Below are 288,358 nucleotides of genomic sequence, written 5' to 3'. Positions count from 1 at the left end.
CTCCATTCTGACTAGTTTAGGCAGGAATTTATTGAGGGGTATTGGGTAAATCACAGAACTTCTTGGAGGACCAGAGAGCCAGGCTCTGAAGCTAGGCAGCCAAAAACAAGGTCCAACCATATCATGAAGGCCATTCTGCCCAAAACACCAATGGCATGGCCACTGGGCACCAAGGACACCCAGAAATGGACACCAGAAGCTCCGCCACCACTCTTCCAAAGTACTGGGTCTTTTTTCCCAAGTAGAACATCAACTCTCGATTTCCTGCCTCCTCAGCTAAGGTCAAGTTATGCCTGAATAGTCTGATTGTGAAAAACCCAGGTCACATTCCCAAACCCCAGGTGGAAGGAAGTCTGGGAATGTGAGGCTTCTGATTTCAACCTTGAAAAAGTAGACCATATAATGTGGGAAATGATCAAAATATTTGTAGTCTTGCAGTGGACATTATCATCAATAAGTCCCTTGCCCATGCCCCCTTGATCCCTTTCCTACCCTTACACATGCCAGGAGCACTCCTAACAGCCAGCCAGCACCTTCCTCTCTTTGTTGGTGAACTACTCCTGAAATATCCTCATTCCAAATACTATGGTCTCAATGTTGTGTCTCCCTCAGAACACACACATTGAAATCCTAAACCCCAAGGGGATGGAATTGAGAGGTGGGCTTTAGGGAGGTTATTAGGTCATGATTTGGGTTAATATCCTTGTAAAAAGGACTCTAGAGAGTTACTCCCTCCTTCCACCACTTGAGGACACAGTGAAAACTGCCTATAAACGGGGAGGACGGCTTTCACCAGAGACCAAATCTGCCAGCACCTTGATCTTGAAAATCCCAGCCTCCAGAACTGTGAGAAGTAAATTCCATTGTTTATTTATAAAACCACTGCATTTACAGTGTTTTGTTAATTACCGCAGTGCAGATGGACTAAGACACCTCACCCCAACCAGGACCCTCTGAAGCGGGACCTTCACAATATCCAAGCTCCCCAGTGGAAGTGAACCTGCTGTCACTTCCTGCTCATCTTTCTTTCCCATCCCACCTTCCCACACTCCTACCAGTTTTTCCTGGGAACACTTTTCACACAAATCCTCATTTCAGAGTGTGCTTCAGGGAAACCCAACAAGTACCTAGAATTGGACCTACACAAAGTAAGCACTCAACAAGTACTCATTAGAAGGAAGGAAGCAGCCACTAATTTGCTCTGCAGGACGATGGCCGCCATATTCTTTGATCCAGATTCCTAGAGGTGGCTTACAAAAGAGGCCCTCCCCGCATTGGGTTCGCTTACATCACTGGAACAGTCGTCACTCGTGCAAGCAGAAGAGAAGAGAGGAGCCGACAGCTGACATTAGAGTGCACTTTGCCCAGTTAGTGGGGAGTCTTGCCTTACCCGTTATATAATTTTGGACAGTTTACATAATCTTTTTTGGGAGCCAGGTTTTTCACCCTCAAGGAAGAGAAATACAGACGTAGAAAGGGGAAAGTCTAGGATAAAAACATCTAAGATTGGCTTGCACTTGGAAGTGTTGGTATGAACTTTTGGTTTCCAGTGTATGATAAATAGAAAAATATACTTAGGTACACAAACACACACCTAGTTGTATACATATGTACATACATAATTCCTAACTCTGTCCACTGAGAAGTCAAAGCAGCAATAAGCGCACCAGCAGCAATGCGATACCCAACACCTAGACCTCGGTCTTTGTTTTATTGAAGTATAGTGGATTTATAATATTGTGTTAATTACTATTGTAAAATGACTCAGATATATATATATATACACATATATTCTATTTTTGCATGCATGCTCAGTCGTGTCTGACTCTTTCCAACCCCATGGACTGTAGTCCACCAATTTCCTCTGTCCATGAGATTTCCCAGGCAAGAATACTGGAGTGGGTTGCCATTTCCTCTTCCAGGGTATCTTTCCAACCTAGGGGTCAAACCTGGGTTTCCTGCATTGCAGGCGGATTCTTTACCACTGCACCCCCTGGGAAGCCCATATATTCTATACAGAGAGAATATGCAAAATATATATTCTTTTTTACAGTCTTTTTCATTAGAGTTTATTGCAGGATTTTGAATACAGTTCTCTGTGCTGTACAGTAGGACCTTAGATTTATCCATTCTATATACACTACTTTGCATGTGCTAATCCCTCTGGATCCATCCCTCTCCCTCCCTCATCCCCCGTGGCAACTACAGATGTATTCACCATGTGATTCTGCTTCTGTTTCACAGATAGGTTCATTTGTGTCGTATTTTAGATTCCACATATAAGTGATATCATATGGCATTTATCTTTCTCTTTGGAATCACTTCACACCTTGGTTTCTTTTTTTGGCCATGACATACCGAATCTTAGTTACCCAACCGGGGATGGAACCCATGCCCCCTGCAGTAGAAGCACTGAGTCTACGGGACTGCCAGGGAAGTCCCATATAGACCTCAGTTTCTAAATACCACTCTCCTCAAAAGGAACCAGAGCTCCTTGGAGAAATGGCTAATTCCAGAGCTAAATTAGGGAAAGTATATAATAAATCTGGAACCTCTTATACCAGAAAATATGGAAATTCTGAAAGATTGATAGGAATATTTCAAGACTGTACAAAAACCAGTGGCTTAATTTGGGATAATTTAGCATCAAAAGAGTCATAGCAATTGATTATAATCCATTTAATAAAACAGGAACCCATGAACTTAATAATACTAAGATAGATAGCTACATTGGGGGCAGTATAGGAAATTTTTACCTTACAGTAGAAGGTCAAATAATAAATGTAGACAAGATGATGGAACAAATGATTAGCATGTAGCAAACTTTATAGTAAAAACTGTTTTGATCGAGGACCAAAAATGGATACTAATACAAATGACTGAAAGTGTGATCAGAAACAGAATTTTAACATGGTCTCAAAGTATCTCCAGACAAAACACTCATTCAATAACATTACACTGAAAAATCTAGCAGATGTCTTATCAAATGATAAAAGTTAACTTTTTACTAGTGAATGAGACAAATCAACATCATGTCCCTTCTGATAAAATGCAACAAGGGGAATACAGAATCACTTCTGTGCTATTCCTGCCAAAAATGCATACCTAAAATCCAATCATGAGGAAACATCAGACAAACGCAAGCTGACAGACATTCTGCAAAGTAACTGTCCCATTCACTTCAAAAATGTCAAGGTCATGAAAAAAAGGAGAGACCAGGAACTGTTCCAGATAAAATAAAACTAATGAGACATGACAATTAAACGCAATTCATGATCTTGGATGAATCTTGAACCTATAAAAGACTTTATTCGGAAAATAAAAAACTGTAACGTATGTCTCAAGAACCATTTTAGCTCCAGATGCGTCCGTGAGGTTTCCTGTGGCTTTTGCTGGTATGCACCACTTCTCAACTTCTTCTGCCCAGCTGTGTCTTTTCCCTCCCCTTTACAGCTGTTGGTCCCCAAAGCACTCCTTAAAAAGTATCTTGCACACTAAACTCCATCTCTCAGAGTCTGTTTCCTAGAGAAACTCAACCTGAAGCAAAAGGAACAAGTAAGATCTTAACAATCAAAGGTTGAGATGGGGTGCATTCTACACATGAAAACTGGTCTGAGAAAAGTCTTATATTAGAAAATAAACAGCACAACTGATGACTGGGATCTTGAGATTAGAGGGCAGCTTGAAATGAGATAAAGCTGAAAAGATACATTACGTCAAGCCCATACAGGATGTTGCTGGCCACGTTAATGGCTTGATTTTGTCTTAAACCCTGCGTGCTCAGATCAGATCAGATCAGTCGCTCAGTCGTGTCCGACTCTTTGTGACCCCATGAATCGCAGCACGCCAGGCCTCCCTGTCTATCACCAACTCCTGGAGTTCACTGAGACTCACGTCCATCAAGTCAGTGATGCCATCCAGCCATCTCATCCTCTGTCGTCCCCTTCTCCTCCTGCCCCCGATCCCTCCCAGCATCAGAGTCTTTTCCAATGAGTCAACTCTTAGCATGAGGTGGCCAAAGTACTGGAGTTTCAGCTTTAGCATCAGTCCTTCCAAAGAAATCCCAGGGCTGATCTCCTTCAGAATGGACTGGTTGGATCTCCTTGCAGTCCAAGGGACTCTCAAGAGTCTTCTCCATCACCACAGTTCAAAAGCATCAATTCTTGGGCGCTCAGCCTTCTTCACAGTCCAACTCTCACATCTATACATGACCACAGGAAAAACCATAGCCTTGACTAGACGAACCTTTGTTGGCAAAGTAATGTCTCTGCTTTTGAATATGCTATCTAGGTTTTTCCTTCCAAGGAGTAAGAGTCTTTTAATTTCATGGCCACAGTCACCATTTGTAGTGATTTTGGAGCCCAGAAAAATAAAGTCTGACACTGTTTCCACTGTTTCCCCATCTATTTCCCATGAAGTGATGGGACTGGCGTGCTCAGTTGTGTCCAATTCTTTGAGACCCCATGGACTGTAGCCTGCCAGGCTCCTCTGTCCTTGGAATTTTCCAGGCAAGAACACTGGAGTGGATTGCCATTTTCTCCCCCCAGAGGATCTTCCCGACCCTGGGACTAAACCCGAACCTGGGTCTCCTGCATTGGCAGGCAGATTCTTTACCACTGAGCTTGTGTTAAAAAGGATAGAAAATCACAATGGATAGGAATCCGTCTACCAACGCAGAGGACATTAGTTCCACCCCAGGTCCAGGAAGACCCCACATACCTCGGAGCAACTAAGCCCTCATGCCGCAACTACTGAAGCTTAGGTGCCTAGAGCCTGCGCTCCGCAACAAGAGAAGCCACTGCAATGAGAAGCCTGTGTACTGCAACAGAGTAGCCCCCACTCACCGCAACCAGAGAAAGCCTGCACAATGCAACAAAGACACAGCACAGTCAAAAATAAATAAATAAAACCTTTAAGAAAAGAGTAATGGGAAGCCACTGGAAGGCTGGAGAGTAGGGTCGGGTGGGGCAGGCAGTGCATAATAAGATTTGCAACTGGAAGAGATTGTTACTACTGTGGCAGAATGTGGAAAACAAGACTGTAGAAAAGGGAGAGGACTTGGAAAGACTAGTAAGGAGGTTATGGTAGCCATCTGAATAAAACGCCACGGTCATTTAGACTAGAGCGTAGCGATGAGCATGGAAAATTTTGGATTGATTCAAGAAATACTGAGAAGGTAAAAAATGACATGACTTCAGTGTTAGATACAGACTGTAAGGAAGGGGAGGTGTTAAGGATGATACTTGAGCTTTTGGTTTACTAAACTAAGTAAATGGTGCCATTCGATGAGAGAGAAGCATCAACAGAGGATCAAGTCTAGTGGAGAGAGCATGAGTTTGGGAGAACATGAACTTCCGCTGACAACCAAATGGGGGGCTCTGGAAACCAAGGAAAGAGAATGTTTACAGAAGAGGGAGAGATCAACTATGTTCAAAGTTAGAGAGAGGTAAGGTAATACGTAGCTCAAAAATACCTATGAGAGAGCTGCTTCAAAGGAATGGTGAACGTAGAAGCCAGGTTGGACTGGGCTGAGAAGTGAGCAGGAAGAAAGAAAAGAGAGTCGCTTTTCCTTCCACTACAGAAAAAAAAAAAAACAACAGGAAACATATCAGCCTAAAAGAACAGTGTCCTAATTCTAACCAAATCAAATATCAACTGAATTTAAGCTCTGCTTGGGATAAAGATTAATCTTAAGGTATACGTGTCATTTTACCTAGTTCTCTGAACTCCAAAGGGATGGAATCAGCTCTAGAAAAACAAGATAGCTAGTTGTTACCACCACCATCTGGATTAGAAAATAACAATTCTGCAAAGAAATAGCTACAAGGAAAAAAAATGCTACAAAAAAGTCACTTCAAGAAAGTGAAGCAAGAAAGTCATTCTTTGTTCAGCTTTACCTGATCTACTCCACTCTGAGTCAATGACTAAAATTCAATAAACAAACATCCTGAATTTAAAACCCAATTCACTGATGGAGTATTGTATCTTTGCACTCTTCTTTGCCTCAAATGGGAAAATATGCATCCTTAGCTTTTAAAGTTCATGCCTTCCCTTTGCACCCTAGAGCCCACGCTACGCAATGAAAGGCCCCTGCAATAAGAAGCCCATTAACTGCAACCAGAGAACAGCCCCTGCTCTCCCCAAAGAGAGAAAAGTCTGCGCGACAGTGAAGACCCAGCACAGCCATAAACAAACAAATAAATAAAAATTAAAAGTAAAGTTCATGCCTTCTTCTTTGTTCTACACTTAGGACATATCTTCCCACAATGTTTTTCTCACATATCCAAAACTTAGGTTCCAGATCAGCTTCTATCTGTGAGCCTTCTCTGGTTACACCCCTATCACACCTTTATTGGGAACTCTTAGCATTTGTGCGTTTAAGGTGTAAGGTTGCCAACCAGGTCTTGCTCTCAAATTGCTAAGTATTTTCCACAATAGATTATGAAGTCCCAGCAGGCAGAGACTATGACTCCTCATTCTCTATGAGGTTTCTAAGACTCTATGTATCAATATATTTGAATTAAGTGGAACATTGTAAACTAATCATAATTTGCACTGCTCAAAAACCCCATTTTTATCTCCATATCCCAGTCCTCAAATTTCCCTATAAATAATAGCTAACATTTACTGATTACTATATACCATTCACTGTTACAGACACCACGTATTAACACTCCTCCCAACAACCCTATGACATAGATATTACTATTCTTGCTTTGCGGATAAGAAAACTGAGGTACAGAAAGGCCAAGTCACACAGTAAGTGGCAGAGTTGACATTCAAAGACAGACACTGAAGCCCATTTTCTTAACTTTTTAGCAACAGAAAAATAACCCTAATAAAGTCTTGTCCTACCTTCCCAGATTTACTGATATGCCAGGATTAAGTAACAAGTTTAAAAGCCAGAATTTAAAAGAAATTCTAGTCTATTAACATTTCATCACAAGTGGGGCATTTTCTGTCTCCTCTCCGCTGCAGAACTCCTTGTAGTTCTTACGGCCCATAGGTGGAGCTGCAGGGACAGGTATGTGCTCAGGCTTCATCTACGGGAGGGGCAGATGGGGTGGGGCCAGAACTCCATTCAAAGCCCCGCGGTAGGAGGGGCCTTGGGGAGGGGAGGGGATGGCGAGTGTTGTGCAGTGCGCAGGCGCAGGACCGGGCCCTCCCGCCCCAAGAGTGAGGGCTGCTGGGCCTGATGACGTGGCCTGGTGCCGTCCGCTCCGGTGAGCCTCCGGGAAAGCCGGCGCCCCCGGAACTGTCCGTGGCCTAGTCCCCACGCACGCGTGCTTGTGAGCCGGGAATAGCGGCGGCGGCGGCGGCCGTCTGGCCTGCGGGAACCTGACGGGGCCGTTGCCATGGGGGAGTGACGCGCCCGCGCCCGCTGTTCCGCGGAGCGGAGAGACATGAGGAGACCCCGCCGCGGAGGTAGCGGCGGCGGCGGCGGCGACGGCTCCTGATCCCCGGGATGGAGGAGAAATACGGCGGGGACGTGCTAGCCGGCCACGGCGGCGGCGGCGGCAGCGGCCTCGGGCCGGTGGATGTGCCCAGCGCTCGGTAAGGGACCGATCGGGTTCCCGCTTCCGGAGCCGCTCTCTCCCTGCGCCCGCCCGGCAGCTGCGCGGATCCTCCCCGGTGCACGCGGGGCCCGGCCGCCGACAGCCCGGAACGCCCGCCTCGGTGCAGTCCGCGCTCCCGCGGCAGCTCTCATTGGTTCCGCCGTTCCCCGCTGCGGGAAAAATGCTCTACGACCCGGGAAGGTTCCGCCTGAGTTTCTGGTGTTCACAGCCGTCCGTTAAGCTTACAACTGCTGGCCAGTTCACGTGAGAGGTTTTTCTCACCTGTCAGAAGAATTTCTGTTGGGTGTTCCTCCCTCAAATAGTAGTTTGGTGATATTTAATCTTTCTGACCTTTTAAAGGAAGGGTCACCATCACCTCTTCAGGCGAGGAAATCAAAGTACAAACAGATGAACTTTGAGGTTCAGGTTATAACCCCGCACATTAAGAATCCAGCCCGCCCTCTAGTTTTTCTTTTCCTTTCTTCGCCTATTTTGTTTTATCCTTAAATAAGAAATGCGTGCGCATTGTCAAAAAGTTCAAACAGTACAGAAATTCATAGAGTGAAAAGGAAAAATTCCCCTTTCCCTCCCTCCCCGTAATGTTCCCACGAACGCCAGAAAGGTAAGTCAGTACAGTGACCACTTTCCAGCTTGTCTTTCTGGACCTGTGCTAATTTCTGAGGTAGTGTCGCAGGATGCACGAAATACGGCTCAACAGTTTGATTGAACCAGGTTTTCATCGCCTTTATATTTAATAAGGTTAATGAGGTTAGGTGTTTCTTGTTCTCGGATATCTCCTTTGAGACTGGAAGATTGTTTTGCTAAATTCTTTGGAACTGTATAAATAGCATTACCAGAATAACTATTTTTTTGTGAAATGCTGAGCAACTTAAATCAGCTGCATTTTTTTGCAGTACAAGTTTAATTTTCTCATCTATTTTGAACAGCTCGTTTTTGTAAAATAAAAATGTGGTTTAGTCGCTAAGTCGTGTCCAACTCTTTTGCAACCCCATGGACTGTAACCGGCTCCAGGCTCCTCTGTCCATGGGATTTCCCAGGCAAGAATACTGTAGTGGGTTGCCAGTTCCTTTTCCAAAAGGTCTTCCTGACCCAGGGATCAAACCTGGGTCTCCAGCATTGCAGGTGGATTCTTTACTGACTGAGCCACCAGAGAAGCTCAAAAAAAAAAAAACAAAAAACATCATATCAAATATTATTTACTGAGATGTGACAGCTAAATGCAATAGGCAATTCTGGTGTAGATTTAATACTGGAGAAAATGTAGTAAAGGGTAGGACTGGGTCAGTTGATAAAAGTGGACTGTAGAAGATAGATTAGATAAAAGTATATCCATGTTAAATTTCCTATAGTTTATAACTGATTTCAGAAGAGAATGTCCATGGGTTTAGGAATACAAGTAATTACGGGTAGAGGAGCATAATATATGTAACTTACTCTTAAATAGTTGAGAAAAAAAATTTTGCACCTCCCAATGCAGGAAATGTGGGTTCAGTTTCTGGGTCGGGAAGATCCCCTGGAGAAGGATGGCAACCCACTCCAGTATTCTTGCTCCCAAGGACAGGAGGCCCGGGTCTGATCCCTAATCAGGGAACTAGATCCCCAGATGCCACAACTAAAAGACCCAACATGCTGTCAGGAAGATTGGAGATCACGAGTGCCATAACGGAGACCTGGAGCAGCCAAATACATAAAAATAAATATCCTTAAAAAAAATAGTTCATTACAGAATCAAATTCAAATCAGGACTGGTTGAATTTTGAATAGATTACAGGTTGAAAGAATTTTTCTTTATATAGACTGAAAATCAAAATCTGATTATAATCTGCAACAAAAGCTAATTGACAGATTCTTTGTGGATGTTTTTATGCCTGAATTCACAAATATGAATTGTTTTACATGTTTCTATGTTGGCTTCAATAAATCCTCTTGGCAGGAAAGAGCAGAGGGTGACAGCCAGCATTTGTTAAGCACTTCTGTGTTCCAGGGACTTTGCATGCAGCATTTCTCTTAAGCCTTCACAACAGCACTGCAGACTCATTAGCTGTGTCCTTGTCTCACAGATCAGGAAACTGGGACATAGAAAAATAATTTTTCTAAGGTCACACACCTAGTAACTGAACTGGGAGTCAGTTCCCTCAGACTTCATTTTTTTTTTTTTTTAAGCTAGAAGCTTCCTTTTTATTTATTTTTGGCTGTGCTGGGTCCTCTTTGTTGTGCGGACTTTTCTCTAGTTGCAGAGAGCAGGGGCTGCTCGCTAGTTCAGTGTGAAGGCTTATTGTGGTGGCTTCTCTTGTGGAGCTCAGGCTGCAGGGGGCGCGCGGGCTTCAGTAGTGGTGACTCCCTGGCTCTAGAGCACAGACTCACTGCTGTTGTGGCACAACCACTGAGTGAGTTGCTCAATTAGTTGGTCCCCGGCATACGGGATCTTCCCAGACCAGGGTTCAAACCCGTGTCTCCTGCATTAATTGATAATTGCAATAATTGATAATTATTGAACTGATTGATGATTATTGTATGAACCCATGTCTCCTGCACAGACTGATAATTATTGAATCGATTTATAATTACTGCATTGATTGATAATTATTGAATGTCTCCTGCATTGCAGGCAGATTCTTTACCACTGAGCCACCAGTGAAGCCTCCAAACTTCATTTACACTGCCCTCTACATAGTAGACACTTAAATATTGAATAAATCAAAGTAGATTTACATACACTGATTCTGTCTTTTTAACTGCGAGCTGCTACAGTGGGCAAAGCCCAAAAGGCAGGTTTGAATCCAAACTCCGATTTCAGTAATTTCAGATTTGAAGAATGAGGTTTTTTCTAACCCTTCACAGAAAATACCAGTGATACCTTTGATGAGGCTAGTTAATGGCAGATAATGATTTACATTATCAGGAAGTCAGGAATGTGGATTGGATCCTGCTAAGTTGCCTGAAGGACCAGTGAGTGGCTCAGAAGCCACTGCCCCATTTAAGTGCCTCCCTTCCTCACTCCTGAAAATTTCCCTTTTGGTATGTTTCCCTTTGCAACGTGAACTAGGGATTGTGTGCTTATTATTAATAGTGTATGGTTACCTGGCCTTAGCTAATGTTTTGTTGTTAGCCCCACAGGAAGACTTCATTAGTTGACACTTTAAAAAGCAAAGTATCTACCTTTCAGCTAAATATTAAAATAGTTTTTCTAATTAATAATGACAACAAAAAATCTTCAATATATATTACATGAAAAATTACATAAAAATATCAAAATATGTGTACAGTGGTAAATACATGAATGTATCTAAAATATATGTTTGTCCATACATGGATATGCAAAGGAAAAGGTTTGGAAGGATGTCCCCAGTTGGGCATCTGTGAGCAGAAAATTAGGAATGGTTTTATTTAAAATGTTGATAACAAGCAACTACTCAGGAATTACTTTCACAATCTGTTTTTTTGTTTTTGTTTTTTTTAATTAAAAAGGAAAAGCATCCCTGGTGGCTTAGTGATAAAAATCTGCCTGCCAGTGCAGGGGACACAGGTTCAATCCCTGATCCAGAAGGATCTCACATGCTCCAGAGCAGCTAAGCCCTTGAGCCACGGCTGTTGAGCCTGTGCTCCAGAGCTGGGGAACCACAAGTACTGACGCCCACTCACCCTAGAGCCCAAGCTCCAGGACAAGAGAAACCACCACAGTGAGAAGCCCACGCACCACAGCTAGAGGGGAGGAAGTATTATAGGGACTTCCCTGGTGGTCCAGTGGGTAAGAATCCACCTTGCAGTTTGGGGATGTGGGTTCAGTCCCTGGTCGGGGAACTAAGGTCCCACATGCCCGGGAGCAACTAAGACTGTGCAGCACAACTAAAGAGTCCATGCGCTGCAACGGAAGAGCCCTCATGCTGAAACAGATGCATGCAGCCAAATAAATACTTTCCAAAAGAAATTCTGTGTTTAATGTTCCCTATGACTGAATCTTGCCATCAAAGTGCCAAATGTTTAAGTTTTGTTAGCAATTTAAAGAAAAATTATTTAGAAATGATTTTACATATTTCCTCATCTTAAAACAAGTCTATTAAGTATAGTTTACCTTTTTCTTGATGACAAGACTTGATTTGTATCTGACTGTGACTGCATGGACTATAGCCCATCAGGCTCCTCTGTCCATGGAATTTTTCAGACAAGAACACTGGAGTGGGTTACCATTTCCTGCTCCAGGGGATCTTCCCAACCCAGGGACGGAACTCAAGTCTCTTGTGTCTCCTGCGTTCTTTGCCACCGTGCCACCTGGGAAGCCCAGTTGCAGCACAAACTCTCTAGTTGTGGCTCTTGGGCTTAGTTTAGTTGTTCCACGGGATGTGGGATCTTAGTTCCCCCACCAGGGATCAAACCCACATTTTTTGGTTGGGTTGTTTATTTTTTCTACTTAGTCTTTAATACCCACACACCTGAGACTTGGAAGACTACTTGTGTTTCCCTAGTTGCAATTAATTGCTTCCACATCTGTTCCTTTAGATCTCTGCTAATTAACCGGGGTCACATAAACACTTGTTTCTCACCTGTCTTTAGACCTTAAACTCCTTAAGGGAGGGCCTCTATTACAAGTTTCTTGGATAGCACCTAGAAATGCATTTAATTGTAAGTAACCAAACTAATGGCACCCCACTCCAGTACTCTTGCCTGGAAAATCTCATGGACGGCGGAGCCTGGTAGGCTGCAGTCCATGGGGTCGCTAAGAGTCGGGCACGACTGAGCGACTTCACTTTGACTTTTCACTTTCATGCATTGGAGAAGGAAATGGCAACCCACTCCAGTGTTCTTGCCTGGAGAATCCCAGGGACGGGGGAGCCTGGTGGGCTGCCGTCTATGGGGTCCCACAGAGTCGGACACGACTGAAGTGACTTAGCAGCAGTAGCAGCAGCAGCAACCAAACTAAGAGAGCTTTAAACAAAGACGGATATATTCTTCTCACATAAAAGATGCCAGAGGCTGCCAGTGTTGGTTCAGCCCCTCCGTAGTACCATCTAGGACAGATTCTTGGCCTTTGCTCTCTGCCATTCCAAGTATGGCTCTCATATTCAGGCTTATTATCAAATGGATGACTTTTTTTTTAAAGAATGTTAAGACTTTGATAACATTTTAAGATAAACTTTAGATAAAAGTCCTCCTTTGAAGTCAGAATGCAGAACTAGTTGCAAGTGCATCAGGCCCTTTTATCAGGAGGAGGGAAGGCTGTCGTACCTGAAACCAACCTGTCAGACTGGTCTCACTGGACTCCAGTGACACCTGGCACATAGTAAGTGAGCAGGAATATTTGAAAAATGGCTTCGCAGCTCCCTGAGGGCGGTACAAGGCTCTTGGCTGGCATCAGGAATTCACAGATGGCCGGGGTTTTTAATGTATGTCTGTGTGTTTTTCCTGGTCTCTTGTTTTATCCTCCCTGTCTTGTTGACACTGTCGTTCTTTGTGTCCTTGCTTCTGTCCTGCTGCCTTATTTTTGTTTGTTTTTTTGCCTTATTTTTACACCTTGTTAAGAGCTGAAGGAGTGAAGCGCTTGAGGCTTTGAGCTTTCCTCTCTCTTCCCTCATTCTGAATTCATGCCTGAGTGGATGACAGTTTAAATTGCCAGAAGCTTGACAGCCAGTTATGTACTGTATTACTGTGCTATCTGTATTGCTATGCTAGACATCGCTGCATCACACAAATGTTAACAGTAGAGTTAGCATTCTTTCATTTAGGAAACATTTGCTGAGCACATATTATGTAAGTCCCCTTGTTAAGAAGTGAATAAACAAAAAAAAAAGTGAATAAACAGAAGAATAAACAGAACTGAATAAACAAAAGTAGTATTTTTATTGGCTAATTACAAATTGCTGCCATGATCATTAGCATTAATATAGTTAATTTACTTCAGTCTATCTGACTTTTTTCTCTTAAGTGAAGTTGCTCAGTCGTATCCGACTCTGCAACCAGGTAGATTGTAGCCCGCTGGGCTCCTCTGTCCATGGGATTCTCTAGGCAAGAATGGGTTGCCATTTCCTTCTCCAGGGGTTCTTCCCAACCCAGGGATCAAACCTGCATGTGTCCCACATTGCAGGCAGACTCTTAACCCTCTGAGCCACCAGTGAAGCCCTAGCTTACATAGAGAACATCTGCATTAATCTTGGGTTTTAATATGCATTTTGTTTGTAATATTTAATGATTTTACCCTTTGCGAGGGCCACTGTGAATATATAATTGGAAATGGTTTAGAAGATGGGAATCCCCAAAGCCTTCTGGATGAACTTGGGTTTTCTGTGTGACCTAGGAAAAGAGCATACTTAAGAGTCAAGGGCTGGGCCCTCGCTAACTCTGTGGGCTTCAACTTCCCAATCTGTGACAGGAGAGGAATTGGACTAGAGAACCTCCAGGGTGTTTTTCAGCTCTTAAATGTTAGTGTTTTGTTCTTTCTAGAGCATATACATTACTTTCATACCTACATAATTGCTAGAAATGTGATGGATTTTTCCTGTCGTACTGCGTTTTCAACCAGTCTGCAAACAATCCAAAAACAAAATACACTCAGTTGTTTGTTGTTGTTATAGCCATAATTTTATTATTTTTTCCAATACTCCTTTTCTCATTTTGATACAAATTACATCTTTCAGCACAATCAAGCTATAGGCCATTTTTATCACCCCAGAAAATCTGCTTGATCTTTTAAACAGAAATTTCAATATTTATACTATTCTATAGGTAGATTAAGTAGGAACCTCTGTGGTTTAGGATTTGAGTTATGTCATTTTGCATATTGTTTTTATTAGCTTCTTGGTGATAATTATCACATTGTTAAAACTCCCAAACGGCACCATTAAAAGTTCCCGCAGATTATGTTCATGAAAAGAAAAACCATTTTGTTCTAAATCTGATTTTCTTTAATGTTATTTGGTCTAAAACAGAAAATGAGCTGTCAGACTGTGAAGATGGTAGAATTGTTGAGATTCATTCTTTCAAGGACTGAAATATATTTTCACAGTTGCATTAAAACTTCCAAAAGTATATATTTTGATGTCTTCTGAAGCAGATTACTGTTTGTTGATTTAGTGCCATGAGACTTAATGATTTACACTCAGTGATTTTGGGGACCATCCTATGTACATTGGTATCATTGCAAATCAAACTGTTTTAGCACTACTATTTGAATGACTAAGGTTTCCTTTAAACTTCTGTGTCTGCTTTTTTGTATTTTTCTCCCATGAGTAGAGACTTCTTCCTCTGCTGTGCTGCTTTGCACATCCCCTGTACCTCCTTTTTAATGTATTAACTCCTGTTAGACGTAAACTTTGCAGGTAGTCTCCTGGGTGACTTGTGAAGACGATCTGTTTATCTCATTCTTTTTCATTTCTAATTTGTGTGTGTTTTATAACATATAGTATCAACATAGTAGTATATGTTTGTAATATCTAAATAAATAATGGGTTTCAGGTACTTTTTTTTTTTTAATACTAGAGGTAATACTAGATCAAAGAAGACTCGGTTCAGTTCAGTTTAGCTGCTAAGTTGTGTCCAACTCTTTGCAACCCCATAGACCGCAGCACGCCACGCATCCCTGTCCATCACCAACTCCCAGAGTTAACTCAAACTCAAGTCCATTGACTCGGTGATGCCATCCAACCATCTCATCCTCTGTCGTCCCCTTCTCCTCCCGCCTTCAATCTTTCCCAGCATCAGGGTCTTTTCACAGAGTCAGTTCTTCTACTAAGCTGGAAAACAGATAATTTCTTCACTGTTTTCTGATTGCTCTTTCGGGAGTTCCTTTTTCCTTTTTTTATGCAAGCACCAGGTTTTCATGGACGCAGTATTCTTTCTTGTCCGAGAATATATAGTTCTTTGATGTTCTCTACTATTCCCTATGCTCTCTGTATCTTTTAAATTTCTTTGTTATTTTAGTTTGGTCTGTTGTTATAGACTTATTGTAATAATTATCCAGATTTGGCTTTTCATATTTGAGTGAGGCGTAAAAAACTAGTTAGAAGAGTTGTGTAGGGCTTGTCCCCTGATGGGCTTCCCAGAAAAGGGTTCTTCTGTTGGGAGATTGAAGTCTGACAGTTAGGATGTTAGAGCTAAATGAGGGAAGACAGGTGTCTTGGGGTAAAGAAGGGAAACTTCTTTTTAATCTCTGTGGTTTTAGTCCAACACCTCATGCTTTTTTTTTTCCATTTGCCTTTTGTCTAGACCTCTCCAGAGGCTAAACTTCACTTGTTCTGTCCTCATTGAGGGAAAATGGTTGCCTGGCTGTGCTGGGTGGGATTCTGGAAACCTAACTACTTGGCACATTTCTAATGTGTGTGTGTGTATGTGTGTTAGTCACTCAGTCATGTCCAACTCTTTGCAGCCCCATGGACTATAAACCCCCAGGCTCCTCTGTCCATGGGATTCTCCAGGCAAGAATACTGGAATGGGTTCCATTCCCTTCTCCACACCCTTTCTGAGGTGCTTCACATTCCTAAGCCTTTTCAAGACTGTAGGTCAGATCACTTGACTTCAACTATGACTACTGCAACCACTTAACGAAGCAGAGGAGAGGAGAACTTCAGGCATTTGTCATACTCTCCCTTCCTGTATTATGATCTCATTTCATGACAGAGTTTGGTTTCTGTTTTTATTCTCTTTGTTTGGAGTAATTCTTTAAAAAGTGCATTATAAAGTAGTCAAGGCGACTCAGGAAATCAAAAATGTTTATTTTTAGTTTGCCTTTTTTTTTAATAGACTGTACTTATCCATAATACATTCATGTACATGAAAGAATCTGAAAGTATATATACCAGTGTTAGTAGTAGTTACACATGGGGGGTGAGTTGAGTGTTTGTTTGTTTCATCTTTTGTTTATATTTATGGTTTTCATAATGACCTCTATTGTATAATAAGAAAAAGATTTCAGAGTTCCTTGTGATTTCATTGATACCTGAAACTTGTTTCTGTTTTTATTTTTCAGATTAACGAAATATATTGTGTTACTGTGTTTCACTAAATTTCTGAAGGCTGTTGGACTTTTTGAATCATATGATCTCCTGAAAGTCGTTCACGTTGTTCAGTTCATTTTTATATTAAAACTTGGGTGAGTGTGTACAGTTCTTTTTTTCCTTAATGTTTTTTAATGTCTTTGAAAATTCTGTTAACTGAGGATCTTTAGGAAGTTTTATGTAAAATATTTTGTGCATTTTATTCCTCCTGAAAAGTATTTGAGTTATACATATATATATTTTAAGATAGACTATCTAAGGTTAGAGATAACAGGCTGGATTTAAAAAAAAAAAAAAAGAAAGAATTGTCACACTCTATTAGCTTGCCAAAACATCAACTTGTACTTTAGTTTGTGTTAATGTGTGAAGGGATACCCCACAACCAAGGTAAGAGAAACCCCAGTAAGACAGTAGGCGCTGAGAGAGGGCAGCAGAGGGCAGACAGACTAAAACCACAGTCACAGACAGTTAGCCAATCTGATCACATGGACCACAGTCTTGTCTAACTCAATGAAACTAAACCGTGCCATGTAGGGCCACCCAAGACAGACGGGTCATGGTGGAGAGTTCTGACAAAATGTGCTGCACTGGAGAAGGGAATGGCAAGCCACCTCAGTATTCCTGTCTTGAGAACCCCATGAACAGTATGAAAAGGCAAAAAGATAGGACACTGAAAGATGAACTCCCCAGGTTGGTAAGTGCCCAATATGCTACTGGAGATCAGTGGAGAAATAACTCCAGAAAGAATAAAGGGACGGAACCAAAGCAAAAACACCCAGTTGTGGATGTGACTGGTGATAGAAGCAAGGTCCGATGCTGTAAAGAGCAATATTGCATAGGAACCTGGAATGTCAGCTCCATGAATCAAGGCAAATTGGAAGTGGTCAAACAAGGTGGCAAGAGTGAATGTCGACATTCTAGGAATCAGCGAACTAAAATGGACTGGAATGGGTGAATTTAACTCAGATGACCATTATACCTACTACTGTGGGCAGGAATCCCTTAAAGGAAATGGAGTAGCCATCATGGTCAACAAAGCAGTCCCAAATGCAGACTTGGATGCAATCTCAAAACGACAGAATGATCTCTGTTTGTTTCCAAGGCAAACCATTCAATATCACAGTAATCCAAGTCTATGCCCTGACCAGTAACGCTGAAGAAGCTGAAGTTAAATAGTTCTGTGAAGACCTACAAGACCGTCTAGAACTAACGCCCAAAAAAGATGTCGTTTTCACTGTAGGGGCCTGGAATGCAAAATTAGGAAGTCAAGGAACACCTGAAGTAACAGGCAAATTTGGCCTTGGAGTACAGAATGAAGCAGGGCAAAGACTAATAGAGTTTTGCCAAGAGAACACACTGGTCATACAAAGCACCCTCTTCCAACAACACAAGAGAAGACTCTACACATGGAAATCACTAGATGGCCAACAGGGAAATCAGATTGATTATATTCTTTGCAGCCAAAGATGGAGAAACTCTATACAGTCAGCAAAAAACAAGACCACGAGCTGACTGTGGCTCAGATCATGAATTCCTTATTGCCCAATTCAGACTTAAATTGAAGAAAGTAGGGAAAACCACTAGACTATTCAGGTATGACCTAAATCAAATCCTTTATGAAAAGTGGAAGTGACAAATAGATTTAAGGGACTAGATCTGATAGAGTGCAAATAGATTTAAGAGACTAGATCTGATAGAGTGCCTGAAGAACTATGGACCAAGATTCGTGACATTGTACAGGAGACAGGGAACAAGACCATCCCCAAGAAAAAGAAATGCAAAAAAGCAAAATGGCTGTCTGAGGAGGCCTTACAAATAGCTATGAAAAGAAGAGAAGCGAAAGGCAAAGGAGAAAAGGAAAGAGATACCCATTTGAATGCAGAGTTCCAAAGAATAGCAAGAAGAGATAAGAAAGCCTTCTTCAGTGGTCAGTGCAAAGAAATAGAGGAAAATAATAGAATGGGAAAGAATAGAAATCTCTTCAAGAAAATTAGAGATACCAAGGGAACATTTCATGCAGAGATGGGCTCGATAAAGGACAGAAATGGTATGGACCTAACAGAAACAGAAGATATTAAGAAGAGGTGGCAAGAATACACAGAAGAACTGTACAAAAAAGATCTTCACAACCCAGATCTTCACACAATGGTGTGATCACTGACCTAGAGCCAGACATCCTGGAATGTGAAGTCAAGTGAGCCTTAGGAAGCATCAATACAAACAAAGCTAGTGGAGGTGATGGGATTTCAGTTGAGCTATTTCAAATCCTAAAAGATGATGCTGTGAAAATTCTGCACTCAATGTGCCAGAAAATTTGGAAAACTTAGCAGTGGCCACAGGACTAGAAAAGGTCAGTTTTCATTCCAATCCCAAATAAAGGCAATGCCAAATAATGCTCAAACTACTGCATAATTCCACTCATCTCAACGCTATCAAAGTAATGCTCAAGGTTCTCCAAGCCAGGCTTCAGCAATATGTGAACCATGAACTTCCAGATGTTCAAGCTGGATTTAGAAAAGGCTGAGGAACCAGAGATCAAATTGCCGACATCTGCTGGATCATCAAAAAAGCAAGAAAGTTCCAGAAAAACATCTATTTCTGCTCTATTGACTATGCCAAAGCCTTTGACTGTGTGGATCACAACAAACTGTGGAAAATTCTGAAAGAGATGGGAATACCAGACCACCTGACCTGCCTCTTGAGAAATCTGTATGCAGGTCAGGAAGCAACTGTCCAGTTAGAACTGGACATGGAACAACAGCCTGGTTCCAAATAGGAAAAGGAGTACAGCAAGGCTGTATTTTGTCACCCTGCTTATTTAACTTATATGCACAGTACATCATTAGAAACGCTGGGCTGGATGAAGCACAAGCTGGAATCAAGATTGCCGGGAGAAATATCAATCACCTCAGATATGCAGATGACACCACCCATATGGCAGAAAATGAAGAAGAACTAAAGAGCCTCTTGATGAAAGTGAAAGAGGAGAATAAAAAAGTTGGCTTAAAGCTCAACATTCAGAAAACTAAAATCATGGCATCCAATCCCATCACTTTATGGCAAATAGATGGGGAAACAGTGACTGACTTTATTTTTTTGGGCTCCAAAATCACTGCAGATGGTGACTGCAGTAATGAAATTAAAAGACACTTACGAGAGTTGGACTGTGAAGAAAGCTGAGCACTGAAGAATTGATGCTTCTGAACTGTGGTGTTGGAGAAGATTCTTGAGTCCCTTGGACTGCAAGGAGATCCAACCAGTCCATTCTGAAGGAGATCAGCCCTGGGATTCCTTTGGAAGGAATGATGCTAAGGCTGAAACTCGAGTACTTTGGCCACCTCATGCGAAGAGTTGACTCATTGGAAAAGACTGATGCTGGGAGGGATTGGGGGTAGGAGGAGAAGAGGACGACAGAGGATGAGATGGCTGGATGGCATCACTGACTCGATGGACGTAAGTCTGAGTGAACTCCAGGAGTTGGTGGTGGACAGGGAGGCCTGGTGTGCTGCGATTCATGGGATCGCAAAGAGTTGGACATGACTGAACGACTGAACTGAACTGAACTCCTTGGAAGGGAAGTTATGACCAACCTAGATAGCATATTGAAAAGCAGAGACATTGCCAACAAAGGTCCATCTAGTCAAATCTATGGCTTTTCCAGTAGTCATGTATAGACGTGAGAGTTGGACTGTAAAGAAAGCTGAGTGCCAAAGAATTGATGGTTTTGAACTATGGTGTTGAAGAATACTCTTGAGAATCCCTTGGACTGCAAGGAGACCCAACTGGTCCATCTTAAAGGAGATCAGTCCTGGGTGTTCACTAGAAGAACTGATGTTGAAGCTGAAACTCTAATACTTTGGCCACCTGATGGGAAGAGCTGACTCATTTGAAAAAACCTTGATGCTGGGAAAGATTGAGGGCAGGAGGAGAAGTGGATGACAGAGGATGAGATTGTTGGATGGCATCACCAACTCAATGGACATGAGTTTGGGTTAACTCCGAGAGTTGGTGATGGACAGGGAGGCCTGGCGTGCTGCAGTCTATGGGGTCACAAAGAGTCGGACACGACTGAGCAACTGAACTAGACTGAATGCAGTTTTTGCAAATTTAATGTCTGGCTTAATAGAACACAGCTGGATTCCCACATCTGAGTCAGCATTCAGTCGGTTACGGTCAGCATTCAACTGCTTACGGTTGCAGTATCCCACATGAACTAGCCTCTGAAAAGCTCTCCTGTACAGCCCTGAGAGAATAAGAGTAAAAAGAGTAAATAATATCTAAATACTTCTTTAAAAATAGTGTGACCTCACAGCTTCCTAAAAGGGCCTCAGGGGCCCTAGGGATTCCCAGACCATCCTACTGGGGTAGTCTAACCTTCCAGCTGGCATGGAATGTCACCTGAGCCTTGTCTGGGCACAGATGGTCCTCATTTTCCAAGTTGAACCACACTGGTCTGTGTTCACTATATGTCCCTTCGTAATATAGGGTAGGCTTGAAAAGAAAGTGAAAGTATTAGTCGCTCAGTCATGTCTGACTCTGCAACCTCATGGACTGTAGCCCGCCAGGCTCTTCCGTCCATGGGATTTTCCAGGCAAGAATACTGCAGTGGGTTGCCATTTCCTTCTCCAGAGGATCTTCCTGACCCAGCAGTCTAACCTGGGTCTCCTGTGTTGTAGGCAGACTCCTTACTATCTGAGCCACCAGGGAAGGGCCCGCTTACAGTATACCTTTTACATTATTCTGCAGGTAGTAAGAAATTGTAAAAGTGCGCAGGACCTTGTGAGTGATGGTGACCAACCTCTGTATTAACACGAGTTGTTACACTCCTGGCAGTATAATTTTAGTAATAATGAAAAGTGGTTCTTGACTAGGAAATTTTAAGCACCAGTTATATGTATTTTTAATAACTATTTTGGGTATGTGAAAGGTAGGGTATATAATTAGTACTTTCTTCAGTTCTATTTCAAGATTTGTTATTACTAAATTTTTGAGAAGGTAGGAATTATTTTCTTTGGTATTTCAGAGTATAAAAAAATATCAAGGGTTCTTTTGTGGCTTGTAAACTGGGTTTTAAAGGCCATTACAAAAGAAAGAAGAGTTCCCAAGACATCATGGCGGAAGCCTTATTAAAATAAGTGGTGTTCTCTAGTATAATTTCTTTAGAGGCTAACATATCCTTCAAGTTCTAGTATATTTAAGTGTCTTTACTTTAAACCATACCTTGTATATAAGATTAATATTAATTTGTTAATATTTCAATATTCACAGGACTGCATTTTTTATGGTTTTGTTTCAAAAGCCTTTTTCTTCTGGGAAAAGTATTACCAAACGCCAGGTAAGTCTTTTGCAGAATCCTTTTGTCCTAGAAGTAGACCAGGAGGCAGTGTTCTTTCCTTGATCAGGGTTACTTATTGAATGATTTTAGGTGCACAGCAGAACATTTCTAGAGTTAACTTGCTCTTGACTTAGCTTTTCAGAACTGAGGCTTTAAGAGTAAACTATAAAGTGCTAAGATAATGAAGTATTTAAAAATGTAGTATAGAGTAGAAAATGTCTCAAGCATCCATATAATTATTTTCTTTAATGCACAATCCATATTTTGAAAAGATTTACAAATCAGGCATGTAGACATGCCCACAAGACTAGGATAGATGTCACTGGGGAACAGATGAAGCATAAGGGTTAAGAACAAGGCATTTGGAGTCAGTCAGATTCTTGGCTGTTATAGTTACTAACTCTGACTTAAATTAAGTTACTTAATTTCTTTACCTTCAGTTTCTCACCTGAAAATGCAGATGGTAATGCTTTCCTAATGAAGCTATGAGGAATAAATGGATTAAAATATGTAAAGTTCTTTAAATAGTGCTGGACATGTTGTGAGTGCTAAGTCGCTTCAGACTCTCTGCAGTCCAGTGGACTGTAGCCTGCCAGGCTCCTCTGTCCATGGGGATTCTCCAGGGAAGAATACTGGAGTGGGTTGCCATGCCCTCCTCCAGGGCATCTTCCAAACTCAGGGATCAAGCCTGCATTTCTTACATCTCCTACATTGGCAGGCGGGTTCTTTACCACTAGTGCCACCTGGGGAAACCCAAGCAGTGAGTGTGCAGTGCATACTAGCCGTCTCCCTTGTCATCACTATTATTTTCTTTAAGCATCTGAGGTTCAGGATGCATACCCAGAAATGTCCTACATTCTGCATAATCATCTCACATTACCACCTCTTTGGACAGCACTTATACCCTACTACATGTTTGCTTTATGCCACAACTTAGAAACCTGTGCTGTGGTTTTTTATTAGAAAGAAATTTAAGTACCTCTGTTTTAGAGGACCAAGAACATTTTTTAAAACAGGATTAATTTTTAAACCCCATCTTAACTCCCCACCCCCCCGCCCTGCCCTGCCCTCTTTTCAAATAATTGGAGAATTGACTATTCCTGCTGGAGAAGAATTTGAAGACTAAAACATTTTATGTTCCTGGCAAACTGGTGAGAACTAATGTAAAAAATGGAGAAAATTGTACTATATAGAAAAAGATTTCAGGATCTAGCACCAGAGAAGAATATAGAAAATGCAAAACAGAGTAATATCTTGCAAATCTAGATTTAGTCAAGACATCTTAATAATTTCTGCTTCATTTCAAAATATGTAATTATTTGGCCTTTAAAATATTTGTGTTACCATTATCTTCCCCTATGTGTTTTGTTTAAGATTTTGAGATATCTGGCGAAACATGACTGAAATTTCTAATTATTTGTTTCCATTTGTAGTGGATCAAAATATTTAAACACGCGATGGCTGGGTGTGTCATTTCACTCTTGTGGTTTTTTGGCCTCACGCTTTGTGGACCACTAAGGTAAATAGAAATGCATGTTTTGAGTGTTTTTATTCTTCATTTTGAATATTAGTTTTTTGCCATTATGTTTTATGTCAGATTTTTTTGTCAGTTATATACAAATGCTTCTTTCACTTCGATAGCATTGGGTACAACTAAGTGAGTATACATGTATATTGAGGACCTGTTTAGTCTGTGGACCATTCTTTGTTGAATAGCATTAATCTATTGTTCATGATCTGTCATAGACATTTTACTAGAGTCCACCAAACAGTTTCAGAAAAATTTTAGCATAAATGGCTTTTTTGTTATTCATTGATTATATCCATTTCAGCAGCTGATTTTAGAGATGAAAAGTCTAAAATGGTAAATAAAATCAGCCGATAACGAGGAGAGCACAATCTTTTAAAAATGCTCTCCCCCCAACTCTGAAAGTCCTGTAGTACCACAGAAGATGTGTGAAAGGCATGGTCATAAACAAACGCCTTGGAAATAGTGTGCCGGTCGTCAGATTTAAGATGCGTTAACTCGCGTTTCATATTCCCCAAGTCTATATAGATTCTTTTATGTAAATTGGTCAGTTCAGGGGGCAAAATGCTTTAGGGCCACCTAATTTAATAAGAATTTGATAGGTGCAACTGTGTCTAAGTCTTAATGTTTCTCTCTCTCAAAATTATAAGAAAAAAGTACCCTGCCATTGATGAGGGAGGAACATGGGGACAAGAAGCAAGTAAGCCAAAGGGTATTCTAAAGAAATTCTCTCAGGGTGATGGAGTGGACAGAGTAGAAAGTGATCAGTGAGACCTGCTTTGTGAAAAGGCTTTTCTCCTCTCCCAGCGAATAAAGGAGCTCTGGGTTGTATCCCTTTAGCTTGTTTACCCTGTACTTTTCGAAAGAGGAATATATAGAACTCCACTGTCACATCGCTGTCCACGACAGCAGTAGGATCCTGGAGTGGTGGGAAAGCTGGCTGGAATTTCTCAGCTTGGGGAAAGCCTTTTCAGTTTATGTTTAAATATGACTGACTGATAATTTCTTACCCCTAAAGTGAGCCTGTGGTCTGTTTGTTACTAAATCACCATCACTGAGTGTCAGGGAAGGAAGGGGGAAAGTTGTTAATTGTTAATTCTTATTTGGCTCCTCATTTAGTCATCTGTTTCTGCCCTTACAGCCCTCAGTACCACCAGCTCCTCTGCCAGCGCTGCCCCTCTCATTCTTTTACTAAAATTGTCATTCAGTTTCTTGATCATAGACTTCTTTGGTGTTTCATAGCCTGTCTTATTTCAAGTTACTGTCATTCTGCTGATATATTTATTTTTTTAATTGTGATTTCCCAAATGTTAACAGAACTGAAATAATCACTGCCATGTTTTCATTACAGATTTTTGAGTACAGAGGAAAAATGAAAATTGTCTTAATGAGAAGCTCAAGATCTGTAGATCCTATAAGCTCCCTTCAGCTGGCAATAATTTTTTAATATTTCATATATATAAAACAATAAATCTAAATAAATATGAACATTCATGTGTTCCCCCAAATAAAACCTTACCAGTTCTTCTGGTGCCTTATGAATCCCCCTCCTGATTAAATCCCTGTCTCTGGCTACCATCGGATGTAACCAGTATTTCTTTTTTGCAGATTTTTTACTTGATATGAATAGAATTACATTGCGTGTACTTTTGTGCAGCCTACTTTTTACATTCAGTGTTATGTTTGAGATTTGCTCATTTTGATGCATGTAGTGTGTGTGTATATATATACATATGTGTATATAGTTCTTTGAGTTTTATGTTAGTTTTTTGAAATCTAATTCATATACCATAAAATTCACTCTTTTTGTCTCAGTCCATTTGGGCTGCTGTAACAAAAATACCATGGGCTGGGTGACTTAAAAAAAGGCACATTTGTTTCTTATGATTCTGGAGGCCAGGAAGGCCAGGATCAAGGTACAGGTGACTGGATATGTGATGAGAGACCTCTTCCTGGTTCATAGAAAGCTGTCTTGTTTCTTCACTGTAACCTGACATAGCAGAAGGGGCAAGGGCGCTCCCTTTGGTCTCTTTTTATAAAGCCTTTAATCTCATTTATGAGGGTTTCACCCTCATAACCTTACGCACCTCTCAAAGGTGTTCCTTACCTCCTAATACCATCATGTTGGGGATTGAGTTTAACCTTGGGGAAGGGAGGGGGACACAAACATTCAGTCTGCAGCACTTCTAAAGTATACAATTCTGTATTTCTTAGAATTTGTGTATATTCATGGAATTTCCTTCATTTTTACCACTGTGTAATAGTCCTTTGAATGGATACATTCTATATTATATTACCCATTCTCTTATCAGTGAGTAGTAAGGTTGTTTCCAGCTTAGGGATATTGCAAACAGTGCTGGTATCTTATAAGTGTTTCCTGGTACATGTATATAAGAAATATGTATGATAGAATCCTACAAGTAGTATTGTTAGATATTTGTAGTTACAACCTTCTAAGATACATAATGCCAGAATGTTTTCCAAGGCAGCTGTACATGTTTATTTTTTCCATGATGGTTTATGAAATCAAGGGGAAAGATGTTTTTTCTTCTCTCTTAATCCGGTTGAATTCCTGCTTCCTGATACAGATCAGACATACCTCATGAATTACGGTGCTTTATTTTGTAGGACCTTGCTGCTATTCGAGCACAGTGATATTGTTGTCATCTCACTGCTCAGTGTTTTGTTCACTAGTTCTGGAGGAGGACCAGCAAAGGTAGAATTTTCCGTTATTTGAAAATTGAAAGTATACAAGTAAAATATTATCCAAGGCAATAAAATAGTATATCCTTTCCCATTTAAAAGAATGCAGAGGCTTTTTGCTAATTATAAATTTTTCTCACAAGTCTTCTATTTTTTACTGTTTATTTTGAAATCATTATAAATTCCTGCATGTGTGTGTGTGTACTCAGTCATGTCTGACTCCTCGAAACCCCATGGGCTGCAGCCTGCCAGGCTGCTCTGTCCATGGAATTTTCCAGGCGAGAATACTGGAGTGGGTTGCCACTTCCTCCTCCAAGGGATCTTCCTGACCCAGGGATTGAACCCACATCTCCTGTGTCTCCTGCACTGCATATTCTTTACCACTGAGCCACCTGGGACCCTAGGAAGCTGCAAATACAGTACAGAGAGGTCCCTGTGGCTTTACTCAGTGTCAGCAGTAGCTTCTTACCAGCTCAAGTACACTGTCAAAACCAGGAAACCGACATCGGTACAACCCATAGACAGTATTCAGATTTCACCAGTTTTACATACACGCGTGTGTGTGTGTGTGTGTGTGTGTGTGTGTGTTTAGATTTGTTTAACCATCACCATAGTCAAAGATACAGAACTGATCGATCACTGCAAACATCTCCTTCATGCTTTACCCGAGCCCTCCCCTATTTCATTCTTAACTCCTGTACATCAGTTTTGGAAAAGATGTCCCTAAAAACTTGTTATATTTAAAGTTTGATGAACATTTGCCAAGTAAGCAACCCTATTCATCTTATATAATTTAAGTATTAATCTATTTTTAGTAAATTTATCAATATGCAATTAAAAGTTCTTGCAGCTACAATACTTTGACTTACCAAATTAAATGCTTCCTGTGTTACACAGGAAAGGAGAAATAAAGGCAAATAAGCTATAATAGTCTCTTTTCTGAAAGGGACTTTCAGGCTCAGTAGTAAATAAAATAAAGTGACCAAAGCAATGTGCCAAATAGAGCGAAGTGAGTCTGCCCAGCTTGTACATTTCAGATTGGATCTATGGGTGTTAAAGTATATGCTACTATTTAATCTTTTTCCTTCACTCACAGAGTATTCCAAAATAAATGTTTAAGTGTACTCACAGCATACTCCAAAATCAATGTCAGAAAATCACAAAAGAGAAAACCCGAACTTGTGACTTCATAATGATTACAAACATCTACATAACAGATACCATTGTGCAGGGATTTCCCTGGCAGTCCGGTGGTTAAGACTCTGAGCCCACTGCAGGGGACGCTTTCCTGGGAGGGGAACTAGGATCCCACGTGGCACAGACAAAAGAATAAATAAATAAAAATATTTGAAAAATAATTGTGCAAACTAACAATGGTAACAAATTGCCACAAAATTTTACATTAAATATATATATATATACTCAGATCACTCAAATAGTTTAAAAAAATGCTGAAGATCTTCAACATAAACAAGCTAAGGACAAAGACAACTCATAAATACAAATGACTTTAAAACATTAAAAATTTTACTGCACTAAAATGAGAGTATAGATCTTACATATCCTCTCGTTAGTGTCGGTAATGAATCTGGGCATCTAACCAGAACTGTGGTGTTTTTTTTTTTTAGTTCTGACTGTGAAGTACTACAGAATCCTCAGTGCCCTCTTTGCAACAAAAGTCTTAAGTTATAGTCTCCATGTTTGGGTATTGTTAATTTACCATGTCCTGATTCAATTAAAATTAGGAAATTTTAAATTGTATGGCTTATGTATACTGACTTCGTCAAAATACACACCACACTAATAGGGAATTTATCAAGTATAGTGGTTATCTTGTAATGAACAAAAATCCTCATTTTGCACTTAACATTTTTATTTTCTGAAAGTATCTGGTATTACACCTGTACATTTGTAACTAGAGAATGTACAGCAGTGCTATTTAGATTGCTTGTGTATGAAAAATTCTGAAGTATTTGCATAAACCTGGATAGTATGTCCTTCCTGTAATTTTCTTTTATCAAAATCCTTTCCTGGAATGAGAACTTAAGAAGTGTGTCAGCTTTTAAGTGCATTATACCTTTACTAGATATTAGAGATGACTGCTGATTTTCATAACATGTCCTCTTAGTTCTTTTTCCCTAGAAGAATGATAAGTAGAGTACTGATATTATTGTAAACCAACTGTCTTCACTATAACTGTTGCATGTTATAGAATAAAATGTCACTACTAATTATTCCTTAGCTACTTGGGCTTTTCAGACAGAAGCAAAGTAACATTTAAGAAGATTAGTTCTGTGAACATATAACAGTTTGTGCATAGTAATATCCCTATTCATAGTAGCAAAGACACAACTGAAATTGTCATTATTAAGTGTCTTAAAGTGCCCTGAAAACATACTGCAGAATTTATGGGAGCTCTTTACTTTTGCATCTTACTGTTAGTACTATAAATTTACATTGTATAGTATAAAGATTTTAATGTCAAATGTTATTTTATCTTTAAATAGGTATTTGAAAAAATTTTCTTTAGCATTTGTATAGTCATGGTCTTAAAAATCAACACTTGAAAAAGCCACTCTTGGTATTATTCTCTTCATTTTCAGACAAGGGGGGCTGCTTTTTTCATTATTGCTGTGATTTGCCTGTTGCTTTTCGACAATGATGATCTCATGGCTAAAATGGCTGAACACCGTATCCTTTTGCAGAAGATGGGAGTTTTTTAGTCTTACAGAAAAACAGAAGACTGGCAGAATGGGAAAGAAGGAGTAACTGAATTAAACTAATCAATCGTGAATGAAATTTTCATAGATTAATGTAGGTATTCTAAATCAGTATTCAAATAGTGAATAAATTCATTCTAAGTTAAATATCTTTTAAAGCACCCTAAATTTTCAGCAATTTTGGGACAATGAAAGAATATTTTAGAATGTTGTGGTGCTAATGTATGTATGTGTATACATATATATGTATGATTTACTCACTCAACAAAATCAATCTGTTTGCTCCCTTGTAATTTAACAATTTAAATGCTCCCTTTAGAAGGCAGTGGCAGTTATTAAATATAAACTTTTTTGAAATTAAATGAAAAAACCTTTGGCATCTTCTTACTTGAAAGAAGTTTAAATTCCTTAATCTGGTATTCACTCTCTTGCTCTAAATTATTTCCAACTCAGCCCCCGACTCCTCTCTCATACTGACTAAACCCAGCTTCCAATTAAATATATCTACTCATTTTCCTCTGCAGACACGGCTTGTTCTTTCCTATCCACATACCCTTTAGTTACCCTTAACCCTCTCCATTTAGCAGGGCTCAGAACACCAGTTTTGAATCTTCTGGTGATTGATACTGCCCTAAAACCTATTCATTAACTAAGACCAGTTTACTGTGTTACAGTGAAAGAGAATGGCATGACTTTTGCAAAACTTTGGGTTGACTGTTAAAGAACTGTTGCCCACCCTACCCTCTTTTGCTTGCTGCTTATTTTGCTGAGGCTTATGTTATCAACAACTAAGAAGCAGATTTAGGACTGAGTTTTACATGGCATTCCAAAAGATCAACCTTAATTGAATCAGATAGGAGTGGTCTAAGGAGGTTCCTTGTTCTCATCACTTTGTTCTAGTATGTATGCGTATGTCTTTTGGAGGTTGTGTACTAAAATTTAACAACTATGCCTTAAGTACTATTATACTTGTCTTGGAGACAACAAAAGAAGTATAACACAAGCCATTCTAATTTATGAATCATGTTCCCTAAATTAATTTTTTCATTATTTTCTTTTGTTTTTAAGGGAAACATTATTGAGGATAGTCAGGTTTGGGGCCCTCGGACTAATAGTCAACCCAAAATAGTAGGTAAATTCCAGGAGGACTTCAAGATTCAAAGAGTTAAATTTTTTTCCTTTACTCCAACTCACTTAGCTGAAGGACATCATGACAGTGCTCTAACCCACATGCTTTACACAGCCATTGCCTTCTTAGGTGTGGCAGATCACAAGGTATGTCTTCTTTTCTTTGTTCTTAACATGAGAGATTCTGAAAAGTTAAAGCAATGATAACTTTAAAAGTGCATTTAAAATTATTTACAATACTGCCAACCATCTGAGTAGTTCAGTAATTTGGGTTATGAAAAAAACATGCTAGCTCTTGAACTCTGTGTTTCTAATAAGATTTATCTACTTTTCTCACAGGGTGGAGTATTGTTGCTAGTACTGGCTTTGTGTTGTAAAGTTGGTTTTCATACAGCTTCCAGAAAACTCTCTATAGATGTTGGTGGAGCCAAACGTCTTCAAGCTTTATCCCAAATCGTTTCTGTACTTCTCTTATGCCCATGGGTCATTGTTCTTTCTGTGACAACTGAGGTAAGAGCAGGAATTTATTGGTAATAAGTAAAATAACTATTACTTATAGATTTTGGTTCAATACATTATATTTTATTTCAGTTTGATGCTGCAAGTGGCTTAAATTTCTTTGCATTTTCTTTATAGGTTTTGAAAATTTTTTAGAGTTAACTTTATTGTTTATAGAAAATACAAATCAAGTACTATTATATTTATATACCCCTCCCATCCTTGTGGCCTGAAGGAATCAGTTAAATACTACCCAGAATAATTTAATACTTAACCAAAAACCCAAGGATTGTACATCACCAAGTATTTATAAAATTATTAAACCATAATGCTTCTTTTTTTAATACTTTGGGGAATACTAGGAAACTGTGCCAATATCTTATAACTCATATTTTGTCATTTTACAAGTTGTATTGAATCATGGAAATACTTGTGTACACATAAACAGATTAACTAAAATATAAGATGTGAACTTTATACCCATATGGTATTAACAATTTTTTTTTTTTTAATTTCCAGAGTAAAGTTGATTCTTGGTTTTCTCTCATTATGCCTTTCTCAACGGTTATTTTTTTTGTCATGATCCTGGATTTCTATGTCGAGTCCATTTGTTCAGTCAAAATGGAAGTTTCCAAATGTGCCCGCTATGGATCCTTTCCCATTTTTATCAGCGCTCTACTGTTTGGAAAGTTTTGGACACATCCGATAGCAGGCCAACTCCGGGCTGTGGACAGAGCAGCACTCCAGGAGGGCACGGAGCACGTGCTTTCTGGAGGAGTGGTGGTCAGCGCTGTGTTCTTCACCTTATGTGAGCATTTCCCCTAGTGGCTCATTCATTCAACTGGGGAGTGTGTTCAGTGCTTACATAGTGCTGAGAGATACTGTTGGGTTCTGTAGGTTAAACTTTTTAAATTTTTGTAATATATGTATATATATATTTTTTTTTTCCTTTTTTTAGCTGCCAACATCTTATCATCTCCTTCTAAGAAAGGACAGAAAGGTACCCTCATTGGATATTCTCCTGAAGGAACACCTCTTTATAACTTCATGGGTGACGCTTTTCAGCATAGTTCCCAGTCCATCCCTAGGTTTATTAAGGAATCACTAAAACAAATTCTTGAGGAAAATGACTCTAGGCAGATCTTTTACTTCTTGTGTTTGAATCTGGTAAGAGTTTTAATGGCATCTTGAAAGCTTAATCTTTTTTTTCTTTTTGAAGGCTTAATCTTTTAATTTGGACAGTTCTGGTGTAATTTTTGTTATTCCCAAATAATTTTAATAGTTAGAGGTGGGCTAAAATATTTTCTCTAGTAGAAAGATTACAGGATCATATTCATACTGCTTAAACACTTTTGAGGTATTTTAGAGACATTGGTTTCGTGTGCCATTCAAATCAATAGAGTAGCTTATAAAGATTCTAATGTACTCCTTATGGGATCTCATTCCCAACCAGATTGCTAACATTTTCTAATCTAGTTTATTGAGTTCTACAGACATGTAGATAAAGCTATCTCCTTTTAAATAATTTATAAGATGGACATATCTGATTTAGCATGATTTCTTACCATTTATATGAAGTGAGATTTCTTGTGTGAGAATCAGTTAAGTAATGAAAGAGGCGGTATATCTTCAAGTAAGCTTTGCGTAATTAAGCGTTAAATTCCTTATGATCAAATTGTGATAGATTTATCTTAAAACAGTATTGCCCAATTGTTTTTTTGGGAAATAAAAACTATTCCCCTGTTGTTTTTTGTTTTGTTTTGGAACATGGTTTAGCTTTTTACCTTTGTGGAATTGTTCTATGGCGTGTTGACCAATAGTCTGGGTCTGATCTCGGATGGATTTCACATGCTCTTTGACTGCTCTGCTTTGGTCATGGGACTTTTTGCAGCCCTGATGAGCAGATGGAAAGCAACTCGGATTTTCTCCTATGGGTAGGTACACTGACTATCAAGGCTTGTGTTAATAGCAAATTCCATCTCATAGGATAAAATTCTACTACCTTGAATACAAATTTAATTTTTCAGAGCCTAATTTTTCTTTAAAGTAGATAAGAGGAAATAAACCAAGCATTTGATAAATACTGAATGGCAGTAAGCTTAAGACCATACTCCCTGACAAATCCTTCTCATAGATAGGTAGCAAAAATCAGTTAAATAGCGAGCTGTTTGGCCAGCGGTGTTTCTTTGAGGTCATGGAATGTGCATGATCATTCACATCTTTGCTGTTAGGAAGAGAATTCAAACTTTGAAGTGCTTATGCATGCAGTATCCTTTCATTAAGTGAATCATTCGGTGAATACTAGAATCCCTGATTTGTTCAGAGTATTTTGATAAAGACCTACTGTAAATAGGTTAATAAATTCAGCTTATTTTCAGCTGTTTATATTTTGAAAGATGAATGAGCCAAAGATACAAAAAATCTTGATACAGGTTGAATCTGTGTGTTGTGACAGATACAGAGAACATCAAAGTCTTGAAAGAGAGAAAAGTAACTTCTTGCTAAGAAATTAGGACATCTTTATATAAGAGGGGACACTGAAGAAGGACTTTGATAAACACATAAAATCCCAACAAACATATAAACCTTCCAGCAGTAGTATGATATTTAAAATCTTGGTAATTTTCAAGTCTTACTGTTTGTGTAGTTGAAAATCTGGACTCATTTCCTCATTTATAACATAATAATGTTTATATTTTAAAAATACTTCATTTGTTAATTTCCTTTTCTAAAAATATATTCTCCGTTTTTAGGTATGGCCGAATAGAAATTCTCTCTGGATTTATTAACGGGCTTTTTCTAGTGGTAATAGCTTTCTTTGTGTTTATGGAGTCGGTGGCCAGGTTAATTGATCCTCCGGAATTAGACACACACATGTTGACAGTAAGTCTTTTCATTTTACTATTTAGTTTCTACTCATACTCATACAGCTTTTTCCCTACTAATGTTTAACTACTTGTAATTATTGACCTAACAAGGTTTTATTTATTTTTTTTAACTCAACATAACTTCCTATATTGCTATTTACATTTACACTGCTGACTCTTAGAAATTAATACACCTTTCTCCAGTACATTGGTAGTCAGAATATTAGATGACATTCTAAAACACAGATTTTTTTTCTGCCTTATTAAATGTTTTTGTTTGAAGATGTGTTTTTAGGTAACTGAGGAAATTTTCAAAGACTTGATTACTCTAAATTAGTGCTATGGTAACTTTTAATGTTCTCCCTGTGCCCCTTAACCTTTACATGTGCTTTTCCTTGTAGTTCTCATACCTTTCCCACATTCTGCCCTTTTAGCCTTTACTTCTAATGTCTCCTCTGGTGGGATACCTTCCCTTCATCCCTGTCTTCGCACCACAAAGTATGTTAGATTTCCCTTTCTGAATATTCCCATTGTATCTGTGCAGTCTTCTTATAGCAACACTGACTTAAAGCTGTTGTTTAATTTGTCATTCTTCCACAGTTAAGATGTATTTTCAGGACCTGAATTGTGTATATTAACTCTTAAATTTTAGCACCTGGCTTACAATAGAAAGCCAACTATTAATTGGTACGGATTTTTTTTTGTAATATAGTAGAATTTTTATTATAATGTTATGTTAGTTTTAGATCTACCACAAAGTGATTCAGTGATATATATATATATATATATATATATATAAATACATATATATATTCTTTTTTTACAGTCTGTTATTAATCATTAAATGACTAAAAACAATTATGAATCTTGTTGATGGAAGCATGTAGTAAATGTTTTTGAATTGTAATTTGGATATATATTTTGGATTTTTAAATGTTTATATCTTTGACCTTTAATATTTGCTACAGAAATATTCACACAAGGGTGTAGGGGTACACCATTCATTGTACCACTGTTTATAATGGTACAATGGCAGGGAAAAAGAAAAACAGTGTTCACCAATGAAAGGACTAGTTAAATGGCACTCATCCAATAGAATAATACACACCTACTAAAAAGAAAGGTGTATCAATATATGCTGGCATGAAAAATATTTACAGTATGCACTAAGTGAAAAAAAATATAAAATAGTATTGAATATGATCCTGTTACTGATTTTTAAAAGGTATATATATATATATATATGTATATGTATATTAGTATTGTGCATAGAATATACACCATCCTCTTAGGAGAGACTAACTCTTAGAGGGCAGAATTAGAGGGGCCTTTCACTTTGTTATTTTTTTTTCATTCTGATGAAATACAGAAAAATGAAGTATTTCTTAACAGAGGAGAGTATTTATGATCTAATGAAGTCTCTGCAAACAGTATTTTATTTCATTCAAAATTCATTAACACTCTTCAGGATCATAAAGCTGACTGAAGTTTTTAAATCTGACAGACAGATGGTCTGAATCATGAGAAGAAGTAAATAAGTTCTATACATGTTTACTACAGACTACAAAGCTAGTCTCTTACTAGCTTTGAAAATTAATTAAAATATTCTGTGCCCTTAATTTTATATGTTCTTTTTATAAAACAAATGGATTTCTCTAAAGGAGAAATTGTAGATATATGTAAATTAAATAGTGCCATGAGCTACTATTTCAAATCACCTTGTAAGAGGTGTTAATGAAGGTAAGTAACTTTGTTTATCCTCTGAGGTATTATTGTGGCACCATTAAGTAAAGATAATCCCGCTTACTTTGTTTTTGAAAAAAATGCTTTTTCATTACACTTTTTTTTATTATGGTAAATCTTACTATAGTTAAGACACAATAAGACTATGTTTATTTGGAGTCCACTCGTTAGTAAATTACAGTCATTGTCTTTTAAAGTATTGAAATTTACCTAGTAATATAAATGAGATTTCAGGTACAGTGTATACATGCTCTAGTTAAGCAGTACTTTCAAACTCTTATTTAAACAAGACAAAACTTGAGCATCATTTATTTATTCATAAACCCTGAATCAAGTACACTTTTATTCTTAATCATTTAATTAAAGCAAACCTAAATCCTTTTACTTGTCAGCATTTTGGTATTTGAAACTTAAGTGCTGCTTCTAAAATATTCTAAAATTCACACTTTAAAATTTTTTCTCATTGAATTTAGTGAAGTTTTACTATATTTTCAAAACTGTGAACCAAAAAAAACATATAGCTGTATAGTAAGTTTTTGATAACAAATTTGTTTTGTTTTGTTTTTTTAATTACAAATTTAAAGGTTTCTTTCCTCTTTTTTGCTAGCCAGTCTCAGTTGGAGGGCTGATAGTAAACCTTATTGGTATCTGTGCCTTTAGCCATGCCCATAACCACAGCCATGGAGCTTCTCAAGGAGGCTGTCACTCGTCTGATCACAGCCATTCACACCACGCGCACGGCCACAGTGACCATGGGCACGGCCACGGCCACAGCCACGGGTCTGCAGGCAGAGGCATGAACGCCAACATGAGGGGTGAGTCCTGGCCAAGAACCGCCCTACCTTTCAACTGTTCTCAGTTGATACTGTACTAAGAATTGGGCTTCTGGTACAATTTTATTTAAAAAAGAACAATCTGTAGCTAAGAGATCTAAAATCATCTGTTATCGAAAATGCCCACAAATGTTCATAAATGTCAATTTTTTAAAATGAATTATTGTAATTATAAAGTCCCTTTCATAGTAACACTTGTATAAATATCAGTTGCGAGGGAAACTGTGTTATTATGCACTTTCATGTAAAAGAATTAGAAAATGTTTATTGTACTGTAAAAAAAAAAAATACAGGGGAAGTATTTATCATTTATGTGATATTTGTTCTGATATTTGTTTGGACGTGCCATGCAGCTTATGGGATCTTAGTTCCCAACAAGTGATTGAACCTGCACCCTTGATGGTGAAAGTGCAGAGTCCTAACTTCTGGACTCCCAGAGAATTCCCCATTCTGATATTTTAATATAAATAATTTGAGTAATGTCAAGAGTTGGCACATGTATGATTTCTGGGAGTCGTTCCCAAACAAACTACACCATCGTAAAACTCACCACTTTGTTAATAGTTGCCCAGATCTTTACTTTGACCTCTATGCCATGAATTCCTTGATGAAGTGAGGAGGTTTAATCATTTGGAAGTACCAGCCCCTAGCAGAGTGCCTGGTGGATAATAGATACCTTGTGACATTTGTAGAATGAATAAAAACTAAATTAGATGCGCTTTAATTTTTAATGTTTTATGTACCTTACTTGTAGGTGTGTTTCTACACGTTTTGGCAGACACGCTCGGCAGTATTGGTGTGATCGTGTCCACCATTCTTATAGAGCAGTTTGGATGGTTCATTGCTGATCCCCTCTGTTCTCTTTTTATTGCTGTATTAATATTTCTCAGTGTTGTCCCACTGATTAAAGATGCCTGTCAGGTTCTACTTCTGAGGCTGCCACCAGAATATGAAAAAGAGCTACATATTGCCTTAGAAAAGGTACTGTGTATAATTTCCTTACTATTCTTCTTCCTTTTAAAATAGTATTTGAAATTAAGTTGGCCAAACGAGATGAAAATGAAAATGACAGTCTTGTAGAAAATGAACTGAAAATATGGACAGGCAATTCATAGAAAAACCAGACACAAATAGAATATATTTCAACTTGTAGTTCGCCATTTAATATTATCTGCTGATGAACAGTTGGCATCTTGAATATATAAGATATAACATTTTAACCACACTGGTTTCATAAATAAAATTAGTAAAGTTTTCTCACTTTCTCATAATTGGTATTTACTACAAAAAAGTTTTTACTATGTCCTACTAAAAAAAGTATTTTACTTCAAAACTAATATACATCCATTACAGAAAGTTTTAAAGTATAAAAAAGAAAATATATATATAGTTAGTTTCACCACCTGGAGAGAAATACTTTTGAAGAGTTATTTTTCTATGTAAAAATACTTTAAAAATATTAAAAACGGCCAAAAAAATGTTTTGTACTGCTTTGTAAATTTTTTCCCATTGAATTTAACCAGCCTGTATTGTTGAACGTGAAGGCTATCTTTTGAATGTGTTATCTCAAATATAAAATAATACTTGAATGTTTGTATCAGTATAAAGGAAAAGAGGTAGTTCACTAAACATATCTGGTTTAAAACAGGGGAAGTGCATGTTACATAGGTAAAAATAGGCGTGCACCATTGTGTGTAAAGGCCTGTGTAACCCTGCTCACGTCCTGTTCCAGACTTCCTTCCTGGCATCACTGCCAGGTCAGTACTGTAGACGCCTTTGCTTGTGGTTGTCCCTCCTGTTCCCTTCTAAATTCTAGGCTCTCCTTATTATTGGTATTATTTTTAATCAGCTCAATAATGGTTCCTGGACCAGAAAGACTGCTTTGTGTTCAGTAAAGTAGCCTTTCAAGTCCATTTATATCACCTTCCTTTTATTTGACAGCTACAGAAAATTGAAGGATTAATATCATACCGAGACCCACATTTTTGGCGTCATTCTGCCAGTATTGTGGCAGGAACAATTCATATACAGGTGACATCTGATGTGCTGGAACAAAGAATAGTACAGCAGGTAATCCTCTTAAGTTTTAAAAATAATTTCAGTTGAGGTAATTCATAAGTTAAATTGTACACATTATAAGTTCTACAGCTCGATTGTCACTTAATTTTTTTTAAATATCAGCCTTACAGCTGACCAGGGACAGCTTTCTTTTTTACATTTAGATTTGTTTTATATCCAAAAATAGTAAAAATAAAGTCAGTCTTTATTATGTGGAGGACAAGCTTATGTTAATGTAAAAAAAAGTTCATTTGTAATCCACCTTGATTACCAACAGATGGTCAAGAAATAAGTTGTTATAAATAGTCCTAAGTTAATAATAATAAAGTTGGCAGGGTGGCGATAAGGATGAAAACAGTTCCTGTATCCCTATTCTGGACCTACCAAATTGAAAACAATCGCTGTTCTCCTTTACTCCTCTGAATGTCAATTCAGTGAGCCACTGGCCTCCTGACAGATCCTGTGTAATATTTGACCAGCTAAATAATAAATGTTACTTTAAGGACGTATCACTGACTGGCTGTTTTTTAAAATGTGATATTCATTATTTAATCCATGTGCACTAAATGCATTAATCTAAATGCTTTTCAATGTATGGATTTTTATAACAGGTTACAGGAATACTTAAAGATGCTGGAGTAAACAATTTAACAATACAAGTGGAAAAAGAAGCATACTTTCAACATATGTCTGGCCTGAGTACTGGATTTCATGATGTTCTGACTATGACAAAACAAATGGAGTCCATGAAATACTACAAAGATGGTACTTACATCATGTGAGATAACTTGGGAATTACCGCTGGGGTTTGAACAATGAAGATTAAAAGGCCGGGTATTTATAATACCACCAGAAGGAAGAAAATTGCACATAATTGTACAGAAACATTTTGTTGCTTTTGAAAAAATTTTTAAAGCTCCCTACAGTTGGATCAAGGAATCTTTCTTAAAGGAAATTTAAATATAGAATGAAGCATTAATTGTACAAGTAAAATAATTGTTGAAATTATGTGTAAAATAGCAAACCTGAAATTTGAGTGAATGTGATGTAATATCACATCATCTTCAAAAATGAACATATAATGATGGATTCAAGTGAAGACCATAATTACTTCTGTGTGTTTACTTTCCTCCAGAAAGCATCTCCACTGTAAATAATGTATGTAACATGTTTATTACAAATACCCAAATGAAAAAAATTTAGTCACTTTTTTGCATAGCCCTAGGATAAAATAGGAATAAAAGATCTATATTTATGGACTTTCTGTATATAAAACTGGTTTCTAATTATAACTTAAATCCATTAAGTAAAACCTTGTTGCCACTTTAAATGTAAACTGAATTACTTGGGAGAGACCTCAGCCATTGATAGGAGGCAGCAGTGGGGATGTGAAGGACAGCATGACAGATTTTGATGCATTACAGAAGTCAACCACTCTGTAAAATAAATTTTTTTTTTTACTTTTGGTAATATTTGCAAATGAATAATTGCTTTATTAGGGTAAAGAACTTAGACTAAGTTGTGTCCATGTTATTCACTCACTTGTCTTCTTCTAAAGTAGAATATTCTACTTCTTGTTATGCATCTGGCATTCCAAGTTGCTTATTAAGCTGGTATCCAAGCAGTGCTAGGCTTTTCATCTTTTCATTTAGCTCCATATACTGTGGAAGAGCCAGTGGAGAGAGTCATAGATAACTGTCAACTCAGAGTTGAATTTTCTGCCTAAAAATGTAACTTAAAAAAAAAAAATTTCTGAAACATATCGCTATAAAAGAAACATCAAAGAATTAGGTGGTTATTTTAAAGTTTAATAAGTAAATCTTGTTCATAAACCCTTGGGCACTATGAAATCAAAATACCCTATAAGTACTTTCTGTAATAATATCTAATTTATATTTTTTCATTTACGATTTAAACTGAATGTATAGTCTGAAAAGACTGTATGATAAATAGATACATAATAATATATGCAGTTCTATGAACACCAAAGAATGTTGTCCAAAAGAACTTTTGAATACCTATTTATAAGCATCTGAATATTTTCTCTCTTATACTAGGAATTTTGATGAGTAGGATGAATTAATTTTAGTATGGGTACTATTTTCTTATCTATACCATAATGGCAAACATGTATTGTAAATCATATTTTTGTCTTACAAATTTTAATATGTGAGAGGTTTTAGAAATTTGTTATAAGTTATTTTGATATTCCTTGTCTTCTCTTTACACATTTTCTGGTCCAGATTCTTCAATACATATTAAAACTTTGGAGTGGTGGGAAAATAATTGCATATGGATGTTTTAATGTAATTTTTATACATTAAAAAATTTAAGTAGATAGGTACAATATTACATCATTTTTTTAAATTGTATTTCCCTTTAAAAATAAAATTGTCATCTCCCTTAGAAGGCATAAAAATAGCAAGAAAATTAAGCTAATGTGATTGACAACTATCAAGATGAAAGAGAAGGCAGCATGAAGATATGACTTAGGCAAATCAGCTTCTGGTTTGTATTTTTTTTTTTCCTCATACATAAAATCAGAATACAGTCTGCTTAAATTCCGGAGCAACTGGAACCCAGACACTACTAGTAGGAATATGAAATGATGCAGCCACTTCGGAGAACTGTTCAACAGTTTCTTTTAATGTTGAACATACATCTATCCTGTGACCCAGCAGTTCCACTCCTGGGTCTTTACACAAGAGAAATGGAAACATGTCTATAAAAAGAGTGGAACAAGAATGTACATGTTTGTGACAGCCAGAAACTAAAAGAATCTAAATGTCCATCCTCAATAGATAAGTAAATTATGGTATATTTACAATAGACTACTACTCAGCAGTTTTTTAAATTACTGTTAAAAACTATATAGGTGAATCTCAAAAACATAAGTGAGGGACTTCCCTGAAAGTCCAGTGGTTATGACTGTGCTCTCAGTGCAGGGGGTGAGAGTTCAGGCCCTCGTCCAGGAACTTAGATTCCTATATGCCACAGGGTGCAGCCAAAAAAAGAATAAGTGAAAGAAACCAGCTACAAAAGAAGGCTGGGTTTCCCTGCTGGCTCAGCTGGTAAAGAATCCACCTGCAATGCAGGAGACCTGGCTTCAATCCCTGGGTTGGGAAGATCCCCTAAAGGAGGGCGTGGCAACTTGCTCCAGTATTCTTGCCTGGAAAATCCCCATGGACAGAGCAGCCTGGTGGGCTACAGTCCTTGGGGTCTGAAAGAGTCAGAGACACGACTGGGCGACTAAGCACAGCACAAAAGAGGTCTATATGGTTCCATACATGTAAAGTCCAAAAACAGAGAAGATTACTTAACACAAACTTATCTTATACTTCTGCAGTCAGAAGCTGAAGATGGGACTTAGTGGCCTAAAATCAAGTTGCCACAAGGCTGCATTTCTTTATGGAGGCTCTCAGAATCCATTACCTCATTCATTTCAAGTTGCTGGCTGAATTCAGTCCTATAGTTGTGATTGAGGTCACTGTTTCTTTGCTGCTATTCCCAGATTCTAGAGACCACCTATATTTTTTGACCACCCCCTTCCTCCATCCTCAAAGCCAACAAGAGTAGGTCATGTGCTTCTTACACTTCAGATCTCTCCTGCCTCTTTTTTCACTGTAGCATCTTTCTCTGACCCACTCTTCTGTCTTCCTCTTCTATTTTTAAGGACTCTTGTGGTTACATTGGGCCCACCCAGGTAATCCAAAATAATCCCCTATCTCAAAGTCCCTTTTGCTATGTAACATGGTCACAGGTATGTTCATATTCACAGGTTCTGGGCATGAGGACAAGGACATCTTTCAGGGAGTTGTTATTTTGCCTGCCACACGGTTGCCTTGGGAAGACAGGGAATTGTTCCAAAAGGGCAGGAAGATCTTTTTGGAGTGGTAGAAGTGTTCTATACCTAGAGCACAGTGGTGGTTACACAGGTATGTACAGGAGTCAGAATCTTAGTTATAATTTAACTTCTGTTACTGCATTTTTTTCAAGTGCTTTTATATTACTAATTTGCTAGTAATTACTCAAAGCAACTATATGGTAGGCACACAATTATCCAGTTTTTTTTTTAGTACTCTAGTGTTACCATATAATAAGTTAGCTTTAACTGATCTAGTTCAATAACACAGTATAATGGACTAGATTTTTTTCCAGATACACTGTTCCTCTTTGTGGCTATATTCCTCTTGAATATAAAGGCTAAGGAGGTTTCCCCCGAAGCAAAGTACAGTACATAGATCTGTCAGTATTCACACAGTTATGGAAAGCCCATTTAAGAAATAATACAATTTAGTAGTTTATGTTTTTTTTAACATTGAATAAATCCATTCATTCTTAACAAAACTCAACTGAAGTTCTTTATAGCAAGACACTGCTCTAGAAGCTAGGGGTAAAATCACCAATAAAACAGTCCTGCCCTAGAGGAACTTACTTCTACATGTAGAAGACAGACCAATATGTAAAAATACCAGTTTGTGATAAGCAGTATGAGGAAGAGCAATAACTTACTGAACCCTTGTTATGTACTACGTGGGCACTGTTCTAAGCAATCAATATGTCTTAATTGTTATTCGCATTTTACTGATGAGGAAACTGAGGAAGCAAAAGGTTAATTGCCCCAAATCATACACCTAATAAGTTGTAAAGCCAACTTTCCAAACCAGGCAGTCTGGTTTCACTCAAGAGAGGTGCTAGAGCTAGCCAAAGAGGATCTCCATGGCAGGGAACAGAACCAGATTTGAATAAGGAACCAAACAATATTAGTATCCTAAACTGTATTCTATTAATAGCCCCTATTCTACCCTGAAAGAACATCAAATGCACGGCATTTGAGGCAGGCGGTGGTTAGCATGTGGCATCCCACTCCAGTACTCTTGCCTGGGAAATCCCATGGACAGAGGAGCCTGGTAGGCTGCAGTCTATGGGGTCGCTCAGAGTTGGACACGACTGAGCGACTTCACTTTCACTTTTCACTTGCATGCATTGGAGAAGGAAATGGCAACCCACTCCAGTGTTCTTGCCTGGAGAATCCCAGGGACAGGGGAGCCTAGTGGGCTGCCGTCTCAGGGGTCGCACAGAGTTGGACACAACTGAAGCGACTTAGCAGTAGCAGCAGTATAGTGAGGACATGGAAAATCTATGGAGGGCTTTGAGTAAGGGGCAACTTGAGCTGATTAGTTTCAAAAAGATCAGGACAGGAAAACCAGAGTGGAATCCAGGGAACAGTGAGAAGGCCTTTGCCAAAGCCCAAATGAGAGATTTGGGCGGACTAAACAGCATGTTCATTGCCCCTTATTCATAAGCTCGCTGTTTAAGGTAAAAAATAAATCAGACACAAACCCTGCCTTCACTGTTTGTTACACAAGGAAGATAAGGTGTACATAAGGGTAATTCAAGATTTAGAGAAATTTGGTGCCATGAGGGAGTGGCAAAGTTCAGAAAATGGAAGTTACTTTTAGCTGAAGGGACAAGGGTGAGTCTTCACAAAGGAGGTGGCATTTGATAGATCAAAAGGACCAATAGGATTGGAGACAGAAGGCAAGGGGATTAATTTCCTCTGGAGTAAAGTGTATAATCCCATTAGGGGTTCCCTTTTGTGCAGTCACGGCTTGTGGGTGTGGGTGTGGGGTTAGCAGTCCTACGATTAGGAAGGTTAGGAGCACAGCATTGAGGATATCTGAAAACCAGGTTACAGCTAACCACAGACCTGTTAGGTAATCACGCATGCATGCATGATAAGTCGCTTCAATCGTGTCTGACTCTTCAACCACATGGATTGTAGCCCACCAGGCTCCTCTGTCCATGGGATTCTCCAGGCAAGAGTACTGGAGTGGGTTGTCATGCCCTCCTCCAGGATAAGGTAATCATATAGGTGTTCATCTCTAGCCCTGTAAAAAGGGCTAAGTTACAGTGACTTATGCCTTATTTCAAGTAGGGTTTTCCATTGTTGGTTGCCTTGGTTTCTCACAGGAGCAGGACAGGAATGCCTAATATGAAAGACTGTAGACTGATAGTGGGCTGGACACTGGCGGGCCTAGGAATCAGACTTTGCCCATAGCTGTGATCCAAGTGTCTGTCACTTAATCTCTGACCTAAAATGATAGGGTTTGGATCCAGTGAATATAAGGTGATCAAGCCCTTGCAGTCCTGTGCAATCAGGGTAATAGTCCTAAATTCATCTACAGGAACCATTTTTGTTAAAGGCAACAAATGCATTAAAAGCCTAAAGTGTACAAAGCAGGGTGCATGATACAAAGAAGTAATACAGTCTCTGCTCTCATAGGAACAAAACAGTTTATAAAAATATAAAAATATGTAAAAGCATGAAAGAGATACATGCTGAGAGAAAGGTAAGTTTAACACTGCTCCGAGTTCAGAGGAGGAAGAGAACCCTTCCTCTTGGAAGATTGCAAAAACCGTTATGGAGGAGAGGGCATACATTTTCAATAATCAGGGAAGATCAGTGCACTTCGTTATGATTTTGAAGTTTGACTTCTCCATATCTTGGCTATGTAAAAATTTGAATCTGCGTAAACTCTGAGCCTTAGGTTCATCAGCTAGGATCACCAGTGAGTTCTGGGGTGATCAGCGGCAACTTTCACCTACTCCCACTTCTGACCTCATGAAACAGCCACTGTAAAGTATAGCTGGGCACCAACAAAAGACTATTAAATTGTGCTTTAATTTCGCTCTGTACTGTACCCCATGTTACTCAGCCCCAGTCTTAAGAGTCTCAGGCTACTCAGCCTTCTAGAAAGACTACTCACTGTGCAAAGACTCATTACTGTGCAAACAGAGTAAGAACAGATATAGCAGGAGTGGTTTGCAGAAGAGAATCCTTTCTTCGATTTCCAGGACCAGTAGACTGTCCTCTCATTCTCCATCCGTTTTTTCTTGGGCTTCTTTTATTACTTGCCTTTCTTCTTCATTCCCTTTTATTTTCCTCCATCTCCTTGAAAGTGAAAGTTGCTCAGTCATGTCCGACTTTTTGTGACCCCATGGACTATACAGTCCATGAAATTCTCCAGGCCAGAATACTGGAGTGGGTAGCCTTTCCATTCTCCAGGGGATCTTCCCAACCCAGGGATCAAACCCAGGCCTCCCACATTGCAGATGGATTGTTTACCAGCTGAGCCACAAGGGAAGCCCAAGAATACTGGAGTGAGTAGCCTATCCCTTGTCCAGGGGATCTTGCTGACCCAGGAATCCAACCAAGGTCTCCTGCATTGCAGGTAGATTCTTTACCAACTGAGGTATGAGGGAAGTCCATCTCCTTACCACAACTTAACCTAACAAACTGAAGGTCCTACGAGGTGTGAAGTTTGACTTTACAACAGATTTCTCAAATGTGTGAGACATTTAGCTGTAAAATACTTCACCTCACTTTGCTAGCTCTTCCCTTGTAGCTCAGTTGGTAAAGAATCTGCCTGCAATGCAGGAGACTTGAGTTTGATTCCTGGGTCAGGAAGATGCCCTGAAGAAGGAAATGGCAACCCACTCCAGTATTCTTGCCTGGAGAATCCCATGGACAGAGGAGCCTGGCAGGCTACAGTTCACAGGGTCACAAGAGATAGACACAACTTAGCAACTAAACCACCACACAGGGCATAACTTATTCCCAGAGTAATGTCTATAGGAAAAAACAAATGTATTAATATTTCCCTTACTGGACACTGCTATAATTAATCACAAGTTTCAACAAAAATTCAATTAATAATCAAGTTAAGAAGAAAAAAGGGAATGTTATTCAAGTCAAACTAAGGATCATAACCTGGGAGATAAGACTCTCAGCTCCTAGAACTGTTTCAAAGTTAGAAGTTGAAGGCACAGTCATATACATTTTCAGGACAACAGATTATACATCAAAATGACATACAGATATTTTGCACAAAGTTCACCAAAGATACATAGACTAGATAAGCCTGTACAAGGGCTTCCCTGGAGGCTCAGTTGGTAAAGAATCTGCCCACAATACGGGAGACCTGGGTTCAATCCCTGGGTTGGGAAGACCCCCTGGAGGAGGGCATGGCAACCCACTCCAGTATTCTTGCCTGGAGAATCCCCTGACATAGGGGCCTCGTGGGCTACAGTCCATGGGGTCACAAAGAGTCAGACACGACTGAGTGACTAAGTACACACACATACAAACTTGTACAAAGTGAACAGCAAGTCACCGTGACCTCCTACAGAGTTGGGAAAGAATGCTGTTCCTTTTTGACAGTACATTGCTAGCATCAGAAGAAAGAACAAATTGATCTTCACAGTTAAGCAAACACTTCTGTATTTAAGAAGGTCTAGTTAATGTGTAATGCAGATGAACACTGGATATTAGGGAAGGGGGAGACCCAGACAGACGGGGAGGGAGACTTTTATGTTTAAGTTTTCTTTCCCTACCTTAAAATGTAAACACTATTTCATCACAATAAATAGAGCTTCAACTGTAACATGTTTTTGCATGAGACCAATTCAAGAAATATATACAGACCATATTCTAAATATAACAAATTGTATTCTAAATAAAACGTTTAAAAACAAGTTTCTCACTTCCTTCTCAAGTACCAGTTCATTAACACCCTTACTTCTGTAAACCAATTTTTGTGTTCCCCATGGCCACACACCCACATATCCACTGTGGGATAGAAATAGGAGCAGACGTACCTTGCAGCTTTAAAATCTATGTACTTTTACATGGGGCTTATCTGATGGTCTGGGTGGGTAGGACTCTGTGTTCCCCCTGCAGAGGGCACAGGTTCAATCTCTGGTCGGAGAGCTAAGATTTCCAAAAAAAAAAAAAACCTGTGTACTCTTATATGTGCACAGAATATTCCTGAAGGATACCCAAGAACCTTTTAATGTATTTTCCTTTGTGGAGGTGGACCAACTCTTTATTGTATAACCTCCATGACTATTAAACACAGTATCCAAAACCTAAAATAACAAATGTAAGGGACAATGGCAAGGGGTTAAAGTATACATCAGCTTTACAAATCTATGGTCAATATACAACTGAAGAAAATTATTTTATGGTGTTTTTCTGTATAGTTTTTTTTTTTTTTTTTTTGGCCACATAGCTCGTGGAATCTTAGTTCCCTGATCAGGGATTGAACCCCAGCCCTCAGCAGTGACAATGCAGAGTCCTCACCATTGGACTTCCAGGGGATTCCCTATACTGTCAGCTTTTTCAACTCCTGTTTCTATCAACATTTTAGTGTGAATGTCCCCAATTTTCAGTCAATACATCAACCACCCTAACCTTAATTTTTTTTAAGTTACACAGTGTATTGTTTTAAAAAGTCAAATAGTTCTTTAAAACTGATAACAAAATCATTACACCCCTGTCTACCATTCCTGCTCTCTAAAAGAACCATTTTCTATTTTTGTAACTCTGTGATTTGCTATTTACAGTCATAATTCTCAATAATGTCCTTATACTGTTATTTTTTGTAGTTTTTTTTTTACCAGTTTTAAAAATCATCCACTTCTAACAATGGAAGACAAGGGTTCGGTGCTTTTATACTATCAGCACACATACATACTCACATCTAACACTCCCCTCCCCAACCTCCCAATAGAGTTGAACCATAATTTGGGGTTAAATCAATCTTCAGTGTTTTAATTATTTTATGATTTACCAATCTGCACTAAGTCCCATATTATGATTACATTTCCAATTTTTCTTTTAACTAGCTTGTTATAGATTTAATAGTGCCTTATTTATTTTCATTTGCCTAGTTTTTCTGTACCTATTACTCATTCATCTCCAATTCCACCAGAAGTGTAAGTCTCTTCTCAGGATATTCAAATACTTCAAGTAAGGTATTGATTTAATTTTTTGCCTGGAGATGTCCCACTTAGAACCCACCATCATCCTTGTCATTCTATTCAATCATACTGCTCTCCAGGCCTACTAAGAAGAGTCAGCTGAGGGTTACCTAAAGTCTTGGGAATTCTCTTTGCCTTTGTCCTATGGTGGAACTACTGTTTTGTTTTGTTTGATCCCACACCTTCCGCTCTTATTTTGGCCTTGCCACACCACGCAGGCTCTTAGTTCCCCAAATCAGGGACCCAGGGAACTAACCCACGCCTGTGCAGTAGAAGTGCAGAGTCCTGACCACTGGACCACCAGGGAAGTCTCCTTCACCTTTTAAAATTTTCATCCTTGTTAGAAGACTACACACGCCAATAACTTTCTACAAATGCACATGTGGAAAATAATTTTTAGACTTTGCCCATCTAAAAATGTCTTTATTCTACTTCATGACTGTTTAATGGTCTGACTGGGTACAGAATTATGGATTGAAAATAATTTTCCTACAAAATCTTGTAGCTTTCAACATTGTTATTGAAAACCTCATTCCATTCTGATTCTAGATCCTTTGTATCTGATTTTGTTTCCTTAAGGGTCTCCCCTTTGTTTTAAATGTCATATGCCAGCAGAATATGCCATGAGATGAGCCTTTGGTTCACTTATTGTGCAACTCTAAGACATGGACCCATGAAACTCATGTCCTTTAGTCCTGAGAGGTTTTCCTGTTTTCTCTCTCTAATAATTTCCTCCTTTCATTTTCTTTTGTCTTTTTTTTTTCTAGAACTCCTCCATCTGTTGTATGTCAGATCTTATGGAATGAATTTCTTATATAAATAAATTTCTTATATTTGCTATAGTTTATCTCTTTGTCTTTTTGCCCTTTCTGGGGGAAATTTTCTTGACTTTCTCTTACAAACCTGCTATTGCATTTTTAATGTTTGTTATCATATTTTTAATTCCTTAGAGTCTTTCTAAAACTTGTTTATGGGTGCATTATTATCTTTTCTTTCTCTGATTATATAACTTTTATACTTATTTTTTTAGCTTTCTTCTCCTTGAATTTTCTGTCCACTTGGGAGTTCTTTTTTTTTTAAATATTTATATATTTGCTGTGCCAGGTCTTAGTTGAGGCATGCAGGGTCTAGTTCCCTGACCAGGAGTGGAACCCAGGCTCCCTGCACTGGGAGTGTGAAGTCTTAGCTACTAGACCACCAGGAAAGTTCTAGGAGTTTCTTTTTATGTATTCTTGTTAGGTCTCTTTCAAGTTGGAGGACTTCCTTCAATTGTCCAGTGCTCCTTGACTGGCTGTTAATAGTTAGGAGTAAGAAATTAATATATTGATTAGAAACCCTTTGTCAGCATACAAGTAGGTCAAATGGTATCACTTTAAACATGTCCCATCCATTTCATTGATCATCCTTCCTAACCTTCTGTATTTTTAAGACTTCTGTTTCAGGCTCTTCACTTCTCAGAGAAGCACACTTTGATCTCACTTAGGAGGGCGTAAGTCCAGCTGCCTGCATTTAGGGGACTAAGTGGAAGAGGGAGCAGGAGGTCTCACTAATTGGGATGAAGAATTTCACTTCATCCCCTTTCAGCTTGCCTGGAGTCTGAAATCCCAAGTTCCATTAGTTCAGCCTCTAATCATCTGCCAGGACCAAGAAGATGTTTCACTCTAACCATGCTCCCAAGTGCAGGAGGTGATCAAGCAATCCTGCTCTCAACTCTACCTATGTCACCAGTTTCATAGATTCCCGGTGCCTCCAATTCCCAAGACTAGCTGGAATCCACAGTATGAATCAATTTGCTTCTTTAATCTCCACTGCCAGCCTAGATTCTTGGTCTGGTACTTCCATTATCACTCTTCAATGTGTTTCCTGCTTCCAAAATGATGTCATTATTGTTTCCTCACTCATCTTTGAAAGTTTGTGCATTAAAAAAAAAAATCCCTCTATTGCCTTCAGGAAGAAATATGTATATTCAATCTGCCATGTTAAACCACTACTCCTTCTGTGAAACATCACCTTCTCTTTTGTGAGAAACCACTGTTTGGTGCCCTACCTGTATGGTGTTCTTCCCCAATCTTCCTCACTTCCTGACAGAGAAGGGCTCCCCCTCTCTGTTCAGCCTTTAATATGGAGGGCCCTGGGGCTTGCTCCTGGGCATCTACTCTGCTTTACATTCTCTAGATGATCTCACCTGCATCACAGTTACAATACTATCTACAGGAAAAGAGGCTTTAGCTCCCACCCTGACCTTTGCCTAATAGACTTCTCTTGTATATCTCTAGGCATTCCAAATGTAGCAGAATTCTTGATCTCCTACCCAAAACCTGCTACTCCCTAAAAAATGTTCATCTCTTAGTCTTCTGTTTCATTTACTCAAGTCAAAACCTAAGCGTCATCCTTGACTCCTTTTCCTTCACTCCAAGCATGTAAACCATCAAGACTCAGCAAGTCTACTTCCAAAATATATCCAGAAACTCTCTCTTTCTAACACTACTAGTACCATCAAAGTCATCATCTTTTATCTGGCCTCCTACAGTAGCCTCTTAATGGCTCCCCTGCTTCTCTTCCCCTCCTCCTGCTTCCCCCTCTGTCTCCTCCCCACCTACACTGTGTAATCTTTCCACAGTCACTATCTTTCAAAAGGACAGATTATGCCACGCCTTGGCTTAAAACCCTCAAAGCCTTCCACTGTACCTATCATAGCTTGGCTTAATAAGGCCTTATATAATTTTACCCTTTCCAATTTCTTTAATCTCATCTCTACTCCTACCTCCCCCCATGCTCTAGCCATATGGGCTTTTCTTAACATGACAAGCTCATGCCTATTTAAAAAATTAATAAACAGAAACCTCAATTAAAATAGAATAGGAGGTCAGAAAGGAGACATTTCATGCCCTGTGACTGTTGTTATTTAGCTGCTAAGTCGTGTCCGACTCTTTTGTGACCGTTTGGACTCCTCTGTCCATGGCCAGGCTCCTCCGTCCATGGTATTTTCCAGGCAAAATACTGGAGTGGGTTGCCATTTCTTCCTCCAGGGGATCATCTGACCCAGGGACCGAACCTGAGTCTCCTACACTGGCAGGCAGATTCTTTACCGCTGAGCCACCTGGGAAGCCCAGCTATAGCAGGGCCCAACAGGAAGAAGAGGGAGTTCTTACCGGGCATGAGTGCAGTCAATAAAAAGCCACAATACTTCAAATTCTCAGTTCCTTCAATGGACTCTGTTTATTATAGTCCTTCCAACTTCCTTTTCCCCTCTCTGTAAGAGTCCTCTAGTGGCATGGAACTTGTATGGCTTGCCATGGATGCAGATCCCAAATTGCAAGTCTTTGTTGATTGTGAATAAACCCATTTTTGCTGGAGAAATAACTGGCAGTCTATTTTAGGGCAACACTATCATTGGGTTTTCACAGACTATTTCCTCTCTCTGGAGTGTTTTCCTTCTTGTCACTTAAGCCTCAGCTTAAATGCCAACTTCTCAGACTCTCTCTCACCCACCAAGTGTAACCCAGCTACCAAATGGCTCTATTTGAATCCCTTGCTTTTTAGTCTCTGCCTTGCACTTAGTACTATCTGATTTTTTCCTACTGTACTTATTAACTTAGTTTCTCTCCTAGAATGTACACTCTCCTGGAATATACACTTAATGAGAGTAGGGATCGCACCCGTTTTGTTCAGAGCTGTTTTCCTAGCACCTAGAACATTGCCTAGTATGTGGTTGGCACTAAAAACCAGGCCAGGGGAGAGAACACGGAGTAGTTCACCCAGGAGAAAAATCAAGTTTTTAAGTGTTATAAAGAAAGGAGATGATCCATGAAACTTGTGTTAATTAAGCATCAAAAGTTAACATTCTGGTGATCCAGTGGTCAAGAATCTGCCCTGCAACGAAGGGGTTCAATCCCTGGTCAGAGACCTAAGATCCCACATGCCTTGGGGCAAATAAGCCTGAGTGCCACAACTAGAAAGACTCTTTACCGAAAAAGATCCTGCATGATGCAACAAAGATCCCGAATGCTGCAACTAATGCAGCTAAATAAATAAAAAACAAACACAGCTCCTAAAAACAGATGTTAACATTCTCAATAGAAGTGACTCCTAAAGTACGAACACAATTTGCAAAATTTCTCAAGCCTGCGCTCCTAAACTGTGTACATTTGCTGTGCTTAGTCACTCAGTTGGGTCCCACTCTTTGCGACCCCAGGTACTGCAGCCCCCCAGGTTCCTCTGTCCATGGGGATTCTCCAGGCAAGAATACTGGAGTAGGTTACCATGCCCTCCTCCAGAGGATCTTCCCAACCCAGGGATCAAAGCCAGGTCTCCCGCATTGCAGGCAGATTCTTTACTGATTTGAGCCACCAGGAAAACCCAACTGACATTTGGGGCTGGATAATTATTTATGTGTGTGTGTGTGTGTTTAGGGGGTAAGGCTGTTTTATACACTGTAGGATGTTTAGAAACCTCTCTGATCTTCACCTACTAGATGGCAGTAGCACCTTGCCAGTTGTGACAATCAGAAATGCAAATCTCCCCCTCCCTGCAGCCTCTCCCACCCCGAGACAAAATGTTCACCAGTTAAGAACTACTGTGTTAAAAGAAGTTCCACTGTGCAATGTTCACAAAAGGGTTGTCACTTAGGTCTGCTAAAGGCCTGGCATCCTAGGATCATTCAAAGTGTATGGTTTGTTTTTTTTTTTAAATCAGCTTCAGCTAGTAGGAGAGGGCCCATGGCACTGGAACAACAGTGTCCACATTTCCTAAGCAAGTGCTGCTGCTTGGGGAGGTGAAACCTAGGGGGAAATCTGATGAAAAGCATGGTTCTAATGTGTCTTCCCATAGACACTTTATTAGTTGTAAGAAACAAACAACTAAATACAGTGGAGAAAGGAGGTAAAAGCGTAACCATGTGATCAAAATTAATCTCATTTATGGAGAACACGTGAACACCATGTGTGTGCAGAGTTAATTCCCTGAGAAGAAAACGATGTCACCTACGTGGCTTAACAGCCAAGAATGCAAATCACAGGGAACAATTATACAAACACAAAAATAAGAAAGTTCTCTTTTCTAAAAAGTGGCAGGGAGTACTGTATTCTTCAAAACCATCAGTATTATAAAAGAAAAAGAAAAGCTGCAAGAATTGTTCCGGACTAAAGGAGACTACATGCAACATTGCCCCTAGCTGGGTCCTGTACTGGAGAAAAGAAAATGCTGGAAAGGACATTATTAGGCCAACTGATAAAACTAGAATACAAACTAGGTTGAATACAATGTTGTGATAAAGTAAATGTATGAAGTTGATAACTGTTAGGAAATACACACTTAAGAACTGAGGGATAAAGGGCCATGATAACTGTAACTTACCCTCAAGTATTTCAGGAAAAAAAATTTATATACAATTATATAAGGGAGAAATATCAATAACCTCAGATATGCAGATGACACCACCCTTATGGCAGAAAGTGAAGAACTAAAAAGCCTCTGGATGAAAGTGAAACAGGAGAATGAAAAAGTTGGCTTAAAACTCAACATTCAGAAAACTAAGATCATGGCATCTGGTCCCATCACATCATGGCAAATAGATGGGGAAACAGTGGAAACAGTGACAGACTTTATTTTTTCAGGCTCCAAAATCACTGCAGATGGTGATTGCAGCCATGATATTAAAAGACGCTTACTCCTTGGAAGAAAAGTTATGACCAATTTAGACAGCATATTAAAAAACAGAGACATTACTTTGCCAACAAAGGTCCGTTTAGTCAAGGCTATGGTTTATCCAGTAGTCATGTATGGATGTGGGAGTTGGACTATAAAGAAAGCTGAGTGCCAAAGAATTGATGCTTTTGAACTGTGGTGTTGGAGAAGACTCTTGAGAGTCCCTTGGACTGCAAGGAGATCTCATTAGTCCTAAAGATCAGTCCTGGGTGTTCATTGGAAGGACAAATTTTGAAGCTGAAACTCCAATACTTTGGCCACCTGATGCCAAGAGCTGACTCATTTGAAAAGATCCTGATGCTGGGAAAGATTGAGGGCGGGAGGAGAACGGGACGACAGAGGATGAGATGATTGGATGGCATCACCGACTCAATGGACATGAGTTTGGGTAAACTCCGGGAGTTGCTGATGGACAGGGAGAGGCCTGGTGTGCTGCGGTTCATGGGGTGGTAGAGTCGGACACGACTGAGCGACAGAACTGAACTGACACATAGATGGGTAGTTACATACATAAGAAAGAGATTAAGTAAATGAGAAAGCAAATGGGATAAAAGGTTAAGGATGTTTGAATCTGGGTAAAGGGTATACGTGTGCATTCCTTGCGATATTTTTGCTTGCAACTTTTTTGTTTGAAATTATTTTCAAATCAAAAAGTAAAACATTATTTCCAAATCAAAAAATTGGCTTTGGGAAACAATCTGATTGAAATAATCTGGCAGGTTAAGAGGCTGGCAATATTCTTAAGAGACTATTAGTGTTGTGGAAACATCACGGATCTAAAGAAATCTATGTTTAGTCCCGTGTTACTAACTTATGATCCAGAGAAAGTCACCCAAAGCCTCTCTAAGCTTCAGTTCCTCCACCTTAGAGAGCTGTTGGGATGATCAAACGAAAGAACGCGTATATAAAATTCTTTCCTGCTACATGCCACTGCAGAAGAGGAAAGTTTGTTTAACAACAGGCAGGACTAAAGCCATAACTGTCTCTTACGGCAAGCCAGCGGCTCCACCATGTCTTTTCCAAGGCCCTGAGGCCAACTACGGTGTTTAACAGTCTCACCTCTTCAAGGGGGCGGTGAAGGCACCACTTCCCTCTCCAGGTGGATACAGCCGCTGCCCGAGGGCGCAGGCGCCGACTCAGACCACGTGACGGCCTGGCCCTAGCCCCGCCCCCGCCCGGACGTCTTCGCGGGATCGCCCTGGAAATGCATTCTCAGAGGAACCAGCCGCCGCCAATGGGAAGCGAGCGAGTGCCACGAACAGGCCAATAAGGAGGGAGCGGTGCGGGGTTTAAACCTCAGGCGGGGCCCGATTCCTCCCGGCGTGCTGCGGAGGAACGGCTGTTGGCCTGTGGTTGATTCAAGCTCCCGGCTGGTCGGGGGCTCCAGTGCTCTCCTCCTCACTGAGCTGCTGCCTGGTGCAGAAGAAGCCATGGCGCTCCGGATCACCAGGGTGAGCTGCGGGTGGTGAGCAGACGCGGCTCTCGTAACTGGCTGCGCCTCCTCTCCCTGTCTCTCCTACCGGAGTTTCCCTGGCAGGAGCGGACCGGGACCGAGATGGGGGGAAGGATGTGGAGGATGGGCGCCGGCGAGCCCCTAAAGTGGTGGGAGAGCTTGGGGGGCGGACGGTCGGAGAGAAGATGAAAAAGGGTAGTGGACAAGCGGGGGAGGGGCAGATGGAGGGTAGACGCGAAACCTTTTGTAAAAAGGCAATGGAAACCCCTGAGCGAGCTCCCACCAACTGCGCAACCACCCACGGGAAGGTGCCTGCAACTGAAGGCTTTTTAGATTTCCTTTCAAATGTAAATTCATGGTATTTTAGGTCCGGCAGGGACTAAGCAGGCGATCCCTCAATAGGTGAAATAAAAGGTTCCGGAAGGAAATTGGCTTGTCACAGCCTTAGCGTAGCCCCTGCAACCCTGGTTTTCCCTGGGAACCCATTTACAGTTCGCTTTCCTCCTGAAAGCTTCTGTTTTGCCCCCATTTTAACCCTTGATTACTCTAACCTGGCTGAGCCAGCTCTCAAAGTGGTCTTGATTCCTACAGAACACGAAGATTAATGCTGAAAATAAGGCGAAGATCAGTATGGCAGGGGCCAAGCGCGTGCCTGTGGCCGCTGTTGCAACATCTAAGCCCGGGCTGAGGCCCCGAACAGCTCTTGGAGACATCGGTAACAAAGTCAGTGAACAACCGCAGGCCAAACTGCCTCTGAAAAAGGTATAACTGTCTCCCTGATTCAACTACTCTGTGAGAATGCCTTCCAGCTGTGACCCGTGATGGAGAAACATTCCATTCTCTCCTTTTCATCCACAGGAAGCAAAAACTTTAACTTCTGGAAAAGTTACTGCTAAAAAAGTACCAAAACCTCTGGAAAAGGCTCCTGTACCTGTGCCGGAGCCCCAGCCGGAGCCAGAGCCGGAACCCGAGCATGTTAAGGAAGACAAACTTTCCCCCGAGCCTATTTTGGTAAACTTGACTCTACTATTTGAGAACCTGTTGTTTCTTTTCCTTCATTTTACTAATGGATGGCACAGTATTTGAATAAATATAAATAATAGTAATAGTTACAGAGTGCTTAGGAGGTAGGCTCTGCTAAACACTTTGCATGAATTAGCTCACAAAATCTTACTCAGCACTGGTATTGTCATCTCTAGTTTTGTAGATAATGGTGTAGAGAAGTATTAAGTTTGAGCAAACAATTCATAGGGTCGTAAAAGGGTCGGACAGGACTTAGCCACTGAACAACAAACTCTTTTCTTTTCAAACTTTCTTTTGAGTCACTTCTCATCAGTGGCACAAAATTGGGTTCAAACACAGACTATCTGGCTTCAGAATCTGTGCTTTTAATTGTCATACTGCCCCACCTTTGTTTACTGTATTGAGCTGCCTGGACTAAAGATTTGACTGTATTTGGGTACAAGCCATCTCTGTCTGAAATTTATTGATTGAAACAGATTGTTCTCTTGAGTCCTTTTTTTTTTTAAAAAACTCCATAACGTGGCCTTCATACAATAAGCCTGTAACTTTGGAATTTATATAAGGATGTAAAGCAGAAAACGGAGCTCTTCAGAGTAGGCAAGAAGATGAGTTAACAGCCTCAAAACCAAGAACTTTTTTATTAAATATCAGGCATGTAAATGTATCTACTTCTGTGAGGGAGACTATACCATCTTTGAAAAGGCTGCTTTCCTGAAATTGCAATGAACTCCATTCTTAAGTTTTAATTTTTAAAACTTTATTAAAGCTGGTTGGGCAAAATAGTCATTTTGCCTAGCTCTCTATATCTAAGGGAAGTGGATATGAGGCTATGGCTTTAGTATTGACCTTGTGAACATAGCACAGAAACCTGTAGCATGCACAGTCTTTAATTGGCCATACTGAGCTTTTCATCAAAATCCCATACTGATTGTTGCCTTTGCTTTCCCACCCTCTTTTAACTGATAAGCTTTTCACCCTTCAGAACAGCTCATGCATCCACATTTAAAGCTTTCCCTAATTTTCCAAATTCCACCCTAACTCTCCTCACCCCTACTTTTGTTCCTAGAATCAATTTCTTTTACTTCATTTACTTATTTCTTCTGAATCCAAATCCCCTTGAGGACACCATAAAGCCAGTACTTAACACAAAGCTTGACTTGATGGACGTGCTCAATAACTGTTTGGACAACGGGGTAACTGGAGCTTGAAGAAAATGATTCATGATAACGAAGTCAATTAATCCTTAGTAGTCCGGATAGAACTTGTGTTCTCCTGTGCAGTGGGAAGCAGTCCCTGTTTTGAAATAAAGACTGAAAGCTAACTTGTCATTCACTTGGATTAACTTGACATGACCTTGCTAAACAACGCATTACTAATCAGCTCCCTTTGGAGGAAAGTCTAGATATGAACTTGCTTCCTCTCTGTTTTACCTGTTAGCATGCTCATGATTCTAAATTGGTTCAGTCTAAGTTGGCATCTCACTTTTCATATTATTCACTTCCTGAGGACAAATGGAATAATAGATTTGAGAAGATGAAAATAAACTGCATGTCTATCCGGCAGATAGTCTCTTGAGTTGATACCAATAATCTGTCCATTCTCAGACAGTATGCTCCTTTTTGCAATTATTTCAAAAAGTCTCTCTGTTTCCAGGTCGATACTCCCTCTCCAAGCCCCATGGAAACATCTGGCTGTGCCCCTGCAGAAGAGTATCTGTGTCAGGCTTTCTCAGATGTAATTCTTGCAGTGAGTGATGTGGATGCAGAAGACGGAGCGGATCCAAACCTTTGTAGTGAATATGTAAAAGATATCTATGCTTATCTAAGACAACTTGAGGTCAGTAGTATTAAACCATTGTTTTTTTCTAAACTGCATCTAGTTTGGAGATTTTCCATTAACAGTTTTAAGCAGGATACAAGCAGCGTTTCTTAACAGTAGATTCCACTTTGAAGTTCTTTGCAAAATGTCAAAAGTGGCACCAAATGCCAAGAAGGTGGGGTTTTGGGGGTTTCTTTTTTGGTGAAAGTCCTAACTGTTGGACTGCCAGGGAATTCCCAATGACAGCTTTATTTGCCATTTTGAACGGGGGAAATTCAAAGTGAAAGATATTACCATGGCTTTTCTAAAGGAAAGTCCACAGATTGAAAGATATTTTATATCCATCACAATTAGGAGTGTTCAGTTCAGTTCAGTCGCTCAGTCATGTCCGACTCTTTGTGCCCCTGTGGACTGAAGCATGCCAGGCCTTTATGTCCATCACCAACTCCCGAAGTTTCCCCAAACTCATGTCCATTGAGTCAGTGATGCCATCCAACCATCTCCTCCTCTGTCGTCCCCTTCTCTCGCCCTCAATCTTTCTCAGCATCAGGGTCTTTTCAAATGAGTCAGTTCTTTGCATCAAGTGGCCAAAGTATTGGAGTTTCAGCTTCAACATCAGTCCTTCCAATGAATATTCAGGACTGATCTCCTTTAGGATGGACTGGTTGGATCTCCTTGCAGTCCAAGGGACTCTCAAGAGTTTTCTCCAACACCACAGTTCAAAAGCATCAGTTTTCTTTATAGTCCAACTCTCACATCCATACATGACTACTGGATAAATCATAGCTTTGACTAGACAGACCTTTGTTGGCAAAGTAATGTCTCTGGTTTTTAATATGCTATCTAAGTTGGTCACAACTTTGCTTCCAAGGAGTAAATGTCTTTTAGTTTCATGGCTGCAGTCACCATCTGCAGTGATTTTGGAGCCTAGAAAAATAGTCTGTCACTGTTTCCATAGTTTCCCCATCTATTTGCCATGAAGTGATGGGACCAGATGCCATGATCTTAGTTTTCTGAATGTTGAACTTTAAGCCAGCTTTTTCACTCTCCTGTTTCACTTTCATCCAGAGGCTCTTTAATTCTTCTTCACTTTGTGCCAGAAGAGTGGTGTCATGTGTATATCTGAGGTAATTGATATTTCTCCCCGCAATCTTGATTCCACCTTGTGCTTCCTCCAGCCCAGCGTTTCTCATGATGTACTCTGCACATAAGTTAAATAAGCAGGGCGACAATATATAGCCTTGACGTACTCCTTTTCCTATTTGGAAAAGGAGTTGTTGTTGTTCCTGTTCCTGTTGTTCCATGTCCAGTTCTAACTTGTTTCTTGACCTGCATACAGGTTTCTCAGGAGGCAGGTCAGGTGGTCTGGTATTCCCATCTCTTTCAGAATTTTCCACAGTTTATTGTGATCCACACAGTCAATACAGCAGAAGTTGATGTTTTTCTGGAACTATCTTTTTCTATGATTCAGCAGATGTTGGCAATTTGATCTCTAGTTCCTCTGCCTTTCCTAAATCCAGCTTGAACATCTGGAAGTTCTCTGTTCATGTACTGGTGTAGCCTTGCTTTTGGACAGTTTTTAGCATTACTTTGCTAGTGTGTGAGATGAGTGCAATTATGCAGTAGTTTGAACATTCTTTGGGATTGGAATGAAAACTGACCTTTTCCAGTCCTGTGGCCACTGCTGAGTTTTCCAAATTTGCTTGCGTATTGAGTGAAGCACTTTCACAGCATCATCTTTTAGGATTTGAAATAGCTCAACTAGAATTCCATCACCTCCACTAGTTTTGTTCATAGTGATGCTCCCTAAGACCCATTTAACTTCACATTCCAGGATGTCTGGCTCTAGGTGAGTGATCACACCATCGTGTGAAGATCTGGGTCCTGAAGATCTTTTTTGTACAGTTCTTTGTATTCTTGCCACCTCTTCTTAATATCTTCTGCTTCTGTTAGGTTCATACCATTTCTGTCCTTTATTGTGCCTATCTTTGCATGAAATGTTCCCTTGGTATCTCTAATTTTCTTGAAGAGATCTCTAGTCGTTCCCATTTGTTGTTTTCCTCTATTTCTTTGCATTGATGGCTGAGGAAAGGCTTTCTTATCTCTTCTTACTATTCTTTGGAATTCTGCATTCAAGTGGATATATCTTTCCTTTTCTCCTTTGCCTTTCGCTTCTCTTCTTTTCACAGCTATTTGTAAGGCTTCCTCAGACAACCATTTTGCGTTTTTTGCATTTCTTTTCCATGGGGATGGTCTTGATCCTTGTCTCCTGTACAATGTCACGAACCTCCGTCCATAGTTCTTCAGGCACTCTATCAAATCTAATCCCTTGAATCTATTTGTCACTTCCACTGTATAATCGTAATGAATTTGATTTCGGTCATACCTGAATGGTCTAGTGGTTTTCTCTACTTTCTTCAGTTTAAGTCTGAATTTGGCAATAAGGAGTTCATGATCTGAGCCACAGTCAGCTCCCAGTTTGTTTTTGCTGACTGTATAGAGCTTCTCCATCTTTGGCTGCAAAGAATATAATCAGTCTGAATTCATTATTGACCATCTGGTGATGTTCACGTGTAGAGGAGAAGTAATGGAGAATGCTAATTATCCTTTGCTAGTTTTGTTTTGGTTCAGATAACTAGTCTATTTTAATTTTATGGGCACAATGATAGTGTTTCTCTCAAGAAGGCAGGTCAGTAATCTTAAAAATCAAATTCGTGCACTGCCTTGCGTCAAGTGTCTGATGTTAATTTTGCATAGTCTTACTCTGGACTCCATCTTATTTATTTCATTACTCGTACTTCCCATTCTCATAATTAATTCTTCCTTACTTTTAAATGGCTTTATTTTGTTCATACATTTATAAGCCATCATGAATCATTAAATGGCTTATAAACACACTTTGTTTTACTTTGGTAGCTCATTGTAAATTCTAACAGCATTCTTTAATCACTAGGCTCTCCAACGAAAACTGATAAGTGCTACTGGTTTGTATTAACTGGAACCTTCAGTTCACCTCTGTGCTCATATCATAGGGTTGGTTATAAATTATATATAAATTATATATCATAGGGTTGTGTATGGAGAAGGTGGTAAAAAACCATAGCCCAAACAAGGCATTTTGGGTCAGTGTGGCTTATGAACATGTGATATCTGGGAAATTGTTTTTGTCCAATAAGAATATACTCAAAACTAAAACTTTTGGTCTTCTTCCATTTCATCTCATTTCTGAAACTTTCTATTGGTGTCCTTTGTCCTTTCCCCCAAACAAGGAGGCATTCTGTATGTTAACAACATAAGCAATACAGTTAGCAAATTTACTCAGTTGCTTGTTTATAATGCATTCTATTGTAGTGGCATCATTAATATCTTCAGCAGGCTGTTGCCTGGTTATTTTGGGTATCTCCATCTTCTACAGGATTGTCCTGTAAGACTTTCGCCAGAACCAGCCTTCTCTGAATTTTTTCTCCTTTGTTTTTGTTTTTTATTTATTTGGCTGCTGCTAAGTCGCTTCAGTCGTGTCCGACTCTGTGCAACCCCATAGACGGCAGCCCACCAGGCTCCCCCGTCCCTGGGATTCTCCAGGCAAGAACACTGGAGTGGGTTGCCATTTCCTTCTCCAATGCATGAAAGTAAAAAGTGAAAGTGAAGTCGCTCAGTCGTGTCCGACTCTCAGCGACCCCTTGGACCGCAGCCAACCAGGCTCCTCCGTCCATGGATTTTCCAGGCAAGAGTACTGGAGTGGGGTGACTAGGTCTTATTTATAGTGCTCAAGACCTAGTTTCCTGACCAGGGATCAAACCCAGGCCCCCTGCATTGGAAGCAGAGTCCCACCCTCTCGACCACCTTGGAAGTCCCTTCTCCCTTGTTTTTAAAGTTAGTGGTCTAACTTAGCAGATGTGTGTGCTGGATTTTGATGGTTAACTTACCCATGCTGTTTGGGGGGTTAAACCTTGAAGCACGTATGGTAGCATATTAGTTCCAGCTGATCTGGGAGCTGCTACTATTATTTTCTCTTAACTCCGTGAAGCTCAGGGGCTTCCCAGGTGGTGCAATGGTAAAGAATCTGCCTGCCAATGCAGGAGGCACAAGAGATGCAGGTTCGATCCCTAGGTCGGGAGGATCCCCTGCACTAGGAAATGGCAACCTGCTCCAGTATTCTTGGCTAGAAGATCCCATGGACAGAGGACCCTGGTGAGTTATAGTCCGTGGGGTTGCAAAGAGTCTGACACAACTGAGCACACACACATAAAGCTCAAGGTTCTGGGTTTGGAGTCTTAAAAAGATCTGAGGTGATAGTATGGTATCTTTATTTGTGAAGGAGGGACAGGATGTGGGCCAGTAGTAGTGATGGTGAATTGGGTATGGTAAGATTTGCCAACATGAAAACCTGTCACACTGTCCTGTTTGACATGTGCTTTCTTTGTTTCTCGGTGATGGAGCTGTTTGCAATGACCAAATGATAATAGAGCTTAGAGCTATTAAAGATTTTAAATGTTCCAGAGCTGTTCTGAGGTGACCAGTTATTTCTGGTCAGAAATGTAACGTGGACTCTTACTTCTTAGGATAATCAGCATTTCTTTTGCAGGAAGAGCAAGCAGTCAAACCAAAATACCTAATGGGTCGTGAAGTCACTGGAAACATGAGAGCCATCCTCATTGACTGGCTAGTGCAAGTTCAAATAAAATTCAGATTACTGCAGGAGACCATGTACATGACTGTTTCCATAATTGATCGGTTCATGCAGGTGAGTGTAATTCAGCAGTTGAGGGTTCTTCCTCTCAGGGTCCTCTCTGAATCATAAGAAACAGACCTTTTCAGCTAAAATCTGTCTTGAGGCATGGGGTGTCTTTGAGATTTTGTTGTGGGAATGTGTCTTTCCTATCTCTCCTTCACAGTTCTGTGCTTCCTTTTTCAAATACCGATAACTTATTCATTGACTTGATATTCCCACTGTAGGATACCTATGTGCCCAAGAAGATGCTGCAGCTGGTTGGAGTCACTGCCATGTTTGTTGCAAGCAAATATGAGGAAATGTACCCTCCAGAAATCGGTGACTTTGCCTTTGTGACTGACAACACCTACACCAAGTTTCAAATCAGACAGATGGAAATGAAGATTCTAAGAGCTTTAAATTTTAGTCTGGGTCGCCCTCTACCCCTGCATTTCCTTCGGAGAGCATCTAAGATTGGAGAGGTACAGGTTTCTTGAAACGTCTGGTATGGTACATTAGGGAATACTGCTGGCCATTGAGATCTAATTCAAGTGCATTATATTTATACCTAACTGCCTGAAGAAGGCATAAAGGTAGTCTTTATTTCCAGTCGGTCTGTGTGTTAATATTATTATTAAAGCCTTTCATGGGCAATTGCATTTGAAAATTTATAGGCAAACAATTGTAGGTACAGTGATGGGCATACTAATTACTGCCAGTGCAGAATTCTCTGACAGAACCTGTGGGTTTTATTCCAGGTTGATGTTGAGCTACATACTCTGGCCAAATATTTGATGGAACTAACTATGCTGGACTACGATATGGTGCACTTTCCTCCTTCTCAGATTGCAGCGGGAGCTTTTTGCTTAGCACTGAAAGTTCTTGATAATGGTGAATGGGTAAGCTCTGTCCCACAAACTGAGATTATCCTGAGCTTTGAAATTTCACTATTTGCTCAGGATAGAGCTGTTGTCATTAAAGGACAATTCATATAGCTCCTACATATGGCATCTTCTGAAGCAATGATTAGAATATCTTGTGATATTTTCTTAGAATGCTTCCATTTCATTGCCTAATCTCATCTTGCTATACCCCTTTGAGAAAGGCAGAGCAGCTGCTGCTGTTTATAGAGAGAGTAGCTCAAGCAGGTCAAATAACATACCAGAAGTTCATTCATATTCGTTGAGTCAATGAGTATTTCTCTTATATGTCATTTGATAATACTATAGGCCCTAGCAATAGAGTTGTAAATGAGAAAGTCAGCTCCATAACTTGGTCTAGCTTTGGGGTGGAAAATTCGGCAATTACAAAAGTGTAATTAAGTTTGAGCACAGGATCCTAGAGAAGCCACAAAAGAGGAGTAATTGGGGAAGAAAGGGTCTTAAGCTTGTCTTAAATTTCAATTATAATCATATAGAGTATCTACTTCCCTACCTACTTTTGAAGAACATCTAGAAATTTTATGAAAACCCTTGGTGATGAGCATTTTCAACATTAACTTTTGTTTTCTTAGACACCAACTCTACAGCATTACCTGTCATATACTGAAGAATCCCTTCTTGTTGTTATGCAACACCTGGCAAAGAATGTGGTCATGGTGAACCGTGGGCTCACAAAGCACATGGTGAGTCAATCAGGGGTACTATAGGGTGTCGGGAAAAGTGGAAATCATTGAGACTTTATGCCTGCCTGTAATTCATAGCCTACTTTTTTAAGGAATTGATTTTTAACTGAATATCTGTATCATTGATTCTTATGTTTTCCTCTTTTCCATCATTAACTTCTGTACTTTTCTCTTCCAGACTATCAAGAACAAGTATGCCACATCTAAGCATGCTAAGATCAGCACTCTAGCACAGCTGAATTCTGCACTAGTTCAAGATTTAGCCAAGGCTGTGGCAAAGGTGTAACTTGTGAACTTTGGAATACTATCTGCAAATAAAATTGGCACCATGTGCCATCTGTACATATTATATGTTACATTTATTTACTTTTAATAAAGTTGAAGTTCTTTTTACTTATCCTTTAACTATTTGAATGTGGCTACTTTGCGCTTGAGGATAAAAGTTGTTTTAAAGGTATGGTGGGGATTGCTTAAAAACAGTTTTCAGTTACCTGGGGACCCAACTAATACATACAATTGGTTCTTCTTGGTTTTTGTTTTATATGCCTGGCTTTACTTATGATGATTTACTAAGCTCCTGAAGGCACTTAAAATCTAGATGTACTTTACATGTCATACTGTATGTAAGCCCAAGTCACCTTAAGAAATTCTGCTGCCTAGTTCTACATAAGGAAAAGTCTACCATTTCATTCCTAGTCCTCCTGATTCCTATTTACTCTGGTGGTTGCTACCATAATTCTAAGTAATCTCCTAGTACCACTTTCTTAAATTATCAACTTTAGCTAGTATCAGCATTTTCACTTGGAAAAATAAGAATTTTAATTTATATTCAAAGCCTAGTTTTTGTTCATTAGTTAAGAAAATAAAACACTCCTTAAATATGAAAGTATCTTAAAAACTTTATTTACCCACCTGTTCTTACTGTCCTGCCTCAGTCGCATGTGAAGGATATAAGGAGTTAGGAGTGTATCGATCCATGAATATGTGCATAGACCTGCGTATGTAGTATTATGGGATGTATTAAAAATGGGGTCATTTTGTATACTTAGCAATTCATTTCAACATGGACAGGCCTTACCTGTATTTGGGCATTACAGTCCATTGTATGGATATGTTATAATGTATTTAACCGTCCCTCTGTTTACATTCAGATTGCTTTTTCTCTTTGTTCCTATAGACAATGCTGTTTAAATGTCATTATATCCCATACTTTCCTTTATGTACATTGACTGAGTTCTCCAAAGAATGTGTGTTCTAAGTTCTGGCCGGTGTAGCCAGCTGACGTTCTCAATGTCATCAGCAATAAATGTACAAAAGTTCTGGTTTTCTCAGCATCTGTGCCTGAACTGAAGCTAATCATTCGCTTTAGTTTCTGTGACTTTTTTTGTGGCAAAAAATACCCTATTTTGTTTACTGTCTTAACTTATACTTTTCATGACTAGTTGAATCAATTTTTGTTGTCGTTAACAATTTGTAAAAGCTTTCCCACTTTGTCATTTGCCCTAAATCTGATTATGCTGTTTTTTCCTTGCAGACAGTTTTAAACTTGGGTCTTACTAGATATATATTTTTTGTAGTTGCTTTTAGATTTTCAGTGTTAAGTTCAATTCCATCCCCAAACCATTAATATCTCTTAAATTTCTAAATTTTTCCTGTTAGGTGTGTAAGCCCTCAGTTAAACTTTTTGTATGTGATATGAGGTAGGACTCTTAACTTGCAGATGGATACCCATTTGTGCCAGTACCATATGTTTAAACCCCCCCTTGGACAATTGAAACGCTAGTTTATTGTTCCCTGATCTACTTTTTCCCTGTGATTAATATAGTTTTACATTAAGTTTATCTGGAAAGATGAGGCTACCACTATTTTTCAAATATTTGTGGGGAAAATTTCAAAGAGGAACTTTGCAGTTAACTGATAAGCGCTTTTAAATTTTGACTGAAAGTTGTATACATACATATGTGTTAGCTCTGGATAGACTGACATTGTCTTCCATTCAGAAACTTTCTCCGGTAAGGCTTGTTGCATGCCCTTCACTGCAATGTTAGAATTTAATTATGTAATTGCTACACTTTTCTTGTCAAGTTAATTGCTGGGTTTAGGCTCTGTTACCCACCCCTATTTTTTATTGCTTTGTGTATTTTTTCTTACCTAGTTGATAGTTTCCTTCATTTTAGTGGTTTTCTAGGTTTTAAATCCCCAAAATTTATTTTTTCAACTACATGGTTTTTAGGTTATTGTTTTAGAATCTCCAAAATAACATTGTGAATCGGTAGATCGCTGTCTTATTCCTGGATTGTACATCTCCTCAGTATTTTTACCATCTAATATTTTTGCTGTTAGTCTGTAAGTGGTCTTTATATTTTAGGTATTTTTCTCTTACTGTTGAGAAAGGCTGTGGAACTTTATTTACTCTTTCAGCTTTTGATAACTTTTAAAAATATTACATTAATTTGAGGTTAATGAATTCTTGCTTACGATATACAGATTTAATCTGCTAGTATTTCATTTAGGAAGTTTTGCGTTTTGTGGATAATTGGCTCAGTTTTTGTAATCATTTTCTAATTTTTATCTCATCTACCAGCTTTAAGGTGGATTAAAGAGGTTTTCATATTCATGTGTTATAATTTGAAATCTTTATTCATTTGTTGAAAACTAGCTAAATCAATATGTAAAGTCACCTGGCCTGTGCTTATAGTGGTAGCTTTCTATGGTTGTTTGGTGTATTTTAATGAATTCCCCTCCTCTATCACCACCACTTTAAAAGAAAATCATCCATTCTAGATTTCTTAATTATAGCTGTAGAGGTATAGGATATTCGTTAACCTCTTCTGTATTATAGTTATATCTTCTTAGTTCTGATGTTGAATACTTGTGTTTTCTAATCATGCTTGCCTAGAGGGTATTATTGGTGTTTTGAAAGAATCAGTTTTTGGTGTTATCATTTCTACCACCTCTGGTAGTTTTAGCTACCAAATGTTAATTCTCACCGTCTGCTTTTCTCAGTTATTTTCTAGTTAAATACTCAATGTATTTTTAGTAATAAAAGCCTTTGTATATACATTTTCCTCTGAGATAACTCATTTGTAAAGTTTTCTTTTTCATCAATATGGTTTTTAGAATTTCTTTTGTAATCCTTTTTGATCTGGAGATTATTTTACTGCTTATTTTCTTAAGTTTATTGTTTTTTGTCAGACACCTATATGTTGGTGTTTTCTTATTTCATTGGAGAAGTCCATGTAGTCATGTCCAGCTCTTTGTGACCCCATGGACTGTACCCCGCCAGGCTCCTCTGTCCATGGGATTCTCCAGGCAAGAATACTGCAGTGGGTTGCATTGCCCTTCTCCAGGGGATCTTTCTGAACCAGGGATCTGAACCCATGTTTCCTGTGTCTCCTGCATTGCAGGCAGATTCTTTACCGTTGAGCCACCCAGAGATGGTCTGTAAAAAGCCTTTTGAAACTTCTATGCGGATTAAGTACATGATTGACTTATGTAGATAGTCCATGGACAAAAGAAAGGGTTTTATTTCCTAACAGACACAGTTTTAGTGATTGAGGATGATATTCCCTTAAAATACTTCCATCGTGTCTAATGTCCTAAGAATTAGGATCCTCCAGAGCTGCAATCTTTTTGTCACACTAAAAAAGTTAACTATTTGGCTGTACCTGGTCTTAGTTGCAGCATGTGGGCTCTTAGTTCCCTAACCAGGGATCAACCCTGGGCCCCTTGCATTGGGAGCAGAGTGTTAACCACTGGACCACCAGGGAATTCCCCGTTTCAATTTTTTTTTTTTTTTTAATTTATTGTTATAATCCACCACTGCAGTGGTTCTTAAAGTGTCATCCTCAACCAGCAACAGCAATATCACTTGGGGACATGAAGTGCAAATCAGAATCAGTAACGTGGAGAGGCACCTAGCTATCTGTTTTAACCAGTCCTTTCCATGATCCTCATGTATGCTCTTGAGGAAAAGCATTGTATAACCTTTGGCCCAAATTTGGCCTGTGGACTCCTGATGGGCAGCTGCTTAAAAGGATGAGGTTGATGTGAGATACCAGAGACATGCTGGATAAATTAGTTCTGAAACATTGTAAGACATCCCCGACAAAGTACTTAAGTGAAAAAAGAAAACAGTAACTTTCTTGTAAAAGGAAAAATGAAGCAAAATGTTCTTCCAAGGAATTTGGGAGTAGCGAAGGCAATGGCACCCCACTCCAGTACTTTTGCCTAGAAAATCCCATGGACGGAGGAGCCTGGTAGGCTGCAATCCACGGGGTCGCTAGAGTCGGGCACGACTGAGCGACTTCACTTTCACTTTTCACTTTCATGCATTGGAGAAGGAAATGGCAACCCACTCCAGTGTTCTTGCCTGGAGAATCCCAGGGACGGGAAGCCTGGTGGGCTGCCGTTTCAGGGGTCGCACAGAGTCGGACACGACTAAAGCGACGCAGCAGCAGCAGCAGCAGTGGTGAACTTAACATTTTACATCCTACTATGCCTTTTGCATCTTTTACCAGGAGCCAAATTACTTTGATAATAGGAAAAAGGGTACAGCAGCAGTATTGTGTGAACAAGTTTAACTCTGGAGAAACTAGAGACTCTCCTGTTCAAAGAGCCCCGAGCTGCTTGTGCCACAAAGATCGTGTCACTTATGGGACTGATCATAGTGAAAAACTGCAAACCAATCAGGCATTTATGCCCTGCGTTTTCTCCATTACCTGGTCACTGCTCAGCTAAGCACTGGAGCATTAAATTCAGCTGAGAAAGGTCGATTGTAATCTGTCAGATCAAAAAACTGACATTCCGGGGCACTCAAACCTGTTGCAGCATGTGGGATCTTAGTTATCTAAGCAGGGATCAACCGCCTCTCCCCACAAAAAAGTGAAATAAAAAGTTCGAATCTTAAGCTGAATTTCACACTGAGAGTCTGCACTGCCTCCTGGAGGGCAGTGGGTATCTCTAACTTGGGCCTCTGGTTTCTCTGCCAAACGAGGGGCCTGGACTTACCGAGCCCTGAACAGAACTCTCAAATGCGTTTCTCTACCAGCCTGCCCTCCACACCCATCTTACAGGGCAGCAGATGGAAGGAGAATTCTAAAATGGATCAAGAATCGCTATCCCAGCTCAAAGGCTGAAAGACCGTTGATGTTGGGGTTCTCCCCTCCAGGTCGCAGTGCCACAAGCCTGAGAGTGCCCCCAAATGGCTGCAGCATAGCGCTTAGCCCAGCTGGACAGAGCTGACGGTTAACTTTTACTAGTCGTCTGTAATTGATGCCTTCAAACTGTGGTGCTGGAGAAGACTCATGAAATCTCTTGGACAGGAAGGAGATCAAACCAGTCAACTTGAAGAGAGATCAACCCTGAATATTCACTGGAAATACTGATGCTGAAGCTGAAAGTGGAAAGTGAAAGTCGCTCAGTCGTGTCCGACACTTTGTGACCCCACGGACTAAACATTCCATGGAATTCTCCAGGCCAGAATACTGGAGTGGGTAGCCTTTGCCTTCTCCAGGGGATCTTCCCAACCCAGAGATCCAGGGAATCCCGCATTGCAGGCGGATTCTTTACCGGCTGAGCCATAAGGAAAGCCCAAGTCCATCTGATGCGAACAGAAGACTCACTGGAAAACTCCCTGATGCTGGGAAAGGCTGAGGGCAGAAGAAGAGGGCGTCAGAGGATGAGAAGGCTGGATGGCATCACCCAGGCAATGAACTTGAACTTGGGCAAACTCTGGGAGACAGTGGGGGACAGGGAGGCCTGGCGTGCTGCAGTCCACGGGGTCGCAAAGAGTCGGACACGACTGGGCGACTGAACAACAACTTTAATTACTAAAGCTGGAATAAAAGAAGGTACAGCCGCAACTATGGCAACCAGAGACGGGGGGGGGAGGAAAGGGCGGGGCCATCAGGCGGAAGGGGTGTGACCGCGCGCGAAGACCCTCCGGCTGGTTCCGGGTATCAATTTTGTGGCGGGAAAAACGGTCCCTTCTGTGGTAGAGTCCGCCAGTCCTGAGTAGTAACTCTTCGCGCCCGGAATGGAGACGCAGTCCGAGGAGCAAGCCGTCACCAAGCCTGCGGACTCCGGAGGGGAAGGCGGGCCGCCGCAGGTCGCCGGCGCCCAGGCGGCGCGTCCGGAGGACCGCATGACCCTGCTGCTCAGGTTGTTCCCTCTGACCGACTGGGCAGGAGCCAAGTGGGGGTCTTGGCCAAGACTCTTTGCCGAAAATGTCTAGGGTTCTAATTCAGTGTCGGTCGCTTAATGGCTGGCGACTAGAGCATTCACTTAAGCTCTTTAAGCCCCTTTCTTCGTCTTGGAAAAGAGAGGGAAAATGACAGCTTCCTAGCTAAGTTGCCGTGGGAATTAAAAGAGAGATTATGGGGTCAGCGTTTAGCAAAGGGCCTACGGAGCTACAATTAACATCGCCTTTCTTAACCACTCATGCCCTGCGGTCCTGATTTTCAAGCCCTTTGTGGGTTGCATCCAAGCCCAGATTTATACTGGAGGGAGGTTTCTCTGCCCTTCTCTGTTATAGCTATGACCCTTTTCAATCCAGAAGCTGCGTGTTTTGTATTTTCTACCAGGAAGCAATGTCTGTACGTTGCTAAGGAAAAGACTTAATGAGAAAAGACATCAGTCTTCTACTCCAGTGGGCAACTATGGTCCTGGGCCTTATCCATCCTACTCTTTGTTTCTGTGTGACCCCTCAAGCTGAGATTAATTTTCATGGGTTTAAATGGTTGGGGGAAAAGTTACAAGATGTTAATAACAGGTGAAAATTATATGAAATTAAATTTCAATCTCCTTATGTAACGTTTTATTGGAACACAACTTGCAAGGAAAGAGTTGAGTAGTTACAGCAGATACCATGAGTGAGAGTGAGTAAAAGTCATTAAATTGTGTCTGATTCTTTGTAACCTTTATGGACTGTAGTCTGCCAGGCTCCTCTGTCCATGGAATTTTCCAGGCAAGAATACTGGAATGAGTAGCCATTCCCTTTTCCAGAAGTCTTCCCGACCCAGGGATTGAACCTGGGTCTCCTGCTTTGACAGGCAGATTCTTTATCATCTGAGCCACCAGGGAAGCCCACAGTAGGAAGCCTATAGGATCTACTATAGGACTCACAAAGCCTAAAATATTTACTTTCTAGTCCTTTACAGAAAAAAATTTGCAGACCTAAATTGTAACAAGGGAATTTTTAAAAAAAATAAGCTTTGTAACTGTATGTATTTCAACTTCATCACTGCTTTGAAAGGCCTCACCTAATAATAAACCTCAGAACCTCACCTTCAAAATTACCCCCCTACAAATGCACAACAGGTTCCTGCAAACGTGGAATCTTATAGCCCAGGTCTTACCCTTCCTTCCCCACTCCCACAGTTTTCCCCTTGCTCCTCACTCATGAAAGTTGCTAGGCAAATTTTTCACCTACAAGGGACTGAATATCTTCTATTAAAGACTCTGTGGGTATGGTTGGAAGTCTCCAGATAGTCATGCTTTTACATGGCTTTCCAACATCCAGCTCTGATTGGTACAAGACTTGGGTAGTTCTTCTTACCCTTAGATTTCATCAAGTGATTGCTCTTAATTTCTTTGGCTTTGGCTTCACTGACAACCAGAGCCCAGACTATTCCATTTGGGGGCAGGTCAGCTTCTTGGAGCCATTTTTGCAACCTCTGGTGCTCCAGAACCACAGGATCAACCTTTGTCTCATGATTATTGAGATATTGTTGCCCAGGAGCTGTTCTGTGGGTTCAAGTGGAATTGATCTGGCTGACTTACCATAAAGAGTCTGTCAAATGGAGTTATATTTACCAAGACTCACCATCCTTTCCTTCAAAATTTTCTCATGGAGGCATGCTGTCACCCATCCTCACGTGACTGATGAACTTCTTTGTATTCTCTCAAAGTCTCACCCTAGTCTTTGGGCCATACACCTAACCCTCTGAGAGTGAGTTGTGGGACCTGTGGGCAGAGATGGGCAACAATGATGGGGATTTAATTAACAATAGTCTCTTAAACAGTATATATAGGAAGAAGTTTAGAAGACACTGAGTGGGAGTTCTTTCCTTTTAACTATTCCCATTCATTTTATCTATGGGCCATCGGATCTGGTGAATTCCTATCCAGAGTTCTCAGAGCTATATAGGAAGTGCTCATATAGTCCAGGGTCAATTCCAAATGACCATAATAGCCACTGTTCACAGCTAGAAGATCCCATGGGTTTCTTGAAGGCATATAAGGGCTTCATCAGCTCCTGAACTGGAACGAGTAACTTTCCTGTATTACTTTCCCCTATTCCCATCTGTTGTGTATTACACTTAGGAAGAAATGCCCCAAAGAGGTCCTGGCCACCAGACACTATTCTCTCACAAAAGTCCACCTGACTCAACTGGTGAACAGCATTTAGTAAAAAAGGCAGCAGGAACTCTGGGGGTGACATAATAGCCCACTTCCCATTCCTTTGACCTTTGACCAAGTGTGTGGACTTGCCTTCATCTTTTTGTTCTCAGAAAACGCTGATGAACACTACTCACTGATGAAGACAGACATTCTTTTGTGTAAAAGTCTTTGAAACAGTTCTAAAAAATGAATAAAAATCCCTTTCTACCTACAATATGAAATAATAAAATATTAAAGATATAACATCTCCTTTTCCATCTCAGCTAAAAATGAATTATTGTTTCAGTGCATCATAAAATGCTGTCTTAAAGTCTTAAGAAATTGCCCTTTTCATTTGGAATTTTAAAACAGGGAACTTAAGCTGCGAAGCTTTAAAATTTTGTCTAATGTTCCTTAGCTGCTTAACTAGATCTCAGAGTCACAAAACAAACTCAGAACTGGGGAATTACCAGGTAAATATGAAACATCTAATAAGTAGTTATCATTTTACCCATAGCTCTTCTACCCATTTTTTGTATGATTTTTAAGTAAGTAGAGTCATAGGATGACTAAGAAACTATATAAATTACTTATTTATCCAAGGGTTAGTATCTTTGGTATTTTTCTGTATCTCTTAAGAATGTTTCAATCTGTTTGTAACTCATTACTGTGTTTGGGAGTTTACCACTTTGATCTATTTCTTTATGTAGTCTTCTCTTTAAGCTTTATTTCAGTGTGGCCCATTAAAAATAAATTTAAAAATCAAATTTTTAACTTTTCCTTACAGATGCTGTTTTCCTACTGTATTTCATTTTGTGTATTTTTCTGAGGCATAACATCTTGTATCCCTATTTTAAATGAGGCCAACCTGGAAGATCTGTTTTTTAAATATATATTTACTTATTTAGCTGTGCCAAGTCTTAGTTGCCATGTGTGGGAGGGAGCTTTCATTGCAGCATGTGGGATCTAGTTTCCCATCCAGGGATTGAACCTGGGCCCCTTGCATTGGGAGCACTGAGTCTTAACCGCTGGACCACCAGGGAAGTCCCTGGAAGATTTTAGTGCTGTTTATTTATACTCATTTTGTTGCATCAGATTCCAAAAAAGATGAGTTGATTTATCATAGTAATGAATAAAACCTCAATAATTATATAACTCTCTTCTTATCTGTTTTCAGGCTAAGAGCACAGACCAAACAACAACTCTTGGAATATAAGTCAATGGTTGATGCAAGTAAGGATTTCCATTTTCAAATAAGGTTTTATGAGTTTGATGATGAACAGTACTCCAGGGAAAAGATCAATTTTACAATTATTTATCTAGGGAAGTGGGGGTGTTAGGACTTCAGGAAAATTGAGTTCTATTGATTGGAAATTCCTGTAGGCTTAGCTACCATCAACAACTTGAACATTAAATTAGGAGATTAGATGATTGTTGAACAAGTGATCTGAGATCTATACTTTGAGAAACACTGGGTTAATGACATGAGAGCAGAAGGGAGATAGGCATAAAAGTGTGATAGACAATTTTCAATTCTATATAAAAATTTTAATTTATCTTTTACAATTATTCATCCAAAAATCTCAGGGCCAAGAGAGTAGTTAAATGATGGGTTTAGTCATCTTAAGTAATAAGCACCACCTGATTTATTATAAGCCCTTGGGTCACAAAGATAGATTTTGGTTACTTTTTCTTTCTCTATGAAATAAGCTTATAGAATAAAACCAAATAGTACAGTGTTGAATCAAGAATTGTGGAAAAGCCTAGGCACCTCATAGATGTTTTAGTTACTTCCCTGAGTCCATGTTTGAATCACCTCGATAATTTTTGTGCTCTGTTCAAGCTCACTTTAAGGCCACAGATCAGAAGGCATTTCTGGTATGTTTTTCATCCCCATTTTAGGGTTTCTAAAGTCATCTTAGGCAAAAAACAGAACAAAAGAAAACAAAACCTTAAAAAAAGATGGGCCCCCAGCCTCTCTTCTGCTTACCATAGCTAGTAACCATAGGAGTTAGGAAGTGAATCAGACCTTACTGGCTCTAAAGTCATGTCCCTTTTGTAACATCAATAATGCCTATATAAGAATATATATTATCTATAAAGTACTTATATATATATAAGTATATATGTATTACAGTCACTTTGCTGTATACCTGAAACTAACACAACATTGTAAATCAACTATAATTCGATTAAAAAATGCTTACCTCAAAGATGATCAGTAGGTCACTGTCCTTCCCCTGGAGGAATTAATGGTGTCCTTCTTTCCAAAGCCTGTGTTCCTTGTATTAAACAAATTACATTTATCTTAGACAAGAGAAGTAGGACTTGTCTAGTCCTTTTACTGGCATGAGAGCCCACGTAATACATAAGAAAGTATAACTGATGTTAGACGATGAGGCGTAGGGGAAAAGCTATTCAAAATTTGAACCACTGAGGAATTATCTCTAGAGGTAATCATGCAATCATAGTTGAATGCATGGATGCTAGGAATGGAGATATGGTTTGAACAAGGCTGACTTTATCCTCATGGAGCTTAAATTCTATGTAGCAAAACAGGTAAGCAAAGAGACTTGAGATAATTATGAGGTGAAGTAAATGTGAGATGAAGGAAATAATGATATGATAAGAGGGAAGGGCTACTTTAGATACAGTAATCAGAGATGGATTCTTCAAGAAGATGACCTTAGAGCTAAAATCCAAGTGATAAGAATCTGCCTCCTCTTGCAGTTCTTGTTTGCCCTGTATAGCTAATTTTAAAGGAGTTGTGACATCTGAAAACTTGAGTAGATTTAATAGTCTGCACTCTAGAATTTCTACAGCTAAAGGAGAGGACTGATTGCTATGGCTTCCTGGTGGCTCAGATGGTAAAGAATCTGCCTGCAGTGCAGGAGACCTGGGTTCGAACCCTAGGTTGGGAAGATCCCATGGAGAAAGGAATGGCAACCCACTTCAGTGTTCTTGACTGGAGCATTCCATGGACAGAGGGCTTAGTCCATGGGGTCAAAAAGAATGGGACGTGACTGAGCCCCTAACACACACATAAGAAGTTAGGTTTTAGTTTTGAAGAGAAGATATGTATCTAAAATTGATTAGTTTTTACCATTAAAAAATACTGAGACTTTATTGCTTGAAAGCTTTTTTTTTTTAATTTACAATAAGTGCATCGATTTTGAGGGTATAATTGGATGAGTTTTTTGTTGTGATGTTGTTTTAAAGATTTGTTTATTTTTTGGCTGTGGTGAGTCTTCATTGCACACTGGCTTTCTCAAGTTGTGGCAAGTGGAGGCTCATCTCTAGTTGTGGTGTGCAAGCTTCTCATTGCAGCAGCTTTTCTTGTTTCAAAGCATGGATTCTAGGTGCATGGGCTTCAGGAGTTGCAGCGCATGGGCTCAGTTAGTTGTGGCTCCTGGGCTCTAGGGCATAGGCTCAATAATTGTCACACAGGTTTAGTTGCTCCACATGTGGGATCCTCTCAAACCAGGGTTCAGACTGGTATCCCTTAGCTTACAAGGAGGATTCTTAACCACTGGATCACCAGGGAAGCCCAGTTTGATGAGTTTTGACAAATGTATACATCTGTTTTGGAGAAGGCAATGGCACCCCACTCCAGTACTCCTGCCTGGAAAATCCCATGGATGGAGGAGCCTGGTGGGCTGCAGTCCATGGGGTCACTGAGAGTCGGACATGACTGAGCGACTTCACTTTGACTTTTCACTTTCATGCATTGGAGAAGGAAATGGCAACCCACTCCAGTATTCTTGCCTGGAGAATCCCAGGGATGGGGGAGCCTGGTGGGCTGCCGTCTATGGGGTCGCACAGAGTCGGACACGACTGAAGTGACTTGGCATACATCTCTTTAATCAAGATCACCACTAAAATCAAAGATGTAAACAGAAAGAGACTCACAGACTTAGAAGATGAACTTACTTGATGTGTGACTAGTACAACTAATTTCACTTTAGTTTTACTTTAGTTGTACTACTCATATATCAAATGCTTCAGCCACCATGTGGCTGGTGGCTACCATATTGGACAGTGCAGATATTAAGCATTTCATTTATCACAGAACAGTGCTTTTGGAGAGCACTGTTCTAGAATTTGATGTAAATGTATTTATATGGTGGTTTTGTTTTTTTCCCAACATCTTTGTTTTGTGACTTAATTCACGCAACAAAATTCACCATTTTAAAATGCACAATTCAGTAACTTTTAGTATTATTTACAATGTTGTGTAACCATTACCACTATCTAATTGCAGAACATTTGCATTACTCTATAGATCAGATCAGATCAGATCAGTCGCTCAGTCGTGTGCGACTCTTTGCGACCCCATGAATCGCAGCACGCCAGGCCTCCCTGTCCATCACCAACTCCCGGAGTTCACTCAGACTCACGTCCATCGAGTCAGTGATGCCATGCAGTCATCTCATCCTCTGTCGTCCCCTTCTCCTCTTGCCCCCAATCCCTCCCAGCATCAGGGTCTTTTCCAATGAGTTGACTCTTTGCATGAGGTGGCCAAAGTACTGGAGTTGCAGCTTCCGCATCATTCCTTCCAAAGAAATCCCAGGGCTGATCTCCTTCAGAATGGACTGGTTGGATCTCCTTGCAGTCCAAGGGACTCTCAAGAGTCTTCTCCAACACCACAGTTCAAAAGCATCAATTCTTCGGTGCTCAGCCTTCTTCACAGTCCAACTCTCACATCCATACATGACCACAGGAAAAACCATAGCCTTGACTAGATGAACCTTTGTTGGCAAAGTAATGTCTCTGCTTTTGAGTATGCTATCTAGGTTGGTCATAGCTTTCCTTCCAAGGAGTAAGCGTCTTTTTATTTCATGGCTGCAGTCACCATGTACAGTGATTTTGGAGCCCAGAAAAATAAAGTCTGACGCTGTTTCCACTGTTTCCCCATCTATTTCCCATGAAGTGATGGGACCGGATGCCATGATCTTCGTTTTCTGAATGTTGAGCTTTAAGCCAACTTTTTCACTCTCCTCTTTCACTTTCATCCAGAGCCTTTTTAGTTTCTCTTCACTTTCTGCCATAAGGGTGGTGTCATCTGCATATCTGAGGTTATTGATATTTCTCCCGGCAATCTTGACTCCAGCTTGAGTTTCTTCCAGTCCAGCGTTTCTTATGATGTACTCTGCATATAAGTTAAATAAACAGGGTGACAATATACAGCCTTGACGTACTCCTTTTCCTATTCAGAACCAGTCTGTTGTTCCATGTCCAGTTCTAACTGTTGCTTCCTAACCTGCATACAAATTTCTCAAGAGGCAGATCAGGCCCCAAACCTGTCAGTAGTCACTCCCAAAGGGTCTGGCTACTTTTTGCACAGTGTAGCATTTTTGTGATTCATCCATGCTCTTTTGTTTCAGTAATACATTCCTTTTTATGGTGAAGTACATTTTATGATGACTGCACCACGATTTGTTAATCCATTTACCTGTTGATGAACATTTGAATTGTTTCCAGTGTTTGCCCCTCATAAATAAAGCTGCTATGGACAGTTGTCATTTGTATATATTTTTGTGGACATTTGCTTTCATTTCTCTTGGTTAAATACCTAAAAGTGAAATTTCAAGGTGATATGGTAAGTGTATGTTTAACTTTTTAAGAAACTACCAAACTGCTAAAATAATTATACCATTATGGCAGATTCCTCCCCATCAGTGTATGAGATTTCCAGTTACTCAATATCTTCTCCAAAACTTTGTACTGTCAGTCTTTTTAAATTTTAGCCACTCTAGTAAGTATGTAGTGATATATTTATGTGGTTTTAATTTATATTTTCCTAATAACTAATGTTGTTGATCATCTTTTCATGTCTTATTGGTAGTTTACTTTTTTGAAGTGTCCTTTCAAATCTTTGCCCATTTTTGGTTAGATTGTTAGTCTTACTGAGTTTGAGTTTCAATTAAAGGTGAAAATATTATATATTCTCTTAAACATTCACTTCAAAAAATAAATACAGTCCTGTTTCAGATGAATAAATATATATATATGTGTGTGTGTGTGTGTGTGTATGTATATATATGTATATATATATGGTAGAAATTTTCTCCTAGTTTTTTGCTTTTTTATTTTCTTAACAGTGTCTTTTCAGGAGCAGAAGGCATTAATTTTTATGAAGTGTTGTTTTTTTACTGTTTTTCTTTTGTGATTTGTGGTTTTTGAGTTCTAAGAAACTGACTACTTCAAGGCTGCAGAGATTTTCTCCTATGTATGTTCTAGAAGTCTTAAAGTTTTAAGTTCACCATTCAGTGCTGTGATTCATCTTGGGTTAAGTTTTGTGTATATAGTGTGAGCTAAGTAAGGGTCAAGACTCATTTTTTCCGTGTGTGACCCATTGTATATGTGTAGGTCTATTTCTGGACTTGTTCTTCTGTTGCTTTGAGTAATTTGTTTGCCTTTACAATGGTCCCACACTGTTCGGATTACTGTAGCTTTATAGTAAGTCTAGATTATCAGCCACTATAAGTCCTTCAAGTTCATTCTTTGTCAAAATTGTTTTTACTGTTCTCGGTCCTTTATTTTTCTATATGCATTTTAAAATCAGCTTGTCAATTTCTGGGATTTTGAGTGGGACTATGGTAGCTCAGCTGGTAAAGAATCCACCTGCACTGCAGGAGACCCCGGTTCGATCCCTGGGTCAGGAAGATCCCCTGGAGGAGGACATGGCAACACACACTAGTATTTTTGCCTGGAGAATCCCCATGGAGGAGCCTGTTGGGCTACGGTCCAGGGGGTCACAAAGAGTCAGACCCGACTGAGCCACTAAGCACAACACAGCACATAGATCAGTATGGGTGAGTTCGTTATATTAGCAGTTGTTATATTAGCCATGATTCTCCCAGTACGTATAGGTAGTATATCTTTCCATTTTACTGTTTGATGGTGTTTAGTGTAGAGGTCATACATACATGTGTTTTGTTAAACTTATCCTTAATTATTTCGTGTTTTTGGATGTAACTTTACATATATTTAAAAATTTTTATATATAGACATAGTTTCTATATTTTTACATTGATCTTGATTTTTTTACTCTCTTTTTGTATCATTCTAATCTGTGCTGTCTAATATGTTAGTCACTAGCTCCATGTGACCACTGAACACTTGAAATATGGTCATTCCTCATTGAGAAGGACTAAATGTAAAATATGAACAGGAGGAGAGATTGTGAACTATTTCAACAGTAATTCTAAATAGCTTACATGTTAAAGTGACAATATTTTGGATCTACTGGGTTAAATAAGCTATATTAAAATTAATTTCACTTGTTTCTTTACTTTTGTAATGTGGAAACTAGAAATTTTAAATTACATATTTGGTTTGCATTTGTGGCTCACATTATATTTTTGTTGGACAATGCTTTTCTGAAATATTACTAACTTCAAAAATTTATTTATTTGTAGATGAAGAAAAGACTCCAGAACAAATCATGCAGGAAAAGCAAATTGAAGCGTATGTCTTAATTTTAAATTTTTAGTTGCGGTTTTTACAGATTTAATAATGTTATCCATCTTATAATATTGTCTTTCTGTTTCCTTTCTTTGTTTTTCCACGTAATTTGTCATGCAAATGTTGAGAAGTTACTGATGTGGGATGTCGACTTAGATGCACATGAGTGAGCTACCACTAACAAGATATTTATCAAAGTAACTCAGTGGGAGTCAGGTTACCAAATCCGGAAATGTGTCAGTATGGGATCCTGTAGAATACTATTATTTAGATAACAGGCATTTTACTTTCTTCAAAGATTTACTTTAAACCTTTATTCCAGTAGTTACTTTATCTGACATTGCTGACATTCTTTGGTTCATGCTTCTTTGGCAGTAAAATTGAAGAACTAGAAAATGAAGTTGAAGAGGCAAAAACTGCTTTTGAAATGAAAAAGCTTGCATTAGACAGGTAATTATTACATTTTAAGTATGCAAGATGGGTATGGCTCAGGGTGGGTTGTGTGTGTGCTAAGTCGGTTCAGTCATGTCCAGCTCTTTGCTACCCTATGGAGCCCACTAGGCTCCTCTGTCCATGGGATTCTCTAGGCAAGAATACTGGAGCAGGTTGCCATGCCCTCCTTCAGGGGATCTTCTCGAGCCAGGGATTGAACTGGAATCTCTTATGTCTCCTGCTTTGGCAGGTGGGTTCTTTATCACTAGTCTGAATTAATCAAAATGATGATTAGTTGATGGTCCCACAAATTTTGAGCCCTGAGAGAAAAGTTACATCATTAATGTTTTCATTTGAAGAAGTTACGTAAGACAGTGTTAATAAGAAAATGTCAATCAAGACAATAGAAGTGTGAGGTTAAATCACATTCGGTGTTTGAAAGGATTATACGATTTATTTTTGGTTGTGCTAGGTCTTAGTCGTGGGACGAAGAATCTTTAGTTGCAGCATGTGGGATTTAGTTCCCCAGCCAGGAATTGAACCCAGGCCCCTGCATTGGGAGCTTGGAGTCTTAGCTACTGGGCTACCAGGGAAGTCTCATATTTATTCCAGTAACTCTTAATGGAGTAAGGGAATTGTCATTGAGTTTAAATGTATTTTTAATTTTAGACTTTGGATCTATATTTTAGAATTCATTCACCAAATATTTGAGTGCTTACTGTGTCAGAGCTTTGTGCTGGACGCTGGTATACAGCTGTCAGTAAGACAAACGTAGTCTCTATTATAGACTTGTGATCTGAATTAATAATCTCAATTCAATGAATGACTCTAATTGTCTTTCCCCCTTGTATTTCTGACCTTCCCAGATACATTTACTTATATTTAATTGAAAATAGTTAAAGTCCTTTTAATTACTTCTAGCAGTGAACTTTTTCCCCTCATTTAATGTGCTGGCTCATTATATAGATGATATTTTTTGACTAAGATCAGAGCTATTAAGATATCCTCTTTAATGAAATGACTAATATTGCTGAGCTTATTGCCTTTTTATTATTATTTATTTACTAGCTGTTGAATTTAAAAACAAATTATAGTGCTTGCTTATACATAGACATATTTTAAAGTTTATAGTCGAGTATGGCTTTGTATTCCCTAACTCTACCTAATTTGAGCCTGCTGATCTGTATGCCTTTTTTCCTTCTTCCAGTTTTATTGAGATATAACTGACATACAGCAGTGTATAAGTTTGGGCTTCCCTTGGCAGCTCAGTGGCAAAGAATCCACCAGCCAATGCAGAAGGCATGGATTCAATCCCTGGGTCAGGAATATCCCCTGGAGAAAGGAAGTAGTAACCCACTCCAGTATTCTTGCCTGGAAAATCTCATAGACAGAGGAGCCTGGCAGGCTACAGTCCATGGGGTCACAAAAGAGTCGGACACAACTTAGCGGCTAAACAATAACTGTATAAGTTTAAGGTGTAGAACATGTTTTGACTTACATGCATCCTGAAATGATCATCACAGTAGGTTTAGTGAACATCAACCATCTCATATAGATACAAAATTTAAAAAATAGAAAAAAAAATTTTTTCTTGTGAGAATTTTTAGATTTATTCTCCTAACTTTCATATGTAACTTATAGCAATGTTAATTGTATTTTATCATATTGTGCATTACATTTTGTAGTGCCTTATTGCTTCCTCCCAGCCCTGCACCTAGGTTGATGGTTTAGAGAGCAAGTTCAGGCAGGGTGTCAGGTCAGCTCAGCCCCTCTGCCTGCCCATGCACAGCCACATGTAACAGCCCCCTCCCTCTTGGTGCTACTTCATGTTTCTATGACTGACTTATCAAATTATTTCCCATATAATACTGTTTAAAAACCTACTTTTGTTTTATGTTACATTTAAATAGAAATCAATCCATGTTGTATTTTTAAATATTCTTTTCACTGTACCATAAATGTTACCCATGTTTTATAATGGATTTTTTTCCTCTATAGGATGCAACTTTCAACTGCACTTAAAAAACACCTGGAGAAGGTTGACATTAAGACTAGGTATGTTTTTTTGTTTGTTTTATGTTTTCTGGATTTGGTAAGGATGGCAGTAAGGGAGATCACATAATGATTAGTTCCATGAATTTTTTTTTTTAATTGTCTGTCACTGTTGACCACCTTTATCTGGGAAATAAGAAAAGTAGGCTCGTCTCATCATTACAAACTTTATAGTCCTACTGACATCCTGTTCCAAATGGATGGGACCCTGAGAATCAATGGAGGTTTTACCCAGATGATCTATAATTTTGAAGGAAGCTTTTGAAAGTTAACTTTTGTTTGGTACTTACTGTAAGACAAGAACAATGCTATCTCATTTAAGCCAACAATAACCCAATGAGATAGGAAATATACTCCTCATTTTTCATGGGCAGAAATGAGCAACTTATATAATTTGCCAAGGAATATAAAATAAAGACTCTGGCATTCAAGGTCATCTGTGATCCGATCCTAAGACGGGAAGCTGGCAACCCACATATAACAAGCCTCCCAAAGGATGGTGGCACTAGGAAATATGAGAACCGCTCTTCTTGCCCAGTCTTATTTCTGCCCTTTTACTCCAGCTGTACCAAACTGCTTGTTAGGTAGTCTTCGTAATTACACTTGACCCTTGGACAGCATGGGTTTGAACTGCTTGAGTCCACTTCTATGCAGGTGTTTTGTGTTTGTTTGTTTTCAATAAATATAGTACCTGTATTTTCATTTTACAGATCTTTAAGTATGGGGGAAAGTTTGTATTTATTTAGAGGTCACGGTATGTGGAATCAGTGAACTGGGGTTTAATCCAGACTGTTTCAGCTTTCTGTCCTCGGGTGAGCCATTTAATTCCTGTGTTCTTGAGGCAGAGGTAGCAGTGCTGTGCACTGTGTGGACAGTTGGTAACTAACCACCCACTCTACCTGCATTGTTCAAGGATCAACTGTACTTTTCCATCCTTTAAGACTCAGGGTTTCCTTGTTCTACCCTTTCCACAACTCTTACACAATCCATTACTGATTCTAATGAAGTCATAACGATGGTTGTGGATTTATTTTTTTCCCCCATAAGATTCTTTCCTCTTTGAAAACAGGTACTGTGTTTTATTCTATTTTATAATCTTGGTGCCTGGCACAATCTTGACATGAAGTAGTCTCTCAGAAATACTTGTTGAAGAAATGGGGAATAAAAGCAGTTGATTTAGTGAAACTGTTCTGTCTGATATAGTTAGATACATGTCATTATACATTTGTCAGAATGCATAGAATGTACAACATCAAGAGTGAACCCTAGTGTAAACTCTGGACTTTGGATGATAATGATGTGTCAGTGTAGGTTCATCATTTATAACAGATGAGCTACTCTGGTGGGGGAGGCTGTGCAACTGTGGGGCCAGAGGGTATACGGGTTTCCCTCCACTTGGTTTTTCCCTGAACCTAAAACTGGTCTAAAAACTAACATCCAGGGACTTCCCTAGTGGAACTGCTGCTGCTAAGTCACTTCAGTTGTGTCCGACTCTGTGCAACCCCATAGACGGCAGCCCACAAGGCTCCCCCGTCCCTGGGATTCTCCAGGGAAGAACACTGGAGTGGGTTGCCATTTCCTTCTCCAATGCATGAAAGTGAAAAGTGAAAGTCAAGTCGCTCAGTCATATCCGACTCTTAGCGACCCCATGGACTGCAGCTTACCAGGCTTCTCCGTCCATAGGATTTTCCAGGAAAAAGTACTGGAATGGGGTGCCATTGCCTTCTCTGTCCCTAGTGGAACAGAGACTAAGAATTTGCACTCCCTATGCAGGGGGCCTGGGTTTGATCCTTGGTCAGGGATCTAGATCCCATGTGCCTCAACTAAAGGTCCCACATGCTACAATGAGGATGGAAGATCCTGTGTACCGAAACTAAGACCCAGCACAGCCAAATTAATTGATTTTTAAAAAATCCTAAAGTCCGTTTCCAAAAAAAACATTATGTATTAGCAAGTTATTAGGGTTTTTTTCTCCCTAAGTATGAGATTTTTAGAAATGTTCCTGGGGACTTCCTTTGCAGTCCAGTAGTTAAGACTCTATGTTTTCACTGCAGAAGACACTGGTTCAATCCTTGGTCAGGGAACTAAGATCCTGCATGCTATGGGGTATGGCCAAGGAAAAAAAAAAAGAAATGTTCCTACATGCTTAAATTTTATATTCTTTGTTGTCTATGAGCAAAAATTTTTCTAGGGAAATGCATCAGAAATTTAGTTTACACCAAACTTTTCTAGACTTATTTTGTTAAACAGTGACTATATTGAAGTATACATTGGATATAATGAAAGTATATATATACTGATTTGTTAATTAATGAAAATTTTTAAACTTAGTAAATCATATTTTTTATTCCTTTTCAGTGTGCTCATGGATAACATGAAACAAATACTAAATCTGAATAAATTAATAATGAAATCACAGCAGGTAATTTTGAACATAAAGCTGCTTATGCATTCTCATGATTTCAGTAACACATTCTTGCTGGTAACTGTATGTGACTAAATAGGATTGCCCAAAGACTGGTATGTTTGGAATTCAGTATCCTTAAGTTTTCTGTCTTTTCATAGTTCCATTATTTCTAATTATCTACTTATCATTTAAGCTACTCTTTCTTTCCCTTTTGTTGTGTAAAAATAGAGGAACTGAAAACTGAAGCTCAGAAAATATGAATAGATAAAATTCAATGATTTAAATATTATAGGTGTATTCTTAGGTTATGTGCCTTAATCTTTTTATTTCTAATAACAGGAAACTTGGGATTTGGAGGAAAAATTGCTTGATGTTAGAAAGAAGAGATTGCGTATGTAGAACACTTTTTGGCTCTTTTTTTCGAGAACACATTTTTCACTTAATACGAAGATCTCCCAATCACTGAAAATTTTAATTTTCAAATTTTCTTAAAACTTTGGACATGGCAATTTAAAGAGTAGTATACAGAGTGCAATTTGCTTGATCCATTGTTTTAGAACTTTAAATCACAAAAATTAATACTTTCTCAGTGGGGGTAAAATATCAAGTGATACAGAAAAGTATAATGTGAAAGCCATATCTCCTTGTGTGAGCACCATTAGATATACATCATTTCAGGCCTTTTTCCACATCCACGTTAACATTTATAATTTCTTTTAATTATTTATTTATTTTATTTTTTGCGAGGAGTTTTCACTGACTGTGGTGAGCAGAGGCTATATTCTTTGTTGCAGTACTTCACTTCTTATTGTGGTGGCTTCTGTTGTCGTGGAGCACAGGCTCTAGGTGTGAACGCTTCAGTAGCTGCAGCACACAGGCTCAGTACTTGTGGTGCTAGGGCTTAGTTACCCCACGACATGTGGAATCCTCCCAGACTTGGGATTGAACCCATGTCCCCTGCATGGCAAGCAGATTCCTGGGGAAGTCCATACATAATTTTATTTTTTTGGTACATAATTTTTAAATGATCACTTGATACATATGGTTCTATAGTTTAACTTAACATGAGATGGCTTTTTGCATTGAAATTATTGAAATGTTTTATTGAAATCTATTTCAGAGAGAACTAAGGCTAGTTCTACATATTCTCTATAAAGAATTTGAAAACAAACATATACCTAAGAAAAATTTTTTATTTTATCAAGAGATAATCGATCTTCAGTGCTTTTTATTTATAAAATTGGCATAATTTTATTCTGTAGTACTCTTTTCATTTAACAGTTATAGGCATGATTTATTATTTTAAAATACTATGTATATTTCCCTTTTAAAAATTATTGATTTATTTTTATTATTTTTGGCTGTGCTGGGTCTTCACTGCTGCACGGACTTTTCTCTAGCTGTGGCAAGCGAGGGCTACTCTTAGTTGCCGTGCTGGGCTTCTCATTGCAGTGGCTTCTTTTGTGGAGCAAAAGGCACAGGGCACACTCTAGGGCACAGGGGCTTCAGTAGTTTGGGCACATGGGCTCAGTAGTTGCAGTGCCTGGGCTCTAGAGCACAGATTCAATATTTGTGGCACATGGACTTATTTTCTTCCACGGCACATGGGATCTTCCTGGATCAGGGATCAAACTCTTGTCTCCTGCATTGGCAGGTGGATTCTTTACCACTGAGCCACCAGGGAAGCCCCTAGATTTGCCTTTTGTAAGTAATCTCAGGGTCAGAAGTAGTCCTGTCACCTGTCTAATCACTCTTTGCTTTTTTTTCCATTGCATTCCAACCTACTTTTGATACATCAGTGTCAAGGAACTGAGCTCCTGAGATATACCCATTTATATTTTTAAATACTGTCTGTCCCCAACTTATGATGTTTCAACTTACAGTTTTTTTACTTTATGATGATATGCATTCAGTAGAAACTGAATTCAGATTTTGAATTTTGCTTTTTTCCTGGGCTCATTATAGTCTCTCATGTGATGCCAGGCAGCAGCAGCCAAGTGATCATGAGAATAAACCACCAATACATTTACAACTATTTTTCACTTTTAGTATTCAATAAATTACATGAGATATTTAATATATTGTTATAAAGCAGGCTTTGTGTTAAGTGGTTTTGCCCAATTGCAGGCTAATGGAAGTGTTCCAAGCATGTTTAAGGCAGGCTAGACTAAGCTGTGATATTTGGTGGATTAGCTACATTTTTGCCTTAGGATATTTTCAACTGAGGATGAAAGGAAGATCTCTAGTGTAATTCTTAGAATATTTTAGGAACAACAAAAAAAATGGTTGATGATATTTATCCCTGGAGAAGGGGATCTTACCTTTCCTTGAAAATTTATTAATATGTAATTTTTGTAAATTAAGGGGGGGGAGTATTTCCTTACATATATCACCTATTTTTTGGCAACCCAGAGGAAGTCCTCTGACATGATGCCATGGCAGACATTTGTAGACAGTATCATTGTCATGCATGCACAATTGAACATCTCAAAGAGGGCATTGCCAAGTATGAAATTAAAATATTGGTGTTTTGCACCAGAGAAATCATTTTCATGTCAGAATGGAACTGCAACCTAAAATGCATATTAAAATTTTTCCCTTGACTGAAATAATCAGGAACTGTTCTGCTTCATAAGCTTTCAAGATTCTTGTTTATAGGAGTTGTCATATATAGTATATTGCTTTATTTTTAACCCAACAGAATTAAAACAAGCTTCAGAAAGAAAGCTTTTAGAAATACAGACTGAAAAGAACAAACAGAAAGATGATTTGGATAGTATGGAAAATTCAGACAAAATAAAGGCCATACAACAAAACCTGGAGACAGAGATACAGATTACTACAGTTATTCAACATGTGTTCCAGGTAATGTTTATATAAAGTGGGAAGAGGGGTAAAGAACTTTTAAAAAGCGATTAATTCTATTATTTTCAGGCTTCATATTTTTATATATAACTGAATTAACTCAGTATCATTGAGCTGCAGTTTCTCAAAGAATAATGACCAGAATTTTCATTAATTATAACCCTAATCAGTCCTCCATTGCCTACCACAAAAATAATCTTCACCTTTATCAAAGTCTTGGAACTTTGCAAGGGCTGAGAATTAAGCTCTTTAACCTCTTGTCAAAATAATGCATGTTACTTACAATTTAATTGTTTTTCACTGTAGAAATGCAAAATGAACTCTGAACCATAACTATAATCTTTTTCCTCTAGGAAACACTACAAATATTCTTCCTTAAGAGGTAAAAACTATCTACAAAAACTGGCAAAGCAGAAAAGTTGTTATAAACATTGTAAATATTTCCCTAGCATTATGGCGATCAAAGTTGAAGCCTTACTGAAAATAGAAATAAAGATACAAGAATGTATTTACTATTTTTTCCCATCATCACAGAGTAAATGTTCACACCTAGTTCTGTAAATATTTGATAAATGAAAGACGATTTTTAAAAAATACTGCCGAGAACTTTAATTTTAAAACAATTTTTTTTTTTTTAATTACAGAACCTCATTTTGGGGAGTAAAGTCAACTGGGCAGAGGATCCTGCCCTCAAGGAAACTGTTCTGCAGCTTGAGAAGAATCTCACAATGATCTAACAGGAATTCTAGTTTGATATTTTTTGTTTCTGTTTTAATGTCATTTAAAAAGAAATTTCAAGTGAAATGCTTTTCAGTGTTTTGGGAACGATTCTAATACTGCAGTTATTTTTTTTTAGCTTGAGTTAAGTGTTACATGGAATCTATTGTTTTAAATATAATAAAGTGACTGGCATAGTCTAAATCTGAAAATCTTAGCCTTGGAAGGGTCCCAAAAGACATCTAGTCCAGCCTCCTACTGAATATGGACATTTTTTCTACAGCATTCCTGGAAATCTCAGCTCCCATTTGTAATACTTCTGTGTATTTGTTTATCAACAAAATATTAGAAAGTTAGAAAAGCATATCCACACACATCTTTGTTTTTTTTTTTCAACTGTCAACTGTATTTTATTCAGGTAAATCTCATTTTGGTTCAACTCACTACAGATTTTTTTTTTTTTTTTTTTTGCCTTTTTTAAAAAATCGAGGGGACTTCCCTGGTGTTCCAATGGCTGAGACTCCATGCTCCCAGTGCAGGGGGCCAAGGTTCAGTTCCTGGTCAGGGAACTACATCCCACATGGCTGCAGTGAAGAGTGTGCATGCCACAGCTGAAGATCCCGCATGTGGCAGCTACGACCAGGTGCAGCCAAATAAGCAGTTTTTGTAAAAAAATTTAAAAATTGAGGTATAATTGATACCTAACACTGTGTAAGTTTAAGATGTACAACATTGTTGATCTGACCACCATTAGCTAACATCTTCATCGTGTCACATAAGTATCATTTCTTGATCATGGTGAGAATATTTAAGATTATCCTCCTAGTAACTTTGAAGTGTGTAATGCATTAATTTGGAGCTGTTGATAATTTTTATAGACACTGTAGTCTTTTCAACATTATTTTAAGAAAGACTTTAAATTTGAAAAGATGTACTGCAATGGACAACAGTATTAGAAATCTGTTCTTTAGATCAGTAACAAAAATGATATTTGCCTAAATTTGAATTCTGAAAGCTTTTCTTTGGAATATTTATAGTTTGGCTTCATTTGTTTTGATAAATCATAATTTATGTGTAGCTTTTTATACGTGGTTACTCTTTTCTCCACAGTGTATTCTTGGAAATGGTCCATGTGAATTATAAAACAAGTTATATTTTTCTCATAGAAAAACTTTCTGGAAAATACTTTCCTGATCCAAAGACATGGCATTAAATGTTATCATAGAGGCACACTTTATTAGTGCATCCCAACTCAAAGGATTATCACCATCCTCAGAAAAACTTCGTGCATTTTCCTAAGAGTTTATTGTCCTGTAGTGTGCTCCCTCTTAAATCCCAGCTCTGAGAAAGAAATTGTATTAGTTATCTTTCTTGGAAATCATGCTGAATAACAACCTCAAATCTCAGTGACTTACAAGAAATACATTCTCTGTTGGATCCATGGTTTGGCTCATTATCCTAGGACTCAGGCTGAGGGAGCAGCCACTATCTGAAACACATGCTCATGGCTTATGAGGCCAAGTCAAATTATGCAAGCACATTTGATCTCTACTGAGAGCAAGTGTACATATCCACCCAGGTTCCATTGACCAAGCTCAACACTCAACCTCTCTCACAGCAGGAAGTGCTGAGTTTCAGAGTAGGGGAAAGCAAATGGATATTTGCTGAAAAGAATATAGTCTACCACAGCCTGCTACCTTGGTCTTAAATATTAATTTCCCTTCTGCATGTAAAAGATGCGCCTTTCCCCAAAGATGGTAAGCCAACAATGTCACCCAGGCATACCAGTTTCAAAGAGTCTCCAGTTATGTTCAGATGGATTCTTCCTGATCTGGAGACCCTATGACCTGAAAAGACAAATGATGTTGCTTCACACAGTCAGCAAATAATGGTGACTGGGGCAATTCTGAAATACTGCTTGGCAAAGGAAAGGAAGAGCCCTTCTAAGGGGACAGGGAACACCTTTGGGTTTTGCTCTTGTTCTTCTGTCAAGAAGCAGTTCTTTATCTGTGGTCCTTCACTCTGCCCTTTGGGAGGTTCTCCCTGTCCATTACTAACTTGGACCATATCTGAAGAGGGCATCAGAGATTATGCCCATCTGAAGAGCTTTCTCAATTGGGGACTGAAATATTTTACATCTCAAACACAGTCTAAAAATCCAGGCTAGTGGTGTCTTTGCTAATACACTTTTTCTCAAAAATGTGGGAATGATGGTTGTTTTGGTTGGCTATTTCCTCATATCAAACTGATTTACCAGCTGCCTGAGTTTGTAAATAAAGTTTTATTGGAACAAAGCCACACCCACACGTTTACATATTATCTATGGCTGCCTTTCTTCTACAATAGCATACGTTGGTCCCCTGCTTATGATGGTTCAACTTAGGATTTTTCAACTCTATGATGGTGTAAAAGCTATATGCATTCGGTAGAGACCATACTTCAAATTTTGATCTTTTCCTGGGCTAACACTCTCAGGATCTATAGTAATGGGGGCAGCAGCAGCAAGCCACATCTGTCAGCCACACAGTCACAGAGGCGAACACCGATATACTTACAACCATTCTGGTTTTCACTTTCAGTACAGTAGTCAGTAAGTTACATGACATACGCAGTACTTTAGTATAAAATAGGCTGCGTTAGGTGATTTTGCCTAACTAGGTTAATGTAAATGTTCTGAGCACATTTAAGATTAGGTATATTAAATGCTTTTTGACTTAGGATATTTTCAACTTAGGATGGGTTTATTAGGATGTAACCCCCTCATAAGGAAGATCTGTAGTTTAACTGAACTGAGTAGCTGCAACAGATTATATCCTCCTTCCCCCCACCCACCCCCTACAAGTTCTTAACAGTCATTGTCAGAGGAAGCGATTGCCCTGTAGAAAGGTCTCTTCTGACTTGTCCAATTGCTTCCTAGTAGTTTACATAGCTTGTTTCACCTCTGTTTTCTGGCAAACCAGAAGTTAGATCTAAGTGCTTTATTAAATGTAGTTTCAGATTTTTTTTTTAATCAAAAAAATCCACAAGTTGTTCTGGGCACTTTGTATTCGATCACATCAGGAAGCTGTCATGCATACTGAGTTCTGCCCCACAGATGTACGGCCAGTGTCAGGAACAAGGTACATGGGACAAGGAAGGAGTCAAAGGCTAGGTAAGATAAGGATATTAAGAAGACACAATAGATGAGGTAGAACTGGGTGCTGTGCTCCATAGGTCCATTAAAACAGCCAAAAAACAGCAGTCAGGGTATAGACTGTTGACTAAAGAAGGATGTACAGTGTAACAGCTGAGAGTTGAGTTTTAGTCAGTGTCTTACTGAGCACTAATAGCCTCTCAGATAGCTCTGAGGAAGTGCTCTGAAGAGGTAGGGAGGAAGAGGCCAGTATATATGAGATTTTGGCTACAAAGTATGTGCAATCCAGCATATATCTTAGCAGAAGTTTAGTTAAGGGAAACAGATACATCAGTTAATGATATTTTAGTGCTTTTCTAAGTATCGGAGGATGCAAGAATCCAGATTCATAAAACACGTCCTAAAGTATATCTAAGGGCCATTTTTGTTTGCCTGTTCTCCCAAAGCACTGAGTGCTCCTGTTCTTTGTCCTGAATTCTTACACAGTGTCCTAGAGGTTAGCAATCAATGACTTGATCCTTGTAGAACTGGAGGGTAGACAACATTCATTGTTTCATTAATACAAGACAAAAATCATGGGACCTGGACCTCCCTGGTGGCATAGTGTGTAAGAATCCGCCTGCCAATGCAGGGGACACTGGTTCCATCCCTGATCGGAGACGATTCCACATGCCACAGAGCAACTGAGCCCATGCACCGCAACTACTGAAGTCTGCATGCTGTAGAGCCCGTGAGCCACAACTAATGAGCTTCTGTGCCACAACTACCAAAGCCCAAGTGCCCAGAGCCTGCCAGTCGCAACTACTGAAACCTATGCACCTACAGCCTGTGCCCCGCAACAAGAGAAACCACCACACTGAGAAGCCCTCCACTCGCCACGACTAGAGAGAGGAAGACTGCACACAGCGAGGAAGACCCAGTGCAGCCAAAAATAGATACAGCAGTGTATACGTGTCAAAAAAAAAAGAAGAATGAGTAATCAAATGGTATGATGACAGGAGGGTGATTAAAATTGAGCAGGAAAATAAAATAGAATTTGGGAATCGAGGCAGTTTGCTGTCTCAGGTTCAGCTCCTATTGTCATTTCCATCCTGCTGCTGCTGCTAAGTCGCTTCAGTCGTGTCCAACTCTGTGCGACCCCATAGACGGCAGCCCACCAGGCTCCCCCGTCCCTGGGATTCTCCAGGCAAGAACACTGGAGTGGGTTGCCATTTCCTTCTCCAATGCATGAAAGTGAAAAGTGAAAGTGAAGTCGCTGAGTCTTGTCTGACTCTTAGCGACCCCATGGACTGCGGCCCACCAGGCTCCTCCGTCCATTGGATTTTCCAGGCAAGAAAAGTGGGGTGCCATTGCCTTCTCCGCATTTCCATCCTAGAAAGAACTAATCAAGAAGGGGCCTGGATGAGAACTCTGTGGAGTATGAATGCCAACACTTATTTAAAAAAATCCACAAGTAGAGAAAAGTCAGAGCATTTTCCTGGTAGTCCTCCCCAAACAAAATTCATACCAATATGACCAGTAATTTATCCTGCATTTGACGTTTTCTAATCTCATCATCAGGTATTCTGGTGAAACTTCTTGGAATTAGAGGACTTGGAAAGTTTATATTTTGGTAAAATCTCTAAACCATGGGAATTCTTTTTCCATTTTCTTCATTTCTTAAATATAATCATAAAGGAAAATGAAAAATATTAGTAGAAAAGTAGCCAAAAAGGCTACCTGTGTCTCTCGAATGACTTCAGAATGAGAATCTAGCATTGTAGATTTTCACACAGAAAGTTGCTGTTTCTCTAAATGTAAATGAAGTGTCTGTGTACTAGAAATCTAAGCTGCTGTTGCTTTTGAGCTTTCTTCCCCGCCAGCTTTACTGAAGATACGGGTGGCAGACTCTTTGCGACCTCATGGACTGTGGCTTGCCAGGCTCCTCTGACCAAGTGGTTCTCCAGGCAAGAATACTGAAGTGGGTTGCCGTTTGTCACTGACAAATAAAATGCAAAATATTTAAAGCTTACATTGTGATGACTTGATGTATGTGTATACTGTGAAAGGATTCCCACAATCTAGTTAACACATCCAGCACCTCAAATATTTACTTTTCCTTTTCTTGGTGAGAACACTTAAGTTCTATTCTCTTAGTAAATTTCAACTGTACAATGCAATGTCATCAACTCTAGTCACCATTTTTTTAAAAAGGAGTTTTTTTTTTTTTTTCAACTAATTTAACTGGAGAATAATTACAGTATTGTGATGGTTTTTGCCATACATCAACATGCATCGGCCACAGGTATACATGTGTGCCCCCATCCTGAACCAACCTCCCCACCTGATCCCTCTGGGTTGTCAAAACCCAGGGGCTTTGGGTGCCCTGCTTCACGCATTGAACTTGCACTGGTCCTCTGTTTTATGCCTGGTTATATGCATGTTTCAGTGCTATTCTCAAATCATCCCACCCTCTCCTTCTCCCATTGAATCTAAAAGTCTGTTCTTTACATCTATGTCTCCTTTGCTGCCCTGCATGTAAGGTCATCGGTATTGTCTTTCTAAATTTCATATATATGCATTAATATACAGTATTTGACTTTCTCTTCCTGACTTACTCCACTCTGTATAGTAGACTCCAGGTTAGTCACCATTTTTGAACTTCAAGAACACATTAGTTTTTCTGCTTACAGCAATGGGGCCTTTAAAAATTTTTTTAATATACTTTATTTTTTTAAAGCAGTTTTAGGTTCACAGCAAAATGGAGCAGAAAGTTCAGAGAGTTCCCATATACCTATTGCTCGGACACATGTACAACCTCCCCCACTGTCGTCCTCCACTACAGCGGTACGTTTGCTACAACCGAACCTTAACATTAACGTGTCGCTATCATCCAAAGGTTGCATATTCTATGAATTTTGATAAATATAATGACATGTACCCATCATTATATTGATACTATCATACAGAATAGTTTCGCTGTCCTAAAAATTCCCTGTGCTCTGCCTGTTTGTCCCTCCCTCCCCCCAACCCCTGACCACCACCCTTATTTTTATTGTCTTCATAGTTTTGCCTTTTCCAGAATGTCATATAATTGGAGTCACTCAGTATGTAGTTTTGTGTTTTTTTTTGAGTACCATCTTTTACTCCCACTGTTGATGAAAATTCAATGAATTACTGAATAGTTAAGGTCTGTGGGGGTAGGGGGGAAGGAATTTTATATAAACCAAACTGAAGATTATAATCAGGAAGCAGATTCTCAGAAAGCTCTGAGGACTGTTCTGCCTGTTAGAAGTCAAAGGCACAACCATGTACCTTTTTGAGACAAAGGACTGTATATCTAAATGACAAACTGATACTTCACATGAAGTCCACAAAGCATGCTTAGTCCAGGTAAGCAGGTACAAACTGAGCGACAAGTCACTGTGACCCCTTACAGAACTGGAAAAGAACCCTATTGTTTGAAGAAGTTACATTGCCAGCCTCAGAAGAAAGAAAGAAAAGGATCTTTATGGTTGAGCAGGTGCTTCCATCTTTGAGGAGCTGTGGTTAATGTGTAATGGAGACGCACACTGCATATTAACCCACAGAGAGAATTTTGTTTAATTTTTCTTGTCCTGCCTTAAACTAAAATTTAAATGATATACATCAGTGTCTCTTTCCCCACAGCCTCCCCAGATCATATTGTCCAAACTATGGCTATTGGCCAATTTGATGGATTAAAAAAATAGTGTTTCAATGTAGTTTAAATTTTTCTTACAATAAGGAAGGTTGAATGTCTTTTATTATTTTTAAGGGAAATTTGTTTTTCTTTTTTTTTAATTTGCCAGTTCATGTGGTTTGCCCACCTAACCACTTTATCAATCTGATTTTCTTTTTTTTTTCTTTTTTTTTTTTTTTCAGAGTCCATAAGACTGTTCTATACATTATCAATCTGATTTTAGAATATGCTGCTGCTGCTGCTAAATCGCTTCAGTCGTGCGACCCCATAGACGGCAGCCCATCAGGCTCCCCCGTCCCTGGGATTCTCCAGGCAAGAACACTGGAGTGGGGTGCCATTTCCTTCTCCAATGCAGTTAAGTGAAAAGTGAAAGTGAAGTTGCTCAGTCGCGTCTGACTCCTCGCGACTCCATGGACTGCAGCCCACCAGGCTCCTCCGCCCATGGGATTTTCCAGGCAAGAGTACTGGAGTGGGGTGCCATTGCCTTCTCCATAGAATATGCTATGTGCTGCTAAAACAAGCTTTGAAAGCATTAAAAAAAAAAAAAAGATTCCTGGTCTCCAGAAATTCTGAATCAGAAGGGCCCATATTTAGGTTAAATAACTCCTAGATTTAGAAAACATTGACTTAGATCATCAAAACATTTGTTGCTCTAAATATTTACAATAATGTAAGGTGTTACATTACCTACAAAATGGCTGCAACATATTGTACTGTGTATTAAATTTTTAACATTGTAAACACTAATATTTACCATAGAATTTAACATTAATACAACTTGGGGGAATGATGGATGGCTCATGTTTCAAAAAAAAAAAAAAAACTAGAACTTCTGAGTTTTCTCAAACCCGAAGCAGGCAGCAGTTTAATATCAGGAGTAATGGTAGAGAAAGGAATCAGAAAACCAAATCAAGCAATGTTAATAAGCAACGGGAATGAACACATTGTAAAACAACTATACTTCAGTAAAAAAAAAAAAAAAAACAAATTTCTAAAAACCAACGGAATATGAGACCCATAGAACCTATAGAGTCGGAATTGGCCACCACTCTTTGAGTTTGCTTCTTACTCCCCAAATTTTAACAAAATTGTTCATTTTAGGTAGCCAAAAGAATTTATATTACTTATTTGGTTTCATATTACATTTTGGACTACGCTGAAATTAAAAACTTTTCCGGGGAAGAAATGGTCCTAGGTCACTCATAGGCTGATGAACAAAATAAATCCAACATCACAAATCTTTACCTGCAAAACGAAAACAACGGGAAACACGTGGGTCAGCACCCCAGCGGGAAGAGAGGCGGGGCGGAGTCAGGCACAAGGGGGTGGGGCTAGCTCCACAGTGGAGGAGGGTCCTGCCCGGGCACCCGCCCCTCCTCCGTGACGTAACAGGCAGGGCCCGCCCCCAGCCGCGCCGGACGCCTGTTAAAACCGCGGCTCGCCAGCGCCCCGGAAGCTGCCCCTTCTCGGGGGTCATGATGGGCAGCAAGATGGCGTCTGCCAGCAGGGTCGTTCAGGTAAGGAGACTCGGTCGCCTTTCTGCGCCGTGGGCTATAGGGAAGGTGCTGACTGTAGCACCCGCGCTGGGGAGGAAAGGCGGTGGTGGAGGCTGCGCGATGACCGCGGCCCTGCCTCGGGCCAGCAGCTGCTTCCCCGGGTGTATGTGAGAATTGGACCTTGCGCTTGTTGGGACGGGCATTGAAGCCTGGGACGGAGCTGACGATTGAGCCAAGCCGAGGGAGTGCGTCTCCGCAGGTAGGCACTTAGCTGTTGCAAAGTCCCTGGACTGCCCTCCACCGAGACCTCCTTAGCCTCTTAGCAGGCTGCAGGCTTGGCTGCCCTGGCAATATCCTGGCCAATCAGCGACCGGTATTGTCTAGGTTGTCGCGAATCAGCCAATCGGAAGGAAGGCGGTAGAGGAGTGAAAGGAAGCGAACCTTCGCTCTGACCCAGTGTCCCTTCAAGGTCTTGGGAATGGCCAGAGAACTGGCCCCGCGAGCTGCGTCCTCGCCGGATACTCTCCTCCACCAACCAGCGTCTGGTTATAGGCCTGATGGGGGAGAATGGAAAAAATATATATTTAATTTTTTCTGTAATGTTTTTTCCCTGCGTTTAGATTGGCGCTAGAGGGACTTTATCAATCCACTTATCAGTTACTAACTCCTGACAGCTTTTGTTTTTGCTTCTCCAACTGTGGTCTTTAGCTTAAGTAGGAAAATTAAACTTGGTCTATAAAGGGCTACAACCTCCACTTTTGTGGTTGTTTTACTCGAGTTTTTTTCCAACTCAAATTGCATTATTGTACAATTAACTTTTAACTTTGATATGAGAAGTGCATTTCCCTTTCCACAAGTACGTCTCTTGAAAGACTTTTTCTTACAGTTATTTCACTCTGGAATATAATCTTAGATCCCAGTCTTTGCTCCTATTGCAATGAATGATCCTCACTTATTCATTCAGTGTGTAGTTATTAAGCCTTAATTAAAGATTTTGTGAAGACAGGAGAACACCTGACAAAGGACTGGTATCCTTAATAGATAATTATATATATCAATAATATATAGCCCAGTTTTTTAAATGGGTAAAAAAACTTGATATTGCACAAAGCAAGATATTTGAATGAGCACTAAGCCAGTGAAAGGATGTTCAACATGATTACTTTCCAGGTTGAAAAGGGAAATGCAAATTAAAACCAGGAAACCACCAAAATTATTAAAAAGACTGACACTGCCAAGTGGTGATGAGAAAACAAAGCACCCGAAACTCTCATACATTACTGGTGGGAATATAAAAAGGTATAGCCACTTTGGAAAACTGTTCTGTGGGCCTTTACTACTAGTTAGACATACCTACCCTATGTCCCAGCAGTCTTACTCATAGGTTTATACCCCAGAGAAATGAGTGCATATACCTATTTAAAAAACAAGATAAAAACGTTCATAGTTGCTTTATTCATAGTAACACCTAAACCAGAAAATATCCAAATATCCATTAGCAATATAAAGTGTGGTAGACTTGTTAAAGTGGAACAGCACACAGCAATAATAAAGTACTATTAATACATGCAACAAAAAAGATGCTGTGAGATACAGAATAAGGAATGGCCTGTCCACTTCTAACAGAGCTGCGAAGACTTATATTCACATTCATAATACAAAGCAGTACGTGCTGACAACATGTTAACATTAGCAAAATGTGTTGGGTACCTCTGTGCCAGGCCTGTGCTCAGTGCTGGGACCACAGTGCCAACAGGATAATACATGGTGCTTCCACAGAGCTTAGAACTTGATCAGTATCTGAAGAGAGAGTAGTATTTCAGCAGACTGGCACAAACTGATAGGAATTCACAAAGCATGGTGTCACCATTAAGTAGAGGAATTTGGCTGGATGCAGGGTATTTAAAAATAATTTTAGAAGAGTAAGTTATAAATGCTTGCTGAATGCCAAGCAGTGTATATTTGATACGTTTGGGATGATGCAGTAGTAGAGAGGAGATAATCATGTAGGAAATCATTTAACTGTATAAGACAGGGGAAGAAGGTAGGTAGTTGGGTTAATTCAGGGTTTGAGATTCACAGCAAGGCAGTTGAGAGTGCTAGGAGGTTGCTCAGTGGACCGTGGGTCTAGGCTAGATGAAAAAGGAAGTAAAGTCAAGATGGAACCAGTTGACTGGGAGAAAAGGGAGAGATCAAGGAAATGAAGGGCTGGCTGAAACTGATAGTGGGAAATAACAAAGAAGAGTTAAAAGGCTGTAGTTGAGTTTGGCTTTTAGGTTAAGATTTTAGGGATGCTACAGCTCTGAACTCAGTAAAGAATTAAGAATAAAAGAAAAGAACCTTTCAGGAATAGACGCTAAACTGGAAAGAACACAAAGGTCAATGGGCAACTTAGAAGTTTTCCTGAAGTAAATAGTAGAGGAAAGGAGAAAAAGGATTAAAAACACACAGATAATGATTGAGGCCTGCGCAGGTCCCAACCTGTCCGTGGTTTGGAGTTGCTATCTGCCTCATAAAGCAAAGTAAGTAGAGGCTTGGTCTTCTGAGAAGGCAAGAGTTGTCTTCTCCTCTGAAAAAGCCTCTAACATAGTCGACTTTGGCATCATCCAAGAATCGTAGGGCAGGGATTGAGGCGGCATGAGGCTGGGTTTTCAGTTGAGGTAGAGAGAGAAGACAGTAGTTCTAACCAGAAGGTCCAGAGTGGAGTGTCATTTCCTCCAGAACGCGTCACTTTTAACTTAGCCTGGGCTTCATGAATCATAGAAGTGGATTCTTTCATAAAATAAGTTTCCCCAAAAAATCAAAGATCATGAAAAAAGATTAAAGGGATTCAGAGAATGCCATAGAAGTAGATAAAGACAAGATGAAGCAACTTTTGTATAGTAAGTCTCTGAAAAAGTGAAAATAGAGTTGACCAAGTCTCAATACCTATAATTTAATAGAACTTTCCTGATACAAAAAGAGACTTAAAGTTATACCTTGTAGTTGAGAGATTTGACCTAGTTTGTTGACCAACGGGTATATTCTAGTAAAATCATTGACTTATAAAGAAAAGAATTATTTGGTGATCCAAGCAATAAGACCAAGCACTTACTAAGTTATCAAAGTTTTCAACAATAATACTTCTTAAAGGAAAACATGTGGATACCACATTTAAGGTAGTTAAGGAAAGAAAATGTAAACCTAAGCTTTATCTAGCTGCACTAACCTTCAAGTATAAAGGCCACAAACTCTTCTAAACCTTTAATAACTCAGGGAATACTGTTCCCCAAAGCTCTTCCTACTAGCTCTCCCAGGGAATGAGCATCAGACAACTAAGGAGTACTTAGTTGTAGCTGTTTTAACACAGGAACTGGATATAATCACTGAGTGTATTTAACTGTAGAATTAAGGCTAGATAATGCAGAGAAGGGAGAAAGACTTGTTGGTAGTATTTGCTCTGACAGTATATATCTAGTAAGACTTTTTAAACGGAGGAATAAGAGGAAGAGTATACAGAAAGTAGAATAAACTTGTAATTGCCTCTAGTTATTAACTGGTAGCAAAAGATGGGGAGGGGTGGCAGAGACGAGATTACCATCAATTACCTTCATTCTTTCTAGTGATAATGAACCAATAGATAGTATCTCAGAAACAGGCAATTAAGAATATTATCTAAAGGTAACAGCATAATATAAACATTATACAAAAGTACAGCTCTTTCTAAATACCAAAAAACCACCAACCAGCCTACCAACCAACCCCACAAATGAAAGCAAAGAAAAAGATCATAGGACAAAGAATGTTAAATAATGATATGACAGAAAATATACCAAGTTTATGAGTTATAAATGTAAGTGGTCTCACTCCCTTTTTAAAAGTGTTCTCAGGTTGGCCAGCAAATGAATAGGCAGTGTTATATGAGGCACAGCTGAAACTAAGAGACTTAGAAAGGTACAAATAAAGGGAGAGCCAACTGATCTGTAAAAGCATATTACTATGCTTTTAAGTGTACAAAAACTGTTGAAATGGACTCTTTCTCTCTGGTATATGTACATACATTTAAGTGTGTGTATACATATTCACTTGCCTGTAGAGTTAACCCTGACTGACAAATGGTCTGTTCGCTCATTTGTCTGATGGTTGCTGAGCATGTACTGGGTACTGGGTGCTGCTGCAGAAGTACTTCATTTTCCATCTCTGCCCTTCCAGGAACTTTGCTGTCCTGTAGTCATTGGCTCATTAAGGTGTCCTCTACACAGTAGTCTTAAGATGTTCAGGTTGCTGTGGAAACATAGGAGTCTTTTTTAAATCGAATTTAGGGATGGGGAATCTTCTTAAGAGTGACAGTTGAGCTGTTTTACAAGATAGTCAGGTAAAAGCAGAGACATGGCCTTAGGGTGGAACCAGGGAGAGATTTCCTGCCAGAGCACATGAGCTCTCAGTTGAATGAGGGTGGAAATGGTCTGATGAATTAGGGAAATAAAAAGTACTTCAGAGTACCTGGAGTGAATGGTACCATGGTGGGGAATGAGACTGGAGAGGTAGGGAGAGGCCAGATCATGATGGACCTGTAGGTGCCAAATGCCAGTTTGAAGTTTATCCTGAAAAACATCAGCCTGGGAGATGGATAGAACACTTTCAAGAAGCCTGGTTCTGAAAAGAAAGTTACTAGACAGAGTGAGAAGTTATTTTTAGGGTTCTGTTTATTAGTCTTAGCATTTTATATATATTCAGATGATTTCATACTGAAAGTTCTGCTTAAGTTCCTCTATAGCATTATCTGGAATTTTTAGTGATAAAAAATTAATACTCTTCAAATAGCTTATTAAAAAGTTATGGAAATACATGTATTTCTATGGGAGTAGGAAAAAGAATAAAGTCAAGCGTTATCAGATGTTTAAAGCTATTTTATGTGTGTTTTGAGCTTATAGATGATGTTTTTTTCTTTCTGCTTTTCTGTGTTTTTACCAGTTTTTTGTACATAGAACATGTGTTACTTTTGTTGTCAGAAAAAGTTTTTGTGATTACCTGATTTTCTGTATGCTTTTTACCCTATTCTAAACTGCTGCTGCTGCTGCTAAGTCACTTCAGTCGTGTCTGACTCTGTGCGACCCCATAGATGGCAGCCCACCAGCTCCCCTGTCCCTGGGATTCTCCAGGCAAGAACACTGGAGTGGGTTGCCATTTCCTTCTCCAATGCATGCAGGTGAAAAGTGAAAGTGAAGTCGCTCAGTCGTGTCCGACTCTTGGCGACCCCATGGACTGCAGCCCACCGGGCTCCTCCATCCATGGGATTTTCTAGGCAAGAGTACTGGAGTGGGGTGCCATTGCCTTCTCCGATTCTAAACTACTAAGTATTAAAACATAGTACAGAAACAATAGTCAGTACAAGTCAAGGAAACTTCCAGTTCTTACCAGTCAGCAGGGTGATTTAGAAGTCACGCAGTGTAAAATCCCTGTCACCTTATACAGTTGTTCTGAGGTCAGTTGGCAGTACAGTACAATGTTTTGTGATGTATGAAGTACAAATTTATTATGCATATCAAATAATATAAACAATGAATAGTTCATAGACTAGCTATCCTTGCTGGGGAAGAGTAAAATTATTTATTCCTTTGTGGCTGTACTGGTTCTTCGTTGCAGCACAGGCTTTCTCTAGTTGCTGCGAGCAGGGGCTGCTCTTCCCTGTGGTGCGTGGGCTTCTCACTGTGGCGGCTTCTCTGGTTGTGGACCATAGGCTGTAGGCACGTGGGCTCCAGTTGTTGCAGCACGTGGGATGAGTAGTTGCAGCTGATGGGCTCTAGAGCACAAGCTTTGTAGTTCTGGCGCTTAGGCTTAGTTGTTCTGCATCATGTGGAAATTGCCTGGACTGGAGAGTGAACTGTGTCCCCTGCATCGGCAGGTGGATTCTCAATCCATTGTGCCACAAGGGAAATACAAGAATAAAATTTAAAAGTAATTTTTTAATAGAAAATTTAAAGTTGCTGTCAAGTACTAACTTATTTTAACAAAGGTATCTGCTTGTGGGATTCAGTAGATTATTTCTTATGTAGTTAATGAGGTTATCTTAGTACTTCATTTCTTTCTCATGCATTATATTTTTCTTTTAGGTAGTCAAGCCACATACTCCATTAATAAGGTTCCCTGATAGAAGAGACAATCCTAAACCAAATGGTAAGCTGCAGTTTATTTAGGCTAAAAAAATATGTACAATCAGATCCATACATGAATATTTTATTATAGACTATTTTTCATTTTAAAATCAGGTTGACAATTGTAGCTTAGGTCACAGTGGTATGTTAGGTTGCGTTAACTAACTTCTGTTACTTACTTTTAAAAAGTAGTAACAGTAGGTATTCCTGAATTTTTGGTTATATTGAGTTTATATATGGGAATTTTTGTTCTACCTTTTCTTCTGTCCTTCAGAAGAATCTCCCATGTTTATATCTGCAGACTTTATGATGAATAATCACCATTCTGTATCTTTCTCCCAGCTAACCTCTTTCTCATTCACTGATATATGTGTTCATTCAATCAGTAAATATTTCTTAGATTGCCTTAGAACTTAGTAGTCATTACCCATTAAAAGTAACTGAAGATTCTGAACAAGTTCTGTTTTTCTTTTCCTCGTCTGTCACTGTCTTTATTATAAGATACCCAACCTTTAATTCAGGGAGAATTTTAACAAATTTTATATGGATATTTTTAACTTATTGTAACTCTTGAAGAATTTATAGGTGACAGAAAAGTCTGGAGAAAACAAATCTCATCTCCATTTTCCAACTTTTTTATTCTCCATTGTATGATACTACCTGTTATCTCTACCATAGGGCAAAACTTAAGTAATGTCAGTTATCCACATGGATTGAACTCCACTACCTAAAAATTTCATTATTTTATGAACTTACCCAATTTAGTAGTTCACTCACTTAAAACTACCTCATTTGCTTTAAAACAAACTTATGAAACTACATAGCTACCCAACCAAGTTATTCTATAATACTTACCTCTTGGAATTGTAATACTTATCATTTTAAGAATACCTTGATGATTCAATAATAACTTAAAATAGTATTTTAAGACCCTGAACAATCCTTCTAAGTTGGGTTTTTTTTTAATTTCAGTATCAGAAGTTCTACGATCAGCAGGACTACCATCTCATACTTCTTCAATTTCACAGCATTCTAAGGGAAGTAAATCGCCAGACTGGCTGATGCATCAGGGTCCACCAGACACGGCAGAGATGATAAAAACTTTACCTCAGAAATACAGAAGGAAACTTGTGTCTCAAGAAGAAATTGAATTTATCCAAGTATGTTGTTGCTCTTTATCCCACTACTGTGGAAGACACCTTAACATTATTAGCTTTGGAGTTTCAGATGCTGATTTACATGTTCTTCCAATTGTCTTGTCAAGGTGTGTCCATCCTAAGACAGGGATGGTCAGGTAGGCCAGGACTATGAGAAGTAAATGGTGTTTGAGCCCTTGGTAAATGTGCTTGGAAGAATGTATGTGTATGGAAATAGCAAAATACATATACCCATGAAAAAAAGCTCTTTATGGTCCTCATTAATTTTTAAAACATATTTAGTTTATTTTAAATTCTTTATTTGGCTGCATCTGTTTGGTTTTTGTTGTTATTGTTTTACTTGTAGGCATTTTGAATCTTTGATCATTGAGGCATGTGAGCTCTTTAGTTCCAGCATGCAGACTCTTAAGTTGTGGCATGTGGGATCTAGTTCCTGACCAGGGTTCTCATTAATTTTTTTATAGCGTAAAGGACCAAGAAATTCGAGGACCATTGACCTACGCCAACCTTGAGTCCCTTTCAGATCTGAAATTCTTTATAATATTGATAAGAGAGCCCAAAAGCTATGAAAAATCTGAAATTGGTTTTAAGACCTAAAGATCATTGCTTTAAAATGTCTCAGATTTGTACAGTTGCCATGAATATTTTCTTTGTAAATGAAAACACCTAATCTTATTGCTTTATTTCTTCTTTTTCAGCGTGGAGGTCCAGAATAATCACTGATAATGTGGCTCCAATATTTGTCATCAGATAAAGAAGAGTCTTTCTAAAAAAGGACTTCCAGAATGACAAATGAAAGATTGTATATTAAACAACTTTAATAAATATTCTGTAAAAAGAAAAAAAAAGATGAAGTATAGAAAATTTAGATGGACACTTATATCTCCTAATTTATGTATCTTGGTCAGCTTCTCTATAAGCTTACCTGATTGTTTATATACTTTATACCTTAATTAAAGTATACATTTTAAAATGTTAGCCTATTAATTTACTCTTGATTATCAAGCATAACAGTGTTGAACTATTGAAAGCACTCAATGTCTAGTGAACTGTCAAAGGCTTCTAGTAATTTCACTTTTCTTTCAGTTTCCATTTAAACATAGAAAATATTTGGCAGAATTGCAGCTTTCTAGAAGTAATTTTCCTGAACTTGAATGAGGATCCGTGAAATAATAACTCCATTATTTGTTCTTACTTCTCAGTGTTTTTGCATTCACAAAGTTACTGGAGTATAACTCGCTTATTAACAAGCATATCCTACTTTAAATGATAAAAATATACCCATGGTAAAACAGGTGACTTTGTGATATTAAGACTAGGGAGTTAACACATAATATTATATGTAACCTGTATTCAGAAAAGAAATGCCAGAGTATAAAATGGAAAATGAGATAAAAATAAATATAGCATAGGAATAACATTTGACCAGAAATTGTAATTTATTATGTTTTCAGGGGGGTTAAGAAAATCTTGTTCTTTGGTTTATTTCTTTCTTTTGATTGTCATCATGTATACAAATCCTGATAATCATAAACTTTCTCAAACTTAATTGTCTGAAAGTCTCATAAAATCAACCAATTTACCTTAAGTCGATTAATAGAATTTTGATAGGGTCTTCCTGTGCCAAGGGTATGTATAATTGTGAAAATAAAGCCTCACAAAGTGAAATAAATTCTCTTCCATACCTTTAATGATTTGTAGAATATACTTTAAAGAAATCATCACTAATAGTAAGGGTAATTCATGAGTAATAGAGTAGAATTGTTGAGTACATTTTTGTGTTTGCCCAGTTACATATGGATTAATCTTTATACTTATTTTGTTTTTTCTACTGTTTCAGAGTTGATCTGCTCTTTGTATAAATTCTGTATTGTGGCCTATTATAAATGTTGCCCAACTCAAATGTGAGATAGGAATTTGGTGCTAGCAATAAGCTACTCTGGTAATGCATGAGAAATACATGACTCAGGATTTCTTTTTTATTATTTAAAAAATGTATTTGGAAAAATTTCTTAAAAACCAGTACTATTCTCTTTTTTCTCCTTAGCTTTCTTATTTCAGTAAAAAGAAGCTCATGGCAAGTTTTTCTTCTTTCAGAAACAGTAGGTTCAGGAGATGAAGAGTGGCTTAAGTAATACTGTGGGCTGGCAGTTAGAAACCCCAGCACTGGAACTGAGGGCCACCTTTACTACAGCTGCTGCCATCAAAGTTCCAATGAAAAATATATCACTTTTATATAATTTATGACTAGAGGCATGACAAAAGGATATTAGTTGGAACTGCTATCATAGGATGAGCTCCCAAGGAGGATAGTGTCATAGAAAGAATTTGGGTTTAGCTTTAATAGCTTGTATACTCATGTAGGAGTTAAACACTTAAGTATCTGTAACCATTAGTGAATTGCTTAGTTTGTCCAACTTGCAGTTTTTTCTCCAGTACTATACAGTTTGATAGGCAGGATCAAATTAGTGTATTGACTGTTGCTGTTGCTGTTCAGTCCCTTAGTTATGTCCGACTCTGTGACCTCATGAAATACAGCATGCCAGGCCCCTCTGTCCTCCACCATCTCCCGGAGTTTGCTCAAGTTCATGTCCACTGAGTTGGTGATGCTAACACCTTCTGCTACCCCTTTCTCCTTTTGCCTTCAATCTTTCCCAGCATCACAGTCTTTTCCAATGAGTTGGTTCTTCACATGAAGTGGCCAAAGTATTGGAGCTTCAGCTTCAGCAGCAGTCCTTCCAATGGATATTCAGGGTTGATTTTCTTTTGGACTGACTTGTTTGATCTCCTTGCTGTCCAAGGAACACTCAGGTCTTCTTAGTTCAGTTGCTCAGTCGTGTCTGACTCTTTGCGACCCCATGAATTGCAGCACGCCAGGCCTCCCTGTCCATCACCAACTCCGGAGTTCACTCAAACTCACATCCATCGAGTCAGTGATGCCATCCAGCCATCTCATCTTCTGTTGTCCCCTTCTCCTCCTGCCCCCAATCCCTCCCAGCATCAAAGTCTTCCAATGAGTCAACTCTTCGCATGAGGTGGCCAAAGTACTGGAGTTTCAGCTTTAGCATCATTCCTTCCAAAGAAATCCCAGGGCTGATCTTTAGAATGGACTGGCTGGATCTCCTTGCAGGCCAAGGGACTCTCAAGAGTCTTCTCCAACACCACAGTTCAAAAGCATCAATTCTTTGGTGCTCAGCTTTCTTCACAGTCCAACTCTCACATCCACACATGACTACTGGAAAAACCATAGCCTTGACTAGACGGACCTTTGTTGGCAAAGTAATGTCTCTGCTTTTGAATATGCCATCTCGGTTGGTCACAACTTTCCTTCCAAGGAGTAAGCGTCTTTTAATTTCATGGCTGCAGTCACCATCTGAGTGATTTTGGAGCCCCAAAAAATAAAGTCTGACACTTTTCACTGTTTCTCCATCTATTTCCCATGAAGTGATGGGATCAGATGCCATGATCTTTGTTTTTTGAATGTTGAGTTTTAAGCCAGCTTTTTCACTCCCACCTTCATCAAGAGGCTCTTTAGTTCCTCTTCACTTTCTGCCGTTAGAGTGGTATCATCTGCATATCTGAAATTGTTGATATTTCTCCCAGAAATCTTGATTCCAGCTTGTGAGTCATCCAGCCCAGTGTTTCGTAGGATGTACTCTGCATATAAGTTAAATAAGCAGGGTGACAATATATAGCCTTGTCATACACCTTTCCCAGTTTGGAACCAATCAGTTGTTCCATGTCTGGGTCTAACTGTTGCTTCTTGACCCATATATAGACTTTCTCAGGATGACAGGTAAGGTGGTCTGGTACTCCCTTCTCTTTTTAAGAATTTTCCACTGTTTGTTGTGATCCACACAGTCAAAGGCTTCAGTGTACTCAATGGAGCAGAGGTAGATGTTTTTCTAGAACTCCGTTGCTTTCTCTGTGATTCAACAAATGTTGGCGATTTGATCTCTGGTTCTTCTGCCTCTTCAAAACCGAGCTTCTACATCTGGAAGTACTTGGTTCATGTATTGTCCATTACTTTGTAACAAAGCACCCCAAAACTTAGTGGCTAAAAACAATAATCACTTCACAGCTCATGGTTTCTCTGGGTCAGGAATTCTGGAATAGCTTGCCTGGGCAATTCTGCTCAGTGTCTCTCATAAGGTTGCAGTCAATGCCACCTGGGGCTGGACCATCTAGCTCCAACAAGATAGCTAACTCACTTTGCTGGCAGGTTGATGCTAGCTGTTGGTAGGAGGCCTCAATTCTCTACCTAGGCCTCTCCACAAGGCTCCCCAAATGAATTCACAACATGATGGCTGACATCCCCAGAGGAGGTGATCTAAGTTAAAAGCAGAAACAGCAATCCCTCTGATCTACACCCACTATACAAATTCATTTCTGCTATACTCTGTTCGTTACAGAAAATAGTCCATTTCATTGAGGAAACTACCCAAGTGCATTCATACCAGAAGGCAAGAATCATTAGGACCATCTTGGAAGCTGATTTCCACTGGTGTGTAAAAGTGCCTTGTTAACTGTAAAATGCTATACACATGCTTAATGGTATTTCATATTTATACAGTGACCTAATGGACCCAGAATATCACTTAGACATTGCCTTTGTTACCCTATTTAAAAAGTTCCAAAATAGAAATTCACTTGTCTAAAGTATGGTTTAGTGGGCTTATCAATTTATATGCCCTGGCACACTTGAAAATCTCAAGCCTCAAATTTAGTTCACTATTTAGCTTGTTTCTACAAGTGAGAATAGATTACTGTTACAGTGATGTCTTTTAGAAGGAACTGTGACCTAAGTCACACACCATATATCACTAGCTATGACTTGCCACAATTAAGAGAGAGAGTGATAGAGATGGTGTGTTTTCTATGATGTAGAATTTTGCTTACTGAATATATCAGCACTCAATAAAGACCCAAGTGGTGACAAAGAGTTGGAAGGTGACCAATAACAGTTACTGCTAACATAAACTGAGCACTGTTGGACAGTATCCTAAGGGTTTTTGAAGTGTGCAGTCATTTAAGCCTTGTAGCAGCCCAGTGAGCAGGTCCTATTACACAGGAGGAAACTAGCAACAGAAAGGTTAAATGATGTGCCTAAATCATAAATCTAGTAAATGAATATTTGTGGGTCCAATATTCATATGCAGGTAGTCTAGATCCAGAGCAAGGACTCAACTTTTACACTATATTACCTTGAGTAAGTTATCAGCTTTTGTATTCTGCTGCCTTCTTCAATATAACTCTGAAAATCAGGATTCTCAACTCTCAGAAACATTAAATCAGTTCAGTTGCTCAGTCATGTCCGACTCTTTGCAACCCCATGGACTGCAGCACACCAGGCTTCCCTGTCCATCACCAACTCCGAAGCCAGCTCAAACTCATGTCCATTGAATCAACGATGCCATCCAATCATTTCATGCTCTGTCATCCCCTTCTCCTGCCTTCAGTCTTTCCCTGCATCAGCGTCTTTTCCAATGAGTCAGTTCTTCACGTCAGGTGGCCAAAGTTTTGGAGTTTCAGCTTCAGCATCAGTCCTTCCAATGAATATCCAGGACTGATTTCCTTTAAGATTGACTGTTTTGATCTCTGTGCCATCCAAGGGACTCTCAAGAGTCTTCCCCAACACCACAGTTCAAAAGCATCAGTTCTTCAGTGCTCAGCTTTCTTTATGGTCCAACTCTCACATCCATACATGACTACTGGAAGAACCATAGCTTTGACTGTATTTACCAACTTTGTTGATAAGTAATGTCTCTGCTTTTTAATATGCTGTCTAGGTAGGTTATAGCTTTTCTTCCAAGGAGCAAGCATCTTTTAATTTCATGGCTGCAGTCACCATCTTCAGTGATTTTGGAGCCCAAGAAAATAAAGTCTGTCACTGTTTCCATTGTTTCACCATCTATTCACCATGAGGTGATGGGACCAGATGCCATCATCTTTGATTTTTTGAATGCTGAGTTTTAACCCAGCTTTTTCACTTACCTCTTTCATCAAGAGGCTCTTTAGTTCTTCTTCGCTTCCAGACATAAGGGTGGTGTCATCTGCATATCTGAGGTTATTGATATTTCTCCTGGAAATCTTGATTCCAGCTTGTGCTTCATCCAGCCCAGCATTTTGCATAATGTACTCTGCATATAAGTTAAATAAGCAGGGTGACAATATACAGCCTTGATGTACTCCTTTCCCAGTTTGGAACCAGTCCATTTTTCCATGTCCATTTCTAACTGTTGCTTTGTGACCTGGACACAGATTTCTCAGGAGGCAGGTAAGGTGGTCTATTTCCATCTCTCTAAGAATGTTAAATTCTTAAAACATTAAATGCTCCAGCTCAAAACCTTAGAATTATCCTTTTCTTTTCCATAACCCATATTAAGTGTCAGCAAATCTATTGTCTAGAAGCTAAACTGGTACTCTCAATACAACCACCTGGATCACTGCAAAAATTATTTAACTGGCCTTCTTGCTTCTCCTTGCCCCTCTAAGTTTATAGTGTAATTTCTCACAACAAAGGGAGGCTTTTAAAACATTAAGTCAGATATCATTTATCTGCTCAAAACTTTGCAGTGGTTTTTCAGTAATATCTTTCTGGTAACACCCTATTTAAAATCACAAACCCTACTATCTATTCCCTTTCCCTGCTTTACTATCTCAGTAGCACTGGTCACTATGTATTATAGCGTATTTTAATTGTTTTGTTAGCTCCTCCCATTGGAAGGCAGGGATCTTTGTTTTTAGCTGGCTGATTTCTCAGAGTCTGCAACAGAGCCCAACATACAGTAAGCACTCAATATATATTCTTTAAATACATGAATTAATATGTTTGTTGATTTGTATGAAAAGCGAATAAAGTCGGGTACTGATTACAGTTAACCATTGAGCACTATGCCTAAAACTTTGTGCAAGTATCATTTAATCCTCGCAACCGCCTACGATGAAATCTATTAGTTCCTTCCACCTTACAGGGTGAAAAACTGATGGTCAGAAGTCTGTTCCACAGCACGAAATTGTTCAGCTTACTAGGAATTTGTTTGCCTGAATGTGCGTCTTCATAAAGGACTAAGAATGCCTCTTGACCAGACCTTAAGAACTAGCACTCACTTCAGTTCAGTCAGTCACTCAGTCTTGTCTGACTCTGTGACCACATGGACTACAGCACGCCAGGCTTCCCTGTCCATCACCAATTCCCGGAGCCTGCTCAAACTCATATCCATCCAATCGGTGATACTATCCAACTCTGCTTAAGTAACTTGAAATTGTCGGCTTGGGGGTCCATGGTAACCATGGTGACAGGATAGCCTTGAGCAAAAACCAGAGACCAGAGACAAGGCCAAGCCTTCCACACCCATACACACCTATTAAATCCTGAGAGCGCTGAACGGTCCTCAGTAGTGAAGAAAATACCTGTTGAAACGGTAACAGGGCGACACACTAGCTACCTGCAAGAGGACCACGCCTCCGGGACGATCTGCGGTCACGTGAGCAGACGGGGCCGAGTTCAGGGAAGCCCGGGAGTCCCGCCTCGCCTCGCGCAGCTTCCGTAGGGAGGGCTCTGGCCGGACCTACTTCAGAGCATCCCCGCCCACCCCGGAAGTGGGGGCGGAGCGAGTGAAGCGTCGGCGCTCAGTGGGCGGAAGTGGCTGTTGGAGGCTTTAAGGTAGCTTTAAATTCCTGCAGTCTTGGCAGCTCACCCCTTTCAGCTGGAGACGGGCTCCTCGCGACGGATGGCAGTGGACGTGAAGTCGCGAGCGAAGCGTTATGAAAAACTGGACTTCCTCGGAGAGGGACAGGTGAGGCTCTCGGGCGGGGCTCGGAGGGCCCTGAGCAGGGAGCGCCGGGCCGCCTCACACTGTCGAAAGTTTTCTCGTGGAAGCCAGCGGACGGGCGCTCCTCGTTCTCCTCGGAGGAGGCTGCCCAGACCCCCCTGCCGCCCCTTGGTCCCCCCTGGACCTGAGTCCCTGAGCGGCCCTCTCCGCTTAGTGGACTGGAACGGGACGTGGACGACCTCAGCACGTTGCCAGCCGCCGCGAATTTGCTCTGAGAACCCTGGATTCCTTGCTTCCCCAAATCTAAAAAAAGTGAAAAGACCAACACAAACCAAGAAGTTTTCACAAACTTAACATGACTCCTGTTTTTCTGTCTAGTTTGCCACGGTTTACAAGGCCAGAGACAAGAACACCAACCAAATTGTCGCCATTAAGAAAGTGAGTTGCAGTTTGTTTTTGTGTCTTGAAGGTGTGTGTGTGTCTGTGTGTGTGTTAGAGCCGGTGACTCGCCTTGTTACTCGTGTGTCTGTGTGTGTGTTAGAGCCGGTGACTCGCCTTGTTACTCGTGTGTGTGTGTGTGTGTGTGTGTGTGTGTGTCTGTGTCTGTGTTAAGAGCCGGTGACTCGCCTTGTTACTACTCTTGACTGTGCTCTGCTAATGAGTTACTTATGTCATTTTCAAAGAAAATAGAATATCTTAGTGTCTTGTGTTCCAGGGTGGAACTCGGGTTGAACTAGCGTTTTGTTCTATCCATTGAAATTGAGATGAAGAAGGTCTGTATCTTGTTTGTTTTATAAACGCAAACATTGACAAAGGGGACAAATATGCTCGTCTGTTGGGCCCTCAGAACTACTCATCTTTCCAGGTCCCTATTTCTTCCTCACCAGCGTCCACTCTATATCTGTATTTTTCTGAATACATATTTACCATTAAAGGCTTTTGCCAGCATTAATGACATTGATGGGGTGCTTTTTTTAATGGTTTAAGTACCTTTTTTACTTGCATTTCATTCAAGAAACTTAGGTCATATTTGGCTTTCTATATGCCAAGCACTCTGACCCTTGTTTTTTCATTTAACCCTCATAAGAGCCAGGTGACGTAGGTAAGGTATCTTGGTTTTATACTTGAGGTGCCTGAAGCTAAGGGAGATGAGGTGATTCATCAAGATGGCACAGGTAGTAGTTGAGAGAGCCAGGCTTTAGATCCAGTGGTACTGCTTCCAGGCTGATTGCCTTTCCCCATACTTCTGAAATCAGTAACCCTCTCAGGAGAGGCTGGCTTCCTCACACCTCATAGATAGAGGAACCTGGTGGGTCCACGGCGTTGCAAAGAGTCAGACATGGCTGAGTGACTGAGCACAAAAGGCCTGTTGGTGGCTTAGGTAGCCACCTTCCTATTGTTCCTGTTGCTGCTCTGAACCTGTTTTTCCTTCAAAACCCCTAATTCCTTTGAAGCACATCCCTCTCATATTCTTAACACCTGCTCCCCATTCTTCTTTTCTACAATTATTGCTGTCATAGTTATCTTTTTTACTTTTTCTAATGTGTCTAATCTCCTTTTTCAGTTTGTGTTCTATAAGTCAATGCTATTTATAGCTACTCCCTTGTAAAACCCTTAACTTTCCTAATCCTTTTTAAGTTATTTTTCTGATTCTGCCCCTGGTTCACTTTATTCTAGCCACACTGACCTTTCTATCCCTTGAGTATATTAAATGCATCCCAGTCCCAGATTCATTGCATTTGCTCTGGCTTCCAGTTGGTGTATTTTTCCTCTAAAACTTGGCTTGGCTGGTTCCTTATCATTTAGATCTCAGTCAGATATCTCTTGTACATACAGACTTATGCTGGTCATTCTAGCTAAAACAGGTGTACCTGCCTTCTTCCCTAGTGTTCTTTTCCATATTTCTTTGTTATCTTCATAGCATTTATCAAAATCTTTTATCTTTGAGTTTATTTTCTATTTACTACCACTCAAATTATATTTAGGACTGTGGCTAGTACCTTTGCAGACACTCTTAAAAATGTATTGGCTTGACTAACTGATACGGTCTCTTCAAACTGTTGGCATATTGAGTTCTGTGGGTTTTCTGAAAATCCCAGTTGGTTTACTTACTTGCTTGCTTTTATCATAAATTAGGATTTAGAATTCATCCTATTTCTCAGTGATGGGCTTCCCAGGTGATGCTAGTGGTAAAGAACTTGCCTGCCAATGCAGAAGACATAAGAGACGTGGGTTCAATCCCTGAATCGGGAAGATTCCCTGGAGAAGGGCATGGCAACCCACTTGAGTATTGTCTGGAGAATTCTGTGGACAGAGGAGCCTGGTGGGCTCTGGTCCATAGGGTCACAAAGAGTCGGACATGACTGAAGCAACTTAGCACTATATTTCTCAGTGATAGACTGCTACCCCTTGAAAGTGACTCATTATGGAATATTCATTTACATTTAATTTTTATTTCAAATAGTACATCTTTGTAGTTTTATGGAATGTAACCTTTATATAAATGGAATATATAACCTTTAAATCACTGTGTTGTACACCTGAAACTTACATAATATTGTATGTCAACTGTACCTCAAAAAAAAACAGGAATATTTCTCCTTTTACCAAACCCCATTAATTCTCAAAGCATTTTTTTTATTTTAGTCAGTTACTAGGCCAAGCATGCCTCTGGTTTTCACTCATTGGAGCAATGCCTTTCAACTCCAAAATTGTTTTCTCTGGTATTTACATCCATTTTTTTAGATAGCATACTTATGATTCCCTGAATGGCCTTCTTCCTTGGTTCAGACATTGTCTAGACTTAAACTATAAACCCTAGAGATTTGGTGCTTGTGCATCTTCCCCTCCCAATACTCAATTTCTGCTCACACTCATTTACTGGCTTCCCTGGTGTCTCAGACAGTAAAGTGTCTGCCTACAATGCGGGAGACCTGGGTTCGATCCCTGGATTGGGAAGATCCTCTGGAGAAGGGAATGGCAACCCACTCCAGTACTCTTGCCTGGAAAATCCTATGGACGGAGGAGCGTAGTAGGCTACAGTCTATGGGGTCGCAGAGTCGGACATGACTGAGTGACTTCACTTTCTTTCTTTCTTTTCTTGAATTTAACAGAAAAGGAGTAATAAGCATGTATTATTTCACCTGTTGTATTTTGGACCTTTCAGATCAGATCAGTCCCTCAGTCGTGTCCGACTCTTTGCGACCCCATGAATCGCAGCACGCCAGGCCACCCTGTCCATCACCAACTCCCGGAGTTCACTCAGACTCACGTCCATCGAGTCAGTGATGCCATCCAGCCATCTCATCCTCTGTCGTCCCCTTCTCCTCTTGCCCCCAATCCCTCCCAGCATCAGAGTCTTTTCCAATGAGTCAGCTCTTCGCATGAGGTGGCCAAAGTACTGGATTTCAGCTTTAGCATCATTCCTTCCAAAGAAATCCCAGGGCTGATCTCCTTCAGAATGGACTGGTTGGATCTCCTTGGACCTTTAAAATATCATTAATATACCTTATCCTTTTTAAACAGTTGTATTGAATTTACGTTTCCCAGTTTAACCAGTCCTCTGTGGTAGCTTTTTGGAGCAGTTTTCACTTTGCGGTATTTGTTTTATATATCTCAACAATACACATTATTGTATACTTCTAAGCTCTTTCTCTCTTGCTACACACAGACACACACACACACACACACACACACACACTCTCTTTTGCAACTTGTTTTTCTGAATCAGTATCGTTTCTGAAATCTTCCAGATGGATACACGTAGATCTGTTTATTCATGCTCTTTGATGATCAGATTCTATTCTATGACTACACTAAAATTGGTCTATCCAAACTCTTGTTGATAAACATTTAAGCTGCTTTTTTTTTTTTTTAATGTTTTACTCTGATACAGTCTTTCCACAGACATACATTTGTGCATTTCTCTAGAAAATGTATCTACAGTTGAAACTAATTGCCAATTGTTGCTGCATAGAGAATACCCTGATGTTGAGAAAGATTGAAGGCAGGAGGGGAAGGGGATAACAGAACAAGATGGTTGGATGGCATCACGAACTCAGTGGTCATTGGTTTAAGCAAACTCTGGGAGATGGTGAAGGACAGGGAAGCCTGGCGTGCTGCAGTCCATGGGGTTGCAAAGAGTTGGCCATGACTGAGTGCCTGAACAACACCAAGGGAATACACATCAACATCCAGATACTATCAAACTGCTTTCAAAAATGGTTGGCTCAGTTTAACCTCCCACCGCACTTTCACCATGTTTGTATCATCAGACTTTACAACGGTTGTCAATCAAATGGATCTAAAGTGGTATATGGATGTTTTTTCAATTAATATCTCTCTGATTACCAGTGAGCTTGATCGTCTTTTCCTAGATTTATTGGCTTTTTATACTTTTTCTGTTAGGTTGCCTACATTTTTTTCCTTTCCTGTTGACTTGGTGGAATTTCTTATATATTTTGGATACTGAACCTTAGTCAGAAATATGCACTACAGATATCATTGTCAATGTAAATCTATAATAAGAATAGAAGAGTGTTATTCGAGCCAATCTTAGGATTATAGCCCAGAAGGCAGTCTCTCAGATAGCTCTGAGTTCTGAAGAAGTATGGTTTTCAGTGTAGTTTATATCTTGTCAGAACAGAAAACATCAAACATGACTGGGGTACATTCCTTCAAAGTTTAAAAAAAAAAAAAAGATCAGAAGACAGATAATTGTATATAGTGAGTCAGTATGACCTTGGCTCCTGGGAAGGGGATCTTATCAAAGGAGTACTACCTTTGAAGTCCCTGAAAGGGAGGTATTTATCCTTATCTTCAAAATAGGCATTCTTTACAGTGGCTCAGATGGTTAAGAATCCTCCTGCGATGTGGGAGACTTGGGTTCAATCCCTGGGTTGGGAAGATCCCCTGGAGAAGGGAATGGCAGTCTACTCCATTATTCTTGCCTAGAGAATCCCATGGACAGAGGAGCCTCTCAGGCTCCATGGGGTTGCAAAGAGTCAGACACAACTGTGCGATTTTCACTTTTGGTAGTGGACCCTTTTATTCCAATATTTAAAGCAGATAGACAGTATGTGTTTCATAGACGACGAAGCAGGCTGTTCTGGTTAGCATCAGATCAGATCAGTCGCTCAGTTGTGTCCGTCTCTTTGCGACCCCATGAATCGCAGCACGCCAGGCCACCCTGTCCATCACCAACTCCCGGAGTTCACTCAGACTCACGTTCATCGAGTCAGTGACGCCATCCAGCCATCTCATCCTCTGTCGTCCCCTTCTCCTCCTGCCCCCAATCCCTCCCAGCATCAGAGTCTTTTCCAATGAGTCAACTCTTTGCATGAGGTGGCCAAAGTACTGGAGTTTCAGCTTTAGCATCATTCCTTCCAAAGAAATCCCAGGGCTGATCTCCTTTAGAATGGACTGGTTGGATCTCCTTGCAGTCCAAGGGACTCTCAAGAGTCTTCTCCAACACCACAGTTCAAAAGCATCAATTCTTGGGCGCTCAGCCTTCTTCACAGTCCAACTCTTACATCCATACATGACCACAGGAAAAACCACAGCCTTGACTAGATGAACCTTTGTTGGCAAAGTAATGTCTCTGCTTTTGAATATGCTATCTAGGTTGGTCATAACTTTCCTTCCAAGGAGTAAGCGTCTTTTAATTTCATGGCTGCAGTCACCATCTGCAGTGATTTTGGAGCCCAGAAAAATAAAGTCTGACACTGTTTCCACTGTTTCCCCATCTATTTCCCATGAAGTGATGGGACCGGATGCCATGATCTTCGTTTTCTGAATGTTGAGCTTTAAGCCAGCTTTTTGACTCTCCACTTTCACCTTCATCAAGAGGCTTTTTAGTTCCTCTTCACTTTCTGCCATAAGGGTGGTGTCATCTGCATATCTGAGGTTATTGATATTTCTCCCGGCAATCTTGATTCCAGCTTCTGTTTCTTCCAGTCCAGCGTTTCTCATGATGTACTTTGCATATAAGTTAAATAAACAGGGTGACAATATACAGCCTTGACGAACTCCTTTTCCTATTCGCAACCAGTCTGTTGTTCCATGTCCAGTTCTAACTGTTGCTTCCTGACTTGCATACAGATTTCTCAAGAGGCAGATCAGGTGGTCTGGTATTCCTATCTCTTTCAGAATTTCCCACAGTTTATTGTGATCCACACAGTCAAAGGCTTTGGCATAGTCAGTAAAGCAGAAATAGATGTTTTTCTGGAACTCTCTTGCTTTTTCCATGATCCAGCAGATGTTGACAATTTGATCTCTGGTTCTTCTGCCTTTTCTAAAGCCTGGCTTGGAGAATTTTAAGTATTACTTTACTAGCGTGTGAGATGAGTGCAATTGTGTGGTAGTTTGAGCATTCTTTGGCATTGTCTTTGGGATTGGAACGAAAACTGACTTTTTCCAGTCCTGTGGCCACTGCTGAGTTTTCCAAATTTGCTGGCATATTGAGTGCAGCACTTTCACAGCATCATCTTTCAGGATTTGGAATAGCTCAACTGGAATTCCATCACCTCCACTAGCTTTGTTCCTAGTGATGCTTTCTAAGCCCCACTTGACTTCACATTCCAGGATGTCTGGCTCTAGGTCAGTGATCACACCATCGTGATTATCTGGGTCGTGAAGATCTTTTTTGTACAGTTCTTCTGTGTATTCTTGCCGTCTCTTCTTAATATCTTCTGCTTCTGTTAGGTCCATACCATTTCTGTCCTTTATCGAGCCCATCTTTGCATGAAATGTTCCTTTGGTAGCTCTGATTTTCTTGAAGAGATCTCTAGTCTTTCCCATGCTGTTGTTTTCCTCTATTTCTTTGCATTGATCGCTGAAGAAGGCTTTCTTATCTCTTCTTGCTATTCTTTGGAACTCTGCATTCAGATGTTTATATCTTTCCTTTTCTCCTTTGCTTTTCGCTTCTCTTCTTTTCACAGCTATTTGTAAGGCCTCCCCAGACAGCCATTTTGCTTTTTTGCATTTCTTTTCCATGGGGATGGTCTTGATCCCTGTCTCCTGTACAGTGTCACGAACCTCAGTCCATAGCTCATCAGGCACTCTATCTGTCAGATCTAGGCCCTTAAATCTATTTCTCACTTCCACTGTATAATCATAAGGGATTTGATTTAGGTCATACCTGAATGGTCTAGTGGTTTTCCCTACTTTCTTCAATTTAAGTCTGAATTTGGCAATAAGGAGTTCATGGTCTGAGCCACAGTCAGCTCCTGGTCTTGTTTTTGCAGACTGTATAGAGCTCTCCATCTTTGGCTGCAAAGAATATAATCAATGTGATTTCAGTGTTGACCATCTGGTGATGTCCATGTATAGAGTCTTCTCTTGTGTTGTTGGAAGAGGGTGTTTGTTATGACCAGTGCATTTTCTTGGCAAAACTCTATTAGTCTTTGCCCTGCTTCATTCCATATCTGGTTAGCATAAAGTTTGTTAAATAAGCCAGAATGACTTGTTTATACTTTAGTATGTGAAAATTTCTTCAATCATTGTCTCTCAGACTTTGGGCTTTTAGTTTATTTATGGTATCTTTTGAGGTACAGGTATTTAAAATTTTAGTCTGGTTAAATTTGTCTATTTTTCCCCTTTTTTGGTTCCCTTTTTTTGTGTGCTTCCCTGCTTCTAGATTATAAAAAATTCTCCTGTATTTTCATCTGAAAATTTTAAAGTATCGCTTTTCACATTTAGGTCTACATTCCATTTGGAGTTAAATTTTCTTTGTTGTGTAGTATGAAAATCTAGTATTTTTCCCCCAGCTCTCAACATTTTTTAGTACATTCTTTTCCTGGTGAGTTGTAATGCCAAGTTCCAGTTTATACTTGGATTTGTTTCTGGGCATACTATTCTTTTATTGGTTGATTTTCTTTTTCCCTCCATTCCTGCTGCACTGCTCTAGGGTCTGTACTTACGGTTGCCTTGTAAATTCTCGAGGGCTTTCTGTAGTTGTGGTATGGGGGCTTCTCATTGCAGTAGCTTCTCTTATTGCAGAACCTGGTCTCCAAGGTGTTGGGCTTCGGTAGCTTCAGTGTGTGGGCTCAGTTGTGCCGCAGGGGCTTAGTTGCCCCATGGCTTAGTTGTGAAATCTTTCCAGACCAGGGATTGAACCCCTGTCCCCTGCATTGGCAGGCGGATTCTCAACCATTGGATTTCCAGGGAAGCCTAACTACTCTTCTTCGAAATTATCTTGGCTTACTCTATGAGTCAGTTGAGAAATTTGAACCAAATCAGAATTTGAATATGAACTAGTTATTACATGCTGTATGGCATTATTATTAATTTTATTAGGAGAATGGCATTATGGGTATATAAGAATATGTCCACGTTTTAGAGATCCCTGTTGAAGTATATAGGGATGAAATAATACAAAGTCCAACCACAGCATAAAAAAAATGTATGTTGTAGCCAACAAAAAAGAGGATGGATGAAGTAAATATGGCAAAATATTGGTAATTATTGAATCTGACTGATGATGTAGATGGCTTCATGAAACTAGTCTATTACATTTCCTAAACACAGTAAAAAGTAATGTTTTAAGTTATCTGTTCTTAGCTCCTTACTTTTCTGTATAAAGTTTAGAATCCGTTTGTCAGTGTCCATGAAAAATGCTGTTGTACTTTACATCTAGTTTAATTAAAGAGAATTGATGTATTTATGATATTGAATCTTTCTATCCATGAACATGCTGTCTGTGTTTATTTTGATCACATTTCTTGAACATTAAAACATGTTCAAGAGTGTTTTGTAATGTTCTTGGGAAGCTTCATACGTCTCTTATTGGCTTTAATTCCTATGTGCCTTATATTTTTTGGTGCTGTAATAAATAGCCTGTGAAAGTGTTAGTCGCTCAATTGTGTCCGACTCTTTTTGACCCCATGGACTGTAGCCCACCAGGCTCCTCTGTCCATGGGATTCTCCAGGCAAGAATATTGGAGTGGATTGCCATTCCCTTCTCCAGGGGATCTTCCTGACCCAGGAATTGAACCTGGGTCTCCTGTGTAACAAGCAGATTCTTTACTGGCTGAGCCACCAGGGAAGCCCAAGATAAAATAAATAGCCTACCTTTAAGTTAAAAGTTGTTTGTAGTATATAGGTGGGGGGTATTTTAAAAGGTAAAATAGCTGATTTTCTGGAGTAGGATTTTTTTTTTTTTGTATTCTTGGCTACATTGTCATTGCATAAAGTAGTAAGCTCTTGTTCTTTAACCTAGTAGTTGGGTTTGTGTGAGACTGAACCTATTAATGCAGTTCACTGTGCTTGTATATAGTAGCAAAAGTTTAATCATTTGCTGTATCCATCACTATCTGTAATTTTCCTTCTTGGAAAATGTGGTCCCTGGGAGCATATTAAGCATGTTATTTATATGTTACATATTTCCTCCCAAGTAGTCTTAACTTGAAGTGCTTGTTTTGTTTATTGGGCTTCCCCTGGTGGCTCAGTCAGTAAAGAATCTGCCTGCAGTGCAGGAGACCTGGGTTCAATCCCTGGGTTGGGAAGATCCCCTGGAGAAGGAAATGGCAACCCACTCCAGTATTCTTGCCTGGAAGATTCCATAGACAGAGGAGTTTGGTGGGCTACAGTTCATGGGGTTGCAAGAGTCAGATACTGACTTAGTGACCAAACCACCACCACCCACCTAGATTATCTCCCTAAGTTCTATATGTATCACAATCTATAATTTTTCTTCTTGGAAAATGTGGTCCCTGGGAGTATATTATTGGGCATATTAAGCATGTTAATTTATATGTTACATATTTCCTCCCAAGTAGTCTAATTTGAAGTGCTTCTTTTATTAGCCTGTATGCATTTAATTTATTCCACGTTTAATCTTACAAAGTTGTGTAATTCAAAACTTGAGGGGAAAGGAATGATAGGTACTTGATCCTTTATTATATTGTTAATTTTGCCTTTCTGATTCGTGATTCCTGCTCCCTCCTTGCCTGCTAATATTAGCTACATATAAGTAGTTATGTATTTTTGCTTTAAGCATTTGAAGTGTTTATGTATTACGCATTTGTCTAAATAGTTTAACACGTTTTTATTGTGTTTTCCTCTACCAGATCAAACTTGGACATAGATCAGAAGCTAAAGATGGTAAGTAACTTATTTCATGTAATCTGACAGAACAGAAAAGGTGGTTCTTCTCACTGAGGAAAAGAACAAAGTATTAATTAAGTTAACAATGGTTTCTGGGTAGAGTTATTGCAGGTCCCAGAAGACTAACGATAGACTCAGGATAGAGATAGGATATTTGTACTTTTCACCATTTGGGTGTTCAGAGGATATTCCGATCACCTAAGCAGATGGAAAACAGCAAGGTTATTAGTGACTTGTCTTACTGTCTTCATTACTGCTTTAGTTGTTTTCAAGCCACTGTATTTCTGAGCTTCTGGTTACTTTGAAAATTCAGGATTCATGGAAGTATACAAAGCTCACTATAAAATAAATATATAGGGATGGGGGAGATTTTTGTATCCCTTCTGCTAAAGCTCTGTTTGAGTGCTAAGTCCTATTTAGTCATCAGGAAATAGTTTCTGTGTAAAGGATCCATCATCTCTCTAATACTAATACCAGGTCGTTTTTTGTTTTTTTTTTTCCAGTATTTATTTATTTGGCTACACTGGGTCTTAGTTGCAGCATGCTGGATCTTTGATCTTCATTGTGGCATGCAGGATCTCTTAGTTGTGGGAAGCAAACTCTTAACTCGCGACGTGTGGGATCTCGTTTCCTGACCAGGGGTCAAACCTGGGCCCCCTGCATTGGGTGCACGGACCACCAGGGAAATCCCATCAGATCTTATTTTAAAATGTTGGGTTTTGTCCTTTGCATTGGGAAAGATGGTATTTAATCACTAGTTTTCTGTTAGCTTAAAGAATCTGCCTCTAATATTCATAAGGCAAGAGAAGAAAAGCTATTAACTTCTCAGCTATAGGCTACATACTTGTGTACATATTATTCCAGGAGTCTTCAGATCTCATATTCTATAGATGAAGTGAATACTTTTTTCATCATTTATCATAGTCTGTCCTAAACTGTTTTAAAAACAAAGCAATATAAATTGGAAACAGGTATGTTATAAAAATTGTTATTTTTTTTTTCCTGAGGAATATTCATTGCTATTTCATCAGAGACTGATCTTTCCCAAAAAATATGTTTATAAGAAGGTTTGAGATTTCAGAATTCTTTTTCACTTTTTTCTTTGCCTTTTTATCTAGGTATAAATAGAACAGCCTTAAGAGAGATAAAATTATTACAGGAGCTAAGTCATCCAAATATAATTGGTGTGAGTATGATCTAAGTTTCTGGGGTTTGGGACCCTGCCTTTCCAAATGTGGATGTTGATTGAAGGCTCAGGAAGGAGTTGTCCTAGGTGAGCCTTACAAAAAGGCTGAAATGTATTTTTTATCCTAATTGTTCTTATAGGCAGTGTTTTAAAAACTATACAGCTGCTGAAATAAATTAAATATGGGCATACAGGCTGACTTTATCAGAAATTTTGAAGTCTAGAGAGCTCTAGCATGTGTAAGACCTTGAGCAGTTTCCCTTGAACTCTGCCTCATAGTCTCTACCTCATAGGGTTGTTATGAGACTAGTTCACTGAATACACGTCTAGTAATGGTAACTCACTCCAGTATTCTTGCCTGGAGAATCCCATGAACAGAGGAGCCTGGTGGGCTACAGGCCATGGGCTCACAAAGAGCCCGATATGACTGAGCAACTAACACCTACTTACCTGGGATAATGTCTGGCATAGGGAACACACTCATTCAGTGAATAATAGCTACTGCTGCTGTTTGTTGGATTTTCTTAAGTACCAAGGTTGGGAGTTTTTCTAGATTATAGGGACTTCAGTGAGGTTCTCATTAATTCATTACTTAATTATAATTCCTAAAATTTGGAGGGAGAGGTTAAGTATTGGTGATTTTTTTTTTTTTAATAGTAAGGCTTAATATCTTGTGCTTCAAAGTACTAATTCCTAGCCAAAAATGGATAAATATTAAATTTAATAAAATTATTTAAACTTTACAGTCCAAATGCTTAAGTTTTTAAAGATTAAAAACTTAGGTATAATGTCAAGTATTTATTAAGAGTATCACATGCTGATTTTTTTTTTAAATTTTGCTTTGTAGCTCCTTGATGCTTTTGGACATAAATCTAACATTAGTCTTGTCTTTGATTTTATGGAAACTGATCTAGAGGTAAGACTAAGATTTCTGGAGAAATTTATTTTCCTGTTTATCAAAAGAGAATCTAAGTGTTTATTTTCTACCTTTGAAGAAGGTAGTCAAAAGAATGCTTAAATTTTGTTGAAATCTAGATGTGGTCTTAAGTCAAAGATCTTCTGAATCATTTACCCATATTCCCAGTGGTACATACAAGATTTGGATTTCGATAGCATTTGTTGTCTGCCAAGTTCCCGATACCTTATTAACATTACTTTTTAGAAAAATAAGTGTTTGGCTTTGGAGGGTTTGGAACTTCCTTGTGGTATTATCACAGACTGTCCTTTTGAAAACCAAGTTTCTTTTTGAGAAGAATAAGATTTTAGGCTTTTCATTAATACTAATTGAATCTCAATGATGGACAGTCTGGAGATGTGGAACAAGTGGAATTCTTATACACTGCTGATGAGAATGCAAAGATACAGCCACTTTGGAAAAAACAGTTTGGCAGTTTCTTACACTAAATACACCCTTAGGATATGATCTAGAAATCCATCTATATATTTATTTATCCAAGAGAAACAAAAACATGTCCACACAGATGTTTAGCTTTCTTCATAATGACCCAAACTGAAAACAACCCAAATGTCTTTCATCAAATGAATGTATAAACAAACTGGTACATTTATAAAGTGGAATACTATTTGAGAATAAAAAGAAACAAACTATTAACATATGCAGTAGTATAGGTAACTCTCAGATACGTTACACTAAAGGAAAGAAGCCAGGCTCAAAAGCTACTGATGCTGTATGATTCATGTATGTTTTTTTTTGGAAAAGGAAAAACTAAAGGAACAGAAATCAGATCTTTGGTTGCTGGGGTTAGGAATCGAGGGGAAGATGGAGTAGAGAGAGGCATGGGGGAGTTTAGGGGGAATTGTAAAACTGTTTTTGGTTGTGGTAGTGGTTACACAACTGAAGTGTTAAAAACTGAGATTAAAAGTGTCTTTCACCTATTTGAAAAAAAGAAAATTGCATTTTTAGCTCGTATAACTAAAAGTCTGGGAATAAACTGACTTGAATCATAGTTCACAAATAATGCTAGCAGAACACAATTTTTCACTTGTTCTCTGTTGCCTCGTTCATGGGTAAAATTTCTCAATATAGTGGCTCAGGTGCTTGTAGGCTTCTATCCTTAGAGCTTAATAATGCCTGAGGAGAGAAAGTATTTTGTTGCCTTTGATTCTAGCTCAAGTATGGCTTGGCTTGGCTCACATTTCTATCCCTGAACTAGTCTGGAAAGCAGGCTATAGAGTGGTGACGGAGCATGCCTGGATCATGTGTCCGCTACTTTGGAGGCCACAGGTAGTGCACAACGTGTAATCACGTGGACTAAGCTGGGAACCCGAGGTTTCCAAAAGGAATGTTGAATGCTGTTATCAGGAGGGGCTGTATATCCTGGGGCAAGTGAAACGGCAGATGATTGCTACATGGATGCCTAAAAACAAAGCAGTAGGAGACAGTACTGCTTTCCTTCTAAAGAGACTTTGCCTAACCACATAACTGGGAGTTCTGACCGTGCTTCCTAAGGAGAGTTAGGCAAGAATCTCCTTTCTTTCATAAAGAATCTCCTTTATGAATAAGTCCATCTTTTGTCTATAAATGATTTGATATAGTAGAATTTATTTGGAATGATAAAAGCGTACCTGTATACTGTCTGCCTACTTTACAGGTTATAATAAAGGATAACAGTCTTGTGCTAACACCTTCACACATCAAAGCCTATATGTTGATGACTCTTCAAGGATTAGAATATTTACATCAACATTGGATTCTGCATAGGGTAAGGTTTTTAACCAAGTATGATTGTGTCTTTATGTTGTAGTCAGACTTTCTGCAGCCAGTTTATTACACAAAAGGCCTGAGTATGTAAATTATAAAAGTAGAACTGGACTGTTCTATCCACCCTTCTTCCTCTCTGCGCTCCTTCAGTTAAACCAGGTGGCGCTGTGAAAACTCTGTGTTACTAGGTGGAATTTAGAAATGCAAGAGGCCAGTTCCTTCATTTTTTTCATACTTGAAGAGTTAAGTTGCTGACCCAAAAGTTACATTTTTTTTTTTTTGAGGTCAGCAGCTGTAGTGACTGACAAGAGTATTAGAACCTAGATATTTTGGCTTGAAGTTCAGTGTTTTTTGTGCTATACTGTTATAATAGAAAACAACAACAGTGGGTGTCTGGATTAAATTATACAATGCAAAAATACTTCTGGAAAAATATTTCTGGTAGCTCTGAAACTCTGGGAAGTAAAATTTCTGTAATGGCTGAGTCATTGTTAGGAACATTCAGCTACTAGAACAAGGCTGATGATTTAGATAGGTAGATGTTTGTAGGCATCCTATTTATCAGTACATAAAGTAGCTAAAATATATATAATAGTAATTGTCATACTTAAGCTTGGAATTCCTTTTAGGTTAAGGCTAATATCTTTTTAGCATTGATTGTGAAGACTATATTCTTCTTTTATAAACACATAATGTTTTTATTTACTAAAGTTCATATATTGTGGTGTTTATTGTTTTGGGCCTCACGGCTTGTGGGATCTTAGTTCCCCAACCAGGGATCAAACCGGGGCCCTCAACAGTGACATGCAGAGTCCTAACCGCTGGACCACCAGGGAGTTCCCTGTATATATTGTTATTGAATTAATAGCAGCAGCTGTTTTTTGAATGCTTACTAGGAACCAATCATTACACTAGGCTTTTCATAGGAAATATTAAATTTAATCCTCACAGCAAACCTGTGAAGTATATAAATTGAAGTTCATTGAAAAGAAGTACCTTGACCCAAGGCCTCACTAAGAAATATAGCTAATCTTATTTTGATTTTTAGGATTTTACATCAATGAAAAAAATTTTGGTGGTGGTTAAATTTGGAGTGTTACCTGTTTCTGCTAGATTTAAATATAACTAAATGTATTACTATGATGCTCTCCTTCACCCCGCTTATTTGTTGGTTTAAAATCTCCATTATATAGGACCTAAAACCAAACAACTTGTTGCTAGATGAAAATGGAGTTCTAAAACTGGCTGATTTTGGCCTGGCCAAATCATTTGGGAGCCCCAGTAGAGCTTATACACATCAGGTTGTAACCAGGTAAGGATTCCTTAACTAACTAAAGCTTGTATTGTGTAGGATATTAATCACAAATGAGCCTCATTTGGCTTCTTTGAATTTTGGCTGAGTTCAGGAGTTATTGTTGGTATCTTATTAAACAGTGAAAAAATATTCAGCCCTTCTTTCTAATGGAGTTGAATTAATTCAGTCCCCAGAGATTTACCTAGTAATTTGGGGGGACTAATTTATACTTCTTACACAGTTTAGTTAGGTAGGTTGGAACTATAGTGGCTGTTCTTTTACGTAACCACCTGACTTGGGGGGGCCTGTGTTTATTTTATTGGTCAGTTCTGATTCCATATTTTATATCATTGAGTGTGAATGAAAATTCCCTAAACAAAGCAGTGCTTTTATTTGGATTTTTCATTGCTAATATTTTCTGTTTATACATAAAAAGTATAAACAGAAAATAAAAACTAAAAATCACATTATATGGATAGGGACAGTAGATTTTATAATTCTTGTCCAGATGGCATTTGTTAACTTCCCTGACTCTTAAGAATCTGAGACGATCTTCAGATTTTCTGTCCTTTAAATTACTTTGTCACCTTCTTCCAAATAGATCTCATTGAGTGTCAATCACCTGATCCTAGAGTATAAAGTAAGGGATATAAGTAGTTGTTCAGGTAATTTCTGGAAAATTAGGCCCGTCGTTCAGGAACTCTGGGAACTCAGGAAAACAAGGACCCACATACATGAGCGTTGTGTTTCACTGGTTTTCATCTACCTGTTTCTGACTTTCTCTACTTTGAAATCAGACACTACTAATAGGTCAAATTAAAATGAGGACTGAGAATTAACAATTTAGATTAGTGATAGGGATATCTTGATAACCTAGACAAGAGCAATTTTGGTGGAGTGGTGTGGGATGAAAACCTGACTGATGGAGTTAAGAGAAGAGTAAATGGAGACAGGAAGAACATACAGCCAGAGAATGAGGGGTGTTAGGGGCAGCAGGGTTCAGAGAAGTTTTTGTTGTTTGTTTCTTTGTTTTTTAGTTTATTTTTTTAAGGCTATGAAAACAATGGTATGTTTAACATTGATAGTAATAAATCTAGTAAAGAACAAAAAGCTGACTGTTGTAGGAAAAAGAGAATTGCAGGAGCAATATCCTTGGAAACAGGCAAGCGTGTTGTATCCAGTGCCCAAGTTGAGGGACTGACTTTAAAAACACTAAAGGCTAGTTATGTAGTTATGAATGGGAAGGTGGATTGTGAGTGTGCAGATGACTGTTGATGAGTCTGTAGAAATTTTTTTTCATTACTTGCATTATTTTAGTGAAGTAGGAATTAGAAAATCAGCTAAGAAGTAGGATGGTATTTAGGGTTTTGGGAGAAAGAACATGTTCATCGTCTAAAAGTGAGAGGATGAATGGACTGAGGGTGAATTTCCTGCAGCAGTAAGGAACTTTTGATTTTATAGCCAATTTTTCTGAGTTAATATATCTGTAAAAGTACATTTCATCAGTGTATGATGTTTTTCTGAGGAGTTTTCTCTAAGAAGTACTTTACTAATTCCACTCTAAAATGACAATGTTTATTTTTGTTCTCCAGGTGGTATCGGGCCCCTGAGCTACTGTTCGGAGCTAGAATGTATGGTGTAGGTGTGGACATGTGGGCTGTGGGCTGTATATTAGCAGAGTTGCTTCTAAGGGTAAGTCTTGAGTTGATGTACACTCTTCAGTATTGTTATAGGTATTTGTTCTTACAATTTGTGTAAACATTATCTTCTCAGAGGTAATTTCCCAGAGGTAATTACCATCCTTGAAATAAGAAACCAACAAACAGGCCAATTAAAAAAACCTCCACCAAGTACAGCCTGTTTATTAACACCATTTAGGACAATAAAGGTTTATTATTGCTCATTCTGTGTTCTGAAATTCGACCGTCATAAAATTATTGGATTGTAATATGGTACTATCTCTAAAGCAACTAAAAGGGTTAGGATAAACGTCTGTATTTCTGGGATCACTGGGGAAGTCCCACCCTTAGACTAAGTTTTTATTTTTGTTATTGTTTAATGTTTCTTATTAAATTTATCATATTATTTGTGTAACAGCTATCACAGATCATCTTGAAATATCTGCTTCTTACTTTCTTTTAGGTTCCTTTTTTGCCAGGAGATTCAGACCTTGATCAACTAACAAGAATATTTGAAACTTTGGGCACACCAACTGAAGAGCAGTGGCCTGTAAGCTTTCATACATGTTCTTTGAAATTTAGAATAGTGTATAGTGCTATAACATGAATATTACTTAAACAAATGCATTAATTGTCTTAATTTACTAGTAATAATTACTCTTTGCAAAATTTACACAAAGTAAAAGTTAAAATTGTGATATACCATCCAGACTCCTATATACATATAGCCCTCACCCATCCCAGTAATTTCTACCCCAGTGTTAATCATTATTTTGCTGTAAAGCCTTGCTATGAGGACACACGCCCACATAAATACATATGACTTGCTTTTTCTTTGATTCTTTAAAAATGTGATCACACCATGTAAATTTTTGCAACCAACTTGCTCCTAATATTGTTCACATTTTCCTTTTTAAGTTATATAATATTTCATTTTGTGGCTGTTTCATGTTTATCAACATCTTGATGGATTTATGGATTTATTTATTGCATTTTCACTAACACAATGAAGGTTTATTTTTGGTTTTGTTGTTCATTATTCCCCAACCAGAGATTGAAGTTGGTCCTCCAGGAAAGCCTGGAATCCCAGGCCACCAGGGAACTCATTATTTATTTTTAACTATTAAATTATCTCAAAAAAATAAATCTGTGATAAAATTTATTACAGTTTAAGTTGCTAATTTTATGTATTACAGTTCAGTGAAATTCTCACTTGTTCATTATAATTGTAGACCTTTTGATTTTCCTTTCTGTTATAGCCTCATCTCCTGGGGGAAAAATAAATCCTAGACAAGACATTTTAATCAGCCTCTTTACCTTCTGGTTAAAACTGTAATGAAATTGTCTAAAACAAATTAAGGAGTTTCTTTTGCGTTATTACTTCCTCAACTTTCTAACTGAAGGTTAGCTATATGTTCTAATTGTAAAACATGCTCTAACAGCATTCATTTATTGCACTTACTTTATGCCGTTAATGATAGGGTTTCATAAATAGTATTTAATTCTCCCAACAATCCTGTTAAGGTAGGTGCTGTTATTCACACTTTATAGATATAGAGACAGCTGTGGCGTGAGGTTAAGTAGCTTACCCGAAGCTACCTAGTGTCAGCTGCTGCTGCTGCTAAGTCACTTCGGTCGTGTCCGACTCTGTGCGACCCCATAGACGGCAGCCCACCAGGCTCCCCTGTCCCTGGGATTCTCCAGGCAAGAACACTGGAGTGGGTTGCCATTTCCTAGGACTCCAATTTGAGTCTTTCTGACTCCAGAGCCATATTCATAGCATTTATCCAGTACTTTTCATTTGACATGATTTTCTAAATAGTAGTTGCTTATGATGGTTTCCTTGGATTTTTAAAAATTCTTATTTTGATTTACATGTAGAAGGAAATAATACAGATATATCCCTTACTTCCTTTACTTAGCTTCTCAGAAGGGTAACATCTTGCAAAATTAGGATAATATCACACGCAGCATGCTAACATTGATACAGTTAGTATCACCACAAAGTATACCACATTGATACAGGACATCACCACAAAGAGCCCTTTTACCATCACACCCACTTTCCTTCCACTCTCACCCATTCCTTAACCCCTGGCAATCACTAATATGATTTCCGTTTTTATAACTTTGTTATTTCAAGAATGTTATAAGTGGAATCATATAAAATGTAAGCTTTTGGAATATGATTTGTAAGCTTTTTCAATATAATTCTCTGGAAATTCATCCAAGTTGTCAGTAATTCATTCCTGTCCTTGTTTTGCTGAGTGGTGTGAATGTGCCACAGTGTGTCTGACTGTTGACTCATTGAAGGACATGTGCATTGTTTCCAGCTTGGGGCTATTACAAATAACACTGGTATTTGTAATAACAGTGCATTGTGGCTTCCCTCATAGCTCAGTTGGTAAAGAATCTGCCTGCAATGCTGGAGACCCCTGTTCAATTCCTGGGTAGGGAAGATCCGCTAGAGAAGAGATATCCGCTATCCGCTATCCTCTCCAGTATTCTCGGGCTTCCCGTCCCATGTGGCTTAGCTGGTAAAGAATCTGCCTGCAATGCGGGATGCCTGGGTTGGGAAGATCCGCTGGAAAAGGGAATGGCTACCGACTCCAGTATTCTGGCCTGGAGAATTCCATGGACTGTGTAGTCCTTGGAGTTGCAAAGAGGCGGACACGACTGAGCGACTTTCACTTTCATGTCCAAAGGCGGTCTGGTGGTTAGAACTCTGTTCCTCTTGCCAAGGGCCCAGTTTCCATCCTTAGGGAACTTAGATCCCACAAGCTACGTGGGCAAAGGAAAAAAAAAATCATGTACAGGCTTTTAGGTAAGCATACATCTTTATTTCTCTGGGACAGATGACCAGGAGTGCAGTTATTAAGTCATGATAGTTGCATATTTAGCCAGAAACTGCCAAAAAGAAAATGAAATTCGCTTAGTCTTGTCTCTTTGCAATCCTGTGGACTGTAGCCTGCCAGGCTCCTCTGTCCATGGAATTCTCCAGGCAAGAATACTGGAGTGGGCTGCCATTTCCCTCTCAAGGGGATCTTCCCAACCCAGGGATCAAACACAGGTCTCCTGTATTGAAGGCAGATTCTTTACCATTTGAGCCCCCAGATCAGATTAGATCAGTCGCTCAGTTGTGTCCGACTCTTTGTGACCCCATGAATCGCAGCACACCAGGCCTCCTTGTCCATCACCAACTCCCGGAGTTCACTCAGACTCACGTCCATCGAGTCAGTGATGCCATCCAGCCATCTCATCCTCTGTCGTCCCCTTCTCCTCTTGCCCCCAATCCCTCCCAGCATCAGAGTCTTTTCCAATGAGTCAACTCTTTGCATGAGGTGGCCAAAGTACTGGAGTTTCAGCTTTAGCATCATTCCTTCCAAAGAAATCCCAGGGCTGATCTCCTTCAGAATGGACTGGTTGGATCTCCTTGCAGTCCAAGGGACTCTCAAGAGTCTTCTCCAACACCACAGTTCAAAAGCATCAATTCTTGGGCACTCAGCCTTCTTCACAGTCCAACTCTCACATCCATACATGACCACAGGAAAAACCATAGCCTTGACTAGACGAACCCTTGTTGGCAAAGTAATGTCTCTGCTTTTCAATATGCTATCTAGGTTGGTCATAACTTTCCTTCCAAGGAGTAAGCGTCTTTTAATTTCATGGCTGCAGTCACCATCTGCAGTGATTTTGGAGCCCAGAAAAATGAAGTCTGACACTGTTTCCACTATTTCCCCATTTATTTCCCATGAAGTGGTGGGACCGGATGCCATAATCTTCGTTTTCTGAATGTTGAGCTTTAAGCCAGCTTTTTCACTCTCCACTTTCACTTTCATCCAGAGCCTTTTTAGTTCCTCTTCACTTTCTGCCATAAGGGTGGTGTCATCTGCATATCTGAGGTTATTGATATTTCTCCCAGCAATCTTGATTCCAGTTTGTGTTTCTTCCAGTCCAGCGTTTCTCATGATGTACTCTGCATATAAGTTAAATAAACAGGGTGACAATATACAGCCTTGACGAACTCCTTTTCCTATTTGGAACCAGTCTGTTGTTCCATGTCCAGTTCTAACTGGACAGTTGCTTCCTGACCTGCATACAAATTTCTCAAGAGGCAGGTCAGGTGATCTGGTATTCCCATCTCTTTCAGAATTTTCCACAGTTTATTGTGATCCACACAGTCAAAGGCTTTGGCATAGTCAATAAAGCAGAAATAGATGTTTTTCTGGAACTCTGTTGCTTTTTCCATGATCCAGCGTATGTTGGCAATTTGATCTCTGGTTCCTCTGCCTTTTCTAAAACCAGCTTGAACATCAGGAAGTTCACAGTTCACATATTGCTGAAGCCTGGCTTGGAGAATTTTGAGCATTACTTTACTAGCGTGTGAGATGAGTGCAATTGTGCGGTAGTTTGAGCATTCTTTGGCATTGCCTTTCTTTGGGATTGGAATGAAAACTGACCTTTTCTAGTCCTGTGGCCACTGCTGAGTTTTCCAAATTTGCTGGGATGTTGAGTGCAGCACTTTCACAGCATCATCTTTCAGGATTTGAAAGAGCTCAACTGGAATTCCACCACGTCCACTAGCTTTGTTCATAGTGATGCTTCCTAAGGCCCACTTGACTTCACATTCCAGGATGTCTAGTTCTAGGTCAGTGATCACACCATCGTGATTTTCTGGGTCGTGAAGATCTTTTTTGTACAGTTCTGTGTATTCTTGCCATCTCTTCTTAATATCTTCTGCTTCTGTTAGGTCCATACCATTTCTGTCCTTTATCGAGCCCATCTTTGCATGAAATGTTCCTTTGGTATCTCTGATTTTCTTGAAGAGATCTCTAGTCTTTCCCATTCTGTTTTCCTCTATTTCTTTGCATTAATCACTGAAGAAGGCTTTCTTATCTCTTCTTGCTATTCTTTGGAACTCTGCATTCAGATGTTTATATCTTTCCTTTTCTCCTTTGCTTTTCGCTTCTCTTCTTTTCACAGCTATTTGTAAGGCCTCCCCAGACAGCCATTTTGCTTTTTTGCATTTCTTTTCCATGGGGATGGTCTTGATCCCTGTCTCCTGTACAATGTCACGAACCTCATTCCATAGTTCATCAGGCACTCTATCTATCAGATCTAGGCCCTTAAATCTATTTCTCACTTCCAGTGTATAATCATAAGGGATTTGATTTAGGTCATACCTGAATGGTCTAGTGGTTTTCCCTACTTTCTTCACTTTAAGTCTGAATTTGGCAATAAGGAGTTCATGGTCTGAGCCACAGTCAGCTCCTGGTCTTGTTTTTGCTGACTGTATAGAGCTTCTCCATCTTTGGCTGCAAAGAATATAATCAGTCGGATTTCAGTGTTGACCATCTGGTGATGTCCATGTATAGAGTCTTCTCTTGTGTTGTTGGAAGAGGGTGTTTGTTATGACCAGTGCATTTTCTTGGCAAAATTCTGTTAGTCTTTGCCCTGCTTTATTCTGTATTCCAAGGCCAAATTTGCCTGTTACTCCAGGTGTTTCTTGACTTCCTACTTTTGCATTCCAGTCCCCTATAATGAAAAGGACATCTTTTTGGGGTGTTAATTCTAAAAGGTCTTGTAGGTCTTCATAGAACTGTTCAACTTTAGCTTCTTCAGCGTTACTGGATGGGGCATAGACTTGGATTACTGTGATATTGAATGGTTTGCCTTGGAAACAAACAGAGATCATTCTGTCGTTTTTGAGATTGCATCCAAGTACTGCATTTCGAACTCTTTTGTTGACCATGATGGCCACTCCATTTCTTCTAAGGGATTCCTGCCCGCAGTAGTAGATATAATGGTCATCTGAGTTAAATTCACCCATTCCAGTCCATTTCAGTTTGCTGATTCCTAGAATGTCGACATTCACTCTTGCCATCTCTTGTTTGACCACTTCCAGTTTGCCTTGATTCATGGACCTGACATTCCGGGTTCCTATGCAATATTCGTCTTTACAGCATTGGACCTTGCTTCTATCACCAGTCACATCTACAGCTGGGTGTTGTTTTTGCTTTGGCTCCATCCCTTCATTCTTTCTGGAGTTATTTCTCCACTGATCTCCAGTAGCATATTGGGCACCTACTGACCTGGGGAGTTTCTCTTTCAGTATCCTATCATTTTGCCTTTTCATACTGTTCATGGGGTTCTCAAGGCAAGAATACTGAAGTGATTTGCCATTCCCTTTTCCAGTGGACCACATTCTGTCAAATCTCTCCACCATGACCCGCCCGTCTTGGGTTGCCCCTCGGGCGTGGCTTAGTTTCATTGAGTTAGACAAGGCTGTGGTCCTAGTGTGATTAGATTGACTAGTTTTCTGTGAGTATGGTTTCAGTGTGTCCGCCCTCTGATGCCCTCTTGCAACACCTACCGTCTTACTTGAGTTTCTCTTACCTTGGGCGTGGGGTATCTCTTTATGGCTGCTCCAGCAAAGCGCAGCCATTGCTCCTTACCTTGGACGAGGGGTATCTCCTCACCGCCACCCTTCCTGACCTTCAATGTGGGATAGCTCCTCTAGGCCCTCCTGCGCCCGCGCAGCCACGGCTCCTCAGGGAAGACCAGAAACTGCTGAACTGCTTTCCAGAGGGGCCTGTACTATTTTATATTGTCACCAGCAATGTAGAAGTAATCTGTTTTCTCTGCATCCTCACTGGCATTTGGTGGTGTTGCTTTTTTATTTTAACCATCATGAGAGATGTGTAGTGATAGCTCATTGTGGCTTCAAGTTTCTCTTCCGTGATGAATTATGGTGTTGAATTTCTTTTCATGTACTTATTTGGCATCTATATAGCTTTAATGGAATGTCTCTTGCCTTGTTTTTTAATTGGATTGTTTGTACTTTGGCTGAGTATTGAGTACTTATATAAAGTACTCATCCTCTGATTGTATATGTGGTTTGCAAATTTTCTGTTACTCCGTAATTTGTCTTTTCATCCTCTTCCCAGAATCTTCCCAGCATAAAAGTTTTTAATTTTGATTAAGTCTGTCTTATCAGTTTTTCTTTTTATGAATAATGCTTTTGACAGCAAGTCAAAGAACTCTTTGCCTAACACAAAGATATTCCTGATGATTTTCTTTTTCCTAAAAATTTTATAGTTTAAGTCTGTGATCCTTTTTGAGTTAATTTTTACATGAGATGTGAGACTAAAAGTGTCTTTATGGCAGGAGTGGGGCTTGTTGTTTATGATACCTCTCCCTCTACCAGTACCAGTCTTAATAAATTATATATTAAGTCTTTTTCCAAGTTGTTTATACTATTTTAGTTCCTTAGCCTTTCCATATAAATTTTAGAATAGCCTATCTATCTAATAATCTTGCCAGAATTTTGGTAAGAATTGCATTAAACCTGTTTACTAACTTGAGGAGAATTGTCAGACATCCTTACAGTGCTGAATCTTCCAATCCACAAACATGGTAGGGCTCACCGTTGATTTGGAGCTTTGATTTATTTCATCAGTGTGGTATAGCTTTCAGTATACGAGTCCTGCGCACGTTTTGTTAGATTTTCACCAAAGCTTTTCATCGTTGTTTTTGAGAGTTTCTAAAGGGCGTTGTTTCTCATTTCAGTGTCCACATGTTCTTTGCTAATACGGAGAACTAAAGTTGACTTGTGTTTATCTTCCTGTAACCTTGTCTGCTCAGTAGTGCTAGGATAGATCATCATATCATCGGTATGACAGTTTTATTTACTCATTTGAGATCTATCTGCCATTCAATCCTTTACTTAAGTTTGAATTATAAAAATATTTTTACAGGACATGTGTAGTCTTCCAGATTTCGTGACATTTAAGAGTTTTCCTGGAATCCCATTACAACATATCTTCATTGCAGCAGGAGATGACTTGCTAGATCTTATACAAGGCTTATTCTTATTTAATCCATGTACTCGAATTACAGCCACACAGGTATGTTAGTATATTTTTATAATTTCTTAAGATTTCCTAACATTCTTTAAATACTGCAAAGATGCTTTTGTTTTAAGAAATAACAAATGTTATTTTTTTCCCTGAGCTATAAGCACTATATGCCTGTACAAGGGCAGAAGAGTATAAAGATTCTGTTTCCTAATTAGGTCATCTACTTGAAAGTAAATTAGAGAAGGAGGGAAAAAATGTTTTGTGTTTGTTAAGACACTGGAATATTTCAGTTAAACTCTTTTTTTTTTTTTTCCAGTTAAACTCTTAAGTAACTTAAATCTTGTGCCAAAACCAATGCCAAAAGTGTTTTGTTTTGTGTTTTCGCCCATGAAATGCAGTCCAGATAATGCATTCTGGTCATTGTCACAGTCAGAAAGAGATAATGAGTAGAAAATGGTATAGCCTGATACAACTGTATTACTTACAAGAGATTGAAAGATACTCTAAATAGAAAAACACTGAAACTGCCAGTTACTTAAGGGAAATAAGAATCAAACTCAAGAAAAATGTGGAATACCAAGAATATCTGTTCTTATAGAAGAGAGAAATGTTATCCAACATAAAAATATAAGATCTATAGACTTGAAAGTCTTTTTTTCCTTTATTTTAAAAACAAGCACATATAGATAGATGAGTGGTCACGAACGCTTACAGTTGGGGCAGGGATGCAGTGCCAAAATGCAACATGGTACAGTGATTCGGCTTCATAAAGGAAGAGACAGAAATGTCGCACATCTTCATATCTGACGAAACATCAGTGCACAAAATATCGGGTAAAAAGTGGATTTTTTTTCACATAGGCTTATTATAGACTACCAGATCTTTGTTTAATGTATAAACCTTTACTTCATAGCAGTACATGCCACATTAATACATATATAATAGATATTTTACCATTGGAATCACTCTTCTAATTTCAAACAGTTAACTCATTTTTACCCTTTATCCATGTATGTATACATTTTATCTCTGTCATAAGAACCTTGAGACCGGGTCAGATTGTCAAGAAGGTTGTTTTTATTAATAGTAAAGCTCAAAATTTATAGAAACATATTAGTTGTGATAACTTATTTGGGTTGTATTTTGATAGAATGGGGTTTTTTTTTAGAATTAATTTTTTAATGGGTTTTGGCCTATGGATATTTAGAAGTTGGAATGAGGGACTTCCTTGATGGTCTGGTGGCTGAGACCCTGTGTTCCCAATGCAGGGAGCCCAAGTTCGATCCCTAGTGAGGGATCTAGATCCCACATGGCACAACTAAGAGTTTTCATGCCACAACTAAAGACCCCACATCTTGCAACAAAGACCTGGCACAGCCAGATAAATAAACATTTTAAAAACATAAAAGTTTAATGAGAAACCCTTCTTAGATCTCTGTGTAGCTCAAAATTAGCTTAATTTACTTATGGAACTGCTGTGATTTAGAAGTAATATTTTGTAAGTTCAACTCTTCTGGAGTAAGAATTCTCTATCTAAATTATTACTGCAAATATGCTGGCAAGTAGGGAGAGTTGCTTGAAAAGTTTATAGGACTTCTTTTGTTCCTAAGAGAATTATCCAGAAGGAAATACCTTATTAAATTACTTTGGCTGTTGAACAGTACTATGATGCAAATAAAGTATGAACTTGACAACTTTGTCACCTCAAATAAACTCTTTTTATTGGAATTTTGGACCTAGGTAAAAATATAATATTATAGAACGTTGGACTAGTGGTAAATAGAAATAAACTTGGACAAGTCCTTCCAAGTAAGAATTCAGTTAATTTCTAGTGGATTGTTGGACTTTAATCTGTCATTTCCAACCCATCGCATCTTTTTAAAAGCTTTATTTTTAAGAATTCATATGATTTGGAGTTTGAACACACACAAATGTTGTGACAAATAAACTTGGAAGTTGTTTTTAAGCAAGTTTCTCTGTTTTCAGCTATAGAGCCTATAATGTGTAGAGAGATGAATTTTACAATATCTTATTAAGGATTTTTCATATTTTGTATAGGCTGTCGTGGAAAAATTCCATTCTTGTAGTAACACAGTAATGGAATTAGCAATCAATCTTAGGCTGCTAGATATTTGTAATAATGTACATATCCAAATACTCAAAATTAAATTTGTTTGCGACAGGGTATATTTGCTTAGTATATTTAATGCTCCTTACAACACAGTTCAGATATTCACATAAAAGCTCACTATCTCTGGTCTCTTTTCTTTGGAAAGGCGTTGAAAACTAAGTATTTCAGTAATCGGCCAGGGCCAACACCTGGATGTCAGCTGCCAAGACCAAACTGTCCAGCGGAGGCACTAAAGGAGCAGTCCAATCCAGCCATGGCAACAAAACGGAAGAGAACAGAGGCCTTGGAACAAGGTAAAACTCATTTTCTTACATGAATTCCGAAAACTCCAGATACCTAATGTACAGCTAGTGACTGGGTAGCCAAGAAATGCAGACTGAGCTGTTTACTTATTATCAATTTAAATTTTATAAAGTAGAGTGTGATATTTTACCTATGTTTGCTTCCTTTGAGAATATGTAACATCATGCGTACTTAAAATCATGCTTTTTTTAAGGACATGAGCACTTTTGAGTACACCTCAGAGTTAATGAGAACTATCCATGTGTACCCTATTTTTTTCATAAATTCCTAACAATACACTCTATGCTTAATGTTTAGCAAGTGTTATTGGAAAATCAAAGTAAGTATAAATATAGTTGGAATGAATGATTGGTTAGAAGTACTTTAAAATTAAATGTAATTTTATAGAATTACTATAAAATTAAATAACCTCATTTTTCCCCCTAGGAGGATTACCCAAGAAGCTAATTTTTTAGTTACAGAGAAAACTGGACAATATTCTACTACTGAAGGAAACAGTGAAAAAGGCACAATAGTAAACATAAAGTAAATGCTTTACAAGATATTTGTAAATATTCTGCACGTGTAAAATATGTAAAACTTGGTTATTTTTATTAAATGTATTTTAAAACAAACAATTCTGATTTTCTGATTAGAGTGCAGTAGTAATAAAATAAGTCTGCTTCTCTGAAATGTAGAATTAAAAATGCATTAAGGAATCCTTAATAAAGATAATTATCAATTATTTTAATGATCTGGCCTATATAGCATTACAAATTTATAATAAAGGGGGTAGTATTTAAAAATGGAAAATTGGTTTTGGTCTCAAAATTTTATGAGTGGTAAGTAGACTGTAACTCTCATAGAGCATTTTTATTTTTACTTAGAACTTTTAAGTTTCTTCTATGTTATTACCTGTAAATCTAGTTTCTGTTTTAGCTGCCATATAATTTATAGCATATATCACATCTTTGATATCATATCTTACACATGCTCTATTTACAGACCATGTTATTTTTCTTTTGCTACATAAAAGTTACCATAAATGCAGCAGTTTAAAATAACACAAATTTATTGGCTCCCAGCCCTGTAGGTCAGATACCTCTCATCGATCAACTGTGATATTTTTTTTGTTTCTTTTGCATAAGCCAATATCAGGATGGCAGTTGGACTTTGTGCTCTTATTTGAGGCTCTAAGGTAGAATCTGCTTCCTAATTAATACAGTTCATGTCGTTTTAATGCACTTGCCTCTTATCCTTGCTAGTTGAAGGCAGTTCACTTGCCTTGTTGCATGTCACTCTCCATCCGGAAACCAGCAACAGTGTCAAATCTATGGCTTCCTGATCTGCTGCCAGTAGAGAAAATTCTTCCCTTTTTTTTAAGGACTCACCTGATAAACTAATGTCAGCTCACCAAAGGCTTAATTATAAGTCTTAAAATTCCCTTCATAGCAGTTCCTAGATTGAATGCTTGAATAATCAGGACAGGAATCTTGAGAGGGCCATCTTTAAGAATTCTGTCACATGGACGTTTAGGTTATTTAAATTTTTCACAGTTGTAAAAAAAAAATGTTTATATGTACATGCAGGAGTTGTACATATTTAGAATTGTAATTGTGAGGTCACAGTTACACACTTGTATATTTTCAAGTAGCATTGATATTGCCATACTTCTGCAGAGTAGCTGTATCAATTTACACTCCCAGTAACTGCTCAGTAGTTCTTAAAAATGGAGAAGCCCCTTTCCATACACTATGTACAAAAGTTAACTCAGGAGTTCCCTATGGTCCAGTGGTGAAGACTCTGCTTTCACTTCCAAGGGCACAGATTCAGTCATTGGTTGGGGAACTAAGATCCTGAAAGCCACATGCTGTGACTGAAAAAAATATATCAAAAGACCTAGACATGAGACCTAGAACTATAAAGATTCTTAGAAAATAACATAGGAGGAAAGCTTCATGACGTCAGGTTTGGCAGGGGCTTCCTGGATATGACCCCAAAAGCAGCAGCAACAAAAGTTAAAAAAGGACAGTTTGGACTGTATCAAAATTAAAAGCTTGTATGCCTCAAAGGAACATGATCGATGGAATGAAAAGGCAACTCCTATGGATTGAAAATATTTGCAAATCATGTATCTGATAAGGTTCATAGCCAGAATATGTGAAGAATATATGTTGTTATTGTGTGTGCTCAGTTGCTCAGTCATGTCCAACTCTTGGCCACCTCATGGACTGTAGCCCACCAGGCTCCTCTGTCCATGGGATTTTCCAGGTAAGAGTACTGGAACAGGTTGCCATTTCCTTCTCCAAGGGGATCTTCCCGAACCAGGGATCAAACCTGTATCTCTGGCATCTCTTGCATTGGCAGGCAGTTCTTTACTAATGGGCCACCTGGGAAGCTGTTGTTACAGCTCAACAACAACAACAAATCCAATTAAAAAATGGGCCAAGAACTTGAAATAGACATTTCACCAAAGATGCTATAGAAATGGCTAAAAAGCATGTGAGAAGATGCCCAAATCACGAATCATTAGGGAAATGCAAGTTAAAACCACAATGAGATATCACTTTAAACCTACTAAGATGGCAGTCACCAAAAAAAAACAACTAACAAGTATTAGTGAGCATGTGGAGAAATCAGGAAACCCTTGTACACCATTGGCAGGAATGTATAAAAACAGTGCAGCAGCTGTTGGAAACTAGTGTTTCTTCAAAAAGTTTAAAATGGAATTACCATATGATCCAGCATTTTCACTTCTGAGTATGTAGCCCAAAAAGTTGAATGCAGGATCCCAAATGTATACATTCATTAACTTTTATGTAGGAATCTAGTTCACCTCATCATCTCATCTCTAACACTCATAATCTATCTTTTTTAAAAACTTTATTTTTTAATGGAGTGTAGCTGATTAATAACATGGTGACAGTTTCAGACAAACAGCAAAGGGGCTCAGCCATACTTATACATGTATCCATTCTCCCCCAAACTCCCCTCCTGTCCAGGCTGCCACACAATGTTGAGCAGAGTTCCCTGTAGCACTCAATCTTTGAGGTCTTTGCTAATTTATCTCATTCTAATTTAGTTTTCTTTGATTTCTACTGTGTTGCTAATCATATATGATTCCGCCTTTGTGAACTGTTGATTCAGATTTTTTTATACAATTTTTAAAGGTTACTTTCCATTTAGTTACTACAAATGTTTATATATGTGTGTGCTATATACATGCTCAGTTACTCAGTTGTGTCCAGCTCTTTGTGACCCGAAGAACTGTAGCCCGCCAGGCTCCTCTGTCCATGGGGATTCTCCAGGCAAAAACACTGGAGTGGGTGGCCCCACCCTCCTCCAGGGGGTCTTCCCAACCCAGGGATCAAACCCAGGTCTCCCACATTGCAGGCGGATTCTTTACTGTCTGAGCCACCAGGGAAGCCCAGGTATTACAAAGTACTGGTTGTATTTCCATGTTGTACAGTATACCCTTATGCCTGTCTCACACCCTGTAGTTTGTACCCCCACTCCCCTACCCCTGGATCCACCCCCATAACCACTACTTTGTTCTCTGTATTTGTGTCTGCTTTTTTGTTATATTCACTCGTTTGTCTATTTCACATATTAGTGATACCTTGCAGTACTTGTCTTTCTCTCACTTCAGTTAGCATGATGCCCTCTGAGTCTATCCATGTTGCTTCAGATGGGGAGATCTTTTTTATGGCTGATAGTATTGCACTGGTTTTCTAAGACAACTACGTACTGTTTTCCCCAGTGGCTGTACACATTACATTCTCACCAGCAGTGCACAAGTGTCCCCTTCCTCCACACCCTCACTGCTTGTTACGTGTGTTTGATGATGGCCCTTCTGACAGGCGTAAGGTGATATCTCATTGTGGTTTTGATTGGCATTTCCCTGATGATTAGTGATGCTGAGCATCTTTTCATGTGCCTGTTGGCCATCTGCATTTCTTTGGAAAAATGTCTGTTCAGGTCTTCTGCCCATTTTTAAATTGGATTGCCTTTTTTTTTTTGCTGTTGGGTTATATGAGCTGTTTATGTATGTTGGATATTAAACTCTTTGTCATATCATTTGCAAGTATTTTCTCCTATTCAGCAAGTTGTTTCTTCATTTTGTCTATGGTTTCCTTTGCCCTGCAAAAGCTTTTATGTTTAATTAGGCCCCATTTATTTATTTTTGCTTTTGTTTACTTGATGAAATTTAATTCTTTGTCCTTGATCAGTTGGAATATTACAAATTTTATCAATTTATGTGTTTGTTTTAAACACATTTAAAAAGAACCTTTCTAGTTTTTGCAATTTGATTTTTTTTTTAATGCTTCTCTTTTTGGTATTATTAAATAATCCCAGATCCTTCCTTTCCCTACCTTGAAAATTATTATATATACTAGACTGTGTATGGACTTTATCTTATTCTCATTGACCTGCTGTTTCCACACTGCTTTGAATAATGTAGCATTATTGTATTACTGTCAGGACAATATATTTTTTAATTAAATGTAATTTTTATTTTGGAGGATAGTTGATAAATATACTTTGGTATCTGGTAACAGTAGATCCTCATTATTCTTCCCTTTTTCAAAATGTATTTGCCAATTTTTCAGCTTTTGTTAGTAATGACTACCAGTGTGGTTCCTGTAACACAACTATAAATGGTTTATATTGTTACCTTATTACCCTATTGTGTTCATCTATTTAAATAGTAGTATCTTTTCATAACTGCTGAAAGTGCAGTGCATTTCCTGTGCCATCATTGTGATGCTTTGTGATTAATATAGTAATATTCCCAAAAGGTATTGAAAATTATTACTATGTAATATTTTTAGGAAGAGAACATTTTAAATGGCCTAAAATTCAGCATTAAGACCAAGAAGTTAATTTAGAGGTATTTATAAGTGCCAGAATTCTGGGTAGATCTAGCTATAAAATGTCACTACTCTAACAAAAAAATCAGCTGTAAAGGAAAGTTGCTAGCAATGACTTTGAATATACTTCTGCCAAATTCCTATCATAATAACATTTTTATTGCAGTTAAGGAAATTATTTTTAAGCTTTATATGGGAAATAAAAAACAGAACTAGAACAAGATAAATGTATTCCAAAAATTAACATTGAGTCATTCCTTTTGTTGCTTGAGCCAAAGATCCCTATAGTCAACAATCTGTTTAGTCAATCTAAATAAATATTTTTTCCTCAAAAATCACTATTTCTTTTAAGATTTTGGGAAATGCTGAAAATTTCATATAACATAGTAATGTAATTTATAAATAAAATGCATCAACACAGAATACTAATAAATTTCTTATAGAAAACATTTATTTAATTAAGTTGCCTCCTAAAATTTAGAAATACCTAGAAAACATACAACTTCTGAAAATGTAGCAATATTTACAAGGCCCTTTTTCAAAGTCTCAATATCAACATCTCTCAGTTCTAATTTCATCTGATTTATCTTCAGTACATATTTGATGGCAAAGAATGGGACCTTTTAAGAGTTCTTGTGTACTTTTGATCTGTTTGAAAGTGCTGAATTGAACAAATGCAGCCCACAGAATTAAAAATTTGAACACCTGAATGTACAGGATCACATGAAACAGGGAATTCTAAAATTTTCTGCCAGGGGTTTTTTAATGTAAAACTGTCTTTCATAGAATTTCTTTCTTTAATCTCTTTTGAAGTGGTGTCTTTGTCTTCCAAAGCCCGAGCAAGCATGTAACTCACTTTCCTTTGATGAGCCAAAGCTTCTTCTTTATCATTCAACTGCATGCAGAGAAAGTAAAAATGTACCAGTTAGTCAGTAAATCAGAATACAGAGCTGTAGTCAGGAGTATTTCATGAAAATTAAATTTAGTCTTCAATCTGTCCAGTCAGTCAATATGAATAAATTAATTTAGGTCCACTAATTCCTCAGCATTGTGCTACATGTTATTGAAGATTTTCTTTTTTTTAGGAAGAATAGAAAACAGCATTCCTTCTGCTGAAAAAAATGTTTAAGTCGTTTGGAGAGAAGTATATATTTACATGGGGTGTGTGTATATATGTATATATAATGCTAACATGTACTTAACTCTGAAAGAATGAAGTTATTTATAAAATTGTGTTATATATTTATATGCAATAAATAACTTTGATAATACTCTTCTATAGATACGTATGTTCATATAACATGAGTTTCTTAGTTTAGTCATCTATGAAATTGAGGATAACAGGACTGATGACAGTGTTGTGGTAATGATTACAGGATACGATGCATGAGGATGTGCTTTGAACACTTAAAAAAAATCCTAAATGTATAAAAGTCTTGTCATGAACTATGCATAAGTGCTGATGATGGAGATGCCTGGACTTAATTACAGAGAGCCTCCTCTTTTTCAGAGGTGGAACTTTATTAAAGTTGCACAGGAGGAACCTAGAAGGGGGAATTGGAAAGCGTGTGTGGGGTGTTCAAGATGATAAAAATTCCAGAAAATGGTACCTCAACTGGGAAAAGAGCATAAATGTCAAGTATACTGCGATAAAGAGTTGAATTAATAGGAAGCAAAAAGATTAGCTCATCCACAACCTCTAACAACAAAGAAAGCAAAGATACTAACCAAGTCTATTAGCATCTTAAAGATTTCCTGAGGATCGTCCTGGTCATTGGTACTCTTAGAACTGTTTTCTGAAGGGAGCATACCCAACAATTTCTGCCCTAAGGTCTTCTTACTCCCTTGGGATAGTGACCCTAAAATAGAACATGAAAATCCAGTTGAGACATAAAAAGACACACACTGACATGCTTCCAGGAAAAGAGGTAAGTGTGAACCAAGGTTAATTCATTCCTAAATCAATCAGGACCTTGTCCTCTTCAGGGACCCTCCAGCATGAGTGAGGCAGGCAGCACAGTGCAGTGGGAAAAATGGACTTTAGAGCCAGCAGCAAACGCAGGTGAGAGACCACAGTTTGAGAACCCAGAGCAGCGCCCTGCACTCATTGCTCAGCCCATGGGAGAATGCAGCCCTTGCTACCCAACTCAAGTCCTCCAGAGGAACCAGCGATCCACATTTGTATGTGAAATCTTCTGATGTAAAGGTCAGCCACCTACCCACATTGAGAACACTCCCAGCAAAACATACCTGCAGACAGGTGGCCTCTGAACCATGCAAACTGCTTTAGAGCCAGAAAAAAACCTGGACTTGAATCCCCATTTAGCCATTTCAGAAGGGTATCACTTTAGAATGAAGTTCTCTAAGCTACACGCCCTCAGCTCTAGAACGAGAATAATAGTCCCTATGCTCTATTGCTGGGCTGCTGTGCCATTTAAATAATAGAGCATGGCTGGGAGAGGGGAGTGGTATTGAATGAGTACAGGGTTTCTGTTTGGGAAGATGAAAAAGTTCAGGAGATGGATGATGGTGATGATTATACAACAATGTGAACAGAATGAGACTTAAAAATGGTTAAAATGCTAAGATTTATGTATAATTATCACAAACCACACAGTTGTGAAAGCACCTAGCCCGGGTACTGACATAATGCTTAAAAGTCCACATTTCTGCAGTATTTATGCTGATATTCTTCATCCATCAAAAGGATGCAGTTTGTAGCAGAAAATACGAAGTCATAGATTTATATACCAAGAAAGTTTTAGATGAACTCCAAAGGGACAATTCCCTTTCTACCCATTCCTGATAAACCACAGTGACGGCTTCACACCTGACATTTGCCAGTGGCAACTGTGGCAAAGGGGGAAAGCCAGACAAGTTGACTGGCTCATCAATCCTGAGAGTGAATGAATGTGTCTCTATTTTTAATCTAAAAAAAGAAGAAATATGTTTATGAGCTATCTCTCAGGACTTGTCTAAGCTGCCAAATCAAGAAAAGTTAATATACTGTTAACCACAAATAAAAAAATGACCTGTAACAATCATTTTGCAACAAATTATTGAAGAATATTAATAAAGTGAATCAAAGTCTTGTCACTAAGAAGGGCTTCCCCAGTGGCTCAGCAGTAAAGAATCTGCCTGCAGTGCAGGAGCCAAAGGAGGCGTGGCTTCAGGCCATGGGTGGGGAAGCTTCCCCTGGAGAAGGGCATGGCAGCTCACTCCAGTATTCTTGCCTGGAGAATCCCATGGACAGAGCCTGGCGGGCTACACTCCATAGGACCACAAAGAATCAGACACAACTGAAGCGACTTGGCACACATGCTTGTCTCTAAGAAACTCAGAGCTAGTAACGCTTTTATGGACTTGTAAAGACTTTTCAGAGACGAACCAATTATTTTAAATATTGCTTCCAGTCTCAGTACCTTATGGAAAGCAAAGATTGTACCTCTCAAATCATGTTTTCAATGGAAAAGTTCCTGAATTCTGTAAATAGGCAAGGCAGGAATTCTGGAATATAAAATGAATACAGGCGCTGAAATGAATATGGATCTACCTCTCTGTTTCCTCTTTCTCCCTATTCTCTCTCTGCATGTGTGTTCAGTTGTGTCCAACTCTTTTCGTCCCCATGGGCTGTAGCCTGCCAGGCTCCTGTGTCCCTGGGATTTTTCCAGGCAAGAATGCTGGAGTGGGTAGCCATTTCCTCCTCCCGGGGATCTTCCCAACCCAGGGATTAAACTTGCGTCTCTTGCGTCTCCTGCATTGGCAGGTGGATTCTTTACCACCAAGCCACCTGGGTAGCCCATGCCCGTGGAGGACTTAGCCATTATACTTGCTCATCAGCCTCTGTAAATCTCAGAAGAAACAACTTCAAAAGTTAGTTTCAGGACAAAGTGGAATGCTTGTTGAAGAATCAGAGTTGAGGAATATCATTTTCCCCCTTTTGCCCTGACTTCCACCTGACTCTAAATACATAGCTTTTATAATCTGCTTTCACCCACTTTCACAGTTCTTCTTTACCACTTCTGTTTTTATTATCCCTTATTTCTTACCACTTCAGCAAAGAGATGGGTAAAGTTTAATGAAGCTAAACTTCACAACATTTGACCCATATACTAATACTAATATGCACTGTTTGAAAAGAAATATTTAAAACAAAATAAGTATTATATATTAAAAGTTTCATATGTTAATACTGTAAGATTCTTATTGGTCCTAAATTCATCTGAAAATGAGAGATACTGGAATTAGGATTATGGATTTTAACAAATTAAAAAAGATTTAGAAATAGGGTCATTTCAGAATTTTAATAATAAAAATTTACACTTCTTAATAAACTTCACTTTAATCATGACTGATAAATGGTTTCAAATTGGAATTTTAAATTGAAACAAAATGAGTTCTACTGAATACTACTTATAAATGAAAATTGAGATTGACCATTAAGAGAAACTAATTTCTAAAAAGTAATACCTATTTGTATATATTGGACAGTCTACATACTTCAATGACAATTTGATTCTCTCATGGCATTTTTATATATTTTGTTTACACTTATACCATAATGACTCAAAAATGGCCATGAACTTTTTGACAGGCTTGTAAACCAAAATCTAAACCTTAATTTGTTTCACTTTTTATAAGAATATATTGATTTGTCCAATTTGAGTTTCCTCTACTGCTCAGTGTGTCCTTCCAGAAACACACATTTCAATAAAGTTTACTTAGGTAAGTTTGATGTTGGGTTTCACTCTCATTTTTCCCTTTAATCATCTAGCACTCATTATAAATTCTTCCCACTGAGCACAGTCTTGTTTAAATGAAATAGAAGAGTACTAAAGTAGAGTCTCCTGTTATTTTATGATTTCATTTCCATAGGTAACATTCAGCGACCCACTTTGTCCCCACAGTTGATAAATTTTTAGATAAATCATATCTGAAATTTCAATTATATTCACCATATTATGCTTAATTATAACTAAAAACAAATTATACCTGATTATTACCATTATAATTCATATTTACCATTTTCTTTAAGGTGCTTCCAACTTATCCATTTTGTTGCTTTCTTACACATTTTATCTGTTTGTGTCAATCTTAGTGCCTGGTCATTTTTCCTCATTAATTGTTGCTCAAATGCAATTCTGAATGCATCTGCCATTATGTAGGCTTCTTCTTTACTCTTCTGCAGAAGTTCCATCTGGTTTTGAAAGAAAGTTTGAGAGGTGTTAGAGGCAAAGGCAGTGGCACTCCACTCCAGTACTCTTGCCTGGAGAATCCCATGGACAGAGGAGCCTGGGAGGCTGCAGTCCACGGGGTCGCTAAAAGTCAGACACAACTGAGTGACTTCACTTTCACTTTTCACTTTCATGCATTGGAGAAGGAAATGGCAACCCACTCCAGTGTTCTTGCCTGGAGAATCCCAGGGCCGGGGGAGCCTGGTGGGCTGCTGTCTCTGGGGTCGCACAGAGTTGGACACGACTGAAGCGACTTAGCAGCAGTAGCAGCAGCAGAGGCAAAACCAGGGCGTCCCAGGTGGCTCAGTGGTGAAGAATCTGCCTACCAACACAGGAGCCGCAGGAGATACGTGTCAGCAGGTTCAACCCCAGAATCAGAAGATCCCCTGGAGTAGGAAATGGCAACCCACTCCAGTATTCTAGCCGGGATAACCCCATGCAGCCTATCGGGCTACAGTCAGTGGGGTCACTAAGAGTTGGACGCAAAACCAGAACAATTTTTTTTACCTTATTACCAAATGCTGAGTCAGGATAGCAAATGCAGTCTTACCACTGAGTGGAGTTGAGTGCATATCCGTGACCTATTGCATCTGTTTAATCTAATTAGTACTTGCCAACTAGATTACTGGAACTTTCCCTTATGCCTGTCAGCTCCTCGGTAATCCAACTCTCAGACTTCATTATCAAGACAGGCCCTGTGTGTGCCCTTCCCAACAAGGAAGCAGGGAGGATGCCAAATGCCACATTTCAGTTCTGCCTTGGGCCATTCCAGACAATACCACTAAAATAATTATGAATACCATCTTTCAGATACCTCCCACTGGTCTTTGTAATCTTATGCTTTTCCTAATGAATTTGTAATGTTTAGCTGCTTGCTTTCACATATATACTGAAGACTAAATTCCATACCTTCAATAAATATATTCTAAAAATTATGGTCCACATTATATTTATTATTAAAGCCTAATAATGGCAGCTATCATTTGATTAAATGCCAGGCATGGCCATATGCTAAACATTGTAGGTGCTGTATTTCTTACAACAAACCTCCAAGCCAGTTATTACCCTCCATTTAACACACATCCAGAGCCACAAAGGAGGAAAGTGACGGAGCTGAGATTCCAACCTAGATCTGGCTGGCATAAAGGTTCCTTCCACTATACCTTGCAGCTTTTCTAAGATGCTTCATGTTTATCTGTTAATCGGTGCTGTGCATCCTGATGATTTTAAGCACTTTTCCTCCATGTATAGACAACAGAAAGAAGAACTTAGGCAATACTAACTAATACATAGGCAAACAACTTCACGGTTACAGTATCGTGCCAAGTACTATTTGTATTTTGGAACCGTGTAAACCTGTTTTTTATACATTAATGTTACTAATATCATTTAAAACTAAGGATAAGTTACATAGCCAGTGACTACCAATGAAGCTAATTACTGCATATACTTCCATTTATTCATCTTCATACAGTAAGTCCCCTACATACAAATGAGTTCCATTCCAAGATCACATTCATAAGTGCAACAAAGTTAGCCTAGGTACCCAGATAATACAATCAGCTATATACCACTGCTTTTACACTTGCTTCCAGACATCCTGGGCTTGAAATAAAGATCTGTACTCCGTATAGCCGTGTACAGTAATGTACACAAAAGCACAAGCCCTTGTAGAGGATGCGTGCACGTGACTACACCAGACACATGTGAACTCACGTGACTGGACGTGGGAAGGCACACTCGCATCTCTCAAAGTTAGCAACTTGAAGGCTCGTATGTAGGGAACTTACTGTATGAACAGAGAAACAACCAAAGCTTTCACTGTTTTTACCTCCTGTTTGAGCTGCAGGAGCATTTTCCGAGTGGACGCAGCCAGTCTGGCACAAGCACAGGGGCTCCCTCTGGGACGGTGACAAAGGCAAGCTTCCAGCACTGCAAGCTTCAAATCCCAAAAAATTATCCATTACCAAGTGTAACACTGCTGACCCATACACAAACACGGGGCACACACAAACCCACTGCACATTTCAGACAAGCATCTCATTCAAAGAAACTACGAAGGAAAACAAAAATAGGAAGTGAGACCATGATTTCAGGACCCAAGTGGAAATTAATTACAAACGAGCAGAGACTGGTATTACAAGGAACAAAAATCTAAAGGAATTCTACATTCTTTTCAGTCTCCAAAACCTTTCACTTTGTATCAGTTTCCTATACCTCTGAGTCCTTGGCAGGAACTTGACCTAACGAAGTAAATATAAACCTCTATCATATGGATTTCCTGTGACTGGGCTTGGCCCTGCCGCCCAGCATTGATTACTGTCAGGTCCCGCAAATGGTAGTTTTTAACACTGATGAGGAATACGATCATCCTGCCACTCCTAAAAAAGATGCCCTGTGATCATGTAATACATTCTTAAATACTTCCTGGCTCACCCAATGTTCTGGAATTGCATAAGGCCCGGATTCCTCAAAACCTGTCTTTGGATCACAATGAAGAAACTAGTCCATCTGGGTCACTTAGAAGAAAAGTAAGAACTGTTGTACTTTTTCTTAAAACTCATTTTGACAACTAACCCCAAGTTGCTTCCCCAACATACTCCAATTTAATGGGGACAGTCTATGTAAGATATTGGGCCATATCTTTTAAAGTTTCATGTGAAACTTACTACAAATTATTGTCGAAGCTTCCTGCTGCTGTCAATTTTATATGAATGGACTGGCTTAAAATAGAATCTTATTTTACAGACTGTTTAGAGAAGAAGAGTCCACTGTCTCTCTTAGGGTGAAGGCTATTTCAGAAAATTCCTTCTCGCATGGAAGATAACTGAAGTACATAGCTTTCGGCTGACCTGAGTGGTTATATGGCTGATTGGTATCTTCCCTCTTCCCTTTTCAACCTCCAACTACTCATATTGTTCCTGCGAAAGTTGCCAGCAACCAGTTTCAGATCGCAAGTTTTCTGCAAGGACCTCTCAGTCCCAGTTCTCTGCCCTTACCTCAGTGCCCCTCCATCAGCTGGCTCAGGGCCCTTGTTCCTGCCTGTTATAAGGTTACTTATGATAGCCTACTCAGGATTATAATAAAGCACACTTATTCTGAACTCTCTCTCAGTTCAGTTTCTTGTATGTTTCTCTTTTTTTGCTAATACACTAGTTTTCCACCCAGGCAGTAGAGCATGGTGATCAAAAGCACAGACTCTAAACTCTACTTGGGTGTAAATCCCAGTTCCACCACTTACCAGCTCTGTGACTGTGAGCAAATTACTGAATCCTTCTGTGCCTCTGTTAACCTCATTTGTAAAATAAGGATTTAATAGTACTCACCTTATTTGGTAGTTGTGATAATTAAATGTATAAATCTATGCAAAGCACCCAGAACAGTATCTGGTGCTTACTAAGGACTATGTATTTGCTATTATGAGTAGTAGTTACTTTATTTGAAGTTCTATAATAAGTGAATGGCTACTCCCTCTCACTGATGTTTATTTCTCATGAGTCCCCAGGACCCTTTTTATCTTATCAGCCAAACTTCTACCTTGTAAGACATTTCACACCTCAGCAAGCAAATAGCAAGGCATCAGCAGATCTTTATCCTGAACCTGGCTCAACCCCAGACTGACTGCGTCACTTCAGGGAGGTAAATGAAACTGAGCCTGAGTTTCCTCTGTAAAATGGGGCTGATACCTGCTTTGCAGGCTTCACAAGACCATTACAAAGATCAGATTTTAAAATGTGTGGGAAAGTACTCTGCCATGGTAAGCCTCTACCCGGAGAGATATTACTAACTAGTTTCTCCTGAAGCTAGACAAAGGAAATAAAAGGAGCAGGAAGCAGCAAGCTCATCCCCTAATGCCCAAAGGGTACAGTACCTGCAAGGTTGAAGAGGGGACACAGGCCTCTCACCCTCAGTCTCAAGGTGCTAAGCATGCTGCTGTTGTAGACATGGAGGTGATGGCGATCACAGAAACAGAACACAAGTGAAAAATTCCCTTCTGCTAAATTTTCATAACTGCTTACCTACCTCAAGGCCTGAAACCTCTGAAAAGCCACTTCCATCCTGGCAGGTGTCTTCCTGAGCCATCTGCTGCTGCTGTTTGATATCAAGCATGGCGAGCACCTCCAAATACTGTTGATTCAAAACTGGGAAGGGCCATGTAAGAAAGTGTTAGTCACGAGGTCCAACTCGAGCTTCACCTAATCCACCTAAACTAGCATCATATACTTATTTCCTCTAAGCAAGGGATACACAGTTACCCACAAAATCTGCCTCCAGCCAGAAAATCTACCTGAAAGAATAGTGGGTATTAAGCAGGTATTAATACACATGTGCATGCGTACTTAGTCATGTTCGACTCTTTGCGACCTCATGGACTGTAGCCCGCCAGGCTCCTCTCTCCACAGGATTTCCCATGCTGGAGTAGGTTGTGATTTCCTCCTCCAGGGGATCTTCCCGAGCCAGGGACTGAACTCCAGTCTCCTGCATCGGCAGGCACATTCTTTACCACTGAGTCATGTAAATACACGTGTTGAGTTCAGTTCAGTTGCTCAGTCGTGTCCAACTCTGCGACCCCATGAACTGCGCACTCCAGGCTTCCCTGTCCATCACCAACTCCCGGAGTTCACCCAAACCCATGTCCATCGAGTCAGTGATGCCATCCAGCCATCTCATCCTCTGTCGTCCCCTTCTCCTCCTGCCCCTAATTGTTCCTAGCATCAGTCTTTTCCAATGAGTCAACTCTTCGCATGAGGTGGCCAAAGTACTGGAGTTTCAGCTTTAGCATCAGTCCTTCCAATGAACACCCAGGACTGATCTCCTTTAGGGTGGACTGGTTGGATCTCCTTGCAGTCCAAGGGACTCTCAAGAGTCTTCTCCAACACCACAGTTCAAAAGCATCAATTCTTTGGCACTCAGCTTCTTCACAGTCCAACCCTCACATCCATACATGACCACTGGAAAAACCATACCCTTGACTAGGCGGACGTGCAACACTAGATAAAAATGTTAATTTAAAAAAATAATTGTATTTATTTTCGGCCAGGCTGGGTCTTTGGTGTTGCACGGGCTTTCCTCTAGTTGTGGCAAGCGAGGACTGTTCTCTAGTTTTGGTACACAGGCTTCTCACTGTGGTAGCTTCTCTTGCTCCGGAGCATGGGCTCCAGGGCACATGGGCTTCGGTAGTTGCAGCTCCCAGGCTTGAGAGCACAGGCTCAGGAGCTTGGTGCACCGGCTTAGCTGCTCCAAGGTATGTAGGATCATTCCCAGGCCAGAGACTGAACCCACGTCTCCTGCATTGGCAGGCAGATTCTTTACCACTGAGCCACCAGCGAAGGCCAAAATGTTATTTTTAATGTGGAAGGATCTTAACTGCAACTGAAGTCTGGTCGTCATTTGCTCAAAAAAAATTTGTAGGATTTTCAAAAAGAGATATACAGTATCCACACTGTGAGACAATCAGACAATGAAATCGCATATGCTACATTAATGTACTGTCTGTATTAAATTAATGTACCGTACCAGCTCTCTAAATGCTATCAGACTTTTGTTTTAGTTAAGAGTTTTCATAAGAGGCTCTCAACCCAAATACTTAGAACAAGAAGGGTCCTGCTATTTACTGCAGAGCAGAAAACAGAGTAACTTTTCCTCTCTTCTTGCAGGGTAGAAGGATGGGGAGGAAGGGCAGGGCTAGTGGTTAGCAGTTTCTGTCCTGGCATGAACCCAACAAGAGGGAAATCACTATCTGCTCAGATCACTGGTGTGGAGAAGCATGTCTGTGCCTGCAGTTCTCACCCAGGCATCGCCACACTTTACTTACTACACTGTGGAAAGTGCTGCTCTTGGGCCCGTGGCCCAGTTGAGCACTCATCCCTTTCAAGCCACCACTTTAAAAAATAGCTTCTGCTGGGAATTCCCTGGCGGTCAAGTGGTTAGGACTCCAGGCTCTCAGTGCCAAGAACTCAGGTTTGATCCCTGGTCAGGGAACTAAGATCCCACATGCCGTGGGACAGCTAAGCCCGGGCGCCACAACTGCCGAACCCTTGTGCCTAGAGCCCGTGCTCTGCAACAGGAGAAGCCACTGCAATGCGGAGCCTCGCACCGCAACAGAGTAGCCCCTGCTCAACACAGCTAGAGAAAGCCCTAGTGTAGCAAAGACCCCGTGCAGCCAAAAATATATTTTTTAAAAAAGAAAAAAACTAATTGATGCATTTCTTCTTTCATTCTTAAAATATATTACTTCACAATATTCTTAACATAGGACAAAACTGGTCTTTTAACATAATATTTTTAAAAAATTATCAAAATACCATTCTACTTACTTGCATTTTCAGACTTGAGCATTTTAATTTCTTCTGTTTTTAGTTTCAAAGTTTCTTTGAGGACTGCATTTTCACAGTTTAGCCTGGAAAAGAGTACCCTCCAAATCATTAAAACATTAACATTTTGTAGTTGAATATTTAATCCCATAGTTAGAACATTAAAACCCAAATATAGTTTTTCTTACTTCAAAATTGTCTAGAATTTATATGTGTAACAAAAATTTAAAGGTATGTGGTAAGATTCTGTACTTACTCTTAACACTTCTGTATATTTAGCTGAGAAAATCAGAACCAGAAATAACTGTAAGGCATCTATCTTGAACACTCATATCTCTTTACTAAAGTTTCAATCAACTTAATAACTATTTGAACACCAACTACATGCTTAGGACACCTTCCAAAATTTACATAAAAAGCTACATAGGAGGTACCAACTTTCAGTTAAAAATAAATAAGTCCTGGGGCTGTAATACACAGTGTGGAGACTATAGCCAACAATTACTGTGCAGTATTTGAAAGTTGCTAAGAAAGTAGATCTTAAAAGTTCTCAACATAAGAAAAAAATGTAATGATGTATGACAATGAATATTAACTAGATTTATTGTAATGATCATTTTGCAACATATGCAAATACTGAATCATTATCTTGTACACCTGAAATTAATACAATGTTATTTATATGTCAGTAATACCTTAATTTAAGAAAAAGAAATATAGGGAGTTTTATCTATTGATTGTTGGAATTACTTACAGGAGTTCTTAAATTGCCCAACACCAGAGGCTTAAAAAAAAATTGCTTTTGTAATTAAAAACAGTAGCCAGATCATCTGGTCTAATTTGTAACTTTAAATAAAATACCTATCAAGACATGTTGTGATATTCCTAGGGAATATTACATCCTGTGCTTGGGATATAATATCATTTATCCCAAATGCTACAGGCCATAGGCCTCATATCATTAGAACAGTGGTCATGAAGTTCAAGTTTCTCAATTAAAAAGTGAAATGTGGTTCATATCACAAGAAAAAATATTCTGTAACCATGCATGGTGGCAGATATTGACTAGACTTACTGTGGTGAACCTTCTGCAACGTGAACAGGTGCTGAGTGCATTGTGTTGTACACCTGAACTAATGTAGTATGTTGGTTGCATCTAAAAATATGTAAACCTAAGGCATCCTCTTTCCATGAATTACCTAACAAATTAATAAAATTTGAAATCACTTTTTCAAGCAATGTCTATAGCCCTTGAACAAAGCAGAAAAATATTACCTCTATTTATATTTATGTATTTAACTACAAAGAGAGAAAAAGAAAGGTAAAAAGAATGATAAAGTAAATGTGGTAAAGAGTTAAAATTTGGAGCATCTTGGTGAAAGATATACAGGAATTATTTGTACTATTCTTACAACTTTTCTGTAAGTCTTCAATTATCTCAAAGTAAGAAGTAATAAGTTAAAAAATTAGGTGCTAAAGCCATCTATAACCCCAGGTATCAATTTCTCAATGACTGACCTTGTAAATATGCTATAAAGTTATTAAATAAATTCACACTGATAAAAAAGTTGTTCAGAAGACTGTAAAAAACAGTGCCAATGCTAAAATAACTTCAGAAACACAATTCTTAAACAGTATTTTAATACACAATTTATACTGTATTTTTTAAAAAAGAAAACAGTAACAGTAAAATATGGAACTGGTAAGTAGATAAGCAACATGAATTTCATTTTTTACTTTGGCCACACCACACAGCTTGCAGGATCTTAGTCCCCTGAGCAGGGATTGAACCTGAGGCCCCAGCAATGAAAATGCTGGGTCCTAACCACCAGACTGCCAAGGGAATTCCCTGAATTTTATGTTTACAATTAGGTTAAAGAAGAAGAAAGCCTAAGCTACACTTAAATTACACACAGTTTAAAAATTTCCAAAGAAAAATTATGGAATAATAATATACAAACCTGTCATATTTTTGGATCCAAGATTCCTCTATATTTTTAAATCTATTCTGATCAAATTGTATTTCCCACTGCAAGGCATTTATTTCCTACAGAAAAAAATAGCACTTTCAAGGAAAATTACTACAATTAAATCATTCTATGACTTAACAAATAACTGAAATAAATCATTTAGTCATTTCACAGAACTAGGCTAAAGAGAAAACACTAATTATTGCTCAAAAAGAGTCTGTGACATTTGTAAACACATATAACATGCCTCTTTAGCACTCAAAAAGCTTTACTGAAGGTTACTTATCATTAGAAAAATTTCAAATTGTCTAGCTTCAAATTCTGCTGGCTTGAGCCTAGATTTTTCATCACCTCCAATCCATGCAGACCCCAAAATACACTCTTGGAAGTCTGAGCCCAGGACACTCCCATCAAGGGAGAGAAAAACAGACACAGGAATGTGACCACTTAAGAGTGATTCCTAACCATGATGGTTTATCACAGGACAGTGAGTTCCCTGTGCTATACAGTCAGACCTTGCTGTTCATCCATTCTGTGTATAACAGTTTACACCTGCTAGGCCCAAACTCCCAGTCTGCCCTTCTCGAACCCCTCACCCCTGGCAACTACAAGCCTGCTCTCTGTCTGTGAGTCTCTTTCTGTTTTGTAGATAGGTTCACTCGTGTCATGTTTTAGATTCCACATAGAAGTGATAGCATCTGGTATTCGTCTTCCTCCCTCTGACTTACCTCACTTAGTATGATAATCTCAAGCTGCTTCCAATGCTGCTGCCTAATTACCCTTTTAGTGAAGATGAAATAGAAAGAGGCAAGCACTGCAGGGCAAGCAGAGGAAGAAAAATAGAAAAAGAAGAGAAATAGAAGTGTCAGTTTGGCAGGGTTAGCCCATGTGACAATCTGTTTTGGATTATAAGATCCAAAAGGGAAGGGACGATATGAAGCTGAAGCACATCTGGTAGAAGGTAGGCACAAATGACATAACCATTAGTATGGGGATTTTTAAGGAAATTCTATTGGAAAGATTATTGAATTGAACAAGTCCATTGCCAACAAAGGTCCGTCTAGTCAAGGCTATGGTTTTTCCAGTGGTCATGTATGGATGTGAGAGTTGGACTGTGAAGAAAGCTAAGCACCAAAGAACTGATGCTTTTGAATTGTGGTGTTGGAGAAGACTCTCTGCAAGGAGATCCAACCAGTCCATTCTGAAGGAGATCAGCCCCGGGATTTCTTTGGAAGGAATGATGCTAAAGCTGAAACTCCAATACTTTGGCTACCTCATGCGAAGAGTTGACTCATTGGAAAAGACTCTGATGCTGGGAGCGATTGGGGGCAGGAGGAGAAGGGGACGACAGAGGATGAGATGGCTGGATGGCATCACCGACTCGATGGACGTGAGTCTGAGTGAACTCCGGGAGTTGGTGATGGATAGGGAGGCCTGGCATGCTGTGATTCATGGGGTCGCAAAGAGTCGGACATGACTGAGCGACTGAACTGAACTGATGCTACAAGTGATCAAATACCTTCTCCAAGGATCTCTTGTGTTCCACAGTTTTTTGAAGCACTGCCTGGGTGTGACTTGTGGCTTTGCCAAATATTGCCTACAAAAAATAAAGACATATCAGTATAAATTAAATATATGACCACCCTTATATACAAGGTGAAGTTCACATCTTTATTCTTCATATTTTTATTTTAAGACAGCAGAAAACTGCCTTGAGATGAGAATTCCCACAGAGACCACCTTTCGTATAGAGTTTGATAGTTCAAAATCAGAAGATCTTGGTTCATTTCTTTCCCAATGAATGTGAGAATGAATGAATGAATGGATGGATTTCCCACACAAAAACGAATCCATGAACATTCACAGCAGTATGATTTATAACAGCCAAAATGTATTAATATAAACCACATAAATGCCTATCAACTGGTGAATGGGTAAGCAAAATGTGGTATATCTATACCACATTTTATTATTTGGTAATAAAAAAGGAGGCAAGCACTGACACATACTACAACATCCATGAACCTTAAAAATATGCAAACTAAAAGAATCCAGAGGCACAAGAATCTAGACACATATTGTATGATTCTATTTATGAAACAGAAAACGCAAAGCTGTAAAACAGCAGATACTGCTTTTGGGGGGATAGGAATAGGAGTAACTGCTAATGGCTAAGAGGTTCCTTTTGGCAGGTGATGGAAAGAGTATAAATTAGGTTGTGATGATGGTTTCACAGGTCTAAATTTAGTAAAAGTAAATTGTATGCTTAAAACAAGTGAAATTTATGACACATAAGTTTTATGTTAATAAAGCTGTTTTTAAAATCTGTAGCTAAAAAAAAAACAACTGTATTAAGAATTGATGCATTTATTTTAAAAGCTAAAACCAGGGAGTTCCTTGGTGATCTACTGGTTAGGGTTCAGCACTTCCACTGCCATGGCCCAGGGTTCAGTCCCTGCTTGGGGAACTGAGATCCTGCAAGCTGTGCAACACAGCCAAAAATATAAAAATAAAGATAAATGAAAAAGAAAGGCTAAAAATCATACTACTTATCACTGGAATGTGTACCTGATGAAAGTTTGAAAATAACTTCTTACCATGCTTTGAAGAATTTTCAATGCTTCCTCTTTACCTTCAAGTTGTCTTTGAGATGCCTCAAGTTCAGTTTTCAAAATTTCTACCTCCTGAGGAGAAAAATATAATCAGTCTTCCTATCTGTAATATATGCAACCCCTAATGATCAACTTAGTTTACATTTAAGCTCAACATTCACTTTGACTCAAAGCACTCTGACCTTACAAAATGAGGTTGGAAATTCCTCCAGGCTATATAAGGGGACCAGAGAGGCTAAAACTGAGATCATTACTATCAGGTATCAGTTATGGCTAAAAGCCCAAATCTTTTGCTTTTACCTATGTAGGCCACACAGTTTGTGTGTGTATGTGTGTGTTTGCTTCCGCTTTTTGGCCACACATGAGGCTTGTGGGATTGTGTGTGTGTGTGTGTGTATTTGCTTCTGCTTTTTGGCCACATGTGAGGCTTGTGGGATTGTAGTTAATTCCCCAACCAGGGACTGAACCTGAGCTGCTGGCAGTGAGAGTGCAGAGTCCTAACCACTGAACCACCAGGGAATTCCCTAGGCTCCACAGTTAATAATTGGGAGAAAAATCTTTAGACCATGTAAACTAAGCACATGCTCATCCACACAGCTCCATGGGCTATTAATATTATGGCTTAGACTGCGCTCTCCATCCCAAAAGACATGTTCAAGCTTTAACCCCTGGTACCATAAATTCGACCTTATTTGGAAATAAGGTCTTTGCAGATGTAATTGAAGTCATACTGGATTAGGGTAGGCCTCAATCCAGTGACTGGTGTGATGCGGCTACAAGTCTGAGACTGTTGGTGGCAACCACCAGAAGCTAGGAAGGTTGTAAAGGTCCCTCTAGACCCTTCAGAGGGTACATGGTCCACCCACACCCTGATCTCAGGCCTCTGAAATTAAAAGACGCTTACTCCTTGGAAGGAAAGTTATGTCCAACCTAGATAGCATACTCAAAAGCAGAGACATTATTTTGCCAACAAGGGTCCGTCTAGTCAAGGCTATGGTTTTTCCTGTGGTCATGTATGGATGTGAGAGTTGGACTGTGAAGAAGGCTGAGCACCGAAGAATTGATGCTTTTGAACTGTGGTGTTGGAGAAGACTCTTGAGAGTCCCTTGGACTGCAAGGAGATCCAACCAGTCAATCCTAATGGAAATCAGTCTTGGGTGTTCATTGGAAGGACTGATGTTGAAGCTGAAACTCCAGTAGTTTGGCCACCTGATGCGAAGAGCTGGCTCATTGGAAAAGACTCTGATGCTGGGAAAGATTGAGGGCAGGAGGAGAAGGGGACAACAGAGGATGAGATGGCTGGATGGCATCACTGACTCGATGGACATGGGTTTGGGTGAACTCTAGGAGTTGGTGATAGACAGGGAGGCCTGGCGTGCTGCGGTTCATGGGGTCGCAAAGAGTCGGACGTGACTGAGTAACTGAACTAAACTGAGCCTCCATAACTGAAAGAGAATCAATCTGCTCTTTTAAGCCACCAGTGTGTCAAGGCAGCTCTACGAAACGAGTAGAGCAGCTTTCACCAGAAGAGTTCACAAATGCGCCTGAAGACAGCTTTCCTGTCCCTGAGAGGACAGCCACCCGCATTGAAACTCCTACTCCCAAGCAAGATGGATGACCTCCACAGACCCCCTGGGCGCTTTCTGGTCCTCTGACTTGAAAGAGGTTAAATTAAGTCAGGTTATTTCAATCCACACACTCTGGGAAGACAGATGAAAGGGAGGGACTAGTATTTTCTCTAGGAGATTAGAGAAGTAAGGTGGAAAGGAGAACAGGAAGGCATGTTTACATAAACAGCCTTTTTGAGAGATAAGGAGGTCAGTTAGAAGTTAGGAGCTTGCCACCATGGCTCGAGAATGTCTGGAAGGCCAACAACTGCATTCCATGCCATGTTAGTATCACTTAAACAAAATGTCAGTGGTCTTCATTCACATGCGAATTTGTATATCAGCCTGAGTACCTACCTCTAAAGTTTCATGAAGATATTGCCTTAATTCCACATTTGACAACTCTGAATTAGAATCTATTAGAGGGAGAAAAAATTAAATATTTATTAAATATTTTCTTAAATTAGTTAGATATAGGACATTTGTTTACAAGATATCAAATATCAAATACAGGCTTTCCCTAAATTGAAAAGAGAAAATAATTGTAATAAAACAATGATGATAAAAACAGGTAGCTTAAAACACTCCACAAATGAAAAGCACATACTTTTGAATCAAAAGATTCTTTAAAAAAAAGGACTCTTAAATAAAACTGTTGTTAATGAATTGGTTAACTACTATAACCACATACAGTATCAGAAAACATGAATGTTCGTGAGTGAAATAAATGAATTTTGGTGTTTGGCTTAAGCCTATTCAATATCATGATATAAATATCTAAGAAATAACCTAAATTTAGTTTCTTTCCAAGCGGAATGATGAGAACTCTCTAGTAACTTCAATTATTCTCTCCTTAATGTGATCAATTGAGACATTAAACTGAGTTTCCCAGGAACTTCATTTTCATTGCAGTCTCACTGGCAACAGAAAAACACTAAACTGGTAAATTAGAGCAAGAGGGCAGGAAGTAAAAAGAAGCAAAACAATTAGAATATTTGGAAGTACATTAAAGATTTCTCCAAATTTTTTTTTGCTATTCTGAACTTTCAGGAACATGACAGTATCCAAGGGAAAACCCAAGTCATGTTTTTACTCTGATAATTCAGGGTTCCAAGGAGGGACAAAAGCGCCTCTGGGCTGACAGTGACAAGTTCTATTCTATTCTACTTGTGGTGGCAGAATAATGGCCCCCAACAACGTCTACATCTTAATCCCAGAGCTGTGAATACCTCGCAAAAGGGATTTTTGCAGATGTGATTAAGAACTTGGAGACAGGAGATTATTCTGGATTATTCTGGCAGCTGGGCCAGATGTAATCACAAGTCTCCTTACAAATGAAAAGAGGAGGCAGGGGAGTCAGAATTAGAGTGATGATGCAGCGGGAGAAAGACTCGACCGGCGACTGCAGGCTTCAAAGATAGAGGAAGGGGACCGTGGACCAGGGGACTCAGCCTCTACAGGGTGGAAAAGGCAAGGGACAGGATTCTCCCCTGGAGTTTCCAGAAAGAAGCAGTCACGCGAACACTGTGGTGTTAGCCCCATGAAACCTACCTTGGGCTTCTGACCTACAGAACTGTAAGAGAATAAAATTTGTGTTGTTTTAAACCATTACATTTCTGATCATTTGGAAACTGCCTATTAGCAAGAGGAAACGAATACCATATTCTTACCTAGAATCAAGTCAACTCTGATGAAAAGACAAAAGTCCATAAAGTCCCAAAATAGGAGCTCATACCATTACTATTTTCCTGGGTTGGGGAGATCCCCTGAAGAAGGAAATGGCAATCCACTCCAGTACCCTTGCTGAGAAAGTCCCATGGACAAAGAAGCCTGGGAGGCTACAGTCCACGGGGTCGCAAAGAGTCGGACACAGCTGAAGGACTTCACTTTCACTTTCACCATTACTACTATGTCTTATTTATATCCCAGTAGTTTCCTAAAGTTTCTAATGCTCAGTTTTCAACATCTTTCTTGCAAAACAGTATCCATCCTCGATGCATGATAAAGACTTTGAAGAAAAATATGTAAATAATCTCATCTTAATTTCAAGAAGGATTCTGAAGGATAGACATCAGTCCCTAGCTGCAACATGTTATTTGTACATCTGAAACCATGTTTCTTAAATTACTTTCATGCTGTTCCACTTTGGAGGGGAAGTTTTACAACAGTGGATTACAAAAGATTCAGCCGCACCAGAGCTGTGCCCCAGTGCAGGCAGGGGCTCGTCCACCAGTTCCCAGTCACTTCAGGGACGTTAACATTCTATCACAAGATGATTCTGAATGTTAGTCTCTCCTTAGTGTACAAGCAGAATTTATGTTTCAGATCAGATCACATCAGTAGCTCAGTCATGTCCGACACCTTGCGACACCATGAACTGCAGCACGCCAGGCCTCCCTGTCCATCATCAACTCCCGGAGTTCACTCAGACTCACGTCCATTGAGTCAGTGACGCCATCCAGCCATCTCATCCTCTGTCGTCCCCTTCTCCTCCTGCCCCCAATCCCTCCCAGCATCAGAGTCTTTTCCAATGAGTCAACTCTTTGCATGAGGTGGCCAAAGTACTGGAGTTTCAGCTTCAGCATCAATCCTTCCAAAGAAATCCCAGGGCTGATCTCCTTCAGAATGGACTGGTTGGATCTCCTTGCAGTCCAAGGGACTCTCAAGAGTCTTCTCCAACACCACAGTTCAAAAGCATCAATTCTTCGGTGCTCAGCCTTCTTCACATTCCAACTCTCACATCCATACATGACCACAGGAAAAACCATAGCCTTGACTAGATGAAACTTTGTTGGCAAAGTAATGTCTCTGCTTTTCAATATGCTATCTAGGTTGGTCATAACTTTCCTTCCAAGGAGTAAGCATCTTTTAATTTCATGGCTGCAGTCACCATCTGCAGTGATTTTGGAGCCCAGAAAAATAAAGTCTGACACTGTTTCCACTGTTTCCCCATCTATTTCCCATGAAGTGATGGGACCAGATGCCATGATCTTCGTTTTCTGAATGTTGAGCTTTAAACCAACTTTTTCACTCTCCACTTTCACTTTCATCCAGAGCCTTTTGAGTTCCTCTTCACTTTCTGCCATAAGGGTGGTGTCATCTGCATATCTGAGGTTATTGATATTTCTCCCGGCAATCTTGATTCCAGTTTGTGTTTCTTCCAGTCCAGCGTTTCTCATGATGTACTCTGCATATAAGTTAAATAAACAGGGTGACAATATATAGCCTTGACGAACTCCTTTTCCTATTTGGAACCAGGCTGTTGTTCCATGTCCAGTTCTAACTGTTGCTTCCTGACCTGCATACAAATTTCTCAAGAGGCAGATCAGGTGGTCTGGTATTCCCATCTCTTTCAGAATTTTCCACAGCTTATTGTGATCCACGCAGTCAAAGGCTTTGGCATAGTCAATAAAGCAGAAATAGATGTTTTTCTGGAACTCTCTTGCTTTTTCCATGATCCAGTGGATGTTGGCAATTTGATCTCTGGTTCCTCTGCCTTTTCTAAAACCAGCTTGCACATCAGGAAGTTCACGGTTCACATATTGCTGAAGCCTGGCTTGGAGAATTTTGAGCATTACTTTACTAGCGTGTGAGATGAGTGCAATTGTGTGGTAGTTTGAGCATTCTTTGGCATTGCCTTTCTTTGGGATTGGAATGAAAACTGACCTTTTCCAGTCCTGTGGCCACTGCTGAGTTTTCCAAATTTGCTGGCATATTCAGTGCAGCACTTTCACAGCATCATCTTTCAGGATTTGGAATAGCTCAACTGGAATTCCATCACCTCCACTAGCTTTGTTCGCAGTGATGTTTTCTAAGGCCCACTTGACTTCACATTCCAGGATGTCTGGCTCTAGGTCAGTGATCACACCATCGTGATTATCTGGGTCATGAAGATCCTTTTTGTACAGTTCTTCTGTGTATTCTTGCTATCTCTTCTTAATATCTTCTGCTTCTGTTAGGTCCATACCATTTCTGTCCTTTATCGAGCCCATCTTTGCATGAAATGTTCCCTTGGTATCTCTAATTTTCTTGAAGAGATTCCTAGTCTTTCCCATTCTGTTGTTTTCCTCTATTTCTTTGCATTGATCGCTGAAGAAGGCTTTCTTATCTCTTCTTGCTATTCTTTGGAACTCTGCATTCAGATGTTTATATCTTTCCTTTTCTCCTTTGCTTTTCGCTTCTCTTCTTTTCACAGCTATTTATAAGGCCTCCCCAGACAGCCATTTTGCTTTTTTGCATTTCTTTTCCATGGGGATGGTCTTGATCCCTGTCTCCTGTACAATGTCACGAACTATGGAACCTCATTCCATAGTTATGACAAATTAAGATTAATTTTATTTTGAGAATTTTATGATATCCCTAAAATAATCTGAAGCCTGTGTCCTGCCTTGTAACACTCTTTCCCCAGATGAGCTCCGGGCCTGCAGTGCTCAAATGTCACCTCCTCAGGGAGGCCCTCCTGGATCTCTGCTTGAAACAGCAGTGCCTCTGCCCTCCAATCACTTACTGTCTTTCCATTTACTACTGCCTAATGTGATATAGTTAATCTGCAGGTTTATTTTCTCTGTCCTCTACCATGAATGTGACCTCCATGACCTTAGAGCCTTTGACTATTTTGTTCACTGATGTTATTCCCAGAACCTGGTACTGTTGTGGGCACCTAATAGGTACCCAGTAAACGTTTATCAAATAAGACCAAAAAATTTAAAAATGAAATATACCACTACTTCACAAGAAAAGTAAGGTAAGTAATCACTTATCGATATTACTAACATATATGTCAGGTAGTCAGTCCAGTCACTCAGTCGTGTCCAACTCTTTGTGACCCCATGGACTGCAGCAAGCCAGGCTTCCCTGTCCATCACCAAGTCCTGGAGCTTGTATGTAATGCCACAGAATAAGTACTTCACAATTTGTATAATACTTGGAAACAGAAGGATCAATTACTTTTATACCATCACCAATCAATCTCTAGAGGTGAATAAAGATAAATTTCTAAAACCCATGATGGTTTTGGTGCCCCATCTTCAGGTACTGGAAGGGTGACAGCCTTGATCGCACTTATAACGGAGAAAAGAGGAGGGCAGTAGGCATCCTTACCGGTGCTACTTTGTCGCTTGTGATAGGGAATTCGGGGCCCTTCCAGGTATGTATCTTGAAAGCTCTTCTGTCTGGAATACTGAAAAACGGCACTGTTTCTTTTGTCCCCATTTCTTGAAAAAAGGGGAGGACTAGAATTCTTTCCATCTGATCTTTTTCTAGATTTAAATAAATGTGAAACTGGCACTTCACAAATGCCGCCAGGCCTTCTTCCAAGGCCATACCCTAGGTCGCCTTCTGCCGTGTCATCGTCCTCTGTTTCCCAGGCCTGCCCCTCCGCCTCACTCGGCAGCCTCGCCACTCTGCTCATCAGTCACGTGCCTTCTTTACAATGGGCTGCCCTGCTGGCTCAGCAGTAAAGAATAATCCAAGAATAATCCGCCTGCCAGTGCAGGAAATGCGGGTTCTGTCCCTGGGTCGGGAAGGTCCCCTGAAGCCTTCTTTACCTAGTTACCTGTAGTTAAGAAAAAACAGCAGTTAAAATCCAATCAGTATAATCAGAGTTGGGTTTGCCAGGGAAGAAAAGTTCCTTTCTGCATCATGCTGGCAGAGCCAGCGACGCACAAGCACACAGATGCCCCTGGCAACCCAACTGAAGCTATTTAACATTTCAGGACTTTTTAAATAAGAAAAAGAAAAATCTGACTCTATATTTCTGAGGACACAGGACAGACTTTTACTGATTCCAGTAATAACTGATCAGGATGAAGAGATCAGGCTTTGCCAAGGAAACAACAGTCTTGACAAATGAGCTTCCAAAGGAAAGCATTCAGTTTTCACAAGCCTAAGAGCTGTACAAAATTCAGCAGTCTTGGGAGTTCCCTGGTCGGGGAATAAGATCCAACAAGCCGCGAGGTGCAGCCAAATATATATATAATCCAAAAAGTGTCTGAAAAATCAGCTTCCAATGACTAAGACCATCCTACCCCTGTCCTTTATCCTTCATCTGCCTGATATACTTAGGACTCTTACACTCTCTCCTACAGCTCTGCTTGGTTCATTGTCTATTTCTGTGCAGACACAATTAGGAGACATTTTGCTGGGTCAGTGACAGGTGGGAGGGAAGAAGGTTCCCTCTCCTGCCCCTACATCATCCCTCCCTCTCTTTTTTCTCAAACCAGGTCACATCTGTGATCAAAACCCTCCACCGTTTCTCAGCACAGAGTACATGTCAAAGCCCTTCCAATGGTGAGGGGCCCCAGGTTCATCTCTGCCTGGTACCCTCACCCTGGGCCAGCCGCCCTGACCTCCCTGGTGGTGTTGACCCAGCCAGGCATTCCTGCCCCAGAGCTTCGAGTTCCCCATGCCCTGAACATTCTTTCCCCAGGGGATGCGCAGCTGGTCCCTCGCCTCTTTGGATCTTTCCTACAGTGTCTCCTTCACACTGCTGCCTTTCCTGGTACCCCACCTAAATTTGCCAACTCCTCCTCTCTCTCCTCCTTCTCTGCCTGATTTTTCTCTTTGGCATTTATGACCTTCTAGCATGCCCCTCCATATTTTACTCATTTTTCAAAGCACACCACCAGAAGGGGGAAAACAGTACAAAAGGGAGCCTAGGGAAGACTATGGTTTTTCCAGTAGTAATGTCTGGATGTAAGAGTTGGACCATAAAGAAGGCTGAGTGCCTAAAAATGGATGTTTCTGAACTGTGGTGTTAGAGAAGACTCTTGAGAATCCGAGGACAGCAAGGACATCAAACCAGTCAATCTGAAAGGAAATCAACCCTGAATATTGGATGGACTGATGCTGAAGCTGAAGCTCCAGTACTTTGGCCACCTGATGCAAGGAGCCAACTCATTGGAAAAGACACTAATGCTGGGAAAGACTGAAGGCAGGAGAAGAAGGGGGTGACAGAGGATGAGATGGTTGAATGGCATCATTGACTCAATGGACATGAGTTTGAGCAAACTCCAGGAGATAGTGAAGGACAGGGAAGCCTGGTGTGCTGCAGTCCATGGGGTCTGCAGTCCAAAGAGTAGGACACGACTTAGCAACTGAACAACAACAAAAGGGAAGCAGAAGGTGGCTCTGGCTTGCCTGTGATGCTTCTTAAAAAGCAGGGTGTCCTGAACATTTCCTCTGCCAGAGCCCAAACCTGCTCCTGAGGGCACCAAGTGGAATGCAAGCTCCACGGGGTAGAGACTTTTGTCTGAATCACACTGCAAGCCCAATGCCTAAACAGTTATCAGAGACATGATCTGTGCTCAACACATACTTTTAAATAAATGGATAAAGGAAGGAAGGAATAAACAAACAAACTGAGGGACTTCCCTGGAGATGCAGTGGTTAAGACTCCATGCTTCTACTGCAGGGGGCATGGGTTTGATCCTGGTCAGCAAACTAAGATCCTGCATGCTGAACGGCGCAATCAAAATACATAAATAGATACATAAATAGTAGTGTTAGTCACCGGAGAAGGCGATGGCACCCCACTCCAGTACTCTTGCCTGGAAAATCCCATGGACGGAGGACCCTGGTAGGCTGTAGTCCATGGGGTCGCTAAGAGTCCGACACAACTGAGTGAATTCACTTTCACTTTTCACTTTCATGCATTGGAGAAGGAAATGGCAACCCATTCCAGTGTTCTTGCCTGGAAAATCCCATGGACGGAGGACCCTGGTGGGCTGCAGTCCATGGGGTCACGAAAGGTCGGACACAACTGAGCGACTTCACTTTCACTTTTCACTTTCATGCATTGGAGAAGGAAATGGCAACCCATCCAGTGTTCTTGCCTGGAGAATCCCAGGGAGAGGGGAGCCTGGTGGGCTGCCGTCTATGGGGTCGCACAGAGTCGGACACGACTGAAGCGACTTAGCAGTGTTAGTCACTCAGTCGTGTCAGACTCTTTGTGACCCCACGAACTATAGTCTGCCAGGCTCCTCTGTCCATGGAATTCTCCAGGGAAGAATACTGGAGCAGGTTGCCATTCCCTTCTCCAGAGGATCTTCCTGACCCAGGGATCGAACCCGGGTCTCTTGCATTGTAGGCAGATTCTTTACCATCGGAGCTACAGATATATAAATAAAAGACAGATAAATAGATAGATAAATAAACAGACAAATTAAAAAACTGAAATACTTGCCTGGGGTAAAAAACTGAACAGTCACCTTGGTAAGGCTCCCTACTGGATAACCTGGGACTAACTGCAGGTGAAAATGCCATACAGAGAAATGCCCATCACTGAGCCCTCGCACAAGGAGCCCACTGTGGCCACCTGCCTGGTGACAGTGGCCTGCCTGTTGGCTGAAGAGCACCGGAAATGCCCAGCCTTGCCCTCCAGTACCAGGGCAGTTAAGAGGGCCTTTTACCACCAAGCATTTCAAAACAGCTGCTGTGCTGAAGCTGTTTAGGAACATTTCATCCTTTTCTCAAGACTCATGTTTTTTAAAAAAGGAAAACAATCAGATCTGACATCCTTTCTAAATACCCTGCTGTTTAAGTAGCTGCTTACAAGGACATTCAAAATGGTTAAATCTCAGTCTTGTGTTTTTGCTGAAGTCGCTCTCTTAGTTTGCTGCTATTAAAAGCAGACACAGATGCCAAATAAATCTATCATGTTTCTGAAGGGGATCCTGGTGCCTTTAGGGCCAAGGTACCACATATTTTCAGTGTTTAATAACAAAGGCCCTCAAAAAATTTTAAAAACAAAAAAAGGCCCTTAGAAAACTGGAAAAGATACATCATAAAAGAAGGTACGTGGATGGAAAGAGACTCAGCATCATTCATCATGAAAGAATTGGAGATTTAAACCACAGTGAGATTCCACCACCTACCACGGACAATTCCAAGTGCGCCGAGGATACGGACACCACACACACAGCAGGCAGGAGTGTAAGACAGTACAACCACTGAAAAAGTCTGAAGGCTTCTTTCAAACAAGTGACCCGTCAGGTGCATTCACCCAAGAGAAATGAAAACACTGTGCCTACAAAGATGTGTGCATGAATGTTCAGTTCTTTGGCTGATATTCAAATTAGCCAAAAAAACCCTGAAAACAACCCAAATGTTCAGCAACAGGAAAATGAACATACTGTGGTAGTCCACACAAAGAATATACTCATTAATAGATAACGAACTTCAGATGCATGTGATAATATGAATCTTACATTATCCAACAGAAGAACCATATACTGTATGAAATCTGGACCAACAGACAACAGATCAATGGTTTCCTGGGGTGGGAAGGACGAGGGAACTTTTCTGGAGTGATGAAAAAGTCTTGTGTCTTGACTGGATGGTGGTTTGTCAAATTCATTAAACCATACGTTTACAATGGTACCTTTTATTATATGTAAATTATACCTCAATAATAAGCTATTAAAAAAATTTTTTTTAAGTAAAGGATCTTTTAACTGGACTAGGGGAAAAGATTAGAAGTGTGTTAAGTGGTTGTATTGTCCTCGGTAAGAGAATCATTAAACTGGATGTCTTACATTGGTAACAACTTTTAAACCATGATCTAATAATTGCCAGCACTTGTTGCTTACTAGACACTATTCTAAGTGCTCTACTTAGATTATTCTATTTAATCTCCACAAACACTTTAAAAGACAATACTACTATTGTTTAAGTCTACCTAGAACCATTACACTGAAGTACAGAGAGGTTAAATAACATAGCTAGAGTACAGCCAGATTCTGAATCTAGACTCCTCATGTCAAAGATACTGCTAGACTCTTAGACCTTGCTTTCTATCTTTCAGAGCATTTTAATGAGATTAATATCAGAGTAAACCAAGTTTCTATTACTTATGACATCAAATAAAACTGAGAGTCAAAGTCTAGGATACTTAGTTTGGCCAACACTCAACACAGTATATTGGACCCATTTTCCCCAAAAAATTTTCATGAAATCCTCTTGGTTCCTTTATATGTTTATTTCCTAAATAAGTCTGTCTATTTTTATTTGTCAAGGTTGATAGGAAATTACTTATTGAATCAGAGACTAATCCCTAAGAGGCTGCACTAGAGCAGATTTCTGCTTATAAATTCAACCTCCTGCCTCTGTTAAGAAGGGTGTGGTCAGGGTCTGGCAGCCAGCAGTGAAGAAAATGGAATTGGTCAAGACAAAGGAAAAAAGCAGTAAGAGGAAAGAGTAAGCAATCACAAGATCAGCTAAGAATATTTTTCAAAGTGCCATATATATTCAGGTATCATAGGTATACCTTGCCACTATTCAGAGTTGAATATGAGATTTCACATGGTCTAATGCTCTAGTGTTTTTTAAAATGTAACTTTGGGACACTTTTATATACTAAGTCTAGAGTGACTTTTTCATCACTCCAGAAAAGTTCCCTCATGCTCTTTGAAGTTATCCTTCCCACCCCAGGCAGCCATTTATAACAGTAATCTGTAATGCAGTCAAACTTGACTTTTAGAACACATTTCTTAGAAGAAAGGAGAAAAGACTGACGTTACATTCCATTCAACCACTTTTAAATGCATCCAAAGTTATCAACCAGGGAGGCAGCAGGAGGTGTGACAGAGAAAGCCCTGAGCCAGGAGGCTTGGGTTCACATCTCACACCACCTGCTGCTCTGATTCTGGGCAAGTCATTTAACCTCTCAGAGCCTGTGTCAGAATTTCCAAAACGGGTTTAAGCATGGCTTAAGGTGGATTTGGGGCACTATAATTGGGGCATATAGGTGGATTTGGGGCACTATTAATATACTTGAAATCAATGTTGGTTGATATGAATTTGAGTTTTAGTGTCTTCATTTGTCAAGTCACAGGACTGGATAAGACTCTTTTGTTCTTTAGACCTCTAAAATTCTGATTCTATTGCAGCATTCTTCCAAGGTGTGCCCCAGGGAACCCTGGCTCTCTGGACTATTCAGTGTTGCTAGGAATAAAAGGATCCTTTTGGTTTTATTAAGGGTGTAAAATTATACAGAAAATTACATGGCAGTGGCAGAGCCAGAACTAGAAACCACATCTCTGGCTCCCAGCCCCCTTGCGAATGGCCCCTGGATGAACAGATGACGGACTGTGAGCACACAAGCTCCTACTCTTCCGTTAAAACAACCCTGAATGGGACATGGGTCTTCTAATTCCTAAATCTAAGACCTAGCCTCCTAATCCCTAAATTTAAGACAGCCTCATCCCTCTGTCTCCTCTACCTCTGCACAAGCTATGATGCTACTGACTCGCCATGTCCAAGTCCCTCTTGGCACACAACCCCACAGGGGTCCCTGACTGCCTCCTACCTGCCCACTCAGACTCCTTTTCCTCTTCCTGTCCCTTTTGTATATATTTGGCTTCCTCTCCTAAATACTTTAAATATACATCTCCAGCTGGTTATCCTGCCAACAACTCAAACACAGGTTGTTCAAAAATACTTTCATTGCGCTCCCCACCTCCACCCCAGGTCTCCTCCTGAGTCCCCCATTTCTGCAAATCCATCAACCATGCTCCAAAACATTCAGGGACAAAAAACTCCAGGATTTAGGCTTTTCCCCTTTTTCTTATTTTCTGGCCTTCAGTTGTCAAGTTTTCCACAAAATTTCCCCAAGCCATGTCCTTCTGTGGGCTGCCTTGGTGGCTCAGTGGTAAAGAATCCGCCTGCAACGCAGGAACCACAGGAGAAGCAGCTTCAGTCCCTGGGATGGGAAGATACCCTGGAGGAGGAAATGGCAACAAACTCCAGTATCCTTGCCTGGAGAATTCCACAGATAAGAGTAGCCTGGAGTGCTACAGTCCATAGAGTCATAAAGAGTCAGACACGACTGAAGCAACTTGGCACGCACATACGCTTATGTCTGTCTTTGCACATCGACGTCATAGCCCTGGGTGAATTTCTTTAACCTCTCCTGTGCTAAACCAATACTCCCCTAACTGCTGCCAAGTCAATCATCTCCAAGCACACATCCAATAATGCCCCTCTCCTGCCCTAAGACAAGCCACAGCTCCCATGGCATATACAGGGAAAGCAGGTGTCACCCTTTTCTATAAGGTAACTGCAGCTTTCACATCCTGTGCCACGTGAACTCCCTGGGCACGCTCTGTGCTTCCGTGTGAGACGTATTTTACCTGCTCCCAGGCCCCCGCAGCCTCATCTCCTTAAAGTCTCTGCTGCAGCCACTCTCCACCCCAGGGATCCCTTCTCGTCTCAGGACCCCTCAGTTCACGACAGCCACTCCCTTCAGTAGCCCTCCCGAGTCCCCGGGGCCAGAAGCGATTTCTCCCACCTCTGAGCCCTCCTAGTTCAGTGTTGTACCTTTCTAACAGTCCTTCCTTCCTTCCTGACTTGTGTTTTTATTGTACACGCCCCTAATGTGTGTGTCTCATTTACTTGTGCATAACAGGTGTTCCAGAGACACTTCATAGATGGAACGGAAAAAGAAAACAGATTCCTGCTTGGAAAACTTGAACTAGAAACACCCACACCCACTAGCCAGACAGCTCTTTCCTTAGCAAACAAGTTGATCAAACAGACACCTAATTCCTGGCAAAAAAGGAAGTGACGTCAGCCCTTTCTGTAAACAATGGTCTACTGCATATCACTGTAGAATTCTGTTTAAATTTTTATGTTAAAATAATTTTAGATATACAGTAAGTTGCAAAGATAGTACCATGAACTCCTGTATACCCTTTACCCAAATTCTTTTAATGAAGTATTAGGGTACATTTATCAAAAATAAGAAATTAACAATGATACACACACTTAACTAAACCATATATCTGTATGTGTGTTAGTAGCTCAGTCGTGTCCATTTGGGACCCCATAGACTATAGCCCTCCCGGCTCCTCTGTCCATGGAATTCTCCAAGCAAGAATATCAGAGTGGGTTGCCATTCCCTTCTCCAGGGGATCTTCCCGACCCAGGGATCAAACCCAGGTCTCCCACATTGTAGGCAGATTCTCTACCGACTGAGCCACCAGGGAAGCCCTAACTAAACCACATACTTTATCAGAATTTCCCCTTTCCCTTTGTTATTGTTCAGTCCCTCAGGCCTGTCCAACTCTGCAACCCCATGGGCTGCAGCACGCCAGGCTTCCCTGTCTTTCACTATCTATCTCCCGGAGTTTGCTCAAGCTCATGTCCATTGAGTCGATGATGCCGTTCAACCATCTCATCCCCTGTCATTCCCTTCTCCTCCTGCCCTCAATCTTTCCTGCATCAGGGTCCTTTCCAGTTTCCCTACTTAAGTCCTTTGCTGTTCGAGGATCCAATCCAGGATACCACAATTCATTTAGTGAGCTACAGTTTTAACGTTCATAATTAGTAGAAAAACTATAGAAAAAGTAATAAAGGAGGAGGGGGGAGAGGCAGAAATAGAGTCTTTCAAACCTATTTCTCATTTCCATAATGTCAGACAAGGCCATTAACTAGCATAAGGGAAAGGAGGAGCCCGTTTACCAGCTTGTCCACAACCTGCGGAGTTACTCGAATTTGCGCAGCTGCGTCCTGGGGTCTGGCTCCACACCCTCCCCAGATCCCTGGCGAGTGAAGAACTGAGAGTGGGGCAAGGCGAGGGGCACCCTGGCCGACTCGCGCCGCCCGCGTCTCGCCCCGACGGCCCCTAAGCGCGCTCACCGGGCGCGAGCTTCCTCGCCGCGCGCGCCGCCGCTCCTCCCGCCACATGACCGCGCGGTGCGGCCCCGATCGGGAAGGCGGCGCGGCGCCCGGGTCCCTGGCCCCGCCCCCTACGTCGGCGCCACCGTCTGAGCTCTCCCGGTTAGGGTGCGGGGACTAGGAGCTCTGTGCGACTTGGACACTCATAATGTCCCCAGATACAGCGCAACCGAGTTATAAATAATAGCTCGAGACCTCGAGAAACGACGAGGTCGTGTGTGCGTCACTGAAGGTAAAATGAACTGGTTCAAAGCTTAAGCCTCTGCTGCTGCTGCTGCTGCTAAGTCGCTTCAGTCGTGTCCGACTCTGTGCGACCCCATAGACGGCAGCACACTAGGCTCCTCTGTCCCTGGGATTCTCCAGGCAAGAACACTGGAGTGGGTTGCCATTTCCTTCTCCAATGCATGAAAGTGAAAGTGAAGTCATGCCCGACTCTTTGCGACCCCATGGACTGCAACCTTACCAGGCTCCTCCGTCCGTGGGATTTTCCAGGCAAGAGTGCTTAAGCCTCTAGGAGTCGCTTAAGAGAAGGATGGAGCTGAGCTGTAGAGGGGCTTTTGAAAAGAAGGGTTTCAGAGCCGAGGAATGAGGAGGCCTTGCAGGCCAAAGAAACTGCCAGGGCGAAGGCTAGGCAGTGGGAGGGAACCAGAGGGCAAGGGCCTGGAGAACTGCTACTGAGGAGATCCATTCCTGTGAATTTCCTGAGAAAGACCCTACCTCCCTTCAACTCCACCCAAAATGTGCCAGTCCTTAGCTTCCTCACCTGGTGCAATGATTTTGATATTTCCTAATACCTCGTGTGAAGAGTTGACTCATTGGAAAAGACTCTGATGCTGGGAGAGATTGGGGGCAGGAGGAGAAGGGGATGACAGAGGATGAGATGGCTGGATGGCATCACTGACTCAACGGACGTGAGTCTGAGTGAACTCCGGGAGTTGGTGATGGACAGGGAGGCCTGGCATGCTGCGATTCATGGGGTCGCAAAGAGTCGGGCACGACTGAGCAACTGAACTGAACTGAACTGAATGCCCGACAGGGCTTCCCAGGTGGCTCAGTGGTAAAGAATCTGCCTGTCAACGCGAGACGAGGGTTCAATCTCTGGGTCAGGAAAATCCCCTGGAGGAGGAAATGACAACCCAGTCCAGTATTCTTGCCTGGGAAATCCCATGAACAGAAGAGCCTGGCGGGCTATGCTCCATAGAGTCGCAAAGAATCAGACTCGACTGAGCACACACGCATGCCACCCTGTAGTAGGTGATGTGGACCTATCCATGGGCCTGTCTCCTAGACTCCATCTTGGTTAAGGGATGCACGCGCACACGTGGGAGGGCCCTACCACGAGGGCAAGACTCTCTCTGAGCCCTCCCATGTGTCTATTCACACATACCTTTTTCTTCCTGTAAACACTTGTTTCACTACTTTACGTCTCTCCGTGGGAATTCATTTCTACACAGGTGGCGGGCCAGGGCCTTGTCACTAGTCACAGGTTCCTGGTGGTCTAGTGACTAGGATTTAGCACTCTCACTCCCAGAGCCTGACTTTCAGTCTCTGGCCAGGGAATCGAAATCCTGCTTCAAGCTGCTGCAGTCCGAAGCCACCTGAGATCATATTTCGTTCATCCTTCCACTAATACCACACTGACTGACTTTACTCTTCACAGCAAATCTTGAAATCATTTACTTTAAGTCTTCTAACTTGGTTCTTCTTCATCGTTGTCTGGTTATTCTAGTTTCTAGAATACAAATTTTAGATTCAACTTATCAATTTTTATTTTAAAAGAGTATGTTGGAATTTAATTTATACATCAATTTGGAGAAAACTGACATATTAATAATATTGAGTCTTGAAATTCATGAACAAGGTGTGTGCATGCTAAGTTGGTTTCAGTTCAGTTCAGTCGCTCAGTCGTGCCCGACTCTTTGTGACCCCATGAATCGCAGCACGCCAGGCCTCCTGTCCATCACCAACTCCTGGAGTTCACTCAGACTCACGTCCATCGAGTCGGTGATGCCATCCAGCCATCTCATCCTCTGTCGTCCCCTTCTCCTCCTGCCCCTAATCCCTCCCAGCATCAGAGTCTTTTCCAATGAGTCAACTCTTCGCATGAGGTGGCCAAAGTACTGGAGTTTCAGCTTTAGCATCATCCTTCCAAAGAACTCCCAGGAGTGATCTCCTTTAGAATGGACTGGTTTAGTCGTGTCTAACTCTTTACGACCCTGTGGACCGTAGCCCTCCCAGGGTCCTCTGTTCATGGGATCCTCCAGGCAAGAATACTAGAGTGGGTTTCCATACCTCCTCCAGGGCATCTGGATGCATCTCCTGCATTGGCAGGTGGGTTCTTTACCACTAACACCACCTCGGAAGTCCACAAACATGGTATTATCCACCTATTTGGATCTTTTGATTTCTCATTTGAGTTTTCTGCATGCAGAGTTTGCACGTATTTTGTTAGATTTATACCTGAAGTATGTAATGCTTTTTGGTACCATTTAAAATGGTATTGTTAATTTCCAAATGTTTGTCATTACTGTATAGAAATGCATTGTCTTTTCTGTATTGGTCTTGTATCCTGTGGCCTTACTAATGTGACTTATTCAAGTAGCTTCTGTGTGGATTCTCTTTGGAATTTCTGCATAAACAATGTTAACAGAATAGCTGATTTATTTCTTTCAGCTCTATACATCTTTTATTTTCTTGCTTAATGAATTGCCTAGGACTTGCTACTGCTAAGTCACTTCAGTCGTGTCCGACTCTGTGCGACCCCATAGACGGCAGCCCATCCGGCTCTGCCGTCCCTGGGATGCTCCAGGCAAGAACACTGGAGTGGGTTGCCATTTCCTTCTCCATTGCGTGAAAGTGAAAAGTGAAAGTGAAGTCCCTTAGTCGCATCCGACTCGTAGCGACCCCATGGACTGCAGCCTACCAGGCTCCTCCATCCATGGGATTCACCAGACAAGAGTCCTAGAGTGGCTTGCCATTGCCTAGGACTTACAGGATGACCAATTTGCTTTTTATTCACTAGTCTCACTTAACAAATTGTATTTTTCTAATCTCCCCTTCCATAAAAATAAACTCCTTAAAAAATAAACCTCTGGATGGATTTTAGGGATCCATAAATCCCTTAAAAATATAACATTTTATGTTAGTATGTAGATCTGTATTTCCTTGAAGGAAGTGGGTTCATAGCTTACATGACTGTTAAAGGAATTTATATCATCGAAAGGATTAAGGAACTAAATCTTTAGTAAAAGCACAGGTATAATTTCCATGATCTTGTTTTCCTCATATGCAGCAACCAGAGTTATTAAGAACAGGGTTTTGTTTTTCAGCTGTGCCATGTAGGATCTTAGTTCCACAACCAAGTATCAAACACATGGCCCCTGTGGTGGCAGCTCAGAGTTTTAACCACTGGACTGCCAGGGAAGTCCCCCAAGACAAGGTGTTTTTTCCACCTTGCCCTCTCCCCGCTCAACTGGAAAGAATAAATAGTTCTCTGCAGATCTGACTCTTGTGTTAAAGATACACACAAATTCAAATGTTGTTAGGCACTGGTGGTAGGACATGCTTAGAATGCAGAAGAAATATAGCCCCACTAAGGCCAATACCTTATTTCAAAGCCCACAAAAATAAAAATATACCAAGAAGGGCATAAGGGGGGAAAATGACTGTTTATGCACATGTCAAAGCTTATTAAGACACTTTCAAACTTATGCTCCCTACAATGGAAGCCCAGAGTCTTAACTACTGGACCACAAGGGAAGTCCCAGGACACTTTTGAGAAACTGAATAAATCAGGTTAAGAACTCTCACAGAAATACAAAATGATTAAAAATTTGCCACACTTTTATCTCAAGTTTGGTTTATATCATACTGCCTATTTAAACAAAAAGTTTACAAGTAGGTTTGGATAAAACTGAGACAAACAATAAGCAGGTTTATTTTTAAGACTTTTTTCCAAACAACTATGAATGTTAAAGCATTGTGATGAAAGCATTACATGAAAACCTTGGCCTGAAATTAATAAGCATATTTATATTTTTAAGAGTCTTATAATGTATATAGTTCAGTATTAGATTCCATTATTTCCTTTGTTGAAGGAACATCTTATTATGAGGCAATGTTAGTGTTAGGATGGATAAGTAGTAGCAGTCACTTGACAAGAGGATTTAGTGAATCCTAGTGAAAAAAGTCCTTTCTAAACAGATGACTGGGAATTCCCTGGTGATCCAATGGTTAGGACTCCATGCTTCCACTGCATGGGGCATGAGTGGGTTCGATCCCTGGTCAGGGAACTAAGATCCCACAAGCCACATGGATTGGCCAAAACAAACAAAGTATTAGGGATCCAAAGGAAGATACACAAATGACTAACACATGGAAAGATGCTCAACAGCATTGGTCGTTAGAGAAATGTATCAAAACCAAAATTAAGCTACGACTGTGTATCTACAGGATGGCTATTAGGTGAACAGTAGCAAGTGTTGGCAAGAATATGGAGAATCAGATCCCAATACATGGATGGTGAGAATAGAAAGTAATGCAACCACTTTGGAAAACATTTTGGCATATCCTGAAAATGCTAAACTCGGTTGCAATATGACCTAGCAATCTCCCTCTTTGCTATATCCAAGAGAGTTGAAAACATACATCCACACAAAAACTTGTGCACTAATGTTCATAAAACATAATACCCGAAATGAATACGATCCAACTATGCTGCTGATGGAATGGATAAACAAGATGTGGAATAGCCATACAGTGGAATATTATTCAACCATATTAAGGAATGAGGTACTCATTAAGCCTCCAACATGGATAATCGTGAAAACACTATGCTAAGCGAAAGAAGCCAGATATGAAAAACCACATATTGTATGATTCTATTTATATAAAATCTCCAGGATATGCAAATCTATAGCAACAAAGTGGACTAGTAATAGCAAGGGGCTAGGAGAAGGGAAGAATGAGCAGTGACTGCTAATAGGTATGGGATGTCTTTTGGTTGGGGTGATGAAAGTGTTATAGAATGGGGTAGTTGCACAATCTTGTGAATACGATTTTTAAAATGGACTGTACACTTTAAAATAGTGGATTTTATATGTGAGTTATAGCTTAATAAAGAATAGGAAGGTCTGTATGTTCTAAGATGGTATAATATCCAAAATACATTAAATGAAAAAAAAAATGACACAACAGTTTGCATGGTATGTTGCTGCTGCTGCTGCTGCTGCTAAGTCACTTCAGTTGTGTCCGACTCTGTGTGACCCCATAGACGGCAGCCTACCAGGCTCCCCCGCCCTGGGATTCTCCAGGCAAGAACACTGGAGTGGGTTGCCATTCCCTTCTACAATGCATGAAAGTGAAAAGTGAAAGTGAAGACGCTCAGTCATATCCAACCCTCAGAGACCCCATGGACTGCAGCCTTCCTACATCCATGGGATTTTCCAAGCAAGAGTACCAGAGTAGGGTGCCATTGCCTTCTCCAGCATGGTATGTGGTAACCATATGCTTAAAAGAAAAAAAGTAAGCACACACATGCTACCATATGCTTAAAAAAAGCATACACACACACACACACACAACACACACACACAACACACCCACAAAATGCTACCATATGCTTAAAAAAAGCATACACACACACACACACACACACATCCAAACCAGAAACATTCTTTCCTAAAGGGAGGGAAACTAGCAGTGACTGAATAACAGGGTGGCCTGAAAGGGAAGCCTACCTTTCTAGTACAGGTCTTCCTTGACTTATGTTGGGGTTACAGCCTGATGAATCCATCATAAATTGAAAATATCCTAAGTCAAAAATGTGCTTAATACGCCTGACCTACCAAATATCACAGCTCAGCCTAGCCTGCCTTTTTTTTGCCCGCCCCCACCCCCCCCACTGTGGAATGTGAGATCCTAGTTCTGCAATCTGGGATGAACCCACAATGCCTAGCAGTGGAAGCTCGGAGTCCTAACCACTGGACGACCAGGGAAGCTCCCATCCTAGCCTACCTTAAATATGCTATCTTAAATGTAAGAATACTTACATTAACTTACAATTGGGCAAAATCATCTTAACATAAAGCCTGTTTTATAATAATTTGTTGACTGTCTCGTAAGTTACTGACTGCTAAACTGAAAGAGTAAACGGTTGCACGGTGCAGAGTGGCGGTGAGTTTTATCGGCTGTTTACCCTCATTATCACCCGGCTGACTGGGAGCTGCAGCCACCCCCACTCCCTACTATCACAGGTAACATGCTGCATGCGGATCGCTAGCCCAGGAAAACATCCAAATTCAAAGCATGATTTTGAAAGAGTCAATTCCTAGGCAGGTTGATAGTAAGTCTGGGGTCCCTGAGGAAAAGTGGGATCTGGGGCTCTCAAATAAGAGGTGAGTTTCTGGAATTCTCAAGGAGGACGAAAGGACAAACGTTTTTTTCTACATTCCTTAGTAAGGACTATATAACAACAATGTCTCTGGCTTGAGGACAGTTACTTCTTCCTGAAAACCTTGTGGCTAATCCTGTTACCTTAAAATGTAAATTATGGGAGGGGTCTAGTAAGATCTTTACAACCTTGAGACATTCTTTTGATTTATTGTAAAAACTAATTAAAAAAGCATATAACTCCCTTGCTTAGACTAGGAAGGGGGGCTCTCTGTCCCCCTTCCGATGTCTGTGTCAGAAGCTTTCTCTGTCCTTTTTATACTTTAATAACACTCTGCTACACAAAAGCTTGAGTGATCAAGCCTGGTCCCTGGTCCCGAAGCTAAATCTTCCTCACAGATCACAAATCAGACATCATTCACCATAAGCTATCAATTTCTAGTGTGTATGTTCTCGCTTTTGCTCCATCATAAAGTCAAAACATCCTAAGCTGAACCATTTTAAGTTGGGTACCATCTGTATATGCTTTTGTACATTTTGAATTCCATACAGAGTGCAAGTATTACTTCTTTTTTTAAAGAAATAAAAATGGAAAATTGATGCTTTATCTTTAACCTGTGTTTTATTTTAAGAGATCATCTTGATTTTCTTCTGTAATAAACTTTTACAGTTTAACTCTCAATCCTTAATAGTATTATTCATTATATTTGAGTTTAGCTTCCTCATAGAGGAAAAAACCCAAACATAAACCTTTATAACCACCTCCTAGTCTAACAGCACAATTTCAATAAGAAAGTTTTATTGATAATTGAATAATTTATGTGACATCAGCAGAGAGATGTCAAGAGTGATTGTGCAGTGGCCATTCTTGTTAAGAACTGTGATCTTTGACCCAATGCTCAATCCATTTCAGTATCTGATTGATATTATCCTCTAGATCTTCTGGTTTATTGCTCGGCAGTTGATGCACTATTTCTTCCTTGTAGGATGCTAAGGCTTCTTCATGAAGAACTTGAAAAATTTCACACTGAATATTATCTTTTAGTTTCTTCTCATTATAACCCCTAGAAGGCAAAGAGGAGATAATCTGAATGGCATTAACTAGAGTTTTAGGAACAAATTAGAAATTGGACACTTCAGAATCTATACACTTTTTGAACACATGAAGAATCGCACAAAAATACTTCTTAGTTTCTTTACCTAGAAATAATAGGTTGGCATTCCTCCCCCTACAATCTGTCAGCCATTCAATTAGCAAACATCTACTTACCTCAAGCCAGATGCCCAGCTATGAGATTAAGCAGTCTATAGTTATGGTTCTAAATTTTAAAAGTTAGAGGAATTAAGATATAGACAGATAAAACAAATAAATGGCATATAATAAAATGCACATGATAAAGAATATCATATACTAATTGGGTACTAGATCACACAGATGTATCTGTAGTTTACCAGTTCCAAAGACACTGAAAAAATTAACTTGTATAATCTTTAGGAAGATGTAAATTAGCCAGCTAGTTAGTGAAATGAGTAAGGAAAATTCAGACTCAAATTAATTCAATTTTGTAACAATCAAAATTAGATTGAACTACTCAAAAGGTGATTAACTTTATGGAAAGATAGCCCACAGAATGGGAGAAAGTTTTTGCAAATCTTATATCTGATAAGGGACTTATATCTAAAATACATAAAGAAATCTTACAACTTTATAAAAAAGGCCAAATAATCCAATTAAAAATTGGGCAAAAGGTCTAAATAGATATTTTCCCAAAAGACATACAAATGGCCCATAAGCACATGAAAACGCACTCAGTATCATTAGCCATCAAGGAAAAGCAAATGAAAAGTACATTGTGATACTACTTCATATCCACTAGGATGGCTACAATCAAAAAGATAATAACAAGGATGTGAAAATACTGGAGGCTTCCTACACTACTCTTTGGAATGGAAAGTGGTGCAGTCACTATGGAAAATGTCTGACAGTTTCTCAAAAGTTATACATAGCTATTTAACATGGGACCCAGAAATCCTATTCCTAGAGAAACTTCAATACCCAAGATAAATGAATGAATGCATAATGTTCACAGAAAAACACATGCATGAATGTTCATAGCAGCATTATTCATAATTGCCAAAAAGTTGAAACAACCCAAATGTCTATAATCTGATAAACAGATAAATAAAATATGGTATATCCATATAATGGAATATTATTTGGCAATGAAAAGAAGTACCAGTACATGCTACATCACAGATGAACCTTGAAAACATTATGCTAAATAAAAGAAGCCAGACACAAAAGATCACATTTTATATGATTTCATTTATATAAAAAGTCCTAAATAGGCAAATCCAGAGATAGAAAGTAAATTACTGGTTGCCTGGGACTGGGGACTAACGGGAGATGGGCAGTGACTGCTAATGGGTATGGGTTTTTTTAAGGGGGGGGGGGGTGAACATTTTTAAAAATTGGTTATAATAATGGATATACAACTCTGTGAATACACTGAAAACCACTGAAGTGTATGCTTCAAATGGGCTGTACAATTCATATGGTATGTGAATTTATTTCAATAAGGTTTTTTTCTTTAAATAGGTGATTACTCATTAAAAAAAATAGGTGATTAATTTTTTCAATGGCTAAAAACAAGACTGCTTTTCTCATAATCTTTATTTACATAAAATTTTAATTTTTAATAAAAATGTTAAATGGTTTTTGAGAAAAGGCATATGTACCATATTGTCTCTATTACTTCTCTGTTCAAATATTTTTAATGGCTTTTTCTGCCTCAAGAAAGATGATGAAAGCTTCAGGTATTATTCCCACCTAACTTTCCCTGTATATTTCATACTATACTTTTTTGTGCAAGGATTGACTTCCCTTGCAGCTCAGATGGTAAAGAATCTGCCTGCAATGCGGGAGACTCAGGTTTGATCCCTGGGTTGGGAAGATCCCCTGGAGAAGGAAATGTCAACCCCCTCCTGTCTTCTCTGGAGAATTTCATGGACAGAGGGAGCCTGGCAGGCTACAGTCCATGAGGTTGCAAAGAGTGTGACTCACACACACACACAGACACACAATTCAACGGTGTTTAGTCAGAGTTGACTATGATCACTGAGAACACAAATTCTGAACCTGACCTTAGTTAGGCAAACTTCTGGAATTTTCCTTCCAGAAACTTCTTTCTAAATTCCTTTAAAATTCCCTCTGTGCCACAGCTTGAATCAAAAGACAGTGGGGAAATGTTTTCCATAAAACTTTGCTTTTTTGGTTATTCTAGATTAAGCCTGATGCTCTCTTGCAAAGGATGAACTCAAATATGTTGTGAAATGTTAATTTATCTTGTTAGTTTTTCATAAGTTTTCTCATTTCTGATGTGAGGATGATTTAAGTGGGTGATTTTCATTCCATAGCAAAGAATATGCTATTGTCTTGGCTGTTTTCCTAGACAAGCTTTACATTAGGGAAAAAGCATGACTAAATAGTTGCTATATAGTACATTTTACTGAATCAGACTGTCAGTTAGGTCAGAATCTACTGCTTGTGTTTTACAAATGCATCTTTTTCTCTTAGGTTCAGAATGTTGGTACTATACAGACTTGGTTTATAATGAGAACAAAATATAAAGCAGTCACATTTTCAAATAGAACCTTTTTGATGTTAGTAGTTGCCAACTTCAGGAATCTGAAAGTTTATATAATACTTTAAGAATGTAAAAAAAAAAAAAAATGTAATGTTTTTCCTTTCTTACCTATTTTCAAGTCTTTTGTACAAAATACTGTTATCTGTTTTCAGGACAAATACTATATGAAACCAGCGTTCAGGGAAGAAATCACAACCATGGTAATCAACAATAACTCCACCTTCACTCATTTGGTTTTCTAGCTCATCAACTACCTGTAAGAAAGGGAAAAAATAAAGATGAATACTCTTTTAAAAACTGAGGTCAAAAAAAAAAAAATAATAATAAAATAAATAAGCTAAAAAAAATGATCACCTCAGTATTCAATCAATTAAAAAAAAAAACCTAAGGTCAACTTTCCTATTAAATTTTTTAAATGTATACTTTAAAAAATTGTACTTACTCTGTCTTCATCTAAAATGGGACAGTCATACTCTTCATCATAGCCATCATATAACTGCCCTAAAAGAGATTTACATTGGAGTATTAAAGTAGTCTTTTCTTGGTAACTTTCAGTAATTTTCTATTACTTTTTTAGAGATAAGAGAGGGCACTAATACACAGTGTCACATGGACACCAAATATAATGAGCAATGCTGATAAGTTAGAATTTTGTCTAAAAGGAAATTTGGGTAACAGTGTATCTGCAACCGCTTTAGCTATTGATGGTTTCAAAACTGAAACCATCAACAGAGAACCAACTTCAGTATTTGTGGTCCTAAACACTCACATACATTAACAGCAGATTAAGTTCCAAACTTATTAGGCCAAGGATATGAAACTTATTAAAAGCAATAACTGGCGCTTGATTCCACGAATGAACCCTTTGTCACCGAGGTCACATTCACGGGGTTTGGGGAAGGAAAGTCAGTATACACATGCTCCTGAACGTCTAGATTTCCAGCATCCCCAAAAGCCAAGGGTTAAATTTCAGAAGGTAAAACAAGAATGATGCGGGCAGGCATAAAGAAGGCAAATTTAAATCTAACATAAAAACTTTCCAGTAAATTCGTTCTCTTTCAAATGAAGTGTGTCGTAAGGAGGCGAGATATACCAATCCCACCCTCACCCTGAACCCCTGGGAGGCATGTCCTCACGAGGCAGACTTAGATCATCCTTTTAGCCATCTCAAAACACATGCTATAGTCTTCTCCCTCTTCCCCCTAACAATGTGGCACAGGTTGAAATGAGCTTAAAATGGACATAAGTTCTGAAGTGACAGAAGGGTAGTCCCTGAGGGTTAGTGGAAGGCAGAGGCAATTTTAACTGTCTTGCCTGGAAATGGGCCTGTGGACCGATTCTGAGCACATGAACCACTTCTCTAGCATCCTAGTGTGACCTCGGACTTCCTGGGTTACTGTTCAGCTACCAGAAACTTTACCTGCTAAAAAGTTAAACTGTCTTGGTGTGGGGAAAACTGGTTAACTATATAGAAAATAATCTAAACCCTTACTTTACACCACAAGTTCTAGGTGGATTAAAAAGTTAATTACTACATTCCAAAGATAACTAATGGAAAACTAAACTTTACAAAGGAATGATTCATTTGAGTTTGTGAAAAAAATAACTGATTCAAATAAATAAAATGTTAAATCTCTTGAAGAATTTTTAATAGCAGGGAGAAATATTTATACTAGGACAAAGGACTGAAATGTAGATTATATAAATATCTCAAAAACAGTAACCTAATAATAAGAAAACAATTCACACATAATGGAAAAGATAATTAATAAACAATACATGAAAAAAATGTTGGACTTTCCCAGCTACTAAAGAGATGCAAATTTAAATGAGCCTTTTTATAACTGTTATATTATGTATTTAGTAAATTGACTCTGAAAATGTGTAATTAGTTTTTAGAGTCAACAGTGCATTTTAGTATACATCTTAGATTCATACAATTCAAATATGCTTTTAAAGCTTAAGTTCAATACAAGATAAAAATGTATATATAGCAGCGGTTCTCAGGCACAGAATTTAGGAGACTGGAGCAAGCTTTTTCCCTAGCACATTGTGAATAGTATGTTATGAGCCATGCCAGTGGAATGTTTCCTTCTGACCTAAATGCCTTTTTTTATTGGATTTTATTACAGTGAACAGCTTTAGAAGGTATAATATTGCTAGTAGAAAAGAAGACTTAAAATAAGTTAATAACCTGTATTTTCTTGAAGTCTTTAAGAGCTAAATGAGCCCCTTTTCTCCTAATAGAGCTCCAAGATCATCTAATGAATATTGTCCATAAACTATCTGGAGCATCATCAACCTAAGAACCACTGTTCATGGTTATTCAGTGTCTTCTGGCCTCACAGGAAGAGGTAATGGTATAATGGATTTCTCACTGTCCTTGGATCGTGCTTTCCTCATATTGTAAAGAGTCCTCATCTGGCTCCCCATTGCGCGCTGAATAAATAGTACTCCTGACTATTGTGTCCATGCTGTAGCCTAGCCGCTTGTACATGTTGACAGCAACTGGGTTAGACACTCTTACAAAGAGATCAACTAAAAATCCACCCTTTCTTTCTGAAACCTCCTCTAATAACTCCATAAGTTTAGCAGCCAAACCATGGCACCAAAATTCCAGGGCAACGACAGAACTATGATGTGCCCATGCCATTCTTCCCTTGCCACTGAGCCTTCTGCTTTGCCCATGGTATAACCCATTAACTCTCCACCAGGGGCCTCTGCAATGAAGAAGTACTCCAGCCAGTGGGCGAGGTACTCTAAGTAAAAAGGAATCCCATAAGTTTCTCTAAGTGGATCCAAGTTAAATGTTGTTGAAGCAAAACAGGTCGTCACACGGCTGCACCCACGGGAACCGGATTACCGCAATACCACAACCGCCCTGGAAATCTGTAATTTTTTCAAGAAAAATGTCCTGTCCAGAGATTTCTTTGACCTCTGAATTTCTAACCAGAAAAAAGTATAAAAGATGCTTTAAAATACTCAACAACAGTGAATTAGTTAAATCTTGTTTACTAACTGGCTGAAGTATGTAATTAAACTTAAGTAAATTAGGTTGTTAAATTTCTCCATTATTTTTACATTACTTTCTATATATACATATGTGTGTGTGTGTATATATATATCACAATGCCACAAAATGAAGAATACCTACCGCTGATTTTGTACTATGTGGGAATCTGGAGTAGATAAATGTTCCTTCATATTTTAAGTCCAGACTAGAATATGTTGTCTAAAATACAACTTTTAATATATGTTGTCTAAAATATAACTATAGCAGTATTAACTTTATTATTAAAAGTCTTTATGTATTGCAATGCTGAAATGCAGGATTTCTTAAAATCATGTTAATACATTTTAATAAAATAGTGTAATACAAGCTTTCAAACATTCATTTCAAAAAACATTTATCTAACACCATGTCCAGTAATTACAGAGGAAATGAAGATATAATAGTGAACAAATTGAACACCAAGACCAACTTAGTCCTTCCCTTCAACAGTTTACAGTAACATGAGAGATGATAGACAAGTAACCTGAAAATTGTAATATTTAATGCTGTGGATCATGGTGCTTTGAGCAATAAGATGGGCATCTTTTAGGTGAGGAACATAAGCAGGATATTTGGGGAAGCTTCCTGGAGGAGGTAACTTCTAAGTAGAAACTTGAAGCTAAGGAAAAAAAGGTAGGTAAGATGATCCTTCGTTCCCAGGTGGCTCAATATGTAAAGAATCAGCCTGCCAATGCAGGAGACTCAGGAGACACAGGTTCAATCCCTGGGTTGGGAAGATCACTTGGAGTAGGAAACGGCAACTAGTATTCTAGTATCTAGTATTCTTGCCTGGAAAATCCTATGGACAGAAGATCCTGGTGGGCTCCAGTCCGCAGGGTCACAAAAGAGTCAGACATGACTCAGCAACTAAACAACAATGAGATACTGAGATTCAGCACTAATGGTCTTGAGGATGGTTCAGTGGTACCAGGGACACAGCATCAGTGGTCTTATGAATGGAATAGGGGTTTCAAACGGATTTTTTAAACTATCAAGATTAGAAGCCAAGTGCATCTGGCTAGCATGTGAATGCATTTGTATGTGTGGTGGGACAGGAATCAGGAGTGGACAAGCAGTCAGGGAGGACTACAGAGCACCTAAACATTCATTTGGAAATGTCCAGGACTATCCAGATGGTTACATCTAGTAGATGTCTATAAATTGGGCTAAGTTTTAATTATTAATCTAAGAGTCACCAGCAAAAATAACTGACCAGTCTGAGTCAATGAGATCACTAGATGGAAAGGCAGGATTACAAGATCACAGAGGAAAAGACATATATGGTGGGAAAGCAAGAATCAGATGAAAGCATTGGGATAGCAGTGCTGGTGAGAGGACAAGGAATAAGTTAGTTTCAAAGTCTTCTAGTGGTAGGTTATTAAAGTGAAGGGAAAAATGAGATACACAAAGGTTAGAGTGGGGATGGCAAGCTTTTTCTATAAAGGGCCAGACAGTAAATATTTCAGAATTTACACCCTACTCTTTAGCTAGTGGCTCCTACAAAACCAGGAGCAGCCTGCCAACCCTTGGGTTAGAAACACACCAAGATTTTAAGTGTTGTGGGCCAGATATTTGAAATGCATCTGATGTCTAGATCCATGAGCATGCTGGGGTTAGGGACAGGGGCTGAAGATTGATAAACTAGTGGCAGAACAATTAAGGAAGCTGATAACAAGTATAATTAAATGACTGCACATGGGACAGGACAGTGAGGAATGCAGGCTGAATGAAGAGGGATAAGGAAAGCAGTCTTGGTCCCTCCACAGTCAGGACTCTCTCTAGTTTTAAGCTTAAATCCCCACCTAATTTTTCCTGCTTTAGTTCTAAGCAACATAGATGGTCTCCTACAAATAATACAGAAACTTAACATGATTACCAGGATGGCAATAAACTCCATTTAGGCACATTCATTTAAAACCAGTTTTGTTTTGGTCTCATGACTTACAGCAGGTTTCTAAACCTGAAATCCTACTGACATTTTGAGCTTGGCCACTTGCTCCTTGGAAGAAAAGCTGCGACCAGCCTAGACAGCCCATTAAAAAGCAGAGACATTACTTTGCCAACAAAGGTCCATCTAGTCAAAGCTCTGATTTTCCAGTATTCATATACAGATGTGAGAGTTGGACTATAAAGAAAGCTAAGCGCTGAAGAATTGATGCTTTTGAAGTGTGGTGTTGGAGAAGACTCTTGGAGAGTCCCTTGGACTGCAAGGAGATCCAACCAGTCAATCCTAAAGGAAATCAGTCCTGAATATGCATTGGAAGGACGGACGCTGAAGCTGAAACTCCAACACTTTGGCCACCTGATGCAAAGAACTGATTCACTGGAAAAGACCCTGATGCTGGGAAAGATTGAAGGCGGGGGAAGGGAACGACAGAAGTTGAGATGGTTGGATGGTATCACAGACTCAATGGACAAGAGTTTGAGTAAGCTTCCAGAGCTGGTGATGGACAGGAAAGCCTGGGGTGCTGCAGTCCATGGGGTCGCAAAGAATCGGACATGACGAGTGACTGAACTGAATTCATTATGAAGACAGAGGACTGTCCTGTGAATTTCAGGATGTTCAGCAGAATCCTTGGCATCGACCCATTAGAGATCAGAAGAAAACCTCCCACTCCAGTTGTGACAAGCAAAAATGTCTCGGAATATCCCCCGAAGGACAAAATCACCCCATTGAGAAACAGTGCTTTGTAGAAGACTGAGTGGTTTCCCTTAAAACATATTACCATTTGGGAAAAAATGAGGCAGCTGAATGTCTCAGACTATCTCCTAGTTAGATTTTCAGGTATATTCAAATGGCATCTGTGGGGGCAAAAAATCTGATACATTTTGAAAAATCTAATAAAGCACATCATCTAACATGTTAAATCAGACCAGAATCCTTTATCTGGCATAATAGGAGGAAAAATGCCCCATTTATAAGGAAGATTCCATCTCATTAAATAACTCATCAATAAAATACAAACAGAATGGTCAAGACCATGCACCATCAAGGCACACAACTAAAATGGTTTGTGTGTAAAGCAGACTCAAGAGGAGAGTGTCTTACTGTGGATTATCCTTGGTTCTGGTGTTACTGTTGCTCTCAATGCTATTCATGACAGATTATTTCATTAAGTTTAGGAACATAAAATTGAGTGGGTGAGAACTGGAAGACATGACTGAAATTGACTACTGTATGTAACTCTGAGAGGAGGAAATGGCAACCCACTCCAGTCTTCATGCTGGACAGAAGAGCCACCATGGACAAAAGAGACTGGCGGGCTACAGTCTATTGGGTCACAAAAGAGTCAGACATGACTTAGCGACAAGCACACGGGTGACTCTGAAATAGTAAAGTTGCACAGGCAAAGGAACAAACCAGATTTCATATGGGTATAAAATGCAGAATGACAAGCTATACACAGTAGCAAATAAAGACCTAAGTTTTATCAACTATAATTTGAACACCAAACCTGGATTAAAAATATAAGCATGATACTAGCTTATAGTATCAAGAATATGATGAGCAAAGATACATAACTGACCTGCAAAAAGGGAAGCTGGGAAAAAACTTAAAATTTTTAAGTAGTGAGATACTGAGAGACACACCAAGGATCCTTAAATATAAGCAAAGGAATAGAAAAATAGGACCTAAGAAAAACCCTGGCAATTGAAAAAGGTAAATCTAAATGGATAAGTGTTTGTCACTCAGTCGTGTCTGACTTTTTGCAACTCTATGGACTGAAGCCGGGCAGGCACCTCTGTCCATGGCATTCTCCAGACAAAAACACTGGAGTGGGTAGCCATTCCCTTCTCCAGGGGATCTTCCCGACCCAGAGATCAAACCCAGGTCTCCTGCACTGCAGGCAGATTCTTTACCATCTGAGCTGCCAGGGAAGCCCAAATGGATAAGGTTCACTATAAATAAAAATCCTGACCAAGCGGTCTCTCTAAAAAGCAGACATGGTTATCAATCTGAATTCTTTCAGCAATCTGAAAGAATGGCCCCTAAGAGTGACTCAACACCAGAGATCATACTATGATCTAAACATGTGAAAACACTAGAAGTGACTCTAATGGTTAAGGAGTAGACTGCAGCAACTTCAAGTTTTTCCAACTGCTATTTCTGTTGGTGATGAGGTGGAAAACTGCAATTATAAAAAAAAAAAAAACTAAGAACATAATTGCCAAAGTACCAACAATTAAATGCACGAATTGCAACTTTATTTTTTACACTTAAAGGCTGACGAGAAACCATTACTAATCCTATTAAAGAAAATCTAACACAACAGCTCAATCGAAAAGTATGGTAAGCATATTTACTCATTAAATACTATTTTTTCTAGAACACAACATGGAAACATCTAGCATGCATGTTTAATCTCAGTACAATAGAGTCAAAACCAAGTATACATGTTACATGCATCAAGGCTAGATTACAAATTATCATAGTCATCGTCGTCGTCATCATCGTCATCATCATCATCGTGCTTTCTTTTCAATGCATTTGATGCTTCATTGGCAGTATTTTGTGATGAGACCATGTTAGTGGTAATAAGAATATTTTTGGACCCAATTAATGATGGATTAATTAGAACATTCTGAACTGCTGATGTTGCAGGAATTGAAGCTTTTACAGCTGGGGACTGTGAAGTGGGCATCTGTACTGTGAACCTTTGCCCTGTGAGGGACACTGGAGTCCCTACTTTAGTTGAAACGGACATGGCTTGTGGGGTTGGTGTGCCAAGCGTGGGAGTACTTGGTCTGCTGGTAACTGAACCAACACTTAACCGTGGAACTGTTATTCTTCCTGCAGAAGTAGATGCCTTTTTTTGTAAAGACTTAAGTCTATAATTTGGAGCAGTCAAGCAATACCTATCAGGTGGCAATCTAGGACCTGAGTAAGGCTTGATCAATGGCAAAGGGGTTTGATTTCTTTGCCTTGCAATATCTAATAAAAAATCTCTTGGTGGAGGAGAGGTAAAAGACTGGTCAGCACGACACTGGATTGCCAATCGCACATCATCTGCATCGACAGTAGCTTTCTTAGCATGACTTGAATAAATTTTTGCATCATCTAGAATTGTGGTCACATATCGGAAGGCAAACTCCAACATCTGATTTATAACTCTTGGCTCATATTCTGTAATCCCCATATCCTTCAGGATTTGTGCCATCATCTGTGCATCTTTCGGCATGCTCTTGGGAGAAGCCATCTTGCCAGACTCCATGATATCCGGTGATCAAACTTTAGATCATTTGAAAAAAATATGTACATTAGATCAAATGTGAAATAGTTACTTTAGTAGCAACTGTCAGGAACTTAAAATTTTTTAAATACAAGTTTTTAAAAATAGAAATTAAAAAATGTTACATCTTTTCAATTTTAATGAGGCACATTTAAGGTTCCTTTACTTAAATTTATCGAGTTTCTACCCATTAGAGAATATAAAAAGATGAAGACACAAATAATGGAAGTGATCAAAGACTGGGAAAAACCAGGGTAAAATAGGTAAAAACATATACTTTAAAAACATGTGCAGATGCTTGCAGGCATGCATCTATCAAACTAATCTAAGACCGTAGTACAGCCATATCCTACTGCCTGAGTTCAAAATTCTGTCCTTCCAGTAAGCTCACAGACTATCTTTCTCTCTATACATATATGCTTAGCACAACTCAAAATACTCTTCCTCATATTCAAACAGTCCTATCTTCATGGAAGCTGTTCCAGTTATTACTGTCCACAAAAACTGCTAGCCAATTGCAGAGGGGACGCAGCAGTCAAAATAACCAGGACACAGCATGAGACAATATGTTCTATTTCTATGTCCCCAACAGAGCATAAATTCCTTCATGGAAAATTTTCTCTTCTTTCGCACAAAAAAATACAGTGCTAATACTTCATTATTTATCTCTCACTTTTTAAATAAACAAACCTAACACCAAAGTGTCCCTTACCTTCTCGAGCTAAATCACCCACATTAACGTATTTCAGTCCTGATCTTGATGCAAGTTCTTTGCCTAATGTAGTTTTTCCAACCCCTGGTGTACCTGTAAGACAAGCCACAGAAAAACACTGTTCATGAAATACTCATTAGACTTTAGCCACTGATCTGCCCTTAAGGTTCTCAACAACTGAAATGAAGAGTTTCCTAATTAGCAATCCTATATGAACACACACCATAACCTAATGAACTACCCAAAGCCTGCTGGATATCAGAATTTCACCCAGTGTATCTGATTTTACCAGAGCAAGTGGGGCTTGGGAGAATCTGATGCCAATCACAGACTGTTTGCCATCATGGAAATTCCCAGAATAAAATTAGCCACCTCAAATAAACTGCCACCATTTATTTGTTTTAACGTGTATACATATATACACATTGCGTGCATATATATCAATATATATACATACATTTCCTTCTCCTACATAAATGGCAATACTATACACTGTTCTTCACCTTCCCTTTTTCATATTGCTTCAAGATAATCATACTCTAATTTTCAGCTGTTCAGATTTAATGCCGCCAAAATTATAAAATCTGGTCATTATAATTAAAGATAAAAGGAATAAATTCAGGTCAACCTGTAAGGAAAATAACATTTTACCTCCAGTCCACTATAATACACCAAGTTTGAATCCTAAACTCACGTTTTCAATAAAATGCTCATTTATATTTTTGACGATATGGTTTAATATTAAAAAATTAAGATACTGTCTGACACAAATAAATAAGATGTTGTAAAACATTCCTCTTAAAGAGCAGGCTAAATGTTAATTTGTTGACGTTAATCTGCTGCTCTCAGCAACAGTCAAGATTTATGTGCTGCCAGTATGCTTGTTTTGTTGAAAGATACAACTGCTTTGTTTCCACAAAGAGCGCCTCAATTTTGTATTGCAACAGCATCTACACCCATTAGATTTTGACATGAATGTCCCGTGATGCTATTACCTACTACAATTTAACAGTTAAGACATTTTCAGAGTTAAACAAATTAGAAATAATATTCTTGAAGTCACTATGCGGCATTTTAGGGCCCCTCATATATAACAGGCGCCTTGAGCATGGATCCAAAGACCCAGAAGAAACCCCACAATCATCCCGGGAATCTTACAGCACCTCTGGACGAGAAACGACCAGAGATCTCAGTCGATGCCTTCTGTTCTTAAAATTTAAAAAGCCCCTGAAGCAACCTCCGCCAGCGTTTATGACAAATGAATCATCCACAGCACAAACATCCGACTCCTTTCACCTGACTCTCAGATACAAAGGAAAAATGAGAGGCAGTTCAAGAAGCCTCAAGACCTAATAATGGCATCCATCATTAACAGATCTACTAAGGGTCAGATACTGCTTTATGCTATTTAGCTAACAACCCAAAGACAACCCTACCCAAGTAAAGCAACAGCCATTTTACAAACAAAAACGTGATTAAGAAAGATTAGGCAGCTTGCCAGAAAAGTGAGCTGGATCTATCTACCTCTCTCCGCCTCACAGAGAAAGCCACCTCTCGCCAACAGAATTAACGTTCGTCGTCCCCTCCCCCCGCCTCCCGCAAAACCGCCGCGAGGGCCGGGTCGACGCCCTGACGACAACCCCGCCACGGGACCCTCGCCGAACCTCCCCACAGAACACTAAAGGAACTCTTCGGGCCAGGCCCCAGAGCACTCGACGTCCCAGGCCAGCCGAGCCCCTCGACAGCACCCCACCGCGCGCCCTGACCGGTGAGCAGGATGTTCGGAAGCAACATGGTCCTCGCCGCGCTGGCTCCGCACGCCTCTGCACACGCGCTCTACACATTCCTGGGAGGGGCCGGCAGGGGCGGGCAACGGCAAGCGCCAGCGGCCCGGGGTACTCGAGGCCTGGAGGGGCACTCGAGACCCACCTCCGTCGCCTCGTCACCCACAGTTGGTTACCCAGCCCTCGAGGACACGCTTGCATCGCAGGGTCCGAGATACCGGCAGCGGTCGGGCCGGCGCTTCGAGTCAGGCAATGCGCTGGATGCCTAAGACAGTCGCTCCTTAGGCGGCCCCGCCCTCCGGACTGGGTCGCGGAAGCGCCGACAGATCTGGAAGGTCCCCGAGGGGCGGGGCCTCTGAGAGGCTTCCGCGCTGAGCTCGGGCAGGGCCGGGTGGATTGCCTTCCATCTGGAGCAGAGCCTGGGCTCCACCGCTCCCCTCCGCCCGCGAGGGGATGCAGCTACCCGAAAGTAAGGCTGTCGTTGCTGCGGCTGTGGTGTATATATGTCCTCGAGACGCGAATCCATGTCTGCCTTCACGCCTCCCGGCCTCTCGTGGCTCCTCCTCCCGAACTGCCCATCCCATCTGGGGGTGAGAGGGTGGGGTGCTGAGCTCTGGCCTGGAGCAGAGGCACGGGAGTTCGTCTCGGCTCTCGCCTGACTAGCAGCCTGACCTTGGACAAATATTTCAGCTTAGTTATCTCCAGTGCAGTGTGTAGGGTGGTGGTGGGTGTGCTAGAAATACTCTTCAAGGTCTCTTCTGCCGCTGACATCTCTTTTCAGGAACCTGGTATCCTCAAGGACAGTTGCCTATTTTTAAAAGGAGGTAACTGTCAGCCTTGTTTTCAAAGAGCAACTAGAATTCTGACTAGAACAACAGTCTGTCTCTCTTATTTCGACCTGCCAACTATGTTCACTCAAAGAGGTGCTTTTTTCCACCTATGTACCTCTTTGAAACTGCAAAGATGTTCCCAGTTGTGAAAAATTTGTGTGTATGATTTGCTTTCTAGTGTGTGGAAGTGTTTACACATAAATTACGTGTGTCTCCAAACTATAAAGCTCAGTTTACAGGTTTTTGACTTTAAAGAACTTTCCTTCTGGCAAACTTAAAATTGCTGAGTTCGTCAGTTTATGTAAACATTGAAGAACTATGAAATTCAGAAGAGTGTTGCCAAAAAAATGTCTTGATGACGTATTCAAAAAAGAACAAACCGTTACAGAAAAACTTCATAGTAAAATATAAAGTCTTTGTCTAAAGTCAGTGATAAGTCTGAATTCATTGTATGGTGCTTTTTTGGTTGTTTGAAATTTGGGGAAATTTTTTGAAATTTAAAGTGTGGGGAAAAAAAATGATTTATTTTATTTTTGGCTGCCCTGGGTCTTCCTTGCTGCTTGCAGGCTTTCTCTAGTTGCGGTGAGTAGGAGTTACGCTCTGGTGGCAGTGTGTGGACTTCTGGTTGGGTACTCCCTGCCTTTAGTGTGTGTGAGCCCAGTAGTTGCGGTGCAGGGGCTTAGTTGCTCTGGTATGGGGGCTCTTTCCAGACCAGGAGTGGAACTGATGTCCCCTCCATTGCAGGGCACAGTTCTTAACCACTGGACTACCAGGGAGGCCCTGAAGTGTGGAAAATTTTAATTTTCAGTATAAAAACTGCACGAAGAGAATAGTTTAATTTTTCTTAACAAAACAGAAGTACACAAATGTCTGGTTTTTCTGTGTTACCTAATGTATTACTGAATTCATGTGAAAACTGTATCTCTGTAGATAATTGACAGTTATAGTCATTAAAAATAAAATTCACTTTACCATTTTGATTTCTTACTGCATGTATATTTACAGTATTCTCTTTCACTAGTTCTTGAGCCTTTATTATGTTGTTGATTTTACCAATACATATTACTGTACTTCTGTTTTACAATTTTCTGAATTTGAGATTTTTTTTCTTTTTTTGCCCCTAGGTGAATTATACTTTAATGTACTACAGGTTGTATACTACGGATGGGAACTATTGAAGTTTATAATGTCAAAAACTTTTTTTAGACCAAAGGTATCTTCCACAAAGGTATGATACACTAAAATGGCCATGTGATAGTTGCCCAAAAGGAGTTATAAATTTTTGAATATGTTCCTAATGACTTGTTACTGCAATCAAAGTAATGGTGCCCAGTACTTATTATAATTAGTGATCTAAAGACTCTAATAATTGTGAAACAACTGTGCACTGAAAACACAACCTTAATTTTTTTTAATTCATTTATTTATTTTAATTGGAGGCTAATTACTTTACAATATTTTAGTGGTTTTTGCCACACACTGACATGAATCAGCCATGGATGTACATGTGTCCCCCATCCCGAACCCCCCTCCCACCTCCCTCCCCATCCCCTCCCCGGGGTTGTCCCAGTACACCAGCTTTGAGTGCCCTGTTTCACACACTGAACTTGGACTGGTGATCTATTTCACATACGGTAATATACATATATCAATGCTGTTCTCTCAGATCATCCCACCCTCTCCTTCTCCCACAGAGTCCAAAAGTCTGTTCTTTATATCTGTGTCTCTTTTGCTGTCTCACATATAGGGTCATCGTTACCATCTTTCTAAATTCCATATATATGCATTAATATACTGTATTGGTGTTTTTCTTTCTGACTTACTTCACTCTGTGTAATAGGCTCCAGTTTCATTCACCTCATTAGAACTGATTCAAATGTATTCTAATAGCTTAGTAATATTCTACTGTATATATATGTACCAGAGTTTGCTTATCCATTCATCTGCCAATGGACATCTAAGTTGCTTCCATGTCCTAGCTATTGTAAACAGTGCTGTGATGAACATTGGGAATGAAAGAGCAATCAGAGATAAATATGTTGTATGTGGTATTATAACTTGAAAAGCCCCACCTCTTAGAAATTATGTGGTTCCGTGTACCAGTTCTCAGTACAGCTGGTGGATGGGTAGGATGGGTGTCAGACAGTGTACTGGAAGTTATCCATTTTCCTAGTGGTGGATCTGATTGTCCTCTGACTGTAAGTAGATTATTTAACTTTGCTGTTTCTTCTTTTTTTTTTTTTTTTAAGGAAAAATTCACATTTATGTAAGAAATAAAACTTTAAAATTTATGAGTAATATGCATATTGAAGTTGCTAGATGAGAATTGCTATTAAGAGTTTTACTACTACTCATATTTTCATGTACTCTATTTTTATAAAGGAAAGGGGCCAAAATTGTAGTACCAGTGATAGTCTTTTAAAGAGGAGGAAATGAGAGGGGTAGCTATGACTGAAATTGTTTTCCCCAGAGGTCTTCCTTCCTTTACCCTCTACTGATCATAATCCTAACCTCTGCCTTTATAAGAGGAATGAAGTGTGATTTTGCATTCATAAAATACCTGTAAGCTCTAACTCCCTTCTCCTGAGCCTACTTGCAGTGCCAATCTCTGTTTGTTTGTTTTTTTCTTTCCTTCCCAGCAAGAAGCATTGTGTAGTAAGTAAATGGTTCACAACTGTGGCTGAGCATTCTTCAAGGAAAATATATCTTTGTTCCCCCTTGTTAGCCAGGCAGGGAATTCCAAAAGTCAGGCACTGAACTAGATTTTTCTAGATTTATACTGTTGGAATGTTAAGAAAAAGTTCACTTTTAAAAATAAAATTATTAAATATTTTTAATAATTAAAAAATTAAGTATTTTTAATACTCCTAAATATTTTTAGGTTAAAATATTTTGTTTTTGCATTTTTCACTGTGTATCATTATGAAGGATTTTAAAGAAAAAGAAATGATGGAGGGGAACAGAGAGGTCAGGAGTTTCTATAGACCAGAGGACCGTGAAGTAGAACTCACTGACTTTCCTGCTCTATTAACCTAGTACTCATTTTCCTGAACAAATCTGACAGATCATCCTCTTTGGAAAGCCTGCTTCCCTTTCAGAAACATACTAGTTGCTTCGTGAGCTGAAGAAAAATATAATCAAGTCATACATACGGATTATTCATAGCATCAGTATTCTTAGACCTTATCCTCACAAGTCTTAAGGTTGATAGGGATTACTTCAATGTATGAAATGGTTCTTAGTTTGTGAATATATTAATCTGGTCAAGGCAGAAGTGTTCCTTTTCTTACTGCTCTACGTGGTTGCCTTTTTCTTTATTCTGTTTTACTTCTTTTTTGATAGGTGATTTTAATTTTTGTGTTTCAAAGCTACAAATGAGTTTTAAAAGAATCAGCCTCATCTTTACCCTGAAAGTGAAAGTCACTCAGTTGTATCCAACTCTTTGCAACCCCATGGACTGTAGCCACCAGGCTCCTCTGTCCGTGGGATTCGCCAGGCAAAAATACTGAAGTGGATTGTCATTTCCTTCTCCAGGGTTCTTCCAACCCAGGGATTGAACCTGGGTCTCCTGCATTGCAGGCAGATTCTTTACTGTCTGAGCTACCAGGGAAGCCACCAATCTTTACCCTGGAAAGATTATTTATAAAAATAATTGTTTGTACTCTGTATTCATCTATATGGCATTTATCATTGCCATGGTCAAGTAGATAAGCATGCATTTATACTTATTGTAAAGTAGAAGAATAACATACATAGAGTCAGTTTTATTTAAAGAATTTGTGAGATTTATTGTCAATGTTGCTAATACAAGAATTTTTAATAGAGTAGTTACATAGGGAATAGATGCAAAAAAATATAACTTTATTTATATGGTTTCTTTTTTTCAGGTAACAAACTGGGTAGACCCATCATTTGATGGTTTTTCAGAGACTACAAGCATTTCTGCTATTACTGCCACATCATTAAGTGTGAATAACTCAAGTCTTAGAAGAAAAAAGGTGCCTTCCACATTAGAAAGTAGCAGATTTCCGGCTAGCAAAGGAGGAAACCTATCTTCCTCTAAACAGATCTGTGGTCTAGAACATTCAAAAGAATATCTGTCAGAAAATGAACCATGGGTGGATAAATACAAACCAGAAACTCAGGTAATAATTAGCATACAAAGAAGTCTTCATAATTTAGTTTCAGGAAGGAGAGGGATGTGCATTTTTGTTATTATTCATAAAAACCTTTTTGCCTAAATGAATTAGAAAAAAATAATAACTTCTAAGTTTTTTTATATTTGCAGTCTCGAATTTTCCCAGCAGTTATTCTGAAGATATATCATTGGTTATTTGTCTTTGATTTAATTTAACCCTTTGATTTAGTTTCATTTAATCAACCCCTAACATTGACTTAATCTGTTTAATTTTTTGTAAAGTCCCTCCCTATTTATTACCTTAATAAAATATATTTCAGGATTTTAAAATATTTTATAATTTCAGATGTGCTTCAGATATTCATATGTTGTGGTCAGTTTAACAATAGAATTTTTCCATATGAATATAAAGAATTACAATCAAAAAGACTTTATTATTATGTTACTCATTTGCTAGTTTTTTCATTAAAAATGTGTACAATAGTCTGTGCGATGTATCAGAAATTTTTGAGTTAAAGTGTTTTTATTTTAAACTTGAAAATTTTAGCATGAACTTGCTGTGCATAAAAAGAAAATTGAAGAAGTTGAAACCTGGTTAAAAGCTGAAGTCTTAGAAAGGCAGCCCAAACAGGTAACTAAATAAGAAATGTTTTTGTTGTTGTTTTTTTAAGCAGTTTTTATTTGTTTATTTTTGTTTCTTTGTTTATTAGTGTTTTTTTGGGCCATGCTGAGTCTTTGTTGCTGTGTGGGAGTTTCTCTAGTTGCAGCGAGCGGGGCTGCTCTCTAGTTGTGGTGAGAGGGCTTCTCATTGGAGTGCCTGCTCTTGTTGCAGAGCACAGGCTATGTATAGGGCGTGTGGGCTTCAGACCTCAGTAGTGGTGGCTCCCGGGCTTAGAGCACAAGCTCGGTCATGGTGGTGCATGGGCTTAGCTGCTCTGAAGCATATGGGATCTTCCTGACCCAGGGATCAAATCTGTGTCTCCTGCATTGGCAGGTGGATTCTTTACCACTAAGCCACCAGGGAAACCCCAAGGAATGTTTAGAAATACTTGACCTCAGATGTTTCTCTGCCTTATAGTTGGTTGTAGGAAGTTAAAAACTTTCATGCTGATGGACATCTAGGTTGCTTCCATGTCCTGGCTATTATAAACATGCTGACTTTGTACTCATGAGTCCATCTCATCTGTGGTAGAAAGCTGTCTGACCTTACTACTTCTGCCTCATTAAAAGACTCAAGAGACTTTGAGTTTTCTCCTTTACTTTATCTCTTTTTCCCTCTTATGTCTAAAGCATAGTAAACCATTTGGGTGCTAATATATTTAGCATATCAAATTATCTCACACTGAAGCAAGTAGGCAAATTACATACTAGTTTTTTACTAAGTATAACCTAAAATAATCATTTATTTTACCCTGTAAAATGTTTTTTCTTTCACCTCGTAATTTCATAATTGCCCTTGACTCCCAAGCTAGAATATTCTTCCTCTCTTTCTTTTTAAACTTTTAAAATTTTTAGATTCTGCAAACATAAAAATAGAATAGTAATTGAATATTCACAAACCTGTAATATAGCCATCATTTTCCCCCATGAGTATTTTAACATAAAATGTAAACATTTGACATTTAATTCCCTAACATGATCTCGTGATCCATTCATATTCACATTTTCCCAGTTGTCCTCAAAATGTCTTTTATATCTGGTTTGTTACAACCAGTGCATGATCAAGGACCATCCATTACATTTGATTATTATATCTGTTAGGGCTTTAAAATCTAGAACAGTTCCCTTCACTTTTCTCTTTCTCTCTACGACATTGACTTACTGAAGAGACCAGGGTCTTTTTATCCTGTTGTTTGATCGGTAGATTAAGGAGGTGATAGTCAAAACTCTTCATTGTAATTTCCTCTTGCATTTGGCACATAATCTATTGGAAGATGCTTTGGCAGCATATAGGATTTTCTGACAGTCTTTCACCTAAGAGATTTAGTGTTCATTTTCAGTCCTTGTCTGGTTAGTAATTTTGTTAAGATTGTGAAATGGTGAATTTTCTACTTCTATTATTGTTATTTCTATAATTGTTAGCTGGCATTTTTCTATAAAAATAGATTTCCTCATTACTAACTGGGTTTGTTTAGTTATTAATACCTTTAAATACATTTCCAACTGGAAAGACAGGATAAATTACTTTGAGATGAAGAGTTGGTGTTTTCATTACCTCCAGTGGTAAACAGGTCCTTTTTTGAATCAAGATTCTTTCTGACTGGTTTGTCAATCTAATCTTTGGTGTAGAGTTAAGATAATGTACTCAAAATGAATCTTCATTTTCAGCATTGGTATTCCTCTACTGGCTCATAGAAATCACTTGTTTCTCTGAGTACCAATTCTTGGGTACTTTCTCAGAAAGCTTTTTCTCATTGTGTTGTTTGGTCATCTCAACTAAATAGTCTTTATTTTTCAGTGACCACTGTGTTTTATCACTTAACAGTACCTTTTTTTTTTTTTTTTTAGTATAAGCATTATTGTGTCTTAAACCTACACAAGTGTTAACACAAGTGTTATTGTTATTGTTTTACCAGTAGGATGACTTAGCTGTGTGTGCATGCATATAGGTATTAGCGAAAGTATTTCCTCTACAGTTTGAAAAGCTTCTTCCCTCTAGGAAGTTGTACTTTAACCAGCCATATACTCTTTATTATACAAAACTTTCAATGTCAGTAATTATAAGACATTTTGATTTTTAAAATCCTGGATAATTTCTAGATTTCTGTATGGAAAAGCTAAAAAATTGTTTTTTCACTGAGTTTAATTTTGGAGGCCAACTTCTTTCCTCCAAAATATAGTAAATCTATTACAATGTAAGCATTGGGGGGATTAAAAAAATACTTAGTGTTCCGATAGGAGACTAGCTCCCAATTCTGTTGCTAGAAGCAAAACCTGGTGTGGCTGTATCATGTGTCAGAAAACATATGCAACTTTGTTCCATAAGAAAAATGCAGGGCTGCCTGTGTTTGAGCTTCCTCTTCTTTTGAAAAGAAGTAGTTTCCTTAGAAGTAATCAGTTCTCATTAACAGCATTAGTTATGTTCTGTTAAAGTCCCTGCAAGCAAAGAATTAGCAAGTCCTGAACCATTGCTCCTATGGGAAATGCAAGATTGGTTCCTTCAAAACCTAATGATGAAAGAAAACGAAAAACCTAATGTTGCTCTGGTCACATTTTCATCACTTCCCCATCAATACATAACCTTGTTTTGTATGTTTCTGTGTAAAGATACCTTATTTATTTCAGTTCAATTCAGTCACTCAGTCGTGTCCGACTCTCTGCGACCCCATGAATCACAGCACGCCAGGCCTCCCTGTCCATCACCGACTCCCGGAGTTTACTCAAACTCATGTCCATTGTGTCAGTGATGCCATCCAACCATCTCATCCTGTGTCGTCCCCTTCTCCTCCTGCCCTCAATCTTTCCCAGCATCAGGGTCTTTTCCAATGAGTCAGCTCTTCGCATCAGATGACCAAAGTATTGGAGTTTCAGCTTCAGCATCAGTCCTTTCAATGAACACATAGGACTGATCTCCTTTAGGATGGATGGTTGGATGGACTGGTTGGATCTCCTTGCAGTCCAAGGGACTCTCAGGAGTCTTCTCCAACACCACAGTTCAAAAGCATCAGTTCTTCGGCGCTCAGTTTTCTTTACAATCCAGCTCTCACATCCATACATGACCACTGGAAAATTTTATTTATTTACTTATTTTTTGGCGTGTGGGATCTTAGTTCCCTGCCCAGGGATCCAACCAGCATCCATCCCCCTGCAGTGGATACACAGAGTCTTATCTACTCGACTGCCAGGGAAGTCCTCAAGATACCTTATTTAATATGTATTATTAGATCATTAACATTAAACTCATGGCCTGTAGAACTATCACTCATAAGGTCTTCCATTTTAAAAAATAGAACAGGGGAATCCCCTGGTAGTCCACTAAGTTAAGACTTAGTGTTTTCACTGCCAGTGTCCAGGTTCAGTCACTGGTGGGGAAACTAAAATTCAATAAGCTGCATGGCATGGCAAAAAAAAATAGAATTAAATAAAATGAATAGTGTAACTGGCTCTTCTCTGGGTACAAGTACACATGCCCTTGTTCACCATAGTTAATAAAGGTAAACAAGCAAGCAAGGATCACAGCCCACAGTTACATGTGGGATATCTTCCCCTGATAATTTTTCAGTTTTAAACTTTTAAAACTTTTTTTTTCAATGTGTGAGGAAATGTTACTGAGACCTATAACCTTTAGTCTGTCTTTAGAGTCCTGTCTCTGGTAAATACATTTCTTAGTATACATTTCTTAAAAAACCTGATATCCAAACTGAGGTCATTCCATAAGAATATTATACTTGTATAATATTGAACTATATAATCCAAAGAGAGGTTGATATTAAGATTGAATTTTCTGAGTTCAGGTAACCTCTAAAAATACTTGTATCAGACATGACCTCTTTAATCTAGCTGAAGGTGTTTTAATTTGGCTGCTGAATAGTCCTTGGGAGGAACATAGTGCAAGAATTGTGGATACAGTCACCATTTAGGACAGTATGGAGATGGCTTAAAAATTTAGGAATAAAACTACTGTTGTTCAGTTGCTCAGTCGTGTCCAACTCTACCATATGACCATATGGTTTTATGGTCATATGGTACCATAAAACTACCATATGACCCAACAGTCCCACTACTAGGCATATACCCTGAGAAAACCATAATTGAGAAAGACACATGTACCCCATTGTTCATCACAGCACTGTTTACAATAGCTATGACATAGAAGCAGCCCAGATGGCCATTGACAGATGAATGGATAAAGAAGCTGTGGAACATATATAAAGTGGACTATTCAGTTCAGTTCAGTCACTCAGTCATGTCCGACTCTTTGCAACCCCATGAATCGCAGCACACCAGGCCTCCCTGTCCATCACCAACTCCCGGAGTTCACTCAAACTCAAGTCCGTCGAGTTGGTGATGCCATCCAGCCATCTCATCCTCTGTCGTCCCCTTTTCCTCCTGCCCCCAATCCCTCCCAGCATCAGAGTCTTTTCCAATGAGTCAGCTCTTCGCATGAGGTGGCATTCCTTCCAACTCAGCCATAAAAACGGATGTGTTTGAATCATTCCTATTCTCATGAGGTGAATGAACTAGAGCCTATTATACACAGTGAAGTAAGTCAGAGAAAAATACCACATGGTAATGCGTGTTTATAGAATCTGGAGAGACCGTACTGATGGACCTATCTGAGGGACAGCAGTGGAGATGCAAACAGAACAGACTTGTGAGCACAGCAGGGGAAGAAGAACATGGGGCTAATTGAGAGAATAGCATTGAAATATAAACAGTACCACACATAAAATCAGATAGCCAGTGGAAATTTGCTCTGCGGCATAAGGAGTTCAAATCCCGTGCTCTGAAACAACCTAGAAGGATAGAAGGTGCTGGGAGGTGGGAGGGAGGTGCAACAGGGAGGGGGCATGTGTGTACCTATGGCTGATTCACATCATATATGGCAGAAACCAACAGAATATTGTCAAGCAATTGTCCTCTAATTAAAAAAAATTTTTATAAAGATACTAAGAAAAAATGGAAGTCCCCCCGCCCCCCAAAAATTGAATGAGAAATTATCAGAAGCTGTGCTTAGAAGTTCAGGAAATAAGATACTTTTATCTATAGCTGGTTTAGTCCAGCTAACATTGTGCAATTAATTCTGCTTTTATGACTAAATATTTCTAGAGATAATATTTAAGAAGAATATTAAAACAATATTCTAACATCCCAATGATTTTGATTTTTTATTGATGTTTATATTTGGTTTTAGGGTGGATCTATTTTATTAATAACAGGACCTCCTGGATGTGGAAAAACAACAACTATAAAAATACTAGCAAAAGAGCATGGTATTCAAGTACAAGAGTGGATTAATCCAGTTTTACCAGAATTCCAAAAAGATGATTTCAAGGAGATATTGAATCCTGGTAAGGTTTGTTGTGAAGGTAGTGGAAATAGTGGGAAAGTCTGTGTTTACAGAAGATTTGAAACAAGCCCCTCAGACCCTACTTGGATATGTTTTTGAGAGGAAGGTATGTATTGCGGCTCCTGTACTTGATCGGCATCTGCCCACTACCAGCTGCTTCACAGTCAGAGGAGCAATCACATGAAACTTTATGGGTGCATTTAGGTTCAGAGAGAAGTAACTTTAGGAGAAGGAAGGAGAGGGTCCCTCCAATAAAAGAGGTGGTGCTCAGTCGCCCAGTCACGTCTGACTCAGTGCAACCCCATGGACTGTAGCCCGCCAGGCTCCTCTGTCCATGGGGATTCTCCAGATAAGAATACTGGAATGGGTTGCCATGTTGTCCTCCAGGGGATCTTCCTGACCCAGGGATTGAACCCAGGTCTCCTGCATTGCAGGCAGATTCTTCACCATCTAAGCCACCAGGGAAAATACTGTGTAATGTAATATAATGTAATAAAACTTCACATATATGCTTATAAACTCCAGCATGATCATTTTTAACTTGCATAGCTTTCCTATTGCTGCTTTAGAGTAACTAGGCTAGGCATATACAAATCACCTAGGCCATTTTGAAGTGCAAGAGTTTCTGTAGAAGGACAATTATATTAGTATTTTAATGTGGGGTATTCTTTAAAATGCTATTTTTAGGTTCTGTAACATCTGTGCATATGCATACTCTTTTGCTGCTACTCCTGTAATTCTTACTACTTTCTAGTAGTAATGTTACTTTTGACAATCTGAAAGTCTTTATTTACAATCTTCTGCATAAAATATTACTTCTTGTAGTCCTAATAAGTTTACTAATCAGTCATTCTGTTTTTGTCATTAAAACTTATTAAGGTAAAACTTACTGAAAATAGCTCATTTATGATCACACACTTACTGGGAGAGTCTTCATTGTGTAGACAAAGTCATAAATATTTGTACCACTTTTATGATTTTTATACTAACAGCTGTGTTCTGAAATCAAGTTAACTCCATATTACATTTCTTGGTACAGAAGCATTATAGTGTTATTCATAGTGAGTTTGTCTTTTGAAATGAATATTCTGTTTTAAATTTGAACAGTTTTAAATTAAAAAACAGTCTACAGTATTGTGTGCTACTTTATCTTTATGTATATGTAAATATATTTAGTAATATTCATGTATGTTATGTACTGCTGCTGCTAAGTCGCTTCAGTCGTGTCCGACTCTGTGGGACCCCATGGACTGCAGCCTACCAGGCTCCTCCATCCGTGGGATTTTCCAGGCAAGAGTACCGGAGTGGGTTGCCATTGCCTTCTCCGATGTTATGTACATATATGTAATATTGATATATACATAGTTTGTGGAAAGTAAGTGTTAAGTATGTTTCTTTTCAGAATCAAGCTTCCATATATTTCCCTACCAGTCTCAGATAGCAGTTTTTAAAGAGTTTCTACTAAGAGCAACAAAATATAACCAACTACAAATGCTTGGAGATGATCTGAGAACTGATAAGAAGATAATTCTAGTTGAAGTAAGGATAACTTTTGAGATTCTGCTGTAACTATTGAATAAACAATTGCAAGATATATCTTATGTGAGAGTGACATTAACTCTGTCCATGGTACTAGTAGTGGTAAAATATAAAGTCTTTGTGTAATAGAATAAACTTGCATTAAACTTGGATAGAGTAACTATAGGTTGCATGTGTATATATATTATAGGTTAGTGAACTTTAAAAATTTAATGGCCTAAATGTAGAGAGGCAAAAAAATAATTGGAAAATGATGTCTTAGAATATTATAACTTGCAGTGACCTGAAGAAATTTGATCTGAAAGTTCCATAGACGCTTATTACTATTAGGGAATCAGCTAGTTGTTTTCAGCTAGTTGATGTTTAATTTCTACAGAAGTTCTGATTATAGTACATTGAATACATAACATTTTTCCCATTTTGGTAAATATAAGTCTGAAAATAAATTTACATGGGAATAAAACTGAGCTAGTGTTTATCCTTTGTTTTTGGTAGGACTTACCTAACCAGTTTTATCGGGATTCTCATACTTTACATGAAGTTTTGAGGTGAGTTTCAGTGAAGTCTTCTAAAACTCCAAATTAAATGACAGGAGGTTTAAATTTCAGCCTTGCTTGCTATCTTTTGTTATTTTAGGAAGTATGTGCAGATTGGTCGGTGTCCTCTAATATTTATAATCTCTGACAGTCTCAGTGGAGATAATAGTCAAAGGTTACTGTTTCCCAAAGAAATTCAAGAAGAGTGTGCTATTTCAAATATTAGGTAAGAATGAAATTTCTGCTTAAAATTTCACATACATACTGTATTTTTAATCACATAACCTCTGTCTTTCTTTATAAAACTTTGACAGTTTCAACCCTGTGGCACCAACAATTATGATGAAGTTTCTTAATCGAATAGTGACAGTAGAAGCTAATAAGGTAAGTTTCTTAAGAACTGATTTTTTTGAACTTTACATTGTCATTATAGAAAGCCAAACTTAAGTGGTATTATATAAACTTGAGGAATTAGAGACATGAATTATCTCAGTTTTTAAAATTAAAAAAATTTAATTATACTCCTAAAGCATGTCGAAAATGTAGGAAAGACTGATTTTAAAAACCCTTAACCTGGACTTTGCAGGCAGTGCAGTGGTTAAGACTCCATGCTTCCACTGCAGGGACTGCAGGTTTGATCCCTGGTTGGGGAACCAAGATCTTACATACCATGCAGTGTGGCCAAAAAATAAAAAATTTAAACATCCTTAACCTTTAATTTTCCTTTGCTTGGCTTAGTGTCCTAATTTGTGTCTATTGTTAAGAAACTATTTCCTGCCATCTTGGTTCATTAATCAGTTATAATCCAACTCTACTTTTGTCCTGTGTCACTTTTCAAAGATTTAATAATTTTTTAAAATTATGGTAAAAAATACATCATAAGATTTACCATCTTAGACTTTTTTTTCCAGCTTTATTGAGATATAATTGACATATAACGTTATGTAAGTTTAAAGTGTATGACACATTGACTTGATAAAACTTACATAATGTAAAATGATCGCCACCATAGCATTTTCTAATACCTCCATCATGTCACTTAAATTACCTTTTCTTTTTTGTGATGAGAACACTTAAGATTTTTTTCTCTTAGCAACTTTCAAATATATAATATACACAGTACTACTAACTGTATTTTATATTTGAAATATCTTAACCATTTTTAGCCATCCAGTTCAGTAGTGTTGAGTATACTATCATTGTTCTGAAATAGCTGTTACATTTAATGCATCGTTTTTTTTTTAATCTTTCAAATCAAGATGGTGTTAAAGTTAAATTGGTAAAACTTCTTCTCTCAGCAGCATGGTTCTAGGTGGACCACCTGCTATCAATCAACTGGATTTTACATGAAACATAATTTGTTTTGCAATGCTGGATCACAGGAACTGAGGGAAATCTCCAGGGGAGAGGTTATGTTGAGGATTAAACAAAATGGCGCATGTATGTGGAGCACTTAGCTGAATAAATACAACTATTAATAGTGAAACATTAGAAACACAGTGAATCCAGTAATAGAGGGAGCAGCTGCTGTGGTGAACTATTATGTCCTTAATTCATATTTTGAAAATATTTAGTGGTATGGGTGTATGCTAAGTCACCTCAGTTGTGTCCGACTCCTTGTGACCCTATGGACGGTAGCACACAGGCTCCTCTGTCCATGGGATTCTCCAGGCTAAAACGCTGAAGTGTTGCTGTGTCCTCCTCTAGGGGATCTTCCTGACCCAGTGATTGAACCCATGACCCCGTGGAGTTTTTAACCTGCTGAGCTACCAGAGAAGCCCATAGTAAATGTGCTTAACCTTAAATAGTTGACCTGTAAGAATGTTATCTCTTATGTCTCCTGCATTGGCAGGCAGGTTCTTTACCACTAGCGCCACCTGGGAAGTCCCAGTTAGTGATAAAGGGAAATACAGTTTAATGTCAAGTTAAAAATAACAGGATGCAAAGTTACATGATAATGCTAACAATAGAAATGATGTTTCAGCCTTTGATATATGTCAGGCCCTATGCAAGGTATTTTTACATACTTGATCTTATTAAACCCTTACTACAGCTATACAAATTATCTCCATTTTATGGTAAAGAAACTGAACTTTGCAAGGAAATAACTTGAATAATATTCCATGACTATTAAGTGTCGGATGAGTTGGAAGTTTTGTTCTGACTCCAAATAACCGTGCTAAAACGAAACATAGATTTGTTAATCTATGTTAATCTATGACGGCCCAATGCACATATATACATCAACCTATATATACTAAAAGAAATCACATAAAAATGCTAAGTGGGATTCTGGGTGGTTGAATTACTTACAATTTTTTTCTACATTCTCTACTATAAGCATGATAACTATAAACTATAGTTTTAAATATTTATTAAAAAGTTGGAGAAATAATAAAAAGTCAGCCTCATGTTACTTTATCATGTGACTCACAATTTTTTTAAGACTAAGTCATTAAATTGCAAATGGCATTTACTCTAGCAAGTTGTTTTATACTAGTAAAATAATTACCATAACTTCTTTGTTACGTATTTAATGTGATGTGCTTAGTCACTCAGCCATGTCGGACTCTTTGCCACCCCATGGACTGCAGCCCACCAGGCTCCTCTGTCTAGTATTCTTCAGGCAAGAATACTAGAGTGGGTTGCCATGCCCCCCTCCATAGGACCTTCCCAACCCAGGGATCGAACCCAGGTCTCCTGCATTGCAGGCAGATTCTTTACCATCTGAGCCACCAGGGACGCCCAGGAATACTGGAGTGGGTAGCCTGTCCCTTCTCCAGGGAATCTTCTCGGCCCAGCATCAAACTGGAGTCTCCTACATTGCACATGGAGTTTTTACCTGCTGAGCTACCAGGGAAGCCCATAGTAAATGTGCTTTACCTTAAATAGTTGACCTGTAAGAATGTTAGAACTAGTATAGTTTTGAAATCATCATTGATATGTTACATCACAGGAGCAGCAGTAAGCCCAATATTTAAATAAAAATCAAATGTAAATATAAAATCAAATGTTATGATACTGTCTAGGGTTGCCAAGGATGATAACAATAGTATAAGAAGATTTAAGTGAGTTTAATCTCTTTTATTCCATAGCTTAATTAATTATCTTAAGAAAGAGTATAGACATCTTATGTGAATGAGTTACAATAAAGAGTGTTGACTATCTTAAGTGTTTAAGTTTAAATAAATGTTTCTGTGTATTTATAGGAAAAAAGATCTTTAGTCTTTTCTGATGTCATTAGGTATATAAAGTGTGGAAGGAACTGCTGATCACACATTTCAGCCACATTTGCTATATTCTCCGTAGTTAACATCTGTAGTATTTTCTTCAGCTCCAAGAATCATGATTTCAAATTATATTTCCTTGCTGGCAAATTTAAATTTTTTCAAAAACAAGCTACTCCTCCCAAAACAATTTTTAAAGTAAATGTGTTCACAATATAAATGCAGTTAATCTGGAAGCGAAGGCATGAGCAAGAAAATTTTGTGAGTGATAAAGAGAAACTTGGTGTCTAGATATTTGAACATAATATGAGACTGTAGAGAGTACAGCAGTGTGATATTAGTGTAAGAATAGACAAATGGAAGAGTAAAATGAGAAGACAGCACAGAACTAGATCAATATGTGTAAATGGAATTTTTTTAACACAATGAAAGTAGCATTTTACATCATGAGGGAAAGAGAATAGACTGTTAATGGTTAATAAGTGGTATCGGAACAATTGCATATTCAAACAGAAGAACATAAGATTGTCTCTTTCGTTCATACTATGCAGAAAAATAATTTAAACCTTGATTTAAAATTTAAATACAAAAATTAGAAGAGTATTAGGAAAAAAATACTTTGAGTTGGGGGAAAGTCTTCCTAAACAAACAAAAAAAACCTGAGAGCCATGGATTTACTTCAAAAAAATGGGAAACTTAGGAAATAACAGAAGACATGGTAAACAAAGATAAAAGACAAACATGGGAATGAAAGACAAATGGATAGTAAACATGAGAGGTATTCAGGCCTGCTAGTAATCAGAGAAAAAGATTGATAAACAGCGTTGCCAAAGATAAGGAAAAATGGACACTCTCACCTACCATTGCTGGGAAAAATAAAACTGGTAAATGTTACAGACACTTTGCACGACACTCTACAGAAGTATTCATGCATGTTGGCAAAGGTATATACAGTTGACTCTTGAACTACATGGGTCCACATATATATGCATTTTTTTCAGTAAATACTACAGTACTACATGATCCATGATTGGTTGAATCCAAAGAATCAGAACTACAGCTGCAGAGGGTCAACTATAAGTTATACTTGGATTTTTATCTCTGAGAGAGGCTCCTGTCACTAACCCCACACTATACAAGGATCAACTATATATATAGTATGTGTGTATCTATATATATATAGAGAGAGAGGTCTGGAATGGTTGGAAAAAAATGGAAACGTAAATATCCCTTCATTGACAGAAGTATTAGTTTAATTACTGTATAACCATAATTTTTTTTAATTATATAGATTTAAAGGAACTAACATAGATCATAAAGAATGGAATAATACATATGATCCCCACTTGTGTTTAAAAAATTAGCTCTTTGTATATACTTATAGATACTATATATACTTACAGATGTATGAGCACAAAAAATGGTCTGGAAAGGTTCCTACCAAAATGTTAGCAGTTGTGACAAAGTTGGAATCGTGGAGACTAAAAGTATACTAACTTGCATAAAGAACTTGTGAGACAGCTTTCATTATTAATACAGTTAAAAATATATTGAAAATCATAGCACAGTACTGTTTTTCTGTTTTAAGCAATTTTTACAGGACCTGAAATGGGTTCACCTTTGAGCAATCACATGAATCCAGCTAAAGTCATATTGTCGGTAAACTATTTAAGAATTTCTGAAGGGAAAAGAGAGGATAAATTTCTCTTGCGTTACACTTGATCTACCAAGGATGTGAAATGTGATATATCATATACCTTAAATAACTATGAAGTTTAGGGTTTAAATATGAGTTGATGCAGTTGTGGTTTTTTAATACTCAACAGACTATACTAATATGGTGAAGACTCCAGTGTAGGGATTTTCATATAAGTTTCAAATTTTCTTGTGTATTTAGTTTTATTGCATTGTATTATATTTTGAGGTCTCTCTCTGTGCATATATGTATATGTGTGTATCTATACATTTGTATATGTGTGTGTGTGTATGTATATATATATATATATATATATATATATATATAGTGAGAGAACTTCAAAATATTATATAGCCTAGTCCAAGTAAAAAAGTAAAACTGTTTTATAATCTTGATTATTTACTTTAAGGGGTCATTGACACTTGTACCTTCATAAGCAGACTATTTAACATGTAGGCTTTTTGGCATGCAAATTTGAAAGATTCTAATATACTTCCATTAAGTTTAGAAAATAGAGAGTTTTGGTTTTTGTTTTAGAAAACATATATTTTTAAAATTTTAATTGTTGCATTTTAGAATGGAGGAAAAATTGTCCCTGATAAAACTTCTCTAGAGTTTCTCTGTCAAGGATGCTCTGGTGATATCAGAAGTGCAATAAATAGCCTCCAGTTTTCTTCCTCAACAGGTAATTGGTAAAGATACACTCATAATATTAATTAGGTGACTAACTTTTTCTTGTTCATGAAATGAAATTAAATTAAACATACTTTAACTTGAAATTGATATATACCCACTTATATTTTTTATTGAGACAAAATAATAAAATTATGTATGTATGTGTACATAGACACACCCCTATGAACGTGTCACCATATATATTTGTATATCTGAGGTAAAACTTATTTACATAGTTTGCCACTTTACCTTTCAAAGTTAATTTGGAATGAGACTTTCTGGGAAAAAATTGTGGCTCTGCCACTTTTTAGTGACTTAATCGTGCAAGTTACTTAGTCTTTCCATGCCTTTATTTTTTCACCTCTTATATGAGCACCTGTCTCATCAAGTTATGTGAAGAGTAAGTGAGGTAATACAGAGTGTTTATTCCAGGGCTTGACACATACTGAGTTCTGAAATGGCCAGCTGTTAGAGTTTGATATTGGTTTATATAAGATATGTTTAACAAATATATTTCCACTTATTAAGAAACAAAAGGAGTGCCTAGCCATGCTGAAGTAAAGAGATAGCCCCACTAATGGCAATGAATTAATTTTTATTCTTAATGATCATAATTTACTGCACACAGTCATCATCAGAAAACTTTTAACAGGTGACCTACTCGATGCTTAACATTGAGGGATTGACCTTAAAAAATTAATAGCTCTTTGGTGCTCTCAAAATCCACCTGAAATCTAGTTTCTATCCACAAGTGTAACCTGTTCACTTAGTTTCATCTTTGTTTTTCAAAATAACTGTAAAGAATTAGACATTTTAACTCAACCAAAACCAGAATTCTGCTTCTTCCTATAGAAACATAAATGTAAATTATCCTTAGGTTCACTACTAGAATTAGGAGTGGGCCAGTTTGAGATCCTGACTACCGTTTATAATATTATTGCTCTGAACTCAGAAATTTCAGAAGGAAGAAAATAATAATTTTGGGGTGGGTTAGAAACTATATTAGCAGTTGTATGTTTTTTCATCTAATTCTCAGACCAGCCTAATGAGATAGTACTACAATTGAAAACCCAGATTCTGTGTTTCTGCTCTTCCAGGCTGGTTTTCTAAAATCATGCATTCTGAATTTTCAAAAGTAGATTTCCCAGTGAAATATGAACATGGGCATATTCAGAAGTTGGAGACTGCCCAAATCCTTAAAGAAGTAATATAGAGTCATTGTTAAGCAGGGTTTGCAGAACCAGACTGCCCAGATTCAAATCACTTGCTAGCTGATGACCTTAGCCATTTACTTAACCTCTTTATGTGTCATTTCTTTACTCTGTATAGTAATCGTTCTTCCTTCATAGTTATTGTGAGGACTGAATTGGTTAGTACATACCATGCACCAAGAATAGTACCTTGCCTTTGTGAGAAACCAAGGTAATATAACTATATTAGTATGTCATTGTGTATGTGAAAATTTGAAAGGTGTCAAGTCATATTTTATTTATTTTTATTGTTGCAGTGTTTATTATGTATTTGACACACATACACAAAACTTAAGGAAAAAAATGAATTGTATAGATCAAGCTTACTTGTGTAAATAGTTCTGGTGGGACTACATAATTTCAGTCACTGAAGATTAAATCTAGCTCATGACATACTTTCAGATGACATTTTATGTCCTTAGTAGTTTAGTAACTGAAAGAGGGCTCTGATTCAGTTTGTATACCTCATTATTATTTATTAGAAAAGCATTTAAAGTAGAATACTTAGTGTAACTATATCTGAAATGTTCTGTTTTACTTTTCATGCTTTAATTTTATTTTAAATATTGTTTCTTTGGTGTATATTATTTAGGAAAGAACAATTTACAGCCAAGGAAAAAAGGAATGTCTTCCTTAAAATCAGATGTTGTGCTGTCAAAATCAAAACGAAGACAAAAAACTGATAGGATATTTGAAAATCAGGAGGTTCAAGCTATTGGTGGCAAAGATGTTTCCCTCTTTCTCTTCAGAGCTTTGGGGAAAATACTATATTGTAAACGTAAGAAAACTATTCATTTTTTAAAAATATCTTATTATCTTACAATTAAAATTTAAAAACCCCATTTTTCAGAATGTCATATATTAGGTTCAGTTTCAAGAAAGAGCTAAGATAGGTCAGATACTCTTTGGCATGACGTAAGGAAGACATAGCAGGAAAATGTACTTAGAGTATTTTTGGATTATAAGTGGAATTAAACATAAAAATCAACTATTAAAAAAAAAATCACCTGTTGAAAAATTTTCAAATGAGAGGTGCTATATAAAGATGGTGTTGTTTTTTAATAATCCCAGACGTTTTTTTTTTGTAGGCACACCTGTAACAGAAGTAGACTCACCTCGATTACCTTCTCATTTATCAGAGTATGACCGGGATACACTGCTTGTTCAGCCTGAGGTAAAGTCTTTAATAATACCTAGTACTATTTACACAATACATGCTATTTACATTTGTGTCCATATAAATTTAACCAGTGAATTTTTACTAAAATTATATATGCTTTATTTTTTATAGGAAGTAGTAGAAATGTCACACATGCCAGGAGAGTTATTTAATTTATATCTTCACCAGAACTATGTAGATTTCTTCACGGAAGTGGATGATCTTGTGAGAGCCAGTGAATTTCTGAGTTTTGCGGATATCCTCAGTGGTGACTGGAATGTAAGACTTAAGTGTTTGGTTTATGACTATTTCCTCAGAACTGAGAAAGAAAGTTTACTTTTATTCATACTTACGTGACATTATTTTAATTAACTTTTTAATAACTATGACAAAATTAATTTCATGCAACCAGTGTTCGCAGTGAAACTTCTGCAGTGAATCTGCTTTTTCTATGTTAATGTAGCACTAATTTTTTCTAAAGTTATTTTCTAATAATAAAACTAATACATAGTTGGAAAATTTGACAAATTGAAAAGTAGATTGAAGGGAAGGAATGTGCTACTTTCTTTTCATTTTTTCTTTTGGCCATACCATGTGACATGTGGGGTCTTAGTTCCCTGACCAGGGAATGCCCTGTACTACTTTCTGTGCTTTCTGAGTTTTTAAATTTATTTATTTAAAATTTGAAATTATTCATTATAAAGCTTGTAATTTTTCTTAATATTTTAACTTTGCTCTTACTGGTATAGTAGTCACTAGATACACATGGCTATTTAAGTGAAATTAAAAATTCAGTTCCCTGGTCATGCTAGCCATATTTCCAGCATTTAAACATTTATGATACAGTTTCTGTTATATACTTAGAGTTTCACTATTTAGTAGTTGCATTTGCTTAATTATTTTATATTGCTTTTTTTATTTTGAAATTTTATAACTCTACTGACAAATAGAATATACAATGACTATCTGAACACCTTTAACTTTTGTTCATCAGTTTTCACATTTTTCCACATTTGCTTAGTCTGTATTTTTACACACTTGTTTTGGCTGAATACTTGGAAAGTAATTGGAGCATCACAGCACTTATAAGGACACTGCTCTATTACAACCACAATAGCATTATCACACCTAAAGAGAATTAATATAATCAGTATGTATTATAATTAACATAAATTCAGTAAGGATACTATCCTCCTTCCTGTTTCCCAGTTACTTCAAAAATGTATTTAAAGTTATCCCTACCACCCCGTCTGATACACAGTTAATAGTCGCACATAGCATTTGGTGGCTATGTCTCCGCTGAATTTTCTTCAGATAATTTTGTGGCATTATTATGTTTAGGGCTATGGTGAATGTGAAAAAAATGACTAGGTAGTAAATAAATACGATTAGCCTTTTTGGGGAGTCAGTAGTACCAATAAGTACTATCTTACAAATCTCTTATTTTCTTTATTTTTTATTTTTTATTCTTTTTTAGACACGCTCTTCACTCAGGGAATATAGTACATCTATAGCTACGAGAGGTGTCATACATTCCAACAAATCCCGAGGATTTGCTCATTGCCAAGGAGGGGGATCAAGTTTTCGACCCTTGCACAAACCCCAGTGGTTTCTAATAAATAAAAAGGTAAAAAAGAGAATGGTACATTTTCAATAAGTGAACTCCTTATGGTGTGTGAATTATATGCCAATAAATCTATTTTTTTTATTTAAGAGAAAAATGATCTTTCATTCTTAATAAGAAATAGTGGCTAAGGCTTTTAGTTTTCTTAGCATTATGATAAAACATTAAAAGGACAGTCTTCTTAAATGCTTTTTTAAAGAAAAAGCACTCAAAATTTGAAAGCATATGCCTGTTTTATTGGAATCAAAGTATACAGGCCTGCTTTGTTTCATTGCACTTTTTTAAAGTGCTTTGCAGATAATGCGTTTCTTACAAATCGAAGGTTTGTGGCAGTCCTGCATCACGCAAGTCTGTCAGAACTATTTTCCCAACAGCACTGCTTACTCTGTGTCATACTTTTATACAATATTTCAAACTCTTCACCAGCAAAAAAAAAAATCATGACTGGATGAAGGCTCAGGTGATGGTTAGCATATTTTAAGCAATGAATTTTTTAATTAGTGGGCTTTCCAGGTGGCTCAGTGGTAAAGAATCCACCTGCTAAGCAGGAGACATGGGTTCAATCCCTAGGTAGGGAAGATCTTCTGGAGAAGGAAATGGCAACCCACTCCAGTATTCTTACCTGAGAAATCCCATCAACAGAGGAGCCTGGTGGGCTACAGTCCTTAGGGTCACAAAGAATTGGACAAAACTTAACGACTAAACAGCAACAGAAATTTTTCATTAAACTATGTTGCACACTTTAATAGACTATAGTCTAATGTGAGCATAACTTTTATATGCACTGGAAAACCACAGCATTTGTGTGACTTGCTTTATTGTGATATTCACTTGATTGAAGTGGTCTAAAACTGAACCCACAATACTCTGAGGTATGCCTGTAGTTATATTTTTGTTTCAGTTGAAAATAAATCCTGGCTTTACCTCTAACCATCTGGACAAGTTATTTCACCTAGTATGCCTCTAGATTCTGATTCCACAGCTATAAATGTATAGGACTGGATTATTTAGAAGTCAAAAACAGGTGGCTCACAATTTGAATACAACACACAACACAAATAGATTTTTTTTAATGAATTGCCCATGTTTAAAAACTAGTTTAATAGTTAAAACTCAGATAAGAAATTCTGGCCTCAGAATTTCTTGAGTGTCCTGGGGAAAAAAAAAAAAAAAGAGGGCAACACTGGTCCATATTTTACATGGCTGTAATTGGCTCAAGCCAAGTATAACCTGCCCCTTGGTGGCGGGAGTGATGGGTGGTGCCGCTGTCCCCAGATATTCTGCTGCACTGATTTCTATTACCTGCTTGACCTCCTGTAGCATCTGATTTTGTGACCCCTGAACTAGGTCATCTCTAAGATGTCTTCCAGTTCTAAATTCATGTAGCTAAAATATGAAAGTATCATTCATTACTTGAGAAAAATCTTCCAGTGGATTTCTTGGAGCAACTGTAAGCAATTTATGTCCCTTATCGACTTGCTTTGCTCTTTATAGCATGTGTATTAATTTTTCATTTGTTACATATAAGTGATCTACAACCGTGGGCTCCTGAAACGCTAGAGATTATATTTCTCTTGCCATCACCATAACACTGCACCTCTCTTAACTGAAGAAAATACATTCTTTTATTGAGAAACAGTGTCTTCACATAATTGGTGTATGTGTATGCTCATAAACAGAAATCCTTTAATTTTTTAAGGACCTTCTACTTAAGGTGTTGTTCTTTCTGCTATTATATCAAATGTGAATTAGTTGCACAGATAAAGTGCTTTGTTAGATAATACTAGGACTTACTAGAAAAGACCCTGATGCTGGGAAAGACAGGGCAGGAGGAGGAGGAGACAGAGGATGAGATGCTTGGATGGCATCACCTACTCAATGGCCATGAGTTTGAGCAAACTCCGGGAGACAGCAAAGCACAAGGAAACCTGGGGTGCTGCAGTCCATGAGGTCTCAGAGTCAGACACGATTTAGCAGTTGAACAACAAGAACAGGACAGTTAGAAAGGACTAATCAAGCTGCTTGATGCGGCCAGAAAAGAAGACTGATGAGATAAACTTCTAAAGTATCTAGTGTAGAAACCCACACATATTGTGACATAATAAACTTATGTGTAGGAATAAATATCCATATTTAAATTTTTATTTTTCATTTCACCTTTTTTTTCTCTCTACAGTATCGGGAAAATTGCCTGGCAGCAAAAGCACTTTTTTCTGATTTCTGCTTACCAGCCTTGTGCCTCCAGACTCAGCTATTGCCATACCTCACTTTGCTAACCATTCCAATGAGAAATCAAGGTAATATACATGGGTTTTTATTATTCCCAAGAAGTAGTGTTTTATAACATTATATTTTTGTGCATCAAGTCATTTCTGTGTACCACTGACACTCAGTTTTTTCCCCGTTGTTTTTTGAATCAGAATTAATACTGCTTTTTGATAAAAAAAAGAAGTATATAAAGTAAAAATCGAAAGTCCTCTATAAACCATGGGTAATTCCTTTTCACAGATTGGTGTAAATTCTTCTAGACTTTTTTCTGTGCAGATATAATAATGAAAGTGATCTTTAATTTGCTTTTGTCACTTATCATACATAGAACGCCATATTTTATAAATTAGTGCAAAGGAGCTCTGGAGGCTGGGAAGTCCAAAATCAGGGTGCCAGCATACCCAGTGTCTGGTGAGGCCTACTTCTGATCTTGCAGATGGCCATCCTGTTGTATTCTGACGTGGTAAAGAGAGGAGGAAGAAAGCTCTCTCTGGGGTCTCTTTTATAAAGACACTAATCCCATTCATGAGGGCTCTACCCTCATGACCTAAGCACCTCCCAAAGCCCCATCTCCTAAAGGCGTTAGGATTCAAAATATGACTTTGAGGTGACAGAAACATTTAGTCCGTAATAGCAGCAATGCTAAAGTATATTCAGATCTAACTCATTCAACCTTGTTGATAATGTATTTTGGTTGATTCAGTATTACAAATAGTGTCCATTAATAGTATATTTACATTGTTTTTCCTAATTTTGAAGTTATAAGTAATGCTTTAAAAAAAAGTGAGAGATTTCCCTGGTGGTCCAGTGGTTAAGAATCCACCGTCCGATGCAGAGGATGTGGGTTCAAAGATCTCACACGCTGTGAAGCAGCTGAGCCCACCTGCTGCAACTCAAGAAAGCCTACACGCTGCACAGAGACTCCGTGCGGCCAAAAACCTGTGTGATACCCACTTGCCCGATATATGTGTACCGAGGTTTGCCTTTCTTAAAGAGCAGTTTTCCATCCGTTGTTTCTCTTTTTTTTTTTTTTCTCTTTTTTAACATATATCTTAAGGGCCATATTTCATTAACAGTCTTAGGTCACATGTCTGTGGTGCTGATCTTCAAGGTAGAACAGAGAATTTGTGTAATATTGAAAATATAATCTATTACATAACTCATCAAACTTCTCATAAGTTTTATTTCTTTTTATTGTTTGGCCACATCCCATGGTATGTGGGACCTTAGATCCCTGATCAAGAAATGAACCCACGCCCCCTGCATTGGAAGGCAGAATCTTAACCACTAGACTGCTAGGAAGTCCCAAAACTTCTCATAAATTTCAATGATAGTGTTTGTCTTATGAATGATCAGAAGAGAAGATTATTGAGTAAATGTCTACCTTCATATAAGAGTTTCATCTTTTAAGAATATTGATACTTAAAAATTTTAAATATTCTATATTTATAGGCAGAAGTGAGATGACTTTTGAATAGTGTGCATGTTTAATCTGTGAGTCAGAATCCAGAGAGTTCCCTATGCTTGCCTATTAATTTTAGATTATACTCGTATTTATTTGGCTGTGCTGTGTGGCTTATAGGATCATAGTTCCCTGACCAGGGATTAGACCTGGGCCTTTAGCAGTGAAAATGTAAAGTCCTAACCACTGCATCGCCAGGGAACTCTCAGATTACGTTAGCTTTTAAACTTAGAAATTACAAGAATGGTACAAAGGAAATTCTTGTATATCCTTCACAAAGATTCCTCAGTGTTTCATTTTTACATATTTGCCTTGTTTTCTTTGTCTTTATACACACTTGTACACAAATATATTTTTTCTGAACCATGTTTGAGGAAAGTACAGACATGATGCCCATTATTCTTAAACACTTCAGCATGTACTTCCTGAAACCAAGGATATTCTCCCATATCACCACAATATTTACAACAAAATCAGGAAATTAATTTTGATACATTACCGCTAATTCATAGTTTAATTATTAGACCCCATTTATAATTTTTAGACCCCATTCAAATTTTGCCAGTTGTCCTAATAATGCCCTTTGCAAAATAACAACAAAAACTTGTTCTCTTTCTTGTCCAAAAATCCAGTGCAAGATCAGATGATTCACTTAGCTATTCAGTTGCTATCTCTTCAGTCTCCTTGATTTAGAATAGTACCTTGTTGTTTCTTTGTCCATTATGTCTTTTTTTTGGCTGCACTGGGTCTTCCTTGCAGTATGCAGGGTTTTTCCCTGCTTGCGGCACACAAGGGCTTCTCTAGTTGAGGCTCACGGGCTTCTCTTGTTGGGCACCCTGGCTTCTGGCTGCGGAGCACTGGCTCTAGAGCACGCAGACTCAGGAGCTGCGGCACGTGGGCGTCTGTAGTTGTGGCGCATGGACTTAGTTATTCCGTGGTCTGTAGGATCCTAGGTCTTGACCAGGGATCAGTCTTGTGTCCTCTGCATTGGAAGGCAGATTCTTAACCACTGGCCCACCCCTGTCCATTGCAAATTGAAACATATAAGATTGTTACAGAATGGACTGTCCCTCAGTTTCGGTTTATCTGAGGATTTGGGTTTATCTGTCTGAGTGGATACAGGTATGTATTTTTGTCAGGAATACCACAAAAGTGATGCCATGTTCTTCTCAGTGCATCACATCAGGAGAATACAGTGTCTGTTTATACCATGCTGGTGAAGTTAACTTTAATTATTTTGTAAGGTAATTATCTCTGAGGTTCTCTAATGTAAAATTATTAAGTGTTTTGTGGGGAGACACTTTGAGACTATGTAAATATCCTGTATCTCATTAAAATTTCACCCACTGGTCACAGCATCTTTTGATAATTATTTCCTGAATCTGTGATAGTTGGCAAGTCATGATTTTCTAATGGCATTATTCCTTCTACATTCCTGTTGGTAAATTCTGCTGTAAGGTATCGCTTCACCCTCTTCTGTTTGTTTACATTAGTATGGAGTCTGGATTCTTTGTCAGCTGTTGTTTTGCACTATCATTATTTATTTTGGCCCAGATTTGGCCAATGCAAGCTGCTTTAGGTGACTTTGCCTTTACTCTTAGAGTAGTTTCTGATACAAAATGTTCCAGAATTATTTCATACTTTGCTGCCCAAAAAAAGTCTATGTTTGGACTTAGAAATCTCTAGGAGTTCTGGCTCCTTTTAGTGGATATGGACCTGTCTCCCACTTTGCTAAATATATTTGCTTAATTCTTCTGTCTATAACCTATCTCCTAACCATGCAGGCTATTCCTTCAGCTCCAGCCTGTTGCCACCAACTCATGTTGGCACAGCTGGCCACATTCTTTGTCCCATTCCCGCTGTGGGAAAGTGAATTGGTTTGATTTAATAAGAGTCCCCTTGGACAAGACTCGTCAGCATCACCTGGAAGCTAGAGAAAAATGCAGAATCTCAGGCCTCAGTCAAGACCTGCTGAATTGATCTGCATTTTAATGAGATTCTCCAGGTGATTCTTATGCAGATGTTTGAGAAGTATTGGTTTGCATTACTCATGCTGGAATCTTCTGGAGAATCATTATATCCACTAGTTACAAGTTCAGATTCCAGGATCACAACTCAGGTTTTCCATATCAAAAAGCTGTTTTTGAAAATCCTAATGGTGTCATATATTGGATTTTTAAAAAGGTAAGTGTCCAAGAGCTCTCATAGAGTTTGTTTTGCAAACTTTAGAAGGTTCACAAATATAGTCAAAAATAGGATGTTTTGGCTTTTCTTTTTATTCATCAATTTTTTTCTTCTTATTCGTCAAATTTTATCCCATTTCTTTCATTTTATTTACTGTGTCATTTCAGACATTATCACTATGTTTCTTCTTCTTTCTCTCCATCCTCTTTTCTAGTCCTCCATTAGTGTTTGTTGGAAGGCTTTAAAAAAGCATTCTGTTTTCTCTTTCATTGCATAATCTCTGTCAGTCTGTGTTCAAGGTTATGGATTGTTTCTTCTCCTTGTTCAAACAAGTCCAGATTTCCATTTGGTTCTTTTTGCAATTTTCTTCTCTATTAAGGCCTTCCCTGGTGGCTCACACGGTCAAGAATCTGCCTGCAGTGCGGGAGACCTGGATTCAATCCCTGGGTCGGGAGATCCCCTGGAGAAGGGCATAGAAACCCACTCTAATATTCTTGCCTAGAGAATTCCACGGACAGAGGATCCTGGCGAGATACAGCCTATAAGTTGGACACAACTGAGTGACTAACACAGTTCTCTTTACTGATATTCCCTATTTTATGAACCATTGTCATTATAGCTCTCATGACTTCTTTAAATAAGGTTTCCTTTTGTTCTTTGAAAATCTTTATAATGGCTCCTGTCCATGAAGTCTTTTTCTGTTGAGTTTAATGTCTGGTCCCTCTCAGAGTTTCTGTTACCTACCCTTCTCCTGTGTATGGATCACATTTTCTTGTTTCTTTGTATCATCTCACAATGTTTTGTTGAAAACTGGGCTAATTTGGGTAATATATTGTAGCTCCTCTGGATACTGAGTCACCTCCACTCTCTGGGGCTTGTGTTTTCTGTTGTTTGTTAATTAATTGTTTAGTGATTTGGCTAAACTATTGATGAAGTCTGTTTCCCTTACAGTGTGAAGCTTCTGTCACTCCTCAGTGAGCTCAGCTTTGGACATGCCCACAATCACCATGAGATGACAGGAGGGCTGTTTGTAACTGTCTCTTTCCCTTATTTTTGTTAAATTGTTTGCCTTGCTTGATATCACACCCACCTGTTCTGTTTAAGTAGTTACTGGCAGATTCCTCTATTGTTTTCAATAGTGTCAAGGGGTTATAAATTATTCCACAGTCTGATCCAGTTAAATGTGGGCATGTGTAAACCTTGAAGCGAGTGTCAGGTTTGATCTGACCCAGGGGAAGGGGGGTGGATCTTCTTACTTGTCTCTTTCCTAGTTCTTTTCTGGTAAACTAGCTGGCTTTTGCTCAGCTTATTAGTCTTACTTAAGAGGAGCTATTGGTTTCAAGAGGGCCCCTTGGCTTGAACTTCCCCAACATTCTGTTTCTTATAGAGCCAGTTCCTCTGGGCAGAGCTTCAGAGCGCTCTTTTCCTATAGGAGGCCTCTGGGCAAAATCTCTGAGCCACTCTTCTACGTGTGTGCTCAGCTGAAGGGAGCCGCTGATGATCTAGGCTTGGGCTCTCCCACTGGGGACATTCTGCCCTACAAATGAGTTGGGGGCGAGGGTGATTGCAGTTCAAAGAGGAGGCAGTGTTCTTGCACTGCTGTGCCCTGGGGTAGAGTCTCTATCCTTTGCTCGGGGCTGGGTGGAGAAAGGGAGCCCCAAACTCTCGGCTGGCGACACTCTAGGGGAAGCTCTGTGTTCTTGGCTGCGTCCACCTGGAGTGAAGTATCTCCCAAGTTGAGGAAGGGGAAGAGCAGATCATGACTCAAATGTGAGACTCTTTGCTGTTAGACATTCTTGAGTAAATATTTCCTCGTAACATAACATTTACCATCTTAAACTATTTTATTTGTTTATTGATTTGGTTGTGCTGGGTCTTTGTATCTGCACAGGCTTTTCTCTAGCTGTGGCAAGCAGGGGCTACTCTCTCGTTGCGGTGCACAAGCTTCTCGTTGCAGCGGCTTCTCTTGTTGTGGAGCACAGTCTCTGGAGTGTTCAGGCTTCGGTAGTTGGAGCTCCCGGGTCTAGAGCACACGCTCAGTAATTGTGGCACGCCAGCTTAGTTGTTCCACAGCACGTATGATCGCCCTGGACCAGGGATCAAACTTGTCTCCTGCACTGGCAGGTGGATTCCCTTAGTAAGGACGCACCCATCTTAAACTATCTTTAAGTACAAAGATCCCTTGGAGAAGGGAAAGGCTACCCAATCCAGTATTCTGGCCTGGAGAATTCCATGGACTCTGTAGTCCATGGGATCACAAAGAGTTGGACACGATTGAGCGACTTTCACTTTTCAGTAGTCTTAAGTATATTTACTTTGTTGGGCAGCCAATCTCCAGAACTTTTTCATCCTGAAAAATTGAAGCTACCCACATTAAACACTAACCACCTCCCTTCCACCCCCATGCTAGCTACCCCCTGAAAACACTGCCTACTCTCTGTCTATGAATTTGACCACCCTCAGTACCCCACTTTAGTGCAATCATACCATATTTGTTTTTTTATGACTGGCTTATTTCACTTAGCATGTCATCAGGGTTTATCCACATTGTAGCATGTGTCAGAATTTCCTTCCTTCTTGAAGCTGGGTAATATGACATTGTATATATATTTATCACATTTTGTTTATCCATTCACCTTTGATGGACACAAGTTGCTTCCACTTTTTGACTATCACCAATAATGTTGCTGTTATAAAAATGGGTATACGGATGTTTCTTCAAGACCTTGCTTTCAGTTTCTTTCTTCCCTGGGCATATAGCCAGAGTGGAATCGCTAGATCATATAGTTACTCTGTTTTTATGTTTTTGAGGAACTACCTTACCATTTTCCATAGCAGTCACACCATTTTATATCCTACAGCTTTGTCCACATCCTTGTCACCTTGTTGGTTTCTGATTTTTTTGTTAACAGTCATCCTAAGGGGTGTGATGTAGTGTCTCATGGTTTTGGTTTGCATTTTCCTAACTATTTGTGACCTTAAGCATTTTTTCATGTGCTTTTTGGCCATTCTTCTTTGGGAGAAATGTCTGTTTAAAACTTTTTTAAAATTTCTGTTTTAGCTCAGATTTCTTTTATCCAAGATATTGGAAGACTTCCTCTAAAGCGACACTTTGGAAGGTAAGCTGATCATTTTCATTTTCAAAGAGCTGTTACCTAAATAACCACCAAATACTTTATCTATTTACTCATTATATAGTCAATAAATGATATCTGTAAAGGTTAAGAAATGTATGTTGTACCAGTGATCAAAGACTATATGATCACACTGTAGACCCATCTATTGTATTTATTACATATAACAGCATTTTTCACCAGCTCAGAATCAGGTTAGATAGAATCATTGGATTACAAAGGCAGTGAAATCTTTAAAATCCTTGAGTTCAGCAAATTTTGCATAACTGAAAACCCCTTTGCTTAATGTGTTCTTAGCATATATTTGGAGTGTGTGATAGTCAGGAACTTTTTATTTCTTTATCATTGAAAATTCAGACAAGTGAAAAAAATATATAAATATAGGGATAAATCTCCATCTATACTGTTCATTCTATTGCAAAATAGTTTCTAGGCTAATATCAGTGATTAACACAGTGCTTGTAGTTCATTTCTACTTGGCTTATTTATAAGATCAAATTATGCACTCAGGCATTCTAAAAAAGGGTTAGAAAGCACTCACATCCTGGTTTAAGGATGAGAGTAAATGAGAGAAACGGCACCTATTACCCCTTCTACTAGTTCTCCTGTTCCTGGTCCCAAATGGAAAACTTGCTTATCTGGGATTTTTTTTCCCTCTACCTTCATAGATTCAATAAAGGCCTTTGTTTAATGGTTTCTTCTGTACAGTGACTTAGCTATGGGGAGCGCACCTTTCCTTTTACAGGAAGATAATAATGGGTGGATTTTAGAGCATCATCCCAGTGGGATATGATCAGGCCTCAGACCTTTTACAAACTTTCCTTTTTTCCTCACTTCTGTCTTAATCAAAGAAGGACCAGCTATTCTCACTGGCTCCTTTCCCTCCAAGATTATGACATAAAAATCAAGGGAAGACAGTTGTCTTCTGTTGTCTTTTTCCTCCTAAGATGTAATTAAAAGAACGAGAGTCACTATTTTATTATTGGTTCAAGTACTTGATCTGAATTGGGAGGCAGGATTTGTCGGTGCTCCTTATCACAATGACTGGTACTGTTGTCTTTCACTTACCATATTTAACATTATCTTTGATTTATATTGATAATGTTGAATATTCTGATACTTAAACTTGATATTTAATGTTTCTATTTAATAGCTGCATAGTTTCCTTTAATTGAACCTACACCTTGTTCTGTATTAATTTAGCTTGTTTCCAGCTTTTGTTATTACAACCTTCCTTGAAGCTAAATCATCATGTATATCAAATACTATTTATGTAGGATGAATTCTGTGAAATAAAATTGCTGAATCAATGTATATACACCTTTGCTCTATATTGCCAGATTGCTTCCAAGAATGTTTTGCCAATCTTAATGCCCACTTACAATGTTTAAGCATGTTCTTTTCTCCTAATGCTTTCCACCATTGGGTTTTATTATCTTAAAGATCTTTTCCAGTTTGAAAGATGACAATGTTATTTTAATTTCCATTTTAAAATTACAGATTAGGTTAAGCAATTTATTTAGTAACCATTCTTCTCCGTAAGCTCTCTGTTCATGTTTTATATCTGTTTTTTATTTCACTTAATTTTTTATTTTCATAAGAACTGTTTACTAAAGATATTAATTAACTTGTGTTATATAAGTTGTAATGATTTATTCAGTTTGTCGTTTACCTTTTAGTTTTGTTTATATTATTAAATAAACTGGAGTGCCTGGTTAAAAAGCACAAGGAAGGTAAATGAGAGACCACGGGAGATGGCTTTATAATCTTCAAACTCTTGATGTAATTTAAAAGAATCCTCTCCTTTGATTATTATTAGTGCCTGTGTTATGAATCTGGCAGGTTGAAAATGGAAGCCCTGACTGACAGGGAGAATGGAATGATAGAGGCGGACAGCGGAGATGAAGCCCAGCTCACTGGAGGGCAGTCTGCAGAGGAAGCACTGGGTGAACCCATTCAAAGCGCTGAACCTGAAACCTGGTCTCTTCCTCTGAGTCAGAATAGTGGGAATGAACTGCCGGCCAGCCAGCCTCAGCCCTTTTCAGCCCAGGGAGATGTGGAAGAAGAAGACATGATAATAGAAGACTATGAGAGCGATGGGACATAGAAAGCAGCCTGCCCATGAGACTGTTAACTGACAGATTCACACTCATGTTATTCAGTGGTACTTGAACGGTGATAATAGACTTCAGGTGAATTAGTTTGTTAATTCTTCTCCTAGTATTTCAGCACAGAGAACTGACCTCTGTTATGTTGAAGTAAATAGAAGCTCAAACCTTGACATAATCTCAGTTTTTTCCTCTAGTATTTATTTAGTCTTGTGAGTGGTGTTGGGAGAGGAGGTCAGTGTGTATCAAGTGCATTTGAACGTTATGCCAAATACCAGAAAATGTGAAGGAGTAATTCAGAACACAGAAACTCTATGGGCTGTAAATAAGAATTATAAATGCAATTATGAGTGTAAATAAACTTTGTGCCTTATTCACAATTTCTCTCTGGTCTCTAGCTTCTCAGATGCCATTTTTATATGTTGTACAGTGGAATATTTTAGATAACTTTCTGGAAACTGTTTACGTAATTTATATAAAATTAAAATATTGAATTTCTTTCTGTTTCTTCTGTATTTCAATGTTTCCTAACATGCACTGTCTGCCATGTATCATTGGACATAGGACACGAGTCTCCTTCATCCAGTGCCGAACTTTTTCAAAAGTAGGGAAGGAAGGGAATGGCAAGCTTGCGAAGAACACTCCGGAGGGTTTAATCCAATGGCAACCCACCCAGTATTCTTGCCTGGAAAATCTCATAGACCGAGGAGCCTGGTAGGCTACAGTCCATGGGGTCACAAACAGTCGGACACGACTGAGCGACTTCACTTTCTTTTCTTTTAAAGACCTTTCCAGAGCTCTCCCAGCGGAGCCTGATCCGAAGCTATTGCTGTAAGGTGTGGTTGGCGGGGGTGGGGGACACCGACCCGCCCAAGCCCCAGGCGGGAGTCTGGGCCTGACAAAGCCGGGCGGGGCGAAGCTCGGCCCGGCCCCGCCCCAGGAGCCCGATCTGGGTTTCGGAGCCGCGGGCGGCGAGGGCGCTTTGGCAGGTGGCCGCTCAGGTGAGCTGGGCCCAAGGGGTGGGGCCCACGTGACCGGGACGCGGGCGGGGAGGGGCCGGCGGACCCCAGGCAGGTGCGCGGTGGGGAGGGGGGTAGGCCCCTCGGAGCTTCCTGGCCGCGCGCTTGCTGCGCCGCCCGCCACTACCTTCGGCCGAGGCCGGCCGCCGGCGCGGTAAGGGGTGCGGGCCCCGGGGAGAGCTGGGGCCTGGGAAGCAGGAGGGCCCCTCGGCCAGCCAGGTTTCACGCGGCGGACACAGGTGCCGGGCGAGACGCGCCCCACCCCCGGCCGGGAAGCCGCGGTGCTTCCGGGCGCAGGGCTATTCCGACCTGGGCTGGTCCGGCCCAACTTAGTTCCGGCCGCTTTGGGCCGGAATCTTGAAAGACTGAAAATGCTTTTTCACTCCGACTCGGAGACGCGTACCTGGGGGTGCAGAGCTAAAGACCGAACGAATAGGTGGGGCGGGGTGCGGAGCGATGAGCCGCGGCCTGGGCAGAGACCCCGACAAGGATGCTTGCAACTTTTCCCGGTTCAAAGCGCAGTTCCCTTTCCACTGGAAACCAGTAGTGTGTGAAATCTGCCTGTGTCTGGGGCCCAGCGTAACTTTAAAAGCCAGCTAAGTGGTGATTCTGTGGTGTAAAGGTGACCAACTGGATTCCTGTAACTTTCCTGGGGAGACCGTTTCTTCTAATCACCGCTATGGTGTGTGCAGACCGAAAGAAGTCAGGGCCCCGGGGCTTGAACAAAACAAAAATTCGCCCTGCCTCAGCGTGCTGATTCTAACTGGACGCTCTATGAGACCCTGAAAGATGCTAGGGGTATCCAGATATAGAAATGTAAAAATACAACTGACTGAACCCTTCTAAAATCACATAATTTGCTATTTCACATTTCTCCAAATTTGGAATTTTGACTTTTTAAGGTGATCTTAGGCTTCCCTTGTAGCTCAGTCAGTAAAGAATATGCCTGCAATGCTGGAGACCCGGGTTCGATTCCTGGGTCGGAAAGATTCCCCCTGGAGAAGGAAATGGCAACCCACTCCAGTATTCTTGCCTGGAGAATCTCAGGAACAGAGGAGACTGGCGGGCTACAGTCCATGGGGCCACAAGAGTCGGACACGACTTAGCGACTTAACCAAACCACCACCAAGGTGATCTAATTCAAATAAGCTACTTTTCAGAAGTCTTTCTGTTGTTCAGTCTCTAAGTCGCGTCGCACTCTTTGCAACCCCATGTATGTAGCCCTGCCTGTTCTTCACTATCTCTTAGTTTGCTGAAACTCATGTCCATTGAGTCGGTGATGCCATTAGAAGTGAGCATAAATTAGATCCATTATGAGTGAGTGAAGTCGGTCAGTCGTGTCCGACTCTTTGCGACCCAATGGACTATAGCCTACCAGGCTCCTCTGTCCACGGGATTTTCCAGGCAGTAATACTGGAGTGGATTGCCATTTCCTTTTGCCAAACTGCTGCTGCTGCTGCTGAGTCGCTTCAGTCGTGTCTGACTCTGTGCGACCCCAGAGACGGCAACCCACCAGGCTCCCCCGTCCCTGGGATTCTCCAGGCAAGAACACTGGAGTGGGTTGCCATTTCCTTCTCCAATGCATGAAAGTGATCACAAAGTGAAGTCGCTGAGTGGTGTTCGACTCCTAGCTACGCCATGGACTGCAGCCTACCAGGTTTCTCCGTCCATGGGATTTGCCAGGCAAGAGTACTGGAGTGGGTTGCCATTGCCTTCTCCATTCGCCAAACTGGTATCCCTTAAATGCCTGTATATCAAAGATATTGAAGGATATGTAAAACTTGTTAAAGTTATTTGTTATGCTTTTGCCTCTATTTTTTTAGGAAAATGTATTTCAAGAATTATACTAGTACTACGCATTCTTAGAATTTAAGTACTTTTAGACAACAGATAAAGAGATAAAGGACCAAAAAATACTGCTAATTGCTATCATTTATATAAATTATTTTCTGTACTAAATTTTTTCTCCTACTTTTCATTGGGCACCATGTTGGGACTCACAGTTAATTCTTTAAAATTGGAGTGCCCCTTTAGAAAACCCCAGAATTTAGACCTCTCCAGCTCCACTCAATACCCAGGTGATTGTATTTAGTCTGTGGTAGTATATACCCTTCAGTGGGCAGCCTACCTACTTGTTAGCTTTGCCTGAACTTTTAACAGGTATCTTAGACTCTCTTTAGGCTGCTCCTCAAAGGACTAAGCTGGGCAGTGTAGAAATGTTGTAGATAAAATGATCTGATGTCTGGGATTTGCTTTAATCTATTCATGAATAAGGGGGAAGGTATAGATGAAACAGTATTGATAAGTTGATAATTATTGAAGGTTGCTAATGGGCACATAAGGGCTCGTAATACTATTCTTTCCACTTTTTATTGTGTTTGGAAGTTTCTTTATTAAAAATTTTAATTCCCTGTACAGAGAGTTTGACCTCTTCTTGCCATCTTTGTTGCCACCACCATGGCCCATTGGAGTACAGTTGACCCTTGAACAACACAGCTTTGAACTGTGAGGGTCCATTGAGATACTTTTTTTTTTCCAATAAATATATATACAGTACTGAGTGGTTTGCAGTTGGTTGAATCCCTGGGTTTGGAATCCCAACTACACCTTACCAACTCCTCCTGTGTTGGCCAAGGGTCAACTGTATTTCAGTGACCTCCTAGCCGGTCTCCCTCTTTTCACTCTTTTCTCCTGGAATGCACTATTAACACAGCATCCAGAGTGATCCTGTTTAAAAAGGTAATAACATCATGTCAGACCTCTACTGAAAATTTTCCAGTGGCTTCTCATGTCACTCCCAATAGAAGCCTGAATCCTTTCTAATGATTTTTAAGTCCTAAGGATTCAGACAGCCTCAATTCTGCTACGCACCCTCATTGCTGTTGCTGCCTCCATGCCTCAACAATGCTAGGCACTCCCACTTTAAGGCTTTTATGCTAGCTGTTCCAGCTGCCCAAAACACTTCCCCTGATACCTGCCTGGCATCTTCTCTCATCTCCTTCGTTTCTATATTCAGATGTCTTGTTCTCTCTGAAGAATTCCCTGGCCACTCTATGTAAAATTATAGCATCCTATCCACACTGCACTTCTTACCCTCTTTCCTAACTTTGTTCGTTGGCATCTATTTCACTTGCCTTATCTATCATCTGTCATCCCTGCTGCCCACCCCCAGAATTTAAGCTGCATGAAGGCAAGGATTTCCATCAACTTTTTTCACCGATACATCTTCAGGAAACCTTGTGCGTGAGAGGTACTTGGTAAATAATTGTTTGAGTGATAGATCTCTGTTTGACAAAGTAAAAACAAAACCTTAGGAATTTCTAAATTGTTCAACATCGTAAAGGTGGGATTACCAGCTTTAATTCTGAGAACTTTACAGTGCCAAGTATAATACCATGTGCCCAGTGAGCCTTTAATAAATACTCATGAGCAGTTTGAGGGAGAAAAGCATTGTACCTTAAACATAGTAGTTATAATAGCAAATAGTTTCCTTTTTGCATATGTGTTCAGGTCATTGATTTCTTGAAGGAAATCATCAAGTTTGATAAAAAGTTATAGATATTTTCTATTTTTCAGATGGATTAAATACTCTCTAACACGACTGGGTGACTTCACTTTCACTTTTCACTTTCCTGCATTGGAGAAGGACATGGCAACCCACTCCAGTGTTCTTGCCTGGAGAATCCCAGGGACGGGGGAGCCTGGTGGGCTGCCGTCCGTGGGGTCGCACAGAGTCGGACACGACTGAAGCAACTTAGCTTAGCAAGACAGCTTTTTGGGCTTCCTTTGTGGCTCAGCTGGTAAATAATCCACCTGCAATGGCAGGAGACCTGGGTTTGATCCCTGGGTTGGGAAGATGCCCTGGAGAAGGGAAAGGCTACCTACTCCAATATTCTGGCCTGGAGAATTCCATGGACTGTATAGTCCATGGGGTCGCAAAGAGACACCACCTTCTAAAAAGATTTTTTATTTATTTATGGCTACATTGGGTCTTTGTTGCTATGCACAGGCTTTCTCTGGTTGCAGTGAACAGGGGCTACTCTCTAGTTAACGGTGTGTGACTTATTGCAGAGCACGGGCTCTAGGCGCTTGGGCTCAGTTGCGCCCAAGCAGCTCACAGGGTTGCGGCTCACAGGGTTAAAGCTTTGGGCGCAGTAGTTGTGGTCCACAGGCTTCGTAGCCCGGAGGCAGATGGAATCTTCACAGACCAGGGATTGAACGCATGTCCCCTGCACTGGCATGCAAATTCTTAATCACTGGACCACCAGGCAAGTCTTCTGAGATACTTTATGAGTCTTTCCATGGCTCAGCAAATCACCTTTAAATAATTGCTCTGGAAAGAGTGATGTCCATGGGCATTGCTGTGGCTCTGAGAAGTCAATTTTCTAGTATCAAGCGTTATCCCATTAGAGTGGAAGAAGTGACTCCCAAAACATGACTTCCCAAGTTAGGAAGGAAAGGGGCTCTCCACTCCATGTGTTTACCAGACTGATTCTCGTGGGCTGTTCCAAAACAGACTTGAGTTAATGAAAGTGAGTATTTGCTGACCCATCAAATTTTGGTATGCTCAAACTCTTAAATATGTTTATTTAGATATTTGAGGAAAGGACTCTGCTTGGAATGTGTTAGCACCCTGCATTAAAATTTAGTCTCATTTTTGGTTTTTTACATTTTGTTGTTTATAGGGCTTGTAGGTAAATTTGACTTATAAATGCTGTAATCCCTAAGGTTTAAGATTTTAATTGCCCTTAAATCTCATAGAATGGTTCTGTATCCCTGGCTAATGTAATTGTTACACATGTTTAAAATGTATTTATTTGCTTTGTCATTCTCTATATCATGATGATTAGATATGATCATATTGGTTTCCTGAATATGATCATTTGCTACTAAGTGACTAAAACCAGCATCATTGAAGGGATACATAACTAAGCATAAGAGATAACTTGAATCCTGACCCCAGGTGTGAACATCACAAATGTCATCCAGTGACAGAAGATCCAGGAATCGGGACAGACACTATGATGAGGTCCCAAGGGACTCGGACTATCCAGATGGCACCGTAAGAACCTTCCAGACTCTTCGAGACAGTGAGCTGGCTGTGAGCGCTGATCCATTGCCACCACCCCCTCTCCCATTACAGCCACCCTTCGGCCCAGAATTCTACTCAAGTGACACAGAGGAACCAGCCATAGCGCCGGATCTCAAGCCTGTAAGACGCTTTGTCCCTGAGTCCTGGAAGAACTTCTTCAGAGGGAAGAAAAAGGACCCGGGGTGGGATAAGCCAGTGTCAGACATCAGATACATCTCCGATGGAGTGGAGTGTTCACCTCCAGCCTCGCCCACAAGATCAAACCGTCGTTCACCCCCAAACTCCTGCAAAGATCCTCACGGCGAGTCCGAAGGCAGCTGGCATTCCCAGAAAGAGACTGAGGCCGTGTTTCCTCACGATCCCTATGGATCCCTAGGCCGACACACGCACACAGCCCGAACCTACAGCGAGAAGGTGGAGGAGTACCACCTTAGGTACTCCTACATGAAGTCGTGGGCAGGCCTGCTGCGGATCCTGGGGGTGGCCGAGCTGCTGCTGGGGGCCGGCGTTTTCGCTTGTGTCACAGCGTACATTCACAAGGACAGCGAGTGGTATAACATGTTTGGGTATTCACAGCCCTACGGCATCGGAGGCGTGGGTGGCCTGGGCAGCACCTATGGGGGCTATTACTACAGTGGCCCCAAAACTGCTTTTGTCCTTGTGGTTGCTGGCTTGGCCTGGGTGACCACCATCATCATCCTGGTGCTTGGCATGTCCATGTATTATCGGACCATCCTCTTGGACTCAAATTGGTGGCCGCTCACTGAATTTGGAATCAATGTCTCCTTGTTCATTTTGTACATGGCCGCAGCCATAGTCTACGTGAATGATACCAACCGAGGGGGACTCTGCTACTATCCGTTATTTAACACGCCAGTGAACGCAGGATTCTGCCGGGTGGAAGGAGGACAGATAGCAGCCATGATCTTCCTCTTTGTCACCATGATTGTTTATCTCATCGGTGCTTTGGTTTGCCTAAAGTTGTGGAGGCACGAGGCGGCCCGGAGACACAGGGAATACATTGAGCAGCAGGAGGTAAGGGATTTCACCATCTTTGTTCTTTCTTTCTGCTATTAGCTCCCTCCTTAAATACCTATAGTTCTGAAAACAAAGCCGTCGTTGTTGTTTTTAATGGTCTGAAGTTCCAAAGGCCTCACTCCGTATCTGACGTGCTCTGACCAGATAACCCACTCTGGCGTGTCACTGCTGTGTAATGTCGCAAGTAGACCCCAGATGTGTAAGGTAATATATAGTTCGTTGGTTGCACTATTGTCTGTCCAATAGGTAAGAGAAGACACAGCTATTGAATTTCTATAAAGAAGAATAACAACATATTCAGTAAAGTAAATGGCCCATCCTTAAGAACAATCTTGATTCCTTAGTATGGTAAGACTTAATAAAAAGCACAGTTGTTCAGTTGCAAGAGCAAAGTGCTCATTTAAATCTGTAATGAAATCTGAAACCCACTTTTCTTGGAGTTTATAAATTTATCTCAGTATTGTAAGCATATTTTTAAGTTTTACATCTGTGTATGCAAAGTACAGAATTTTAAATTCTAATCAGTGTGAAATCAGATGGTGAAACACATCCTTATAATTTTATGTAATTTAATAATAACGGAGTTCTTAATATCACTTCAAATTCTATGTTATGATGGCTGTCACTCATATAATTCTGTTATTTCTTTTCCTTTTCCTAACAGAAGCTTGTTTTTATAAGACTTTGCATAATGGTTGATTAAACTTGAATGATGCCTGTTTGTGTTGCTGTAACTTCCTAAATGTTAAGACATACTGATGTGTAGCTTTTTTAATTATAAAATTAATAATGTAACCATTCCAAACTCTTTAATTGTGTGAGGCAGTGGGAATCAAGAATAAATAAAATCTCTAGGTAGTTCAAGGCAACTCCATAATCGTCGCCACCATCTCCTTATTGCCAGCTCTGCTCTCTGCTCCTGATTGACAGGGAGTCACAATTATTTCTCCTCCTCTCATTCTCCACTGGTCCATCAAAGCGTGGCCAGGAGAGTCAGGAATCCATCTGTAGAGAAGCAGTATCTATAAAATTGAAATTGGGCTGTAAATACAAAGGGACAAAACTATTTGCTCAGTAGCTTCACACACCTCTAAAAAGTCATTTTAACTCTTTCTGTTCCAGATAAGTGAGCCATCATTGCCATCGAAAAGGAAAATGGTAAGAACAAAGTCCACATCATATTTTATCTCTGGATTTGCCAGTTTTCTCTCTTGTCTGTTTGTAGATCACCTGTCTGTAAAAGTGTATCTATTGCAGTAAGTTCGTAATAGAACTTTTTAGCTTTTTTCTAATACTAAGAGGGCCAAATCAGACAAGGCTATTTGTAGCATCTTTTGGTTTTGTTAGCTGAAAGTTTCTGCAAGTGAACACAGTTGGTTCTTATTATATATTTAATTGTTTTTTTTAATGAAGGCGATTCTCCCTCATTTTTTTCAGTGTCTTCAGTTCTTCTCCATTCTTTCCTATTCTTGTCACGCTGCTTTCAGATGCCAAATTTTGTCGTGTTGGGAAAGAAATCCCCATTCCACAGTTTACTAACTGTGACAGTAGACAAGGTGCTTACCTTCCCAGGCCTCAGTTTCTTAATCTATAAAATTGAGATGCTAATAATTTCTACCTCACAAGTTTGCTTGAGAGGATTAACTGAGATGCTGTTATTATAATTATTGTATATATAGAATAATGTAATATATTTCAATCATAATTTTACCTCATTGAAAAGTTCTTTTTTTTAAGATATTGGGCATTATTTTTTTCCTTTTTTTTGGAGGCCGGGGAGACCACATGGGATGTGGGATTTTAGTTCCTGGACTAGAAATTGAACGCGTGCCCCTGTAGTGGAAGCATGGAGTCCTAATCATTGGGCCACTAGGAAAGTCCCTGGGCACTATTTCTAAGCAAGAAGATAAGAATCCAACCTTTGGATTTGTTTGTTTCTTTAAAAAGGAAGTGTATTCCCTTAATTCAAAATGCAAAAGGCTGTCTCACAAAGTCTTCTCCCGTCCCTGTATGGTGGCTTCCCAGTTCTCCCGTGGGGGCACCCAGTGTTACCAGTATCCTGTATTTCCTTTCAGGAGTGTGTTAGATATCTATTTGCTTTACTCCTTCTTTTACACAAATGGTAGCATACCATACCTACTGTTATATCCCTTATTTTTTTCTCTTAACAATGTATTTCTAAGATTTTTCCTTATTAGTACATAGAAAACTTCTGCATTCTTGGTTTCTAACTACGGAATATTGCATTTTGTGGTTAGACTGTAATTCATTTAGTCAGATATTAACATGTAAGTTGTTTCTAGCCTCTCACTATTAAAAATAGTGCTACAGTGAATAACCTTATACATACGACTACATACTTATATGGACTTCCTTTCATATATGTGCAAGAACACTGAAATTCTGAGAAGAGAGTTTCTGGATCAAAAGGCATGTACATTTTTGGTTTGACTGCCAGATTGCCCAATAGAAGGTCTACCAGTTTCTATCCCCAACACACTACAGGCTTCCTCATACCCTCACCACACAATGTTAGGAAATTTGTTAACATCTGTCAACCTGGTAGGTGAAAAATATCACTAATGTAGAAATTTGCATTTCTCTTATCAGGAGTGAGGTTGAGCCTTTTTCATATGTTTGCATTTTCTTCCCTATTAACTGTCTGTTTATATCTTGTCCAGTTTTTTTTAATTGGGTTGCTAATTTCTTTAAGTTCTTTTTTTTTGTTAAATGCATTCATTTTGAAAATACCTTTGATGGGGTTCTTTTTTACTTTGTTCTCAATTACGTTGTAACATACAAATATTAATACTATTTGAAAACATCTTGTTCATGTTGAAATAAGAACGTTATTAAGTGGATGAACAACAGCCTATCTCAGCAATCATGATTAAAGCATCGGTGTCATCATTAATTCATTCATTGAACAAACACGTGACAGGTTGTGGGCCAGTGACATGGATGCAACAAGGAACATTATCTCCATTTCCCAGGGGCTTACAAATCTAGTGAAAAACACAGACAAAAGATTAGTGGAGTGATTGTGTGTGAGTGTGAGAGCAAGCGAGCAAGAAGTACAAAACTAAATAACTCACAGATTTGTGTTTCTATGTCATCTCCTCGGGAAATCAATTTATGAATGATAGTATCTCAAGTTCAACATTATTCACTGATCAAAGCAACTTTGAGGATCTGTAATTAGTCATGGTTTTTAAAGGGTCAGTTGCATTAAATGATTGACACATATATGAAGTCATCTGAATTACAGCTGAGCCTTGCTGTGGTTTTCTTGGAGATCCATAAGTCTTTAGAAATCAAGGGATATCTGACCAGTCCTGACTGACCATGCATGGGAATAAGTGAGACTGGTATTAATAGCTGATGTATAGAATATTGAAGAGTTTCTCTCTCACAGGACAGTGTGGACCAAATGTTACAAACCTCTACAGTTGAAACATTGTTCATAGAATTAGAGAAATACTGCTTTGGGAGGGGGGGCATTTTGGTTGTTTTTTAATTGTACTTTGTTTTAACTTCCTGATTCTCTTGTGTTTTAGTTCATTTTAAATGTTCATTTATTTATTCAACATTAATTGCGTCAGGATATACATTTCAGTTAGACTTGTGACTAACTCAGTGACTAACAATCAGAGTAAGCTAAATGGATCATCAGTTTTCTACAGAAAGAAATTCTAAGTCCTTAAGTGTTGAGCAGATTTCTAAACTAGAAAAGTCAAAATCTAACCTGAAGAAGTTCCCTGGTGGTCCAGTGGCTAAGACTCCACATTCCCAATGCAGGGGGTCTGGGTGTAATCCCTGGTCAGAGAACTAGATCCCACATGCTGCAACTAAGATCTGATGCAGCCAAATAAATAAATAATTTTTTCTAATCTAATCTGGGCATAAAAAGTAATAGTGTGGGTTTGGGATTGGGGTCTGTGCATCATGACATCAAATACACTTACAGGGAGGGACAATCAGAAATTGAACAAAAGCACCCTGAAACACATGTCTGACTCTCCCCATTTCTAACTTGACAATGTATTCCTCCAGCCCATTTTTTATTTGAAAAGCTTAGTAATTGTATCCATAACATTACTTACCCCAGGCTTAATTGATTTCTCTTGCCTCACAGCAAAGCTTTTCTGTGACAAGACTAGTTTTTGCTAGATGCAGAGAAAGGTCATGAAATCTGGGGCCATGTGTTTGTAATCTGGAGTACTGTTTGAGAGTGGTGTGTCCTAGGGCTGGAGCCCAACTAACTTCCTTCCTGTGAAAGCCTGAAGAGGTTTTCATTTTTGTGTCATGTCTAGTTCTAGATTTTTTTCCCCAGGAGATTTTCTGAATTGATATCAGTGTGGTTCACCCAAAAGGAGTGAAAGAAAATGTTAAGAGCATAAAAACAGGGGGGAAAATGTAAAGCAGGTGAGATAGTCTGTGTGGAAATATGATTTCTTAGAACTCCTTTTTATATTAAAAGGTAAATCTTGGAATTAGGGACGGGCAAGTAAGGAAAATGAATAGCTTTGGCTTGAAAAAACTTGGTGACTGCACCCATGAAATTAAAAGACACTTGCTCCTTGGAAGAAAAGCTACGACCAACCTAGATAGCATATTCAAAAGCAGACACGTTACTTTGCCAACAAAGGTCCGTCTAGTCAAAGCTATGGTTTTTCCGGTAGTCATGTATGGATGTGAGAGTTGGACTATAAAGAAAGCTGAGCGCCGAAGAATTGATGCTTTTGAACTGTGGTGTTGGAGCAGATTCTTGAGAGTCCATTGGGCTGCAAGGAGATCCAACCAGTCCATCATAAAGGAAATCAGTCCTGAATATTCATTGGAAGGACTGATGGTGAAACTGAAACTCCGATACTTTGGCCACCTGATGCGAAGAACCGACTCACTGGCAAAGATCCTGATGCTGGGAAAGATTGAAGGTGTGAGGAGAAGGGGACTACAGAGGATGAGATGGTTGGATGGACATGAGTTTGAGCAAGCTCCAGGAGTTGGTGATGGACAGGGAGGCCTGGCGTGCTGCGATTCACAGGGTTGCAAAGAGTCAGAAACGACTGAGCGACTGAACTGACTGACTGAGGGGGGAGCCTCACATGGACTCTCCTGTCCAATGTGACTACCCGGGTAGAATTCGTGATTTTGACCATGCAATCTGAGCCTGCCCCAGCACTGCTGACCAAGAGGGTCAGTGTGCTCCCTAGACACTTCTCAAGCAGCTGTGGGGGAAAACAGGTTGTTAAATATTTAGAAGCTAGAAAGGGATGCCATGAAATGGAAATTCACTTACTTAAGCCAAAAAATTTCCACTGATTTTAATACCATGTTGGATTTTCAAGATTAAGCATTAAAGAATTCAATAGGATGAAGAAGTGGCCTTCTGACCAGCGAGGAACAAAGTGCAACAGATGCTAACCTCAGAATATGTTTCCTAAAATAGTCTTGTTTGATCCCGTTTCCTCTGGGTTTTCTGCTCTCCACTCGCATTCCTGCTGTTTGGGTCCGTGGCTGGGCATCGTTTCTGCGGAGGAGCCCTGGTTCTCCTTCCACCTGCTGGGTGCAGGCTTCCCCTCTCAGTAGCCCTCCCCCAGGGCAAGTCAGCAGCCTCCACGTCTAAGCTGGGCTTATCCATGGGCTGCACTATTTGGTGAGTTAACAGTTGGAGGTTTTTAGCGTGAGCTAATGTTAAATGAGACCTCAAAGGCAGCCTCTGAGAGATAGAGAAATCAGGAAACAAAGGATTTGCAAAGCTGCCTGACCAGGTAAAGAGCAAGGTTTTAAATTCCTGTTTTATATTTTGTTTTCAATAGACTAGGGTCCCTCCCCAGCCACTCTCAATTAGTTGATGGAGTTTTATTCAGCAAGCACAGACTGAAGACCGGAGGAGTGGAGGGAGCTTTCTTCTATGTCACGGAAAGCAGTATGCCTTTGCCCACCTCTGCCCATCACAGCCTCATTTCTAGTGTGCTACTTGGGCTTCCCTGGTAGCTCAGTAATTAAAGAATACGCCCACGATGTGGGAGAGCTGAGTTCGATCCCTGGATTGGGAAGATCACCTGGAGTAGGAAATGGCAACCCACTCCAGTGTTATTGCCTGGAGAATCCCCATGGGCAGAGGAGCCTGGTGGGCTACAGTCCATGGGGTCGCAAAGAGTTGGACACGACTGAGCAACAAGCACAGCACCACAACCAGAACTTCAGGGAACTTTAGGATTGAGTGATACACATTTAGGAATACCAGGGCTTCCCTAGTGGCTCAGACGGTAAAGCGTCTGCCTGCAATGCGGGAGACCTGGGTTCGATTCCTGGGTTGGGAAGATCCCCTGGAGAAGGAAATGGCAATCCACTCCAGCACTCTTGCCTGGAAAATCCCATGGATGGAGGAGCCTGATAGGCTACAGTCCATGGGGTCACAAAGAGTCGGACATGATATACATTTAAGTAAACTGATTTCCTCCTTTTATTCATTTAAAGAACCCAAAAGTCAAAAAGTACTGTTTTTGAGGGGCTTTAGGGTTTTTTTTTCCTTGGCTGTGCCGTGCAACTCACAGGGCCTGGGCTTTCAGCAGTGAGAGCGCAGTCTTAAGTAGAAAGGCCTGGGTTTTCATTGTTGCTTTTCACTTCATAGCTGTGAGACCTTGAATTCACTGAATCTCTCTGAACCTTACTCCTTTATTTGTAATGTGGAAACCCCTCTCCTGGAATCCACCAGCCTCTCCAGCCTGCTTGGTATTCTGGGCACTGCCCAGTGGGGCCCCCAAGCACTCTATTCCTTTTTTTTTTTTTAATGAGACTAGATTTTTAAATTATTATTATTTATTTATTTTTGACTGTGCTGGGTCTTTATTCCTCTAAGAATGAAGTTGACTTTTTTTTTGCTCTGTTTATAAATAAATCCTCTTTTCCCCTCTAACTGTAGTGTGACATGGCCACCAGTTGTGAGAGACAGAGAGACCAAGAAGTTAATTTTAAAGAACTGAGAGCAACGAAAATGAAACCTGAACTTCTGAGTGGACCTATTCCCCCGGGCCACATCCCAAAACCCATTGTGATGCCAGACTACGTGGCGTGAGTATCTGCCTTTCTTCAAGGTAGAGATAGCAAGGTTCCATTTGGAATTTCATTTTTCTGTTCATCTTCAAGTTAATACTCTGCTTAAAGTCAATTATATTTGAACAGTTGTTTGTTTCCTGAGAGGTAGTATATTGAACTGAAGGTACAGTATGGTCACTGAGAAATAAGGTAATAAGCTGATTTCCTGTTCCTCTTGTTTTAATGAAAAAGTTATCACTTTGATTTTCTTTTCTTCCAATTTTGAGATATAAGTGACCTACAGCACTGTTTATGTTTAGTGTGTACAGTGTAATGAAATCATGAACTTACATGCATTATAAAATGTTCATCACAGTAGGTTTAGTGAACATCCATCATCTCATATAGATATAAAATTAAAGAAAGGAAAAAATTTTTTTCTTGTGATGAGAACTCTTAGGATTTGCTCTTTTAATAATTTTCATATATAACATACAGCAGTGTTAATTGTGTTTATCATGTTGTACATTGCGTCTCTGATACTTATTTATCTCATAGCTGAAAGTTCATAGGTTTTGATGACCTTCATCCAATTTTCTCTCCCTAAACTTCCTCTTCCCCTACCCCTGCCTCTGGTAACCACAAATCTGATCTCTTTTTCTGTGAGTTTGTTTTTGAAGCATAATTGACCTACAACAGTATGTTAGTTCCTGGTATACAACATAATGATACAGTGTTTCTATACTTTTCAAAATCATCCCCAGGATAAGTCTGTTATCATCTGTCATCAAACAAAGATACTACGTAGTTATTGACTATACTCCCTGCACTGGACATGTCCTACCTGTGACTCATTTATTTTGCAGCTGAAAGTTTTTACCTGTTAATCTGCTTTACCAATTTCTTTGTTTCCCCCACCTCTCTCCTCTCTGGTAACCACTACTTACAGGTGACATAGATGGTTTTACGGCTTCTGTCTTTTAACCTTCCTACTGGCTTTATACGGGCTTCCCTGGTGGCTCAGAGGGTAAAGCGTCTGTCTGCAGTGCAGGAGACCCAGGTTCGATTCCTGGGTTGGGAAGATCCCCTGGAGAAGGAAATGGAAACCCACTCCAGTACCCTTTCCTAGAAAATCCCATGGACAGAGATCTGGTAGGCTACAGTCCATGAGGTCGAAAAGAGTCGGACACGACTGAGTGATTTCACTTTCACTGGCTTTGTACACCGAGAAGGCAATGGCACCCCACTCCAGTACTCTTGGCTGGAAAATCCCATGGATGGAGGAGCCTGGTAGGCTGCAGTCCATGGGGTCGCACAGAGTCGGACACGACTGAGCAACTTCACTTTAACTTTTCACTTTTATGCATTGGAGAAAGAAATGGCAGCCCACTCCAGTGTTCTTGCCTGGAGAATCCCAGGGATGGCGGAGCCTGGTGGGTTGCCGTCTATGGGGTCGCAGAGTCAGACAAGACTGAAGCGACTTAGCAGCAGCAGCAGCAGCAGCTTTGTACAGGGCTGATTTACTACCTTTACTGTATATTTGCCTTTACCAATAAGATTTTTCTTTTTTTAATTTTCAGGTTTCTAGTTAATGGTCTTTTCTACTTAAAGAAGTTCCTTTAACATTTCTTGTAAAGCTAGTTTGGTAGTACTAAGTCTTATCTTCTGCTTGTCCATAAAATTGTTTGTTTGTTTGTTCTTTGTTTTTGTCTGTAAATTTTTGATTTCTCCATCATATCTGAATGAAAGCCTTACCAGGTAGAGTATTTCTTGGTTGTAGATGTTCCCCTATCATCACTTTGAATATATTCTATCACTCCCTCCTGGCCTACAGAGTTTCTACTGAAATGTCACGTGATGGCCTTATGCCAGTTCCCTTGTGATAAATTGTTGCTTTTCCTTTGTTGCCCAGGCTAGGGAAGTTTTCAGCTATTAATGTGTCTAAATATTTTCTCTGTCCCTTTCTCTGTCTGTTCTCCTTCTGGGACCCCTATAATGTGAATGTCAGTGTTCATCATGCTGCCCCAGAGGTCTCCTAGAGTGTTCTCACATTTTTTTGTTAAATCTTTTTTTGGCTCAAGTGAGTGATTTCCATTGCTCTGTCTTCCAGTTTGCTGATCTGTGGCTGTGTATCATCTTATCTACTATTGCCTCCTTTTCGGTAGAGTTTTCATTTCAGTTATTATATTCTTCAGCTGAGCTCGGCGTCCTTTTTATTTTTTGACTCTTTGTTTAAACCTTCTAACTTCTCACCCTGCTCATGCACTCTTCTCCTGAGTTCTTTGAAAATCTTTATGAGTATAATCAGGTAGTTTGCTTATTTCCACTTTACTTGGTTTTCTGGAGTTTTATCTTGTTTCTTCATTTGGAACATAATTTGCTGTGGCTTCATTTTGCCTAATTTGCTGTTTTTATTTCTGTGTGTTTGGTTGGCAGTTTTGTTTCTTGGCCTTGAAGTAGTGGCTTTTTGTAGAAGATGTCCCGCTTGTCCCCACGGCGCACTCCCTTCTCATCACCAGAGCTGCATGCTCTAACGGTATCCCCTGTGACGGCTGCATGGGCCCTGCTGTGACGGCAGGCTGCCTACCGTGGACGTCTGATCAGCGTGGCTGCCTCCTAGTCCTGCCGCCAGGCCCGGCCTTGTGTGGAGGTTGCTGGCCACTGGTGGGTGGAGCTGGGTCATAAGGTTGATGCCTGTGAAGTCCCGGGGGTCCTGAGGCTAGTGTTGGTCCACAGATGGGCAGAGCTGGTTTCCAGGGTTGGTGGTTGCAGGCCTGGGGAGCCCAGGTCTAGGGTCAGCCTGCTTGAATGAGGCTAGTTCCTAGCATGGCTGGCTGTGGGGTCCAGGGTGTCTCAAAGCTTGTATCCGGTCCCAGGGCAGCTGCTTTGGGGCCCAAAGTGTCTCAGAGCTGAGCTTGGTCTTCTGGTGCTGGTGGGTATGCTGGGGTCTGGCCAGGGGAAAGAAAGGTGGGCGGGGGTGGGGGGGAGGGTTAGTCTGATGACTTCAGCCTGTCAATGGGAAAGCTGGGGCCCAAGGGATCCCAAGGGTAGTGCCAGTCAGCTGGTGGGGTGGCGCCAGGTCCCGGGGTCCTGGAGTTGGTGTGCGCCCACTAGTAGGGCCAGGTGCTGGGGCGAGTGCTGGCCCACAGGTAGGCAGAGCTGGGTCCTGGGGTCTCTGGCTACAGGGTCTAGGGGTCCCAGAGCTGGTGTTGGTCTTCTGGTGGACGGGCCCACCTGGCCCCCTAGTGAGTGATACTGTGACCCCACCTGGCTAGCTGCTGGGCCTGAGGCATCCCAGTACTGGTGCTCACAGGCTGGTGGGCAGGGCATCCCAGTACTGTGCTCACAGACTGGTGGGCCGGGCATCCCAGTACTGGTGCTCACAGGCTGGTGGGCTGGGCATCCCAGTACTGTGCTCACAGGCTGGTGGGCTGGGCATCCCAGTACTGTGCTCACAGGCTGGTGGGCTGGGCATCCCAGTACTGGTGCTCACAGGCTGGTGGGCTGGGCATCCCAGTACTGTGCTCACAGGCTAGTGGGCTGGGCATCCCAGTACTGGTGCTCACAGACTGGTGGGCCGGGCATCCCAGTACTGTGCTCACAGGCTGGTGGGCTGGGCATCCCAGTACTGGTGCTCACAGGCTGGTGGGCAGGGCATCCCAGTACTGTGCTCACAGGCTGGTGGGCTGGGCATCCCAGTACTGGTGCTCACAGGCTGGTGGGCTGGGCATCCCAGTACTGTGCTCACAGGCTGGTGGGCAGGGCATCCCAGTACTGGTGCTCACAGGCTGGTGGGCAGGGCATCCCAGTACTGTGCTCACAGGCTGGTGGGCTGGGCATCCCAGTACTGGTGCTCACAGGCTGGTGGGCTGGGCATCCCAGTACTGGTGCTCACAGGCTGGTGGGCAGGGCATCCCAGTACTGTGCTCACAGGCTGGTGGGCTGGGCATCCCAGTACTGGTGCTCACAGGCTGGTGGGCTGGGCATCCCAGTACTGTGCTCACAGGCTGGTGGGCAGGGCATCCCAGTACTGGTGCTCACAGGCTGGTGGGCTGGGCATCCCAGTACTGGTGCTCACAGGCTGGTGGGCAGGGCATCCCAGTACTGTGCTCACAGGCTGGTGGGCTGGGCATCCCAGTACTGGTGCTCACAGGCTGGTGGGCTGGGCATCCCAGTACTGGTGCTCACAGGCTGGTGGGCAGGGCATCCCAGTACTGTGCTCACAGGCTGGTGGGCTGGGCATCCCAGTACTGGTGCTCACAGGCTGGTGGGCTGGGCATCCCAGTACTGTGCTCACAGGCTGGTGGGCAGGGCCTGGTCCCTGCACCAGGAAGCCGGAGGGAGGGTTCCAGAATGGCGCTTGTGGTAGAACGAGCTCTACAGAATAGCTGCTGTCAGTGTCTGTGTCCTCAGGGCGAGTTCCAATTACCTCTTGCCTCTCTGGGAGGCTCTCCAGGATCAGCGGTGGGTCTGACCCAGACGTCTTTCAAATAACTGCTTCTGCTCTGGATCCCGGAGCGTGTGAGATTTTGTGTGCGTCTTTTAAGGGTAGAGACTATTTGCCACAGGCCTCAGAGTCTCCCGAAAGTAAGGCTTGCTGACCTTCAACACCAAATTTTCTGGGGCCTTGTCTTCCCAGTACAGAAGAGCCCAGTGTGGGGCTCAGACACCTCACTCCTTGAGCAGACCTTCTGCAGTTGTAGTCAGCCTCCCGTTTGTGGGCTTCCCATCCAGGGGTATGGGTCTTGACTTTACTGTATCTCTGCCCTCCTACCCATCTTGTTATGGTTGCTTCTTTGGTAAACATCTTTAGTTGTAGAAGATATCGTCTGCTAGTGTTCTGGTCTCTCTCAGCAATAGTTGCTCTATAAATAGTTGTAATTTTGCTGTGGCCATGGAAGGACGTGAGCTCAGGATCTTCCTACTCCACCGTCTTGGCCACGCTTCAACTTTGGTTTATTTTTTTTCCTCAGGAAATACCCTATGATTCAGACAAGTGATGAGCGAGAACGCTATAAAGCTGTGTTCCAGGACCAGTTTGCAGAGTACAAAGAGCTCTCCGCAGAAGTCCAGGCCGTCCTGAGGAAGTTTGATGAGCTGGATGCCGTGATGAGCAGATTGCCGCATCGTTCAGAAAACCAGCAGGTGAGGGCCTGCACTGTTGGGGAAGAGTTCCAATAGAGGAAGTATGAATTCTGACTTTGTCCAAAATGTAGAGAAGGCATAACCGTATACATCTGCTGTCTGGGGAAGTCACTTGAGATCTTCAGGGTGACAATTCAAAATATATCATTTAATGTCTTTTGCTTTCAATTGTTAAACTGCATTTTATTTTCCTACTTAAGTAAAATATAAATTTGCCTAAGGTGCACACTGAGTCAATTAGGGTCCCAAAGGAGACAGAAAGCACACTCAAACTAAGATAATTGGAGGAGAGTTTATTCACAAATGGTGGACGGAGTGTAGAGGAGCCGCCAGTGGCCGTGCATTCTCCAGGTAAGTCACAGCTGAGCAGCTTGCACCCCAGGCCCAGAGAGCACAGCGGGTAAGGGTGGAAAGTGGACCTGAGGCTGCACGTGTGAGCTGCAGGGCCCGTGCTTCAGACCGATGACCGTGGCTATGGCAGAAAGGAAAACCAAGGTGGACACGGCAGTCATAGGAGACTCATGCTTTTTCTCTAATGTTTTGTCTTTTTCACATTTTAATATCTGGGAAATTAGGATGCCCTCATAATCAATGGCATTTTTTTACCTGACATGCATTTCTTTCATTGAAATATAATTCACATGACATAAATTCATTGCTTTTAAGTGTCAATTCAGTGGTTTCGTGGTTTGTTTGTTTGTTTGTTATGGGTGTTTGTGGGGTTTTTTAGCTATGCCATACAACCTGCGAAATCCCAGTTTCCCTGATTAGGGATTGAACCCACTTCCTCAGCAGTGTAAGCCCAGAGTCCTAACCACTGGACTGTCAGGAAACTCCCTGGGTGGCTTTAATATATTCACAAAGTTGTATAACCATTACCACTCTAATTCCAGAACATTTTTATCACCCCTACAAAAAAAATATACCCCTTAGAACTAATTCCCCATTTCCCCTCTCTCCAACCACTGACAACGACTAATGCTTTCTGTCTGTATGAATTTGCTTATTTTGAACACTTGGTGTAAATGCAGTAATATAAGTGTGTGCATGCTCTGGTACTCAGTTGTGTCCAACTCTTTGCAACCCCGTGGACTGTAGCCCACCAGGCTCCTCTGTCCGCAGAATTTTTCAGGCAAGTTTGCTGAAGTGGGTTGCCGTTTCCTCCTCCAGGGGCTCTTCCCAACCCAGGGATCAAATGCGCATCTCCTGCACTGGCAGATCCTTTACTGCTGTGGCACCTGGGAATTGGCCTCGAATGTCTGGCTTCTTTTGTTTAGCCTCATGTTTTCAAGGTTCATCAATGTTGGGTCGGAAATCAATATTTCATTATTTTTTGTGGTGGAATAATAATATTTATTCCTTTGTATGAATTTTTTTATCCATTTATCAGACAATGGACAGTGAATCATTTCCATGTTTGGGCTATTATAAATAATGCTGCTATGCACATTTGTGTGTAAAGGAACACACACATGTAAAGGAACATTTATCCTTTATAAAAAGAATGTATTAATCTAATCTACCACTTGTGTCATTGAAATTTTTAAAACTCATACAGCATTTTTTTAATAAATGTCAAATGTATGTAAATAGAGTCTATATCCATATTATATGGGGCTTGCCTGGTGGCGCAAAGTGGTAAAGAACCCGCCTGCCAAAGGAGGAGACATAAGAGTCACAGCTTCAACCCCTAGGTCAGGAAGATCCCCTGGAGGAGGGCATGGCAACCCACTCCACTATTCTTGCCTGGAGAATCCCATGGACAGAGGAGCCTGGAGGGCTACAGTCCATAGGTTGCAAAGAGTTGGACACGACTGAAGCAACTTAGCACACACATGCATATTTTATATGTAGATATGTATATTCTTCTCCTGAGACCTCTGTTAGTTGGGCATTTTGTTTTGACCAGACTTTTACACGTACATTTAAATGAGTTATAACTATGAGCTCTCCAAGCCAAATGTGTGGAGTCGTGACATTTTCCCAGCCTTGGAGTGATGGAAAGGTGTTGGCTAAGAGACACCTGTACCGGGAACCAGGAAGAGTCCAGCACAGAAGGCAGGCCCAGGATCAGTTAGTACCGTTTGGTGAACAGACAAGGTCCACAGTTCCAAGAAGGGCGACCAAGTTTAGATGAGGAAGGGAGGAGCAGGCGCCAAGCATCTAGATCAGCGCAGGTTGGAAATAGCAGGCTGGTTGGCAGACAGATGTTAGAAACCCAACCGTCTTGTGTGGTCTCGAAGCCCAGGCCCGGTGGTCTCAGGTTTGTAGGCTGCTTATGAGTGAACAGGGCTCAGGAGGTGGGTCTGCAGTTGGTGGGGTGGCAGGGTCCTGATTACAGCAGGCACAGAGAGACTGAGTCCTCCAATGATAATCCCACAGGGTGTCGACAATACTCATTTCCTCTGGTTTTTCCACGGCTTGGCAAGCAAGTAGCCAAACGACAGGGCTGCAGTTAGTCTCCTCCAGGCCTTATGCAAAGTGGAGATATTAATTGTATCACAAAAGACAGCCTCTGGTCCTCAGGCTGAGCTCTGCACGGGCAGGAGTCTGCCAGCCAGGCTTATTCGTCTCCACTGTGTACTCAGTACTCAGTGGCCAGTGTACTATTGAGACATTCTTTTTTTTCCCCCTCGCTGTGCTGGATCTTGGTTGTTGCCTGCGGGCTTTCTCTAGTGCCAGCGAGCGGGGGCTTACTCTCTAGCTGCGATGCCCAGGCTTCTCATTTCAGTGGCTTCTCTTGTTGCAGAGCGCGGGCTCTAGAGCACCGGGCTTCAGTAGTTACAGCACTGAGGCTCAGTAGTTGTGGCACACGGGCTTAGTTGCTCTTTGCGGCATGTGGGATCTTCCCAGACCAGGGATCGAACCCATGTCCCCCTGCATTGGTAGGCAGATTCTTAACCACTAGACCACCAGGGAAGTCCTCTTGAGATACGATCTGAGTAACTGCAAGTATTTTCATTTACGTATATGATATATTATTTTTAGGAACATGAGAGAATTTCAAGAATCCACCAAGAGCTTAAGAAAAAGAAAAATGTGAGTAAAACCATTTGCTTCATATGGTGTAGCCTTATCCGGGTACAGTGGTGTCGGCTGACAGACTTCAGATTGTTGAAGCTAATGTAGTTCTTGTTTTGTGATTCTTAAGATGCTACTTGTTAGGAACTGCGGGTGGCTGCTGGGCGCCCTCTGTCCTCTCTGTCCTGAATACACTCTGCTGTGTCCTGCTTTAGGAACCCAGGGAAATGAGCCCCCTGACGGAGCTCTTCACCCACATTCATTCACAGATTTAAGTTCTTCTAGAGGTTTCTAATTCCATCCCTAACTTAATTGCACAAATCAATAGAGGCTGGGGAGTGCTTTTAGTAATCCATGGTTTACTCTTTAATGTATTCTAAACTACTCAAGTTAAGGGCACGTTAGCTCTCTACTTCTGACTCAATTTTGCTGTGAACCAAAAGCTGTTCTAAAAAATAAAATCTACTGAAGTACATGTAGAGAACTTCCTATTATTCTAGTTGGGCAGATTTTGAAATCTGCTATGAAAAGCCATTTTCTGGGTGATAATGTGTGTTTCTATGGTTTTCACTGAGGCAGCCAGCGGCCGGGGTAACAGCTATGTTTCTTTTCCAGGATCCTACATTTCTAGAAAAAAAAGAACGCTGTGATTATCTGAAGAATAAACTTTCTCACATAAAGCAAAAGATTCAAGAATATGATAAAGTAATGAATTGGGATGTACAGGATTATTCTTAAAACTTATTTGAAGCCACTTTTTTATATCATGCTTAATATTTATTTACTATCTTTTTTATGCTGGTGTCTGTGATAGAGAAGCAAATGCCTCATGAATAGGCTTCTGGTTGGTTTAGCTGATAAGTCACGTTAAGACAGTTTGCAGTTGCATTTCAGACATTTCAAAACAAATTCAAATTTACTAAGGGCCTTTACTGAGAGTGGAAGAAATTCTGGACTCATCTGTGTGCAAGTTATATTTATGTTGTTCAAATTGATTCAGATATTGTGTCCTTGTGGTGTGACGATTGAGTGAAGTCATCAGTCCTGGTGCTGCTCTTTCCTTTTTTACTTAGGCCAGTTCCTGGGACTTCTTAGGACAAATGTCTCATCCTAGCCAAAGATGTCATTTCTTCCCTTGAAAGGGGTTTGAATCCTAGATCAACATTTTCAAGCCTTATGACCGTGGGCAAGTTGCTTAACCTGTCTGTGTCCATTTCCTCATCTGTACAATGGGGCAAATTATAGTACCTACCTCACAGGGTTGTTATGAGGATTAAATGAGTTACTTTTGTGAGCACTTGGAGCACACTGTAAGCACTGCACCAGTGTTTGTGAAATACAGATGTGTTTGTGGAGTGAATAATCTACCCAGAGTAAGTCTCAAAGAAAGGACCATAATGAGCAAGTCCAGCCAGCTAACCCAAGGCCATGGCCTGTAAATAACTCTTACACACGTTGCTTCCCTGTGGCCCTGTGCCCACTGGGGTCCAGTGCAACCTTCTTACCTTTCTTTAATCAACGTCACTGTGTTCCCACTTCATGTTCCCACAGCCCAGCCATTCCTCTAAACCTCAGATAGAAAGACTGAGCTTTTACTGTTTCTTTTTCTGTCCTGTTTAGACGTCCATCCTAAGGCCCCGTGATGTTACATCTTACTTAGAACCTCCCTTCGCTTTATTGGAATGCTTCATCATCCCAAGAATTAGCTTGACTTTAAGGCTGTATTCATGAGAAATGTTTTATTTTTGTTAATGTGAACAAGAGACTGCCTTAAAAATGTTTTTAAAAAAATCATTGTTATTGGACCCTATTCGGCAGCATCCATCTTGTAGATAATTTCCCAGGTATAGAAGTACAAGTCACTAAGTCGTGCCTGACTCTTTTGACCCCATGGACTGTAGCCCACCGGGCTCTTCTGTCCATGGAATTCTCCAGGCAAGCATACTGGAATGGTTGCCATTTCCTTCTCCTGGTGAGAAAGAAGTAAGTAAGTAGTAGGAAGGAAGTAGTAGGAAGTAAGTAAGAAGTAGTAAGACATAAAACTAATGCTTTGGAAAGATAAAATTAAGGAGCAGCAAAAATGTTTAGAAAAAAGGAGACCAGGTGGGAGAATGCAGCAAATCAGAAATATAATGTTTGCTTCATATAGCTGCCATTCACATAATTAATACTTGAGGAATTTTCTAAGGTGATAAAACCAAAGAAAAGCATGTGGAAAAACAAATTGGTTACCGAATAAGCTTTCTAGTTCTTCTTTGTCAGTGAAATCTCATTTAGTGTATATTGTTAATATTTTCAGTCCTCAGTTCTCAGACAAGGCTTAGGGTGCTACGAGTCTTAAGAGGTGAACTGAGGGAAGTGTGAGGCCCCCTCCGAAACCCTTCTCATGAACTAGAACAGCTTCACTTTCTGTTTTATATACTGGGGTCCCATGTTAACATTTCACTTAAGAAAGACACCTATGCTTTAAAAAAAAAAGATGAAATAATACCACTTTGATAAACTATAAAGAGTTAGATTAATACTGAAATGAAGTGTCAGGGAAATTTAACTTGTGAAACTATATTTTACTATAATTGTAAATGTTAATCTTTGAAAACCCGTGTTGTAATGTTGATTTTTGCAGTTTTTATGTAAATACGTAGGTTTATTAAAATTTCAGTTACCTGTTGTTTTGTGTGTGCCCTTTATTGTTTACCTTGCTGGCATTCCTGAGTTGACTGGGCATGTTCTTGAAAATATTTTCCATTATCAGAAAATAAAGTGGAAAGTCATTGGAAGCTTGTAGGTCATAATGCTCAGGTGACTCCTCCCCCACTACTTGCAGGAATTCAAAGTCAAGGCCGCTTTTGGTTTCCTTAGGCTGCCTGCCTTAACCAAGTACCACAGGCTTAACACAGAAGTGTGTTGTCTCACAGTTCTGCAGGCTGGAAGTTGCAATCAGGGTGTCAGCATGACCAAGCTCCCTTGAAGCGTGTAGGGGAAGCCTTCCAGGTTCGCATGCTTTTGGCTGGCTGTCCTTGACCTTCTTGACTTGTGTACATATCCCCTCAATCCTCTGTCCTCACGTGTCCTTCTCCCTGTGCCTGTCTTCACACGGCCGTCATATTGGATCAGAGACCAACACTGTCTAGTCGCCTCATCTTAACTGATTATACCTGCGAAGACCCTGTGTCCAAACACTGTCACATTCTGAGGTCCCAGAGATTAGGACATCAACCTATCCTTTTTGGAGGGGACACAGTTCAACACATAACAGCCACCGTGAACAAGCTGTGAGATTCAGAAAAAGAGTTCCCTGTATATTTTTTATTTTAGCTGACTTTTGACATGTATTCTATTTTGAAACAGTATGAGAACATATCAGTATATCTAAAATTTGGAAGGAGAAAAGTATATATCCTTCACTCATTCATTTGCCAGTTATATGCCAAGTGCCTTCTTTGGCCAGATGTTCTAGTACTGAAGATTTGGTAGTCAGTAAAACAGGAGAGACCCTGTCTTAACAGGAGATACAAATGAGAAGCCAAAGGGATGGTGATGAAGTATGCATTTTTCTTATGTGCATTTCTAGAAATGGTCTGCATAGCCTGAAACTGAGATGCCCCACTGTTTAAAAGATAGACAATATAGGGAAAAAATATAGTTTTTTCTGACTCATATTTTTTTAATTAAAAAATTTTAAAGGAGAAAAAAAAAACTAATAGATACAAAAGCTTAGAAAATGGAAGTCCTACCATGCTGTTCGGAATATATTCTTCTAGTCTTTTGATAATACATAGAATCATTTTAAGTGGTCTCCTTTACTAAACCATAAGTCTGTGTTTAAAGAAGTGAATCTGGGAGGCTGCACCAGCGTGTGGTAAAGCAGCTCTCCTACGCTGGAGAAGATACGCTGAGTCAGAAGGAAGGTAAGGAGAGCCCAGCAGAAGGGGAAGGTGCAGTTGGAGCTGGCAGCAACCAAGGCTGTTATTTCCTGTGTGATCTCAACAAAGGAACCTGAGCGTTAGCCTCCTTACCTGTGATGGGATAGTATTACTACCTGATGATACTGTTATCAAAATTAATGAAATACTGTTAGTAAAACTTCAAGAAGATGCTTGTATAATTAGTGGTGGCTAGATACTCAAACTATACTTTTCATGGAGTTAGATAATGATCTGTTTTAAAGATAGAATATCAAAGATGACTAATAATAATGATAAAAGGTTTTCTCAGGAAGTATAGGTAATGTGTTAACTGTAGAAAATGTAGAAAATGATAATAAGCTTATGCACTTCCTCCCAAGCTCATGCAAATAAAACTGCCCATAATTTTGACCCCTAGAGATAGTCTCTGTTTACATTTGAGATCATATCCTTCCATTCTCATCTTACACAAGTGTATGTATACGCATGTAAAGAAAGAATTGTGGTATTTACAAAACAAGTTTATTACAAATAGCATGCTGTGTTTTGCATTTTACTTAATAAAACGTAATTTTTCTGAATGTAGAGTTTTTATGTTTTCTGTTTCATTTTAATGCAATGCAGTTATCATTGTTTCAAAGTGATTAATGCTCATTGTGGGAAAATAAAGAATGGGAGTTAGTTCTAGATTCAAGCTGCATGGCCTCAGGCAAGTCACTAAACTCTGAGCAATGTAATTAGATGAGACAAAAGTACCTGAAATAATTTTGTAAACCATACGTCTCTGTGAAAATCCTTAATTTATTTTTCTACGTTTTTTGTTCTGATAATGTTATCAATAAGAACTTTTCATTAGTAGTCTGCAGTGCATATGTGCTCAGTCGTGTCAGACTCCACAATCTCATGGACTGTATAGCCCACTAGACTCCTCTGTCCGTGGGATTCTCCAGGCAAGAATACTGGAGTGGTTGCCATTTCCTTCTTCAGGGGATCTTCCCAGCCCAGGAATCGAACCCACGTCTCCTGCATTTCCTGCATTGGCAGGAGCCACCTTGGGAAGCCCAATAAACATATTTATTACATAATCAGGACTTCTTCGGAGGTCTAGATATTCTGGTACAGCCAGAATGTCCTCCACATATACAAAGAACATTTCCATTTCAACTGATTGAAGCCACAGTGCATGCGGAGTAGGCAAAAAGCAGGGAATTGAGGAGGCATTTTCCAATTAAAAAGTGAGGAGGAACTAAAAAGCCTTTTGGTGAAAGAGGAAAGTGAAAAAGTTGGCTTAAAGCTCAACATTCAGAAAACAGATCATGGCATCTGGTCCCATCACTTCATGGCAAATAGATGGGGAAACAGTGTCAGACTTTATTTTGGGGGCTCAAAAATTACTACAGATGGTGATTGCAGCCATGAAATTAAAAGACTCTTACTCCTTGGAAGGAAAGTTATGACCAACCTAGATAGCATATTAAAAAGCAGAGATATTACTTTGCCAACAAAGGTCCATCTAGTCAGGGTTATGGTTTTTCCAGTGGTCATGTATGGATTTGAGAGTTGGACTGTGAAGAAAGCTGAGTGCCAAAGAATTGATGCTTTTGAACTGTGGTGTTGGAGAAGACTTTTGAGAGTCCCTTGGACTGCAAGGAGATCCAACCAGTCCATCCTAAAGGAGACCAGTCCTGGGTGTTCATTGGAAGGAATGATGCTAAAGCTGAAACTCCAGTACTTTGGCCACCTCATGCGAAGAGTTGACTCATTGGAAAAGACTCTGATGCTGGGAGGGATTGAGGGCAGGAGGAGAAGGGGACGACAGAGGATGAGATGACTGGATGGCATCGCCAACTCGATGGACATGAGTTTGAGTGAACTCCTGGAGTTGGTGATGGACAGGGAGGCCCGGTGTGCTGCGATTCATGGGGTCGCAAAGAGTCAGACACGACTGAGCGACTGAACTGAAGTGAACTGAACTGACTTGCCAATTAATAGAGTACTGATTTGGCACCTTCCTTTTTTATTTATAAAGAGGGAAAAGGGGCCCTCAGACCTAAGAGGCTCATCACCCTACCTCCAGATATCTATTTAAAGACAGTTCTGTTTGCCTTGTGGTTTGTTTAACGGATAACTCTACCATTTAATTGCTTTGGAGAAACTAAAGTTATTATAAGACGTTAGACCCATAAAAGGGATTTATCAAGACAGTTTGAATTGTAAGTAGTATACAAGGTTTCGCTTTTTACATAAAGCAGCATTTTGTTCTACCAGTTCAAACAGTGAATAGTCATACTCATTATTTATGGGGCAGTTTTGGTAGGAGGATTTAACTGTCGATGTTCTTAGTTATAAGCGACAGAAAACAAAGCTGGCTGGTTGAAGTAGAAGAGGGATTTATTACCATCTACTGTCTAGCCTGGGCTTCCCAGGTGGCACTACTGATAAAGAACCCTCCTGCCAGTGCAGGAAACATGAGACGCAGGTTCCATCCCTGGGTTGAGATCTCCTGGAAGAGGGCATGGCAGCCCACTCCAGTATTCTTGCCTGGAGAATCCCATGGACGGAGGAGGCTGGCGGGCTATGGGCCATGGGGTCGCAAAGAGTCTGACACAACTTAAGCAACTTGGCACGCATGCATGCACTGTCTAGCTTACAGAACTATTGGGAGACATGGAGAACTGAGTTGGAGGCTATACAGCAGGAAGAAATCACACCTAAATGCCCACAATCACACCTAAAATTCAATCTCATGCAAACAGCTCTCCTGCTCCTGCTGCCCTCTGTGTGGCAAATGCGCTGCCAACCCTGCCATCCTTGGATACATGACTCAGATTCAGATGATTCAGAGTGAGAAACGAGTTGGTGGGAGTTAGGTCTTTGCCATGCTCTAATTGCAAAGGGGACTGAGGTGGGGCCTTTTGAGCTTCAGCAGGAAGATCCGGCCTCCTACTGAGATTTATCACTTAGAGAATTCCCCAAAGTATGAAGGGATTTGGATGTTGACAGCCAAAAACCAAAACAAATATTACCTACAGATTAATTGTTCTCATGGTGAGTGTAGTCAGGGATTTATCTTACTCATATATGAACAGGCCAGATACACACATTACAGCCAATGCCAGAACACCCTTAATGCTTCCAGAGCTGAGGGAAAAGACAGAAAGGGTCCCCACTATGGACACATCGGAGATGAATCCCTGGCCTCCAGGTTTTTTGCATTACTGCTAGAGCCATGAGATTTATTTATTTTAGTTTATTTGGGTGCGCTGAGTCTTAGTGTGGTACACAGGATCTTCAGTTGCAGCCTGTGAACACTTGGGCTTCCCTGGAGGCTCAGCTGGTCAAGAATCTGCCTGCAATGCAGGAGACCTGGGTTCAATTCCTGGGTTGGGAAGATCTCCTGGAGGAGGGAGCAGCTACCCACTCCAGTATTCTGGCCTAGAGAATCCCAGGGACTACACAGTCTACGGGGTTGCAAAGAGTTGGACATGCAAAGAGTGAACTCTTGACTATGGCATGCCGGATCTCGTTCTCTAACCAGGGATCGAATCTGGGCCCCCTGCTTTGGGAACTCAGAGTTTTTGCCACAGGACCACCAGGGAAGTCCCTGGCCTCCAGGTTTGAGATTCAGAAAAACATGATCGCCCAGAGAGCACTGCAGTGAAGTCATTTCCTGGCCTTTCCAGAGTAGGTCAAATCCTCCTACTGAATACTCTACTATGTAAATAGCAATGTTGCTCACAGAAGCCCTGAACTGGCAACAACTCAAACATCCATCAACAGGAGAGTAGTAGAGATGAGAAATTATGGTATGGTCATAGAAGTTGTTGTTGTTTAGTTGCTAAGTCATGTCCAACTCTTTGCAGCCAGGGACTATAGCCCGCCAGACTCCTCTGTCCACAGGATTTCCCAGGCAAGGATACTGGAGTGGGTCATCAGTTCCTCCTTCAGGGGATCTTCCCAACCCAGGGATCGAACCCAGGTCTCCTGCACTGCAGGCAGATTCTTTACCAGTTGAGCCACCAGGGAAGCCCCTACAAGGCTATATACATATTTAAATATTTATTTCCCTTTGCCCTTGAGTTTAGTCTATACACTTAACATACGTCTGTTCTGTATCAATAAAAAAGCTACTGTGTTATAAAAATCTAATCTCTGGTGGTAGAAGTCAAATAGAGGACACCTCTGAAAGATGGTTATCACCTGGGAATGGTGGCATGAGGGAGCCTTCCAGATGCTATTACTTGATCTGGTTGGTTGCCGAGGGTTGTTGTTGTTGTTCAGTGGCTAAGTCATGTCTGACTCTTGGTGGCCCCATGGACTGCAGCACGCCAGGCCTCCCTGTCCCTCCCTATTTCCTGAAGTTTGCCCAAGCTCATGTCCAGGGAGTTGGTGATGCCGTCCAACCATCTCATTCTCTGCTGCCCTTTCTCCTGTGGCCTTCAATCTCTCCCGGCATCAGGGTATATACCTGGGTATATAAATTACGTAACAATTCATCAAGCTGAAGACTTAAAATTAGTGCCTTTTACTGCACATATGTAATACTTCAATTTTTAACAATAATATACATTTGAAGAAAAGCATATTCCCAGTTTAAAACAATCCAGATAAATTTGGGAACACAATCCATTCATAAATTGTGAACTGCCTACTGTCCTAGTGGTCTTTGGAGAACTCTACAGAGTTAGAGCTAAGGCAACACTACAGTCTTACAACTGTTGATTTAATGAGTTATATTTGAAACCCAGGGTTGTGTGTGTTTGAGACTTTGAACCAACTTCCTATCAGAGGTGGCAGATTATAACCATTTTCTTCCTTTTTTTCTTCTATGAGCTGTCCAAAAACAGTCTACACATGAATGAACCTGAAGATTACTTATACCTGTTTTCAATGCTTTTATTCTAACACTGAATTCATGATTATTAATTCTCTTGTGCATAGGGCAGGAGGCTGATGGTTATATGACAGGTGAGGAAAATACTGTTTGTTAGTAATGTGTGAAAAAATGCAGCCCTTCCCTATTTAAATCTTGTTTGTGATCAGGAAGCCTGCCAACGTTGTTAATATTCAAGGGTACTCTGGGGATTGTTTTTGCCGAAGGGCAAATGCAATTTAAACCGTGGGACAAAGTTATGCCCAACCACCATCTAAGTATTTGGAGGTGCCTGTCACGTGATTCAGCCGCCCGGATACAACAGGGTGGTGGAAACAGGCTGCTGCTCTTCATATAATTAGTGGTGATATCTAGGATTTTCTTAGAAACCCCTGGGATTAAGCATCTGAAATCAGAGACTACAGAGAGATTACGCCCTGTGAGAATGTTGTGGCAGGTGTCTGATGTCAGCATGGCGCGTGTCAATGAGCAACTCTTCATGAGTCACTGTCATGGTTTCACTGTTTCCTCACAGCCTGCTCCTTGGTTTTCTCCTATTCCCTTGATGAGAAATTGGTACTGAAATTGGTGCCTCTAGGCTGGAAGAGCCACCTACACGGTCTTCCCATCTCCATTTTGTGGTGTTAGTTGAACAGGAATTGAGCTTCTCCTTGTACAAAGCAGATGCTTTGCTTACAGTGCTGCTCATGAGACGAACCATGGTTTTTCCTCTCATAGCAGTCATTGGCATATACATAGGCCCATGAACTGTGTTAGAAGCTGTAGAGCGGTTAAGAGTACTGGCTCTGGGGGACTTCCCTGGTGGTCTAGTGGTGAAGAATCTGCCTTGCAATGCAGGGTACAAGGGTTTAATCTCTGGCTGAGAACTAAAAACATGCCACAGAGCAGCTAAGCCTGTGCATCACGACCAGAGAGTCCACGAACCACAGTGAAAGATCCCTCATGATCCAGCTAAGATCAGACACAGCCAAATAAATAAATAAGACTCACGGAGCTTCCAAGATTAAAAGTCATAATAATATGTTTGTGTATTTGTTTGTTTTACGTGTGCTGACTCTGGAAACCGAAGGCTGGGCTCAAAGCCTGACGGTATCACTTACCAGCTGTGTAACCTGAGGCAAGTCACTTCACCTCCCAGACCGGGACCGTGACTTCAGCATCTGAGGGCCTCTGCCTGAAGTGGTTGGTCTGATTATCCAAATCACCCAGCATGCTGTTGCTAGTTTGTGTTCCTACTTCCCTCTCGGGCATTTTCTGACCGGTCCAGAGTTGGGTCCAGGATTTGTATTTGTTACGTATTTGTGCTTAGTATGTATTATGAGAGATGCCCAGGGCAGAGACCCAGGGAACAAAAACTCCAGCCTGATGTTTCTCCTCCTCCCATGTCCTGCTGGTTCCCCCCACTAACCCAACCAGAAGGCAGAGACAAGGAGTCTGATAATGTGGTCTACCGGCGTCAGCCTCTGGGGTCAGGGTGGAGAAGGGTGGAGAGTGAGTTTGAAGGAAGACAAATAGTGTCTGTGTTAACTGACTGTATCTTCTGTAGAGAAATATCTATTCAAGTTCTTTGACCATTTTTTAATTGGGTGTTTTTTGTCGTTGTTGAATTGTAGATTTGTATATACTCTGAATTTGGTTTGTTTTGAGCTGGATTAAATTGTCTGTGCACCAGGAGACTTATAGACTCCAAAAAATATTCTTAACTAGATTATCTTTAGAAGCAAAAATATAAAAAATAATATAATCTGGTGGGAACTTAATGGTGGTGGAGGGAACTTAACACAAAAATTGGTCAAACATTACTTCTGGACTGTTGGCTGGGCTGGCCAGTAATCTTAAAGACAATATTCAAAGTCGCTTCAGTCATGTCCGACTCCTTAGGTCACCAAAAAGTGAATGTCAAACAACAAAAGCCAAGACTCCTTTCATTCCTGTGTTTGCTGTGTCACCTGGTACCCAAGTCTGCTGTTGCCTTCTCCTCCAGCCTGAGTGTCCATAAACTGGTGGGAAGTGGAAGGGACACATTTCTGAAGTGTGTTTTGCTTGTAGTGAGGGGAGGAATACTCTAGTGAATCATTCAGGATCTTCTAAGCCAAGAGATTCTGAAGAAAATGGAGTATATACTTGGTGAGACAGAGAAATGAAATTAAAAGTACATTATAGGGGAGCAGTTTCAGAGACATTGAGAGAATGGGCATTAAATATAAATATTGAGTGAGAGAATATGAAAGCAGTTAATTCAGAAGTAAGTATTTGGGGCCAGGATTTTAAAATTAAAACTAACCACCCAATTATGCTTTTTATCCCCAGATGTGGTTTCAAAAACATTATTTTATGGGAATAAAGTTATTTTAAGAGGAAGCTGGGCCTTTCCTGATAGCTCAGTTGGTAAAGAATCCTCCTGCAATGCAAGAGACCCTGGTTCAATTCCTGGGTTGGGAAGATCTGCTGGAGAAGGGATAGGCTACCCAACTCCAGTATTCTTGGGCTTCCCTTGTGGCTCAGCTGGTAAAGAATCTGCCTGCAATGCAGGAGACCTGGGTTTGATGCCTGGGTTGGGAGCTCCTAGAGAAGGGAAAGGCTACCCACTCCAGTATTCTGGTGCGGAGAATTCCATGGACTACATGGGGTCACACAGAGTTGGACACGACCAAGCAACTTTCACTTTCACAACAGGCAGCTGACAAGACGTATTTTAAAAGACAATCTAAATGTTTATTTTCATGCTATAACCTTTACCTTGTTAGTAGTTTAGTTTAAGCCTTTTGACTGAAGACAAAAGGATAAAAGAATCTAAGTTTTGAGGTAATTCAGTTCAGTTCAGTCGATCAGTCACGTCCGACTCTTTGCGACCACATGAACCACAGCACGCCAGGCCTCCCATGCCAGGCGTCCCTATCACCAACTCCCGGAGTTTACCCAAACTCATGTTCACTGAGTCAGTGATGCCATCCAACCATCTCATCCTCTGTTGTCCCCTTTTCCTTCTCCTGCCCTCAATCTTTCCCAGCATCAGGGTCTTTTCAAATGAGTCAGCTCCTCGAATCAGGTGGCCAAAGTATTGGAGTTTCAGCTTCAGCATCAGTCCTTCCAATGATCACTCAGGACTGATCTCCTTTGGGATGGACTGGCTGGATCTCCTTGCAGTCCAAGGGACTTTCAAGAGTCTTCTCCAAGACCACAGTTCAAAAGCATCAATTCTTTGGTGCTCAGCTTTCTTCACAGTCCAACTCTCACATCCATACATGACTACTGGAAAAACCATAGCCTTGACTAGACGGACCTTTGTTGACAAAGTAATGTCTCTGATTTTTAATATGCTGTCTAGGTTGGCCATAACTTTCCTTCCAAGGAGAAAGAGTCTTTTAATTTCATGGCTGCAGTCACCATCTGAAGTGATTTTGGAGCCCAGAAAAATAAAATCAGCCACTGTTTCCACTGTTTCCCCATCTATTTGCCATGAAGTGATGGGACCGGATGCCATGATCTTAGTTTTCTGAATGTTGAGCTTTAAGCCAAATTTTCACTCTCCTCTTTCACTTTCATCAATAGGTTCTTTAGTTCCTCTTCACTTTCTGCCATAAGGGTGGTGTCATCTGCATATCTGAAGTTATTGATATTGATTCCAGCTTGTGCTTCTTCCAGCCCAGCATTTCTCATGATGTACACTGCATATAATTTAAATAATTGAGAAAACTGAGATAATTATATGAACATTATAAATAATTGAAGCCCCATACTAACAAAAAAATTGACCTTTTCAAATTAGCAACACAAAATTGGCTGTATCTAATTTAAACTACTTTTAATCTACTTATTTCATTATTATTATTTGATATATATTCCAAACTATTTAAAAATTCTACCAAAACCAGTTTAAAAGTTTTTTAAATAATATGAATGAATAAATAACTTTTAAATTTTTTCTAGGTTTTATTAATCTATCTAAAGAAGATTTAAAGAAGGACCTAAATCATATTATACATTTAAAATCATGTATCTGTGTGTAGATATAAAAATATACATTAAATTAGTTAATTTTAAAATTTATTTTGATGTGGACCATTTTTAAAGTCTTCATTGAATTTGTTACAATATTGCCTCTGTTTTATGTCTTTTGATTTTTTGGCCCCGAGGAATGTGGGATCTTAGCTCTCCAACCAGGCATTGAATCAGCACCCCCTGAATTGGAAGGCAAAGTCTTAACCATTGGAGAGCCAGGGCAGTCCTATAATTTAATTGAGAAAAGTAGTATAGAGTTTTTTCTTGTTGAAAAATGGGGGAACTTCCCTGGTGGTCCAGTGGCTAAGCTCCCAATACAGGGGTCCCAAGTTTAATCCCTGCTCAGGGAACAAGATCTCATACGCTGCAACGAAGACCTGGTGCAGTCAAATAAATAAATTTTTGTTTTTTAAAGAAAAATGGGAGAGGGCAAAGGGTAAATTTTTTTTAATTAAATTTTTGCCTAGTGGAGGCTGAGAAGTGGGAAAAGGGCTATAAATGTTTGTTTTTGTTTCCATTTTAAAAACCAAACTTTTGTTATTTTGCCAGCTTTGAGAGTCTACTTTTTCTTTTCTGAGGGTCTGAGTGGGAGGGAGGGTGGAAAAAGGAGGGGACGGCCCACCAGTTCAAAAGAACCGGAGGGGTGTTACTTCCTCTTCTTCACAAGTATAAAAGCTGTGGATGCCTGTGGCCAGTCCCCAAGGGTGGGGAGAGGATGTGGCTCTTGGTAACTCTGGAAGCAGGACCACATCAATGGAAGTCCTAGATTGAATTTGTTGATATTTTAAATCTAAGAGTGGGGAAGGTGAAGAATCTGTGGCTTTGTGACTCTCAGTTTCAAAGAATATGACTGACCAACGCTCTATCTTCCCTCATAATCTTTGTTTATTTCTGGCTGGCTTACAGCCACTGACTTCACCTGTTCTCTTCCCTGTTCACTCTGGGATGCCCCTTACCAAGAAATGACTCGGTCTTAATTCCAAAGAAATACTGAAAGAGGAGTGTGCATTGGAAAAGCTAATTACTCCCTTAAATTAAAAAAACTGGTGGGGGGCGGGGGGGCCTTCCCTGATGATCCAGTGGTTAGGACTCTGTGTTCCCCATGTAGGAGGCATGGGTTCAATCCCTGATTAGGGAACTAAGATCTCGCATGTGGCGCAGCACGGCCAAATTAAAAATGAAAAATTGGGGTAGGGTCAGATCTATGACTCTTCTTCTAAGAAGCCTGCCTCTAGACTTTAGAATTGCCCTCCCAGAGAAAAGTTTTAAAGTATGAAGGCCACGTCAAAGGAGCCCCACCTATATGAACAAAACATTTGTTTTCATCTCAGATATTCTTCCTCTCCCCAATATCCAGTTTTTTACCAGGTTTTACCTGTGAAGTATCTCTCAAAACCCTTGCCTTCCATTCATTTATTCAACACATTTATTGATCATCTACTGTGTGTCAGGATCTGCTAGTGACTGAGGGTACCACACTAAAAAAAGTCGAGTGGAGAATCAGGAGAGCTTCTAGTCTGGTTGATTCCTCCCCCACTAAACCAAAAAACTAGGCCACCTCCCCATAGCTGGCCTGGGCTCCCCTGGTGGCTCAGCTGGTAAAGAGTGTACAAAATCCACCCGCAATGCAGGAGACCAGGGTTCAATCCCTAGGTTGGGAGGATCTCCTAGAGGAGAGCATGACAACCCACTCCAGTATTCTTGCCTGAAGAATCCCCATGGACAGAGGAGCCTGGCAGGCTGCAGTCCATGGGGAGACAAAGAGTCGGACACGACTGAGCGACTAAGCACAGCACAGCCCCATAGCACTGGTCACTTTTTCCTCCTAACTCTTGGCATATATACCTCTCCCCATTTTACAGATGAAAACACTGAGGGCTGGGACAATTATATGACATGTCCTAGGACACAGATGGTAATCAGCTAGAATTCTGTAAGAATCTTATTCAATTATTGTACAAAGAGCATTGATCATTCATGTGTCCGGTGAGTCCTCAGGATACAGTAGTGAAGAAAAAAGAATGGGTCCCTGCTGTCATGCAGTTTATATTCTAGTGAAGGATATAAAGTAAATGAGAAAACAGGAATTATGTCAGAGAGCTGGATGGCTACTTAACTCTGGGTGGTCAGAGAAGACAACTTTTTAAATCTCTGGGCTACCTGGAGGCTCAGACAGTAAAGAATCTGCCTGCCATGCAGGAGACCTGGGTTCGATCCCTGGATCGGGAAGATCCCCTGGAGAAGGGAATGGCAACCCACTCCAGTGTTCTTGCCTGGAGAATTCCATGGACAGAGGAGCCTGGCAACGAGCTACAGTCCATGGGGTCACAGAAGAGGCGGACATGAATGAGCAATTAACAACAACAACCTCTACAGATGTACCTTTGTTTTATACCTCTGTCCATTTTCCCAGAGTGGAAAAAAGGTAAAATCTTTAGGAGGGTCAGGCTAGTTTTTAGGAGAACAGGAAGAGAGGAAGTCAACAGAAATTAAAAAAACAAAAACGAAACAACAGAAATGTATGCCTCACGGTTCTGGAGGCTACAAGTCTGAAATTAAGCTGTCAGCAGGCCATGTTCACTCTGAAACCTCAGGGGAGACTTCTTGCTTCTCTCCTAGCTTCTGGTGGTTTGTGGCAATCCTTGGTGGCCCTTAGCTTACAGCAGCAATCTCTACCTCCATTATCACATAATATTTGCTCTGCATATGTCTCTGTCTCTGTGTTTCTGCTGTTATAAGGACATCAGTCACGTTGGATTGGGGTACATGCTTCTCCAGTATAACCTCATAAAAAAATTGTTTTTAATTTTATTGAAGTATAGTTGATTTACAATGTCGTGTTAATTTCGGCTGCACAGCAAAGTAACTCACTTACATATATTATTTTTTGTATTCTTTTTCATTACAATTTATCACAGGATATTGAATCTAGTTCCCCATGCTGTACAGTAGGATCTTGTTTATCCACCCTATACATACTAGTTTGCATCTGCTAATCCCAAACACCCAATCCTTCTCTCCCCCATGCCTCCTCCCCTGGCACATCTGTTCTCTATGTTTGTGGGTCTCTGTGTCATACATATGTTCACTTGTGTCATATTTTAGATTCCACATTTAAGTGATGAAAAAAGTGAAAGTGTTAGTCACTCAGTCATGTCCATCTCTTCTCGACCCCATCGACTGTAGCCCACTAAGCTCCTCTGTCCGTGGAAGTCTCCCGGCAAGAATACTGGAGTGGGTTGCCATTCCCTTCTCCAGGGGATCTTCCTGACCTAGGAATTGAACCCCGGTCTCCTGCATTGCAGGCAGATTCTTTACCGTCTGAGCTTCAGAGACTGTATTACCAGTAGGTGTATAAAATGGTGCATCCTCTATAGTAAGCAATTTGGCAGTACCTATTTAAAATGAACACATCCTTTGGCATACGCTCACTTCTAGGAGAAAGCTGCCTTCCTGGTACCAGAAAAGAGAGGGCATTTTTATTACTGGAGATAGAGACTTTTTATTTCATAATTTATTTATTTTTGGCTGTGCTGGGTCTTTGTTGCTGCTCACAGGCTTTCTTTAGTTGCAGCCAGCGGGGGCTACTCGTCCTTCCGGTACAAGGGCATCTCATTGCAGAGTACGGCCTCTAGGGAGCACAGGTTTCAGTGGTTGTAGCACATGAGTCGTTGCGGCTCCTGGGCTCCAGAGCACAGGCTCAGTAGTTGTGGCCCATGGGCTCAGTTGCTCCGGGTCATGTGGAATCTTCCTGGACCGGGGATCGAACCTGTGTCCTCTACACTGGCAGGCGGATTCTTATCCACTGTGCCACCAGGGAAGTGAGTCCCTAGAGATGGGGAATTGACGCCAAGATAAGTCTGCACAAACCAACCTTACAGAAGTAATGCTTCTCTTCCATTATTTCCCCCCATATATTTCCTAGGGCTTCCTTTGTGGCTCAAACACTAAAGAATCTGCCTGCAATGCAGGAGACAGGGGTTTGATCCCAGAGTCAGAAAGATCCACTGGAGAAGGAAATGGCTACCCACTCTGGTATTCTTGCCAGGAGAATTCCATGGATGGAGAAACCTGGTGGGCTACAGTCCATGGGGTTGCAAAGAGTTGGACATAACTGACCAACTAACACTAGTCACTTTCCCAAAATTTACTACCCCTAAAAACCCAACCCCATTTTTCCTTTTTTTCATAGTCATTTCTCCACATTTTTGGTCCTTTGTTAAAATTTTAAGCCTCCAATAAGATATAAATATAAAATAGAAGCCCCAAAGTTTAATCACTTATTCAGGGTTCTCATTTCTTTTCCATGAAGCACCAAAGGCCACATAAAAATATTAATGTCAAAAAAAAAATGTGTATGCTCTTCTCCTGTTAATCTGTCTTTTGCCAGTGTAATTCAAGGCTCCAGTAACAGAGCCTAAGAGGGTAGAAAAAATTATTTCTTCTTCTATGCTGGATCATGTGGTAATTCTATGTTTTAGTTTTCTACGGTGGCGCATCCGCTTACGTTCTCACCAACAGAATACAGTGTTCAATTTCTCCACATCTTTGTCAATATTTCTTTTCTTTCTTTTTTTTTTTTTATTATTGCAGTCATTCTAAATGGATGTGAGGTGGTATCTCATAGTAGATTTAATTTGCATTTCCCTAGTGATTAGTAATATTAACCATCTTTTTATTTGCTTATTGACCATTTATGTATCTTCATTGGGGAAACATCCACTCAAGTCCTTTTCTCATTTTTAATTGAGTTTTTTGGTATTTTTGTTGTTGAGTTCTAGGAGTTCTTTATGTATTCTGGGTATCAGTCACTTATCAGATATATGATTTCCAAATATTTTCTCCCATTTCTTGGGTTGTCTTTCACTCTATTGATTGTGTCCTTTGATGCACACAAATTTTCGGATTTGATGAAGTCCAACTTACCAATTTTTTCTTTTGTTTCCTGTGTCTTTGGTGTCATTTCTAAGAAATCATTATCAAATCTGATGTGGTGAAAACTCCTCTTCTCTATATTTCTTCTAAGTGTTTAACTGTTTTAATTCTTATTCTGGGTCTTTGGTGTGTTTGAGTCATTTTTTTTATGTCGTGTAAGGTAAGGGTCCTCCTTTGTTTCCTTACATATTATGGATATCCAGTTTTCCCAGCACCACTTTTTGAAAAGACTATTCTTTCTTCATTGAATAGTCTTGGCTCTTTTTGTCTAAAATAGCAATATACTTTAGACAAAACAACAAATGTATTGTTAATATCACATCACGAAATGATACCACAGTGTAGACTAAGGACATCCTTAATATGTTTTTCCTTATAAACAAATTGAGATGGATATACAGCTGGATACATAATATAAAATCACTTTGTATTTACTTGATAACAGAAGAATATGAACTTGCCCACAGGATTTTGTATTATAAAACAATGCTTTATACATTTAAAAATAACCCATTGTTTCATTACACTTAACCTAGATTCCATGTTATAAGTTAAATCAATAGCACAAATTCCTGAGAAACACATAACCAATGAAGTGCCAGTGCAAGGATATTTCTAGGGAGTTATAAAAATACCTGATTTAGCAATGACAGTATAAGAGTCTCCTATTAGACTATCAACCCATACACATCTTAAAGTCTAGTTCCTTGAAAATTTATGGTCCAAAAATCCTACTGATGTAATCTAGAATCACAAAAAAAAATACAATGAGCAAAGTAAAACACTAAATTGACAATAATGAAACTAAACTAACAATAATTGACATTTAAAGGAAACACTAAGCCAACTTAATACCTAAGAACCAACCTGAGTCAACATTGACAGTACTCCCTTAACAAAGCCTTCTATCTGGAAAAGCAAAGAATTCCAGCTATCTGAGTGATTGCATCGTGGGGTCTTTGCAAAGCTGTTGACAACTCAACTTCTCAGTATAAGGCTGAATCAATTCCTGTGTAAACATGAGTTAAGAGTCAATACTCTGGTTTATAAATAGCAAAGATGAGTTACCTTTAATAACTTCTGTAGGTCCTTAATAATGTTTAGTGTTACATAAAACTTTACCCCTTAAAAAGTAAAGAAAGAACTCGTGAATTTTTTGAACGTAGGAGCCCAGGAAAGGACTTTGAAGTTTTGGGTTCGTGGACAGCCCCTTAGGAGGTGCATTCAGAGAATAAATCTAATGCCAAGAAGGGTGTGTTAAATGAGGGGAGGGGAGGGAGTGGAGGGCTAGAGAACAAAGTTGACTCCAGAGACCCTTGGAGAAAGATAAAAGTGGCCGAGATTTTCTCAGTAAAAAAGCAGAACTCTCTTGAGCTAAGCTGGAAAGAATGTGAAGGCTAGGCAAGGCTGAGAATTATAAAGAGCGCTGTGCTAATAAGTGCTATGTTCTTTAGAATTCAGAGAAGTTAGAAAAACATTTTTGGTCCTTTAGGAATTTTCCCGGAGCTGACGGTGAAGGGATTGGTTTATGTTTAAAGGCAATTCAAGTGATAGTATAGTTTTACATTTATTCTTTAACCTTTATTCTTTCTTAAGCCCTTTTACATAACTGATCTCAGGACTGACAGCCCCCAACAGTGTTAGGAATTTTGGAGACAGGGAGTTCTGGAGAGACCACAGTAGGCTGGAGTGGCAAGAAAGTGTTTGGATGAAGAAGTAAAGCTGCAGTTCAGCCCTGAGCTGGGCTTACAAAATAGGTAGGGTATGTTAAGAGGCTCTGAGATGTAAAGAAAGTGTTCTCCAATTACAAAATAAATTAAAAAAAAAAAAAAAAAAAAAGAGTCTCTGAGAGGGTGAAATTGACTGAATTGGAGGTGAGTCCCAAAGAAGGTACAGATGCAAGTGGAAGAAGGTGTGGCAAGCTCAACCTTAGGTTCTTTAGAACTCAGAATCCTTGAGTTTGGGAGGACAGGAAGGTGCCGGGTTTTGAAAAGACCACACATTAGCAACCATCACCCTCAACTTCAGTCTCCTCTTATTCATTCTTTCCACAGTTCCAAGCAATCTTTGTCCTAACATGATTTCATTTGTGTACCTTCCTTCAAAAGCTCCCTCTGCATGCCTACATCATGAAATTGAAAAATTCCAGCATACACAGCACACCCCATGGTCTGCTTTGTACCTCATCCCAATGCTGTAAGAGTGGGGTGGCATGAGAGGCTGTCCACTTCAGGGAGGCAGGCTTTTGTATATGTTCTTCCTTATTTCTAGTTCAGTTCAGTTCAGCTTAGTTGCTCAGTCGTGTCTGACTCTTTGCGACCCCATGAATCGCAGCATGCCAGGCCTCCCTGTCCATCACCAACTCCCGGAGTTCACTCAGACTCATGTCCATCGAGTCAGTGACGCCATCCAGCCATCTCATCCTCTGTCGTCCCCTTCTCCTCCTGCCCCCAATCCCTCCCAGCACCAGAGTCTTTTCCAATGAGTCAACTCTTTGCATGAGGTGGCCAAAGTACTGGAGTTTCAGCTTTAGCATCAGTCCTTCCAAAGAAATCCCAGGGCTGATCTTCAGAATGGACTGGTTGGATCTCCTTGCAGTCCAAGGGACTCTCAAGAGTCTTCTCCAACACCACAGTTCAAAAGCATCAATTCTTCAGTGCTCAGCCTTCTTCACAGTCCAACTCTCACATCCATACATGACCACAGGAAAAACCATAGCCTTGACTAGATGGACCCTTGTTGGCAAAGTAATGTCTCTGCTTTTGAATATGCTATCTAGGTTGGACATAACTTTCCTTCCAAGGAGTAAGAGTCTTTTAATTTCATGGCTGCAGTCACCATCTGCAGTGATTTTGGAGCCCAGAAAAATAAAGTCTGACACTGTTTCCACTGGTTCCCCGTCTATTTCCCATGAAGTGACGGTAACAGATGCCATGATCTTCGTTTTCTGAATGTTGAGCTTTAAGCCAACTTTTTCACTCTCCACTTTCACTTTCATCAAGAGGCTTTTGAGTTCCTCTTCACTTTCTGCCATAAGGGTGGTGTCATCTGCATATCTGAGGTTATTGATATTTCTCCCGGCAATCTTGGTTCCAGCTTGTGTTTCTTCCAGTCCAGCTTAATAGCCTAGCTAGGGTTCTTTCAATACTCAAATATGTTTGCCTTTTAGGTGCCAGGCATTCTGCTCAACCATGGAAATACAAGGACATATACCATGTCAAAATTATATGACTTAAAAGCCAAAGTGTCCTAAACATAAATGTAATTAAACGTTTCTTAAGTGGACTCCATCAAACTCTATCACTTAATATATGAATCATCTTGAAATTTTTTTTTCAGAAAATAAATGTAAAAACATGGATTTTTTATGATTGAAATGAATATTCCAACCCATAAGTAAGTTTGTACCTCCTATTGTTTATTTTATATATATATATTAAATATTATATACACTGATGAAATATGATGAACTCCCAAAAGAGAGATGTTCATATGAAAAGCAAGTTAATTGTTAAAAGACTCAAGAAAGATGTTGTTTGAAAACATTTGTTGTCAAGTTAGACATGGTAGAGACAAATGTAAAAGCTTAGAAGGAAAAAATACAAAAAACCAGAAGGCTTCTATTCTCAGATTGCTTCCCAATTGCCTTTAATTTCTCACTCAATTTTAAGGAAACTAAAACTAGAAATCACAGATAATTTATGAAACAGTAGAAGTGGCAATAGCAAGCCTGGGTATAACACAGTTTGCCGCCACCCATTCCACAGTTGGGAGGAATTAGGACAGTTCACTATAAACTTGCCTTCCAGCTGTGAGATTCCAAGGTGCTGAGGGCATTTCAAGGTACTCAAACTCAACAGGTATGTTACAAAATTAGCAGGAGATACAAGAGACGTGGGTTTGATCCCTGGGTTGGAAAGAGCCCCTAGAGTAGGAAACGACAATCCACTCCAGTATTCTTGCTTGGAAATCCCATGGACAGAGGAGCCTGGTGGGCAAAGAGCTGGATGTGACTGAGTGACTAAGCACACACACACACATCTTTTGTTAAGTAAGTAGTTATATGATTTATGAGTTATTTGAGGACTGACACTATCAGTCAGAACATGCTTGGTTGCAAGTGACAGAAACTGAACTCAAGCTAACTCATGTATAAAAGGGAATCTAGTGACTCAGAGAAGTGAAAAGTCCGGAAGTTAACTAGGCCTCAGGGCTCCATCTTGGCCCATCTCTCCTATCTGGTCTCCTTCTCACAGCATATTAGTCTCAAGTTCTCATTCTTACCCTCCCTCTGTGTAACTGAGGAAGAAAGAGCCACTCTAGCATGCAGCATGGTTATATCTAGGGACACAAGAAGAGGCTGTCTGCCAGCAGTCTTCTATTGCATGTCTGGGAAGCCTCTGATAGGTTGTGATTTAGGTCATGTGTCTACTACTGAGCCAATCACCACATCCAGCCAGCTAGCCTGGACTTCATCCCCACTGCTGTGGGGATGGGAGGGCATTGTGACTGACAACCCCATCCGACCTCAGGAAGTCGGGGAAAGGACAAGTCGTCAAAGAAAAAGCTGTGTGCTCTTAATAGAAGCTAGACATGCAAAAGCAACAGATGCCCACAGTATAGACCATGCCGTACTTATTCTTATGTTTTCCCTAAGACCAAGCACACAGATGGACATGAGTTTGAGTGAGCTCTGGGAGTTGGTGAAGAACAGGGAAGCCTGGTGTGCTGTAGTCTATGGGGTTACAAGGAGTTGGACACAAATGAGCTACTGAACTGAACTGAAGCACACAGAAGAGGCTTGGCTTTAAATATTGAGTGAATAACTACTGATGGCAAAGCATTTCCACAGACATTATTTTATTGTCAGTGGTAACAACAGATTAAATAACGCTTAAAGTTATACAACTGGTCTGATAGAGTGGAGTTTATAACTGCATCTCCCTGCTTTCAGTGCAATTCCCTTAGGACATCTTCCCTTTTTCTTCTCTCTTGATGTATTGGAGAAGACTTTTGAGAGTCCCTTGGACTGCAAGGAGATCCAACCAGTCCATCCTAAAGGAGGTCAGACCTGGGTGTTCATTGGAAGGACTGACGTTGAAGCTGAAACTCCAATACTTTGGCCACCTGATGCGAAAAGCTGAGTCATTGGAAAAGACCCTGATGCTGGGAAAGATTGAGGGCAGGAGAAGGGGATGACAGAGGATGAGACGGCTGGATGGCATCACTGACTTGATGGACATGGGTTTGGGTGAACTCCGGGAGTTGGTGATGGACAGGGAGGGCTGGTGTGCTACCGTTTATGGGGTCACAAAGAGTCGGACGTGACTGAGCGAGTGAACTGAACTGAACTTATGCCAGGACTGATGCCAAAGTGGAAGGAAGGAGGGAGTTTCATGGTGGCCCAATGGTTAAGATGTGGGTTTTCACTGCCGTGGACCTGGGCGCTCTCTCTGGTCGGAGAATGATTTAGTAAGATCCCACAAGCTGCACAGTTCGCTACCGCCCTGCCCCCCCCAAAAAAAATCAGAAGGAAAGAAGAAAGAGACATTTTGGTTATGATTTTACTACTTCTCAGAAGATTTGATAGAGTTTTGTCCCTAGAAGGCTATGATGGTGGTGGATGACTAGTAGGTTGTCTCTGTCTTTCCAACTCATTACAGGTATATGTAATGATGGCTGTCATCATTATTTGGACTTAATTCATGGAGTTGTGGAATCTACCAGGGAAACCTCACATGTTTTTGTTTTTAAAGCTAATATTTGCCCATGTGTTTGACAATACTTTAATGTGCTAATAGTCAGGAGATGAAGATGGTTCTTAAAGGTAGTGTAGTATACTACAGGTCATGTAGGATGTACAGGCAAACTGTTTGAATCTCCATCTGTTACTTGTAACTGTGGGCAACCTGGATAACCTCCTTAGTCTCCTACAAAATAGGGTGATATTAACATACGTCTACTATACCTACTCCACGGGGTTGTAGTGAAGATTAAATACAGTCATATTTGTAAAAGTACCTTGGTAAAGTGTCCTTAAGGGTTCCATGGAATTTATAAGCTATCAATTTTACATTATTATGTCTTATTTTAAGAATAAACATTAATGCAGTCATTCTCTCCTACCTGTATAACCAGCTTGTGGTTACAGAAGAAATACACAGTCTTCTTCCCCTTCCAGGCACATGGAAGACTGGCTGGGTGAAACTATATGTCTAAGTTTGGCAATATGTTCTTAATGGAAGTGACCTGCATCACTTGCCAGTCAGAACAAGTAATTGCCAGTGTGAGACCCTCCAGAACTTTCTTTTCCCTTACTGTGTCTGGAGATAAAAGAAATGGTGGCTTCTCTGACTCCTGGTTCCTAGAATAAGAAAATTGTGAAGCAAAGTCCCTACCTACCTCTCTTTAGACATGCAGCACGAGCAAAAACAAACCTTTGTTGTTATAAATACACTGCAATTTTTTGAGGTTTTTGTTACGTCAGCATAATCTAGCTCAGCTAAATCTCCATGATGGGCCTGGCCATTTTGGACATGGATGTTTTCATTTATGTCACTGAAGCTTTCTGGGAATATCTCTTTAGTAAAAGAGGGAGAAGAAATGAATCTTGTAATGATTTTAAAACTTCCCATTGATTGAGTTCTTCCTTAATTGAAACTGAGGACCTTCATCCTTTCATTGATATGGAAGGCAACAGAGCCATGGTGTCAAAAGATCCTAGTTTGGGAACTTCCCTGGTGGCCCAGTGGTTAAGAATCCTCCTGCCACTGCAGAGGACACAGGTTGGAACCCTTATCCGGGAAGATCCCACATACTGCGGAGCAGCTAAGGCTCTGTGCCGCAACTACAGAAGCCCACGAGCCTAGAGCCACTGCTCTGCAACAACAGAAGCTACTGGATTGAGAAGCCTGAGTACCGCAGCTAGAGAGTAGCCTCCCACTCGCTGCAACTAGAGAAAGCTCACGTGGAGCAACAAAGATCCAGCACAGCCAAAAAGAAAGAAAGAAAGAAAGAAAAATATTTCTTTAAAAAAAAAAAAAAAAGATTCTTGTTTGATTCCCAAATTCAGTATTGACCAGATCTGTGACTTCAAATAAGTCACTCAACCAAATGAAGCTTAATTTTCTTATTTATAAAATGGGGATGATGATTACACCCATCTTGAAAGGGTTGTTTATAAAGTGACTAGCCTTTATCCCATCACTAAAGAAATTTTATTCAGTGGACATTTACTAAATGATTTTAATTTCTATGTCAGGATGATTCTAGTTTAATGCAGAAAAAAAAATGAGTTTAAAGTAGCATATATAATAAGGCAATGTATATCTCACATAAGTGGAAGGCCAGAGTGGTCTCCAGTCCCTGGCTTTCCCTAGTTCTACTGGCTCTGCCTCCTCTGTGTGTAAACTTGACCTGTGGGCTGGATCCCCCTGTAATCGTAAGGTGGCCACCACCAGCAATGGGGCAATGTGTTCAGCTACATAAGTGCTGATTAGGTTTAGGTATGGGTCCCAGGCCAATCACTGGCAGGGGGACTAGAGGAATCTTTTTTAAAAAATTATTTTCACTTTTTTACATAATTTCTTTTTTACCAATTTTTATTAGAAATAATTCACCATTTTCAGTCCATTTTAGTTCACTGATTCCTAAAATGTTGATGTTCACTCTTGCCATCTCTTGTTTGACCACTTCCAATTTGCCTTGATTCATGGACATAACATTCCAGATTCCTATGCAATATTGCTCTTTACTGCATCGGACTTTACTTCCATCACCCGTCACATCCACAGCTGGGTGTTGTTTTTGCTTTGGCTTCATCTCTTCATCCTTTCTGGAATTATTTCTCCACTCTTCTCCAGTAGCTTATTGGACACCTACCAACCTAGGGAGTTCATCTTTCGGTGTCCTATCTTTTTGCCGTTTCATATTGTTCATGGGGCTCTTGAGGCAAGAATACTGAAGTAGTTTGCCATTCCCTTCTCCAGTGGACCACGTTTTGTCAGAACTCTCTGCCATGACCCGTCCGTCTTGGGTGGCCCTACACTGCATGGCTCATGGTTTCATTGAGTTAGACAAGGTTGTGCTCCATGTGATCAGTTTGGTTAGTTTTCTGTGATTGTGATTTTCATTCTGTCTGCCCTCTAATGGATAAGGATAAGAGGCTTATGGGAGGGGAAAACTGGGTCTTGTTCGATGGGTGGGTCCATGTTCAGTAAATCTTTAATCCAGTTTTCTGTTGATGGGTGGGGCTGTGTTCCCTCCCTGAATCTGGAAAACTCAGCAGTGGCCACAGGACTGGGAAAGGTCACTTTTCTTTCCAATCCCAAGGAAAGACAATGCCAAGGAATGTGCAAACTACTGCACAATTGCGCTCATCTCACACGCTAGCAAAGTAATGCTCAAAATTCTCCAAGCCAATTTTCAACAGCATGTGAACCATGAAATTCCAGATGTTCCAGCTGGATTTAGAAAAGGTAGAGGAACCAGAGATCAAATTGCCAACATCTGTTGGATCATAGAAAAAGCAAGAAAGCTCCAGAAAAACATTTACTTTTGTTTTATTGACTACACCAAAGCCTTTGACTGTTGTGGATCACAATAAACTGTGGAAAATTCTGAAAGAGATGGGAATACCAGACCACCTGACCTGCCTCCTGAGAAATCTGTATGCAGGTCAAGAAGCAACAGTTAGAACTGGACATGGAACAACAGACTGGCTCCAAATAGGAAAAGGAGTCTGTCAAGGCTGTATATTGTCACCCTGCTTATTTAAAGTATATGCAGAGTACATCATGAGAAATGCTGGACTGGATGAAGTACAAGCTGGAATCAAGATTGCCGGGAGAAATATCAATAACCTCAGATATGCAGATGACACCACCCTTATGGCAGAAAGTGAAGAAGAACTAAAGAACCTCTTGATGAAACTGAAAGAGGAGAGTGAAAAAGTTGGCTTAAAATTCAACATTCAGAAAACTTAAGATCATGGCAAACAGATGGGGAAACAATGGAAACAGTGAGAGACTTTATTTTTCTGGGCTCCAAAATCACTGCAGATGGGAACTGCAGCCATGAAATTAAAAGATGCTTGCTCCTTGGAAGAAAAGCTATGACCAACCTAGATAGCATACCAAAAAGCAGAGAAGTTACTTTACCAACAAATGTCCATCTAGTCAAAGCTATGATTTTTCCAATAGTCATGTATGGATGTGAGAGTTGGACTATAAAGAGAGCTGAGTGCCAAAGAATTGATCCTTTTGAACTGTGTTGTTGGAGAAGACTCTTGAGAGTCCCTTGGACTGCAAGGAGATCCAACCAGTTCATCCTAAAGGAAATCAGTCCTGAATATTCGTTGGAAGGGCTGATGTTGAAGCTGAAACTCCAATACTTTGGCCACCTGATGCGAAGAACTGACTCATTCGAAAAGACCCTGATGCTGGGAAAGAATGAAGGCGGGAGGAGAAGAGAATGACAGAGGATGAGATGGTTGGATGGCATCACCAACACGATGGACATGAGTTTGAGTAGGCTCTGGGAGTTGGTGACGGACAGGGAAGCCTGTCATGCTGTAGTGCATGGGATTGCATAGAGTCACGACTGAACGACTCAACTTAGAACCTATTAGAAATAACTGACATACATCACTGTGCAAGTCTAAGGCACACAGCATAATGGTTTGATTTATGTGTATTGTTAAACAGTTACCTACTACAATAGGATCAGTTAACTAACATTCATCTTCTCATACAGAGGAAATAAAAAGAAAGAAGAAAGGAAAAAAATTGTATTCTTGTGGTGAGAACCCAGAATTTATTCCCAACATTCCCATCCATCATAGAGCAGTGTTAGCAATAGTCATCATCCTATACATTTTATCCCTAGTACTTATTACCTTATACCTGGGAGATTGTACCTTTTTTGTCTTTCTGCAATTCCCCCTCCTCTTCCTCTCCACCTCTGGAAACCACAAATCTGATATTTTTTTCTATGAGGTGTTTTTTTTTTTTTCTTTTTCCTTAGATTCTGCAAATAAGTGAGATCATTCAGTATTTGTCTTTCTCTGTCTGACTTATTTCACTTAGCATAATATCTTCAAGCCTCATCCATACTGTTGGAAATGATAGGATTTTTTGGCTGAATGATATTCCATTGTGTATATATACCTCATTTTCTTTATCTATTCATCAGTTGATGGATACTTAGGTTGTTTTTTCTTTTTTTTAATTAATTTATTTTAACTGGAGGCTAATTACTTTACAATATTGTAGTGGTTTTGCCATACATTGACATGAATCAGCCACGGGTGTACATGTGTTCCCCATCCTGAGCCCCCCTCCCACCTCCCTCCGCATCCCATCCCTCAGGGTCATCCCAGTGCACCAGCCCTGAGCATCCTGTCTCATGCATCAAGCCTGGACTGGTGATCTGTTTCACATACGATAATATACATGTTTCAATGCTATTCTCTCAGATCATCCCACCCTCGCCTTCTCCCACAGAGTCCAAAAGTCTGTTCTTTACATCTGTGTCTCTTTTGCTGTCTCGTATATAGGGTTATTGTTACCATCTTTCTAAATTCCATATATATGCGTTAGTATACTGATACTTAGGTTTTGTCTATGTCTTTGGCCATTGTGAAGAATGCTACTATGAACTTGGAGGTACAGATATCTATTTAAATTAGTGTTTTTGTTTCTTTTGAATAAATCCCCAGAAGTGGAATTGCTAGATCATATGGTAGTTCTTAGGGTTTCCTGGTGGCTCAGATGGTAAAGAACCTGCAGGCACAACTTAGCAACTGAACAACAACAGCTGTGTATTTGAAGCAAGGTTGTTGTTGTTTTATTATCTATAAAATCCAGTTTTCTTACCTATAAAATGTACATACTCTTTAACATGTAGTATTTTAGTGACAGAGAAGTTACTCAACAAATATATGTTCTATTTCTTTTTTTTTTTTTTTTTTACAATGTACAAAGTGTACAGGAGCACAGAAAGGAAGCAAGTTATCTTGCTTGCAGCATCAGACTAGTTTCCTGAATCGCAAGTTTGATAACAAACATAGTTTTTGGATGATTATGGATATTTGGAATAAAATCTACTTACTTCTGTTAAAGGCTGGATTCTATTTACTTCCTTTAGATGAAAACAGAATTTCTATTGGAAATTCTTAAAGCTCAAAGCAACTTTGATTCTTTCAAGAGCAATGATGATGACCTAGTATCATGCATAACTCCTCTTGTACAGAAAGGAACAAATATTTGATATCCATCTTCATTGTTTGCAGTGGGTTGGTTTCCTGTTATTTTTTTCCCTCTGTCTAGAGGAAGGGAGTAAAGGAAACTTCCTTATTAACCTACTACTGTAAGGAACATGTTTGAAAAAATTAAGCACAGGCAGCAAGAGTAGAGTTTCTCATCACGATTATGACCAGCATAATTCAACTCCAATATACTTAAGTATAGTTTATTGAGACATTGACTGTTGTTCATTTACTCAATTAAAAGTAACAGAAGTTCAAAGTACCAGAAGGAGGGGCTTACAGGGAGCCCAGGCGAATCACAAGGAGAGCTCACCCTCAGAGAGCATTTAGTTTAGAAAGGCCCACACACTTAAGTAACCCGAGTTAGACAGTGATTTAACATTGGACAGTCAAAAGATTGAAGTAAATTGTTTTTGGAATATGTAAGGAATTGGGAGAAGTCACTTCTTAGAGAAGAAGTTAAAGAAGGTTTTAATAGAAGAGTTCACTCTTGAACTACTGGTAATATTTTGGTAATGAACCTGCAGACACAAGGGTGGATGGGGAACATTCCAGGCACAGGAATTAGTGTGAGCAAAGGGCAAGCCACAGAGACAAGGGTGGGAGGGGCATGTGGGCAGCCAGGTGAGCAGTTCCACCTGGCTGGCAAAGAAAGTATCCTTATCTCTACCACTCGTCCAGTGCTTATCTGTCCTCTTATTATTTTTGTTTGCACAAGTATACACTTCATCTCCTAGACTACGTGAGGGAAGACTGCCCTACAGTAGCGTGCCTTGATTTCTTCCCACATCACCTACCTTCCTTAATAAACAAGCAGTACATACACTGTGCAGGTGAGGACACAAACCAGAAAGAAATCACGTCACAAAATTCTTTTCTAATGTAAGGTCAATATTTTAATGAATTAGGATGTTTTCCACCTGTTTTTTGATCATGCTTTAACATTCTTGGGCTTTTGTTTTTTTTCTTCGGAGTACTAGATGTTGTTTGTGGGGTTTTGATGTTGTTGTTTCTTTGTCCACATTGCCCGCATGTGGGATCTGAATTCCGCAACCAGATTTCAAGCCCATGCCCCATACAGTAGAAGTGCAGAGCTCTAGCCACTGGAACACCAGGGAATTCTCTAGATAGTACTGATACTAGTATTTGATAGTACTAGAAAAAATATTATGCAGCAACTGATGCAATACCTGAGTCAACCAAGAATCAGCAATGGGCACTAAAAGCTTTCAATGGATAAAACGTTGGTGGAGAATAAGACACAAAGAACCAAAGTATTCACCCCTCCCCCACATACAGAATACTTACAAATTATAAAGGGAAAAGGGAGATCTGGAAGGTACTACCTGATTCAAACTGAGCATCATTCATCCTGGGACAGCTTGATAGTGTCAGTCTCTGGACATAATGAACTATGAACTCCGCAGCATTGCCGAGATGGTATACTTGCCAACAGCGCTTCTTCCAAATCTAATAGTGAGAGGAGAGCCCACAAATCCAAACTGTAAGACCTTCAGCAGGACAACGGGACCACATTCTTTTTAAAAAGACAAGGTCATGAAAGATAAAAATGGCATTGGTACTGTTCAAGAATTAAAGAGACTAAAGAGACATGACAGTGAAACGCAAGGAATGATCCTCGATGGGCTCCTGAATTAAAATAAAACAATAAACCATAAAAGACATGTTTGGTACAACTGGAGCAATGTGAATATATTCTGTATATCAGATAAGATTATGTATTAATGTTCATTTGTGGGTATATGTTAATTGTTAGTTAGTTGTTACGGAGTGAATGTTTTTATCCCTCCCCCAAATTCATATGTTGAAATCTTAACCCCCGGTGCGATAGTATTAGGAGATGGAGCCTTTGGGGAGATGATAAGGTCATGAAGGTAGAGCCCTCCTGAATGGGAAAAGCACTCTAACAAAAGAGAGCCCTCTTGTCCTCTCCTCCATATAAAAGGGGGTTCTCACCAGAACCTGACCATGCTGGCTGGCATCCTGGTCTCAGACTTCTAACCTCCAGAATTGTGAGAAATAAATTTCTGTTGTTTATAGACCACCTGGTTTATAGTACTCGGTTGAAGCAGCACAAACCAAGACAGTTGTTGAATCGGAAAATGGCTTTGTGCTTAGGAGATGGTGCTGAAGTATGCAGGGGTGAAGTGTCATTAAGTCTGCAAATTACTTTATTTATTCGTGGTTACGCTGGCTCTTCATTGTTGAGCGAGTGCCTTTCTCTAGTTGTGGGGGCTGCTCCTCACTGTGGTGCTCAGGTTTCTAAGTGTGGTGGCTTCTCTTGTTGCAGAGCCAGGTTCTAGGCACATGGGCTTCAGGAGTTGCAGCTCATGGGCTCCAGAGCACAGGCTCAGTAGTTGTGGCTCACAGGTTTTAGCTGCTTCTCAGCACACGGAATCCTCCTGGACCAGGGATCAAACTTGTGTCCCCTGCATCGGCAGGAGGATTCTTACCCACTTCTCCCACCAGGGAAGTCCTGCAAATTAGCTTTAAATGGTCAGACCAAATATAAAAGTATGAATGCTGTGTATGAATGGTTGAGCAAATATGTATATATATATATATATACACACACACACATATATATATATTATGTACTTATTTTGTGTCTGTGTTGTGTCTGTGGGGGAAGCAAGCAAACAAATATGAACAATCTTAACAATCTGTGAATTTAAGGGAAGAACGTAATTCAGTGTGCCATTTTCTCAACTTTTCTACAGGTTGAAATTTTCCAACATAGTAAGTTAGGGGAAAATGAAATATCTTTTCCCTAATTGTCAAAAATAATACAGGCTTTGTATAAACAAGATTTTACTGTATAGCACAGGGAACTATATTCGATACCCTGTGATAAATTATAATAGAAAAGAATATGAAAAAGAATGTATGTATATATGCATAACTGAGTCACTTTGCTGTACAGTAACTAATACAACATTGTGATTCAACTAGTGTTCTTGTTCAGTCACTAAATGGTGTCCAACACTTTGTGACCCCATGGACATTAATGCTCCAGTCTCCTCCACCCGTGGGATTTTCCAGGCAAGAATGTTCAAGTGGGTTACCATTTCTTTCTCCAGGGTCTCTTCTTAATCCAGAGATAGAACCTGAGTCTCCTACATTGGCAGGCAGATTGTTTACCGCTGAATCACCAGGGAAGCCCAGTTCAACTATATATCAATAAAAAAATTAATTAAAAAAAATACAAGCTTGTGCAATAAGAAATTCTTTAAAAATAAATAGAAAAAGCAAGAAAAATAAGCAATTTCTCTAACCCTCTCCTTTTCAGTCCCTCTGCATCTGGAACTTCTTAGGTACAGAAGCCAACCTTTCTAATTAAGATTCATGTAGGAAGAGGAATAGGAGTGGTTTACATTTCTCAAAGATCGTATCAGTTGAGTTTCAGATTACCCTGGCTCTCTTTCTCAGGTTTAATCCTTTCCACTTAGAAACCACAAACTTGAAAGACAAATATTCAAGAGTTACCAAAAATTATTTTAAAAAACAGGAAAATGCTGAGTTTGACACAAAATCCTATGGAATTCAAAATATAAATTTGTCACCATAGAATGCCTAAAACCCTCCACAGCCTTCTGGCTGCATTTAGAAGAAAATGAACACTCAGGTGGAGCGGCATCCAGGATCTGACTTCTGTCTTCCTCAGGCTTCATCTCCCCACTCTCTGCCTTTCTTCTGGCCTCTTGTGCTTTGAAATTCCAAAACAGCCCTAGATTTTGCCCTAGGATATTCTTGGCCCAGATCTCCACATGGCTGGCCCCTTCTCATCATTCAAGTCTCAGCCCAAATGTCACTTCTTCAGAGCAGCGGCCCAGAACCACTCTGTCCTGGGCAGCTTCTCCCCCTGCCTCTCCCAGCTCTCTCTGTCCCCTTATCCTGTTTCATTTCCTCAAGCCACTCATCACCACCTGACCTTATCTTGTTCATTTCCAGTTTAGTCATCATCATTGCATGTCTTTTCCCAACTAGAGTATAAACCTCCACAAGGGACTCTGTCTGTCCTGAGTCCACTGTATCTCCAAGGCTTAGAGCAGGATCTGGTACATAGGGGATATTGAGTAAATATATTTAAATATATATATATATATTTATTTATTTTTGGCGGCACTGGGTCTTCTTTGCTCCACGTGGGCTTTATCTAGTTGTCCTGACTGGGGGCTGTTGTGATGCGTGGGCCCTAGAGTGCGGGCTCAGCTGTGGTGCACGGGCTTAGTCACCCCACGGCATGGGGAATCTTCCCTGGCCAAGGTTCAAACCCGTATCCCCAGCACTGGCAGGTGGATTCTTAACCACTGGGCCACCAGGAAAGTCCAAATAAATGTTTTTTGACTGAATAAATATTTCTTTAGGTATACAGTTGACAAATGTGCCCCATAGACCACACCCTATGTGTGAGCATCAACATTTCAGGAGCTGTAGTGAGTCCCCTTTACAGGCTCCGGAAATTTCTCCTAAAGAAGTTTCAAATAAAGGCAGTTCCCTGCTAGTCCTGATGTTTAGGACTCAGTAAGTGCTGTGGCCTGGGTTCAATCTCCAGTCCAGGAACTAAGATCCTGCAAGCCACTCAGCGAAGCCAAAAAAATAAAATAAATTTAAGAAAAATAAAGTAAGAAATTCCAAATAACATTAGAAAAGCTGTCATGTGGAAGACATGGTAGAGGATAAGAGAACTATGTCTTATAACCAACAGAATGTCATGGGAAGTTAGTTGTCCATTTAGAGTATATCTGCTTCATACCGACCCAACTCAGGTGACTTTTCTAGGGTTAGAATTCCTTGTTGTAAATGACAAGCTCATTTCTAAAGTTTGGGAACACAAGAGGTAAAGAGCCCCAGGAAGTTAAAATTAGATGTGAGAACACAACATTCACACTATTTGGTTAATGTTTACTTTTCCCACTTTCTATTTTTGAGCTGAAAATATTCAGGAAGGCAAGTTCCTGAAAAAGCTTTGTGAGGCCAATTTTCCACTGCAATGGATGACTGATAAAACCCCAAAACACCCAGCTCTCAAATCTTTTTCTCTGCATTATCCATAGAATTCTGGATCAAGACCCTCTCTCTCCCTCTTTAGAGGATAAGCTCTACTTACTCTGATCCCATAGAGTAATCTTCTATTAGTGTTTGAGGAATATTACACACAAAGCAAAAAGCCTAGAGATGGGTATCCAACCACCTTTTAAGAAAGTCCCTAAACTCTATTATACTTTTAAATAAAGTTTTTATTATAAAATAGAAAATTCCTACCCAAAAGTGTATAAACCATATGTGTACAGTTTAATAACTTAATAACTTGTTGTAAGGCTCACAGCCATGTAACCTGCAAACAGGTGAAGGGACAGGCTATTGGCAGCCCACCCCAGGAGCATCTCTACTCCTGCTTTCCCATCCTTACCTGCCCTTTTCTCCCACAGGTAACCACTCTCTTGGCTTTTATTGTAACAATTTCTTTGCTTTCCTTTGTTGCTTTGCTACTTACGTTTGAATCCCCAAGTGATGCAGTTTAGTTTTGCCTGTTTTTGAACTTTATATACATGGAACCACACTGTTTGGGGGTGGGGGGAGCTGCGTGCATGGTCAGTTGTGTCTGAGTCTTTTGCAACCTCATGGACTGCAGCCCGCCGGGCTCCTCTCTCTATGGGATCTTCCAGGCAAGAATACTGGAGTGAGTTGCCATTTCTTCCTCCAGAGGATCTTCCCAACCCAGAGATCGAGCCTCGTGTCCTGTGTCTCCTGCATTGCAGGCGATTCTTTACCACTGAGCCACCTGGGAAGCCTGTATGGGAGGGATGGGGACTTCTTTATTGTGTTCAGCTTTATCTTTGAAAGATTCACCCTGTTGTTGGGAGTAGTTCTAATTGGTTCCTTCACATCCATAACACTGAGTTGTACTCAATAATTTTTTATTTTAAAAATGTATTTATTAACCTCATTGCAGTGGCTTCTGTTATTGCGGAATATGGGCTCTAGAGCACAGGCTCAGTAGTTGAGGTGCACAGGCTTAGTTGCTCCACAGCATGTGGGATCCTCCCAGACCAGGGATTGAACCCATGTTTCCTGCACTGGCAGGCAGATTCCCATCCACTATGCCATCAGGGAAGTTCCTCAATTATTTTTTTATTATTATTTTATTTATTTATTTATGGCTGTGCTTGGTCTTCCTTGCTTCCCCGGGTTTTTCCTCTAGTTGCCATGAGTGAGGGGGGCTACTCTCTAGTAGCAGTGCTCAGGCTTCTCATTTCGGTGACTTCTCTTATTGCAGAGCATGGGCTCCAGGCGCACAGGCTTCAGGAGTTGCAGCGTGTGGGTTCAGTTGTGTGACCCCCAGGCTCTAGAGCACAGGCTTGGTGGTCGTGGCGCACGACCTTAGTTGCTCTGAGGCACGTGGAATCTTCCAGACCAGGGATGTCACCTGCACTGGCAGGTGGATTCTCATCCACTGTACCTGGAAGTCCTCAATTATTTTTTTAGTTGTATTCAATTATTTTTTTATATAGGTACACTGTGAACTATCTCTATGGGTAGTTTTGTGTTTTTTTTGTTTTTTTTTTTTTAGTTTAAGTGTTTCTAAAGACAAAAAAAAATGATGCTAAACTATAGTAAAACTGTTAAGAACATTAGTTCTGGAAGTAGATGACCTGTGTTTGAATCCTGACTATAATTTAGCAGAAATCTTGAGTAAATGATCAGAAGTTTCTGAGCTTTCAGTTTTTCGAAAGTGGGGGAAATAATAACACTTGATAAAATTGTTATAAACAGAAAGCAGAGTCCGTAAAGCACATGGAACAGTGCCTGGCGTAGGGACATCTTTTCTCCTCTAAGACTGCGCACTAGGGAGCTCCCTGGTATCTAGTGGTTTCAGCGCTTTCACTGTCCTGGCCTGGGTTCAGTCCCTTGTTGGGGAACTGA

At 39.8% G+C, this 288,358-nt stretch overlaps 10 protein-coding genes, 1 long non-coding RNA gene and 2 pseudogenes across 19 annotated transcripts; 8 read left to right on the top strand and 5 right to left on the bottom strand.

The window, feature by feature from the left end:
* The first annotated feature begins 7,146 nt into the window (after nt 1-7,146).
* Nucleotides 7,147-40,312, top strand: SLC30A5 (solute carrier family 30 member 5). Its single transcript, XM_027520021.1, has 16 exons — nt 7,147-7,554; nt 16,534-16,656; nt 21,830-21,896; nt 23,330-23,415; nt 26,053-26,140; nt 28,731-28,818; nt 30,046-30,122; nt 30,315-30,485; nt 30,993-31,281; nt 31,432-31,640; nt 32,250-32,407; nt 33,227-33,356; nt 35,691-35,898; nt 36,671-36,897; nt 37,858-37,986; nt 38,586-40,312. Exons 1-16 carry the CDS (start codon nt 7,466-7,468, stop codon nt 38,754-38,756), a joined length of 2,310 nt encoding a protein of 769 aa, XP_027375822.1. The 5' UTR covers nt 7,147-7,465; the 3' UTR covers nt 38,757-40,312.
* Nucleotides 40,313-54,718: 14,406 nt separating this feature from the next.
* Nucleotides 54,719-67,197, top strand: CCNB1 (cyclin B1). Its single transcript, XM_027520219.1, has 9 exons — nt 54,719-54,956; nt 55,550-55,720; nt 55,817-55,969; nt 57,635-57,817; nt 62,385-62,543; nt 62,756-62,992; nt 63,269-63,409; nt 64,024-64,134; nt 64,313-67,197. Exons 1-9 carry the CDS (start codon nt 54,936-54,938, stop codon nt 64,418-64,420), a joined length of 1,284 nt encoding a protein of 427 aa, XP_027376020.1. The 5' UTR covers nt 54,719-54,935; the 3' UTR covers nt 64,421-67,197.
* Nucleotides 67,198-70,018: 2,821 nt separating this feature from the next.
* On the top strand, nt 70,019-90,754 carry CENPH (centromere protein H). Its single transcript, XM_027520480.1, has 9 exons — nt 70,019-70,296; nt 73,694-73,749; nt 79,938-79,986; nt 80,359-80,433; nt 82,414-82,470; nt 84,826-84,889; nt 85,214-85,265; nt 87,576-87,739; nt 88,384-90,754. The coding sequence occupies exons 1-9, from the start codon at nt 70,172-70,174 to the stop codon at nt 88,474-88,476; spliced, it is 735 nt and encodes a 244-aa protein (XP_027376281.1). The 5' UTR covers nt 70,019-70,171; the 3' UTR covers nt 88,477-90,754.
* LOC113878824 lies at nt 71,003-73,466 on the top strand (annotated as a pseudogene).
* A 5,928-nt stretch (nt 90,755-96,682) lies between the features above and the next one.
* On the top strand, nt 96,683-105,744 carry MRPS36 (mitochondrial ribosomal protein S36). The gene is made up of 4 exons (XM_027520482.1): nt 96,683-96,806; nt 102,878-102,941; nt 103,892-104,079; nt 104,775-105,744. The coding sequence occupies exons 1-4, from the start codon at nt 96,765-96,767 to the stop codon at nt 104,790-104,792; spliced, it is 312 nt and encodes a 103-aa protein (XP_027376283.1). The 5' UTR covers nt 96,683-96,764; the 3' UTR covers nt 104,793-105,744.
* LOC113879197 lies at nt 97,051-100,400 on the bottom strand. The gene is made up of 3 exons (XR_003507235.1): nt 98,496-100,400; nt 98,143-98,200; nt 97,051-97,339 (listed from the first exon to the last, which is right to left on the bottom strand). It is a non-coding gene; the product is annotated as an uncharacterized LOC113879197 (long non-coding RNA).
* Nucleotides 105,745-111,695: 5,951 nt separating the features above from the next.
* Nucleotides 111,696-139,859, top strand: CDK7 (cyclin dependent kinase 7). Its single transcript, XM_027520479.1, has 12 exons — nt 111,696-111,875; nt 112,230-112,289; nt 121,919-121,952; nt 123,074-123,141; nt 123,989-124,057; nt 125,754-125,864; nt 127,057-127,175; nt 128,750-128,849; nt 129,300-129,386; nt 136,594-136,743; nt 138,972-139,119; nt 139,556-139,859. Exons 1-12 carry the CDS (start codon nt 111,810-111,812, stop codon nt 139,582-139,584), a joined length of 1,041 nt encoding a protein of 346 aa, XP_027376280.1. The 5' UTR covers nt 111,696-111,809; the 3' UTR covers nt 139,585-139,859.
* Nucleotides 139,860-144,402: 4,543 nt separating this feature from the next.
* Nucleotides 144,403-175,398, bottom strand: CCDC125 (coiled-coil domain containing 125). 2 transcript variants are annotated; one of them, XM_027520209.1, is made up of 12 exons: nt 175,352-175,398; nt 166,817-167,270; nt 162,074-162,132; nt 160,095-160,181; nt 159,017-159,094; nt 157,489-157,574; nt 155,531-155,613; nt 153,237-153,355; nt 151,045-151,152; nt 149,002-149,176; nt 145,708-145,838; nt 144,403-144,874 (listed from the first exon to the last, which is right to left on the bottom strand). In XM_027520209.1, the coding sequence occupies exons 2-12, from the start codon at nt 167,124-167,126 to the stop codon at nt 144,569-144,571; spliced, it is 1,542 nt and encodes a 513-aa protein (XP_027376010.1). In that variant the 5' UTR covers nt 167,127-167,270; nt 175,352-175,398; the 3' UTR covers nt 144,403-144,568. The 2 variants fall into 2 exon arrangements, with proteins under 2 accessions (XP_027376010.1, XP_027376009.1); XM_027520208.1 differs by having other exon boundaries at nt 175,175-175,373.
* Nucleotides 175,399-182,382: 6,984 nt separating this feature from the next.
* Nucleotides 182,383-196,277, bottom strand: AK6 (adenylate kinase 6). 2 transcript variants are annotated; one of them, XM_027520505.1, is made up of 5 exons: nt 196,189-196,277; nt 194,423-194,515; nt 185,870-185,928; nt 185,536-185,681; nt 182,383-182,844 (listed from the first exon to the last, which is right to left on the bottom strand). In XM_027520505.1, the coding sequence occupies exons 1-5, from the start codon at nt 196,214-196,216 to the stop codon at nt 182,652-182,654; spliced, it is 519 nt and encodes a 172-aa protein (XP_027376306.1). In that variant the 5' UTR covers nt 196,217-196,277; the 3' UTR covers nt 182,383-182,651. The 2 variants fall into 2 exon arrangements, with proteins under 2 accessions (XP_027376306.1, XP_027376305.1); XM_027520504.1 differs by having other exon boundaries at nt 182,384-182,844; nt 196,087-196,216.
* Nucleotides 187,072-188,485, bottom strand: LOC113879172 (annotated as a pseudogene).
* On the bottom strand, nt 192,664-196,277 carry TAF9 (TATA-box binding protein associated factor 9). 3 transcript variants are annotated; one of them, XM_027520500.1, is made up of 3 exons: nt 196,189-196,277; nt 194,423-194,515; nt 192,664-193,709 (listed from the first exon to the last, which is right to left on the bottom strand). In XM_027520500.1, the coding sequence occupies exon 3, from the start codon at nt 193,690-193,692 to the stop codon at nt 192,898-192,900; it is 795 nt and encodes a 264-aa protein (XP_027376301.1). In that variant the 5' UTR covers nt 193,693-193,709; nt 194,423-194,515; nt 196,189-196,277; the 3' UTR covers nt 192,664-192,897. The 3 variants fall into 3 exon arrangements, with proteins under 3 accessions (XP_027376301.1, XP_027376304.1, XP_027376303.1); XM_027520503.1 differs by having other exon boundaries at nt 196,087-196,231; XM_027520502.1 differs by having other exon boundaries at nt 195,947-196,211.
* A 258-nt stretch (nt 196,278-196,535) lies between these two features.
* Nucleotides 196,536-230,544, top strand: RAD17 (RAD17 checkpoint clamp loader component). 3 transcript variants are annotated; one of them, XM_027520497.1, is made up of 17 exons: nt 196,536-196,675; nt 198,161-198,264; nt 200,924-201,181; nt 201,722-201,805; nt 207,029-207,185; nt 208,587-208,723; nt 209,219-209,271; nt 209,360-209,485; nt 209,574-209,643; nt 214,759-214,867; nt 216,700-216,885; nt 217,196-217,281; nt 217,399-217,545; nt 218,744-218,893; nt 221,067-221,187; nt 227,866-227,923; nt 229,781-230,544. In XM_027520497.1, the coding sequence occupies exons 1-17, from the start codon at nt 196,660-196,662 to the stop codon at nt 230,043-230,045; spliced, it is 2,127 nt and encodes a 708-aa protein (XP_027376298.1). In that variant the 5' UTR covers nt 196,536-196,659; the 3' UTR covers nt 230,046-230,544. The 3 variants fall into 3 exon arrangements, with proteins under 3 accessions (XP_027376298.1, XP_027376300.1, XP_027376299.1); XM_027520498.1 differs by lacking the exon at nt 196,536-196,675 and adding an exon at nt 196,782-197,030; XM_027520499.1 differs by lacking the exon at nt 216,700-216,885 and having other exon boundaries at nt 196,545-196,675.
* Nucleotides 230,545-230,945: 401 nt separating this feature from the next.
* MARVELD2 (MARVEL domain containing 2) lies at nt 230,946-255,076 on the top strand. Of its 3 annotated transcripts, none has more exons than XM_027520133.1 (7): nt 230,946-231,047; nt 236,029-237,192; nt 238,318-238,353; nt 244,127-244,275; nt 249,213-249,384; nt 252,373-252,423; nt 253,021-255,076. In XM_027520133.1, exons 2-7 carry the CDS (start codon nt 236,044-236,046, stop codon nt 253,141-253,143), a joined length of 1,680 nt encoding a protein of 559 aa, XP_027375934.1. In that variant the 5' UTR covers nt 230,946-231,047; nt 236,029-236,043; the 3' UTR covers nt 253,144-255,076. The 3 variants fall into 3 exon arrangements, with proteins under 3 accessions (XP_027375934.1, XP_027375936.1, XP_027375935.1); XM_027520135.1 differs by lacking the exon at nt 230,946-231,047 and adding an exon at nt 231,120-231,219; XM_027520134.1 differs by lacking the exon at nt 230,946-231,047 and having other exon boundaries at nt 235,081-237,192.
* Nucleotides 255,077-288,358: the final 33,282 nt, after the last annotated feature.

This window comes from Bos indicus x Bos taurus, chromosome 20 (genome assembly GCF_003369695.1).
Source record: "Bos indicus x Bos taurus breed Angus x Brahman F1 hybrid chromosome 20, Bos_hybrid_MaternalHap_v2.0, whole genome shotgun sequence".
NCBI lineage: Eukaryota > Metazoa > Chordata > Mammalia > Artiodactyla > Bovidae > Bos > Bos indicus x Bos taurus.
The sequence above is the reverse complement of the archived record's forward strand: the minus strand, read 5'-3'. Positions and strand labels throughout refer to the sequence as shown.

Coding starts and splice junctions, on each gene's coding strand:
- SLC30A5 (XM_027520021.1), top strand. CDS start 7,466: ATGGAGGAGAAATACGGCGGGGACGTGCTAGCCGGCCACGGCGGCGGC. Junction 31,282..31,431: donor CGCTGTGTTCTTCACCTTAT/GTGAGCATTTCC, acceptor TCCTTTTTTTAG/CTGCCAACATCTTATCATCT. Junction 32,408..33,226: donor ACTCGGATTTTCTCCTATGG/GTAGGTACACTG, acceptor CTCCGTTTTTAG/GTATGGCCGAATAGAAATTC.
- CCNB1 (XM_027520219.1), top strand. CDS start 54,936: ATGGCGCTCCGGATCACCAGG. Junction 57,818..62,384: donor CTTATCTAAGACAACTTGAG/GTCAGTAGTATT, acceptor TTTCTTTTGCAG/GAAGAGCAAGCAGTCAAACC. Junction 62,544..62,755: donor TAATTGATCGGTTCATGCAG/GTGAGTGTAATT, acceptor TTCCCACTGTAG/GATACCTATGTGCCCAAGAA.
- CENPH (XM_027520480.1), top strand. CDS start 70,172: ATGGAGACGCAGTCCGAGGAGCAAGCCGTCACCAAGCCTGCGGACTCC. Junction 73,750..79,937: donor TAAGTCAATGGTTGATGCAA/GTAAGGATTTCC, acceptor ATTTATTTGTAG/ATGAAGAAAAGACTCCAGAA. Junction 79,987..80,358: donor CAGGAAAAGCAAATTGAAGC/GTATGTCTTAAT, acceptor CTTCTTTGGCAG/TAAAATTGAAGAACTAGAAA.
- MRPS36 (XM_027520482.1), top strand. CDS start 96,765: ATGATGGGCAGCAAGATGGCGTCTGCCAGCAGGGTCGTTCAG. Junction 96,807..102,877: donor CTGCCAGCAGGGTCGTTCAG/GTAAGGAGACTC, acceptor TTTTTCTTTTAG/GTAGTCAAGCCACATACTCC. Junction 102,942..103,891: donor AGACAATCCTAAACCAAATG/GTAAGCTGCAGT, acceptor TTTTAATTTCAG/TATCAGAAGTTCTACGATCA.
- CDK7 (XM_027520479.1), top strand. CDS start 111,810: ATGGCAGTGGACGTGAAGTCGCGAGCGAAGCGTTATGAAAAACTGGAC. Junction 125,865..127,056: donor AACATTGGATTCTGCATAGG/GTAAGGTTTTTA, acceptor TCCATTATATAG/GACCTAAAACCAAACAACTT. Junction 127,176..128,749: donor ACACATCAGGTTGTAACCAG/GTAAGGATTCCT, acceptor TTTGTTCTCCAG/GTGGTATCGGGCCCCTGAGC.
- CCDC125 (XM_027520209.1), bottom strand. CDS start 167,126: ATGAGCAGAGTGGCGAGGCTGCCGAGTGAGGCGGAGGGGCAGGCCTGG. Junction 157,575..159,016: donor ACAAGAGATCCTTGGAGAAG/GTATTTGATCAC, acceptor TTTTTTCTGTAG/GAAATAAATGCCTTGCAGTG. Junction 155,614..157,488: donor TGGATCCAAAAATATGACAG/GTTTGTATATTA, acceptor ACTCTTTTCCAG/GCTAAACTGTGAAAATGCAG.
- TAF9 (XM_027520500.1), bottom strand. CDS start 193,692: ATGGAGTCTGGCAAGATGGCTTCTCCCAAGAGCATGCCGAAAGATGCA.
- AK6 (XM_027520504.1), bottom strand. CDS start 196,216: ATGTTGCTTCCGAACATCCTGCTCACCGGTCAGGGCGCGCGGTGGGGT. Junction 194,516..196,086: donor CTTTAGTGTTCTGTGGGGAG/GTTCGGCGAGGG, acceptor CTTGTCTTACAG/GTACACCAGGGGTTGGAAAA. Junction 185,929..194,422: donor GGGTGATTTAGCTCGAGAAG/GTAAGGGACACT, acceptor AATCTCTTTTAG/GGCAGTTATATGATGGCTAT.
- RAD17 (XM_027520497.1), top strand. Junction 209,644..214,758: donor TGACAGTAGAAGCTAATAAG/GTAAGTTTCTTA, acceptor GTTGCATTTTAG/AATGGAGGAAAAATTGTCCC. Junction 221,188..227,865: donor CATTCCAATGAGAAATCAAG/GTAATATACATG, acceptor TTTCTGTTTTAG/CTCAGATTTCTTTTATCCAA.
- MARVELD2 (XM_027520133.1), top strand. CDS start 236,044: ATGTCATCCAGTGACAGAAGATCCAGGAATCGGGACAGACACTATGAT. Junction 244,276..249,212: donor GTGATGCCAGACTACGTGGC/GTGAGTATCTGC, acceptor TTTTTTCCTCAG/GAAATACCCTATGATTCAGA. Junction 249,385..252,372: donor ATCGTTCAGAAAACCAGCAG/GTGAGGGCCTGC, acceptor TATTATTTTTAG/GAACATGAGAGAATTTCAAG.